General features: G+C 42.6%; 5 protein-coding genes and 2 long non-coding RNA genes across 15 annotated transcripts; 4 read left to right on the top strand and 3 right to left on the bottom strand.

Moving 5' to 3' along the window:
* Nucleotides 1–52265: 52265 nt before the first annotated feature.
* NHLRC1 (NHL repeat containing E3 ubiquitin protein ligase 1) lies at nt 52266–64797 on the bottom strand. The gene has a single exon (XM_090136876.1). The coding sequence runs from the start codon at nt 64756–64758 to the stop codon at nt 63613–63615; it is 1146 nt and encodes a 381-aa protein (XP_089993002.1). The 5' UTR covers nt 64759–64797; the 3' UTR covers nt 52266–63612.
* Nucleotides 64798–66799: 2002 nt separating this feature from the next.
* On the bottom strand, nt 66800–75453 carry TPMT (thiopurine S-methyltransferase). Its single transcript, XM_031610291.2, has 8 exons — nt 75215–75453; nt 74413–74505; nt 73495–73627; nt 73019–73071; nt 69448–69522; nt 68675–68760; nt 67694–67738; nt 66800–66933 (listed from the first exon to the last, which is right to left on the bottom strand). The coding sequence occupies exons 1-8, from the start codon at nt 75331–75333 to the stop codon at nt 66818–66820; spliced, it is 720 nt and encodes a 239-aa protein (XP_031466151.2). The 5' UTR covers nt 75334–75453; the 3' UTR covers nt 66800–66817.
* Nucleotides 75449–104701, top strand: KDM1B (lysine demethylase 1B). 3 transcript variants are annotated; one of them, XM_031610251.2, is made up of 22 exons: nt 75449–75532; nt 75663–75729; nt 78512–78614; nt 79457–79581; nt 81431–81520; nt 82318–82429; nt 83531–83647; nt 84564–84602; nt 85671–85875; nt 86987–87171; nt 88083–88259; nt 89251–89325; nt 90592–90729; nt 92157–92328; nt 93349–93476; nt 94552–94683; nt 94998–95072; nt 95950–96066; nt 96966–97091; nt 98518–98640; nt 100293–100445; nt 101045–104701. In XM_031610251.2, exons 3-22 carry the CDS (start codon nt 78525–78527, stop codon nt 101126–101128), a joined length of 2463 nt encoding a protein of 820 aa, XP_031466111.1. In that variant the 5' UTR covers nt 75449–75532; nt 75663–75729; nt 78512–78524; the 3' UTR covers nt 101129–104701. The 3 variants fall into 3 exon arrangements, with proteins under 3 accessions (XP_031466111.1, XP_089993000.1, XP_031466103.1); XM_090136874.1 differs by lacking the exon at nt 101045–104701 and having other exon boundaries at nt 100293–101031; XM_031610243.2 differs by having other exon boundaries at nt 75509–75729.
* Nucleotides 104702–106867: 2166 nt separating this feature from the next.
* On the bottom strand, nt 106868–123677 carry DEK (DEK proto-oncogene). Of its 4 annotated transcripts, none has more exons than XM_031610280.2 (12): nt 123558–123576; nt 122822–122891; nt 122558–122704; nt 121265–121366; nt 120671–120780; nt 117122–117216; nt 116470–116590; nt 115578–115760; nt 112482–112614; nt 110718–110866; nt 109483–109551; nt 106868–108652 (listed from the first exon to the last, which is right to left on the bottom strand). In XM_031610280.2, the coding sequence occupies exons 3-12, from the start codon at nt 122691–122693 to the stop codon at nt 108641–108643; spliced, it is 1110 nt and encodes a 369-aa protein (XP_031466140.1). In that variant the 5' UTR covers nt 122694–122704; nt 122822–122891; nt 123558–123576; the 3' UTR covers nt 106868–108640. The 4 variants fall into 4 exon arrangements, with proteins under 4 accessions (XP_031466140.1, XP_089993001.1, XP_031466132.1 ...); XM_090136875.1 differs by lacking the exon at nt 123558–123576 and adding an exon at nt 123418–123551; XM_031610272.2 differs by lacking the exons at nt 122822–122891; nt 123558–123576 and adding an exon at nt 123418–123551.
* Nucleotides 123678–124815: 1138 nt separating this feature from the next.
* On the top strand, nt 124816–215255 carry RNF144B (ring finger protein 144B). 2 transcript variants are annotated; one of them, XM_090136873.1, is made up of 8 exons: nt 124816–125010; nt 174151–174335; nt 187707–187811; nt 195263–195323; nt 204695–204896; nt 205309–205453; nt 207144–207233; nt 207420–215255. In XM_090136873.1, exons 2-8 carry the CDS (start codon nt 174171–174173, stop codon nt 207558–207560), a joined length of 909 nt encoding a protein of 302 aa, XP_089992999.1. In that variant the 5' UTR covers nt 124816–125010; nt 174151–174170; the 3' UTR covers nt 207561–215255. The 2 variants fall into 2 exon arrangements, with proteins under 2 accessions (XP_089992999.1, XP_031466091.1); XM_031610231.2 differs by lacking the exon at nt 124816–125010 and adding an exon at nt 159379–159827.
* LOC149918391 (uncharacterized) lies at nt 139401–143018 on the top strand. 2 transcript variants are annotated; one of them, XR_016465417.1, is made up of 3 exons: nt 139401–139616; nt 140571–140673; nt 141965–143018. It is a non-coding gene; the product is annotated as an uncharacterized LOC149918391 (long non-coding RNA). The 2 variants fall into 2 exon arrangements; XR_016465416.1 differs by lacking the exon at nt 139401–139616 and adding an exon at nt 139891–140029.
* A 38161-nt stretch (nt 215256–253416) lies between the features above and the next one.
* LOC149918390 (uncharacterized) lies at nt 253417–260990 on the top strand. 2 transcript variants are annotated; one of them, XR_016464935.1, is made up of 3 exons: nt 253417–253471; nt 253710–253752; nt 253921–260990. It is a non-coding gene; the product is annotated as an uncharacterized LOC149918390 (long non-coding RNA). The 2 variants fall into 2 exon arrangements; XR_016464936.1 differs by having other exon boundaries at nt 253420–253752; nt 253921–258846; nt 258969–260990.
* The last annotated feature ends 27368 nt before the right edge of the window (nt 260991–288358 follow it).

The following is a 288358-nucleotide window of genomic DNA, read 5'->3' as shown; positions in this document are numbered from 1 at the left end:
CAATGCTATTCTCTGCCTCAGAGACGTGCTTGGGCCCCAAACCGTTCACTGGATTCTAGCAATGTCTTGATCTCAAATTGTTCTCTGGACACTGGCCCTGCCTGAGCAACAACATTATCAGGATGCTGAGCATGCCTGGTGGATCCATTTGCATGGGTTCTTGTCATTCTACAGACACTTCAGTGAGTTAATTTCTCTCTTAGCCGGGCAAGGCTATTCTTTCCCTGCCTTCTTCACTGCATACAGGATTGATGGGAAAGCCCCCAGTTCATAGAATCATGGAACAGCCTGAGCTGGAAGGGACTCAGAAGGATCAATGAGTCCAACTCCTGGCTCCACAAAGGACAACCAAAAAGCTCAATCATCTTTCTGAGGGTGTTCTCCAAACACAAGTGGAGAGGAGGGTCAACGCTGAGCTCTGCTCTCTGGAGACAGGGACAGCACCCGAGGGAACAGCACTGTCCCAGGGCCCAACCACCCTGTCCATGAAGAACCTTTCCCTTATTTCCAGGCCAAATGTCCCCTGACACAGCCCCATGCCGTTCCCTCAGGTCCTGTCGCTGCCACCAGAGAGCAGAGCTCAGCGCTGACCCTCCTCTGCCCTCCTGAGGAGCTGCAGGCCGCCATGAGGCCTCCCCTCAGCTCCTCTGCTCTGGGCTGAACCAGCCAAGGGACATCAGCTGCTCCTCATACACACTGCCCTCCAATCCCCTCATTAACTCTGGAGCCCACCTTTTGGGCACTCTGTCTAGTCTGATCTTATATTGTAGTGTCTGTGTTCCTCCTTCTTAAAAAACATTTAAAAAGAGAGGAAAACATATACTTCTTTTAAAAAGCCTTGCAGCTGTTAATGGTGTTAACAATATAAACTCAGAAGAGTTGGAGGGTGTTTTGAAAACCCACAAGTTCATAGCTGACTGCGCTTTATTAGCTCAAGGTAGGGCTGGATCAGCTCCTCAGCTCTCTTGCAACCTAGCCTACCCTGTGGCCCATGTTTGGCACAGCAGTGGATGCTCCAGAGCCACTGCTGGAGGAAACATCTGTGAAACCAAATTCAGCAGAAATTCATGGTCTGCTTTCTCTGGCATAGCTGCATTTTCAAGGACAGACCTGCAGGACCCAGAGTGCCCAAAGAAATAGATGCAGAAACCCTCAGCTAGGACGTATGTAGAATTTTATTTTCTTAAGAACAGGAACGTCTTGGCCTCTTCCTGTTGTCAGGAGTGTGGAAACAATTTGTTTGGACACTGGTGGATCCCACTTTCATCTGTTCTTATTCATATTCCAATGTATCCGACTCCATGGGTATTTGACATCCAGTCTGCTGTTCAATTAACCTTTACAAATAGATGTATTTAATATACCTGTTTGCTCTGCTTTTATAAATGTTAACATGAGATATATTAATACACAGTCTGAATATGAGAGCTTTAATACACTGTTTGATTTAGAGGGCCAAATTTGCTCCAATTTGAAATATTTGGTACGTGTTATTCATACAGCAATATAGTAGTTATTAAATGGCCAGGAGGTCAGAGCAAAAGCCAAATGAGAAGTTAACCAATAGAAAGATTACCCATGGACTTGAAATGGCTTTAGTTAATACGCATGCTTTCAGTCACAAAATATACATCCTTAAAAGTTTTATGTTAGTTTAATCTATTTGTCTCCACCTCACAAGACACATTTGTATCATTACAGGATTAAATACAAACAATGATATTAGCTAATGAGAAACTGATAAGTGTCTTTATGAGACTCTCTAAGATTTTGGCTGTGGGAAGAGTCTTGGGAAGGAATATTTTAACTATTATCTGGCATAGGTTTGTGAATGATATTCAAACATTTGCATGTATAGAAAGCCAGACATGCAAAAATGTTTGAAAAGGAAGCTGCAGTCTAATTTGTTCTATCATAGACTGTAGCTGTTGTCTTCTCCTTATGAAATCCTTTTTTTTTTTTTTTAGGTAGTTGTGAAAAGGACTTTTTGCACTTTTATTCACATTAACTGCCAAGGTTAAAGAGCTGATTCCATCAACTTAAGTTCTCTTTTGAGAAATGCTTTTGGCAACATTTGTAACTCCACCTGACAATATCTATTAGGCAGCAGAATGTATTTCTTCTGGTCTCCACCAAATCTTTGGCAATACAGCACTATAGTAAGAGAGTTATGTTCTATGGGCCACATAAGATCATTAGATGGCCCAGAGAGCAATCTGTACTTGTACAGAAATATCCTATCTTCTTCATGTGCCGGACGGAATAAAATCAAGTATGAAAAAATGATTAGCTTCTGGTGGACCTAGATGTTAGAACTGGTATGTATATATAACACACAGCGTTGGAAAGCAGGTTTTTAAGACCCTGAAAAAGGGAGAAGAAATAATGGACCTAATTTAAGAGCCAGGGGGGTATGTTCTAGGATAGGAAATTCTTGGCTGTGAGAGTAGGGGGGAATTAGATCTGTGGTCAAAAGTCTCAGTGGGAAGGAATACATCACTACCATCTCACAAGAAAAGAACAGCAAAAAGCTTTATGAAACCTCAAAGAACTGACTTTCTACCAAGGTCAGACAGCCTCTGCTACCATCCAAAACTGAGCCAGAAAGAACCAAATAATTTATTACATGTTCTCACATCACTTATATACATTCACAACTTTCCTTTTTTAGCTTTCCCATCCACCTTTACATGTCAACAGAGTATTCCACAAGCACTCCATAACCATGCATGTAGGTGCTTATCTATCAGAGCCATGAGTTGTTCCTAGGCATGCTCTCTTCCTCAAATCACAGACATCATCATGCGGCCACTGCACAGCTTATTTGACTTTGTTTTCCCCTTCTTCTGGAGATGTCCTTAGTTCGCATGCTGTTGATCTTGCTTCACAGCTGCTGCTCAGAATAGCCTTTCCTGTATTCCTACAGATCACATGCTCATTTTCATATACACTGAAGGCTGTCAAATAGAGTGACCACAGGGTGTGCTTTTTTGGTCATTCAACTTCAAATCTCATCCTCTTGGATTCATAGCTTATGGCATGGCAAAGAGGCTTGCTCTTTGCAGGAGAAGGAATTGGTGGCATAGACTGCCTGTGCAGGCTTCCAAGCTACTTTTATTTTGTCTCCACCAGCATTTGACAGGGTAACTCCAACTAACTATATGATTTGTCTACAAAGTCAAGTACTAAGAAGATCTTGGGATCATGGAAGCAGTCTGCTGCTATCACAACCACAAAAAGCCAATGTTACGTCATTTGCTTACTTTCAATTTATTTTTTCCCATAACTATTACTGCAAATGAAGCTGCACAGGGGAATCTGAGGTAGAAGCATTCCTAAGCTGTTAGTCTATATGGTTTAAACTGTATATGGTCCTTCATCCTCCTTTCAAGGAGGATACGCTTCAAAAGCATTTGCATACCACTCCCCAAAACACATTCCTTGAATGACTTAAGACGTTTGCCATCATACACAGTTATCTGAGATTTCATCCCTTCAATCTGACAGAAAGGATGAAAGGTGTTGCATTAAGAGGATAGTTGGGGCTTTGCTTGCCAGAAAACCCCCTCGTGGGCTGTCACTGAAGGGTTCACAAACGCTTGTGTGTCGGTGCTCCCTCAGAGTTTCACTGGACAGAGTCACCAAAGTTTCCAAAGAATAGATGATTTATTGAAGAGACAAACACAGCAGATTCAGGGTTGCCGTTGATAACAGTGCTAGCAAAAATGCTTCTTCACCAAGAGGTGAAGTGCTCCCATCTTAGGGGAAAAAGAGGAACACAGTTTTCTGTCTCTTATCTCTCATCTCTCCTTTAGTGTCTTTTCCTTCCTTTTCTCCATCTTCTCTTCTGCTTTGTACTCTGCTCCTCGAAATAATAATCCTCATAACCTGACCTTATATGTTCCCCTACCTGGGGTGATGTTAATGTGATTTGGGGGAGAGCAGATTGCTATGGTCATGTTTGTTTAGCATGTTCTTCTTGGAACTCATTAGAATACTCAAGGGTAGTAACTGTAATAGTAGCTTCACAGGTAACAAAGCAAAAGGTCTCAGTTGATGTGAAAATCTGACAAAGTTACGCTTTAGAAAGGAAAAATAAACAAACAAAAAAAAGCCCACAACATGGACTGAACTTTCAGGTAGATTAATCTTTCTGAAATCAAATTGGTGTCAAGACTTAAACACCACAATAGCTGACCAAAAAATGGATAAAAAGAAATGCTCTTCTGGAAGACACGGTCAGCCTGTGAATGCAAAGATTTTCCATCGTTTCATCTCCCATAAGTAAGGCAGGGCATGGGAATGGAAAAGAAGAGCTGACGGTACACCTGCCATTCAAACAGTCATTTTCAGACTTCCAGGAGTCCTTCCGTGTGCCAGTGTCACCTTCCTTTCCCACCTATGGATATGTCTGCGAGGAATGCTGGACACAGACAGAATGATGGGAGGCACAACTGCCACGACCGAAACAGCAGCAAAGGGAGCCACAGCTCCCTCGGCCATGCCCAACATGGCCAGGGTTGGCTGCACGCGTCAGACGCTGTCACAATGGGCACTGCAGTGGCCTGCAGACGTCACAATGGCCACCGCTGCCCCGCCCTTTACACCGCCCCATAAATACGGGAGCAGCGGCAGCTGGCCCACACTTGCCGAGCTTAGGCCTTCTGGGTGCCACGCGTGCGTGGACGGGAGAGGAGCCAGAGCAGGAAGGCAGGCGGCTGCCCACCTGGGTGTGGGCGAGATAGAAGCAGTGCTAGGAAGCGCAGAGCAGGACGCCACCTGGCACACAGACTGAGTGCAGCGGGCGCACGAGAGGCATTACTGCGTGAGAGCCACAGCCATCGCTCTTGCGTCCAGTCCCTTGTGCAGCCCACTAGAGACTAGTCTCTAGTCTCCAGGAAGGGACAGGATGAAGAACCCACATGTGCTTCATCAGCCCAAGAATGGTGTGCTGCGCAGGCACGCGCAGCGTTCAGACAACGGCGTGCAAGTGAGTCTTTTCTGCCGTCCTCTGCCAGGGTGGAGATCTCATCACGCTCACCGTGAGAGGAATCTGCTGCAGGCAATGCTCAGGCGTGCAGAGGAGACCGCGAGGCGCAGTGTCGCCCCTTGGGGACAAAATGGCATGGGGCTCCTCATCCCCCGTCCGGCAGTGGATGCCGAGGAGCCCATGGAGGTGGGCCCCCCTCAATATGCCCCACCACCCAGCAGGGTTCCCTGCGGAGTCTGGGGCATGGGGCTTCTCATCCCACACCTGGCAGTGGATCCTGTGGTGCCCATGGAGGGGGTTGTGATGCCCAGGCATGCCAGACATGGGCAAAGTGATGGGAGGCACAGCTGCCACCATCAAACAGGCAGCTTCGGGAGCCACAGCTCCAGCCACTGCTCAGACTACAACTCCAGACACAGACACTACCACCGATCAGACGGCCATGGGAGCCACAGCTCCAGCCACCGATCCAGCAGCTGCGGGAGGCACAGCCATGGCCACCGATCAGACGGCCATTGGAGCCACAGCTCCAGCCACCATTCAGACCGCAGCTTGAGACACAGACATGACCATCGATCAGATAGCCATGGGAGACACAGCTCCAGCCACCGTTCAGGACATGACTCGAGACACAGACACTACCACCAGTCAGACGGCCATGGGAGCCACAGCTCCAGCCATCGATCCAGGAGCTGCGGGAGGCACAGCCACGGCCACCGATAAGACAACAGCGTCTAGGCAAATACTTTCCACTCTCCTGACAACAAGAAGAGGCCAAGACGTTCCTGTTTTTAAGAAAATAAAATTCTATATACATCCCAGCTGAGGGTTTCTGCATCTATTTCTTTGGGCACTCTGGGGAGGCGCGAGGGGCACATAGCTGTGACCTTTCCCTTTCAGTGAGGCAATTTGATTGTAGACCAACCAATGTTTGGCAGGTGATTCAGCTTAGTGATTGACGAAACTGTGTTCTCCTCCAGTGTCTGATCTCAAAAAGAGCCCGGTCCTGCGGGTCTTTCTGTGAAAGTGCAGCTATGCCAGAAAAAGCAGACCATGAATTTCTGCTCAATTTGGTTTCACAGATGTTTCCTCCAGCATTGGCTCTAGAGTACCCACTGTCATGCCAAACACAGGTTCACAGGTCTCAGGCTAAGCTAGGTTGCAAGAGAGCAAGATGGACCTGCACCAAACACCTCCATGCCTCCTGTAACACAAGTGAGCACTGGCCCATGGGAGAGCATGAACTTCAACCACAAACTGGTCAATCACTGTGTCAACCTGCACTGCGACCGGCAATGATGTATAAACATTGATGTGTGTTGGATCCCTGTATTAGGGAAGGCTCACCCTCCAGCTGACTCAATCACTGATTCATGCTGTGAAGGGGTAGAGTGTATGGGAACTGTTTCTGGAGATCCCTCCTCGGTGAAGCTTTCCCCTGTGAACCTAGAATCTTCTGATACAGATAAGCAATCTGCTTCCCTTCCTTTATAGCACCTTTCTATTGTGCTGGTCCTGTTATCACACCTCTTTTGTAATGCCTTTCACATTGTATTGATTTGTCCAATTGCTGCAGTGTGTCTACCCTTTTCTTGAAAGCCCCCAGGGTTGGTGACTACCACACTGCTGGGCAGCCTTTTCGAAGATCTCGCTGCTGTTCTGAAACCATTCTCTCTTGTCCTGTCACCTGGGAAAAGAGGCTGACCCTCACCCTGTTACAGTCGCCTTTCAAGTGATTTTAGAGTGTGGGAAGGTCTCTGCTTCTTCTTTAGACTAAACAATCCCAGTTCCCTCAGCCAGTCCTCAGAAGACTTGTGTTCCAGATCCTTCTCCAGCTTCGTTGCTCTTCTCTGGCCTTGCTCTCCAAGGCCCCAGTGTCTTTCTTGCAGTGAGAGTCCCAACAGTGAACTCAGTACTCAGGGCGCACCTAGCCAGTGCCAAGTAGAGAGGGATTATCACTGCCCTCTACACTATGCTGATACAAGCCAGGATATCATTGGCCTTCTTGGCCACCTGGCATGCTGCTGCCTCATGTTCAGCCTTGCACTGGCCAACACTCCTCCGTCCTTTTCCTCTGCACTGCTTGCCAGCTGCTCTACCTACATGCATGGGGTTGTTGGGACCAAAGTGCAAGGCTTGCCACTTGGTCTTGTCTATCTCATACAGTTGGCCTCAGTCTAGCTATTCAGCCTATCTAGATCCCTCTGGAGATCCTTCCTACCCCCTGGCAGATTGACACATCCTCCCAGCTTGGCGTCATCCACAAACTTACTGAGGGTGCACTCAGTTCCCTCATCCATGTCAGCAACAAAGATATTGAACAGGACAGGCCCCAACACCAACCCTTGTGTCTAGTCACCAGCTGGATTTAACTCCATTCAACACCACTCTCTGGGCCCAGCCCTCCAATCAGTTTTTCACGTGGTTAAGAGTGCACCTGTCCAGGCCATGGACCAGGCTGCCAGCTCCTCCAAGAGAGTTCTGGAGAAGATAGTGTCAAAGGCTTCACTAAAGTCTAGGTAGACTACATCCACAGCCTTTCCTTCATCCACCAGGCTGCTCATCTGGTCATAGAAGGAGATGAGGTTGGTCAGGCAGGACCTGCATTTCACAAACCCATGCTGGCTGGGCCTGAACCCCCTGGTTGTCCCAAGCATGCTGCACAACTGCACTCAAGATGATGATCTCCATGCCCTTCTCTGATACCTAGGTCAGGCTGACAGAGTTGTAGTTCTCCAGATCCTCCTTTTGACCCTTCTTGTACACTGGCATAACATTAGCAATTCTCCAGTCATCTAGGACTTCCCTGTTGACCAGGACCACTGATAAATGATGGAAAGTGGCTTGGCACTCACTTTTGTCAGCTCCTCCATCGTGCGTGGGTGGATCAATTCTGGCCCCACGGACTTGTGATGGTTCAGGTGGAGTAACAGATCACTTATGGTTTCCTCCTGAATTTTGGAGGATTGATCAGTTCTCCGTCCCTGCCTTCCAGCTCAGGAGGCTGAGAACCCTGATGATAACTGGCCTATTACAGACAGAAGAAAAGAAGGCTCTGAGAACCTAAGCCCTTTTCTCATCCTTAGTGACAACATGCCCCACTGCATCCAATAAAGGCGGTTGATTCTCCTTGGCCCTCTCCTTGCTGTTAATGTATTTATAAAAACGTATTTTCACCTTTTTAGTTTTCCCTCTGCTATCATTTCTGAAATGACTCTGACTACCTTACTGCTGAACGCTGTAAACAGACCCTGGTACACTTACATGCAATGACAGCAACATGAGATCAAAGCTTAAACATAAACCAAATAGAAAATTGCAGCACGTATGTATAGCAGACCTATCAACCTATAGTAGGGGCTGATGAGATTATACAAAGGGAATATTGTCTACTGTATTTGTTTTAATCAACATTGTTAAAATACGAGATTGCAATGGTAATTATCACTGAAGCAGTGTGACACAGTCCTAAATTATATTCTCTATGAAAATACCAGCACGCTTACAGAAGGGAAAGTACATCCCTAGCCATCCCCATTTTCAATGCATCCAGAGGAACTCCTTAACCATCACAGAAGTAATTACATTTTTTTGCACGTGAGTCCCTTGTGATTTTATAATCCCTCTCTCATTTTTTGTTCTGTTGACATCTGTGACTAAATTCCAACTGATTTCCAGATGGAAAGGGCAGCATGTGTTGTGCAGGCCTCTGAGATGCAGACAGCATTAAAGCACCACCCTGAAAACCTATTTTAAAGGAGCTATAGGGTTAATGTGCATAAATGCATAAAGGAAGAAGCAAGAGAAAGTGAAAACATCGAAGTCTTTTCAGTTTGTTGTATGTGTACTAGTGGATTTCTGTCTCCCATCATCTCTTCAATCATTGTGTGACAAAAGAAAGGTTGAGTTTTACTGTTGCATTTTCCCACATACACTGAAGATCTCAAAACTTTTAAGGTGTTCTCTAAATCTTCACAATTGAAGTGTCTAAATCAGATGAATTAAAATGAAATTCAATGGTTTCTTGGATGCAGAGTTGTATAATGCTAAGCACCAAGCCTTATAGTGAAAACAGCTGCATCAGTCACAGAAAAAGCTTGTATTTTCTTGTAGTAAAATAAGTAGAGACTGGAGGAGATGGCAGGAGACAAACTAGATAGAACAAAGCTGGATTGCCCAGCAGGTAAAATAAGGTAAAACCCAAATATGAAGTGATTTCCAGTCATATATGAAAGCAGACAGGAGTGGAATGGGCAACAACTGGAGTTCTAGTGGATTTTAAAACAACATGAGCCAAATACTTAAAAATAAGCATTTCAGCTGCTGGAAAGATGCCTCCATAGAGTAGGCTCTAAGAAACTTGCACATCCATGAGATCAGCAGGCAAAACAATCACCTGGTGCAGAGGAAGGTTTGAGAAGATGAAAGTCCATGCCTCATAGTTGAGAGGAATTGTCCAGGTCCCACAACTACTATGGTGACAGACTATTAATTATGTATAAATAAAACATAAACGGTATTACACGAATTCTGAAACACATCGGTTCCCCTGAGGAAATGTTATCTGACTGTAGTAATTTCCCTTGTACATAAGAGCACTCGATGCATAGAAAGGCATATATATTCCACAGGGCTGCTCCTCTGAGTAAGTTCTCTTCATGAGCTGTCAGGAAGGCTCCTACTCAAGACAATATACTTCCTACTGCATTATCCAAGATGTATTTCTAGACCGATCATATGCATTTGCTATGTGTCTTGCCACTAACAAAACCATGTAGGTCAATATATTTCAAAGAATTAACAAGTCACACTGTAATAACTTCAGCAGGATATCTCCAACGTTGAAAAAAAAAAAAAAGTAAAAGAGAAAACATAAACTTTACCGCAACTAAAATAGAGAAATTTGATTGTAACAGATAAAAGTGATAAAACAAATAAATTAGGAACTGTCAGACAACTGTCTGGCATGGAATACAGACAAACACTCTTTATTAGCACCATACCATTTTTTGCCCCAGTTGACAGCACTGAGCCTCATGGTGTTCTCTGGTGGATGTACCACCATTCACTGTTCTCTTGATGACAGGAACACCTGTGTCACATGCTGCTCTCTGGACAATGGGTAAAGCCTCACTCAATGCTATTCTCTGCCTCAGAGACGTGCTTGGGCCCCAAACCGTTCACTGGATTCTAGCAATGTCTTGATCTCAAATTGTTCTCTGGACACTGGCCCTGCCTGAGCAACAACATTATCAGGATGCTGAGCATGCCTGGTGGATCCATTTGCATGGGTTCTTGTCATTCTACAGACACTTCAGTGAGTTAATTTCTCTCTTAGCCGGGCAAGGCTATTCTTTCCCTGCCTTCTTCACTGCATACAGGATTGATGGGAAAGCCCCCAGTTCATAGAATCATGGAACAGCCTGAGCTGGAAGGGACTCAGAAGGATCAATGAGTCCAACTCCTGGCTCCACAAAGGACAACCAAAAAGCTCAATCATCTTTCTGAGGGTGTTCTCCAAACACAAGTGGAGAGGAGGGTCAACGCTGAGCTCTGCTCTCTGGAGACAGGGACAGCACCCGAGGGAACAGCACTGTCCCAGGGCCCAACCACCCTGTCCATGAAGAACCTTTCCCTTATTTCCAGGCCAAATGTCCCCTGACACAGCCCCATGCCGTTCCCTCAGGTCCTGTCGCTGCCACCAGAGAGCAGAGCTCAGCGCTGACCCTCCTCTGCCCTCCTGAGGAGCTGCAGGCCGCCATGAGGCCTCCCCTCAGCTCCTCTGCTCTGGGCTGAACCAGCCAAGGGACCTCAGCTGCTCCTCATACACACTGCCCTCCAATCCCCTCATTAACTCTGGAGCACACCTTTTGGGCACTCTGTCTAGTCTGATCTTATATTGTAGTGTCTGTGTTCCTCCTTCTTAAAAAACATTTAAAAAGAGAGGAAAACATATACTTCTTTTAAAAAGCCTTGCAGCTGTTAATGGTGTTAACAATATAAACTCAGAAGAGTTGGAGGGTGTTTTGAAAACCCACAAGTTCATAGCTGACTGCGCTTTATTAGCTCAAGGTAGGGCTGGATCAGCTCCTCAGCTCTCTTGCAACCTAGCCTACCCTGTGGCCCATGTTTGGCACAACAGTGGATGCTCCAGAGCCACTGCTGGAGGAAACATCTGTGAAACCAAATTCAGCAGAAATTCATGGTCTGCTTTCTCTGGCATAGCTGCATTTTCAAGGACAGACCTGCAGGACCCAGAGTGCCCAAAGAAATAGATGCAGAAACCCTCAGCTAGGACGTATGTAGAATTTTATTTTCTTAAGAACAGGAACGTCTTGGCCTCTTCCTGTTGTCAGGAGTGTGGAAACAATTTGTTTAGACACTGGTGGATCCCACTTTCATCTGTTCTTATTCATATTCCAATGTATCCGACTCCATGGGTATTTGACATCCAGTCTGCTGTTCAATTAACCTTTACAAATAGATGTATTTAATATACCTGTTTGCTCTGCTTTTATAAATGTTAACGTGAGATATATTAATACACAGTCTGAATATGAGAGCTTTAATACACCGTTTGATTTAGAGGGCCAAATTTGCTCCAATTTGAAATATTTGGTACGTGTTATTCATACAGCAATATAGTAGTTATTAAATGGCCAGGAGGTCAGAGCAAAAGCCAAATGAGAAGTTAACCAATAGAAAGATTACCCATGGACTTGAAATGGCTTTAGTTAATACGCATGCTTTCTGTCACAAAATATACATCCTTAAAAGTTTTATGTTAGTTTAATCTATTTGTCTCCACCTCACAAGACACATTTGTATCATTACAGGATTAAATACAAACAATGATATTAGCTAATGAGAAACTGATAAGTGTCTTTATGAGACTCTCTAAGATTTTGGCTGTGGGAAGAGTCTTGGGAAGGAATATTTTAACTATTATCTGGCATAGGTTTGTGAATGATATTCAAACATTTGCATGTATAGAAAGCCAGACATGCAAAAATGTTTGAAAAGGAAGCTGCAGTCTAATTTGTTCTATCATAGACTGTAGCTGTTGTCTTCTCCTTATGAAATCCTTTTTTTTTTTTTTAGGTAGTTGTGAAAAGGACTTTTTGCACTTTTATTCACATTAACTGCCAAGGTTAAAGAGCTGATTCCATCAACTTAAGTTCTCTTTTGAGAAATGCTTTTGGCAACATTTGTAACTCCACCTGACAATATCTATTAGGCAGCAGAATGTATTTCTTCTGGTCTCCACCAAATCTTTGGCAATACAGCACTATAGTAAGAGAGTTATGTTCTATGGGCCACATAAGATCATTAGATGGCCCAGAGAGCAATCTGTACTTGTACAGAAATATCCTATCTTCTTCATGTGCCGGATGGAATAAAAGCAAGTATGAAAAAATGATTCGCTTCTGGTGGACCTAGATGTTAGAACTGGTATGTATATATAACACACAGCGTTGGAAAGCAGGTTTTTAAGACCCTGAAAAAGGGAGAAGAAATAATGGACCTAATTTAAGAGCCAGGGGGGTATGTTCTAGGATAGGAAATTCTTGGCTGTGAGAGTAGGGGGGAATTAGATCTGTGGTCAAAAGTCTCAGTGGGAAGGAATACATCACTACCATCTCACAAGAAAAGAACAGCAAAAAGCTTTATGAAACCTCAAAGAACTGACTTTCTACCAAGGTCAGACAGCCTCTGCTACCATCCAAAACTGAGCCAGAAAGAACCAAATAATTTATTACATGTTCTCACATCACTTATATACATTCACAACTTTCCTTTTTTAGCTTTCCCATCCACCTTTACATGTCAACAGAGTATTCCACAAGCACTCCATAACCATGCATGTAGGTGCTTATCTATCAGAGCCATGAGTTGTTCCTAGGCATGCTCTCTTCCTCAAATCACAGACATCATCATGCGGCCACTGCACAGCTTATTTGACTTTGTTTTCCCCTTCTTCTGGAGATGTCCTTAGTTCGCATGCTGTTGATCGTGCTTCACAGCTGCTGCTCAGAATAGCCTTTCCTGTATTCCTACAGATCACATGCTCATTTTCATATACACTGAAGGCTGTCAAATAGAGTGACCACAGGGTGTGCTTTTTTGGTCATTCAACTTCAAATCTCATCCTCTTGGATTCATAGCTTATGGCATGGCAAAGAGGCTTGCTCTTTGCAGGAGAAGGAATTGGTGGCATAGACTGCCTGTGCAGGCTTCCAAGCTACTTTTATTTTGTCTCCACCAGCATTTGACAGGGTAACTCCAACTAACTATATGATTTGTCTACAAAGTCAAGTACTAAGAAGATCTTGGGATCATGGAACCAGTCTGCTGCTATCACAACCACAAAAAGCCAATGTTACGTCATTTGCTTACTTTCAATTTATTTTTTCCCATAACTATTACTGCAAATGAAGCTGCACAGGGGAATCTGAGGTAGAAGCATTCCTAAGCTGTTAGTCTATATGGTTTAAACTGTATATGGTCCTTCATCCTCCTTTCAAGGAGGATACGCTTCAAAAGCATTTGCATACCACTCCCCAAAACACATTCCTTGAATGACTTAAGACGTTTACCATCATATACAGTTATCTGAGATTTCATCCCTTCAATCTGACAGAAAGGATGAAAGGTGTTGCATTAAGAGGATAGCTGGGGCTTTGCTTGCCAGAAAACCCCCTCGTGGGCTGTCACTGAAGGGTTCACAAACGCTTGTGTGTCGGTGCTCCCTCAGAGTTTCACTGGACAGAGTCACCAAAGTTTCCAAAGAATAGATGATTTATTGAAGAGACAAACACAGCAGATTCAGGGTTGCCGTTGATAACAGTGCTAGCAAAAATGCTTCTTCACCAAGAGGTGAAGTGCTCCCATCTTAGGGGAAAAAGAGGAACACAGTTTTCTGTCTCTTATCTCTCATCTCTCCTTTAGTGTCTTTTCCTTCCTTTTCTCCATCTTCTCTTCTGCTTTGTACTCTGCTCCTCGAAATAATAATCCTCATAACCTGACCTTATATGTTCCCCTACCTGGGGTGATGTTAATGTGATTTGGGGGAGAGCAGATTGCTATGGTCATGTTTGTTTAGCATGTTCTTCTTGGAACTCATTAGAATACTCAAGGGTAGTAACTGTAATAGTAGCTTCACAGGTAACAAAGCAAAAGGTCTCAGTTGATGTGAAAATCTGACAAAGTTACGCTTTAGAAAGGAAAAATAAACAAACAAAAAAAAGCCCACAACATGGACTGAACTTTCAGGTAGATTAATCTTTCTGAAATCAAATTGGTGTCAAGACTTAAACACCACAATAGCTGACCAAAAAATGGATAAAAAGAAATGCTCTTCTGGAAGACACGGTCAGCCTGTGAATGCAAAGATTTTCCATCGTTTCATCTCCCATAAGTAAGGCAGGGCATGGGAATGGAAAAGAAGAGCTGACGGTACACCTGCCATTCAAACAGTCATTTTCAGACTTCCAGGAGTCCTTCCGTGTGCCAGTGTCACCTTCCTTTCCCACCTATGGATATGTCTGCGAGGAATGCTGGACACAGACAGAATGATGGGAGGCACAACTGCCACGACCGAAACAGCAGCAAAGGGAGCCACAGCTCCCTCGGCCATGCCCAACATGGCCAGGGTTGGCTGCACGCGTCAGACGCTGTCACAATGGGCACTGCAGTGGCCTGCAGACGTCACAATGGCCACCGCTGCCCCGCCCTTTACACCGCCCCATAAATACGGGAGCAGCGGCAGCTGGCCCACACTTGCCGAGCTTAGGCCTTCTGGGTGCCACGCGTGCGTGGACGGGAGAGGAGCCAGAGCAGGAAGGCAGGCGGCTGCCCACCTGGGTGTGGGCGAGAGAGAAGCAGTGCTAGGAAGCGCAGAGCAGGACGCCACCTGGCACACAGACTGAGTGCAGCGGGCGCACGAGAGGCATTACTGCGTGAGAGCCACAGCCATCGCTCTTGCGTCCAGTCCCTTGTGCAGCCCACTAGAGACTAGTCTCTAGTCTCCAGGAAGGGACAGGATGAAGAACCCACATGTGCTTCATCAGCCCAAGAATGGTGTGCTGCGCAGGCACGCGCAGCGTTCAGACAACGGCGTGCAAGTGAGTCTTTTCTGCCGTCCTCTGCCAGGGTGGAGATCTCATCACGCTCACCGTGAGAGGAATCTGCTGCAGGCAATGCTCAGGCGTGCAGAGGAGACCGCGAGGCGCAGTGTCGCCCCTTGGGGACAAAATGGCATGGGGCTCCTCATCCCCCGTCCGGCAGTGGATGCCGAGGAGCCCATGGAGGTGGGCCCCCCTCAATATGCCCCACCACCCAGCAGGGTTCCCTGCGGAGTCTGGGGCATGGGGCTTCTCATCCCACACCTGGCAGTGGATCCTGTGGTGCCCATGGAGGGGGTTGTGATGCCCAGGCATGCCAGACATGGGCAAAGTGATGGGAGGCACAGCTGCCACCATCAAACAGGCAGCTTCGGGAGCCACAGCTCCAGCCACTGCTCAGACTACAACTCCAGACACAGACACTACCACCGATCAGACGGCCATGGGAGCCACAGCTCCAGCCACCGATCCAGCAGCTGCGGGAGGCACAGCCATGGCCACCGATCAGACGGCCATTGGAGCCACAGCTCCAGCCACCATTCAGACCGCAGCTTGAGACACAGACATGACCATCGATCAGATAGCCATGGGAGACACAGCTCCAGCCACCGTTCAGGACATGACTCGAGACACAGACACTACCACCAGTCAGACGGCCATGGGAGCCACAGCTCCAGCCATCGATCCAGGAGCTGCGGGAGGCACAGCCACGGCCACCGATAAGACAACAGCGTCTAGGCAAATACTTTCCACTCTCCTGACAACAAGAAGAGGCCAAGACGTTCCTGTTTTTAAGAAAATAAAATTCTATATACATCCCAGCTGAGGGTTTCTGCATCTATTTCTTTGGGCACTCTGGGGAGGCGCGAGGGGCACATAGCTGTGACCTTTCCCTTTCAGTGAGGCAATTTGATTGTAGACCAACCAATGTTTGGCAGGTGATTCAGCTTAGTGATTGACGAAACTGTGTTCTCCTCCAGTGTCTGATCTCAAAAAGAGCACGGTCCTGCGGGTCTTTCTGTGAAAGTGCAGCTATGCCAGAAAAAGCAGACCATGAATTTCTGCTCAATTTGGTTTCACAGATGTTTCCTCCAGCATTGGCTCTAGAGTACCCACTGTCATGCCAAACACAGGTTCACAGGTCTCAGGCTAAGCTAGGTTGCAAGAGAGCAAGATGGACCTGCACCAAACACCTCCATGCCTCCTGTAACACAAGTGAGCACTGGCCCATGGGAGAGCATGAACTTCAACCACAAACTGGTCAATCATCTTACACTGTGTCAACCTGCACTGCGACCGGCAATGATGTATAAACATTGATGTGTGTTGGATCCCTGTATTAGGGAAGGCTCACCCTCCAGCTGACTCAATCACTGATTCATGCTGTGAAGGGGTAGAGTGTATGGGAACTGTTTCTGGAGATCCCTCCTCGGTGAAGCTTTCCCCTGTGAACCTAGAATCTTCTGATACAGATAAGCAATCTGCTTCCCTTCCTTTATAGCACCTTTCTATTGTGCTGGTCCTGTTATCACACCTCTTTTGTAATGCCTTTCACATTGTATTGATTTGTCCAATTGCTGCAGTGTGTCTACCCTTTTCTTGAAAGCCCCCAGGGTTGGTGACTACCACACTGCTGGGCAGCCTTTTCGAAGATCTCGCTGCTCTTCTGAAACCATTCTCTCTTGTCCTGTCACCTGGGAAAAGAGGCTGACCCTCACCCTGTTACAGTCGCCTTTCAAGTGATTTTAGAGTGTGGGAAGGTCTCTGCTTCTTCTTTAGACTAAACAATCCCAGTTTCCTCAGCCAGTCCTCAGAAGACTTGTGTTCCAGATCCTTCTCCAGCTTCGTTGCTCTTCTCTGGCCTTGCTCTCCAAGGCCCCAGTGTCTTTCTTGCAGTGAGAGTCCCAACAGTGAACTCAGTACTCAGGGCGCACCTAGCCAGTGCCAAGTAGAGAGGGATTATCACTGCCCTCTACACTATGCTGATACAAGCCAGGATATCATTGGCCTTCTTGGCCACCTGGGCATGCTGCTGCCTCATGTTCAGCCTTGCACTGGCCAACACTCCTCCGTCCTTTTCCTCTGCACTGCTTGCCAGCTGCTCTACCTACATGCATGGGGTTGTTGGGACCAAAGTGCAAGGCTTGCCACTTGGTCTTGTCTATCTCATACAGTTGGCCTCAGTCTAGCTATTCAGCCTATCTAGATCCCTCTGGAGATCCTTCCTACCCCCTGGCAGATTGACACATCCTCCCAGCTTGGCGTCATCCACAAACTTACTGAGGGTGCACTCAGTTCCCTCATCCATGTCAGCAACAAAGATATTGAACAGGACAGGCCCCAACACCAACCCTTGTGTCTAGTCACCAGCTGGATTTAACTCCATTCAACACCACTCTCTGGGCCCAGCCCTCCAATCAGTTTTTCACGTGGTTAAGAGTGCACCTGTCCAGGCCATGGACCAGGCTGCCAGCTCCTCCAAGAGAGTTCTGGAGAAGATAGTGTCAAAGGCTTCACTAAAGTCTAGGTAGACTACATCCACAGCCTTTCCCTCATCCACCAGGCTGCTCATCTGGTCATAGAAGGAGATGAGGTTGGTCAGGCAGGACCTGCATTTCACAAACCCATGCTGGCTGGGCCTGAACCCCCTGGTTGTCCCAAGCATGCTGCACAACTGCACTCAAGATGATGATCTCCATGCCCTTCTCTGATACCTAGGTCAGGCTGACAGACTTGTAGTTCTCCAGATCCTCCTTTTGACCCTTCTTGTACACTGGCATAACATTAGCAATTCTCCAGTCATCTAGGACTTCCCTGTTGACCAGGACCACTGATAAATGATGGAAAGTGGCTTGGCACTCACTTTTGTCAGCTCCTCCATCGTGCGTGGGTGGATCAATTCTGGCCCCACGGACTTGTGATGGTTCAGGTGGAGTAACAGATCACTTATGGTTTCCTCCTGAATTTTGGAGGATTGATCAGTTCTCCGTCCCTGCCTTCCAGCTCAGGAGGCTGAGAACCCTGATGATAACTGGCCTATTACAGACAGAAGAAAAGAAGGCTCTGAGAACCTAAGCCCTTTTCTCATCCTTAGTGACAACATGCCCCACTGCATCCAATAAAGGCGGTTGATTCTCCTTGGCCCTCTCCTTGCTGTTAATGTATTTATAAAAACGTATTTTCACCTTTTTAGTTTTCCCTCTGCTATCATTTCTGAAATGACTCTGACTACCTTACTGCTGAACGCTGTAAACAGACCCTGGTACACTTACATGCAATGACAGCAACATGAGATCAAAGCTTAAACATAAACCAAATAGAAAATTGCAGCACGTATGTATAGCAGACCTATCAACCTATAGTAGGGGCTGATGAGATTATACAAAGGGAATATTGTCTACTGTATTTGTTTTAATCAACATTGTTAAAATACGAGATTGCAATGGTAATTATCACTGAAGCAGTGTGACACAGTCCTAAATTATATTCTCTATGAAAATACCAGCACGCTTACAGAAGGGAAAGTACATCCCTAGCCATCCCCATTTTCAATGCATCCAGAGGAACTCCTTAACCATCACAGAAGTAATTACATTTTTTTGCACGTGAGTCCCTTGTGATTTTATAATCCCTCTCTCATTTTTTGTTCTGTTGACATCTGTGACTAAATTCCAACTGATTTCCAGATGGAAAGGGCAGCATGTGTTGTGCAGGCCTCTGAGATGCAGACAGCATTAAAGCACCACCCTGAAAACCTATTTTAAAGGAGCTATAGGGTTAATGTGCATAAATGCATAAAGGAAGAAGCAAGAGAAAGTGAAAACATCGAAGTCTTTTCAGTTTGTTGTATGTGTACTAGTGGATTTCTGTCTCCCATCATCTCTTCAATCATTGTGTGACAAAAGAAAGGTTGAGTTTTACTGTTGCATTTTCCCACATACACTGAAGATCTCAAAACTTTTAAGGTGTTCTCTAAATCTTCACAATTGAAGTGTCTAAATCAGATGAATTAAAATGAAATTCAATGGTTTCTTGGATGCAGAGTTGTATAATGCTAAGCACCAAGCCTTATAGTGAAAACAGCTGCATCAGTCACAGAAAAAGCTTGTATTTTCTTGTAGTAAAATAAGTAGAGACTGGAGGAGATGGCAGGAGACAAACTAGATAGAACAAAGCTGGATTGCCCAGCAGGTAAAATAAAGTAAAACCCAAATATCAAGTGATTTCCAGTCATATATGAAAGCAGACAGGAGTGGAATGGGCAACAACTGGAGTTCTAGTGGATTTTAAAACAACATGAGCCAAATACTTAAAAATAAGCATTTCAGCTGCTGGAAAGATGCCTCCATAGAGTAGGCTCTAAGAAACTTGCACATCCACGAGATCAGCAGGCAAAACAATCACCTGGTGCAGAGGAAGGTTTGAGAAGATGAAAGTCCATGCCTCATAGTTGAGAGGAATTGTCCAGGTCCCACAACTACTATGGTGACAGACTATTAATTATGTATAAATAAAACATAAACGGTATTACACGAATTCTGAAACACATCGGTTCCCCTGAGGAAATGTTATCTGACTGTAGTAATTTCCCTTGTACATAAGAGCACTCGATGCATAGAAAGGCATATATATTCCACAGGGCTGCTCCTCTGAGTAAGTTCTCTTCATGAGCTGTCAGGAAGGCTCCTACTCAAGACAATATACTTCCTACTGCATTATCCAAGATGTATTTCTAGACCGATCATATGCATTTGCTATGTGTCTTGCCACTAACAAAACCATGTAGGTCAATATATTTCAAAGAATTAACAAGTCACACTGTAATAACTTCAGCAGGATATCTCCAACGTTGAAAAAAAAAAAAAAAGTAAAAGAGAAAACATAAACTTTACCGCAACTAAAATAGAGAAATTTGATTGTAACAGATAAAAGTGATAAAACAAATAAATTAGGAACTGTCAGACAACTGTCTGGCATGGAATACAGACAAACACTCTTTATTAGCACCATACCATTTTTTGCCCCAGTTGACAGCACTGAGCCTCATGGTGTTCTCTGGTGGATGTACCACCATTCACTGTTCTCTTGATGACAGGAACACCTGTGTCACATGCTGCTCTCTGGACAATGGGTAAAGCCTCACTCAATGCTATTCTCTGCCTCAGAGACGTGCTTGGGCCCCAAACCGTTCACTGGATTCTAGCAATGTCTTGATCTCAAATTGTTCTCTGGACACTGGCCCTGCCTGAGCAACAACATTATCAGGATGCTGAGCATGCCTGGTGGATCCATTTGCATGGGTTCTTGTCATTCTACAGACACTTCAGTGAGTTAATTTCTCTCTTAGCCGGGCAAGGCTATTCTTTCCCTGCCTTCTTCACTGCATACAGGATTGATGGGAAAGCCCCCAGTTCATAGAATCATGGAACAGCCTGAGCTGGAAGGGACTCAGAAGGATCAATGAGTCCAACTCCTGGCTCCACAAAGGACAACCAAAAAGCTCAATCATCTTTCTGAGGGTGTTCTCCAAACACAAGTGGAGAGGAGGGTCAACGCTGAGCTCTGCTCTCTGGAGACAGGGACAGCACCCGAGGGAACAGCACTGTCCCAGGGCCCAACCACCCTGTCCATGAAGAACCTTTCCCTTATTTCCAGGCCAAATGTCCCCTGACACAGCCCCATGCCGTTCCCTCAGGTCCTGTCGCTGCCACCAGAGAGCAGAGCTCAGCGCTGACCCTCCTCTGCCCTCCTGAGGAGCTGCAGGCCGCCATGAGGCCTCCCCTCAGCTCCTCTGCTCTGGGCTGAACCAGCCAAGGGACATCAGCTGCTCCTCATACACACTGCCCTCCAATCCCCTCATTAACTCTGGAGCCCACCTTTTGGGCACTCTGTCTAGTCTGATCTTATATTGTAGTGTCTGTGTTCCTCCTTCTTAAAAAACATTTAAAAAGAGAGGAAAACATATACTTCTTTTAAAAAGCCTTGCAGCTGTTAATGGTGTTAACAATATAAACTCAGAAGAGTTGGAGGGTGTTTTGAAAACCCACAAGTTCATAGCTGACTGCGCTTTATTAGCTCAAGGTAGGGCTGGATCAGCTCCTCAGCTCTCTTGCAACCTAGCCTACCCTGTGGCCCATGTTTGGCACAGCAGTGGATGCTCCAGAGCCACTGCTGGAGGAAACATCTGTGAAACCAAATTCAGCAGAAATTCATGGTCTGCTTTCTCTGGCATAGCTGCATTTTCAAGGACAGACCTGCAGGACCCAGAGTGCCCAAAGAAATAGATGCAGAAACCCTCAGCTAGGACGTATGTAGAATTTTATTTTCTTAAGAACAGGAACGTCTTGGCCTCTTCCTGTTGTCAGGAGTGTGGAAACAATTTGTTTGGACACTGGTGGATCCCACTTTCATCTGTTCTTATTCATATTCCAATGTATCCGACTCCATGGGTATTTGACATCCAGTCTGCTGTTCAATTAACCTTTACAAATAGATGTATTTAATATACCTGTTTGCTCTGCTTTTATAAATGTTAACATGAGATATATTAATACACAGTCTGAATATGAGAGCTTTAATACACTGTTTGATTTAGAGGGCCAAATTTGCTCCAATTTGAAATATTTGGTACGTGTTATTCATACAGCAATATAGTAGTTATTAAATGGCCAGGAGGTCAGAGCAAAAGCCAAATGAGAAGTTAACCAATAGAAAGATTACCCATGGACTTGAAATGGCTTTAGTTAATACGCATGCTTTCAGTCACAAAATATACATCCTTAAAAGTTTTATGTTAGTTTAATCTATTTGTCTCCACCTCACAAGACACATTTGTATCATTACAGGATTAAATACAAACAATGATATTAGCTAATGAGAAACTGATAAGTGTCTTTATGAGACTCTCTAAGATTTTGGCTGTGGGAAGAGTCTTGGGAAGGAATATTTTAACTATTATCTGGCATAGGTTTGTGAATGATATTCAAACATTTGCATGTATAGAAAGCCAGACATGCAAAAATGTTTGAAAAGGAAGCTGCAGTCTAATTTGTTCTATCATAGACTGTAGCTGTTGTCTTCTCCTTATGAAATCCTTTTTTTTTTTTTTTAGGTAGTTGTGAAAAGGACTTTTTGCACTTTTATTCACATTAACTGCCAAGGTTAAAGAGCTGATTCCATCAACTTAAGTTCTCTTTTGAGAAATGCTTTTGGCAACATTTGTAACTCCACCTGACAATATCTATTAGGCAGCAGAATGTATTTCTTCTGGTCTCCACCAAATCTTTGGCAATACAGCACTATAGTAAGAGAGTTATGTTCTATGGGCCACATAAGATCATTAGATGGCCCAGAGAGCAATCTGTACTTGTACAGAAATATCCTATCTTCTTCATGTGCCGGACGGAATAAAATCAAGTATGAAAAAATGATTAGCTTCTGGTGGACCTAGATGTTAGAACTGGTATGTATATATAACACACAGCGTTGGAAAGCAGGTTTTTAAGACCCTGAAAAAGGGAGAAGAAATAATGGACCTAATTTAAGAGCCAGGGGGGTATGTTCTAGGATAGGAAATTCTTGGCTGTGAGAGTAGGGGGGAATTAGATCTGTGGTCAAAAGTCTCAGTGGGAAGGAATACATCACTACCATCTCACAAGAAAAGAACAGCAAAAAGCTTTATGAAACCTCAAAGAACTGACTTTCTACCAAGGTCAGACAGCCTCTGCTACCATCCAAAACTGAGCCAGAAAGAACCAAATAATTTATTACATGTTCTCACATCACTTATATACATTCACAACTTTCCTTTTTTAGCTTTCCCATCCACCTTTACATGTCAACAGAGTATTCCACAAGCACTCCATAACCATGCATGTAGGTGCTTATCTATCAGAGCCATGAGTTGTTCCTAGGCATGCTCTCTTCCTCAAATCACAGACATCATCATGCGGCCACTGCACAGCTTATTTGACTTTGTTTTCCCCTTCTTCTGGAGATGTCCTTAGTTCGCATGCTGTTGATCTTGCTTCACAGCTGCTGCTCAGAATAGCCTTTCCTGTATTCCTACAGATCACATGCTCATTTTCATATACACTGAAGGCTGTCAAATAGAGTGACCACAGGGTGTGCTTTTTTGGTCATTCAACTTCAAATCTCATCCTCTTGGATTCATAGCTTATGGCATGGCAAAGAGGCTTGCTCTTTGCAGGAGAAGGAATTGGTGGCATAGACTGCCTGTGCAGGCTTCCAAGCTACTTTTATTTTGTCTCCACCAGCATTTGACAGGGTAACTCCAACTAACTATATGATTTGTCTACAAAGTCAAGTACTAAGAAGATCTTGGGATCATGGAAGCAGTCTGCTGCTATCACAACCACAAAAAGCCAATGTTACGTCATTTGCTTACTTTCAATTTATTTTTTCCCATAACTATTACTGCAAATGAAGCTGCACAGGGGAATCTGAGGTAGAAGCATTCCTAAGCTGTTAGTCTATATGGTTTAAACTGTATATGGTCCTTCATCCTCCTTTCAAGGAGGATACGCTTCAAAAGCATTTGCATACCACTCCCCAAAACACATTCCTTGAATGACTTAAGACGTTTGCCATCATACACAGTTATCTGAGATTTCATCCCTTCAATCTGACAGAAAGGATGAAAGGTGTTGCATTAAGAGGATAGTTGGGGCTTTGCTTGCCAGAAAACCCCCTCGTGGGCTGTCACTGAAGGGTTCACAAACGCTTGTGTGTCGGTGCTCCCTCAGAGTTTCACTGGACAGAGTCACCAAAGTTTCCAAAGAATAGATGATTTATTGAAGAGACAAACACAGCAGATTCAGGGTTGCCGTTGATAACAGTGCTAGCAAAAATGCTTCTTCACCAAGAGGTGAAGTGCTCCCATCTTAGGGGAAAAAGAGGAACACAGTTTTCTGTCTCTTATCTCTCATCTCTCCTTTAGTGTCTTTTCCTTCCTTTTCTCCATCTTCTCTTCTGCTTTGTACTCTGCTCCTCGAAATAATAATCCTCATAACCTGACCTTATATGTTCCCCTACCTGGGGTGATGTTAATGTGATTTGGGGGAGAGCAGATTGCTATGGTCATGTTTGTTTAGCATGTTCTTCTTGGAACTCATTAGAATACTCAAGGGTAGTAACTGTAATAGTAGCTTCACAGGTAACAAAGCAAAAGGTCTCAGTTGATGTGAAAATCTGACAAAGTTACGCTTTAGAAAGGAAAAATAAACAAACAAAAAAAAGCCCACAACATGGACTGAACTTTCAGGTAGATTAATCTTTCTGAAATCAAATTGGTGTCAAGACTTAAACACCACAATAGCTGACCAAAAAATGGATAAAAAGAAATGCTCTTCTGGAAGACACGGTCAGCCTGTGAATGCAAAGATTTTCCATCGTTTCATCTCCCATAAGTAAGGCAGGGCATGGGAATGGAAAAGAAGAGCTGACGGTACACCTGCCATTCAAACAGTCATTTTCAGACTTCCAGGAGTCCTTCCGTGTGCCAGTGTCACCTTCCTTTCCCACCTATGGATATGTCTGCGAGGAATGCTGGACACAGACAGAATGATGGGAGGCACAACTGCCACGACCGAAACAGCAGCAAAGGGAGCCACAGCTCCCTCGGCCATGCCCAACATGGCCAGGGTTGGCTGCACGCGTCAGACGCTGTCACAATGGGCACTGCAGTGGCCTGCAGACGTCACAATGGCCACCGCTGCCCCGCCCTTTACACCGCCCCATAAATACGGGAGCAGCGGCAGCTGGCCCACACTTGCCGAGCTTAGGCCTTCTGGGTGCCACGCGTGCGTGGACGGGAGAGGAGCCAGAGCAGGAAGGCAGGCGGCTGCCCACCTGGGTGTGGGCGAGATAGAAGCAGTGCTAGGAAGCGCAGAGCAGGACGCCACCTGGCACACAGACTGAGTGCAGCGGGCGCACGAGAGGCATTACTGCGTGAGAGCCACAGCCATCGCTCTTGCGTCCAGTCCCTTGTGCAGCCCACTAGAGACTAGTCTCTAGTCTCCAGGAAGGGACAGGATGAAGAACCCACATGTGCTTCATCAGCCCAAGAATGGTGTGCTGCGCAGGCACGCGCAGCGTTCAGACAACGGCGTGCAAGTGAGTCTTTTCTGCCGTCCTCTGCCAGGGTGGAGATCTCATCACGCTCACCGTGAGAGGAATCTGCTGCAGGCAATGCTCAGGCGTGCAGAGGAGACCGCGAGGCGCAGTGTCGCCCCTTGGGGACAAAATGGCATGGGGCTCCTCATCCCCCGTCCGGCAGTGGATGCCGAGGAGCCCATGGAGGTGGGCCCCCCTCAATATGCCCCACCACCCAGCAGGGTTCCCTGCGGAGTCTGGGGCATGGGGCTTCTCATCCCACACCTGGCAGTGGATCCTGTGGTGCCCATGGAGGGGGTTGTGATGCCCAGGCATGCCAGACATGGGCAAAGTGATGGGAGGCACAGCTGCCACCATCAAACAGGCAGCTTCGGGAGCCACAGCTCCAGCCACTGCTCAGACTACAACTCCAGACACAGACACTACCACCGATCAGACGGCCATGGGAGCCACAGCTCCAGCCACCGATCCAGCAGCTGCGGGAGGCACAGCCATGGCCACCGATCAGACGGCCATTGGAGCCACAGCTCCAGCCACCATTCAGACCGCAGCTTGAGACACAGACATGACCATCGATCAGATAGCCATGGGAGACACAGCTCCAGCCACCGTTCAGGACATGACTCGAGACACAGACACTACCACCAGTCAGACGGCCATGGGAGCCACAGCTCCAGCCATCGATCCAGGAGCTGCGGGAGGCACAGCCACGGCCACCGATAAGACAACAGCGTCTAGGCAAATACTTTCCACTCTCCTGACAACAAGAAGAGGCCAAGACGTTCCTGTTTTTAAGAAAATAAAATTCTATATACATCCCAGCTGAGGGTTTCTGCATCTATTTCTTTGGGCACTCTGGGGAGGCGCGAGGGGCACATAGCTGTGACCTTTCCCTTTCAGTGAGGCAATTTGATTGTAGACCAACCAATGTTTGGCAGGTGATTCAGCTTAGTGATTGACGAAACTGTGTTCTCCTCCAGTGTCTGATCTCAAAAAGAGCCCGGTCCTGCGGGTCTTTCTGTGAAAGTGCAGCTATGCCAGAAAAAGCAGACCATGAATTTCTGCTCAATTTGGTTTCACAGATGTTTCCTCCAGCATTGGCTCTAGAGTACCCACTGTCATGCCAAACACAGGTTCACAGGTCTCAGGCTAAGCTAGGTTGCAAGAGAGCAAGATGGACCTGCACCAAACACCTCCATGCCTCCTGTAACACAAGTGAGCACTGGCCCATGGGAGAGCATGAACTTCAACCACAAACTGGTCAATCATCTTACACTGTGTCAACCTGCACTGCGACCGGCAATGATGTATAAACATTGATGTGTGTTGGATCCCTGTATTAGGGAAGGCTCACCCTCCAGCTGACTCAATCACTGATTCATGCTGTGAAGGGGTAGAGTGTATGGGAACTGTTTCTGGAGATCCCTCCTCGGTGAAGCTTTCCCCTGTGAACCTAGAATCTTCTGATACAGATAAGCAATCTGCTTCCCTTCCTTTATAGCACCTTTCTATTGTGCTGGTCCTGTTATCACACCTCTTTTGTAATGCCTTTCACATTGTATTGATTTGTCCAATTGCTGCAGTGTGTCTACCCTTTTCTTGAAAGCCCCCAGGGTTGGTGACTACCACACTGCTGGGCAGCCTTTTCGAAGATCTCGCTGCTGTTCTGAAACCATTCTCTCTTGTCCTGCCACCTGGGAAAAGAGGCTGACCCTCACCCTGTTACAGTCGCCTTTCAAGTGATTTTAGAGTGTGGGAAGGTTTCTGCTTCTTCTTTAGACTAAACAATCCCAGTTTCCTCAGCCAGTACTCAGAAGACTTGTGTTCCAGATCCTTCTCCAGCTTCGTTGCTCTTCTCTGGCCTTGCTCTCCAAGGCCCCAGTGTCTTTCTTGCAGTGAGAGTCCCAACAGTGAACTCAGTACTCAGGGCGCACCTAGCCAGTGCCAAGTAGAGAGGGATTATCACTGCCCTCTACACTATGCTGATACAAGCCAGGATATCATTGGCCTTCTTGGCCACCTGGGCATGCTGCTGCCTCATGTTCAGCCTTGCACTGGCCAACACTCCTCCGTCCTTTTCCTCTGCACTGCTTGCCAGCTGCTCTACCTACATGCATGGGGTTGTTGGGACCAAAGTGCAAGGCTTGCCACTTGGTCTTGTCTATCTCATACAGTTGGCCTCAGTCTAGCTATTCAGCCTATCTAGATCCCTCTGGAGATCCTTCCTACCCCCTGGCAGATTGACACATCCTCCCAGCTTGGCGTCATCCACAAACTTACTGAGGGTGCACTCAGTTCCCTCATCCATGTCAGCAACAAAGATATTGAACAGGACAGGCCCCAACACCAACCCTTGTGTCTAGTCACCAGCTGGATTTAACTCCATTCAACACCACTCTCTGGGCCCAGCCCTCCAATCAGTTTTTCACGTGGTTAAGAGTGCACCTGTCCAGGCCATGGACCAGGCTGCCAGCTCCTCCAAGAGAGTTCTGGAGAAGATAGTGTCAAAGGCTTCACTAAAGTCTAGGTAGACTACATCCACAGCCTTTCCTTCATCCACCAGGCTGCTCATCTGGTCATAGAAGGAGATGAGGTTGGTCAGGCAGGACCTGCATTTCACAAACCCATGCTGGCTGGGCCTGAACCCCCTGGTTGTCCCAAGCATGCTGCACAACTGCACTCAAGATGATGATCTCCATGCCCTTCTCTGATACCTAGGTCAGGCTGACAGAGTTGTAGTTCTCCAGATCCTCCTTTTGACCCTTCTTGTACACTGGCATAACATTAGCAATTCTCCAGTCATCTAGGACTTCCCTGTTGACCAGGACCACTGATAAATGATGGAAAGTGGCTTGGCACTCACTTTTGTCAGCTCCTCCATCGTGCGTGGGTGGATCAATTCTGGCCCCACGGACTTGTGATGGTTCAGGTGGAGTAACAGATCACTTATGGTTTCCTCCTGAATTTTGGAGGATTGATCAGTTCTCCGTCCCTGCCTTCCAGCTCAGGAGGCTGAGAACCCTGATGATAACTGGCCTATTACAGACAGAAGAAAAGAAGGCTCTGAGAACCTAAGCCCTTTTCTCATCCTTAGTGACAACATGCCCCACTGCATCCAATAAAGGCGGTTGATTCTCCTTGGCCCTCTCCTTGCTGTTAATGTATTTATAAAAACGTATTTTCACCTTTTTAGTTTTCCCTCTGCTATCATTTCTGAAATGACTCTGACTACCTTACTGCTGAACGCTGTAAACAGACCCTGGTACACTTACATGCAATGACAGCAACATGAGATCAAAGCTTAAACATAAACCAAATAGAAAATTGCAGCACGTATGTATAGCAGACCTATCAACCTATAGTAGGGGCTGATGAGATTATACAAAGGGAATATTGTCTACTGTATTTGTTTTAATCAACATTGTTAAAATACGAGATTGCAATGGTAATTATCACTGAAGCAGTGTGACACAGTCCTAAATTATATTCTCTATGAAAATACCAGCACGCTTACAGAAGGGAAAGTACATCCCTAGCCATCCCCATTTTCAATGCATCCAGAGGAACTCCTTAACCATCACAGAAGTAATTACATTTTTTTGCACGTGAGTCCCTTGTGATTTTATAATCCCTCTCTCATTTTTTGTTCTGTTGACATCTGTGACTAAATTCCAACTGATTTCCAGATGGAAAGGGCAGCATGTGTTGTGCAGGCCTCTGAGATGCAGACAGCATTAAAGCACCACCCTGAAAACCTATTTTAAAGGAGCTATAGGGTTAATGTGCATAAATGCATAAAGGAAGAAGCAAGAGAAAGTGAAAACATCGAAGTCTTTTCAGTTTGTTGTATGTGTACTAGTGGATTTCTGTCTCCCATCATCTCTTCAATCATTGTGTGACAAAAGAAAGGTTGAGTTTTACTGTTGCATTTTCCCACATACACTGAAGATCTCAAAACTTTTAAGGTGTTCTCTAAATCTTCACAATTGAAGTGTCTAAATCAGATGAATTAAAATGAAATTCAATGGTTTCTTGGATGCAGTGTTGTATGATGCCACCAAGCCTTACAGTGAAAACATCAGTCACAGAAAAAGCTTGTATTTTCTTGTAGTAAAATAAGTAGAGACTGGAGGAGATGGCAGGAGACAAACTAGATAGAACAAAGCTGGATTGCCCAGCAGGTAAAATAAAGTAAAACCCAAATATCAAGTGATTTCCAGTCATATATGAAAGCAGACAGGAGTGGAATGGGCAACAACTGGAGTTCTAGTGGATTTTAAAACAACATGAGCCAAATACTTAAAAATAAGCATTTCAGCTGCTGGAAAGATGCCTGCATGGAGTAGGCTCTAGGAAACTTGCACATCCACGAGATCAGCAGGCAAAACAATCACCTGGTGCAGAGGAAGGTTTGAGAAGATGAAAGTCCATGCCTCATAGTTGAGAGGAATTGTCCAGGTCCCACAGCTGCTATGGTGACAGACTATTAATTATGTATAAATAAAACATAAACGGTATTACACGAATTCTGAAACACATCGGTTCCCCTGAGGAAATGTTATCTGACTGTAGTAATTTCCCTTGTACATAAGAGCACTCGATGCATAGAAAGGCATATATATTCCACAGGGCTGCTCCTCTGAGTAAGTTCTCTTCATGAGCTGTCAGGAAGGCTCCTACTCAAGACAATATACTTCCTACTGCATTATCCAAGATGTATTTCTAGACCGATCATATGCATTTGCTATGTGTCTTGCCACTAACAAAACCATGTAGGTCAATATATTTCAAAGAATTAACAAGTCACACTGTAATAACTTCAGCAGGATATCTCCAACGTTGAAAAAAAAAAAAAAAAAAAAAAAAGTAAAAGAGAAAACATAAACTTTACCGCAACTAAAATAGAGAAATTTGATTGTAACAGATAAAAGTGATAAAACAAATAAATTAGGAACTGTCAGACAACTGTCTGGCATGGAATACAGACAAACACTCTTTATTAGCACCATACCATTTTTTGCCCCAGTTGACAGCACTGAGCCTCATGGTGTTCTCTGGTGGATGTACCACCATTCACTGTTCTCTTGATGACAGGAACACCTGTGTCACATGCTGCTCTCTGGACAATGGGTAAAGCCTCACTCAATGCTATTCTCTGCCTCAGAGACGTGCTTGGGCCCCAAACTGTTCACTGGATTCTAGCAATGTCTTGATCTCAAATTGTTCTCTGGACACTGGCCCTGCCTGAGCAACAACATTATCAGGATGCTGAGCATGCCTGGTGGATCCATTTGCATGGGTTCTTGTCATTCTACAGACACTTCAGTGAGTTAATTTGTCTCTTAGCCGGGCAAGGCTATTCTTTCCCTGCCTTCTTCACTGCATACAGGATTGATGGGAAAGCCCCCAGTTCATAGAATCATGGAACAGCCTGAGCTGGAAGGGACTCAGAAGGATCAATGAGTCCAACTCCTGGCTCCACAAAGGACAACCAAAAAGCTCAATCATCTTTCTGAGGGTGTTCTCCAAACACAAGTGGAGAGGAGGGTCAACGCTGAGCTCTGCTCTCTGGAGACAGGGACAGCACCCGAGGGAACAGCACTGTCCCAGGGCCCAACCACCCTGTCCATGAAGAACCTTTCCCTTATTTCCAGGCCAAATGTCCCCTGACACAGCCCCATGCCGTTCCCTCAGGTCCTGTCGCTGCCACCAGAGAGCAGAGCTCAGCGCTGACCCTCCTCTGCCCTCCTGAGGAGCTGCAGGCCGCCATGAGGCCTCCCCTCAGCTCCTCTGCTCTGGGCTGAACCAGCCAAGGGACCTCAGCTGCTCCTCATACACACTGCCCTCCAATCCCCTCATTAACTCTGGAGCACACCTTTTGGGCACTCTGTCTAGTCTGATCTTATATTGTAGTGTCTGTGTTCCTCCTTCTTAAAAAACATTTAAAAAGAGAGGAAAACATATACTTCTTTTAAAAAGCCTTGCAGCTGTTAATGGTGTTAACAATATAAACTCAGAAGAGTTGGAGGGTGTTTTGAAAACCCACAAGTTCATAGCTGACTGCGCTTTATTAGCTCAAGGTAGGGCTGGATCAGCTCCTCAGCTCTCTTGCAACCTAGCCTACCCTGTGGCCCATGTTTGGCACAACAGTGGATGCTCCAGAGCCACTGCTGGAGGAAACATCTGTGAAACCAAATTCAGCAGAAATTCATGGTCTGCTTTCTCTGGCATAGCTGCATTTTCAAGGAAAGACCTGCAGGACCCAGAGTGCCCGAAGAAATAGATGCAGAAACCCTCAGCTAGGATGTATGTAGAATTTTATTTTCTTAAGAACAGGAACGTCTTGGCCTCTTCCTGTTGTCAGGAGTGTGGAAACAATTTGTTTGGACACTGGTGGATCCCACTTTCATCTGTTCTTATTCATATTCCAATGTATCCGACTCCATGGGTATTTGACATCCAGTCTGCTGTTCAATTAACCTTTACAAATAGATGTATTTAATATACCTGTTTGCTCTGCTTTTATAAATGTTAACATGAGATATATTAATACACAGTCTGAATATGAGAGCTTTAATACACCGTTTGATTTAGAGGGCCAAATTTGCTCCAATTTGAAATATTTGGTACGTGTTATTCATACAGCAATATAGTAGTTATTAAATGGCCAGGAGGTCAGAGCAAAAGCCAAATGAGAAGTTAACCAATAGAAAGATTACCCATGGACTTGAAATGGCTTTAGTTAATACGCATGCTTTCAGTCACTAAATATACATCCTTAAAAGTTTTATGTTAGTTTAATCTATTTGTCTCCACCTCACAAGACACATTTGTATCATTACAGGATTAAATACAAACAATGATATTAGCTAATGAGAAACTGATAAGTGTCTTTATGAGACTCTCTAAGATTTTGGCTGTGGGAAGAGTCTTGGGAAGGAATATTTTAACTATTATCTGGCATAGGTTTGTGAATGATATTCAAACATTTGCATGTATAGAAAGCCAGACATGCAAAAATGTTTGAAAAGGAAGCTGCAGTCTAATTTGTTCTATCATAGACTGTAGCTGTTGTCTTCTCCTTATGAAATCCTTTTTTTTTTTTTTTAGGTAGTTGTGAAAAGGACTTTTTGCACTTTTATTCACATTAACTGCCAAGGTTAAAGAGCTGATTCCATCAACTTAAGTTCTCTTTTGAGAAATGCTTTTGGCAACATTTGTAACTCCACCTGACAATATCTATTAGGCAGCAGAATGTATTTCTTCTGGTCTCCACCAAATCTTTGGCAATACAGCACTATAGTAAGAGAGTTATGTTCTATGGGCCACATAAGATCATTAGATGGCCCAGAGAGCAATCTGTACTTGTACAGAAATATCCTATCTTCTTCATGTGCCGGATGGAATAAAAGCAAGTATGAAAAAATGATTAGCTTCTGGTGGACCTAGATGTTAGAACTGGTATGTATATATAACACACAGCGTTGGAAAGCAGGTTTTTAAGACCCTGAAAAAGGGAGAAGAAATAATGGACCTAATTTAAGAGCCAGGGGGGTATGTTCTAGGATAGGAAATTCTTGGCTGTGAGAGTAGGGGGGAATTAGATCTGTGGTCAAAAGTCTCAGTGGGAAGGAATACATCACTACCATCTCACAAGAAAAGAACAGCAAAAAGCTTTATGAAACCTCAAAGAACTGACTTTCTACCAAGGTCAGACAGCCTCTGCTACCATCCAAAACTGAGCCAGAAAGAACCAAATAATTTATTACATGTTCTCACATCACTTATATACATTCACAACTTTCCTTTTTTAGCTTTCCCATCCACCTTTACATGTCAACAGAGTATTCCACAAGCACTCCATAACCATGCATGTAGGTGCTTATCTATCAGAGCCATGAGTTGTTCCTAGGCATGCTCTCTTCCTCAAATCACAGACATCATCATGCGGCCACTGCACAGCTTATTTGACTTTGTTTTCCCCTTCTTCTGGAGATGTCCTTAGTTCGCATGCTGTTGATCGTGCTTCACAGCTGCTGCTCAGAATAGCCTTTCCTGTATTCCTACAGATCACATGCTCATTTTCATATACACTGAAGGCTGTCAAATAGAGTGACCACAGGGTGTGCTTTTTTGGTCATTCAACTTCAAATCTCATCCTCTTGGATTCATAGCTTATGGCATGGCAAAGAGGCTTGCTCTTTGCAGGAGAAGGAATTGGTGGCATAGACTGCCTGTGCAGGCTTCCAAGCTACTTTTATTTTGTCTCCACCAGCATTTGACAGGGTAACTCCAACTAACTATATGATTTGTCTACAAAGTCAAGTACTAAGAAGATCTTGGGATCATGGAAGCAGTCTGCTGCTATCACAACCACAAAAAGCCAATGTTACGTCATTTGGTTACTTTCAATTTATTTTTTCCCATAACTATTACTGCAAATGAAGCTGCACAGGGGAATCTGAGGTAGAAGCATTCCTAAGCTGTTAGTCTATATGGTTTAAACTGTATATGGTCCTTCATCCTCCTTTCAAGGAGGATACGCTTCAAAAGCATTTGCATACCACTCCCCAAAACACATTCCTTGAATGACTTAAGACGTTTACCATCATATACAGTTATCTGAGATTTCATCCCTTCAATCTGACAGAAAGGATGAAAGGTGTTGCATTAAGAGGATAGCTGGGGCTTTGCTTGCCAGAAAACCCCCTCGTGGGCTGTCACTGAAGGGTTCACAAACGCTTGTGTGTCGGTGCTCCCTCAGAGTTTCACTGGACAGAGTCACCAAAGTTTCCAAAGAATAGATGATTTATTGAAGAGACAAACACAGCAGATTCAGGGTTGCCATTGATAACAGTGCTAGCAAAAATGCTTCTTCACCAAGAGGTGAAGTGCTCCCATCTTAGGGGAAAAAGAGGAACACAGTTTTCTGTCTCTTATCTCTCATCTCTCCTTTTGTGTCTTTTCCTTCCTTTTCTCCATCTTCTCTTCTGCTTTGTACTCTGCTCCCCGAAATAATAATCCTCATAACCTGACCTTATATGTTCCCCTACCTGGGGTGATGTTAATGTGATTTGGGGGAGAGCAGATTGCTATGGTCATGTTTGTTTAGCATGTTCTTCTTGGAACTCATTAGAATACTCAAGGGTAGTAACTGTAATAGTAGCTTCACAGGTAACAAAGCAAAAGGTCTCACTCGATGTGAAAATCTGACAAAGTTACGCTTTAGAAAGGAAAAATAAACAAACAAAAAAAAGCCCACAACATGGACTGAACTTTCAGGTAGATTAATCTTTCTGAAATCAAATTGGTGTCAAGACTTAAACACCACAATAGCTGACCAAAAAATGGATAAAAAGAAATGCTCTTCTGGAAGACACGGTCAGCCTGTGAATGCAAAGATTTTCCATCGTTTCATCTCCCATAAGTAAGGCAGGGCATGGGAATGGAAAAGAAGAGCTGACGGTACACCTGCCATTCAAACAGTCATTTTCAGACTTCCAGGAGTCCTTCTGTGTGCCAGTGTCACCTTCCTTTCCCACCTATGGATATGTCTGCGAGGAATGCTGGACACAGACAGAATGATGGGAGGCACAACTGCCACGACCGAAACAGCAGCAAAGGGAGCCACAGCTCCCTCGGCCATGCCCAACATGGCCAGGGTTGGCTGCACGCGTCAGACGCTGTCACAATGGGCACTGCAGTGGCCTGCAGACGTCACAATGGCCACCGCTGCCCCGCCCTTTACACCGCCCCATAAATACGGGAGCAGCGGCAGCTGGCCCACACTTGCCGAGCTTAGGCCTTCTGGGTGCCACGCGTGCGTGGACGGGAGAGGAGCCAGAGCAGGAAGGCAGGCGGCTGCCCACCTGGGTGTGGGCGAGAGAGAAGCAGTGCTAGGAAGCGCAGAGCAGGACGCCACCTGGCACACAGACTGAGTGCAGCGGGCGCACGAGAGGCATTACTGCGTGAGAGCCACAGCCATCGCTCTTGCGTCCAGTCCCTTGTGCAGCCCACTAGAGACTAGTCTCTAGTCTCCAGGAAGGGACAGGATGAAGAACCCACATGTGCTTCATCAGCCCAAGAATGGTGTGCTGCGCAGGCACGCGCAGCGTTCAGACAACGGCGTGCAAGTGAGTCTTTTCTGCCGTCCTCTGCCAGGGTGGAGATCTCATCACGCTCACCGTGAGAGGAATCTGCTGCAGGCAATGCTCAGGCGTGCAGAGGAGACCGCGAGGCGCAGTGTCGCCCCTTGGGGACAAAATGGCATGGGGCTCCTCATCCCCCGTCCGGCAGTGGATGCCGAGGAGCCCATGGAGGTGGGCCCCCCTCAATATGCCCCACCACCCAGCAGGGTTCCCTGCGGAGTCTGGGGCATGGGGCTTCTCATCCCACACCTGGCAGTGGATCCTGTGGTGCCCATGGAGGGGGTTGTGATGCCCAGGCATGCCAGACATGGGCAAAGTGATGGGAGGCACAGCTGCCACCATCAAACAGGCAGCTTCGGGAGCCACAGCTCCAGCCACTGCTCAGACTACAACTCCAGACACAGACACTACCACCGATCAGACGGCCATGGGAGCCACAGCTCCAGCCACCGATCCAGCAGCTGCGGGAGGCACAGCCATGGCCACCGATCAGACGGCCATTGGAGCCACAGCTCCAGCCACCATTCAGACCGCAGCTTGAGACACAGACATGACCATCGATCAGATAGCCATGGGAGACACAGCTCCAGCCACCGTTCAGGACATGACTCGAGACACAGACACTACCACCAGTCAGACGGCCATGGGAGCCACAGCTCCAGCCATCGATCCAGGAGCTGCGGGAGGCACAGCCACGGCCACCGATAAGACAACAGCGTCTAGGCAAATACTTTCCACTCTCCTGACAACAAGAAGAGGCCAAGACGTTCCTGTTTTTAAGAAAATAAAATTCTATATACATCCCAGCTGAGGGTTTCTGCATCTATTTCTTTGGGCACTCTGGGGAGGCGCGAGGGGCACATAGCTGTGACCTTTCCCTTTCAGTGAGGCAATTTGATTGTAGACCAACCAATGTTTGGCAGGTGATTCAGCTTAGTGATTGACGAAACTGTGTTCTCCTCCAGTGTCTGATCTCAAAAAGAGCCCGGTCCTGCGGGTCTTTCTGTGAAAGTGCAGCTATGCCAGAAAAAGCAGACCATGAATTTCTGCTCAATTTGGTTTCACAGATGTTTCCTCCAGCATTGGCTCTAGAGTACCCACTGTCATGCCAAACACAGGTTCACAGGTCTCAGGCTAAGCTAGGTTGCAAGAGAGCAAGATGGACCTGCACCAAACACCTCCATGCCTCCTGTAACACAAGTGAGCACTGGCCCATGGGAGAGCATGAACTTCAACCACAAACTGGTCAATCACTGTGTCAACCTGCACTGCGACCGGCAATGATGTATAAACATTGATGTGTGTTGGATCCCTGTATTAGGGAAGGCTCACCCTCCAGCTGACTCAATCACTGATTCATGCTGTGAAGGGGTAGAGTGTATGGGAACTGTTTCTGGAGATCCCTCCTCGGTGAAGCTTTCCCCTGTGAACCTAGAATCTTCTGATACAGATAAGCAATCTGCTTCCCTTCCTTTATAGCACCTTTCTATTGTGCTGGTCCTGTTATCACACCTCTTTTGTAATGCCTTTCACATTGTATTGATTTGTCCAATTGCTGCAGTGTGTCTACCCTTTTCTTGAAAGCCCCCAGGGTTGGTGACTACCACACTGCTGGGCAGCCTTTTCGAAGATCTCGCTGCTGTTCTGAAACCATTCTCTCTTGTCCTGTCACCTGGGAAAAGAGGCTGACCCTCACCCTGTTACAGTCGCCTTTCAAGTGATTTTAGAGTGTGGGAAGGTCTCTGCTTCTTCTTTAGACTAAACAATCCCAGTTCCCTCAGCCAGTCCTCAGAAGACTTGTGTTCCAGATCCTTCTCCAGCTTCGTTGCTCTTCTCTGGCCTTGCTCTCCAAGGCCCCAGTGTCTTTCTTGCAGTGAGAGTCCCAACAGTGAACTCAGTACTCAGGGCGCACCTAGCCAGTGCCAAGTAGAGAGGGATTATCACTGCCCTCTACACTATGCTGATACAAGCCAGGATATCATTGGCCTTCTTGGCCACCTGGCATGCTGCTGCCTCATGTTCAGCCTTGCACTGGCCAACACTCCTCCGTCCTTTTCCTCTGCACTGCTTGCCAGCTGCTCTACCTACATGCATGGGGTTGTTGGGACCAAAGTGCAAGGCTTGCCACTTGGTCTTGTCTATCTCATACAGTTGGCCTCAGTCTAGCTATTCAGCCTATCTAGATCCCTCTGGAGATCCTTCCTACCCCCTGGCAGATTGACACATCCTCCCAGCTTGGCGTCATCCACAAACTTACTGAGGGTGCACTCAGTTCCCTCATCCATGTCAGCAACAAAGATATTGAACAGGACAGGCCCCAACACCAACCCTTGTGTCTAGTCACCAGCTGGATTTAACTCCATTCAACACCACTCTCTGGGCCCAGCCCTCCAATCAGTTTTTCACGTGGTTAAGAGTGCACCTGTCCAGGCCATGGACCAGGCTGCCAGCTCCTCCAAGAGAGTTCTGGAGAAGATAGTGTCAAAGGCTTCACTAAAGTCTAGGTAGACTACATCCACAGCCTTTCCTTCATCCACCAGGCTGCTCATCTGGTCATAGAAGGAGATGAGGTTGGTCAGGCAGGACCTGCATTTCACAAACCCATGCTGGCTGGGCCTGAACCCCCTGGTTGTCCCAAGCATGCTGCACAACTGCACTCAAGATGATGATCTCCATGCCCTTCTCTGATACCTAGGTCAGGCTGACAGAGTTGTAGTTCTCCAGATCCTCCTTTTGACCCTTCTTGTACACTGGCATAACATTAGCAATTCTCCAGTCATCTAGGACTTCCCTGTTGACCAGGACCACTGATAAATGATGGAAAGTGGCTTGGCACTCACTTTTGTCAGCTCCTCCATCGTGCGTGGGTGGATCAATTCTGGCCCCACGGACTTGTGATGGTTCAGGTGGAGTAACAGATCACTTATGGTTTCCTCCTGAATTTTGGAGGATTGATCAGTTCTCCGTCCCTGCCTTCCAGCTCAGGAGGCTGAGAACCCTGATGATAACTGGCCTATTACAGACAGAAGAAAAGAAGGCTCTGAGAACCTAAGCCCTTTTCTCATCCTTAGTGACAACATGCCCCACTGCATCCAATAAAGGCGGTTGATTCTCCTTGGCCCTCTCCTTGCTGTTAATGTATTTATAAAAACGTATTTTCACCTTTTTAGTTTTCCCTCTGCTATCATTTCTGAAATGACTCTGACTACCTTACTGCTGAACGCTGTAAACAGACCCTGGTACACTTACATGCAATGACAGCAACATGAGATCAAAGCTTAAACATAAACCAAATAGAAAATTGCAGCACGTATGTATAGCAGACCTATCAACCTATAGTAGGGGCTGATGAGATTATACAAAGGGAATATTGTCTACTGTATTTGTTTTAATCAACATTGTTAAAATACGAGATTGCAATGGTAATTATCACTGAAGCAGTGTGACACAGTCCTAAATTATATTCTCTATGAAAATACCAGCACGCTTACAGAAGGGAAAGTACATCCCTAGCCATCCCCATTTTCAATGCATCCAGAGGAACTCCTTAACCATCACAGAAGTAATTACATTTTTTTGCACGTGAGTCCCTTGTGATTTTATAATCCCTCTCTCATTTTTTGTTCTGTTGACATCTGTGACTAAATTCCAACTGATTTCCAGATGGAAAGGGCAGCATGTGTTGTGCAGGCCTCTGAGATGCAGACAGCATTAAAGCACCACCCTGAAAACCTATTTTAAAGGAGCTATAGGGTTAATGTGCATAAATGCATAAAGGAAGAAGCAAGAGAAAGTGAAAACATCGAAGTCTTTTCAGTTTGTTGTATGTGTACTAGTGGATTTCTGTCTCCCATCATCTCTTCAATCATTGTGTGACAAAAGAAAGGTTGAGTTTTACTGTTGCATTTTCCCACATACACTGAAGATCTCAAAACTTTTAAGGTGTTCTCTAAATCTTCACAATTGAAGTGTCTAAATCAGATGAATTAAAATGAAATTCAATGGTTTCTTGGATGCAGTGTTGTATGATGCCACCAAGCCTTACAGTGAAAACATCAGTCACAGAAAAAGCTTGTATTTTCTTGTAGTAAAATAAGTAGAGACTGGAGGAGATGGCAGGAGACAAACTAGATAGAACAAAGCTGGATTGCCCAGCAGGTAAAATAAAGTAAAACCCAAATATCAAGTGATTTCCAGTCATATATGAAAGCAGACAGGAGTGGAATGGGCAACAACTGGAGTTCTAGTGGATTTTAAAACAACATGAGCCAAATACTTAAAAATAAGCATTTCAGCTGCTGGAAAGATGCCTGCATGGAGTAGGCTCTAGGAAACTTGCACATCCACGAGATCAGCAGGCAAAACAATCACCTGGTGCAGAGGAAGGTTTGAGAAGATGAAAGTCCATGCCTCATAGTTGAGAGGAATTGTCCAGGTCCCACAGCTGCTATGGTGACAGACTATTAATTATGTATAAATAAAACATAAACGGTATTACACGAATTCTGAAACACATCGGTTCCCCTGAGGAAATGTTATCTGACTGTAGTAATTTCCCTTGTACATAAGAGCACTCGATGCATAGAAAGGCATATATATTCCACAGGGCTGCTCCTCTGAGTAAGTTCTCTTCATGAGCTGTCAGGAAGGCTCCTACTCAAGACAATATACTTCCTACTGCATTATCCAAGATGTATTTCTAGACCGATCATATGCATTTGCTATGTGTCTTGCCACTAACAAAACCATGTAGGTCAATATATTTCAAAGAATTAACAAGTCACACTGTAATAACTTCAGCAGGATATCTCCAACGTTGAAAAAAAAAAAAAAAAAAAAAAGTAAAAGAGAAAACATAAACTTTACCGCAACTAAAATAGAGAAATTTGATTGTAACAGATAAAAGTGATAAAACAAATAAATTAGGAACTGTCAGACAACTGTCTGGCATGGAATACAGACAAACACTCTTTATTAGCACCATACCATTTTTTGCCCCAGTTGACAGCACTGAGCCTCATGGTGTTCTCTGGTGGATGTACCACCATTCACTGTTCTCTTGATGACAGGAACACCTGTGTCACATGCTGCTCTCTGGACAATGGGTAAAGCCTCACTCAATGCTATTCTCTGCCTCAGAGACGTGCTTGGGCCCCAAACTGTTCACTGGATTCTAGCAATGTCTTGATCTCAAATTGTTCTCTGGACACTGGCCCTGCCTGAGCAACAACATTATCAGGATGCTGAGCATGCCTGGTGGATCCATTTGCATGGGTTCTTGTCATTCTACAGACACTTCAGTGAGTTAATTTGTCTCTTAGCCGGGCAAGGCTATTCTTTCCCTGCCTTCTTCACTGCATACAGGATTGATGGGAAAGCCCCCAGTTCATAGAATCATGGAACAGCCTGAGCTGGAAGGGACTCAGAAGGATCAATGAGTCCAACTCCTGGCTCCACAAAGGACAACCAAAAAGCTCAATCATCTTTCTGAGGGTGTTCTCCAAACACAAGTGGAGAGGAGGGTCAACGCTGAGCTCTGCTCTCTGGAGACAGGGACAGCACCCGAGGGAACAGCACTGTCCCAGGGCCCAACCACCCTGTCCATGAAGAACCTTTCCCTTATTTCCAGGCCAAATGTCCCCTGACACAGCCCCATGCCGTTCCCTCAGGTCCTGTCGCTGCCACCAGAGAGCAGAGCTCAGCGCTGACCCTCCTCTGCCCTCCTGAGGAGCTGCAGGCCGCCATGAGGCCTCCCCTCAGCTCCTCTGCTCTGGGCTGAACCAGCCAAGGGACCTCAGCTGCTCCTCATACACACTGCCCTCCAATCCCCTCATTAACTCTGGAGCACACCTTTTGGGCACTCTGTCTAGTCTGATCTTATATTGTAGTGTCTGTGTTCCTCCTTCTTAAAAAACATTTAAAAAGAGAGGAAAACATATACTTCTTTTAAAAAGCCTTGCAGCTGTTAATGGTGTTAACAATATAAACTCAGAAGAGTTGGAGGGTGTTTTGAAAACCCACAAGTTCATAGCTGACTGCGCTTTATTAGCTCAAGGTAGGGCTGGATCAGCTCCTCAGCTCTCTTGCAACCTAGCCTACCCTGTGGCCCATGTTTGGCACAACAGTGGATGCTCCAGAGCCACTGCTGGAGGAAACATCTGTGAAACCAAATTCAGCAGAAATTCATGGTCTGCTTTCTCTGGCATAGCTGCATTTTCAAGGAAAGACCTGCAGGACCCAGAGTGCCCGAAGAAATAGATGCAGAAACCCTCAGCTAGGATGTATGTAGAATTTTATTTTCTTAAGAACAGGAACGTCTTGGCCTCTTCCTGTTGTCAGGAGTGTGGAAACAATTTGTTTGGACACTGGTGGATCCCACTTTCATCTGTTCTTATTCATATTCCAATGTATCCGACTCCATGGGTATTTGACATCCAGTCTGCTGTTCAATTAACCTTTACAAATAGATGTATTTAATATACCTGTTTGCTCTGCTTTTATAAATGTTAACATGAGATATATTAATACACAGTCTGAATATGAGAGCTTTAATACACCGTTTGATTTAGAGGGCCAAATTTGCTCCAATTTGAAATATTTGGTACGTGTTATTCATACAGCAATATAGTAGTTATTAAATGGCCAGGAGGTCAGAGCAAAAGCCAAATGAGAAGTTAACCAATAGAAAGATTACCCATGGACTTGAAATGGCTTTAGTTAATACGCATGCTTTCAGTCACTAAATATACATCCTTAAAAGTTTTATGTTAGTTTAATCTATTTGTCTCCACCTCACAAGACACATTTGTATCATTACAGGATTAAATACAAACAATGATATTAGCTAATGAGAAACTGATAAGTGTCTTTATGAGACTCTCTAAGATTTTGGCTGTGGGAAGAGTCTTGGGAAGGAATATTTTAACTATTATCTGGCATAGGTTTGTGAATGATATTCAAACATTTGCATGTATAGAAAGCCAGACATGCAAAAATGTTTGAAAAGGAAGCTGCAGTCTAATTTGTTCTATCATAGACTGTAGCTGTTGTCTTCTCCTTATGAAATCCTTTTTTTTTTTTTTTAGGTAGTTGTGAAAAGGACTTTTTGCACTTTTATTCACATTAACTGCCAAGGTTAAAGAGCTGATTCCATCAACTTAAGTTCTCTTTTGAGAAATGCTTTTGGCAACATTTGTAACTCCACCTGACAATATCTATTAGGCAGCAGAATGTATTTCTTCTGGTCTCCACCAAATCTTTGGCAATACAGCACTATAGTAAGAGAGTTATGTTCTATGGGCCACATAAGATCATTAGATGGCCCAGAGAGCAATCTGTACTTGTACAGAAATATCCTATCTTCTTCATGTGCCGGATGGAATAAAAGCAAGTATGAAAAAATGATTAGCTTCTGGTGGACCTAGATGTTAGAACTGGTATGTATATATAACACACAGCGTTGGAAAGCAGGTTTTTAAGACCCTGAAAAAGGGAGAAGAAATAATGGACCTAATTTAAGAGCCAGGGGGGTATGTTCTAGGATAGGAAATTCTTGGCTGTGAGAGTAGGGGGGAATTAGATCTGTGGTCAAAAGTCTCAGTGGGAAGGAATACATCACTACCATCTCACAAGAAAAGAACAGCAAAAAGCTTTATGAAACCTCAAAGAACTGACTTTCTACCAAGGTCAGACAGCCTCTGCTACCATCCAAAACTGAGCCAGAAAGAACCAAATAATTTATTACATGTTCTCACATCACTTATATACATTCACAACTTTCCTTTTTTAGCTTTCCCATCCACCTTTACATGTCAACAGAGTATTCCACAAGCACTCCATAACCATGCATGTAGGTGCTTATCTATCAGAGCCATGAGTTGTTCCTAGGCATGCTCTCTTCCTCAAATCACAGACATCATCATGCGGCCACTGCACAGCTTATTTGACTTTGTTTTCCCCTTCTTCTGGAGATGTCCTTAGTTCGCATGCTGTTGATCGTGCTTCACAGCTGCTGCTCAGAATAGCCTTTCCTGTATTCCTACAGATCACATGCTCATTTTCATATACACTGAAGGCTGTCAAATAGAGTGACCACAGGGTGTGCTTTTTTGGTCATTCAACTTCAAATCTCATCCTCTTGGATTCATAGCTTATGGCATGGCAAAGAGGCTTGCTCTTTGCAGGAGAAGGAATTGGTGGCATAGACTGCCTGTGCAGGCTTCCAAGCTACTTTTATTTTGTCTCCACCAGCATTTGACAGGGTAACTCCAACTAACTATATGATTTGTCTACAAAGTCAAGTACTAAGAAGATCTTGGGATCATGGAAGCAGTCTGCTGCTATCACAACCACAAAAAGCCAATGTTACGTCATTTGGTTACTTTCAATTTATTTTTTCCCATAACTATTACTGCAAATGAAGCTGCACAGGGGAATCTGAGGTAGAAGCATTCCTAAGCTGTTAGTCTATATGGTTTAAACTGTATATGGTCCTTCATCCTCCTTTCAAGGAGGATACGCTTCAAAAGCATTTGCATACCACTCCCCAAAACACATTCCTTGAATGACTTAAGACGTTTACCATCATATACAGTTATCTGAGATTTCATCCCTTCAATCTGACAGAAAGGATGAAAGGTGTTGCATTAAGAGGATAGCTGGGGCTTTGCTTGCCAGAAAACCCCCTCGTGGGCTGTCACTGAAGGGTTCACAAACGCTTGTGTGTCGGTGCTCCCTCAGAGTTTCACTGGACAGAGTCACCAAAGTTTCCAAAGAATAGATGATTTATTGAAGAGACAAACACAGCAGATTCAGGGTTGCCATTGATAACAGTGCTAGCAAAAATGCTTCTTCACCAAGAGGTGAAGTGCTCCCATCTTAGGGGAAAAAGAGGAACACAGTTTTCTGTCTCTTATCTCTCATCTCTCCTTTTGTGTCTTTTCCTTCCTTTTCTCCATCTTCTCTTCTGCTTTGTACTCTGCTCCCCGAAATAATAATCCTCATAACCTGACCTTATATGTTCCCCTACCTGGGGTGATGTTAATGTGATTTGGGGGAGAGCAGATTGCTATGGTCATGTTTGTTTAGCATGTTCTTCTTGGAACTCATTAGAATACTCAAGGGTAGTAACTGTAATAGTAGCTTCACAGGTAACAAAGCAAAAGGTCTCACTTGATGTGAAAATCTGACAAAGTTACGCTTTAGAAAGGAAAAATAAACAAACAAAAAAAAGCCCACAACATGGACTGAACTTTCAGGTAGATTAATCTTTCTGAAATCAAATTGGTGTCAAGACTTAAACACCACAATAGCTGACCAAAAAATGGATAAAAAGAAATGCTCTTCTGGAAGACACGGTCAGCCTGTGAATGCAAAGATTTTCCATCGTTTCATCTCCCATAAGTAAGGCAGGGCATGGGAATGGAAAAGAAGAGCTGACGGTACACCTGCCATTCAAACAGTCATTTTCAGACCTCCAGGAGTCCTTCTGTGTGCCAGTGTCACCTTCCTTTCCCACCTATGGATATGTCTGCGAGGAATGCTGGACACGGACAGAATGATGGGAGGCACAACTGCCACGACCGAAACAGCAGCAAAGGGAGCCACAGCTCCCTCGGCCATGCCCAACATGGCCAGGGTTGGCTGCACGCGTCAGACGCTGTCACAATGGGCACTGCAGTGGCCTGCAGACGTCACAATGGCCACCGCTGCCCCGCCCTTTACACCGCCCCATAAATACGGGAGCAGCGGCAGCTGGCCCACACTTGCCGAGCTTAGGCCTTCTGGGTGCCACGCGTGCGTGGACGGGAGAGGAGCCAGAGCAGGAAGGCAGGCGGCTGCCCACCTGGGTGTGGGCGAGAGAGAAGCAGTGCTAGGAAGCGCAGAGCAGGACGCCACCTGGCACACAGACTGAGTGCAGCGGGCGCACGAGAGGCATTACTGCGTGAGAGCCACAGCCATCGCTCTTGCGTCCAGTCCCTTGTGCAGCCCACTAGAGACTAGTCTCTAGTCTCCAGGAAGGGACAGGATGAAGAACCCACATGTGCTTCATCAGCCCAAGAATGGTGTGCTGCGCAGGCACGCGCAGCGTTCAGACAACGGCGTGCAAGTGAGTCTTTTCTGCCGTCCTCTGCCAGGGTGGAGATCTCATCACGCTCACCGTGAGAGGAATCTGCTGCAGGCAATGCTCAGGCGTGCAGAGGAGACCGCGAGGCGCAGTGTCGCCCCTTGGGGACAAAATGGCATGGGGCTCCTCATCCCCCGTCCGGCAGTGGATGCCGAGGAGCCCATGGAGGTGGGCCCCCCTCAATATGCCCCACCACCCAGCAGGGTTCCCTGCGGAGTCTGGGGCATGGGGCTTCTCATCCCACACCTGGCAGTGGATCCTGTGGTGCCCATGGAGGGGGTTGTGATGCCCAGGCATGCCAGACATGGGCAAAGTGATGGGAGGCACAGCTGCCACCATCAAACAGGCAGCTTCGGGAGCCACAGCTCCAGCCACTGCTCAGACTACAACTCCAGACACAGACACTACCACCGATCAGACGGCCATGGGAGCCACAGCTCCAGCCACCGATCCAGCAGCTGCGGGAGGCACAGCCATGGCCACCGATCAGACGGCCATTGGAGCCACAGCTCCAGCCACCATTCAGACCGCAGCTTGAGACACAGACATGACCATCGATCAGATAGCCATGGGAGACACAGCTCCAGCCACCGTTCAGGACATGACTCGAGACACAGACACTACCACCAGTCAGACGGCCATGGGAGCCACAGCTCCAGCCATCGATCCAGGAGCTGCGGGAGGCACAGCCACGGCCACCGATAAGACAACAGCGTCTAGGCAAATACTTTCCACTCTCCTGACAACAAGAAGAGGCCAAGACGTTCCTGTTTTTAAGAAAATAAAATTCTATATACATCCCAGCTGAGGGTTTCTGCATCTATTTCTTTGGGCACTCTGGGGAGGCGCGAGGGGCACATAGCTGTGACCTTTCCCTTTCAGTGAGGCAATTTGATTGTAGACCAACCAATGTTTGGCAGGTGATTCAGCTTAGTGATTGACGAAACTGTGTTCTCCTCCAGTGTCTGATCTCAAAAAGAGCCCGGTCCTGCGGGTCTTTCTGTGAAAGTGCAGCTATGCCAGAAAAAGCAGACCATGAATTTCTGCTCAATTTGGTTTCACAGATGTTTCCTCCAGCATTGGCTCTAGAGTACCCACTGTCATGCCAAACACAGGTTCACAGGTCTCAGGCTAAGCTAGGTTGCAAGAGAGCAAGATGGACCTGCACCAAACACCTCCATGCCTCCTGTAACACAAGTGAGCACTGGCCCATGGGAGAGCATGAACTTCAACCACAAACTGGTCAATCACTGTGTCAACCTGCACTGCGACCGGCAATGATGTATAAACATTGATGTGTGTTGGATCCCTGTATTAGGGAAGGCTCACCCTCCAGCTGACTCAATCACTGATTCATGCTGTGAAGGGGTAGAGTGTATGGGAACTGTTTCTGGAGATCCCTCCTCGGTGAAGCTTTCCCCTGTGAACCTAGAATCTTCTGATACAGATAAGCAATCTGCTTCCCTTCCTTTATAGCACCTTTCTATTGTGCTGGTCCTGTTATCACACCTCTTTTGTAATGCCTTTCACATTGTATTGATTTGTCCAATTGCTGCAGTGTGTCTACCCTTTTCTTGAAAGCCCCCAGGGTTGGTGACTACCACACTGCTGGGCAGCCTTTTCGAAGATCTCGCTGCTGTTCTGAAACCATTCTCTCTTGTCCTGTCACCTGGGAAAAGAGGCTGACCCTCACCCTGTTACAGTCGCCTTTCAAGTGATTTTAGAGTGTGGGAAGGTCTCTGCTTCTTCTTTAGACTAAACAATCCCAGTTCCCTCAGCCAGTCCTCAGAAGACTTGTGTTCCAGATCCTTCTCCAGCTTCGTTGCTCTTCTCTGGCCTTGCTCTCCAAGGCCCCAGTGTCTTTCTTGCAGTGAGAGTCCCAACAGTGAACTCAGTACTCAGGGCGCACCTAGCCAGTGCCAAGTAGAGAGGGATTATCACTGCCCTCTACACTATGCTGATACAAGCCAGGATATCATTGGCCTTCTTGGCCACCTGGCATGCTGCTGCCTCATGTTCAGCCTTGCACTGGCCAACACTCCTCCGTCCTTTTCCTCTGCACTGCTTGCCAGCTGCTCTACCTACATGCATGGGGTTGTTGGGACCAAAGTGCAAGGCTTGCCACTTGGTCTTGTCTATCTCATACAGTTGGCCTCAGTCTAGCTATTCAGCCTATCTAGATCCCTCTGGAGATCCTTCCTACCCCCTGGCAGATTGACACATCCTCCCAGCTTGGCGTCATCCACAAACTTACTGAGGGTGCACTCAGTTCCCTCATCCATGTCAGCAACAAAGATATTGAACAGGACAGGCCCCAACACCAACCCTTGTGTCTAGTCACCAGCTGGATTTAACTCCATTCAACACCACTCTCTGGGCCCAGCCCTCCAATCAGTTTTTCACGTGGTTAAGAGTGCACCTGTCCAGGCCATGGACCAGGCTGCCAGCTCCTCCAAGAGAGTTCTGGAGAAGATAGTGTCAAAGGCTTCACTAAAGTCTAGGTAGACTACATCCACAGCCTTTCCTTCATCCACCAGGCTGCTCATCTGGTCATAGAAGGAGATGAGGTTGGTCAGGCAGGACCTGCATTTCACAAACCCATGCTGGCTGGGCCTGAACCCCCTGGTTGTCCCAAGCATGCTGCACAACTGCACTCAAGATGATGATCTCCATGCCCTTCTCTGATACCTAGGTCAGGCTGACAGAGTTGTAGTTCTCCAGATCCTCCTTTTGACCCTTCTTGTACACTGGCATAACATTAGCAATTCTCCAGTCATCTAGGACTTCCCTGTTGACCAGGACCACTGATAAATGATGGAAAGTGGCTTGGCACTCACTTTTGTCAGCTCCTCCATCGTGCGTGGGTGGATCAATTCTGGCCCCACGGACTTGTGATGGTTCAGGTGGAGTAACAGATCACTTATGGTTTCCTCCTGAATTTTGGAGGATTGATCAGTTCTCCGTCCCTGCCTTCCAGCTCAGGAGGCTGAGAACCCTGATGATAACTGGCCTATTACAGACAGAAGAAAAGAAGGCTCTGAGAACCTAAGCCCTTTTCTCATCCTTAGTGACAACATGCCCCACTGCATCCAATAAAGGCGGTTGATTCTCCTTGGCCCTCTCCTTGCTGTTAATGTATTTATAAAAACGTATTTTCACCTTTTTAGTTTTCCCTCTGCTATCATTTCTGAAATGACTCTGACTACCTTACTGCTGAACGCTGTAAACAGACCCTGGTACACTTACATGCAATGACAGCAACATGAGATCAAAGCTTAAACATAAACCAAATAGAAAATTGCAGCACGTATGTATAGCAGACCTATCAACCTATAGTAGGGGCTGATGAGATTATACAAAGGGAATATTGTCTACTGTATTTGTTTTAATCAACATTGTTAAAATACGAGATTGCAATGGTAATTATCACTGAAGCAGTGTGACACAGTCCTAAATTATATTCTCTATGAAAATACCAGCACGCTTACAGAAGGGAAAGTACATCCCTAGCCATCCCCATTTTCAATGCATCCAGAGGAACTCCTTAACCATCACAGAAGTAATTACATTTTTTTGCACGTGAGTCCCTTGTGATTTTATAATCCCTCTCTCATTTTTTGTTCTGTTGACATCTGTGACTAAATTCCAACTGATTTCCAGATGGAAAGGGCAGCATGTGTTGTGCAGGCCTCTGAGATGCAGACAGCATTAAAGCACCACCCTGAAAACCTATTTTAAAGGAGCTATAGGGTTAATGTGCATAAATGCATAAAGGAAGAAGCAAGAGAAAGTGAAAACATCGAAGTCTTTTCAGTTTGTTGTATGTGTACTAGTGGATTTCTGTCTCCCATCATCTCTTCAATCATTGTGTGACAAAAGAAAGGTTGAGTTTTACTGTTGCATTTTCCCACATACACTGAAGATCTCAAAACTTTTAAGGTGTTCTCTAAATCTTCACAATTGAAGTGTCTAAATCAGATGAATTAAAATGAAATTCAATGGTTTCTTGGATGCAGTGTTGTATGATGCCACCAAGCCTTACAGTGAAAACATCAGTCACAGAAAAAGCTTGTATTTTCTTGTAGTAAAATAAGTAGAGACTGGAGGAGATGGCAGGAGACAAACTAGATAGAACAAAGCTGGATTGCCCAGCAGGTAAAATAAGGTAAAACCCAAATATGAAGTGATTTCCAGTCATATATGAAAGCAGACAGGAGTGGAATGGGCAACAACTGGAGCTCTAGTGGATTTTAAAACAACATGAGCCAAATACTTAAAAATAAGCATTTCAGCTGCTGGAAAGATGCCTGCATGGAGTAGGCTCTAGGAAACTTGCACATCCACGAGATCAGCAGGCAAAACAATCACCTGGTGCAGAGGAAGGTTTGAGAAGATGAAAGTCCATGCCTCATAGTTGAGAGGAATTGTCCAGGTCCCACAAGTACTATGGTGACAGACTATTAATTATGTATAAATAAAACATAAACGGTATTACACGAATTCTGAAACACATTGGTTCCCCTGAGGAAATGTTATCTGACTGTAGTAATTTCCCTTGTACATAAGAGCACTCGATGCATAGAAAGGCATATATATTCCACAGGGCTGCTCCTCTGAGTAAGTTCTCTTCATGAGCTGTCAGGAAGGCTCCTACTCAAGACAATATACTTCCTACTGCATTATCCAAGATGTATTTCTAGACCGATCATATGCATTTGCTATGTGTCTTGCCACTAACAAAACCATGTAGGTCAATATATTTCAAAGAATTAACAAGTCACACTGTAATAACTTCAGCAGGATATCTCCAACGTTGAAAAAAAAAAAAAAAGTAAAAGAGAAAACATAAACTTTACCGCAACTAAAATAGAGAAATTTGATTGTAACAGATAAAAGTGATAAAACAAATAAATTAGGAACTGTCAGACAACTGTCTGGCATGGAATACAGACAAACACTCTTTATTAGCACCATACCATTTTTTGCCCCAGTTGACAGCACTGAGCCTCATGGTGTTCTCTGGTGGATGTACCACCATTCACTGTTCTTTTGATGACAGGAACACCTGTGTCACATGCTGCTCTCTGGACAATGGGTAAAGCCTCACTCAATGCTATTCTCTGCCTCAGAGACGTGCTTGGGCCCCAAACTGTTCACTGGATTCTAGCAATGTCTTGATCTCAAATTGTTCTCTGGACACTGGCCCTGCCTGAGCAACAACATTATCAGGATGCTGAGCATGCCTGGTGGATCCATTTGCATGGGTTCTTGTCATTCTACAGACACTTCAGTGAGTTAATTTGTCTCTTAGCCGGGCAAGGCTATTCTTTCCCTGCCTTCTTCACTGCATACAGGATTGATGGGAAAGCCCCCAGTTCATAGAATCATGGAACAGCCTGAGCTGGAAGGGACTCAGAAGGATCAATGAGTCCAACTCCTGGCTCCACAAAGGACAACCAAAAAGCTCAATCATCTTTCTGAGGGTGTTCTCCAAACACAAGTGGAGAGGAGGGTCAACGCTGAGCTCTGCTCTCTGGAGACAGGGACAGCACCCGAGGGAACAGCACTGTCCCAGGGCCCAACCACCCTGTCCATGAAGAACCTTTCCCTTATTTCCAGGCCAAATGTCCCCTGACACAGCCCCATGCCGTTCCCTCAGGTCCTGTCGCTGCCACCAGAGAGCAGAGCTCAGCGCTGACCCTCCTCTGCCCTCCTGAGGAGCTGCAGGCCGCCATGAGGCCTCCCCTCAGCTCCTCTGCTCTGGGCTGAACCAGCCAAGGGACCTCAGCTGCTCCTCATACACACTGCCCTCCAATCCCCTCATTAACTCTGGAGCACACCTTTTGGGCACTCTGTCTAGTCTGATCTTATATTGTAGTGTCTGTGTTCCTCCTTCTTAAAAAACATTTAAAAAGAGAGGAAAACATATACTTCTTTTAAAAAGCCTTGCAGCTGTTAATGGTGTTAACAATATAAACTCAGAAGAGTTGGAGGGTGTTTTGAAAACCCACAAGTTCATAGCTGACTGCGCTTTATTAGCTCAAGGTAGGGCTGGATCAGCTCCTCAGCTCTCTTGCAACCTAGCCTACCCTGTGGCCCATGTTTGGCACAGCAGTGGATGCTCCAGAGCCACTGCTGGAGGAAACATCTGTGAAACCAAATTCAGCAGAAATTCATGGTCTGCTTTCTCTGGCATAGCTGCATTTTCAAGGACAGACCTGCAGGACCCAGAGTGCCCAAAGAAATAGATGCAGAAACCCTCAGCTAGGACGTATGTAGAATTTTATTTTCTTAAGAACAGGAACGTCTTGGCCTCTTCCTGTTGTCAGGAGTGTGGAAACAATTTGTTTGGACACTGGTGGATCCCACTTTCATCTGTTCTTATTCATATTCCAATGTATCCGACTCCATGGGTATTTGACATCCAGTCTGCTGTTCAATTAACCTTTACAAATAGATGTATTTAATATACCTGTTTGCTCTGCTTTTATAAATGTTAACATGAGATATATTAATACACAGTCTGAATATGAGAGCTTTAATACACTGTTTGATTTAGAGGGCCAAATTTGCTCCAATTTGAAATATTTGGTACGTGTTATTCATACAGCAATATAGTAGTTATTAAATGGCCAGGAGGTCAGAGCAAAAGCCAAATGAGAAGTTAACCAATAGAAAGATTACCCATGGACTTGAAATGGCTTTAGTTAATACGCATGCTTTCTGTCACAAAATATACATCCTTAAAAGTTTTATGTTAGTTTAATCTATTTGTCTCCACCTCACAAGACACATTTGTATCATTACAGGATTAAATACAAACAATGATATTAGCTAATGAGAAACTGATAAGTGTCTTTATGAGACTCTCTAAGATTTTGGCTGTGGGAAGAGTCTTGGGAAGGAATATTTTAACTATTATCTGGCATAGGTTTGTGAATGATATTCAAACATTTGCATGTATAGAAAGCCAGACATGCAAAAATGTTTGAAAAGGAAGCTGCAGTCTAATTTGTTCTATCATAGACTGTAGCTGTTGTCTTCTCCTTATGAAATCCTTTTTTTTTTTTTTTAGGTAGTTGTGAAAAGGACTTTTTGCACTTTTATTCACATTAACTGCCAAGGTTAAAGAGCTGATTCCATCAACTTAAGTTCTCTTTTGAGAAATGCTTTTGGCAACATTTGTAACTCCACCTGACAATATCTATTAGGCAGCAGAATGTATTTCTTCTGGTCTCCACCAAATCTTTGGCAATACAGCACTATAGTAAGAGAGTTATGTTCTATGGGCCACATAAGATCATTAGATGGCCCAGAGAGCAATCTGTACTTGTACAGAAATATCCTATCTTCTTCATGTGCCGGATGGAATAAAAGCAAGTATGAAAAAATGATTCGCTTCTGGTGGACCTAGATGTTAGAACTGGTATGTATATATAACACACAGCGTTGGAAAGCAGGTTTTTAAGACCCTGAAAAAGGGAGAAGAAATAATGGACCTAATTTAAGAGCCAGGGGGGTATGTTCTAGGATAGGAAATTCTTGGCTGTGAGAGTAGGGGGGAATTAGATCTGTGGTCAAAAGTCTCAGTGGGAAGGAATACATCACTACCATCTCACAAGAAAAGAACAGCAAAAAGCTTTATGAAACCTCAAAGAACTGACTTTCTACCAAGGTCAGACAGCCTCTGCTACCATCCAAAACTGAGCCAGAAAGAACCAAATAATTTATTACATGTTCTCACATCACTTATATACATTCACAACTTTCCTTTTTTAGCTTTCCCATCCACCTTTACATGTCAACAGAGTATTCCACAAGCACTCCATAACCATGCATGTAGGTGCTTATCTATCAGAGCCATGAGTTGTTCCTAGGCATGCTCTCTTCCTCAAATCACAGACATCATCATGCGGCCACTGCACAGCTTATTTGACTTTGTTTTCCCCTTCTTCTGGAGATGTCCTTAGTTCGCATGCTGTTGATCGTGCTTCACAGCTGCTGCTCAGAATAGCCTTTCCTGTATTCCTACAGATCACATGCTCATTTTCATATACACTGAAGGCTGTCAAATAGAGTGACCACAGGGTGTGCTTTTTTGGTCATTCAACTTCAAATCTCATCCTCTTGGATTCATAGCTTATGGCATGGCAAAGAGGCTTGCTCTTTGCAGGAGAAGGAATTGGTGGCATAGACTGCCTGTGCAGGCTTCCAAGCTACTTTTATTTTGTCTCCACCAGCATTTGACAGGGTAACTCCAACTAACTATATGATTTGTCTACAAAGTCAAGTACTAAGAAGATCTTGGGATCATGGAAGCAGTCTGCTGCTATCACAACCACAAAAAGCCAATGTTACGTCATTTGGTTACTTTCAATTTATTTTTTCCCATAACTATTACTGCAAATGAAGCTGCACAGGGGAATCTGAGGTAGAAGCATTCCTAAGCTGTTAGTCTATATGGTTTAAACTGTATATGGTCCTTCATCCTCCTTTCAAGGAGGATACGCTTCAAAAGCATTTGCATACCACTCCCCAAAACACATTCCTTGAATGACTTAAGACGTTTACCATCATATACAGTTATCTGAGATTTCATCCCTTCAATCTGACAGAAAGGATGAAAGGTGTTGCATTAAGAGGATAGCTGGGGCTTTGCTTGCCAGAAAACCCCCTCGTGGGCTGTCACTGAAGGGTTCACAAACGCTTGTGTGTCGGTGCTCCCTCAGAGTTTCACTGGACAGAGTCACCAAAGTTTCCAAAGAATAGATGATTTATTGAAGAGACAAACACAGCAGATTCAGGGTTGCCATTGATAACAGTGCTAGCAAAAATGCTTCTTCACCAAGAGGTGAAGTGCTCCCATCTTAGGGGAAAAAGAGGAACACAGTTTTCTGTCTCTTATCTCTCATCTCTCCTTTTGTGTCTTTTCCTTCCTTTTCTCCATCTTCTCTTCTGCTTTGTACTCTGCTCCCCGAAATAATAATCCTCATAACCTGACCTTATATGTTCCCCTACCTGGGGTGATGTTAATGTGATTTGGGGGAGAGCAGATTGCTATGGTCATGTTTGTTTAGCATGTTCTTCTTGGAACTCATTAGAATACTCAAGGGTAGTAACTGTAATAGTAGCTTCACAGGTAACAAAGCAAAAGGTCTCACTCGATGTGAAAATCTGACAAAGTTACGCTTTAGAAAGGAAAAATAAACAAACAAAAAAAAGCCCACAACATGGACTGAACTTTCAGGTAGATTAATCTTTCTGAAATCAAATTGGTGTCAAGACTTAAACACCACAATAGCTGACCAAAAAATGGATAAAAAGAAATGCTCTTCTGGAAGACACGGTCAGCCTGTGAATGCAAAGATTTTCCATCGTTTCATCTCCCATAAGTAAGGCAGGGCATGGGAATGGAAAAGAAGAGCTGACGGTACACCTGCCATTCAAACAGTCATTTTCAGACTTCCAGGAGTCCTTCTGTGTGCCAGTGTCACCTTCCTTTCCCACCTATGGATATGTCTGCGAGGAATGCTGGACACAGACAGAATGATGGGAGGCACAACTGCCACGACCGAAACAGCAGCAAAGGGAGCCACAGCTCCCTCGGCCATGCCCAACATGGCCAGGGTTGGCTGCACGCGTCAGACGCTGTCACAATGGGCACTGCAGTGGCCTGCAGACGTCACAATGGCCACCGCTGCCCCGCCCTTTACACCGCCCCATAAATACGGGAGCAGCGGCAGCTGGCCCACACTTGCCGAGCTTAGGCCTTCTGGGTGCCACGCGTGCGTGGACGGGAGAGGAGCCAGAGCAGGAAGGCAGGCGGCTGCCCACCTGGGTGTGGGCGAGAGAGAAGCAGTGCTAGGAAGCGCAGAGCAGGACGCCACCTGGCACACAGACTGAGTGCAGCGGGCGCACGAGAGGCATTACTGCGTGAGAGCCACAGCCATCGCTCTTGCGTCCAGTCCCTTGTGCAGCCCACTAGAGACTAGTCTCTAGTCTCCAGGAAGGGACAGGATGAAGAACCCACATGTGCTTCATCAGCCCAAGAATGGTGTGCTGCGCAGGCACGCGCAGCGTTCAGACAACGGCGTGCAAGTGAGTCTTTTCTGCCGTCCTCTGCCAGGGTGGAGATCTCATCACGCTCACCGTGAGAGGAATCTGCTGCAGGCAATGCTCAGGCGTGCAGAGGAGACCGCGAGGCGCAGTGTCGCCCCTTGGGGACAAAATGGCATGGGGCTCCTCATCCCCCGTCCGGCAGTGGATGCCGAGGAGCCCATGGAGGTGGGCCCCCCTCAATATGCCCCACCACCCAGCAGGGTTCCCTGCGGAGTCTGGGGCATGGGGCTTCTCATCCCACACCTGGCAGTGGATCCTGTGGTGCCCATGGAGGGGGTTGTGATGCCCAGGCATGCCAGACATGGGCAAAGTGATGGGAGGCACAGCTGCCACCATCAAACAGGCAGCTTCGGGAGCCACAGCTCCAGCCACTGCTCAGACTACAACTCCAGACACAGACACTACCACCGATCAGACGGCCATGGGAGCCACAGCTCCAGCCACCGATCCAGCAGCTGCGGGAGGCACAGCCATGGCCACCGATCAGACGGCCATTGGAGCCACAGCTCCAGCCACCATTCAGACCGCAGCTTGAGACACAGACATGACCATCGATCAGATAGCCATGGGAGACACAGCTCCAGCCACCGTTCAGGACATGACTCGAGACACAGACACTACCACCAGTCAGACGGCCATGGGAGCCACAGCTCCAGCCATCGATCCAGGAGCTGCGGGAGGCACAGCCACGGCCACCGATAAGACAACAGCGTCTAGGCAAATACTTTCCACTCTCCTGACAACAAGAAGAGGCCAAGACGTTCCTGTTTTTAAGAAAATAAAATTCTATATACATCCCAGCTGAGGGTTTCTGCATCTATTTCTTTGGGCACTCTGGGGAGGCGCGAGGGGCACATAGCTGTGACCTTTCCCTTTCAGTGAGGCAATTTGATTGTAGACCAACCAATGTTTGGCAGGTGATTCAGCTTAGTGATTGACGAAACTGTGTTCTCCTCCAGTGTCTGATCTCAAAAAGAGCCCGGTCCTGCGGGTCTTTCTGTGAAAGTGCAGCTATGCCAGAAAAAGCAGACCATGAATTTCTGCTCAATTTGGTTTCACAGATGTTTCCTCCAGCATTGGCTCTAGAGTACCCACTGTCATGCCAAACACAGGTTCACAGGTCTCAGGCTAAGCTAGGTTGCAAGAGAGCAAGATGGACCTGCACCAAACACCTCCATGCCTCCTGTAACACAAGTGAGCACTGGCCCATGGGAGAGCATGAACTTCAACCACAAACTGGTCAATCATCTTACACTGTGTCAACCTGCACTGCGACCGGCAATGATGTATAAACATTGATGTGTGTTGGATCCCTGTACTAGGGAAGGCTCACCCTCCAGCTGACTCAATCACTGATTCATGCTGTGAAGGGGTAGAGTGTATGGGAACTGTTTCTGGAGATCCCTCCTCGGTGAAGCTTTCCCCTGTGAACCTAGAATCTTCTGATACAGATAAGCAATCTGCTTCCCTTCCTTTATAGCACCTTTCTATTGTGCTGGTCCTGTTATCACACCTCTTTTGTAATGCCTTTCACATTGTATTGATTTGTCCAATTGCTGCAGTGTGTCTACCCTTTTCTTGAAAACCTCCAGGGTTGGTGACTACCACACTGCTGGGCAGCCTTTTCGAAGATCTCGCTGCTCTTCTGAAACCATTCTCTCTTGTCCTGTCACCTGGGAAAAGAGGCTGACCCTCACCCTGTTACAGTCGCCTTTCAAGTGATTTTAGAGTGTGGGAAGGTCTCTGCTTCTTCTTTAGACTAAACAATCCCAGTTCCCTCAGCCAGTCCTCAGAAGACTTGTGTTCCAGATCCTTCTCCAGCTTCGTTGCTCTTCTCTGGCCTTGCTCTCCAAGGCCCCAGTGTCTTTCTTGCAGTGAGAGTCCCAACAGTGAACTCAGTACTCAGGGCGCACCTAGCCAGTGCCAAGTAGAGAGGGATTATCACTGCCCTCTACACTATGCTGATACAAGCCAGGATATCATTGGCCTTCTTGGCCACCTGGCATGCTGCTGCCTCATGTTCAGCCTTGCACTGGCCAACACTCCTCCGTCCTTTTCCTCTGCACTGCTTGCCAGCTGCTCTACCTACATGCATGGGGTTGTTGGGACCAAAGTGCAAGGCTTGCCACTTGGTCTTGTCTATCTCATACAGTTGGCCTCAGTCTAGCTATTCAGCCTATCTAGATCCCTCTGGAGATCCTTCCTACCCCCTGGCAGATTGACACATCCTCCCAGCTTGGCGTCATCCACAAACTTACTGAGGGTGCACTCAGTTCCCTCATCCATGTCAGCAACAAAGATATTGAACAGGACAGGCCCCAACACCAACCCTTGTGTCTAGTCACCAGCTGGATTTAACTCCATTCAACACCACTCTCTGGGCCCAGCCCTCCAATCAGTTTTTCACGTGGTTAAGAGTGCACCTGTCCAGGCCATGGACCAGGCTGCCAGCTCCTCCAAGAGAGTTCTGGAGAAGATAGTGTCAAAGGCTTCACTAAAGTCTAGGTAGACTACATCCACAGCCTTTCCTTCATCCACCAGGCTGCTCATCTGGTCATAGAAGGAGATGAGGTTGGTCAGGCAGGACCTGCATTTCACAAACCCATGCTGGCTGGGCCTGAACCCCCTGGTTGTCCCAAGCATGCTGCACAACTGCACTCAAGATGATGATCTCCATGCCCTTCTCTGATACCTAGGTCAGGCTGACAGAGTTGTAGTTCTCCAGATCCTCCTTTTGACCCTTCTTGTACACTGGCATAACATTAGCAATTCTCCAGTCATCTAGGACTTCCCTGTTGACCAGGACCACTGATAAATGATGGAAAGTGGCTTGGCACTCACTTTTGTCAGCTCCTCCATCGTGCGTGGGTGGATCAATTCTGGCCCCACGGACTTGTGATGGTTCAGGTGGAGTAACAGATCACTTATGGTTTCCTCCTGAATTTTGGAGGATTGATCAGTTCTCCGTCCCTGCCTTCCAGCTCAGGAGGCTGAGAACCCTGATGATAACTGGCCTATTACAGACAGAAGAAAAGAAGGCTCTGAGAACCTAAGCCCTTTTCTCATCCTTAGTGACAACATGCCCCACTGCATCCAATAAAGGCGGTTGATTCTCCTTGGCCCTCTCCTTGCTGTTAATGTATTTATAAAAACGTATTTTCACCTTTTTAGTTTTCCCTCTGCTATCATTTCTGAAATGACTCTGACTACCTTACTGCTGAACGCTGTAAACAGACCCTGGTACACTTACATGCAATGACAGCAACATGAGATCAAAGCTTAAACATAAACCAAATAGAAAATTGCAGCACGTATGTATAGCAGACCTATCAACCTATAGTAGGGGCTGATGAGATTATACAAAGGGAATATTGTCTACTGTATTTGTTTTAATCAACATTGTTAAAATACGAGATTGCAATGGTAATTATCACTGAAGCAGTGTGACACAGTCCTAAATTATATTCTCTATGAAAATACCAGCACGCTTACAGAAGGGAAAGTACATCCCTAGCCATCCCCATTTTCAATGCATCCAGAGGAACTCCTTAACCATCACAGAAGTAATTACATTTTTTTGCACGTGAGTCCCTTGTGATTTTATAATCCCTCTCTCATTTTTTGTTCTGTTGACATCTGTGACTAAATTCCAACTGATTTCCAGATGGAAAGGGCAGCATGTGTTGTGCAGGCCTCTGAGATGCAGACAGCATTAAAGCACCACCCTGAAAACCTATTTTAAAGGAGCTATAGGGTTAATGTGCATAAATGCATAAAGGAAGAAGCAAGAGAAAGTGAAAACATCGAAGTCTTTTCAGTTTGTTGTATGTGTACTAGTGGATTTCTGTCTCCCATCATCTCTTCAATCATTGTGTGACAAAAGAAAGGTTGAGTTTTACTGTTGCATTTTCCCACATACACTGAAGATCTCAAAACTTTTAAGGTGTTCTCTAAATCTTCACAATTGAAGTGTCTAAATCAGATGAATTAAAATGAAATTCAATGGTTTCTTGGATGCAGTGTTGTATGATGCCACCAAGCCTTACAGTGAAAACATCAGTCACAGAAAAAGCTTGTATTTTCTTGTAGTAAAATAAGTAGAGACTGGAGGAGATGGCAGGAGACAAACTAGATAGAACAAAGCTGGATTGCCCAGCAGGTAAAATAAGGTAAAACCCAAATATGAAGTGATTTCCAGTCATATATGAAAGCAGACAGGAGTGGAATGGGCAACAACTGGAGCTCTAGTGGATTTTAAAACAACATGAGCCAAATACTTAAAAATAAGCATTTCAGCTGCTGGAAAGATGCCTGCATGGAGTAGGCTCTAGGAAACTTGCACATCAACGAGATCAGCAGGCAAAACAATCACCTGGTGCAGAGGAAGGTTTGAGAAGATGAAAGTCCATGCCTCATAGTTGAGAGGAATTGTCCAGGTCCCACAAGTACTATGGTGACAGACTATTAATTATGTATAAATAAAACATAAACGGTATTACACGAATTCTGAAACACATTGGTTCCCCTGAGGAAATGTTATCTGACTGTAGTAATTTCCCTTGTACATAAGAGCACTCGAAAGGCATATATATTCCACAGGGCTGCTCCTCTGAGTAAGTTCTCTTCATGAGCTGTCAGGAAGGCTCCTACTCAAGACAATATACTTCCTACTGCATTATCCAAGATGTATTTCTAGACCGATCATATGCATTTGCTATGTGTCTTGCCACTAACAAAACCATGTAGGTCAATATATTTCAAAGAATTAACAAGTCACACTGTAATAACTTCAGCAGGATATCTCCAACGTTGAAAAAAAAAAAAAAAAGTAAAAGAGAAAACATAAACTTTACCGCAACTAAAATAGAGAAATTTGATTGTAACAGATAAAAGTGATAAAACAAATAAATTAGGAACTGACAGACAACTGTCTGGCATGGAATACAGACAAACACTCTTTATTAGCACCATACCATTTTTTGCCCCAGTTGACAGCACTGAGCCTCATGGTGTTCTCTGGTGGATGTACCACCATTCACTGTTCTTTTGATGACAGGAACACCTGTGTCACATGCTGCTCTCTGGACAATGGGTAAAGCCTCACTCAATGCTATTCTCTGCCTCAGAGACGTGCTTGGGCCCCAAACTGTTCACTGGATTCTAGCAATGTCTTGATCTCAAATTGTTCTCTGGACACTGGCCCTGCCTGAGCAACAACATTATCAGGATGCTGAGCATGCCTGGTGGATCCATTTGCATGGGTTCTTGTCATTCTACAGACACTTCAGTGAGTTAATTTGTCTCTTAGCCGGGCAAGGCTATTCTTTCCCTGCCTTCTTCACTGCATACAGGATTGATGGGAAAGCCCCCAGTTCATAGAATCATGGAACAGCCTGAGCTGGAAGGGACTCAGAAGGATCAATGAGTCCAACTCCTGGCTCCACAAAGGACAACCAAAAAGCTCAATCATCTTTCTGAGGGTGTTCTCCAAACACAAGTGGAGAGGAGGGTCAACGCTGAGCTCTGCTCTCTGGAGACAGGGACAGCACCCGAGGGAACAGCACTGTCCCAGGGCCCAACCACCCTGTCCATGAAGAACCTTTCCCTTATTTCCAGGCCAAATGTCCCCTGACACAGCCCCATGCCGTTCCCTCAGCTCCTGTCGCTGCCACCAGAGAGCAGAGCTCAGCGCTGACCCTCCTCTGCCCTCCTGAGGAGCTGCAGGCCGCCATGAGGCCTCCCCTCAGCTCCTCTGCTCTGGGCTGAACCAGCCAAGGGACCTCAGCTGCTCCTCATACACACTGCCCTCCAATCCCCTCATTAACTCTGGAGCACACCTTTTGGGCACTCTGTCTAGTCTGATCTTATATTGTAGTGTCTGTGTTCCTCCTTCTTAAAAAACATTTAAAAAGAGAGGAAAACATATACTTCTTTTAAAAAGCCTTGCAGCTGTTAATGGTGTTAACAATATAAACTCAGAAGAGTTGGAGGGTGTTTTGAAAACCCACAAGTTCATAGCTGACTGCGCTTTATTAGCTCAAGGTAGGGCTGGATCAGCTCCTCAGCTCTCTTGCAACCTAGCCTACCCTGTGGCCCATGTTTGGCACAACAGTGGATGCTCCAGAGCCACTGCTGGAGGAAACATCTGTGAAACCAAATTCAGCAGAAATTCATGGTCTGCTTTCTCTGGCATAGCTGCATTTTCAAGGAAAGACCTGCAGGACCCAGAGTGCCCGAAGAAATAGATGCAGAAACCCTCAGCTAGGATGTATGTAGAATTTTATTTTCTTAAGAACAGGAACGTCTTGGCCTCTTCCTGTTGTCAGGAGTGTGGAAACAATTTGTTTGGACACTGGTGGATCCCACTTTCATCTGTTCTTATTCATATTCCAATGTATCCGACTCCATGGGTATTTGACATCCAGTCTGCTGTTCAATTAACCTTTACAAATAGATGTATTTAATATACCTGTTTGCTCTGCTTTTATAAATGTTAACGTGAGATATATTAATACACAGTCTGAATATGAGAGCTTTAATACACCGTTTGATTTAGAGGGCCAAATTTGCTCCAATTTGAAATATTTGGTACGTGTTATTCATACAGCAATATAGTAGTTATTAAATGGCCAGGAGGTCAGAGCAAAAGCCAAATGAGAAGTTAACCAATAGAAAGATTACCCATGGACTTGAAATGGCTTTAGTTAATACGCATGCTTTCAGTCACTAAATATACATCCTTAAAAGTTTTATGTTAGTTTAATCTATTTGTCTCCACCTCACAAGACACATTTATATGTAACTTCCTTTCAGTGCTGAATTACCTGGGTAATTATTTTAGAAACACATGAATTCCTAAAACGCAGCAGTGACTTCCAGTAGGTGTGTTATATTGTTCTAAAAATAATACACATATACTTGGATTTCCGTGATGTAGTAAGGCAACTGAACTCACATCCACAGCAAAACAGTTTTCAAGAAAATATAAAGAGTTCTTAACCTGCTATCTGCTGTCAGCAAAATGCTTTTTGTAGGCTAGAAAAGGCAAGGTTCTCACCCCCTTGTCCTTATTACTCCTCTCCAACATTCAAAATCTCAACTGAATTTTGCAGAGTGGTGCAGAAGCACCATATTAATTTCAAGACAGATGCAGGCAGTACTGGAAATCTCTCAAGAGTACCTGTGTTACTAGCATGGCCAGTTCCATTCAGTAGATGCAGAAGTGCCCACGGTCTAAACATGAGTACTTGGAGATGCGTTTAGGGAAAGCCACCCATGCCAGTAATTACACATCTCAATGAAGATATGGATCCATGCGATATGTGGCAAGTGTTAGTGTTTCAGTAAAACACTAAAAAAGTGGTAAGAAATGCATACAAAGAAGGGCATACCCAGAATTGCGTTTCCCCAATATGGAGAAGAAAACAAAAAGGCTTTGAGCATCTTTTCACTTCATATAACTCACTAAATGCTGATAGCTCATGTACTGCAACTGATCATGGCTGGATCAATTGGCCTTGAGCTGAAGCTGCCATTTCTCCTATCAGTTCATCAAGTCAGACTCTTTTGTCATGCAGAAATCTGTCAGAAACAGAATGTGAGTAACAGTAAGCAAAAGCAGCATCCTTTTCTATCCCAGGTGCGGATCTTGGATTACTCCATTCCAAATGCTGTTGTTAATGCACAGTATGAATTTTTGGTTATCAGCATATGGAATAGTTCTAAAGTTCCTCATTGCTCGGTTGGTTCACTGCGGACTTTGGTCTGCAGCAGCCACGATGTCTCCTGCAGCCACGCGTGGGATCTGGTGTACATTTTGTGGGAAATACAGTACATTGGTCTAAGAGGGCAATTTCACTTCACGTAAAGCTCGGGAAATCCTCCCTCCCTACACGCCTCTGAACACCAGCACTGCACACACTTTGTAGCCAAAAGCAGCTCAAACCAGTAGCAGAACACATCTAAGCCCACTCAGGCAGAGCTATATATTTTCACTGAATGATCACCGCTGTCTAAAACAACGAGGGAGTTGTTTGCTGTGTAAGTCAGTCCTACGGGATAAGAAAGCCCGTGGCTTACTAGAGGGGTAAAGACGGGAAACTCCTCAGGTTTCCCCAGGCATATCACAGCCTGACTGCAGACATCCGTCACGACGATGCAGCCCTCTTTGTCAAAGGCCACAGCCGTGGTGTATATTTTGGAGGGGAAAACGAGGTTCAGCCCGAAGCTATCCATCTGGCCAATGAGAGTCATGTCTGCACTGAATATCTTCATTCGGGTGCTGCAGCCGCCTGGTCCTTTAGTCTTCAGGTGCTCTATCACCACCACGGCACCCGAGCTCGGGCAGACGGCCACCCCTCTGGGGCTGCTCAGCTTGGAGCGGACCAGCTGGCACTTCTTCAGCCGCCCCTTGCCGAAGTCGGCCGTCAGGCGGTACAGAGCTCCGGCCTCGGCGTCCGTCACCATCACGTCGCACTCGGGGGTGGCCCCCAGGCCCCACGGCAGGCAGAATCCTTCTCGCACGGCCAGAGTCCCCCTGCCGTCAAAGTCGAAGGCCTTCACCGAGCGGTCCCCGCCGTCGGCGACCACCACGTGCCCGTCGGCCGTGACCGCCACGCCCAGCGGGTACTTGACGTCGTTGCCCGCGTCCCCCCGCTCCCCGAACCGCTGCAGGCAGGACCCGCTCGGCCCGAAGACGTGGACCCTCTTTTTGCCGTCGTGGACCACCGCCAGGCGCCCCGACGCCCGGCACGCCGCCACCCCCGTGGGGTTCAGCAGCGACCCCCAGCCGCCCAGCGACAGCCGCAGCCGCGGAGGAGCCGCGCCGCCGGCCGCCCCGCCGAGGACCGAGGGGCCGCGGCCGCCGGGGCCCAGCAGCTCCAGCAGCTGCAGCAGCGGCAGGCAGTCGCTGGTCTCGCCGAGGCCGCAGGGCCGCCGGCAGAAGGGGCACTCCAGGCGCCGCCGCTCGGGGCCGCCCAGCGCCTCCACGCAGCCGCGGCACAGGACGTGTCCGCACGGCAGGTTACGCGGCCGCCGCCGCCCGCCGGGGCCGTACCGCTCGAAGCACACCCGGCACTCCAGCAGGCCCAGCTCCGCCTCGTCCGCCGCCTCCGCCATCCCCGCCGCGACCCGCGGGGCCTCGGCGGGCCGGCGGCTGCCCCCTGCGGGCCGGCTGCGGCGGTGCGGCACGGTGCGGCACGGTGCGGCACGGAGCGGCACGGAGCGGCACGGTGCGGCACGGAGCGGCACGGTGCGGCACGGAGCGGCACGGAGCGGCACGGAGCGCGGAGCTTCCCCTCCTTCCGCCGCCGCCGGGCGCCCGCAGACCGCGCTCGGCTGCTCCGCGCGAGTCGCCGCGGCGTTGCTGCTGCTATTCGTGCCCCGTATCGGGGCAAAGAAGCGGGCAATTGCACGCGATTTCTCTTGCTGTTCTGGGAAGCTTTTGAAAATGTAATATTTACACTAATAGCCAGTGGCTGCTTTTCCCACTGATGGCTGCGCTCAGCTTTCACGTGTCCACAAACTCCAGATAAACCTGTCACACCTAATCTGGATAGAATGAGAGGCGGCGCTTGAACTTCACTACCCAGAAGCGACAGCGTCCCAGATGCGTAGATCTCGGCTCACTGTCTCACTGGCCACAAGAAGGTTACGTCTCTTTTCAGTTCTTAAAGCAGCAGTAGCCCTCAGTGGCTACGAGCAATACTAAGAATTGTAATGGAGTCCTGTGGTGGTGCTGCACTCCCAGTACTGTGCTCACTGTTGGGCCCCTCACTACAAGAAAGACACTGAGGCCCTGGAGCATGTCCAGAGGAGGGCAATGAAGCTGTGAGGGGTCTGGAGCACAGATCTTATGGAAAGCAACGGAGGGAGCTGGGATTCTCTAGACTGGAGAAGTGGAAGCTCAGCAGATACTTCATTGCTCTCTACAACTACCAGAAAGGAGGTTATAGTGAGGCAGAGGTAGGCCTCTTCTTCTGGGTAACTATTGATAGGATGAAAGGAAATGACCTCAAGTGGTGCCAGAGGAGGTTCAGGTTGGATGTTAGGAAAAAGTCTTTCTTCTCAGAATAGTGGTGAGGCAGTGGAACAGGCTGTCTGGAGAGGTGTGGAGTCACCATCCCTGGAGATATCCAGGAAAAAGGTCGATGTGGCACTGAGGGGTGCAGTTTAGAGGGCATGAACGTTGGGTTGGTGGTTGGACTAGATGATCTTTGTGCTCTTTTCCAACCTTAATGGTTCTATGAAATCATCAGAACATGCAGTGATCAGTCCTAGAGACTCACAGCTCTTGGACTACAACATCAAAAATGCACAAGGCTTTTCCTCTTGTGCTAGTCTTACTGTCAGTACATCACACTGTAACCATACAAGTGTAATTGTTACCAGGGATGGAGAACAGCAGGCTGTGCATGTTCCCACTTATCTTCCCCAGCTGCTCTCGTTGGCACCACAAAAAGCAGCATTTGAACCTGAGCTGCCATGACTGTGCTCACAAGCTTCCCTTGGACAGACCTCCAGAGAGCTGGCCAGACAGCAGCTGCTGGCAGCCACAAAGAGCCCTTAGTTATTTTTTCTTTAATTTCTGACTACATGAGCTGATAAATGGAAGGAAAAGGTACACTTTAAAACCACTTATTTATACATGGACTTTAAGGAAAGCTATGCACAGCTAAAGGCAGAAGTCAGCTGTGAAGTCAGAGCTGATTCTGAAAGCGAAATCATCCAAAGATGTTCCACAGACATTGAAGCCTGCTTTAAGAGTGCCCCAAAGCATTTAAAACATGAGACAACCATAAAAGAAAGGTAGGAGTGTACATATAACAAATGCATAGTTAGAAGAGTGGTGTGGTTGGGATGGTATTTTACAGGTATATAGTTAGAAAGATTACCGTGGTGGAAAGAGACAAAATGAAATGCTCACCTGCATCCCAGGCTCACAGCAGAAAACTTCAAAAGGAGAAATATCCAGAAAGAGACCCTTCCTAGTGGCAGTCAGCCCTTAAATGGGGTCTAAGAGAGGTGCAGCCAGGCTCCACCCCTTCTGCTCACACAGCTGAATTGCCTTCACCTGTGCTCCCAGGCTGGACCCAGTGCTTACCTCAGGTGATCAATCAGTGGTTCAGGCCGTGACTCAACAGTTCCCATACACAGGAGGTATGTTAACTGATTTTAATCAAGCTACAAACTTTATTAGATACATTACTTCCAGAAAATAATCTAGTCCCCACTGCTTGTGTTTGTCTGAGAAGTCATTGACTTTCTGAAGACACTTAATTTCACACTGGCTGCCTGAAAAGGAAGAAAGAACAACTAATCAAAGAATGGAAAGTCACTGAAGAAAGTAAGACATCAGAAAACAAGATCTTATGCACAGATCTCCTCCTGGTCCCTACTGATGTTACACAAATCTACTGAGGAAAACTTACCTGTCTCTTTTGCACTGGGATGCAACTGTCCATGACAGTGACTCACTCTACACAGACACTTCAGTACATTATCAAAGGATATCAGGAAGAACATTTGAAACTAAATACCTGTCACAATTCTAACATTATCTTTTAAATGGAATGGAGTTGTACATTTAGCATTTCTGTAGCATGACATTTTACTTTTCTTCTTTGACTACAAAAGTACAGCAGAAACCAATATCCAAAGGCCTTATATAAAAAAAAACAACAAACAGGGCAGATGGTGATGAGGTGCAGAGAAAGGTGAAATGGTCAAACAGGACTGAAGCTACAGGGCCACTATGTGCAATCTGAATCCTGAGAGGGTGAATGGATGCCAGGGAAGGAAAGAGACAGTGTCTGCCTCTCGAGTTTTCCTCATGTCTTTTCAAGAGCTGGGAAGCTGCATTAACAGCAAAAGCCTTGTGACAGCATGGCATTTATTTCCCTTATTACTTTTCTGTGACTCAATCTCTTATCTAAGAAGCAAGCAGATGATTCCATCACTTGCTGCAGAGGTAGAAGTACACAGATACACACTTTTTTTTTGCAAAAAATAAAATAAAATAAAAATTCTAAGGGTTAGCTGAAGTACTACTTACCAAACAAGCTTTTAACTTCAGATTCAGGAACATAAAACGGTGGTCCTGGAAAGAAAATGGTGAAGCTAATCAGAGAGGAGACACAGGCAGGAGACAAATCTGTACTACAGCACCCACAGCCTCTGTGTGCAGCCCCATCTGTGGGATCCAGAAAACACCATGGTGGAACCTCAGGTAGCCTCAGGTGCTGCTGCTCTGTTACCTCCAGGCTGCAGCCAGGGCAGCCACGTTGTCAGGAGTTGGGAGGTCACAAACATGCCATGGATACAGTCTCTGTATCCATTCAGTGCAGCGTGTGAATTTAGCCAACAATCCCTGTATGTTGTAATGGTACAGTTCAAGCTAAAAGCTGAATAATGTGAGAGGGAGAACAATGTATGAAAGTATTGTGACTAATGATAACAAGACCTATTCTTTGAAGGATAATTATGCCAAAGAGCTCAAAAGCAAGATCTCTCTTTCTTTTGAGAGGCAGTAGCTAACATAATGAAAACTTAAAAAAACCTAGACATACTAGCACATAATAAAAGTTATAAAAGGAAAAAATATTTCATGGTTTACAGTTTCACCTCTCCAGGCATATTCTGACCATGGTAGCAGTGAGGGGAAAGGCACAAGATGTGCAGCACATTGGGCTGCAAATATTGGGCAAATAAACCAAGGGTCTAAGGTGATCAACATTCTTCGAAATGCTCTGAGGTCCTTAGGCCAGACAGGGTGTATGATGTTATTCTAAGCATTCACTCTTCCAGTTTCATTTTGTTGTTAATATATCTTGTTTTTCCTTCACCTGTCCTTGGCACATCTGAGTGCCAGAGGGAAAGGGTCAAGCTTCCTCAACACCTAAAAGAACCATACTGACACAATCAGCTAACAAAGCACTGTTGATAAAAAAGCAATACTAAGGTATCTGCCACATCTATCCACAATTAGTATTACTTTATGTGTAAAATCAAAACATGAGCAGTGCGAAATTCTCACCTTTGTATTTGGTTGGATCATATAAAACTGTAATGAGGAGATAAGAAGAGTTTTTCTCCATTAGGGAGCTCATCAAGGTGACATAGCTAAAAGGAGACAGTCATACTTCATTATTTTGGAACAGCACAAGAAATTTAAGCATAACATTCAAACTATTCACCAAATAAGGTAACGTGTTCCTGTGCAGAGACGAGTTGAACTGACTTGCACAGCAACCAAGTAGAAATACATGAGCATGAAATTCGTGCAACTCATGAAACATCCCAAGTAAAGGTTTCTGTGCACTCTCCATAAACAATCATTTCTCTCTTTTCCCACGTTCATCTCAAAACTAACAGACAAAGCACAGCGTTCATCTGCCATGGTTTAAGAATGCAGTACCAATATTTTGAAATCTGCCAGGTAGCCTCAAACTAAACTCGGGTTGGCTATGGACAAGAATGAGAAAAATAAAGGGAAGCAAGGAGAAAACGAACAAAGAGAGGCAAGAGAAGCAGGTGGGGTGAAAAGGAAATAATAAAATTCAGATGAGACGTGCAGCTCTGCTTCTGCTGGGTTGCAACAAACCACATATTTTCCTACCAAGAGGCAGGGCGGCTTCCTGAAGGAAGCTCACAGAGAGGGCAGAGCTCTGTAGCTGCAGCTCGCCATAGAGAGAAACGTGTTTAGGTCACTGTGTTGAGTGAGAGAGGACTCATCCCCGGGTGGCAGGAGGAAACAAAAGTGTCACTGGATGCATCAGGGAAAAGCAACAGCCAAGCAGATTCACTGACCGTTGTCTGTCACATGGATTCACAGCCACTAGAGCTCCTCTGTCCCAAACCCCATCAAACTTGCCAACAACTGCACTACAGAAAAAAGAGGAAAAAGTTTAAATATAGCAATAGGGTTACTCTGTCATTATTCAGATACTTCTGTGAAGTCACACACAGTCTCCAGCTATCTGTGCAGACCTGATTTGCTGATATGGTCCAGCATTTTCCAAACAACCCAAACAGGCTCTTGAGAAACCTTCCGATACACTGTCCTGTATGGCAGCATGAGGTGCTGGAATTGCTCAGCATTTCACAGAATCACAGAATTGTAGGGGTTGGAAGGGACCTCCAGAGATCATTGAGTCCAACCCCCCTGCCAAAGCAGGTTCCCTACACCAGGTAAAAAACACCAGGTATTTCCTTTCCTCTACGGGGTGCAGAGACAAGCGAGAGGAGGAAGATAGTTTAAATATTTTGGGAATTTCAGTCTGGGTTTTTGGCAGTCATACTCCAATATGACCCTTGAGGCAAGACTGATGTATATTTGGGATGCTGATAGTTTATGGCCAACTTCTAAAGCCCACATAAAGACTTCCAACACAAGTTAGAGAAGGCACCTCCCTGCATTAAGGCTATTGGATACAGCACACTCAGGCATTTTTAACACTTCAGTTCCCAGCTACATGCCCAGGACAGGTAGCTGCAGTTTGCAACTTGTTTAATCTTCGAAAAGCTCAGGTAAGCTGATGCTTGCCTCAGTCTAATGCTGCCACAGGCATTATTTGCCCCTGAATGTGCTGGCAGATGGCTTCCAGGACTACCCAAAGCCTGCACGTAGCCAAGACTATTGGAAAATGCCTTTGTTAATGGGTGGTAAGAGCAGTAGAAGATGTTTAGGGGTATAAAGAGCCTTGTTTCTGGTAGTTATTAAATCTGGAAATTAAAGAGTAATGTAATAATAAACTGCATTATTTTAGAAGTCTGAAACACATTTACTTAAAGAGAAAAAATAAATAAAATTTGGCAGTACCATTTCGTGCACTGGGAGAATGTCTGAGTCCCATTGCATCATTTTTTCTTCACTTCTTCCTGCCCTGCTGCTCATTTCATTGCAACAGCATTGCTGAGTTTCTGGCACCTAACCTAGAAGCTCCTGTACTTCCTGCTCTACTGCGATGAGACATGATAACACTGTAAATTCTCAACTTCTTTCAAGGCTTGCCAAGACTAAGCTTCTAATTTAAATAATCAGCCTTCTATAAGAAAGGAGAGTTTTAAAGAGACAGTTAAGTATAAAGTGGGGCTGAGGGGGGCAGGTGACAAACTCAATCATCTGAGGCTCGGAGGCTGTTCTCTGCACAGACAAGCCTGCTGTGTGACCTCAGGAAAAACCCTGCTGGTTTTTCACACCTGATTTTTCTTTCCAGCTTGAATCTGGTCTAACTGTAACGGCAGCAGTGATTCCATGCAGGCATTTCAGGTACTTTGCTCCCTGCCATTTCACTGGGGACTACAGCCACGACAGGCTGCTGGCAGCCTCATGCTGTGACCTTTCCTTGCATTTGGTTTCCTGGCTGCCTGGACCTCAGGGCCTGCTGAGCCATCTGGGTGCTCCCTGCCTCTCTGTGCATCCAGCTCTCTTCTAAGGAGAACAAAGCCACGAGGAAAAGGAGGAAAAGGCACACAGCTTTCACATTAGGAACACATCTCAGTGCCTAACTTTCAGCCTTACATTGCCTCCTGCTATGGCTTTGTACAATATGCAGCATGAGAGAAGGCAGTCTATCTACTGCTACAATTTATAAAAATCAATAAAAATCAACATCTAATACGGGAATTCACATACCCACAGAAATCTTGCTTCATCTAGGCAATAAAGTTATGAATTGCTCTCTCTGCAGAAGTGTAGTAGATTCAATTGAAGCAATTTTTGCTTGTTTATTTAAAGCCTGACAGCCATAACTGTATTAGGACACACAGTGATTGTGCAATATAACTGTTCACCACGCTTCCCAGAATTCCCACAAAAAGCAGTAATTGCTGTCACTCTTTAACTATCAGGAGGCTTTGAAATGCTTCATTCTGACAAGGGTCACCAGCACACCTGAGATTTCCTCTGATGACTGTTAGACATGGAGATCAAAAGGATTTGTTAGCAGGCCAGCCTCAGCAAGAGAGAAGTAAGTTTAATTTCCATAATCACTGGGTGATTGTCTGTACATAGAAAGTAGAGCTGTGTGTGCATTTTGCAGTCCCAGCTGCCTGCTGACTGCTGTAGGGAACGAGGTCTGTACTCTCACCATAGCAGCACTCAGCACAGAGCCCCATGTCCAGGATGTGTGTCTGCCAATTCATTTTGTGAGTGACAAACCTGTGTACTGGGCTCACAGACACGAACTGAAAATTTCACTAGTTACCTATTTTTGGTTAATCTCACAGCATTACTCCTCTGCATCGTGACGGAAGGTATGGGTCTCACCACGCTACTAGCTACCAATTTTGGAAACTGGATTTTTCAAAAACTGTAGATGGGAAACTCAAGCAGTCCTTGGGTAACCTGTCAGTTCATGGTTAGAAGGGTATGTAGGAATCAGCACAGCAAGTAGCTCCATCACAGGCGGGGAAGGCAGGGAGGAAACCAGGCAGTATCTATCTGTTCCATGGCATTCATTTTTGCAAGACTGGTTACATACCCAACATTCAAAGCAAATGAAGTCAGCTACAACAGCAGAAGTCTTAGCAACAGTCCATTGTAAAGGCTAAGCACTGACCTCCTTGCACAGCCTGCAGTCTCCAGCTATCCCAAGTACTGGTGCAGGCCTGAGGACATTTCAGGACAGACTTACAACTGTAGTGAGCACCACCAGGAGGCTTCTGGGGATAAATAAACAGGCAAGGCATGCTACTGCCCAAGGCAGAGCCTCCTGTGCTAGAGGTTGAGAGAGTCCCTGCACAGCTCTGTGCTCTGCAAAATCCCCCACCCACTGACACCTGAGCAGGTGCAAAGCCAGCACCAGATCTGAGAAGCGACTCCAGAGGGTGCAGAGAACAAAGGGCCACAATATTTTTCAGGATTCAGCAGTGTGGGTGGTACTGAAGTATTCTGCATTTTCCATTGTGTCTTTTAACTAATAAGGAAGAAATAATAAATAAGGATATTATAGCAGTAAGAGTAATTTAGAGTCAGTTGAGCCATGTTTGTAAAGGCACTTGGAGAGTCACTGTTGGACAGTGTATTATGTAGTGACACAAACAGGGCATGATGCAAAATACTTTTAAGTCCATTTTAAAAAGTGTGTTAGATAGTGGCCATTCACTCTTCTCACACAAGTTTAAGAAAAAGGTTTCTCTAGAGGATCTGGTCCAAATAATATGATTGGACAGTATTAATCATAGAATCACAGAATATCCTGAGTTAGATGGGACTGACAAGGATCATCAAATCCAACTCCCAGCTTCACGAAGCACCACCCAAAATACAAACCTTATGTCTGAGGGCATTGTCCAAAAGTTCAACCTCCCCTGAACTCCAGCAATTTTGGGCCACGTTTGGTTATAGAAAATTGTAGAACACTCTGTGCATTCCTACCTGGACAAATCATAAATACTGCAGCAGTACAGACAAATGTTTCCAGAAGTACTCTAAAATAAAAAGCAAGGGAAAAAAATACTCATCAGAAACTACATCTTTAAATATACACTTAGATGTAATGAAGGAAACCCACGAGAAAGCTTTTATACTTTTGTATTTATTTATTTTAACTGAGGTGCCTCTCCTGATCCTTTCCATAGAGGTTCTGGCCCGTTGAGGCATGCAACTGTTCAATTTTAAAATATGCTACCTTGTCAACTTTATGTTCAGGCCTTTTAAAGTTATTCAAAAAGCCTAAAGTAACACGCTGAAAAGAAGAACTGCTCAGTCCAGTGCTCCCTTCCAAACCTCAAAAGGAGAAGTGAATGACTACCGGTAAGGCAGAGGCACAAAGCAGAAGGACTTGTTTGCTCCGTTGTGCCTGCATTACATGGCTGAACACACCAGACTGTGTGGCAGTGCAGGAGACATACCTGCAACTTTTTGGCTCCTGAGATCCCTGGGACTGGCTCTTCACAATAAGGGAGACACTGATCTGCAAAGAACTCCTTCAGTGCTTGCTCGCTGACATCCACGCCGACCACGCTGTGTCCCATGTCTGCCAGCCTGTGCACAGCAAAGGTCCCGAGGTTGTGTGAGCATCTCAGTGCTCTAACATCTCCTCTACCCCATGTGTTCATAGAGAAATGCTCCCCAGGCTCCGGCTTCGGGATGGAACTGGTGAACTCTCTATGACTTTCTGCAGCTCTCACATTTTATTGAACATTACCCTCATGCAATCTGAGTTTAAATTAGCACCACTCAGCATATGGCTGCTGAGGGTTTGCAGGCTTTTTTGGATCGGGCTGTATTCCTCTATTCCTATGAACCTGGTGAAAGCGAGGATGATTAAACACAGAACCTATCGCTGTTTGCACAGAGATGTTGTGTTGCAGGAGCTGAGGCAGACAGGCTGTCCTGTGGCCCAGCAGTTTGGCTGATGGGGCAGAGGCTGCAGGCTGCTCAGCAAGCAGTCACTGTCACAGACTGTGCTAACCTGGGCTGTTGGGATTCCATGGGGAAGTGGTTCAAGTTGGGGGGGGTTGGTTTGTGTTCCTTCCCACTGGCAACCACATGGACTTCTGCAGCCCATATTATTTGTTATAACCCCTCCCACCCTCCTGCCCCCCCCAAAAAAGTGCAAGTAACATTTTAAAAGTGTTAAATATATATATATATATATATATTTAGCCCAAATCACTTAAATTCCCAACAAATGAACCACACTGTTTCCTCCCCACAGCCTGCCTCCAGCAGCATGTTTCCACCAGCCATTACAGGGCTGGGAATTTCCCTTCTCCCCTCCCCACACCAGTAAGGCTTTTCCTGTCACGATCCCTGCCATTCCGTACCACTTCATGTCGACTGCTTTACCACAAAGAGGGAAAAATATCCTCAGCCCATTCCTGCCATCCACCAGAAGGTCCAGGTGCTTCTGTAGGAGCCTGCAGGGGAACAGAGGCGTTTCACTCAGCATTAGGAGGAGTTGTGGGTGCTGGCACAGAGGAGCCAGGTGCTGCACTGCACACCAGGCAGTGCCCAAACCCTTTGATGCAATACATATTCATAGTCAGAAATACCATTAGAAATACAAATAAATGAATTCACCTTCCATTTTCTTAGAAAATAACCCCCGCTTCTGCTAGCAAGGGACACATTTCTGCTTGTCTCTTCAGGTAACAAAGCAACGACCCCATTTCTTGGTGGGCCACTCAAACAGTGCAGGTTAAACTGCTGTACCACTCCTCTAGAAATGGCTTTCAGGCAATTCCCGTTGGATGATGGCTGGGTTTCCACCCTGGGCCCGGTCCCCCAGCACACTCGCTGCCCCAGGGCCCTGCACAGCTTTCAGGTCCATTCCCACCCCTCACACCCAGCAGCAGCGTGAAGCTATCGCTTCATCAGGCGTGGGGCTTCGGTCCAATCATCTAAAGCTCATCGTTTACAACACGATTTAAGGAATAAAGGCTCTAAACGCAGTGCGAATTGAACGTTCTCCGCCGTTTTTAAACAAACGTAGGTGACAACAACGACTTCAGTTTCAGGCCGCGGTTGTACCGATCGTTTTCCCTGCCGTAAGCTCCGCACTTATCACCGAGAGCCGCTCATCCCGCCCCCAGCACTGCGCCCGGGCCGGAGAGCGAAGCGACCTACGGATGCCTGTGCTCCTTATGGAAGCCGGTGGCACCCGCGCTCCATTTCCGCAGCCATTCCTCCACGGACAGCACCCGCTCCCGCTGCGCCTCGCTCCCGCAGCCCCCCGGCTCCTCCATCTCCCCTCCGACGAACCCCTCGACGCGGCCGTTCCCGACGGCGGCACCTGCACGGCGGCTCGGCCGACCCGGGGCGGCGCCTCCCTCTCTACGCACCGCGGAGAGCGGAAGCGGCGGCGACGGGAGGCGGGCTGAGGGCGCCGGTAGGAGGAGGAGGAGGAGGAGGAGGAGGAGGATGGCGCTGGGGATGGCCGCGGCGGTGAGTGAGCCCCGCTGCACGTCGGCCCCCGGCCCGGCGGCGGGGCAGGTGCAGGTGCAGGCGCAGCCCCCCCCCGAGCTCACCGCCGCGCCCCCCCCTCCATCCTTCCCCCCTTCTCTCCCCGCTGCAGCTCTAGCAGGAGGCGGCTCGGGCACGCGTGGATGCGCTCTCCGACCCCCGGACGAGCCGGACCCGAGGTGAGCGCACCGTGGACGCTGTCAGGGTCGGGGGACTCCGGGGAGGCTGCTGTCAGCGCGCTGGGGCTGCGCCCGGCCGTGGCTCACCGGCTGCTCTCGCTTCCTGGGTGTGGGCTGTGTGTGTGTGGTTTCTATTTTCTTCTCTTTCCTTCTTTTAATTTCTTTTTTCCCCCATTGCAAACTTGCTATCAACTCTCCCCGCACAGGCCGGGCGTTACGGGGATGAAGCGGTACGGAACGTGGCACGGCGTAGCGATGTGTGTCTCTTTCCCCTTTAAAGGGTCTCTTTCCTCCGGCGCTGCGATGATAGGGTGCGCAGAGTCGCATAAAGCGTAGCGAAGTAGGCAGTGTCCGCTGCTCTTGAAAAAGCTGTGGGAGTGGGAGGTGTGGGGCTTTTGGGAGGGGAAGCGAAGGGGAAACGGTGTAGAGCTGGAAACAATGGCCTTAATGCAGTTATATCTGCAAACCCACCTCTTCTCCACCTTCTGCCTCATCCCCTGCCAGCAGCATCCACGACAGAAACACATCCGTGCTTCCCTACATCTGCTCTCTGCCTATCAGGGCGGGAGGCCCTCCGAATGGGTGACATTTTCACCAAACTTCTCAGTGGACGGTGGCTGTTTCTTGATTTCCCTCCCAGCCCCACGTACATGGGGTTGCATCTGACTTTGGGATGGGCTCTGACCGCCTGCAGCCCCCGCCTGGCTGTGAGGGATGATCAGCTGAGGCGACAGAGAGGTGATGCGAAAGGATACTGTTGATAGGACAAGGGGGAATGGTTTCAAACTAAAAGAGGGAAGATTTAGACTGGATGTCAGGGAGAGATTTTTCATTGTGAGCGTGGTGAGGCACTGGCACAGCTGCCCAGAGAAGCTGTGGGTGCCCCAACCCTGGAGGTGTTCAAGGCCAGGTTGGATGGGGCCCTGGGCAGCCTGAGCTGGTGTGAGTGGCAACCTTACCCATGTCAGGGGTTTGGAACTGGATGGGTTTTGAGGGCCTTTCCAACCCAAACCATTCTGTGTTTCTGTGACTGTTGTGCTACTGGACAGCCCTGTCAGCAAAACCTGACTTTCATTTCCTGGGGCTTGAAGTGGTACTTTTGGGAAATGTCATCTAAGTGGCACTAGTTGGCTTTCCTTTCTCTTCTCCAACCACAGCCACCTCCATACAGTGGCAAGCTATGGTGGACTGCAGTTGCTTTTTTGGCATAATAAAAGATATATCTTTTCTCCCTCTAGTTACATATAATGTTTGCATACAAAAAAAAAAGTTAATTTTTGAGTTGGCTTCCTGAGCTCAGTTACTTTCTCACAGATGTGGTTATCCTGTGATTTTGCTTTTTTCCCCCTTTCTGCACTCAAATCAGTTCCTCCTACCTGGAGAGCAGAAAACTTTGTAACAACTCCCATTCTCTCTTGCTGCTACCTTTACTTAGGAGAATCAGTGAATGAAAGCACTGCTAGCACTCCATGCTGTCAGTTGGAATGAGGAGGATGCAGCCTGGAACAACAGAAAGAAATCCCAGATATAATACAAATACATACATAAAAATAGTAATAAAAAATTGCAATCTGATCCCTATTACACCAAGATAACATTCAAGATTCAGTGCTGTAGTCTGTTTCCTTTAGGTATGGTGGAGTGCAGTTAGATTTAATTCTTCCTGCAAGCTATTTTATTTGTATTTTAATCCCTGCAAAAAGAATACCTTTGATTATAATGCTTTACATATGCTTTCCCATTTCTGCAGTGTACTTTCTCATACTCCGTTGCTTTCCAGATTACATGATGAACTGTGGCCTTCTTCCTGTTCCCAGGGATGTGGTTAAATACAAACATGGATCTCCCTTGTGGTGTAGAACTTCTCTCCTGAAGCAGTTTAGTAACTGCATTTGTGATCTCCCAGTTAACTAACATCACAATGTTTAGACCCTAAATTGTGATGCACGTTCACAGGAGGGTGTGTGAGTCACAGAATTACCAAGGTTGGAAATAGACCTCCAAAATCATTCAGTCCAACCATCCACCTACCATCAATACTTCCTCACTAAACCACGTCTCTCAGTACAGCATCTAAATGGGACTCAGCCACCTTCCTGGGCAGCCCATTCCAGTGCCTGACCACTCTTTCTCCCATCCAACCTGTGTCCCCTGGTGCAATTTGAGGCCATTACCTCTCATCCTCTCACCAGCTGTGTAGAAGAGGCTGACCCTCACTTAGCCACAACCTCCTTTCAGGTAGCTGTAGAGCTATGAGGTCTCCCCAGAGTCTCCTCCAACCTAAACAATCCCAGTTTTGGAACTGGTTTTTCACTTGGTGGTGAACATCTGAATAAAAGTGCTGTACTGTGCAGCTCTCTTGCTACCAATAAATCAGTTGTCAATGAGAAGAGCACTGTGAAGGCTTGGATTTCAGAGCTCACATTGTGAACTGAATCTACTCACTTTGCTGACCCTAATTCCAGTCCAGATCATCACGTAACGCAAATCAGATTACTGAAATCCAGGGTATGCTGATCTGGACCAGTCTGTCAAGATGTACTCAAGGATCTAATCTTAACTCTGATTTTAGATTAAAATAAGATCGTTGTTCATTTCCCCATCGTGCCACCTTCATTTCCATCCTGAGTTACTAGGTAGGCTGAACAGATTCTTGTCCAGGTTACTCTGACAGGAGAAGCAGTGTAAGTGTGGCTGTACTGTCCAGGTGATTGGATAGCTCTCTGCAAATTCAACCAATTATTATTTTTTTCTTAACTTCTCCCTACCTTTTTCTTTACAGGTCTAATAATACAATGTCAGCTGGAAGGGTACGAACAAAGAAAAAGGCATGTTCTTCAGAGCAGTCTCCAGACAGCCTTCCTCTGAGGAGTTCTGGAAGACAGGTATTTATAACAGTTTGACACTCTTGTATTTGCATTTTCTGTTAACGTTTATAAAGAAGGTGTTTCACTGTGGATACTTCAGGGATAGAACGTTTTTGCAGGAAGAGGGGGAATCAGTCAGTTCTGTGAAGAAGTAGGCAAAGCTTCTTTTTTATCAACAGTATTCGGAAGACACAAATGCTCAGTATAACTTGAAAATTCTTGATGTGTTAAAATTGCAACCAGAGCTTTCCGTGCAGCCGAACCAGGCTGTCCAAGACCCAAACCAATGTGACACACAGCATCTCCGAAGACCATAAGAGGCATTTGGTATACAGTTTTGTATCTGGACTCCAAAAAAATTCCTCCAAACCAGCCCTAATATTTTGTTTGAGGTGCAGATAGGATCGTGGCTAATTAACATCAGTTAGTACATGAAGAAGAGATTTTTTGAAGGTGGAATAAAAAGAACGCCTGAGGCTTGACTCATTAGCATGTGATGGAGCTTAAAATACTATTTAAACCAGAGGCTTTGCTTATAATTTCTTCAATGGTCTGAGTTAAGCTAAGGCGAGTTAAGCTAAGGCAAGACATTTTTAACTTTAAATGATATTTCCATCCTTACTGTTCTGTTTTTTTTGTTTTTTGTTTTTTTGTTTTTTTTTCTGGGGGGAGATAGAAAAAAAATGACCTAATTGAACAGCTGTTTCATGCTGCAGCTATTTCACAGTGGATTCAGAAAGTTTAGTTTGTGTCCTTTCTACCATTCGATGCCATGCCACAAGATGCAGGACTGTCTGAATGCCTCTGTTAGAAAACACACCTGTGTCGGTTCTGGTCAGATTTCAGCTATTCTTTATTAGGTGAAGAAGAAAGCAGCCGAGGCAACAGATGATGATGATGATGCATCAGAAAAGAAATACAGGAAATGTGAGAAAGCTGGATGCACCGCAACGTGTCCCGTTTGCTTTGCCAGCGCAGCCGAAAGGTTTGTTTATTTTTATTTGCATTTTTTCGTGGACTCTTCTAAGCTTGCTGTTTGAAATTCTAACCACATTTTGAAAAATCCCTTCATTCCCAAGTGTAGAGGGAGAACTGAAGGACACTAATACCAGTCTTAAGGTGCCAGGAAAGTGTCACAGGTTGTTCAGTTTGTGGTTAAGGTTCTACCATGCGAGTTGCTAATTCTGATAGAGTGTATCTTCAGCTTAATATAAGCCCATTGATGTTATTAATGGCGTCCTCTGGAACACGCCTTGTTACTGTGAAACCAAGAGCATCTGAGTGTAACCTGAGGAAGCTAAACTTGCTTTCAAGATGGAAAATGAAACCGTTTACTGCAGAAATTCTTGATCGCTTTGTTGTTGGAATGTTTTGCAGTCCGAGGTGAGACTCTGAGCTTGACGTTTTAGGACTTGGGAGACAAACGTACTTCTTTGAACTCCTTGTTCTCAACTTGTTTGTGACTTTCAGTGTGCTAATGCCAGCCCTTTTGCATTCTGACCCTGGAGATGCATCTCGTCAGTACTGTGTGTTCAGTATCTATAAAAAGAAACGTATCAGACCTCATTATGCAGCAGGCAGACTGTAATTACATGGCATTGTTCCCTCCCTCGTTAATTGGACGAACTTTCCTCATTTTATTTATTCTCCAATGATATAAAATACTCCAATGCCTCATTTACTTACCTATGAGAATTCTTCTTTGTTAGCTGGAGTTAAATGTTGTCACAGGAAAGCCAAGTGTTTCAGCAGTTGTGTAAGAGACTGTTAGGGGAAAGGAGTACCTGAGAAATCAGTTTTAGTGATGTTATTTTTTGAAGCAACAGATGTTGCATAATCTTTTTTTAAATATTATTTTAATGTTGTGATAGATTCTATACTTTACATACAGAGATATATATATATTTCCACTAGAATACATACTTTCAACATTATTTATTTGAGATGAGATCATTTTACCACTGTCTATTTCAATTAGTACCTTAGGTCACTGCTTTTTACCTTGTACATTTATCTTGAGTCATTTCATTGAGTTTAATGAGAGTTCTCTAAGCAAAGAGTGATTGCTTTGCATAATGAATATAACCTTTGCTAATAGGCACTTATTTCCAAGAGCAATAAAGAATAAAAGTCCAGAATGTGTAAGGGTTTCCTTAAGGTTTTCCCTCTTTGGGATAAAATTGCAGCCAACTTGATCATGTAAAAAAAAAAAAAAAGGCAACATCTGTTTTGTGTTCAGACTTGCATATATAGTTGTGTCAGCTGTTCTGGGGAATAGATCTTGTAATGATTTGTGAATCCACTGATTTCTCATATAAGAAAAATACTCATCAAGATGACCCCCCTCCCACTGCTGCACCAGTACCAGAACAGAATGAAAAAAAGGTAAAGAAATGATAAATTCTTACAGAGAGAGACTTTGCCTTACACAGTTGGAAAATGCTTTGTGTGTCACAATAGGCAATATAAAAACAACTCTATTTTGTGTTCAGGAAGCATTTACTTACGGGTTACTAAAGCAGGGCTCAGTGGACCACTGTTGGAGAGAGGTTGCTGGAAGTCAGGCCAATTGTAAAACTGCTTATTGTGCACACTTTGCCTCCTTTGCATCTGGTGTTGCTTCGTTTGGGAACTGGAAGTGTCTGAGACAATTGAAATGATCTTCCTGTTATTGTCATTTGAATAACTGCAGTGCCTCGTGCAAGACAGCCTTCGTGAACATAACATAATGTCCTGGCTTGTCCCGAATATTTGGTTCACGTTCTAGAATGTGCTATTGTTAATAGGGTTTTTGAAATGTACCATAAAGCTATTTCTGTATTTCTGCATTTCAGATGTGCAAAGAATGGCTATACGTCTAGATGGTATCATCTTTCCTGTGGGGAGCACTTCTGCAATGAATGTTTTGACCACTACTACCGAAGGTAGATTTGCCAATTAAGATTGTGCCTTTTCAATACTTATTAAAATTTGACAGATGATACGAGAGAAGAGACCTCATATATTTGTGAATAATACGAGGATTCATCCTCTGTGCTTGCTTTATTTGAAATGATGCTTAGATACTGGTGTTAAAACTGCAGGTGTTGTATGGACTAATCATCAGCATAAACGTGTAGCATCAGCAAAACCAGTGACTTTACCTAGGCTGTTCTACAGGTACAGTTATTCTAAAGCTTTCCTCTCTTTTAAAACAACAGCAGAGAATTTTAAAAGATGTGAGTAGATTTAAGTACATGCATTTTCCCTTGGACAGCAGATTCACTTTATAATGTGAGCTAAGGAGAGAGAACTTGGCTCAGAATAAGACCAAAGCCAGCAAGCAGGTTTTGCTTTCATTTCAGTGACTGTGAAGACTCAGGTCAGGGTCAGGAAGTGCTTTGAACTCCAGGCTCCTTTCTGTTTTTGTGGGAACTGAGTCCATCTCTGCTAAGATTTCTGAGTGCTTACGAACTCAGCAGCACCTGTAACTCAGTCCCCATTTTAACTTCTGGGAAGTGTGCCCATTACCAAGAGGATATAGTGGCCAGGATGCTCTTTATTGCTATCATAAGAACCACAACACTTGCTTTGTTTTTAATAGGAAAAATATAGGACTTTCTTCAGCCTTATTTCTCTGTCCTTACATAAAAGGTTTAATTTTAGAATAACCACTGTTGCTTAAAATGAACTAGATCATTCTGTTTCCTAACAGCCTGCCTTTTTTTCTCTTTCTTTTTAGTCATAAAGATGGTTATGAGAAATACACTGCCTGGAAAAGGATTTGGACAAGTAATGGGAAAAGTGAGCCCAGTCCAAAAGCCTTCATGGCTGATCAGCAGCTCCCTTATTGGGTAAGGTGGACAGTGGATTTGTGGAATATGGTGTATTTCAATGTGATGTTAAATTGTGAAGGTATACAGTTCTGAATGGATGTTTAAATTAACTCCCCTGCCCTGTCTTTTCCATCTTCTCCTTTCTTGAACTGAAAAACTTTCTGATATTGTATGATTAGGCAGCAGGTCAGCTGAGTTTTTACAGGGGCTAGAGAAAAGCTCAAGATTGTAATTCTGATCAGCTTCTCTATTGTTGGACACCTTCTCCAAGTCTCACAGAGAACACCTTTCTATTGCTTTTTGTTGGAGTACCAGCTAAGATGTATAATATTCAGATAGTGGGGAAAATGGGACATACCAGCTATAGCGAACTTTGAGTGTAAAAGACTTGCAAAACATTGATTTTTATATTTCCACATTGAAGGGAGTAGAAGAGAAAAAGAGATGAGAATGGGATAAAGTTTAACAAAACATACCATAGAATCATAGAATGGCCTGGGTTGAAAAGGACCACGATGCTCATCCAGTTCCAACCCCCTGCTATGTGCAGGGTCACCAACCAGCAGACCAGGCTGCCCAGAGCCACATCCAGACTGGCCTTGAATGCCTCCAGGGATGGGGCATCCACAACCTCCTTGGGCAACCTGTTCCGGTGCCTCACCACCCTCTGGGTGAAAAACTTCTTCCTAATATCTAACCTAAACCTCCCCTGTCTCAGTTTAAAACCATTCCCCCTAACCTTTCACTATCCAGCCTTGTAAACAGTTGTTCTTCCTATTTATATGCTCCTTTCAAATACTGGGAGGCCACAATGAAGCCTATTGAAGTAGTGCATGATATACTTTTCGCAGCAATGCTTGCAAAAGCTACTGAAGTAGTAATGGCTGTTGAATCAATTTTGGATTAGGTTCTGTGGTGAAATTCAGTCTTTTAGGAAATCAGTGCAAGACTTAGTATACAAACTGTCTTACACCTGAATGTTATACGAGAATGAATTTAACAACTGCATTTAAGAATTTCCTCACATCTACCTCCTTTCAGTTGGTTATCGAGGCTTCATTAGCCTTATCTATGATCAGCCAGTAACAAGTAAAAACATGTTTGTTTTTTGACTTGTAGGTGCAGTGTACAAAGCCAGAGTGTGGTAAATGGCGTCAGCTGACAAAGGAAATCCAGCTGACACCGCAAATAGCAAAAACCTACAGATGTGGTATGAAACTAAACAATTCCACCAAGGTAACACAGAAGACATTTGCTCATATGGAAACTAGTAACAAGTAGATTTTTCTTTTTGCAGATATTATTTACTCCTTACTTTGCTGTTTAATGTTTCTAATTTAAGAACAGTTGCCTGATGGCCTGCAGAGTTGCACGGTGAAAGGCCTACAAGCTGTTTGGCCTTTTCTATATCCTGAGTGAAAATATCAAGAAAGAAGAATTTGAAATACTTTCTGTCTGTAGAATTATAAAATCACTCATTCTGAAGCTATGAAAAGATTATCAGAATATACAAAATAGACATGCATCACAATGTTGGTTTTAGTTTGTCAAGCCATACTCATTATTGAGAAAAATGTTTGAAAAGTTCAGTGAGCTTTTGGTAACTTCTAGCAAGTTTTATCATGGGAAATTTTCAGCTTTGGCATGAAGATAACTCTTGAAAAAGAGTCCTTATAATGCCGCAGAATCTTCTTTGTAAAAAACATAACATTTCATCTTGGAACTTTGTGATACTGTTGAAATAAGGAATTTTGGTTTTATAGTCTGGACTGGAAGAATCTCTCTGAAAAATGTAGAATCTTCCCAGATTTTTTTTTTTCCCTTCCGATTTGTTTTAGTGTTCCACTCCATTTTGTGGAATAAGACACATATTCTAATGTCTGATCAATAGAGACTATTTAATTCCACAAATGAGAAACATTTGCTGGTATATATATATATATATATTTTTTTTTTGTGTGTGTGTTGTGTTTTTAACTATACATTTCTCTATTATTTACTTTTACTAATACAAACATCCGTAATACAGAAAGCTAACATGAATGCATTATTTGGTTTAAGGAAACATGCCATAGCCAAATTGCTTTGTTTTATATTTAATTTTTGTTGTACAGAGTAAGAATAGCTCTGATTCAATTGACTTTTCTTTCAGACGGAGGGCTCTGACCAATGTTCCATGCCTGAGGACTTGGTGAGTAGCAGCTGTTCCTCCTCATTTGTTCTGAAAACAACCCCAAAGCATGGCATACGTCTTTCCTTTTCATGGTCTTTTGGCCAACTGTAGCAGTATTTATGCATTTTGCAAAGGACACTATTTGCAACAGAGCCTAGGACCTTCTACTTTCTTATCTTTTTTTCCTCTCTTCCCTGACTATACCGGTTAGATTTCAAGTGGTTCTTGATGTCTTTGAGTTGTGGCCAGTGATACAAGGTTCACTCCTCATTCTCATTTTTGATCAGGCAAACCAGCACTCAGCTGCCAGTTTTCAAATAAAAATCCCCATCCCCAGATTTCCCTCTCTTCCAGGTGGTTTCCATCTTCAGTTAAGCTTGTCTCCTCTTTCTGAAAAGTGCACAGGAAAGCCAAAACATGTTTTCTCTCTCCTCTACCTCCTAATATACATGATATACAATACATGATGCATGTTGGTGTTGCAATCATTTTACGATCATGTAACCTCACATTTCAGATTGAGTATGATCTGATAAGCCAGTGTTGGCAAGTGTACCTGAGGGACCTCTGTCCCAGGAAACGTTCATAATAACTGTTGACTGCTGTGGAAACTTGGTCGTTTTGTTTCCTTAATGCATGTTTGCTTTGTAAAACAAGGCTGAATCAGTAGCATTTCTTAGGGTTTTAGAAGGTCTTTGATGGGGATAGCAGAATTTATATTAAATCAGTCAGTTAGTTTAGACTTCTAAGTTCAGATTTCTGGTTGCACGAGCAACTGTAAATGTTTTATCAAGGGCCTGGTAAGGCATAGGTGCACTGCCGTGGCATGTCTCATCTGTTTGTTTTCCACATGGGTGTGGACTTCATGAAATTTCAGCTCAGTTAATACTGCTAGTTTTCTGTGTCAGGCTGAGGACGGGGAAAGAGGGAGAGAAAATGTCTTTATGACTTGCAAATCTGAGATTGGTACTTCTAGCGCTTTTTGGTGTCAGTTCTGGAGGGAGGGGGGAATTGGTTCATTTTACATTTTTGAAGTACTGACGTGTTCTCTTCTCCCCTCTTTCCTTCACTTCTCCGCTTGGCCAGAGAGTGGCTGAAGTTTCAGACCATTGGTGGTACTCCATGCTCATACTCCCTCCTTTGCTGAAAGACAGTGTGGCAGCTCCCTTTCTAGCTGCATATTATCCAGACTGCGTGGGCATGAGTCCATCCTGTACCAGCACTAATCGTTTACCTGGTGAATCCAACCTTGTGAAGTTAGAGCACTTAAAGAGCGTGCCTAATTTGACTGGTAAGGGCCATCTGCAGGGCTCTGTTCCTTAAATAGGTGTGATGACTGTTGTCTTATAACTGAGTTTATAAGGCACACAAAGCTCCTGACTCAGAAACACCAGTTCTGTTCTCAGCACTAATACAAACCCTCTGTGCGACTGCCTCTCTACTTCTTTGTCGTAATTTATTCATTTGTAAGATAAAGTAATGCATTTCTTTAAGGTGTAAGCACAGACCTCATAGGCTTTTTGATTACTACCTGCCATTTGGTAACAGAAATGGGAAGTTAACATTCCAGTATTGAAAGATCATTTGTTTTCTTAAGGAAATTAAAGTTTGTAATAACAACATTTACTTCTGCTAGTTTTGATGTTGAGGATCTTTGAGGCTTTGCAGAAAAGGATTAGATTTCTTACGGCACATGGATTTTGTTTAGGTTACTTTTTGCTAGCAGTAGCTCTGAGACTGACAATCAGGGAGTGAGATCTGCAAAATAGAAAGAAGGTAATTCAGGATTCCCATACTCATCCTTATTGATATACCTCAGCACTGGCTCAGAGTACTTCAAGGGAAGTTCTGCTTTTGTGTTATCCTAGCAGGCTTTGTTCTCCTTAGGTGCTGAAAATAAATCCGCTCATCTATTCAGCAGATATTTACCTGCTTTATAAACAGGAAACCAACTTCATTATACAGAGCTGCTAGTGCTGCATGTGGAAGATGATTACTTTTAGTCACTGCTCACTCTGGGTGGAGCTGGGAGCTGAAAATGAAAGCAGTTCAGAGGACTCCATGAGCCTGTACAGCAGTGCTAGGCTTTAGACTCCAATTCAGATCCTGTTCCGTGTTGGACCAGTCATGGCATCTGAGGGCATGCGCTGCTTCTCTGACAAAATTCAAACTCAAGGCCCATCATTGGGAAGAGCAACAGTAATTAGTGCTACACAGCCTGGAGTGTAGAAAAAGGGAAAGCCATATAAAATGAAATCATTCTAAAAAGTGGCTAGAGGTTGGGATGCTTCCTGGCTTCTTTATCTGTGCCAGGTCAATGAATTGTCTTAAAGGGAAAAGGATAAGTAGATAAAACAGAATATGACTATTTCTTTTGTGTGTGTGTGTGTGTCTTTATTCAGTTGCAGGAATGAACAAATATTTCCAGCCTTTTTACCAGCCCAATGAATGTGGGAAAGCACTTTGTGTAAGGCCAGATGTCATGGAACTGGATGAGCTCTATGAGTTCCCAGAATATTCACGAGATCCTACCATGTACTTGGCCTTGAGAAACTTGATTTTGGCTCTGTGGTACACAAACTGCAAGGTAACTGCTAAAAGTTCATTTGTTTGTTTGCAAATAACTGCTGTTATGGGAGGAGGAGGTTCTAAGTGGGAGGAGGCAAAGGAATTGGACTCTATTTCTATATGGAGCCTTATGAACCAGCAAAAATTGTTTCTGTCCTTTTGAAAATTCTTTCCAAGATTGGATTTCCATTCCACCTTTAGTTGTAATGCCTAGGACCTTCTTTTATGGTAAAATGCTGAAGTTTTAAAAGCATTCATCCTTCACTAAATCTGCTCAGCTATTTGACGTTTGGACATTTCTAAACAGTTGTTTGTGTGTGCTTGACAGTATTCTTTTTTCTCATAAGAATGTTGGACAAGTAAATGATTGTCTTTCTCCTTTCATTTATTCTACAATACTAGCCTTCAATGAAATTGCTTCTATTCATATTTAATAGAAACAAAATCAAGAGTCAACTAGAATTTCACATATAGAAGCTTTTCAGACCCCAAGATCTGCATTATAACTGTGAAGATTTTGGATATTCATCTAGCTTTTATTCTGAATGCCATTTAAAAATGAATTTTAATGGAATGTAACCATGAGCGCTGCCACCTGCAGTCAGGGATGGATTTCAGTACCATTCTTGTGCTCATGCAGCATACCATGGAGTTTGCAAGAATATCTTTTACACTTAAACAAGTGTATACAAGTTAATTTAGCTTTTTATTTAAATGAAACTCAGAAGAGAGAAATGATTACCTTACTCTGTAAGGCTGACTGGCAAGAAACTTCCACAAAAATTGCTTTTAAAAAATTCTCAGGCACCCCTATGATTCACGATTAACCTTTATCATGTGGGTTACAATGCAAATATGTTGCAAACATGTGAAAGTATCAAATACTGAACTACCAATACTGTATTTTTTTCCCTTTTTTCTCTTCTACAGGAGGCTCTTACCCCTCAAAAGTGTATCCATCATATAATTGTTCGAGGGCTTGTGCGTATTCGCTGCGTACAGGAAATGGCGAGGATCCTGTATTTCATGACAAGGAAAGGGCTAATTAATACAGGGATTTTATCAGTCAGTACTGACCAGTATCTTCTTCCTAAAGAATACCACAATGTAAGTAGCTGTAACAATCCCTCTGTTGTCAGTACTATAAAATGACATGGATAAGTTGTGTCGGAATTACTTCTAAAAGCAAACATATTTCACATGGTCCTCATAGAATCATAGAATTGCTCAGGTTGGAAAAGACCTTCAAGATCATTGAGTCCAACCACGACCTAACCATCCTACCCTAACTCTAACAACCCTCTGCTACATCATGTCCTGAGCACCACATCCAAATGGTTGTTAAACACATCCAGGGATGGTGACTCAACCCTCTCCCTGGGGAGCCCATTGCAGTGCTTAACAACCCTTGCTGTAAAGAAGTGTTTCCTCATATCCAACCTAACTATCGTGATATCCAACCTAACTATCCTGATATCCATCCTAACCTCATCTACCTGTGCTCACAGAAACAGCAGAGATGGGAGTTTTGCCAGCCAGGTTTGTGTTCCCACAGTATCTGTGGAATCCAACCCAGTGGATTTGAAGTTTCTTTACACTTTTCAGATGGGTGGGAAATGTGGGGGAAAAACACGCAGTATGCTTAGGTTCTTCTTGTGCCTTAATCCTGGAATACATCTCTGCTTCCATAGGTGAGGAAACTCATGTTATGTTCTGGTTTGCAAGAGCCACGATTAAAGGGTATATATTTATGACTAGCAATTTTCATGACAGAATGCAGAAATTTATATAATGATTGCATTCTGTAATAGAAACCTCCAAGAAAAAGTTGATTTCTGTGTGGAGAGTGTATCTGCATGTGTTCCAGTTTATAAAAAAGCTTTTATTGATTGCCCCAATTTGTGATTGGAATTGTTACAAGCTAAGTGTGTTATTTGTGTGAGAACTGTTCCAGTTAAAAGAATTTGAGACATCTGCAATTAAAATTGCATTTCTGAAATCTAAGGGTACTTCAACTTTAGCAAGAAGAACAAATTTGCAGCTATCATTTATATTTTAGTTCTTAACTACTTCTATGTATTTGAACATTATTTTATAGAAATCTGTCATTATTGTTGGGGCTGGTGCAGCAGGATTAGCAGCAGCACGACAGCTACACAACTTTGGGATTAAGGTAAGAAACTTTAGAGTATGTTACTTGAAAAAACAAGATTTTCTCTGCTTTGGAAATGTTCTTCCTCAAAATGAAGAAATAACCTTGTTCTTAGAAACATCTAAGCATGGAGCATCCCAATTAATTGGCAAAATTGGGGGTTTTATTGAGTAAATTTTCTGTTAAAGACAGAATTTATCTTCATCTAAGTTTTAACAAGGCAAGTAGTGCGTATTGTACGCAGACTTGAGTAGGGAAGATAAAGGGAGACAGGGATATTTGTTTATAAATAATGCAACTGTAGATGGCAATTGCTGTTTAAATGAGATTTTCTCTGTTCTGCACTTTAGTGTACCTATTTGTTTATTAAACAGGCAAATCATACATATTTCCCTTCCCCTCCATTTACTATTACCAGTGTGATCCCAATATATTAACAGAACTTCACACATCAAAGAATAGTAATATTCTTTACGAATTAAATGTTTGCAGGGCTGATGTTTAAGGAAATGAATGGGCACGTTGCTTTCCTTTTTTTTTAATAAGTGAAACCCTGGCTCCTATTGCTCCATAAACTTTCTCTTTTTCTGCTGAATAGCAAATTGTAGTGCAGCCTTATTGTCCATCAAGACTTTTTGGAAGCTCTCCTGCAGTAAAATATGGAATTATTGACTAGCAGGACATTTTTTTTTAATGTATGAAATATCTTGTCAAGTTTTTAAATACACCTTCATGTTTTTTTTCCTATTGCTTTCTGCTGTTTTGGAGAGAGTTTGTCTAAAAAGAATTTAGATAAAAATAAAAGCAAATAAGAATCAATGTATTTAGTCAGACAAAGTATCAATCCAATCCAGCACCCTGAGTCAGGATGCTGAAAGAAGCATGTATGAATGACATAAACATGAAAATGAGCTATTCTTGGAATAGCCTTGAAACAAACTACTCCAAAAGGATGATAGATGTCCTTAGGTGGATGTTGCACATTGTGTGCAGCATGCCTTGAACTCTCATTTTGAGATTTCCAGCATGTCTTTAGTGTTTTTAAAAATATTTTGAAATTTTCCACTGGGATTGTTTCTTGAAATATCAGTTGCTGTACATGCGTACATATCCCAGAGGGTAACCTTCAAATAACAATTTAAATGTATAAATAACCTACCTCAAGAAATGAAAACAAAACAGTAAGATTCTTAGCACTGTTGGTTTGCTTCTGTTTTTCTTTTGTGTTCCCCTTTGCTCTGGAGTTGGCCACGTTCTCACCATTTACTGAACTGCACTGTGTCGCAGGTCATTGTCTTAGAAGCTAAAGACAGAATTGGTGGCCGAGTGTGGGACGATAAGACATTCCCAGGAGTCACTGTTGGGAGAGGTGCACAAATCGTCAACGGATGTGTCAACAACCCAATGGCACTAATGTGTGAGCAAGTGGGTTCTCTGCTGTGGTCATGCATTATCGTTACGGAAGGGCTGTTGTTAGAAGCTGGGTGTGGGTGGGTGGGTAGGGGTGGGAGTCTCTTTTCGTGGCATGATTAAAACAGTGTTCTGCGTTTTGAGTAAACTCTGTGCTGCTGTCCTATCTTTGGTGACAGATGGGGACAGAGAAGGGCTGCAGAATGGTTTCAGGCACATTACGTATGTAAAGAAAAACAAGGCAGCTTCAGCTTCAAAACTGGAAGAAACTCCTTTTTTTTGCCCTTTTCTAGAGATAAAAATATAAGAGGCACCTGGCAGACTGCTGATTCTAGTACAGACAGAACTTTAGAGCTGAGAAGTGCTTTACTGTGGTAGGCTATTGCTATGCTATTGTAATACACAGCTTGCCTTTGCTTGGCCTCTGCATTTCTAGTTTGATTCTGAACAAGTAATGCTTAATATGTTTAACAGATACTTTTGCAAACACAACACAGCTTGATTTTCTTGGGCAGGAAGCAGAATTTCCCCCAGTGGAACTTGAATATGGAGTTTATTCAGAGAGGCATGTAAACCCAGCCCACGCTATTTTAACTGTTTAGTGTTCTATGGTGTCACGAAGAATAAAAATGATGGGGTTTATTATTATTATTTTTAAAAAAACACTTCAGCTACGAGGTGAGGAGCAATGGCTTTTGAATAAATTTTGGGTGCTCACCTTATGCGGTTATTTGATGTCATATTTCATGCAAAGCATAGCTCTGTCTTGAGATCTGCAGTGGGGAGAAACATCCTAGAGATATGCAAGGATATGTGAAAAACACTGGAGTGCACTTAAGTAATAAGGTCCTAGGGAAAATCTCCAGACTGACTGTGTAGAATATAAGGAATTCTTTGCTATGAGTTGGATAAGCAGAGAAAGATGCTAGGTTTAATTCAAAACCACTTCTTTCATTGCTTGCTTGATAATGAAGCTGGCAGCAACTGGCAAGATGCATCCTGTCTATGCCTGAACTGCAGGGAACTGTTAGGCCATCAGGCACCAGAAAGTTGTTGAAAAGAACTAATTTCAGTGATGATTAGAAAATAAAGAGAAGGAAAAATGAAAAGAAACTTGTTCATTATGTTTGATACCAGACACATCTCCGTGCTACCCCATGCCTTGACAGGAAAGTTGGAGACGAGGTTTCAAGGAATCTCCGATACAGAAAATAATGGAAGAGTGGAGAAAAACAGTTTGTGGACAACTTAGAGATAGCAGAGCTATTGGTATTCCAGAGCACAAGAGTCTGACTTAATATGACTTATTATTTAAGACCATGGATGTTTTTTCATTCACATCATTTAAATCTGAGGGATTCATCTTTCTTTAAATAACCTTAAGCTGCTAGGCACTGTAGTTTTTCCATACTTATAAAGCAATAAAATGTCTTTTTCTTAAGCTTGGCATTAAAATGCACAAACTGGGGGAGAAATGTGACTTGATCCAGGAAGGTGGAAGGATAACAGATCCCACTATTGATAAACGTATGGACTTCCATTTCAATGCCATCCTAGATGTTGTCTCTGAGTGGAGAAAAGATAAAACCCAACATCAAGATGTTCCTCTTGGTGGTAAGTGGGAGATGTATTTAAAAGTGAGTATGTTGGCTGTGCTCATAACCGTCAGAATTTAGAATTTTATATTAAAATGCCTTTTACATCAGACATTTTTAGAAATATCTAACCTTTAATATAGCAGTGATAACCTAGTTCTATTGAGGACAGTTGACTACTTGTATACTCACAGACCAAAAAGTCCTTTGTAACTTCTAAGGAGGATGAATTTGAAGGCTTTTATAAATACTGTATTACTTTTAGTGTGGTATCCTGTTTTAATGGTGTAGCTTTTTGCAGTATAACTAGTGGCAGCTGCAGTTCAAAAGACTTGCTCCTTGCTGAAGCAGGTGGCAGCGAGCTGTAACTCCTTTATGACTAAGCTGTTTAAAAAACAGCCTGATCAAAGTCTTTCAACGGCAAGAATGGTCCCATCCCTGCTGGTAATTTCCCACTTACAGCATGCAAGCACATTCAACAACAAATAAACATGCTCAGAAACAGGTGTGTCCCAAATCTTTACAGTGTGGGATGAATAAGACAAAAGTAGTAGCTTTGTGCTCTTCAGTGAACTCTGGATCAAATTCCTCATCTCTTCTTGTTTTGTTTAAAAAAATTAAATTAAATTAAACAGGATTTATTTGCAAGGATTCTGTTATCCTAAAGTGTTGGTTTTTTCCCCCCTGAAATATCTTCAACTGTATATTAATGACAGTGAAGAAATTAATGTCTCTCCTGTCTCAACTGATTATCCCAGCTATGCTGTTGCACATAGTATTTTTTAATAATTTTTTAAATATCTTCCAGAAGCTACGTTCATTTTCTTTTTGAAGAAAAAAATATTTTACTGTGGAAACCTATGTTTAAGCAACAAAGTTATATTTTATCATCAGAAAGATCTTGTGGTTTTTCTATGACAAGAAAAACATCTTAGTACAAACAAGCCTGAAAATCTTGTGATCTAGAGAAGATACTGAAATGCAGTAGGACTTCCAATGAATTGTGATGTATCCTTATTTGAAACGTGTTCTTTCACAGAGAAAATACAAGAGATCTATAAAGCCTTTATACGGGAGTCTGGTATCCAGTTCAGTGAACTGGAAGAAAAAGTACTGCAGTTCCATCTCAGTAATTTGGAGTATGCCTGTGGCAGCAATCTCTCTCAGGTGAGTTTTGACAGCTGTTTTTTGTCATGGTTGAGCTCTGTGGAAAATAGTGTTGCAAGTGACATCAAGAAGCCTTCTGATCCCCCATGTGGCCCCAGTCAGCTGTTCCTAAGTTACTCCTACGTCCCTAACCTGTTCTTCAAAAGCATTGGGACATAAATTCCAGCAGCTCTTTAGGTAATCTAATGGGAGTTCACGAAACACTTGCAGTGAAATCCTCTTTACTTTCAGAATATGCAGTGGAATAGTGCGTTTTGCTGAGATTCTGGGTGGTAGGATTCACAGAGAGTTACTCTTTCTCAGATGTTGTTGTGTGACTTCTGCTTCTCAGATGTGTTTAAAAAAACTGGGGCACTTCTCTACCTTGCTAGGTATCTCGACAAGAAAAGCCTTTAACTTCTAAAATGTTCCAACACCGTGATGGTGGGCCCCAGTTCACCACTCCTAGGTATTCTGTTGACTATATGATATGGTTTGAATGCAATTGCAGTGATAGGAATTGTCATTTCAATAGCAGTTTGAGAATTGCTTCACTGCCAGGTGGTGACTGCCAAGTGCAAATATTATTATTGTACTATGAGTCTGCTGGGGAGAGAATGTCAGTGAAAGCAATCATGGAAGAACCTGTGGAGATAGAGACAAATTCTACTGAGATTTTCTTTTTAATATCTCCTTTTCCCCTCCACATTGGGAAACAGTTCATTTTTATTCCAAGTCTTAGGGCTACAAAAACTGACTTTTTTGCTAGAGAGAAAACTGAAGTACACTGCAATCACTGCAATTCACCTCATTTTTTGGCACATCTTTTTTTTTTTTTTTTTAGCAGAGCTAAAAACTACTCGCTGGACACAAAGCCATATTATGCCTTAATCCAGCAATTATAAACCAGTTAGGGGCCTTGGGAAAATAAGCTGTTTATTTTTGTTGACAATACCATATGTTCTCATGTACTTTTTTTTCTTTTTCTTTTGCCAAGGTTGTGGAAGGAATTAGGGTGGTTTTTAACTTGCAGGACTTTTATTAGAATCCATGTCACCTTACCAGTAGAGACAGCTAGGTTATGTTCTGTCCACAGGTATCTGCACGCTCATGGGACCATAATGAGTTTTTTGCTCAGTTTGCTGGAGATCACACTCTTCTAACTGTGGGATATTCCACTATCATTGATAAGTTGGCTGAAGGGCTGGACATCCGGTTAAATTTCCCAGTAAGTCTGGAAAATATTGATGCAATGCCTGTCTTGCTTTATTTTGACATACCCAATCATATATTTGAGGGTTTTTTTTTTTTTGACCAGGCAAATGTGGAGCTGCAATTATTCCAACTTATCTCTAAGAAAAGAGAGAACAAGTTCAGAATTTCTTTTGTTAACCTTCTGACTGATCAGAAATTAAATTGTTGATGTTGCCATTAGCACTGAGTAATTCTATTTATATTAAATCTGTGATACTGAAAACACAGCTGTATTTCTGCATCCTAGGTGTGCAGTGTAAACTATTACACAAATTTGTATTTCAATAGGTACAGAGCATTGACTATTCTGGTGAAGAAGTACAGGTCACTACTGCAGATGGAACTGTGTGGAGAACACAAAAGGTACCCAATACACTTTAAGTTTATGGATTTTGGAGTACACAACAACAGTATTTTCCACAGTATACGTACCATTTGTTTGTTTGTTTGTTTTTTGCCCTTCCACAGAAAACTATTTAGTCCAATTTCTCACACTCGTAAGAAAACTCATACATTCCAATGATCTATATTGGGCTGTCCTGGAATCTATTTTTCATTGAACGTGCTTGAGTTTTGAGTACTACTTGATTTAAAGAACCAAGGACTATAAAGATAGAACGAAAAATATGAAGCACATAGATTTTTATCTGGTCTTTGAAGTGATGGTTTCCTTGGTTCCCTTCCCTACTCAGCTTTTTACATGCAAATCTGCCCTTTAAAATGTTTTCCTTTGGGATGCAGGACTCAACAACCTCTTATCTCTCAGTCACCCTTGCTTCCTACATCTTCATTGCTTTGTAGCAAATTATGTTTTAGGTATCACTTTAAAAATAATACCTGTTCTTAACAAAAGAGGATTGACATCACTAATGTTACTGAACCATTTTTTAAGGGAGAGAATCTGTGAAGGAAAAAAAAGACTCTTTCCCCTATCAAAAAGAATTTTTGTTAATCTGATGGTCTGACTGACTATAGTTTGTGAGAGGTATTAAAATTACCAGCGTGGCTTGCCACTCACACAAGCAATTCAACAATTTGCAACTTAAAAGCCAGCCAACTGAGAGACCTGTTCTTACCTGAACGTAATGAATGTGTTCCCCATTAATGTGCAGTAAAATCAGACACTAATGTTAAGGTATCTGGTGAGTATTATACATGAATAATCCAAGATACTTTAGAGGATTCTATTAATCTTAAGTTCAGCTTTTGCTGCCATTGTGACTGTAATTATTTCTCTTAGGTATTAGTGACGATACCACTGGCCCTTCTTCAGAAAAATGCCATTCAGTTCAATCCTCCGCTGTCAGAAAAAAAAATTAAAGCTATTAATAGTTTGGGAGCAGGAGTCATTGAGAAGGTAAGCAAATACAGATGATATTTCAGTTCCTTTTCATAGAAATATTCACTGCTTTGGCCCTGTTGCTTTTATGGAGTATTTCCCCGGGTTTGCTTACACATTTGCTTTTACTTGGATCCTTGTGATTTTGGAGAAGGGGCTGGGGAAGGAAGCGCAGAAAAAAACACTTTGTTGAGCTGCTTCCTTTTTTCTATTTCTATACTATTGGTGAAATTCAATGGAAATAATTGTATTCATTTCTTTTTCAACCATCACAATGTAAATAATTACAAAGCCAGCAGAGCTCACGTGTATTTCTTAGAATTCCCATCTCAAATGTGGTTTTTAAAGAAACTGTTATAGAATCACTTCACAGCTTCAACTTTTTTGTGCCTGATTTTGAGCAAACCTTCATACTGATCTTAGATATTCCAAAGTTCTCATAATACACTTAATCCTGGTCTATTTTGACCTAGGAAATACATGAACTATTTTGGAAGAATACCAAAAGCTGTGTATTTGACCAGCTTGTAAGATCCTTTAACTCTTCCTGGTGGAAAAAGAGAGCTGCTCCTGAAAAGATCCCTCATCAGTAATGACATAGAATAAAACAGTAATGAAAGTAATGCCAAAAACAATACTACATCAATGTGGAAATTTAAAGGCAAGATTCACTGATCCTCATCTGTTACAGAGAATTTCTGAGTTCTGCATTAGGCTTGTAAAAACTCTGCCAAATTTGTGCATTTTCCATAGTGAATTTCATGGTGAATTTAATTCAGTGCATTTTCAATTTCTGAGACCTCCCTCAGAAAATTGTGTTGAAAATTGAGTAGAAAAGGGAAAAACGATTAGATGAACAGTTATGAGCTTTGTGGTGTGCTATGAAATTCTTTGACTCCATCTCTCTCTCTTTCTAGATTGCATTGCAGTTTCCTTATAGATTTTGGGATAGTAAAATTCAAGGTGCTGATTTTTTTGGTCATGTTCCACCCAATTCCAGCCAACGTGGACTCTTCAGTGTTTTCTATGACATGGATCCAGAGGTAACATACTCCATCTGTATTTTCTGCTGCTCCTTCAGAAATTTCGGTTTGGAATCTAAATGCAATAATTACTGAAAAATGAAAGCTTCCTTTCCCCCCATTTTTTTTTTTTTTTTTCCTTCCTTTTAAATTAAGTGGAATCACTTTTATTTCTCAAGAAAAAGCTGATTTATACTTTTTTGTAGTTAATGGCAATATTTTCCCAGGTCTGGGTGCAAAATAATACATAAGTATGTTAATACTTTTAGTATCAAAGCTATTCTGAAAACAAGTGTGTAAAATCTGACTACAGGTGAACAAAGTTGGAAAAGCCTGTCTGTTACTTCAAGTTTAGGACTTATAATTCCTTACTTAAACCAGCTAAGAAGGACAATGTTGGCTTATTAATACTTAGTGGCTTGCACTGGCCAAAGTGACTTTATGAAGTTGCAGAAGACAAGTACTAGGTTTTGCATGAATGTGAGATCTGCAGGGTCAGTCTCAAAACCAGTTCAAACCAATGTATTGGCATTTTGTTTCCCTTCCCTGGCCAAACAGACACACTACACATTTAACCTACTTCTTCATGCTTTAACAAGTGCTGCTTACTACTTGACTAGAAGTTCTTTTGGAACTTCATGGCTTATTGTGAAAAGAAACTATCCTGTCAATATTGTGCTATGTCATTAAAATACCTGTATATGACTTTCCATGTAGTCTTCTTGTCATCTCCTTAATTCTTATGAGCTCATTCTATATGAGATTCAGCATGCTGATGCTTTCCAGAAACGCTCACACAATTAATAACTTGCTTGACAGGTATTTTCTGATATTGTCTTTATGGTATAGATAAAAGGAGAATTCATGAAAGGTTTTGAGAATCTGTTTAGTATTCTGTGGTTACTGCTTAATCTTTGAAACTACTGAATCACAGCGGATTTCCTGAAGTGAAAGGAAGCATCATGAGAACTGAGCTTTCATTTCTTGGGCCAAAATCAGCTGCTAAGAACTCAGCATTGGCTCCAATCCAAAACATATCTAGCTAGTATTTAAATAGCTCATCTCTTTTACCATCTTTTGAAATCGGAGTAGAGTTGATGTGAAGTTTTGGCATGGGAGTTTGAGAGGTCTGTCTCAAAGGTCAAATTTTTGGGTGTAGTCTTCCAATAGGTATACAGGGAGTTTTCAGTTAATTCTGTGAGCTGTGAGAGGGGCCGACTGTTCTCATACAGGTTTCTGTTAACAAGACATCAGAGGATGTTAGTAACTGGAGCATAAACATTGAAAAATAGGAAGCCTTTATTCTACAGAATCAGAGCTGATTTTGTCTAGAACAAAAATTATTCTGTAGCTGAAAAATATCTTTGTCAATAGTAATTAAAATTTAAATTAGTAATTAAAATGAAAATTTTGAAGTGATATTCTATGTTATTATTTTGTTTTCTAGGGCAAACAAAGCATTTTAATGTCAGTGGTCACTGGAGATGCTGTGACAACCATTAAGAATTTAGATGACAAACAAGTACTACAACAATGTATGACTGTACTTCGAGAGCTGTTTAAGGAGCAGGTAAGAAAAACCTCTTCTCTTAACAGATGTGAATGAACGTGCCAACAGACATAAAGCTTCTGATTGTATTACTTCATGATGTACAGGAAAACATTTGATATTTTTGACTATTTTTCTTTTCCTGTGTGTTTGAGGAAATGCTTCTTTTGAGCTATGGTAAAAACCAAATTCGGATGCTGTGTAGGGGGGAAATTATTCTTCTAGTAAGAAACAGCCTTCAGAGATGCCTTATGGTAAGGGTACAAGCAACATGATCAGTCAAGGGTCCTAAATCCTGACTGTAAAGAAACAAGAGGTAAAAATTCCTTTGCTTACCCCATCCAGATACCAGCTTATCAGGACAAACGCTAACAAGAGAATCAGACAAATGTGGGGCAAGCAGATGACTCTCAATGAACATTATTTTCACTCTGCTTAACAAACTGTAATATTTTACAGCTAAATTATTTGTAACAGTTACATCTCGAGGAATGCTCAGTGTTAATGTTCATGGATGTTGGGACTAATGATCTTGGAAAAATTTTGGCATCTGAAAGCCTTTTTTTTCTTAGAAAACATACTTTTGGTAACGGCTTTACAGTTACCAGAATTGCAGGCAATGAAAGTCCACATACCTGCTATTTTCACCTCATCAGAACGTACAGGCAGCAAAGAGGTCTTCAGTTTGGTGCTGGTTTAGTCTACAAGGATGATTCCCATGTCTTTGTCCCCATGGCTTAACACAGTTGTGAATTTTAGCCATCTCTTGACAGCACTGCAGGATTTTCAAGGACAAGGTAGCTTTGCGTGCCATACCAAAACCTCTCTCTAGGATGTCTGTGCAACCTGCCACATGTATCTCTTTGGCTAGCAATTGTTTTGTTTGCTTGAACATTAGTTTTTTGAGGGTGACCTGAATGGAACTGTCTATTTGTTGATACCAGAAGCTGTGAAGGAGGCAATCAGTGGTGTTTCTTGTCTACTTGTCACAAGCCTCTTAGGAGTAAGACACAGCTGTAGCTAAGTGAGCCTTCATAGAGTTATTCAGGCTCTTTCTAGTAGAATGGAGTGGAACTCACACTGCAACGTGACAAAAAATACACAGTACTACAATCACAGCTTAATTACAGACTTGCTTTTTGTTTCTCCCTAAATCTGGCTTTCAAACCAGCTCGTTTTCTGATTTTAGACAAGTCAATTTATTTCTTCACTGCAATAAAATAATCTGCAAAATGAAAATTATATTTTGAGATTTAAACTACAATTCACAAACTATTACATCTTACTAAGATGTAATAGGAACTCAGACTGCACACACAAACATGCTGAATTTCATTGATGCTGGTGTTTTATCTGTTTGCAAGATTATGTATTATTGTGACAGGGGAATTCTTTTTTTACCTTTGTATTTCTAGGTTTGATACAGTATCCACATTTGTTGCATTCAAAACAGAGGAACTGTAATGTTTCAAACATCAGGCAATTCTAGCAAACAAATTATCTTCAGTGCTTAGTGCCATAATAAATAAAACTGGGATTTGATTCAGGAATTTAATCCCATCTATAGATCCAATCTGTAGTATAATTATACTGCATGCTCCCTAAGAATTATGGAAAGCTACATAAATGTGAGCACTTCTTTGTAGCACATAAGTTTCACTCTAATTATACAGGAGGTTCCTGACCCAGTGAAGTTTTTTGTTACTCGATGGAGCAAAGACCCTTGGCTCCAGATGGCATATAGTTTTGTAAAAACAGGAGGCAGTGGTGAAGCTTATGACATTATAGCTGAAGACATCCAAGGAACAATTTTTTTTGCTGGTGAGGTAAGCATCTTTGTTACTGTTGATTTAAGTTTACTGGGGAACTATTTATGAAAGATTGTTTTGTGCTAGCCACCAGTTATTAACTTAGAGGTAGCATGTAAGTATATTGTTACACAAATATACTAATGTTTCTTCATTTTGACACAGACCTCTCTTGATTCCTATTGTTGGGCATAGATAGTTTACCATGTATCCCAGGCTGGGAGTGAGCTGCATAACCAGTAAGAGCAGAATATGAAAAGAACACACTCTCCACTTGTATTTTTAGTCAAATTATCTTTCTGTTACTGGGTAACATAACAGATGTATGCTGCTGATGGTACGGGTGCATTCTACCTTGAAATAGTACTTAAATGTCTCCCTAAAGTGCTTACAACAAAACAGACAACTAATGTTGCTAGTTGACTTGCTTTGCAGATTCTGATGCTGTCAAAAATTGTCAATCTTTCCTTTAAAATTCTTTCAACTAAGTTTTCCATAGCCTTTTAAAATGTTGGCATGTGCCTATGTAAAAAAGAACTGATCTGAACTTTTCATTTTATATCTGTTTTAATAGCTCTAGAAACAATTAATTGTTTTGTTTTTTTTTTTTAATACAGGCCACAAACAGGCACTTTCCTCAAACTGTTACAGGAGCTTACCTGAGTGGGGTTCGAGAAGCCAGCAAAATAGCAGCATTTTAATTATGAATTTTTTTTTGTGCTTATAAATATGTTTTAAATTGTTTTCTGTGGGTAAAACTATCTTCAAGTTTCCTATCTGCTGCCTTTTTTCCAAGTGGTACTTCAATAGTATATGGTACCTGAAGATAAAATCTTCATCTTCCTTTTCCTGCTTTTTTTTGTTTCCCCTCTTAAGCCCTAATGATACATATTGCTGTTTGTTTGTTTGTTTGTTTTTCTTTTCATCTAAAATATCACTAGCAAGAGTGACATTGGAGTCTCTGGCCACAGCTTAACTAATAGAACTTTTGTTGCGAGTCCTTTCCTGTGTGGCTTAAGTCATGATATTGTAGATCTTCATTTCAGAAGGTCATATTAAAGCAAGATGAAGTTAACATACAGCATTAAAAATGCTGGCAGTTAGTAAAGGGAGAATGGGAGTTTTCCACTAACTGTGCTTCTCAGGTTGATTATGCTCAGAGGAGTTCAAACTTGCTCCCAAAAGCCTGAATAATCCAGACAAACTCTAGAATTACTGTAGGAAGGCACTCAGCTATCGTTGTTTCTACTTGCAATCAACAATCTCTTCTACAGTATTTCTCATATTCTTAGCCTCCACCACCCAGGCTTTGGAATATCAAGTTTGTTCCTTTAAATCAGACTGCTGGAACAGTTTACAGTGCAATCATAGGTTATTGTAGCTAATAAAAACTTGAAAGTAAAGATTAACTTTTACGTTACTTTAAAAACAACTTTGAAATGTTTTCCCTGTTACTTAATTCAGAGAAATCCTTGTTACAGTAGGGTAAGTTTAGATTTGCTTAGTGCTTCTGATCATGTAGAAAAAGGATAGCTTGAGAATACTCTATTTCTAAGATTATTTTGAGAAAAACTCCAAATTCATTTGGGCTGAGTAGAGGAACTAATTACTGCAATGAGTGCACAGTGCAGGGGGAGAAAAGAACTGTAAGTTCCCAACAGCTCATTCAGCTTTCATATTTAAAAAATAAGTGAAGATGAATGAGGAAAAATATTAACACTTTATGAAGGGCTGAAACAAGGTAGCATGCACTTTGACTTGAAGTTGTTTTTTTTTTTCTTTTGTTATTAAAGTATTATTAAAAACAACTTGTGGGAGTTATTCAGTAAGGGCTAAGCATCTATCTAATAGTTTTTCCATGAGACGGGGAAGACAAAGTATTTTTCAGTAGAAATCAGACAGGCACGATCACGATACCTGTTGTAATACTGTTCCACTAAAATGGTATTCGTGGGAAACAAAAATTAAAACCAACTTTTAGTACTTTTCTGCCATACCTTCCGTGTAACTTTACTGCCTCGTGTTTTCTGGAAGGATAGTAAGCACTTATTCTTCTTCCCCCTTCTTGTTATGTTTTGATCTCTTCATGTAAGAGTGACACAGCAAGCTTTTTAAGCTTTTAACAGTGCTTATTTCCTTATTTCCATAAAGCTGTATCACTAGAAAAAACAAAAGCAACGTTAAGACAAATGCTACTGAATAAATGCAATTCTTTTTAAATACCTAATAATTTGTTCTTAGAGTAGCAATGATATTGTTAAATATCTTTATTTAATCTCTAATTTACAAGGTGAAGATGTTTATATAACTAATGTTTTTCAGATATATATTGTTCTGCTTCTTAAAGCTGAATTATGTGGATTAATAGGAAAAGTGTAACTGTTCATAATTTTTCTCTACATAAAGGCTAGTATGTACAGTTTTAAAGTATTTCCAAATATTAAATTGTAATTTAAAGGCTATAAGAAGCAAGACAAAATCCTTTGATAAAAGATAATCAAACATCAGATTTTGCTTTTGGTAATTATTTGCACTTTGTTAACTCCACACATTACAGGCTCACTTATAGCTTAACCAGGAAAGATTGAGAGCTGTATGTATTTGAGTTCCAAGTTTTTTTCCTAGCTTATCACATATGAGGTGGTGGAATCACCATCCGTGGAAGTGTTCTAGGAAAGGGCAGATGTGGCACAGAGGGATTCTGTTAAGTGGGCACGGGTGATGGGATCTTGGTGATCTTTTCCAACCTTACTGATCCTATGATTCTAAACAAGCTTAATGCAACGAGCTCAAAACATTAATTCAATTCAATGGCTGCTTCTGCTGACCTTGGTCAAAACTTGTCAGCTTCATAACTAATCACTTATTCAAGAAAAAAACTGCCTAGAAAGATGAACACAGCTTCATTTCTACAGTTGAAAAATTTGCATGAACGTGCTTAATTCAGGCATGTGCTTCCATCCTGATAATTTGTTCTTGGGGTTTTAAATCTATCCATAACTTGGCAGGTATATAAATGACACTCTAGAGAACAGAGGAGGCCATGAACAAATACTATCACATTTGGCTTTAGCTGCTGCACACTTCTTATAGCATTAACATAAGAAATGATAAATTTAAATCAATAACTGTCTATTAATTATTTGTATATTATTTTTGTGCTAAGACACTTAAATGGTGTTGCGCTGCACTTAAGTTTGAGGAGTAAATAAAAATAAGTATGTTCCACTTTACCTTATGTTCATTTAAAATATATGAGAACATCAGGCTGGTTCTGAGGCTTCATTCTTAATGTTCCCCCAGTTTTCTTTTTTAAATGCTCATGTCAAATTTTATTCCAAGCATGTATGTGTTTTTATTTTTGTGTTTAATTTATTCCCTGCAAATAAAGAACTAGGGAATGTTTTATTGAGCAGATTTGTTTAAATGTTATCAAACATATTTGAATGCAGAGCATGATCTGTTACACTTCAATTCTTCTGTGTGACTATGTATGGCAGCAGAATAAAACTGGAAAGTATCCTCAGGGCAGTTGTGGTGTTATTTCTTCCTTGAATTTTCATTACCATTCTTCAAGACCCCAGCACCTGTAATTTCATTCTAACACTGAGAATCTTTAAAGCAGAAAAAAAATACCAATGCTACTTCTAAAATTGGGTACTACAAATCAGTAGATTGCATCACTGCCCCCAATTCCCACTCAATAAAGTAGCTGGTGTTACAGATTTCTGTTTTCTCTCATTTTAGTTCTAAAACGTTAGCCCAAAATTTAGTTCATAAATGAGAGTGAAGTAAGTAGTAAGTTTAAGCTGCAATCCAGTGAACAAGCTCAGGAAGAAAGGCATGGCAAATGTGCTAGCAGTGCTATCCCCTTATCCACAGAACAAGTGAGAGGCCAGGCTTTTACTAAATTTATGGCCTGAGATTCTTCTAAGAGAGCAAATTTTATTGCAGACTTGAGTATTAGACATGGACAAAATTATGAATGTTTTATTAGTAAGAGACTCTAAGTTTCTCTCCCCCCTCCCAACCAGTTGCTTTGTATAAAATAACCAAAGACCATCACACTTGCAGTATAAAGACCCTCTGAATTTCACCAAACTACACCTGTTGGAGCTTAGCATTATTTCCATCACTGCAAACTTATTAGATGTTTCAGAGCAACACAACTGCTCAAATAATGAATTTCTCAAGAAATGCAAAGTATTTCATCCATTCTCATAGAATCACGGTTCAAGTCAGTAGGAACTTTTGGAGATGATCTGGTTGCAGTTCCTTCTTAGAGAAGGTCCACTGTAAGGCAGGTTGCTCAGGGCCCCACCTGACCACTTCTGGTAATGGGGATCCTCCCATCCCCTGCCTGCTCTCTACTCTCATATTGCAGGCTGCAATATGGACCCCATTTACCTGTCTCTAAGGATGAGCAAGCTCAGCTTGCTCAGCATCCCTTCGTACATCATGTGCTCCACACCCATTATCTTGGTGGCCTTCCACTGGACTCACTCCAGGATGTCCCCACCTTCCATATCTCACAGAGCCCAAGGCTGAGCACAACAGTCCCAAGGGAGGTTCCCAAGTACTGAACTTAAGGAAATACTTGCTTTTCTTGATCTACTGGCTACACAAGTGTTATAAACCCATGTTCCATCACAGGGGCATACAGGTGAACTCCGTTCAAATTACTGGATGCATCACCATTTGCTCCTTCCCAGGTCTTTTTCTGCAAATTTTCTTCAAAGTTGCTTAGAAAGAAAGGAGTTTGTCCCCTTCTGACGTGTTACATGGGCTTATTATTCCCAGATGCTGGGTTCTGCATTTGCTAAACTTTGTAGTGTTCCCATCAGCCCATTTCTCCTGTAAATCAATCTGAACATACTTTTTGATATACAACTTCTGGCTACTTGCTCTTATAAATATTTCTGAATTCAAAGACATTTATTTGAAAAGCAAAAATAACATAACTTTCTTAAAAATTTTCAGCAAGAGAAGCATAGACTTTTAAGTTGCTTATTGCAAGGTTCCAGACAAAATATTCTGGTACCTTATAGATTTCCCAGTGTTCTAATTGACAAGAGCTAAAATAAAAGTAATAGAAAGAAAAAAAATGAAAACATTCCTGAGATGACTGATTTTTTCATCTGGCTCACTGAAAGCTACTTGATTACAGTCGACATGAACAGGGGATTGGAACCAGATAACTTCTGGAAGTCTCTTCCAACCTAAAGTATTCATTTGCCATACAACTTTCTGATTTGAAAACTTCCCAAGCAGTCACGAAGCACCTTCTTTCTGAAACAGCATAAGACCTGATAAGCCTTCCCAGAATTGCCATGCTGACTGCTAAAGGCAGTATTCCAAATTAAGCACTGAGCTCTAAAAGGTTTATTTTTAAGCCCTGTTTAGTGGTGCCTCCTCTAAATTCATGCAGATGTACCTGAGTATACCATGGATAACCCCAGAACTTCAACTCAGCTCTGTCTAAAGAGTTGTAGCATCCTCCCTCCAAATTTCTGCTCTACCTTTTCCCCACCTAACCCCCTCTGTCTTCTTTCTCCTACAGGACCCATGCACTCACTCCAACCACCAAGATCACTCATGAAAACAGCTGCTTGTGTAATCAAGCCATTCAGGTTAATGTATATGTTTGTGCAGGTCACCAACAAAAACACTGAATACCAAAGACTTAAATAAACAAAAGAACCAAACACACTGTAGGCATGCAGGAATTACACTGTAAGCAAATTAAATCAAGAAGTTAGACTGGTTTTTTTTAGAATACTACGGTCAGGATATGATCTTGAACTTTTTTCAGGGTATATGCCCTAAACACACTATTCTGTTAAGTTCTGTGCCTATTTTGTATAGAATTTAGAGCTCTGATCAGCTGTGTTTTACATCCAGTAACATTAAAAAATCTGTTTTTTCTGATGCATCTTCTAGTACTGGTCTCACAGCCTTCCACACAGTGGAATCATGTATCAGCTACAGCTAGACTGGAATGGATTACCTGAGAAATAGTTCAGACATTTCTTCTCAGCTGAGAACTGCACTTAGATGCAATTAAGATGTTGTAACACAATCTTTGACAGTTGCCAAGTCCATTTCCATTCCATCATCACAATTCCAAAATAGCAAGGAATGCACGTACACAATAAATAGCTGTACACTATTCCTTCCTAAGAATTTACACAGTAAGAAACATTTATACTTGGAAGTCATTTGCCATAAAAACATTTCCTGACTCCCCAAAATAAAAACTGACTGGTATATTAAAATATCTATCACAAGAAAGTTACATGGTTTAAATTACTATTATTAAAAATCCACTTGAAATCACAATAAGACTTGACACAAGTAACTTAACAGCTTTAGCTGGGACTGCTAGTGGAAGTAGAAGCCCCCAGTTTTTAATTCTATAATTAAAATTTACAAAGTATTCTTAATACTCAAATATTTCAGAGGAAAAAAAAGTCACAGAGTATATAATTTTAGGTCTTATTGCAAAGACATGCCCTTCAGCAACAATCTCCTAAGCCTGCTGATGTAGGCTTAGGTAGTTTCTACCAAACGAGATGAAGACAACAGCCTTGTTTCTGTATAATTATTTTTACTATACATTTAAGCAAACGTACCATCAACATTGATTTACATTTTTGTGAAAGACATTTATTGAATAAAAAACCCCGTTACATTCAGCCTTATTATGAATGATTACACGCAAAGAAAGTCAAAATATGTGATGACTGAATAGGCCTAACTGGCTGAACATTTTCAGAACTTAGATTACTTATGAACACTTATTTCCCAACTGTACAATAATAAAATGCAAAAATATGCTTCGTCTTCCCATTAATACTGTAGTCAGAGGGATTCTTTACTTTTGGCATTAATGGCAGCCCACACTTCAGCATCTGTTATTAGTTCACATGTTAAGTGTAGGACTTTCCATATTAGCTACAATGTATTTGGAAAACAGAAACCAAAAGAGCAGAAACAGATATGCAAAGAGTTCACTTTGATCCAAAAAGCTGTGGGTCAAAGTTCAAGACTGCAGACTTACAAGTACCAGCACACACGTTGAGGCACCGTGGCTGAGGTTCAGAAGATGCTCCCATACGATCACGTAGTAAAGCCCAAGTCAGAAACCCCATTGGGGACTTCCAAAGCTATCACACCTCCTAACTGTACATCATGGATATCCACTTCTGAGACATCAGGCCATCAAGTCCAAACACTAAAAGATTTTTTTTTGCAAAGTGAGATTTGAAAAAAAGTATCCTATACTCTTTACAGGGGCTTTATTTATAAGGTCAAGCCATTGAAACAAGTGTATCTGTAGTCTTTGTACAAAATTAAACACTGAAAAGCTTAAGTATAAAACTACAGTTTCATTTCTGTACAAGATGGGAAAAACATTGTAAAACCTCAACTCATTCCTAGTTTAATCAGACTTCTGCATCTCTCCTTCCATCACAGCCTCACTGCTGAACACTGACATTTCATGTCATAAATTCTCTAAGATAAGATTAAAAACTGATTTGAAAAGAAATCAGAAATAACTTTATATACACAACAGAAAGCCTTTTAAGAGTACAAAAATAACATCTATATGCCAATTAGTTACCATGCTTTGACAATTCCAAGTGCCTAAACATGCAAGACAGTAATGACAATCTAGAATAATTCTGCATCTGTAGAATGTTTCAGACTATGAAAAACATTAACATGCCATTAACTCCTGTTTGTTTTTTTTTTTTTAGAATGGATATATATTCAATCTTTTTTTTTAAAACCAGTAATGCAGTATTCAAGTCTCTGCATGTATATCCATAGATAAACAGCTTTCATCTTGATTTTTAAATCTTCTGCAAGCTAGTAATGCAGACTAAAAAGCTGTGATGGTTCTAATCAAATTATTCAAAGCAATCCAAGATGTACAAAAGCTATAAAAAAGGGAACACTTATTACCATGCACAAAACTTAAGAATGTTCAACTAAAACGTGCATCAAATGCATGTTTTGTTGTTTTTTTTTTCTTTAAAAAAAAAGAGATACACGACACGATTTACATTAACACTCTTAGCATCAGATCAGCAGAATCAGTTCTGACTAAATACCACAAGGCTAAGACACATTCCTTTTGCTGGTGCCTATCATATCTTCAAATCCACGGAAACAAAATCAGGAATCTTCAACTTGCCAGTCAAATCAGATCATGAAATCAACTGAAATGAGAAGTGTATTAGTTTTTCTCCTTTCTCTACATCTACCTACAACGTACACATAGTCTGCTGCTAAAGGAGAGGCAATCAAGAAAATGCACTCAACTTTTGCAGGCACGAAAGGCCAAGAATCCCTCCAGCAAACAGATTACTCTTACGTCTTTGCTGATACAACACAGCACAGCACACAGATGTAACTATTTTCTAGACAGTCACATATCATTTCAACACCTGCAAGTGAACCTGCAAGAAAAAAACCTCATAGGCAGCTTCCTAACTGTGTTATCAGTGAAAAGGGGCAAATATAGAGAAAAGCTCTCTGTATCCAATTTCCTTCTCTCGTTTGTAGAGCTTTCCCAGTCTACGAAGCTTACATCACCTGTGTTTTGTTAGCAGTGGTCAGTGCATGATTTACAAAGCAACTCGCAGCCAAAGCTGCAATTGGAAGAAAATACAGCCTTCAGAGTCAAGTCATCAAAAATTCGGAGAGCTCTAATTTTAGTTCTGCTTACTAAAGAAACTCAAAGTAGTAATGACATGCTAAGAAAAAAAAAGTCTGGACCAGTTATTTTAGGAAGAGGAATACAGAAAAAAACCCAGCAACCACAAAACAAACAGCAGCAACAAAAACCAATAACCAACAAAACCACTCAACACACCCCACATAAGGGGAGCCAAAAAAGAAGGGCAAAAAAAGCCAGTATTCACATTTATCAAAACAATGAGGTTTGGGATGCTTCCAACACTACACAGGAAGTTATTACAACTGGTGTAAAGTTATGTCATGCCAATTTCTGTTGGACTTGGAAAAATGTTTCTAAACAATTCTTTACCTCTTTGACTGTTTCTTTAATGAAGTCTTTCCTGTCAGATAAGTCATAACTGGGATAATTCTCATACACCTAGAAAAAAAAAAAAGTACAACTTTGAGTTACTTCCACTCAGTGTACTTTATGAATAGAAGCTTAAATTAAATTAGAGCAAAACCAGTGCTGTACTTCTAGTATAAAATTGTCAGAACTCCCTCTGTTAATTATGGAAAATTACTTTTATTTCCCTGTCCTTATTTCGACCATGAAATCTAAATAAATTTATTTTCTATGTTTGGTCACTGACTAAGATGCTACTGACAACATATCAACAAATTGGAATGTCTAACCTGCCATGTCAAGCAAATCAAGAGCTCTCCAATGTTTGTCCTACACATTTTCTAAGCAGACAAATACCCTCTTAAAAAAAAAAAAGTGAAACCTATATAAGGTTTCAAAATAAATGCTTACTTATTTTTTTGTAATAAGTGGAATTGTCATCTTCCAAGTTACCAACATAAGCATCAATATATTTCAGTGCTATTCTACAATAACTCTCTGGTTAATCATCATGAAGGAGAAGTGAAGGGATATCAAACTAATTAAACAACCACCACCATCACCACCGCCAATGCAGACAATGAATGCAGAAAATTTTATTCCAGCTCACCACGTTTCAGACTTATCCTACTGTAAGAAATGACAAGGTAACAGTGTTGTCTGTGTGATGGTCACTTTTCCCTTTTCCACCCACACTCCTCCTTGGCTCCTGTCCTGAAGCTCAATGGCTTCTTTGCACAGTTTATACAACTCATTAACTCAGCTGAAAACTATTCACTTACTCTGCGATGGTAGCACTGAACAGACTCAAAGGATACAAGAAGAGCAAGAGCAAGGCAAGCAGGAATGTGCACAGAGCAGCACAGTCCTTCCCTTTTGACAGCAAAAATCTGCTACACTGTCTTAACAGCTGTAATATTTGCACCTTAACATGCAGCAGTTGCTTTGAAGGAAAGTAGTGCTGTTACCATGTAGCTATTTTTGATTTAGAGATTTTCATTCCCCTGTGGAACATTCAGCATTGCATACTTTAAGATTAAGCCCTCCTAGTAGTAGCTGTCAGTAAATAAATCAAGGCAAACCATTTTGTTCCAGAAATGTTGTGTAAGCTGTAAGCCATAGTTTACAAAACAAGATGACAAAAGTCAACTTACAGACAACTCACTGTCCCCCAAAGAACTCCTAAAACACCTGCTTACCTCCTTGCAGATTTGTTTCATTGTGACTTCCTCCAAATTTGCATTGGCCAACAATTTCTTGACAGTTTCTTTGATTTCTTCATCCGTGGGTGGTTTCTTCAGCTTTTTAATTAAAGGTTCATTATCTGAACTATCCTCAGATTCGCTTTCTAAATATGAAGAGTAATTCAGATTGTAATAAAAGATTCTCAACTTGCTTTCATTCTTTTTCCAAAACAAATGCTATCAGAACTTTTGATGCAATGTTCACCCTTAAAATGGCTATCTTGCCAGTCCATCATTTTATAAACAAAGCTAATGCTGTCAGTATTACACTTAATTAACTTATAACCTGCATTACTCTTTGTAAACTACCAGTTTAAAAATCAATACGTAGTCTAGAAAGCATGGATCTGTTTACATTTATCTATCAAACAAAAACAAGAAGCAAACCAACAACATTTACGACAACAATTCAAAACTGAGACATTTCTGTCCTAAAACAATACTTATTTGCTTTAAGAAGGAATTTAGATTCCCTCCCCCAATGGTGCTGCTCATTGGAGTCTCATAATTTTGCAGTGCTGTAATACCAAACGCCATCAGAAACACCATTCCAAAAAAAAAAATAAGCACCCTGAAAAGCAAGGAAAATCATAAAGGAAGTTAAGTGAAAAGACACAGGACAGTCCTATAATCTTTTCCAGCAGTAAAACGCTGAGACTGAGTGACTCCAGCACACTGTTATTGGCATCTTGTCTGAGAATAGAGGCACTAAGTCTACATAAAGAGCTTGCAGAATGACCCACTTAACATTTTAAGTTTTGTACTGTGGACATACACTCAAAATAGAAATGCAGTAGGAAGAAATAAGAAACTAAGCACAGACTATATAACACACATATACACAAAGCACACATGTAACATCATACATATACTGTGATGGTGAAATGAAATGTACATACACACAGTCAGTCACACTGGTACCATCAGCAAACTGAAAAATACTAAGTTCAGCACAGGCTGCCTAACAGCTGAGAAACAAGGCTGTGAAAGAAGCTGAGCATAATTTTTTTCTTTTAATCTGAGAGTAGTTGTTTTCTTAACTCACTGACAAACAGAGTAGTTAGTTTGAATTGATTTCTTTATGAAAGCACACATATTCTGGTACTGGCATTAAATGAACTATGCTTGTAGTGCACGGATATATGCTGCATTAGTAACGCATGCTGCAACTGGGATGGCTTTTTAACTCCAAGAGGGTCAGAGAATTGAAGGCTATAAATAACCTGTGGAGATCATTTGGCTGAAGCTCCTCCTCAGAACAGGGCCACTGCTGAGTGGGCTGCCCTACACTGTTTACACATGCATTTGTCAGATATAAGGAAAACAAGAGCAACAGGATGCACGTGGAACATGTATCTGTGTAGTGAATATTGAGCTGCTGAATAAGAGACAAAAAGTTGGATATATATACTATATAAATCCATCAGTTATAAGATTGAAGTTTAATAGAACTTCATGATGTTCTTACAACGAAAGACAGAACCAGGCTGATACTTTAGGAGTGCAGACAAAAATGTATATGCACACAACAAATTATATAAAATATACCCAAATCAATTTTTTTTTTTTTTTAAATTGCCATTGCAAGGAAAGAAACTTCAAATCCATACCTCAGCAAACTCCATTTTCCTTCACAATTAGATAAAGAAGCCTGTCTTCTAATAAGTACCTCTGTTAAACAACAAGACAATGTATGATAAAAGATTTAAAGCCATTTACCTTTTCTAGAACTGTTCTGATTCTTTTTAGTAGTACTGCTATCCGCCTTCTTCACATTAGCACCCTTCACAGTTTTCTTGGGTTTGGAAGTCACCTTTTTAGATCTGTCTCTCTTAGATGCTCTTCTAGGGGGCTATAAAGAAGAAATGGAGGATTAGAATAGTGGTTCCATACTCCTCTTAAGCAATGGAAATCATCCCTTCTGTCAGCACAAACTACATCAACAACATTAATACATTTTACTAGCAATATCTACTAAACCATGGGGTGAAAATGTTCACATTCTCATGAATTTCACGTTGCTCCTCTATGTACTCAAACTGGAACCTTCTGATTGTGTTTGTAATTTAGCTGTACTGCACCCTTCCATTTGCAGTTAGTTATCATAGAACAGTTTGGGTTTGAAGGAACCTTAAAAATCATCTGGTTTTGGACCCCCTGCCACGGGCAGATGCCTTCCACTAGATCCGTTTGCTCAAAACTATAGTTGCTTATAATTAGCTGAAAATTTTCTTAAAGGCATGGCATGTTGTGTTCAAACATTTCTAGATGCTGTACTTCACTAGGACTACACACAGCAAGTTCTTTTAGTACCAGCTGAGAAGAGATATATCAGCTGGTCCATAGTTTGGCTGATTATCGCAGCTAGCAAACTCAAAGAAAACTACACTAAGTTACCACCAATAGAGAAAAGTGGGAACATAATTCATACTGTATGTGTATACATGCACTGCATTGTTATCACAAACTAAATGTGTGCTTAATACAGGCTTTTATATAGAACTTCTAACAAGGCTGAAAACTGCCCTCATAGAAATATAAAGTTTTGACCAGGATCAAACCATATTTCAGAGAAAGAATACCATGAAACAAAACAACTAACAGTAGTTACTGAATTCGTAATTCCAATTTAAATTTTAAATGGCAGCATAGTCACCTGAGCTATCACTATTACACAGTAACATCTAAATAAGTTCATACAACTTTTAACTACTTGTTCAACTGGTATCTGGTACAACCCCTGAAACTAGTATTCCATAGAACAGAATGTATTTCTTTATACTGGATTGCTCACTTACAGTTGCCATTGCAGCTATACAACTAAAAAATAGTGTTGTTAAGTGAGACCTTCGCTGCTTAACATCAGAAAATATACTCAAGAATCACCCCAAGCCTAACTGAACTTGCATTTAGTTTTTAAGTTCCTGTTAAAGCTCCATCACTAGCTACAAAATCAGAGCTTAAAACCAGCATTCATATTTAAGCTTCAAAAAAATTATGTTCCTTCAGCATCCAGAAGTATTCCAGATATCTTTTCCTTCGAGATACATAAGAATAAAAAACAAAACAATAAAATACCATTGCAGTCAAGAGAAGCTCATAACTACTTCAGCCTGAGATTCCAAAAGAGCAGGGAAAACACAACCTGTAGTTTGTTAAACATCATCATAAACCTAGTTGTATTTTTTTTTTCCTTTTTGATGGTATAACCTTAAAGCTCTGCAAAGGTAGACATTTTCCACTTCACCATTTCCTATATTCAAACTAATTTGGCATACAAGCATTTGCATGATAATTACACTTTTATTCCATGCAAGCCAGTTTCAACTTCCAAAGTCTTTTGTGTACACCAGACTATTGCCTGGTGGTCATCTAACTCCTTCTGCCTTTTGAAATAAGGCAAAGAAGACTCAGATCAACAGGGTTTACTATTACTTCTTAAATAGCTGAATTCTTGAAAAAGTTTTTAAAAGCAGATCCCTGACCCTGAAAGCCATGTTTCCTTCCCTCACAGCAGGAAGACTGTACTGAAGAGATGAACAAATATAAAATTAACTTCTAGTATTTTGCCCTCTTTTGACTCGCTATTTGGGGGAAAAGGAAAATGCAAACTCAGAATTATGTTTGTTTTATGGAGATGCAAAGAATTTCCTCAAAGCTTCTTTTTAGATTAACATGAGCACTTCTGAAATGTAAAAGTGTTTACATAAATGGCTCAAGTTACACACATCAGCTTTTCTATAGCTTAGACTATTTACTTAGTCTGCCACTCTTGCACTTCAATAGAGGGAATGCAACCCAAGTAAATAACTGTCTCAGTTTGGAGTCAAAGGCTACTTAGCCCACATAAATAATTTCCTTTGACACCAATTAACTAATTGCTGTTTGTTCTATGGCTTTCATTATGACTAAAAAGGAAGTTCCACTGAAAACAAACTATAGGATAAGATGGAGGCTGTGGCTCCTTCTCATTTCTTTCTTTCACTCTTCAGATATATGGACAAAACCAGTGGCATCTGCACCAGACCGTTTTGTATCTGTTCAGTTAACTATGTTCAGGACTGATATTGAATGCACAGTGAAAGGCTTTTCTGTTTTGTTTTTTTTTTTTTTTTTTTTTTTTTTTTAACATCATCTCTCTGATGTTATAGAAGACTGAAATAAGTCTCGAAGAAAATACAGCAGAATAGCCAATAGGGAGAACACTTTGTAAAACATAGGGATCTCCATAAGGCTGCTTCTTCTGTTGCCTCCTTTAGCTCTGTGATCTACAGAACCCCAAAAGAGAGATCAGAACATAAGATCCAGAAGAAATGTGGAACCAAGATCTGAAAACAATGCAGCTAGTTAAGTCAGGGACCTGTATTCACTTCAGAGTTAACTTCTACGTATCCAATCAAACCCTACATATACAGATACAAATACAGAGGTACTCTCACTGGAAAAGATACTGAGAATTTACTATTGAAATGAAGATTACATTAATAAAACCTTTACAAGGTGATGTAAGAATCCCATCAATTACACTTCAGATTCTGACTGCCCTAATCTGACAACCAGCAAATGGTTTTGTAAGGTGTATGAACAAAAATGAGAACCTTAGTTTTATCTTATCAATCTCTAACCTTAAGAAATAAAGATCTCTCTTATAAATTTTATAAATTTTTTTTTTAAACCATTAATTTAGTAAAACATCAATTATCTCTCCAACCTTGCACGTTCCATGAATCAACAATTGGTAGCAATCACACTGACAAATTGCAGAGAAAAATTTTTGGCACTATGTTGAAAAAATGACACAAGAGCCCTCGTTACCTCCTCTTCACTTTCTTTCTCTTCTGAAGAATCATCCTTTTCCTTCTTTTCATCTTCCTCACTGCTAGATTCATCTGACAAAATTTCTGGACACTTGGTGCGTTTTGTTTTTCTTGTTGTTCCAGTACTGCTGCGTTCTTTTTTGCCACCTTTGCTTGGTGTCTTCTTGGACTTAGGCAACGGCTGAAAGCCAGGGATGCATGTTATTCACAAAGGAATACAAAAGAGTATTTTAAAGAAAAATATAAATTCCTTCAAATAATAGTAAAAAAAAATAGTAAATACAGAGGCCCGCATCATCAAAACAAAAAACCAGGCCAATTGTATGCGTTACTCTTATAACATGCTAAGAAGAAATTCAAAGCACGGGGATAAAATGAAACTGAATTTCACTTTTTAGCTAAGCATCCCCTTCACTCCCCTAATCAAAGAAATCCAGTTAGGGATTAGGGAAGCACAAACAAGGAAACTTGACATTACCCATAAAAGTTTACTTTTTCTTCTAGCAGCAGATTAGCTGACAACTCTTGAGGTTATACAAAACTGCATTTTGTTGTTACTGAGTACTACCAGCATCCCTAAGGTAGCGTGCTGACTTTGCACATACTATTTCTCAGTCTTTGCTGCAAACAAACTGAAGTTTCCTGAGCAACAGTCTAACTAGTTCAGTATTGCTTATAGATTAAAAAACTGACTGCTATTATGCGATTCTACTATGTTTATTCTCTTCCACTCACTTACAAAGCAGATGCTGCCTACTGGAATTTGGGAATGGCTGTCCCTAATTAGCTCACATATTAACCACGAATTCTGTTTAGTGCTTTAAAGCCTAAAGGCAGCTGCATTTTTGGCCTGGACAGAGTTCTTAAAACAAGCATAACCTGAATCTCACCTTGCCTGAAGACTTTGGATGCATTAAGAAGTTTAAGATTCTGGTTACCAGCTCACTGTTGACTCCTGATCTTTCCAAATCAAGAACTTCGCAGATACTTTTTAACATCGCATTTCTAAATCTGGAGAGAGAAAAAAAAGAAGAGAAAAAACAAAGTATTTAGTATCACATCATAAACAACATATCAACATTTAAATCACTGTTCAGTCAAAAATCAACTGATTTATGCCTACATCCTGACATTGATTTGTTACGACTAGATTTACTGCTTTATATTATTTCTGAACCCTTTTGTTCCAGTTACAATCACTCTGCAGCACCTTCTTCTGTTAATAGGGAAGTAGTTTATGTGGAGAAACAGTACAAACAAAACAAAAAAACACCACCAACAAGAAAATATCACTTTGTTACGCTAAATTCTACAGATCATTACATTTATTTCACAGCAATTTTAGGAATAACACTGTATTTTTAATACACATTAAACAGAAATGAATTTTGATTCTGAAGGAGAAAGGCTTTAAGGCACAGGAAGATGAAAAGTTTGCACCATGAATGGAGTGTAATGTAAATTTGGTAAAGACAAATTTTGAAAATAAAAAGATGGTACAGCATGAGTCAGACTATATGAAGTAGCAATGGAGATCATTACTTTTTTAACATCTCCTCCTTCTTTTTATATTGGTCACTTCCTTTTTCAAACGGAAACCCGCTGAACTGACCCACATTCTTCTTTAGGGAAGCAACCTAGAATAGAACACAGATTAACTTCTATTACATGCAGCTTAAAGGACTTCATCCAATTATGTTTAACTTCTCATAGAAGAAAAATCTGTTCTATCTTGTAGCTTACTGTCAATGAAAACTTGCACCTATATAAAAAAAACCCAATGAACATTTACTTATACATCTTATGCCTATATTTATCTCGTGACAGCTAAATTACAACTAAGTTCCTGGGATCTTGGTAATTTAATTCCTTTTAATAACTTGCATGGAAAAATCACCTGCCATTTTGAGCTTATAAATAATACAGTACATGCAAAACGTGTTTGTGCAACAATGATCACAGGAAGCCTAATGTTCACTTTATACCGTATAGTTTGCTATAGAATAGTAAATTTTCAGTGTATGATCTGTTAGAGCTGATTAGGTTTATTTTCTTTTTACATTCTTACATAAGATTGTGACTGCACTTTCGAAGCTCTTCTTCTGCATGATCAATTTATGTATTTACACATCACCCAGCTTACAAGGCTGGCCATTAAGCTGTTAGAGTGAATAGGACCAAGTTTCATCATAATAGACAGTCCTCATAATGAAAAAAATCACTCCTACCTACAACCAAGAATAAAGTTCCTTAGCTTTTTCTCCATCTCTTCTTCACAAAAAAGTTTTAAAAAAATCCCAAAATGTTATGAGACATTTATAACATTACCAAGTACAACCTGGAACCACTTTCAACAATTTTACAGATCTTCTTTCTGGTGTTTCTCCACCAGTTTAAAATTTTACCAATGCTAAGCTCCTTGTATTCTGCCCAGTATCTATAGAAAATTTGTAGATGGTGTAAGCATGTTTTATTAAACATTAACTACTTTCTGAAGCACATGTAGAACATGCATACAAAACAACATCTGATTTCCTTGACCTTAAATAGCATTCTGAGATCCCTACAATTCTGATTAAATATAGTTTACGATGAACTCATATTGATATTTCCAAATGGTACCTACTTATATGCAAACATATTCACTTATATTTTAGCTCAGAGGCACAGCTTTCACAAAAATTAATGGAAATACAGTCAATCTTTAAAGTATCCAATTATTAGAATTTTCTAGGACTAGAAGTATTTTTATATACATTTCTATAATCAGAAACCACAAACTCAGTGTTAAAAGTTCTGTCAAATACTGACTCTGGTCAATGGTGGAGATACTTTGTTCTACAGGATAAGGCTCTAACCTAATAAGTGATCATCACTTTAGGTTAGGACACAAGTGCTACAATAAAAGGTTTAGAAACAGAACAGATACAGTTTTTAAGAGAGAAACTTTCCACGATGAATAGAATCTTGTCACATCACAGTATGCTTTCCAGCTATCTCAGTCACTTTAGCAGATGATGCTACCTGATTTTCCCAAGCAACAGGTCTCACAGGAGTATCAGAACTTTGCAGGAAATCAGAGGACTGCCCAAATAATACATCAAGTGCAATTATTTGTTATTAAGGAGCTAAGACAGCAGGAATCTACGTAAGCTCAAAAACAGCATGAAAAATATTGTTTTATTACATGGATTGTCTGTATATAAGATAGAAAATTATTTGTATTGGTATTTATTTGTAGAACAACTAAGGCTAAAGTAAACTATTTTGTCTTAAGTTATGCAAGCCACATGTAGTCAGAACAAAACCAATTAAGTGGAAGCATGTTTGGGGAACCTGCTGGTGAGCAGAACTTTGTAAAGCCATCAGAACCTATGCAACCATATTAATTCTGCATGAGGCAGCCTGTTAAGGTGACTTTCTGTGAAATACCATGTTTTGGGCAGTAGAAACGTGGACAACTACAGAAGGTAGTGAGGGTGACCTAAGGACTCAGACCACTGGGACACCAGGGCAATAATCTTTAACAGCTAGGTGGATTCTCCAACAAATCTACATCCAAAATGGGAGCACAGAGCAAAGTGGGGTGGAATTTGGGTGCACCCAAGTAAATGGCGTGGGATGGAATAGCCAGAGTTGCATTTCAACTGTACTTCTGGCTAACTAATAATATTTAAGAGTGTTAAATATCAGTTTACAATCATATAATTTTGCACATAATTCTGAAACTGCTAATAGTCACGTGTCCATTAGCTGATTGTGTTAACAAACAATTTACTTAGCAGTTGGTGATAATTGTTACTGAGTTGTTAGTGTCTTAGTAACACAGCACACAGCCAATAAATGTTATGGTCTCCTCAATCAGTTACACCTCAGATCCGTGAGCTACGGTGGGAGAGAGGGATTCACAGTACATCTACCAGAAGATGATATAAAAGCATCACTAGTTTCATAAATGGATGCAGTTTCACAACTTGCACTAAAAATCTAGTTAGATCAGAAAGCTACATGGTTGTCATTCCACTTTCCCCATCAAATGATGAAATTCTACTGCAAAATCATCATTGTCTGTATACAGAGCCATTGATTTGTTAACTGATGCACCAAATAAACACCACAATTCAAAGAGATTTTAATGAATATACACTGTTTTTTCTCCTGAATAGCTGAGACCACAGATCTTCGCTGGGTCATTTAAACAACCCAGCATTTGCAGCAGTGGTTTCAGATATTTTAACTAGCATTTGTACTCGTATTACTCAGTTCCTCATTTCTGTGCTAGCTGTTTAAGTTTCTAAAACAGAATAAGAGCTTAAAAATAAAGTGCACTGAAGTGATAATGTTTAATCTGCTTTAATTATTCCATCTCCATTTCATTCCTAGTAGCAAAGAAAATGGGCCAGATGTATTCCGAAATTTAAGGCACAATCAATAGTATATAACAGGCACTGATAACTATTTGCTATTGTGGATTGAGTTTGATCTTTGGATATAAGAGAGAGCATATCTTTTTTTTATTAATATTTCAGTTCAGTTTTATTTTAGATAAATATGACAAAATCACTAATTAAGATTTCACATATTAATGTACTTTTGCTTTCTATTGCTTTGCACATACTAAAGGAGAAAATGACCAGATAGGTAGCAATGTAGTGAAACCCACTAACACACGTACAAAACTGAATAAACTGAAGTAGTAAGACACAACTATATTCAAAGTAACTATAGAGACTATAGTCAAAATATTCCATGTACATCAGCAGTTTTAGCATATGAGCCATAAATTATTTCCAATTCATTTGCATAAAGCGATCACTAACCTGAAGTGGAGAGGAAGAGGGAAATCTACATTCCATAGGCTTACAATTCAGCATACCTCTCCACAAGATTTTCAGAGTAGTTTACAGAAATTAGAAGAATTATGGGCTTGAGTAACTACTCCTTTAACAGTAATTTTCAAGAGTAGTTTGTCATAAATGACACTTAAGTAGATCTACATGTGTAAATGCAAAAGAATACAACACTTATAGGATAAACTTTTTCACCATGCATGAGAATTACTAGATATACAAACAGATCTTAAGTTCTCACAGTGCCTGGCCTGTTGTAGAGGAGTTTGTGCAGGTTCCGAAGTTCATCTGTCTTCTTTTTACTCAGAAAGAATTGTATCCTTTCAATTTCACAAAGTTTTTGTCCTTTTCCTGAAACAAATAAATCACATTCTTATTTACCCATCTGTTTACTACTTCAAATATCCATCTACCTATATATTCTATCTATATATACTTTTTTAATGTAGAAGAAGTTATTTCTGCAGAGCATCAAGTCAAGTGTTAGGTAGGTCATTCCCTATCAACTTGGCACTGATAGTGGCTTTTTTCCTTACCTGTAACATGGCTAACAGACTTGGCATTTCTTTTTATTCCAGACGTTCTAACAACAGTGGTAGCTAGATACTGAAAAGCCAATTCAGAGCTAAGTTTAAACATTATATAATTCCTATGGTTTAATGTGACCTTTTAGGATAAAAGACAGTTTTCATATAATTGCAACAACCTTACCGTTTGGAAATGCACAGTGACTCAGTTAAGTTAGGTCTCACATACAAGTTAACAATTTGATTTTTTGAGAGGTTTCATCTTCATTTCCAACACCCATAATTCTTACCTGAAAGGACAAGCTTACCTGGAGTAATTGTAAAAGGTTCCTTTTGTAACGAGGACACTTGCATGGTCAATCGGTCCACCTTCTTTTTCTCCCTTTTTCCTTCAACAATGAGACTCTTTTCTGCAAAACAGGTTTTTTTTTTTTTAAAGTTTTTTTTCCTCACTATATCAGCAACTCTACTGTAGTGATAGGCAATACGACTCTGAATCATTGCAACAGCAAAACAAAAAAGAATAACAATGCAACCAAGCATCATGAGACTTCCAAACCTTTAGCTAAAAGGTCAATAGGATTTTACAGAGCTATAGATCTGAGTCTCCAGTCCTTAACTACAATCCTACATCCAACCTATCCTTGAAGATGGACACTGGACATTTCCTAAAGGGATCTTCATCTCACGATGAAGATGGCATTTCCATGCATTACCAGAAATCCAGCCTTCAAAATTCAAATTACTCTATTGTTCTTAAAACAGCATAACCTTTCTACTACTTTTTCTAAAGACAAAGCTCTGTTCCTTTAAGAACACAAGACCATCAGTGACATGGTTTTCACTAGCCATACCACAGCTCTATTTGCACAGATGTTTTCATTTGCAAAATAGTTGCCTAGAGATTTAACACCAGCAGTTCTGCATAGTAGTTCCTTCATCACATCTCCTATTCCTTCACTACCCTCTTCAGACACATGATGCAATCTGTCTTGCTTGTCTCTTTAACAACACCATGACTTTCACTGGTAAAAGAAGTCATGTGGAATTCCTTCACCACTGCAATTAAGCTGTGGTACCCAAAAAAGTAATTACCAGTCGTTAGGCAAATGATAGCTATATTATTCTAAAGCAATCCCACAGTTATTTCCACTTGTCTATCTTTTGCAAGTGTGTATTGCTTCAAAGTATTACTGGCAAAAAATATATATATATTAAAATGCTCAATTTTCAGATAATGATTTGATACAGGATGATATGTCATAAAGTCTCCTAAAAGCTTCTCCAACAACAACAAATCCCTAGTGTACAAACTGAAAATGCTGGTTATTCCTCCACTGAATAGAGTATTGTTATTTCTAGTCTTGCCTGTTTTAGTCTAGTGGAAGATGATTTAGGATCCATGAGATGTACTGCAATTGCACAATTGCCCAGCAAGGTTGTGGATGCCCCCTCCCTTGAATGGCTCAAGGCTAGGCTGGATGAGGCTTTAAAGCAACCTGTTGTAGAGGGAGGCGTCCCTGCCTACAGCAGGGGGTTGGAGCTGGATGATCTTAAAGGTCCCTCCAACCCAAACAGTTCTATGGTTCCATGACACGTACCCTTTTCTTCTTCTTCCTCTTCTTCCTCCTCCTCATCCTCCTCACTCTCCTCAGCTTTGCTTTCAGCCTCAGGTTGTTTCTCATCTGCTTTTTCAGACGACATCGTATCTTCTTTAGAGGAAGCAACAGCAGACATGGTGCGTGGTTCTGCAGAAAGCAGCAGGCAAAGCCATGAGAACACAGCACCCTTACAGAAGTGCTCCAGCTGCGAGCTGTCCGCATGTTTGGAGACACGGACTCAAACACTGTGCTTACACACAGTACCTAACGTCGCTCAGAAGCTGTCGCTCGTTCTGCAGCTGCTGAAGAGGTTTATCAGCACTTTGCACACACTCTGCGAAACATTCAGAAACACACAGAGGAAACAAACAGGCGACGGGAACCGCCGGCTGCACTATGAAGGAGAAAAAGTTCACGCCTCCTTGCAAAACGCCCGGAAAACGCCTCTCGCAGGCTACAAACAACAAAACCCTCCGCTTTTTCTTGAGAAAGAGCGATCGCTCTGCCCAACCTGCCTTTCCCCTCCTCTTAGCGGAGAGGAAGAACAGAAAGTTGGGAACTTTCCGCCTCGGCAACGCCCAGGCCGGCGAGGAGGGCTCGAGAGGGACGAAAGCACGGAGCTCCGCTTCTCAGAGTTACACCGCGGATATTTTCGGCCGGGAAGGGGAGAAAGGAGGGGCCCCTCCCGCCTCCGACACACCCCGCCAGCCGCCCGTCCCGGCGCGCAGCCCGATGGCGCCGGACAGCGCAGCAGGAACGCGGCGGCCGCCCTCCCAACCGCCCCCCCCCTTCCCCTCCGCCCCGAGGAGAGAACGCGGCCGCTCCGCAGGGCCCGCTGCGGCCATGGCGGGCGGACACACCTCGTCTCGAGCCCCGGCTCCCGCGGCGGGCCGGGCTGTGGCGGCAGGGTCGGCGGGTGGCGGCGGGGAGGGCGCGCGGAGGGGGAGGGGCGGGGCGCTGCCAGACTGAGACGCGCGCCCCGCGTCCCGCTCTCTCTCACCTCTCTCTCTCTCTCCCGGAATCAACAAGGTTTTCAAAATGGCGGGTTCTCAGCCGGGGAGAAGGAAGCGGGAAGACGGCAGCCAATCAGCGCCGGCGCGGGGAGGGCGGGCGCGGAGGTGGGCGGGGCGAGAGGGCTGCGCGCGCAGGGCGAGGGTGGGGTGAGTGAGGCGCTTTGCGGCCGCGTGCCGCGGGGGGCGCCCTAACCTCTGTGGTGACGTCACGGCCGCTGGCCGCGCTGAAGGCGGTGTTGGGGAGGGTCGTGCGCTTGGCGCTCGGATCACGGGATCACAGAATGGCCTGGGTTGAAAAGGTCACACAGTGATCATCCAGTTCCAACCCCTGCTATGTGCAGGGTCGCCAACCAGCAGACCAGGCTGCCCAGAGCCACATCCAGCCTGGCCCTGAATGCCTCCAAGGATGGGGCATTCACAGCCTCCTTGGGCAACCTGTTCCATGCGTCACCACCCTCTGAGTGAAAAATCTCCTAATATCTAAGCTAAATGAGATGCTGCAGCTCACACTGTACGAGGGCAGGTCCGGGGAGAGCATCTCCCCCCTCAGTTCCAACAGCAGCTGCAGTTTCCATTCCTAGTGTTTTTTTAAACCTGTTGTGAATCCAGACGGTGGCAGTCAGAAAAACGAGCATCATTTGCCAGCAGTGCATAACTTGGCAAGCCTGAAGCTCGCACCCGCTCAGGACACTTAAGTACCTGGCCATTAAGCCGCGGGCCACGCAAACGGCACGAGAAAGATAGAATCATAGAATCACAGAATAGCACAAATTGGAGAAGACCTTCAAGATCATCGAGTCCAACCACGACCTAACCGTACTACCCTAACTCTAACAACCCTCTGCTAAATCACGTCCCTGAGCACCACATCCAGATGGTTGTTAAACACATCCAGGGATGGTGACTCAAGCCCCTCCCTGGGCAGCCCATTGCAGTGCTTAACAACCCCTTGCTGTAAAGAAGTTTTTCCTGAAAGATGTCGAAAGACAAACACACGGGCTGTGGGTTGAGGGTGATGACGGCGGAGACCCGCTTCACGTCTCCTCACCGAACCCCGTGGGGAATGCCCCGAGCAGAAGCGAAGCTGGCTGCCTCGCGGTGCGGCGCTGGGCAGCGTGCCGGCCCCGAGCCGCCGCGGTGCGCCCTCGGCGCGCGTTGCCGCACGTCTCCGCTGGCAGCACTCGCGGCTATGACAAGGAGCCGCTGTCCCGGCCTCGGGGCTCCCCCCGCCCCCGGCGCTCGCAGGGGGCAGGCGGGCGCGCGGGGCACCGGTCCCAGCGTCCCGCTCGCTGGCAGCCGGGCGGGGAGAGGCACGGCGAAGGAAGGCGGGCGCGGGCAGAGCGGCGTTACCCGCCGGGAGGTGCCGACCCCAGCCTGTCGCGGCCGGGAGGAAAACGCCGCCGCGCTCCGAGCTTCGCCGCCCCGCCGCGAGGAGCCGAGGTGAGGGGCGGCACGCGTGCGGCGGGCACCTGCGGGGCGGGGAGCCGCGCTCCTGCCGCCGCTCCTCCAGCCGCGGCGCTCGGCTGGGCGGGCGGCGGTGCGTGCTGGGGAGCGCGGGCTGTTGGCGTTCCGTCGTGCGGGAGAGGAGAACTTCTCCCGGCTTTGGGGCTCTTGAGCGGTTCCTCTCGGCTCTGGGAAGTTTTGTGGTGGGAACCGGCGGTGAACGCGGGCTTGCTGTAGTTCTGGCAGACTTTTCCCTCCGTAAGGCGTGCTTTGCCACACGTGAGGTGCTGAGTGCGGCTGCCTGAAGTGGGTGCTGCTGTGAAAAGCCTTTTCCCCCCTCAGATCTGAGCACTTTGTGTATTTATTTCTAAGCACGTAAGCTGGATGCAGAAAGAAATGCTAAATCTGCAAGTATTTTCTGCCCTTAGTTGAAACAGTTATATTTACTCTCTAGAAAATGAAATCCTAACTGAAGTCGTTTGAAGGTCTGCGTGTCTGCACGTTACATACAAGCTGCTTTAAAATTCCAGGGCCTGCCATGTGAATTTGGTATGAATCATGTCTTATTTTTAAAGAAATGGAATTCCGTGCTGAAACTATTCATGGCATATTACAGGAATATCCATGGCCTGGCTTAGACTAACAAAATGCAGAAGATTCAGCGTGGAGGCAAAGCATTTATCCTCGTTTCACCTCTGTGTGCTGGGTTTCTAGACATTTCTCCTCACAAAGTATGTAGTTATTGGTTGTCTGGCCCTCCCAGGACTTTAAGTTTAGTAAATGCCAGATGGCCAAATTCTGCTCCCAGTTACTCCAGACTCTTTGCCATGGTAACTCCGTTTGTTTCGGTGCTGTTATTCTCCATTTACAGGACTGTACCTGGATACTGAATTTATTCAATACATTTATCATATTTTGTGAATTTTATCTGCTTCGGTCAAGCTTTAGGACAGGATTCACTTGTAATATGAACAATGTGCAATTTAACTGATTCTTCTCTGTAATAGAACTTGTAGAATTGGAAGTATAGGTGTAACACATGTTCTTAGTAGGGGCAAGAAACCACAGTGGTGTTTTGTGTGGCTAAAAGCCATTAGCATTCAGTTCTGGTGATCTTTTTAGTGGAAATTCTGATATGTCAGAGTTAGAAGCTTTAGGAAACTATTTTATGTGTACGCACAGAAATAGCTTTGCAGAGTCACAAAGAGAAGGACTTTTAAAGTTATAAAGAAAGTCTTAAAGAATTTCAGTGATGACATTCTGAAGTAGTGACAACTTAAATATAGGAAGGAATATTTTCCTCTTTGGTGGCTGAACCTCAAAGGCTTTGCAGATTTCTAGTTTCCCCTTTGTGTGAGGTGGGTTCCACTGTAATACCACACCCCAAGGAAAGTTGTAAGAGGCCCACAGAGAGCTGCAGAGGTTTAGCATGGACCAGAAGGTTTGCAGTTTCACCATTCAGGTTCTGGGTTTGGTCCTGTTCTATATGAATGCATTTTTAGTGAGTATGTGGATAAAGCATGTCAGCAGCATAAGAAACTAGAAACACATGGTAACTTACTGAAGTCTGCAGAGGGAAAATGTCCTATCTCTTTTATGTACATACATTTGACATCATTGTATGGGATGTTAGAGATAAATTGGCAAAAGCTTAGTTAAATATTATCACATTTCTTTAAGTGGAAACCAGTTTGATGATGTTTATTTGAAGTATCACTTTTGATAGCAGTATTTATGTTTTGGAGGAGAGGTATGCTTTAAGGCCTAACTAGAAGGGAGAGAGCCAAAGAACTCTTTGCCATGTGAAGGGGAAAGTAAAAGTAAATACTCAGCAACTCTGCTGAGCTGCAGCCCTAAACTAGATGTTAATCAAAGGTATAAAGTCTTTAATTGTGACTTCTGTCACTACATTTCTTTACATGTTTCTTTTTGTTTTATCATGTTTCCAGCATAATTTCAGTTGATTTAGTATTTGGAGCATGGTAGAATCACTTTGACATGCGTTCATGACATAGTTCCAAGAAGCATCCATGTACAATAATGATTAAGAAGTAAAGGAAGAGCACATTTAGGCTTGGAGGACTGAATTGCTCCTGCTTCCTGCAGTGGATTTAGCTGGCTGAAGCTCAGTGTTTTGAAAAGTGCTGTGGAATAGTACATTCAAATGATGTGGACAGGTTTGAAAGCTGTGAAACTTATCATTCCTGCCTAGCAGCTGTGGATATGCTGATAAAGATGTCTTCTTTGACTGAGGTTAAAATAAAGACTGCAGCTTGGTAATTACCAGATAAAGCAATCTGACTTACAGGCTTTATGGTACCTGTACGTGCTGTACCTGTATGTATGGTGCTGTTCTAACATGAGGAAGGTTTTGCTCACAACAAGCCCATAGGAAATTCAAGGTCATTCAGTACTTTTTTATGGTAAAAAAGAACAAGGATGGTGGAGATTACAGATACTGTGATGCTAAAGGGAGGGTGGCTGGGTATTTGCTGGGAAGGCTGTAGTCAGTAATGCAGAGTTAGGTTTCTCCTTATTTATTTCTAGCACTTCATCCATTCTCTGTGGAGGAAGACACTGATTTAAACTCACTGATCTTTAACAGCTGCTCTACCTTTTTTAACTTTCCACGCAGAAGAGAAACTTGTAGCCTTTGCAAATGTTTATTGCTTCTTTAAACAAAAAGTCTTTTTCATGTTTCAGTCCTTTTCTCCTGACCATAACAGTAATAGATTCTGAAATCTTACATGAAACATTATGTTTACTTATGCTGATGGATTTTTGAAAATACTTGCTGAAGGTTTAAATGTGCTATGCCAAAGTGTTGTTTATTGCTTAAATTTTCATCTTTGAAAAGGAAAAGTACAAAGTCTTTTTGAACGTGGAGATAGAATACAGGTTTTCTGCCTTGTGCACATGAATCTAACAGTCACTTTCTGTGGCGCTGGATAAAAGTCAGTGAAGGTTTCTGTACTTGGGCTTTTCAGGTACAATATGGAGAAAATACCTACAGGAATATTCTGAAGCTCACTCAAAAAAATGAAACACCGTGTAGCACTTAGTGAATGGCAGCTGTAAGTACTCAAAATGTTTAGTGAAATGGTAGTTTTTAAAAAGCAATTCCTATAAAGTTGGACTAATACCCAAACACAAAAGTAACCTTTTCTTAAATGCAAATCAGTGCATTAGTCATTCTGCTTATTTCTTCAGGCAGTATCACGACGCTGTTTTATACAATCTAATTCCAAAAATAAGACTGCTCTGTAAAATGTTTTGCTTCAAGCAGTCCCAATACAACTTAAAATTATTGCAAGGATGCCACAGAAGGCAAAATTTATTTGCCTGAGGATGAGTGACGCTGCTTCTGAAATGTGGACCTTACAAATAGACTTTCCAGGAATAAATCACATCACTGCCTACGTGCATCTGTGGGTAATTGGTCAAAGGTTTTCAGAAAATTCACAGGCTAACTAATTAATATGCATCTCTTGACTACAAATATAAACTGCGTTGTTGGATTCACAGAGGAGGTCATAAATCTCTTGGAAGAAAAGTTGGATTTTCTTTCTGTCTCATCTTTTTTACCCCCCTCTACTCTGTCCTCTTCTGCCCCATGTACGTTTGTTGTAAGTAAACAAATTGCTACTAATGGAATACTGGGCTTCACCAATTTGTTTCTCTTAAGTGAAACAACCTCGAAGCCCCCAAATTTGGGATATCTGCTCAGGTAAAGTCAGTCGTTATTTTCTGAGTTATTCAAACTATGTTATTTGCTTGTTTAACTGCCATTTAATAGCAGAGCTGGGGATATGTTGCAGGTTTGCTGATTCCTGTTCACACTGGATGGTGGAAAAAATATGGAAATGTACAACATCTTTCCAATGGGTCAGTAGAAAAGAGCAAAGTAAACTGGTCAAACTGTACAGTTCCAGACAGCTTTAATCACTAACAGGGATGGCTTATCTGGAAAAATGCATGTGATGCCCATTCTAGTTCCCTTTGCTGTAAATGGAGCAACACCTTTGCTGTGCTTGGCATGTGAAGGTGAAACAGCACCAGTTCTATTTTCCGTGATATAAGAGACAATGATCTGTGAGAGACAGCTGTTGGACAGGTAAATAAACATACATTCTATGTATGTATATCCAACATAAGGTAGCCTATGTTGTACCTGTGTCTACGTCTCTTGTAAACCTTATGCATGATCCAGTATTCCACAGTATGGAAATGTATGCCACTCCCAAGGCTTTTTAAAAGACTTAAGAAAATTCTGTAATTCTGATGAAATGATCTTTTTGGAGCAAATTGTGCAAATTTTGTGGACAAGTGGGTTTGTGGATGTTTGCTCCTCTTAAGTATCGTTCCTTACATTGAAGATGAATACATGAAAATCAGACAGAAGTTGAGAGTGCATTGTATGTTTTGCATAATGCCTGGGCTCTGAATTCAGTTGGGTTCTTGTTATGTAATAGGTGGTTATTATTTGCAGTGATCTGCTAAACTGAAAGTTACAGAAGAATTTTCACCACTGTCTTATCCAAATCTTGCCTTTGCATACTTACAACTTAATGAATTGTTCTCATTTCCTGATGACGTTTTCCTATTTGGTTTTGGTCCAGAAATTAGCTTTCCTGGAAAGCTCATGAGAAAATCCTTTGCCTAGTTCTGATTTAAATAAATAAATAAAAATTAAAACTTGTCCTTTTTCCATTTAAAATGTAGCAGGGAAAAGAGGTTGCTGTTACACAGACAGTAACTGTGAAACTTGACGTTTTTATCCTGACTGCTTTTCTTTGAGGATTTAATCACTTCAGAGATAAAACATTGAACAAATATTAAACATAAATAAGCCCACTGTCCATCCGTGACTTATTCTTAGTTACTTTATGCTAATATTTTTCCTGTACCCTGGTTGATACTTTGTGGTGAGGCTTGTCCTGCTCTGTTTTCAAACTGATGTAAGTTCTCATGATGAAACACATACTGCATTGCTGCTACCTTTGGTGACAGAAGACTCCTTGGATGCTTAGTTAGGCTTCAAGGGATATAATTATACCCACTATGTAAAGCAGCTTTTATTATTGATGAGAATTAGGCTTTTTGGTGGTGGTTTGCAGCATTGGTTACAAGATCCTTGATCACACATGAGCTCTGTAACCTGAACGTTCTGTTACACTGGAAGAAGTAGTTGCCTGTCACCTCTCAGAAATAGGTCCTAAAATCCCAGCACTATAAATATCTATGAGAGTAGACGCTTGATTTGCCTGCCCAAGTAAAGATAGAATATTCACATAGCTGAAGGTTTGTACAGATGTGTGAAGGAGTGTAGACTTGACTGATAATGTAACGTAGCTGATATCTCTGAGAGAGGTTTCACAGCTTTAGAGAAAATTACTATTTCGTGTTATTAGGTCTGTTTGTTAAATTTCCTTTTTTGGTCTTGAAAAGTAAAAATGTACTTATTAAAAATTTGCTTAATTGTAATTGATAAAATTGTAAGATCTGTTGTGTCCCAAAGCCTACTAAAGTCTTAACTGTGGTTAGACAACACTCAGAGAAAGGTGCTTTTGCCCACAGTAAACTGGAAGCTGCTGTATGCTGCTATTCAAGACAAGTAGGGAAATAGGCAGGTCGAGTGATTTAGTTGTTTAGCATTTGTGTGTGTCACTTCTGACATGTAAATGTGAGTTCAGTTTGAGCCTATAAGAGCTGTCTGATCCGCTCTGAGCTTTGTTAGGTGGGAATATAGATAGGGAAAGTACAGCAGAACCCAACATTAACTATAGAAGTTGAGACTGAAAACAAATGCTGTGGTTCTCATCAGAGTAGGAGTTTAACTATGGCATTTATTTATTCCTTTAAATTCTGTAGGTATGTGATTTTCTCCTTTTCTGGTGTACTGAAGAGATGATTTTACTGAAGAAGAATTTGGCCTGCAATGTGCATTTCCAGCATCAGAATGATCAATATTGTGAGGATGCTATAATATACGTTTCTTCTCAGAAATCTGAGAGCAGTTAGTATAAATCTGTTCTGTGTGTCTAATAGCCTTTGCAATCACCCTTTAGAAAACGTGTTCACCTTGAGTTTTCATCAAAAGTTTTGCTTGTCTTTTCAGACTTGTTTCTACTTTTAAACTCTATTAAGAAAAAAAGCTATGTGACTTTACTTGGCAGAGAAGGTCACATAGCTTGGCTTTCCATCTGGTTAAGTAATTCAATGAAAAATGAGTTAAGCAACAGAGCCATTTTTGTCATTTTTCTGAATACCTCACCAAAATGCTTGCTTGGAATGCTTTCACTTCACACTTTGTCACTGCTACCTTCCAGCCCAGCACTGAACACAGCCCTCTGTCTTTGCTGCGTTTTGGTGTTTCAGGATAAACGAGTAGCAGTTTCTGGGCTTGCATACATAGGAACATTCAGAAAAAAAAAAAAAAAAAATCCAAATTAACAGCATGGATGTTCTGAGATGTTAACATGAACAAACTTCTGAAGTGTCCTCACAGTAAAATCTGTTATGGATACTTCTATTTGGCAGTGGCTTTTGTTTGTTTAGCTAACTTCGAAAGTAAATTAAACAGAAGTGTTCTACAGTCATTTTAAAATTCTATTTATGGTTTAATTAATAACTTTTAAAAGCTTGTTCTAATTAATCTTCCTGAAGGTTCTGGCTAACAAACCCTGCTAAGTTTTGGTAAGGCAATTAATGGGGTTTCAATGTCTAGTTTTCTGTTCTGCTCCTCTCTTTAGGCTGCTGGACAAAGATTGTCAGAACAGCATGTATGGTTGCCATGCAGCTGGGGTAGTTTACAAATGGGATATAGCACAAACTTACATTCCAAGAAAGCAAATACAGTTGAGTGTGAGGCAGGAACAGATTGCTTGCTGTGCTGCAGCAATGGCCCTCTTTGGCAGAACATTTAAGCAGGCAGCAAAAAGTGGTAACATCTTCAGTGTCTTCATTTACAGGATTTGGCAAGACTTGTGTCAGTAAGGCTGTGTATGCGTTTAAACAAGCTTTCTTTTACAAACTGTGATGTGGGACTGTGCTTTTTCCTGGAAAACTGCAAAAAGCAGAGACGTTAAGTTAAATTGGTTAGATGCATAATTTTTTTCAAGTTAATTTCCTGATATTGAAGATGTGTCTTCCTAAAGATGTTACTACCATGGAATAAGGTAGGGTGTACACAATTTCTGTTGTTTCACACCAGCTTCTGGTTTGGGCATTCACTTCTTTGTGAAGTAGTTCCCTATTGTGCCATATGCAATTCCTTGCACGTGGCAGGAGCTATAGAGCAGTTGAATTTGCGTTATGAATTCATACCATTGGTTAATACAGATTAGCTTTTCTACATAGAACAAGGATGTCCAACATTTTGGCTTGCCTGGGTCACATTGAGTGAAGAGGAATTATTTTGAGTGAAGAAGAGTTGTCTTGGGCCCCATATAAAATATATAACGTAATTAATGTGTGTAAGTAACAGAATTTATTTTTAAAAAAGTCATTAAATGTTTGAAAAACAAGAAGGCAACAAAACCATTAAACTAGTGGGATATTTGACCTTATTTTTGTGAAATTAATCAAAGAATCATAGAATGGCCTGGGTTAAAAAGGACCACAACGATCATCGAGTTCCAACCCCCTGCTATGTGCAGGGTCACCAACCAGCAGACCAGGCTGCCCAGAGCCACATCCAGCCTGGCCTTGAATGCCTGCAGGGATGGGGCATCCACAACCTCCTTGGGCAACCTGTTCCAGCGTGAAGAACCTCCTCCTCATATCTAACCTAAACCTCCCCTGTTTAAAACCATTCCCCCTCATCTTGTCACTATCCACCTATGTGAACAGCCATTCCGCCTCCTGTTTATACGATCCCTTCAAGTACTGGAAGGCCACAATGAGATCTTCCTGGAGCTACTCTTCTCCAATCTAAGCAAGCCCAGTTCCCTCATGCATCAGTCTGGTTCAGTGGAAGTGGTTGCAATTCTTAGCAAGTTCTCAAGGTGCTCCTCAGAGATTTTTAATGAAATTTTAATCTTCCTGTGCTTCATTTTTGAAAATAGTTGCTCACAAATGGCAGAAACTGATGACATGAATAAGGTACGATTATAAAAAACCAATTAAGAGACATGACCAAGTTTTTCTTTGCTGATTGCAGTTGTATACATTCCATTTGAAAATTCACAGGTCATTTTTGTATGTTGATTGAAAATGGGGAATATTTCTGCCCAAATCTTGAAACCTATTTTCAGCTTCCTTTATCAAAACGAAAACCATTGCTGCACAGGACTGTGTTTAGCCAATGTATCAAAATTATTTGCCGTAACTTGAGCTTGTCATAATTTAAGTTTCATTTGAATGCTGTTATGGTTTGAAACATAGCACAGATAAGTTGTTTTTCACCTTGAAGACATGTTTAACTCATTTAAATGAAAGATCAAATCCCCCACAGAAACATACTGCAAGATAGTTTGTAATTTTTGGGAGCTTTTTGACATGTTGGAAATCACAACATTTGTCAGCGCTACAAAAGTATTCTGGATATTTCTTCCACAGTTAACTTGTTAAGTTGTTAAATTGTTTTACAAAATAACACAAGCCCAAGTGTAAGAAAGAAGAAAACTTCCGTGTCTGCTTAATAACAAGAAAACTCGTCTTCACAAGCATACAGGCACGTAGATAGGTTGGAATATTATTGTTAACAATCACAGCATTGTACTCACCAAGTGACACGAGTGCATGTAGCATGTAATGCACAAGGGTTCCGTGCAATCATGGAAAGTATTGATGAAAATCACATCATGATGGTAAAAAATCACTAGGTATGGTAAAAAATCTTCTAGGGCCACAGTGTCCAATGCCACATCTGGACCGTGGGTGGGATATGCCTGCTGTGGACGTTCTGTGAGAGTCCTTTTTCATTCGCTGACATGCATGCTTCCTTGGTCATCTTTCCATGTTCTCTAAGCAGCACAGAAGTCTGTTTCTCATGTTGTGGAAATCCCTGGCAGGCCATCCTGCAGAAACCGTGTGCAGGAGGGAATTCTGAATGCAGTTAGGGCTTGGATGAGGCAGCCTTTCTTCTCTGGAATTACAATTAATTCCTGCATAGGTTGATTTGGATGAACATACAGAAACTTTTGAGTTTGTGTAGTGCTGGCTTGGAACACTGACTACTTTCCAAAGCTAGTGTGCAATAATAGATACTAAATGCCTTCATATAGTTACTCATCACTTTATTCTCCTCCATCTTAGTCTAAATAATCTGGAATTTGTCCTGGTAATAACTTGGAAAGAACCAGAAAAAATGCTCCCTTAAACATTCCTGATGCTTCCCAAACTAAATGCTCCTTTTTGAGTAACCAAACAGATCACATTCTTTGGCATGGGTTCTGCTCCCGTCCTCAGAAAAACAGTCTTGAAAATGATTTCAAACATTTCAGAGCAGAGTTAGAAACAGCTTTTATTTTTCTTGTTGGAAGTACTGCTAGTTATTGGTTTCTACTTTCTTCTGAGGTTACCTCATTTTCTGCCTGGTGTTCTTTTCTCAAGGCTAATGTAAGTATTGCTTATAGATTTGTAGTCGTTCTGTGCTGTCTTTTGCTTATGAAATGTTTAATCCTCACAATATAAACCTTCTTTTTAATTTTTTTTCCTCCTTGTACACTGTTATTTGTCTCTGCCCTTCAAAAGCTGATGACTTTCCTCTTTTGACTTTTTATGCTGCATTTTATTCTGGCAAATATTGTAGAATATTAGAACACCTAAGCTTGTATCTCTTTGTTTATATCAATTAACATTTTCATCTATGTTTGAAGAAGTCTGACAAAACTGTTGGGATATTTTGAAATGCAAATGTATAGATTATTTTAAAAATTAATGAGCTGGTAATGCTTATTTATAGCTTTTGAGGAGAAGGGTGAAATGTTGCATGTGCAGTACGTTCAAATGGGAACACATTTCCAGACGTGTTCAGTGCACAACATGGTGAGACTGGGGAGAGGAAAACAGAGATAAAGCAGTTGCTTATAATAATAATGCCGGACCTGGGAAGAGAAGTCATCTTTCTTTGCTGCAGAAGTGGTGCTTTGAGCCATTGTGCTACATTGTTATTCCAGTGCTTTGGGGAATAAGAGTAAGGTGCAGTGATCTCCTCGGAGTGGAAGAATATGAAATTGTCAACTCTAATAAAACACGGGGAAGTTTCACATCGGCCTGGCTGTTCGTCCCTTGCAACATGACGTTGGTGGAGGTTCCGAATGCAAGCATCCGTGCCTGGTACTCTCACTAGATGGAGCTCCTCGCCTTGCTTACCTCATTTCGGGATGCCAGACGCATTGCTCTGCTCCTCCACTGTGTCCCGTGATGTTGAAGTCAGCTTAGGCCTGTCCTTCTGCCAAAAGGGGCGACCCTGTGGTCGTCTTACCTTCCACCCCGACATCACGTTGTTGCTCGAATTTGGCACGATGATTGGGTGGATAATAGACATGGTCCAGTTGGAAAGGAAGAGTTGTTTTGGGATTTTTTTGTATCATAGGATTAAGGCTCTGAGCAGCTCCTAAGCCTGGCTGGTCGTCTGCTGACACTGTGCTATTCTGTGCTGTTCTAAGCACAAGTGTCAAGTGTGCTTCTGTACCCATTCGAGCACTTTCTGTGTTTCCTGGGACGAGAGAAGTCCAGTAAACTGGTCAGATGGAAAACTTGCCTTTCTTGTTTAGAGTTTGCTGAAATGTCTTACTCTGCAGTTGCTCAGCTACTAAGGAATGAGGGTGGGAGGCAATATGGAGCTCTTCTTGCAGGGGAAGCCCACAGTTGCACCATACTGGAAAAAGCTGGAGGCACACTGCCTCACATCTGAATGGTTAAAATACAAAGCAACAGTGTGAGTAAAGTTTCAGTGCTTTCTTTCCTCACAGTTCAAGTACTTGCTTTTACATCAGCAGGTTTTCTTTCATGTCAAAAGAAAGTGCAGTAAAAATCAGAAATATTTTTTCATTAGCAAAGCAAAACAAAAATCTACGTTTGAATCTTTTATTCTTCTGAATTCTTATTTCGTAGCTGTTACTAAATATTGCTTTTTTATTGTATATATATTCAATTAATTAGAAGATTCTGAATATCCACAGAGATGAGCTCAATGAAGATTTAAAACCAAATTTAAAGCAGCACGAATAATAACTCTACATGTTATTTATTGAATAAAACATTAGATTTTAACAGGGTCAAAATGGGACGTGTTAGAATTGGAATTTCTTTTATTTTGCCATTGAAAATATGGCTCTTAAAAACTGGAACTCTTACTTAGTTATTTTGACATTTGAATGCATTTATTTTAGTCCTCAGATGACTCAGATTCCCACCAGCCTGCTGCATGTTAATTTGCAAACACTATAAAGTGCAGGCATTAAAAAAGTCATAGACTGTGCAGCGTGCCCTTCAGCACTGATTACATGCTCATTAGCTCCTGGTCCCTCGTTTGGTTTGCATCCTAGTTCCTTGTCCTCAAAAGACATGTGCGTGTACTACTTCGCTTTGAGTTGCAGCCTAGGGATTAATGGAGCTCTGATTGTCTTCCTGGCTTCCCTCCGCTCCTGAGATCCCACTAGTATATGAGGGTACACAGAGTGAATTAAAACATATGTTGAAGGGAGGAGCTGGGTTGGTACGATGTATAAACTGACTGAGAGTGCATATGTGATGATAGGCTTGGCACAGCAGAAGGAACTGGAGGCCCTAAGGGGTCCCCTCATCCAGAATAATGGAATAATGATGTCTGTGGATCTGCTACTGCCTCTCTGTGTCCACCCCATTGCTAAGTGCCACTAAGCAGTGACTTATTGCAATTCATTGGCCATTTTCCTTTGCCTTGGCCCTCTGACAGCTGTTACTTCAAGCTCAACTCAGATAACCTGATGGCATAATAAGCAGAGAATGCGTTCTGAGAAAGTAGTGAATTGTTTGTTTGCTAGTATTATTTTGGGTTTAAGATTAATGCTTGTACAATATACCATTATCAGTATAGAAAGGGCCAGGCCTTTTATTACCTTCATGCTTTTTTGTAACTTGCCTATGATTTCTATTCAATGTAGTTTTAAAAGATGAAAGCAGGAGTACTTGTAACCTTTTCAACTAAGAATTACAGTTCTCTTTAGCACGTCTGCAGAGCATGCATTTTCATGTTACTTTTTTCACTTTTCACATGAAGAGGCTTTGCTTGCTTACTTGAGTTCCATCTGCACAGTCACCTCTGTAAAGAGATTTGTTCTGCATGTATTTTTCCTTTGCTTGACTTTTTTGGGGGTGAGGGGCATATTGGAATAAATTGGATACTGTGTTTTTCTAAGGGATAGACTATGGGCTACTTTTGGGCTATCTTAAAATGAAACCTCGTTTTTGTGCCAGTTGGTTTGATAGAAGCTGTCAAACATGATGTCAGGCCATGGGAATTATTTGAAGATACTTCTAATAAAGGCATACAGAGTTCTTTCTGGAAATTATTGCTTGTTTTAACAAAATATGCTTTTCACCTCTATGGTCTCAGTGAAGTAGGACCAGTAGGGTTCTTTAAAAAAAAATCTGTATTATTACTAATATAAGAAAAAAATAATCCAATACCCTATTTCAGAGCATCATAATTAATTTGTTCTAGTGTCAGTCTGCTTTCTTTCATGCTGCTTTTTCATTTTCTAACGGAGGCTGAGGAAGAAGGAAATCATAACAGGACACAGTGAATGTAACTCATTTTGATGGAAAAATGTAATAATTGTAAAGTAGCACTGAATTTCCTCTGGGAAAACAAGGTTTTCTTCTTTGGTATTGCTGTTCTTCATAAAATTGTATGTGCTGTGACCTTGTGGTTAATGGCCTCAATAGAGTCATATCATACACACACTTAAATCACTATTGGATTTTACATATTTTCCTTTTGCTTGTTATCCCTTGATAATTTTGTTATTACTGATGGGAAACATAAATTTCATTTACATTTAGATAAGGAAATTGTGTTATTGCCAGTAAGCTGGATACAGTTCTAAACCTTTTGTGCAAGTGCTGTAAAACTGAGATCAGTGAATTGAAATGTTCTGTTCATATTAAAAGAACAACAACAACAAAAAGCACAAACCAAACAAACAAGTCCCACACCCTTTGAACTTAAAGTAACTGCAATACAAAAATATCCTCTAAAATTCCTGTAGTAAGAATCCCTTAAATAAATGTGTGAGAGTTTAGGCTGAACTGAATATTCCATACTGTCTCTAATGGAAGAATAGACAAGTAGTTTCTAAGTAAGTTTTTGTGTATCTAACATGCTTAATAGAGTTAAGATGAAGGTTGATGTAATGCTTCTGAATCAAATTGTTTCAGCAGAATTTCTCTTTGTACATAATGTATCATTAAACCGTAGCTGTGCATCTCAGGGACTGGAACTGGAAGAGGGTAGATTTAGACTAGATATTAGGAAGAAATTCTTTACTGTGAGGTGGTGAGACACTGAACAGGTTGCCCAGTGAGGCTGTGGATGCCTCCTCCCTGGAAGCACTGAAGGCCAGGCTGGATGGGGCTTTGAGCAACCTGGTCTAGAGGGAGGTGTCCCTGCACATAGCAGGGGTTGGAACTGGATGATCTTACAGTTCCTTTTCAATCTGGGCCATTCTATGATTTTGGGCATGAATATCTTCTTAGAGGGGACATCTTGTTGCCAAAATGCTTCGTTCTTGAAAGTTCTGCACATGCTTTCTAAAAACCAGAAGGTTGTTAACAGAAGTCAAATGTTATTCTTCATACAATTTTGGAATGTATTTTTGTTGGTTTTTTTTTTTTTCCGCTGAAGGGTTTCAGGTCCTTTTCTTTTTCAATTCTAACTGTGAAATGGATTTAAGAAACTTCTATGAATTACGAAAGTGGCAGGAATAAAATTTTAAATTGTATATATATTTGGTCTTAATTGTATTATTTCCCTAAAGAGAAAAACCTTTGCTGTAGATAAAGAATTGCCTCTCTTGCTGAGGACAGATGTCATACAGAAGCTGTAATCACGTGTTGGAGCAGGAGTTGTGAAGCCTATGGGACAGTTTGCCACCAAGTGAGGTGATTTTGGCCCTTTTCCATAAATACTGGCTTCTGCTTTGTGCAGGCATTTGGCCTTGCATGGCCACGTGATAGAGAAACTATGGGCCTGTATCTTGATTTCAGCTGGGACAAATGGTTTTCCTTAGGGTGTCTGGTATACTATGTTTAGTTCTAGGAGAAAAACAATGTTGATATTCTACTTTTTTTCTTTCTATTTCCCCCCCCCCCCTCCCCCCCCACATCCCATTGGGGAGGAGGGGAGTGGGTGAAGGATTGCGTGGTGCTGAGCCACCTGTTAAACCACAACAGCCTGATATGACTGGTGATTTGTTGGCAGCTGGAGAATTCCCTGATCTCACTGCCCCATTGACAGTGGCTCTGGCAGCAGGTGAGAACAAGGGGATCCAGTCATTTGGTCACTGAGATAGAAGACCCACCAGAGGGAGACCTACCAAGGGCCACATAGCTCATGTGAGAGGCTTGGTATATTTTAGGGTATCTGAGTGACCAGTAACACCATACTGCAGGAGGTATGGAGTGAAGATGCGCTGTATGTATACAGAAGACTAAATTATGCCTATCATTACCAGACTTGAAGTTAAGATACTGAGATTGCCTTGTCTTTGTGTCCTGAATGTATGGCAAACCACAGGTACACAAGGCATGTGTCTGTCAGTTGTGGGCAAAATGTATGAATATTATGCCCTCCTTTACAGATTGCACACAACTCTGTATGGCAGCCTTTTTTGGTGGGGGAATGGATTAAGATCTTTTTTTTTTTTTTTTTTCTGGCAGATAGGGAACTGAAAGGCACAGTCTCCCTAGATGCAAAAGTATCTAAAAATCAGAAGAATCTGCAGTCTGTGGTAGCTCTGGGGGCTTCATAGCTTATTTCATCAGGCAAATTTGTTGATCCAGCTGAGGAAGTGGGAAAACTTAACAAGTAAGAAGTTTTAAGCTGATTTTACCTTTTTAAATTGGAACAGGATATCTCTTCAAGAAGTAAACAGAATCCCAGTGGAAAAATAACTTCTTGGAGATGCAAGCAGCATTGCCTGTTAGCTGCAGATTTTTAATACTGAATGAGATAACTAGTTTACTTTCAAGACTGAAGGCTCTCCTGATATAAATAATTATATATCAATGAGTATTATTAATGATGGTTGGCTGAAAGCCCCATTAAGTCTCGTGATCAACCGATGAGCAATTTTAACTGTGAAATTCCAATTATTGATTTCACACAGGTGTATCACGCAGTACCTAAAATTTGCTTTCCTTGTGCTATCTAGGCCTGCTAGGTGGAGCTGATAGGTAGAAATTTGCAAGGAAGCTCCATAGCTATTTGCAAGCTTGTTTGGCCTGCAGAAGATGAACGCTAGAGGGCTCTTTTAGACCGATGCAAAATAGTACAGTGTAACGTTTGTGATTTAAGACAAGTCTGAACTTAACCTGAATTAAAAAATGAAAAATATTATTTTCATTAGGACATAATACAGCTTTCCTTTCCAAGAAAAAGTGAAGTCACCACCTTTGAAAGAAGAGAAATACAGCCTGTTGTTATATGGCAAGTATTTGAGCTTCTGAGAGGTGAGAGATTTCTATGATGTAGCCTAAATGGTTTAAATTTTTATACATTTTTTTTTCTGATCAACATTCAGTTTTTTTTTTTTTTTAATGCTCCCTTTAATTTTAGGATAACTAACTGCTGTGTATTTCTTACTGTTTGCCTGTCCTCTTCATAATTTCTTTCCTTACCTGGTAGTTAATTTAGAGTAGCCTGTGTCCTGTGAAGCCCAAGTCTGCATTGCATTATACTAAACATGGTGAAGAAGTGAATGTATGATGTCACTGCACTTGTTTGGAAGTGCTTTTCAATTGCTTTTCAAAAAAGAGTCAAATTTCATACAATTCTTGGAAGTGAAGAATGATTTTTAGCTGGTGTGAATTTCCAGTGCAGCCTGGAGAGCTTTTGTCATCTTACAGTGACTGAAACACAGACCCAGTGTGTTTATTCCAATGTTAACTGATACCGTTTTGGGAGGCAGAAAAAAAAAGCTGAAAAACCTGCTCCATGTTGATGGGAAAAAACATAAAATAGCACTGCTCTATAAAGCTGTATGGGAACAGTACTCTTTTTGTCTCAATTTATACAGCCTTTGTCATCAGATATAATTTTTTTCATACATCCTCTTGATTTTCCCTTGTGAAGCAGTTCTTGTGCCTAATGTATTCTAGTATTTTTCAATGACACTGTGGTGGTGTAGAAAATAATTGATATTAGAGAGAGGGAGAAACAATACAAATTGAATTTATTATTACGGAGTGCAATTTACATCACTCTAGGCAGCAAATTGTCAGAAGGAAGCTTGAAATTATACATCAAAATTAATACAACTGTGCTTTGAAATTGAAAGCTTTTACATACGGACAAATGTTCACACTTGTTTCAAGAAGTGTTTATGGAGAACAACGCGTAGGTTGCGTGTTCAGAAAAATGAAGGGCATTTTTTCCCTATGGCAAGTCAATCATCCAGGAAGCAAACGAGACTTGAAAGACAGGTTGTGAGATAATTGTTTTGTGGGACTGATGTCCTAGAAGCCAATGGAGATTTCTGTGTGTTAAATAGTATCGAGAGCTGCAGAGTAATTTTACAAGAAACGTTCTTTGGCTGTCAAATACCCCATTCCCAATCCTGCTGTACAATTTGTAGCCACAGGTAAAAATGACCTATTTTTAGCTCTTGGCATGGTTGTTCTTAGCAAATGTTCCACCTCCAAGTGGATGTCTTGGAAGTAAATAAAGGTAATGGTGTAGTGAGCATGCAATTAGAAGATGGATTTGAACTGTTTCAAAATCTCAGTTTGTCTTTTCTTTCAGATTCCTTGAACTTGATGACTCAAAACATCCATTATCTGAGAGGGGGCTGTGAATTTACAAGCAGGAGGGATAACAAAGGAGAAGGAAATCTGCTGCAGACCCAAATTATCTGCTAAACCTTCTTCCCCACATATTACTCCTTGCTGTTACTCCTTGCTGGCACCCATTCCTTAGGGAGATTTGGGAATCCTTCCAGACTTCTTCTAAGTATTGATGCTTCCTCCTCACCACCCACTGTAACCCACCTCCTAGCATTTCCTTCTTGGCTTTCTCCCTGCTCTGCTCCCATTACCAAGTTGCATGTTTCTGGTCCAGATATGAGGATAAAATTAGTTAATTTCTTCTCATCCTCAGGGCAGTAGCATTCAGTTTTGCTGGTCTTGCTGAGAAGCATTGACGTGATTCCACAGAGGATAGCACAGCTGTTTTTCCTTAAACATTGTTGATGTCATATCAGTCAATTATCAGAATCAAAGTGCTTTCATTTTCTTTCAGAATGAGTGCATGGTCTGCCTTGAGTGTATTCTCAAGTGCAGTTTGCTGCACACAAAATGAATTAGATCTATGGATGCAGCACTTCATTAAAATGATGTCTTCTGGACACTACGTGGCCAAAACCACTAAGATATGGACAACTGTGATATTTCTGCTTTTCGTTGCTGATAAAGCATGATGTATGTATATGGTGATAATTTCTTACAGTAGAAAATGGCAGGCTGGAATCTGTTTCAACTGCTGCTTGTGGCTATCACAGAACCAAAGTAGCATAGGCTGCAGCACAGTTCATAAAGCTTGCAAAACAGATTCAGCTAATGAAAATGCCAGCCAGGTATCAAATACTTTGGCAAGTAGAAGGTTGCTGTGATATAATTGGCAGTTCACCCCATGAATGCAGTCTAGGATTTAGGGAGAGCCTGTGTTGGCACTAAGCTTGGATGCACAGTGAAAAGTACACAATAGATATAAAAATGATTGTAGTTTTCTGTTTCATGGCTAGTTATATTTGGCTGGGCTTTGTTTGAATACAAAATGGAATATAAAATAAAGTGATTTTGTAAGGCTCGAGCTCACTTGTTACTTGTTACTGTGAATTAATATCTGTGCTTCTTACTTGAAATAGTGTGTTTTAATATTTTTAGCTTTTGCAATTCTGGGTCTCATAGCAAGATTCAAATAATGCTGAGAACTTCAGGAGGAAGCTAAACTGTACGAAGTAGTCAGGAAAGAATAAGGCTTTTTGAGTTGTTAGAAGATGAAGGCTTCTGTTTAGAAGAGTCAAGCATTTCTAAAACGTGAACTTGTCTGAGGATACGATACAAAGTACTGTAATTTGTTATCATTGAAATTGATCCAGCACTCTCTGAAGGAGGGTATTTTTATTCCGTGTTTCATAAATTTTAAAACAAAAACTGTTTCTAGACATGGAACATCAGACAGCATTTCTGCTAAAAACATTTTCAGAAAATAAATGCATCACTTTGGCGTTCTGTAAGTAATAAAAATATTGTGCCACACTTAATCAGCAACTATTAACCAAGAACTGAAAGCACCTTCAGAGCTTGTTCATTCTGATTAAAGAAATCCAACCAATGGTCTCACAAACTTAGGGAATCCTCTTTCACGTGTAGTAAATTCTATTTGCCTTAACAAGTCCTTTCATTTAGAACACGTCCTATTGTGCTGCCCTTCAAAGACTTTTTATCCAGAGGAAAAGGGAAAAAGTTCCTGGATTATAGAGAGGGGAATAAAGAAAAGGGAGGACAGTGCTGTGCAGGCAGGGTGTTAGCATTAGACCCTGACTTTTGTCAGTAAGAACTGGTGGTAATGATCCAAAATCAATTACTGTTACTTGTTTTATGCCAGTACGGGTGGAAATGCTGGAGATGGCTGTGGTTTTGGTTAAATTTATCAAACATATATATCTAGAAGCCATATCAACAGCAGTAATTAGTCCTAATCCCCTTTCATAGAAATGCAGTGTATTGATAATCTAGGAAAGTGGGTGTTGGATGCTTGATTTGCAGCTAGATACTTTTATGTGGTATATGTATACGTAAATAGGATTATCTCTTATCTAATCACTATTACCTAAAGGTGATGGCTCCAGATTTTCTGCTCTGTGGTTCATTTTGAAGTGGGAAATTTTATGTGGGCTGGGGTGAAAAAGAAATTTTACTCTGGAGTAAAGCATACAAACATGCTTTCAAAATGCAGTACATCCATGGTTGTGTCCCTATTTTTTCCTCTTCTGCATTTTATTTCTTTTCCAAGGCACAGCCTGTCCATAGATCCCTAATCTAGATCAACTAATGCTGGATCCTGTAGACTTACTCTCAAGTATCCAAAAACATCCATACTTTTTTGGATTGTGGGTTTCTTCCACAGAGCAAATCTTGTTTTTGTCTCTGTTTAAAACATACAAATGCAAAAAACGATTTGACTGCTGTTGACATCTCTGTCATAACATAGAAGCTAAAGCCATGTTACATCTCTCACTGACATCACTCTGATCTCTTGCAGTTACAGGGAACAAAAAACACCACAAGCCCCCCTTTTTTTTTTTTTGAGGAATTGTGTAGTGCATCCTGAAACTACAGCTGTTCTGCTACTCTGAGGCTTTACTGGAAGTGGAAGATAGACTAGAGGACCAAAGTCTGAGGCAGCAGCACTAATATTTTTAGGTCACTTTCTAACAGCTGTAATAAAACGCAATGCGTTTCTGGGCTATGTTTTCTCTCAAGTTAACTGTGTGAGTAAGCTTCCAAAAGCAGATGTGGCGCAATGAAAAATAATTATACCAGGACATGTTTGAAAGATGGATCTTCTGACAACTCTGTCATTCTGATGTGTTTCCTGAAAAGAAACACCAAACAGCATCCCAACGTCTTATAGAAGCGGCTAGATTTTCAGCTTTTGAGGGAAAAACAGTGCAGTCACCCTATCTTCATCCTATCCCTTTGGTTGCCTGTCTTCCCTGTGGTGATTCTGCGACTCACTGCTCAAACTCCAGCAGTTCTTGCAAGGCTGAGAGAAGCGCAGCTAATGGCTAATCCATTCTGTGTGGCTGCTGCTGGTCACCTGTTGGTACACATTGCACTGGGCTGCCAAGAGCTGGATGGAAGAGGGAGGACAAGGGCTGAGCAGCTGTGTTATGCCATGGGGACTAAATGTAGGCCATAATTCCATAGGCAACCAGGCTTCATTCAATCTGCTGTTCCCAGGGTGACTTGGAGAGTGGTAGGTATGCTTCTTAGATGTGTTTGTATTCTTAAGATACTATCAAAACTTTCAGTGAGTAACTGGGTAGTAGAGGGCTTTGTTTTGTTCCAAAGATACGTTTTAATCTCCATGGAAAATGGAATTATTGAAGGCCTGCTGTGGATAGAAAGCCTGTAATTTGTTGGGTAGCTGCACTGGTAGGCATATCTAATCTGCCTAATCAACTGACATTGCCATTGAATAGACAGAATGCTGAAAACATGCCTCAGCCCACTGGTGATGTAAAATGCTTACAGCTAAATAGATTTTTTGTTTCTTGAGATTTATAGCTCACATATGTTTGCTACAAAACAAACTTAGTTCAACTGAATAATATTACTGTAACTTAGTTTAAGGTTTATATGGCAGTATAAATCATGCAGGCAAAGCTAGATTCCCTTTTATGTGCATCTGTACTATTGAAATAGAAGTTTTGCTTTCTGTGTTCATATTTCTTCACAGTACTTAAAGAGAGGAAGCACAGGCAGTAGTTTTACTGAAAGGGAACTTCAAAATCGAGGCTGGTATGGAGTTGCATCAAAAGGGAGTTTCAAATCAAGCCTGGAATGTGCCTGTGAAGAGCCACAGTTTCAGAGCAAATGGCAAGCATCATCATTGGTCTGTGTGTACAACTCTTCTCCTTTTCTTTTAGAATGAATTTTAAAAAGATACTTTTTCTTACTTTCACTAATGTGGTTAAGAATATTTGGCTGCACATTGTAATAAAGAGGGAGAGAGGTAAACAAAAGGAAGGCAGAAAAGAGATCAAGCTACAGTCAATATGGCAAAAATGAGGAGTGACTGAAAGAACTGTTTAGTCTGGGGAAGAGGAGGTTGAGAGAAGACCTTATTGCTCTATTCAAACACCTGAAAGGTACTTACAGCAGAGCAGGGTTGGTCTCTTCTCACTTGTGAGAGGTGACAGGATGAGGGGAAATGGCCTCGAGTTGTGCCAGGGAAAGTTTATGTTGGATATCAGGAAAAACTTCTTTACAGAAAAGGTTGTTCAGCACTGGAATATGCTCCCCAGGGAAGTGGTTGAGTCACCATCCCTGGATGTGTTTAAAAACCATTTGGATGTGGTGCTCAGGGACGTGATTTAGCAGAGGGTTGTTAGAGTTAGGGTAGTATGGTTAGGTTGTGGTTGGACTTGATGATCTTGAAGGTCTTTTCCAACCTGAGCAATTCTATGATTCTGTGTGCTAAAGCCCTGTGACAGCTGGTCCTAATTGTGCTTTTTCAGGCATGATGCCTTCTTTACACAGAAGTGCTTTTCTTCAGTCTCCTGATGCCAGACACTATTCAGTTATCACAAAGACTTTTATTTTTCCCTCCTTCTGTAATATTTGCTGGTTCTTATTGTGGTAACTTTGACTAGACAATCTCATATTTTCTCAACGAAACCCCTTTTGTGTTAAGGTAAATATTAAATATAAACACTGTTTAAAATATTCAGTGTCTGTCTTATTCTCGAGAAGCCACTGAATAAATATTAAGAGGTGGTTTTCAGGTGGTCTTAGCTTGATAGTTGAACACTTTGTTCAGCAGCTTTATGAATGAGATAGAGTACAGGAGCAGAGGAAAGCCTGGTTCTGAGTTTCCTTGCAGCTTCCCAGACAGTGCTAGGTGCATGAGTGATTTTGCCTTAACGGAAGTTGAAAAGCTCATTAGCAGCCATCAGTTTTGTTTTGAGCGTATATGAAAACAAATAATGCACTTGTATGATCACATTACATGGCATATGTAATTAACTAAATCTGCAGGTTGACAACATGCTGTGTGATCCTTTAAACATTCAGGCTAGACACTGCTGTCAGCTGTTGCTAGCTTCAGTGTAGTTTTATCCGGTGTGGGGCAGTTTTCCTGTAAGGATGTCTACAACTGTAGACAGAAAAGGCTGAAGAGCTGTGAGGAGAACAGGTGGACTGATCCTGCATTTTCTTGCAGGTGTCAGTATGGTGGGATGAGGCTGAAAAAAAAAGAACTGATCCAATTGGGGCTGGCTGGGAAAAAGATTGTTATCATGTGGAAGGAAGGTGCTTTGGAGCCAGTAACACTTCTCAAATGTGAAAGGTTTTCCGAGAAAAATTGAAAACTACAGTAAGTCAGTGCTTAAGATGTGAGGATACAGGGAGCAGAGTTCCCTCTGTGCTTGTTGGGCATTAGTTGCCAGTTAGGATTGGGAATCTGCTACTTGAATGAAGGTAGGCTTGATAACGGCAGTGTTCGTGTCAATGAAACGGTTCAAACAGACTTTTAAATGTAGAAATGTGGGGTAGTTTGATCCATTGCTGATTGTGTTAGCAGAATTTGGGTCTTTGAATCTCAGGAAAGGTTGTGCTTTGTGTGCCTGCAAGGGGGCTGAGTCACACTGCTGGTAACTCCTGTGCACAGCTGTGCCAACCCTCCAGCATGGAGATAGACAGAGTTTTCTAGGGCCTGGTCTCTGCGTACTTCTGCATCTATGTTTTGTGTAGCTGGCCTCCATAGAGACAGTTTTCCAGAATGGTCTTTGGAACGTAGCTTGATTTGTGATGTTGCAACACTCTGCTTTGTTTCTAGCTTCTAAACAGCCCCAAAAGAAAGCTAATCCCTACAAGAACAATTTCTTCATATCATTTTCCAGAACAATTAGTTACCAAAGCTCTAATTACAGATGCCAGGGAAAGTTCCTCTCGGTAGTGTGTGTGTCAATAAAATGGCTTCTTTGTTAAGAGAAGGCTCGTGTTGTGGAGGAAGGCTACAAAGCAAAATGCAAACCTTGCCAGAAACACCTCCGCAGTGAGGTGTTGACAGTATCTGTGTCACCATGAAGCAATCAGAGCACCCAGCTGATGACTAAAACAGGTTCTTCACATACCCGTCTGAAACAGTGAGGTTTTTTGAGGGAGAGAGGGCAGGTGGGGAAGGGATTTGTGGCTAAACTGAGAAAAGGTGTGAAAAGGAAAAAAAAATTCTCAGTAATTGTGCTTCAGTTGGTCTCACTCTGAAGTTTTCAGCTTCATAATGAAGTCGGGTGAATGATGTTTGAGATCAACTAATGCTGCAGTGTTTCTTGTGGTGCTTAGGTCTAGAAAAGCATTCTGCCTCGGTTTCTAAAATCTGTTTGAAAATCTGTTTTTACACTGACAAAACAAGAATTTTCCAAAATTCTGGAAATAGCAAAGGGAAAGGTCTGGTCTGAGATGTTAGTGTTTCATGGGCATTAGGTGTTACCATCAGCAACCTCGTGAGGGTAGGCCTTCAGGACAGAGTGCCCACTCCTGCAGTCCTCCAGGTGGGAGGATTGCTGCTGCTTTCTGCTTCTCTGTAACTCATTTTTGTTCCTTTGTTTTCTGCTAATGTCAGGCTTGCTCATGCTTTCCTGCTTTTTTATGTGGCCCCTTTTGTTTAGATAAAGAACCTTGCCTTGTTATTCATAAGGTAAATATCTTCTCTTCCTTCTGCTTCTTCACTTCCTCCATGACTTCTGTCTGTGGTCTGCCAACAGTGGTGACTAGTGAGCTGTCACTCAAGGATTTCAGTTATTTATTTTCTTGATGAGTAGGAAAGAAAGCTAAAGAAGACATGTCAAGTACCCTGAATCATTTCACCGTATACAGAAGTAGCTTATGTCTTCTTCCAGTCATACCTTTCCTCCCTTACTTTTCTCTTCTTGTTTTACAACTCTTCCTTGTTGCTTCTGATTGCATCTCAGACTGTGACCTCTTTGGGACAATGCAGCTTCCTGTGTGTTGCTTCACAGGGAACCAGTTTGGAGTGGGATACAGAAATCTATGTGAAAAAATGTAATTATTTCAGGTTACTTTAACTATTAACTCTTTTTTTTTTTTTTCATTTTACTAGTAGGTAGTCAAATAGGTATTACCTAAAGAAGTTACCTTCTGATGAAGCCATGCACACGTTAATGACAAGCGTAAAACTTTGAGGACATGCATATTACATTTCCAGTAAAACAGGAACTCAGATGTACATGCTAACAAAAAAACTGTTGGTTCATCACATTTCACACAGAAAGCCTTCAAGACAGACAGAATATCAAAGGCATTGATGTGTGCTATATATCTCTATAGATACAAATAATCGTAAACTACTGCCATATTCACAGGGGGTTATTTGGACTTTTGCTGAGTGAGTAAAATAATTATTCTAAAGAAAAGGTGAAGAGATTTAGATTTCTAGAGTGGACTTAAGCAGGTTTCAGGCAGGTAACACAGGGCTGATCAGCCAGGATGCTTTAGAAATCACCTGCCAAAATCTTTGTGTGTCTGAGATCATAAGACAGACACCACATATACTGAACAGTCGAAGGGAAGAAAGTGAGAAGTCAGAAGGAAGAAATAGGAAAATTATTCAGAAATCAGAAGTACAGTGGCCTTCCGTAGCCTCATGGCTCCTCTGCAGGCATTCAGTATTCATTTTATATTAGCATTTAGCATTCAAGCATTTAGAGTGTGTATGGCATTTATCTGTTCTACTGATCTTTCTTAGTGAGGCCCGATTGATTGAAATAGGCCATGCATGCACTTTGTACTGTTTGAATGATCATTTGTATTATCTTCCAAACAAATAGAAGCTATTTCATCAGATCACTGATGCTCACAAAAAAGCTTTTTTTTTTTTTGTCATGGCTGACTTTTCATTCTGTTTGTTCACTTCTGATTTCCCTGTTGAACGTTTATGTTACTTTGCTTTCTACTTGAAGCTGCTAGCCTGTGAATGCAACAAATTTTACAGCCTGTAACATAACATACAAGAAACTGAGGGATGAGTAAGGAAGTTTTATGGGGAATTAAAAATGATTATCATTAAAAATGATCATTAGGTGCATGTTGAGATTTGGTTACTTTCCCAAGGTTGGGGTATGTTTCTAGCAACGCGTAAAATAAGTCGTGTTTTCTGCTGCAATATTTGTTTGTTAAGTATGTAGAGAGCCTGTAACATAGGTTCTGAAATTGGTTTTCCTTAGTCAGAACTGGGTAGTCAAATGAAAACTTTTCCTCTTTGCTTCTCACTGTCTGTAACAAAACACTGAGGTAACCAAAAAACAAAAGGTTTATACCTAGGGGACTCGAGACTTGTGACTGTAGAGTGCAGTGACTTTTGCCATGTTTCTGTAAAATCCTCAGAGGTCTGAAACTGAGTTAAGTGTTGTGCTTATCCTTATGTCCTAGGGAAGCAGATCATGTGAATTATGCTATTCCTCTGCCAGTATACTTGACAACTTTTCAAATCATTGATGTGAAAGGGCAGGCAGTGCTCTGCTGGTGTTCATTTTGGGGTAGCATTCAGTCAGAAAAGCGGTGTGATATGCAGGACTCACTAATCAGCATGTGTCATAACTTACATTGCCTTGGATCCAGAGGCATATCCTAAGAAATACCTGGAAGCTGGTGTTTATTGTTTTATTGTCAAAGTTGAGTAGTGTTTAAGCCATACAAATCCAGAGAAACTATTTTTCTCCAATTTTTCCACATACAAGTTTGGAGCCTAAAATCCACCTTGCTAATAGATCCTCATAGCTAAGAAAAAAGCTGGTTTGTGATATCCTCTGAATGAGAAAAGTCATTTTCTCATTGATTTTTTTTTTATCAGCATGCCTGGAAACAACTAATTTAACAATCAAATCCTTCATTATTTTAACTTAAAATAGAATTTTCAATTGCAAAGATAAATTTGTTGGGCAATTGATGGTACAGAGACAGCAAAGAATTCATTGGTAATCAGTCTGGGAATACCGTAATAGGAGGGAATCTTAAGCCTTGGCACAACACCAGTAACAAACTTTGGGTGGTCTGGATCAGTACAGAGAGATGGATGGGCCTCTTGGCCCAGCTGGTATCCAACTCAAGACTTGATGGTGCCTGTGTGTTGAATGTTCTGATTTTCACTAAATGACAAAAGATTTATTGAGCGCTTCTGGACAGTTGAAGCTGGCTAAAATGATTTAATTGTTTCCTGGGAAGACAGTCAATGAGCTAAAGCTGATTCTTGGAGTATTTCCTTCACCATCACTATCTCCATTCATTCTGTACTCTGTTCTGTATACTGAAATTTAACTTCAGCAAAGCATCCATCCAATTTCCTGTAAAACATTAACTTCATTTATTCTTCCTACATGTTTTTCAGTTCCCTCCTCTCTCTCCTAATCCTATTGACAACAGAAGAAATGACACAAAAGATCAACTGTTGGCTTTATGTAAAATATTTCATCAAAATGGTGAGTCACTGGAAAAAGATTTCTCACAGTGAACATACACACAAATATCCATTCAGGTCACCAAAACAAAAATGTTATCAATGAGGACAAAGGAAGTTATGTTACTTTTTAAACAGCCTTGAATCATGTTTCCTGTCATGTGGCTTAAGGGGAGAGAAATAAATCCTCCTAAAAAAAACAACAGCAAAACTGCTAAAAATTCCAAACACTTAATAAGATCAAGAGTAAAACTATAGTGAAAATTAAATTATTCCCTGCTCTCCAAATTCTTTTCTCATGTACACAATTTGAATTCTGTATATCGCGCCCCATATTGATACTTTTTTAATCTAAAGACGAGACTCTGTTATTACTAATATTTTCTATGTCATATTCTGATAACGAGCATATTACAAAAGGATGTCAGATGGAGTCTTGGTTCTTCCTGAATTGTGCTGGGTAATTTCTCTGAGGTTTACTCAGCAGGAAGCAGCAGTCAGCCCAGTGAGATACGCTGGCCGTTTTTGTAGCCAAAGCCCACAGCAGCATGTCCCCTGGGATACCCAGAACTGGTGAGACATTTGTGATCACCAGCAAGGATGTTGGAGATTCAGTGTGTCTGCTGCTCACCACTGCCTTTGCTTTGTGCGAGTCTATTGGGAATTGCTGTTTGTCGGAATTTAGGTTATGTTGCTCAAAAAGCTGAGATGTTAGACAATAACCTGTAAGGTTATTTTAAGAGCTGGTCTTAGGAAAAAAAAAAACAAAACTAAATTAGCAAAATATATTACACTGAAATGGCTTTTAGCTCTTTTTTTCATGCAACGTTAGGAATATTTCTAGAAGTCTTTTCCTTCTTTTTACTTGTTTTGTTTCTTTTTTTCCTCCAATATAGCAAATGTATCCTATGTATAAACCAAAAGCAAGGAGGGAGGAGAGTGTTATGATCTTTCTTTTTTCATGCTGTTAATTTCATTGCAAGGGAATCAAGTGGTTTCTCTTTGGCCTCTGTTTCTCCTTAAATTTTGTGTTCCTTGTACCTCCTTGGCAGACCTCAAGATCCTGGAAGTTTCTTACTATCTGCTTCCTGCAGAGGGAGTGGGACCTATCCTAGCTGCCTTGGGTCATATTGGAAGTGAAAGAAATGTCAGAGAATGACTTGACAGATTACCTAGTTAGCGATTACCTAATTCCAACACCCCTGACATGAGGGGGTGTCAGGACTTCTTCCACACAAGTAGGCCAATTTTTTCTACTGCTGTACAAAGCCTCTTTTCTTTCTTCTGTAAGGCAGCATCCGTGCACCTATGACTGCTTCAAAACTTGAGAAATTGCCTTTTCTCCAGATCTGCAGATCGCAGGTGTGTAGAAAGTTGTCCTAAGGATAATTAAAGGAGAAAAGTTAGTTACTAGTTGACAGAGTTCACCGAGCATATTTTCATCACCTTAAATTCGTATAACCTGGTCGAAGAAAGATAAAACTCATGGAATCTATACAGACTCAAAATTTATACTTGAAAGCTTTGTTTATAGCTTACATTGCAAAGTGATTCTCTGTGGGAACAAATGTATTGACAGTTTTGCTCCTGACAAGTTTCTTTTGTCATATCACAGGAAACGTGTACTTATGTGTAAAAGAATAAGTTGGAAGTTATAGCTAAATTCTATATACATTTCTTCCTAAGGAGTATAGGGGAAGTAGCAGAGCCAATGGATTTTTCACAGGGAAGTCACGCTTAATAAAAAGGTGAATTCCCTTGGGATTTCTTCTATGACCATAGGTAGGAGAGAAAACACTGTTTGCTTGGATTTCAGCAGTGTTTAGAAAAGCAGAGCTTTTGGTATGCTTCCTGCCCTTCAGCCCCTGCTGTCTCATAAAACTTGCCTTTTTTTACTAGAGATTCTTTCTTCCCAAAAGGATAGGCACAGTTTTATGAGAGATTAAAAAAAAAAAAAATAGCAGGTTAAAAGCATGTATATTTAATAATCTGATTTAGCTCTTAGAAGTGGCAAAAGCATAGACTTAAATACTCCCAAATAATTACAGAGCACCTGAAAAAAAATCCTTATGTCAACAATGTGGTTGTTTTTGGGTTCCCACTATATCCTAACTAAATACTAAAGAAAGGTATGAATCAGTGGTATGCTCTAGCTCTGCATGTTAGTCCTGCCTGCTAGGTGTCTAGGGAAGTCCTGTCATTGGCTGTAATAGCCATAAAAGTAGGCGCCTCAATCTTATCTCATCTCTGACTTTCCTGTCCACGACTCCAGAAACTATAGTTAAAGCAGTAAAGTCTGAACTGAAATGTATTATTAAGCTTCCACATTCCCCCCCTCTCATCTTTTGCCTCCCACCAGAGATAGAGCCACACCAGGCTAAGGCAAAGCCTTCACCTAGGAGACTGGTTGGGGTTGGAAGGAATAAAGCTGTCTTTTAATATTTCCAAAATAGGACAGCTAAGAGCTTGAGGCAGGACAGAAAAAAAACCACTAGAAATGGAGAAGCTAAAACAGCAGGCACATTTTTTTCTTATGACAAGGACAGGTTGGTGACCTGTTCTGTTACAGAGAAAGTTTCCTGTGTTAGCTGCCAGTATGGTTTTTCCCTTTCAGCTTTTAAACTGAATCCAGTATCTGGAATCATTGCAATTCTAGGTACATTACCAAAACACTTGGTTAAAAGTCAACAAATGTGTCACTTTGGGCACACAGTCAAATGGAAAAAAATGTCTGTGCATGTCCCTGCCATTCTCTGAAGCTGCTTGTGAGCATATATGATAGAAAATAAAGTCATTTAATCAGGCCTTGAGTTTTTCCCATGCAATCTTTGTATATTCTTGAAAATGTCTGCTTACTTTATGAAAGAGCAAGACAACTTTGCTATCTCCTCTTTGTGTGGAAGCAGTATGGTCCCCTCTACACTACCTTATGAATGATTCTTTTTGCAGCTATAAATTCTCACCTACTACCTGATCCTCAGAAGACTCATGCAACTCCATACCTGTATGTGTTATCCGTGAGCTCGAGCAAGGCAGGATACCTGGTTTCATATCTTTTTTCCAGCAGCTCCTGAGGTAGCATAACAGCTCTTCTTTTCGTATGGAGGGTTGGGTTCTATGTGCACTGCTTTATGAGCCAATGACTGGCTCATCCTCTTCTCTTGCCAGAGGAGAAGGTCAAGGGGAAGGATGATGATGTCCTATAGGGAAAATACTCTTAATGCTTGCCGGTCCCAAGAAGACTAGTTGCACTAGCACTCCAGAAGCGTGCTGTCAAAGCCATCAGCCTTGACATATAAACCAGGATTTCTGAGCACTCCAACCACAGCTGTCCCAGATCACAGAATCACAGAATGGCCAGGATTGGAAGGGACCTCAAGGATCATGAATCTCCAACCCCCCTGCCACATGCAGGGCCACCAACCTTCCCACCTAATGCTAGACCAGGCTGCCCAGGGCCCATCCAACCTGGCCTTGAACACCTCCAGGGATGGGGCATCCACAACCTCTCTGGGCAGCTGTTCCAGATGGGTAAAGCAGGCTGTCTTTGTGCTGTTTTCTGCTGAGGCTGCGTTTCTTTCATCTAGCACTCAACTTTGTGAAAGAGATGTTGTTGTATTTTGTTAGGAGATGGTGTGCTGTGCCAACGTATTCTAATGATTTGCATTTTGCTTTATTCATAGAGCAAGATGACTGTAAGTTACCTTACCACTTTTTTTTCTGACTGAGACAAATCCATCTGCTTTCAGATCATAATGATTGTAATTGTTCAATAGAGAGTGCAGCATCACACTTTTTTTATTTTTTTACTTGAAAATAAAAAGCTCTTTAGATTTATACTTACTATTCTTCTAAAATAATTTAAGTCTGCTTATTTCACTCCACTACAAAACACCGAATTCTAAAGTTTTAGTATCTTTTAGCTGAGGGGAGTAACAAAGATTTCAAGCCTGGTTTGTTGGAGTGTGACTTGCATATCAAGTCAGATCTGTAGAATGATAGGGTTATTTAAACAAGAAAAGGTGTGATCCTGGTTTTCTTGCACCTATTCTGAGAAAATCTTGTCTGCACTCAAAATATTACACAGCTCTGGGGTTCTGCACTAACATTTAATTTCTAGCATTGTTTCTGTGATTTTATAAATATATATATATGTAGAATAGAGATTCTTTTTGTCAAGTATGAACTTCATGAAGCTAGCACAAATGACTTTGGAGGGTGGAATGCCCCTATAGGTCCCATTGAAGAAAACTGTCCTTAGCCCATGACATCAGGGTGTTACGCTTGTAAATTCCAGATAATATGTATACCTACTGTGCAAAGTCCTGTTTTGTTTTCAGCAATGGTTATGCTACGCATCAGTATCTGTTCTGCTTGTGAAACTGTATCTCTTGCATAGACATATACAAATACTTTTGTGTGTGTGTAGGAAAACAGATAATTGGCATTCACACAAATAAGAATAAGAAAGTTTTTTACACAACCTGTTTTTACTTTGCATCTATGGAAAGCAATTATTTTTCAGAATATTTCTTATTAGTTGAAAAACTCTGAATGAGAGTAGTGACAATTTGTTTTTTTTTTCCTCACAGGCTAATTCTGATTCCTTATCTCTAATTATATAGGTCATTCCAAAAGTAATGCCTCCTGCTTATTTCCATGGAAACTCCAACAGCTACAAAGAGCACAATAGCACTGTTTGATAAAGCAAATTCTCAGCTACAGATCACTTTTTTTCAACATAATCACCACCATTAGCTAAGTGTTTTCACCAGTGATGAACAAGAGCCTGCATGCTGTGCCAGTAACAATCTGCACCCACAGAGCTGACCTGCTGTCACTGTCTTCACGCTGATATGTACCACCCACCACCTCACTGTGCTCACATCCACTCTTTGGTCTCCATAAGCATTCAGTAAGCACAGATGAATGTCAGTAGGTGCCATTTTTTTCCACATGGAGAAATTCAATTCCACACCTTTGCTTCATCTGCATTTCCATTTCAGATGCCCGCTCCTCTGTTGCCATCTGTCACGTGGTAACGAAATGTAATGGGATATTGGCAGGGAAGTTCAACCTTTACTGCCACACCACCAACGTGAACCTGTGACCTTGTGGGCCAACATAATAAAACAAGAGGCATTACTTTTGGAGCAGCCTTCATATAGCAAAACTGTGTTAGTTTTACACTAACTCAGTGTTTTCATTTGCTGTTAATAGTATTCTTTTTGTGGCATGTGGGAGACCATTGCAGAGGTCAAACTATTACTTTTTTACCCAACTATGTCGTAAATTAATTAGTAATTTTGTTAACGCCATTGTGCCTCAGTCATTTTGTAAGCATTTCAAGTAGCTGCAAGGATGACACAGCAATGTTAGTAATTAACTTTTCTCTCCGTCTGGCTGTTAAATGAAAATTTGCTGTGATGTTGTGATTTGGCATGTATCATCACAGAGACTCGCAGATTCTCCCACCTCTCTGCCACAAAAGTGTCTGTTAAAAGCATCCAGAAAATTAATCGGACTCTCTCTGTTTTGTGCCTTGTGCTGCTGTTCAATGAAGAAGAAATCAAATGATGTGAGGGCTCAATATCTGCCACGACTGGCATCGTGAGACATTTCCTACCTGTGCTTTTTTAATTGGTTGGCTCAAAAAGGAAATCAGTCAATCTGAGTTAAGAGATGTAGGCAGTTCAGCTGGATAGAAATTTTAGCATGACTCATAACGCTTTACACAATTAACTTGCCAAGAAAATGTGCTTCTATAAAACTGTGAAGCACTTGAAGTGCAGCTGGAGGAAAAATCATTTTGATAGAAGAGTTCATAGCAGTCCAGCTGAGGACTTTCGGCAGCGGTGGTGGAAAGAATCATCAGCATCGATCATCTCAAATCCTTCTAGCTTTAGCTCTGGCACGGTGCCATGGCACCTTCAGCTCTCCTTTGCCATAAAGATCCAGGGTAGGCAGCACAGAAGCAAACACAGAGCTGAAGAGAGAAGGTTGGGAATACCAGCTGCCCACAGAGCTTCAGGAAGCAATTGTCCTCCATATAGACACAGGGACCACTGTTTAGGATTTGCTATTCTCAAAGTGCAGTGATTGGTATGATGGCATCTTAACATTTTCCAGAAAATTGTCTTGAGGAACTCTCCTGATGTTTCTCACCAATTTTGTGATGTTTAAGGGAAATCTGTAGGAAGCAGTTTTGCATGTTTGTGTAGTCACATAACTTTCATGCAAAGATATACCGAGTCAGAAACCGAATAAAAAAATATGATGTGACTTTTGCAACTGAAGCTTTCAGAATTTATCTGTATTTTAATGGACTAATCTAGTTTTGTTAATTTAGAAGAACAGCTCCCCATATACAGCAGGACTAATATCTGAAAAGATGATTTGTCTTTACTTGCAGTTATTTTCCTTGGCTGGTGGAGGCTACCGCAGTGAAGCTTGGTTAGTTTTACTATGCCAGCAGAGGGTACCAACAGGTGCCACTGTGGTCTGCTCCCCCACTCTACTTCTGGACCCACCACCCTACCGTTTTCCCTACACCTGCAAGAATGACTTGACTTCTTCATCTTCCCTCTCTCACCACTTTCCTCCTTGAGTTAACTGTCCTTTTACTGCTGATGCTGGGCATGGGAGCTGAGCAAGTAGATTTTTCTTGCTGCGCTTTATCTGTTGCCTAATGAGTGCCTGTGTGATGAGACACTAGCAAAGGTAGCAGCTGCAGGAAGAAAATACAGGAGCTGGAATGGAGAGAGAGAGAAGAGAGGGAATGTAGTGAAAAAGTGGTAGGGGCTCAAGCAATTTCATATTGGAACAGAAGATGGAGGATAAAAAACTAATCACTGTAGAGCACTCCTTCTCAATTATGAACTTAGACAAGGAATCCCCCATTTTCATGACTGCTCTGCAGCCCAAGAAGTAGGTCTGAATCCCAAGTTTTCTTGAGTACTGTCTGGGATTGGTGACTGCTGAGGATAAATTATTACTGCTATAAAGTGCTCTACTTGCTTAAGTGGTGAGGTTTGTGGTGTGGCTCTATGCCTGATCCAACTGATGAATACTGTAGGATCAGCGTGGTCCCACATGCTGGAGTGGCTGGTTACTATTCCCTTCCTGTACAGAGAAAAGAATTACACTGATGTCAAATTGAGAAAGTTTGTGCTCATTCCAAAGGGGAAAGAGTGGATGTTAATTCAAACAAAGCTGTAACGTGGAGGTGTGAGGAAGCTGAATTAGAGCTATGCAATCTTTCTGCCTTCTCCTTAAATTCACCTGACGCAGTATAATTGTCTGAAAACAGGTAAAAGCTCAGCTATGAGCTTCTGCAAACCCCTGAAGAAATTCCTGTACCTCAGTCTTCACAGCAAAGTACTGAAGGCAAAATGCCAGCAAGGATTGCATGAAGTACAAAGTAAACTTGTTTCGTAATTTAAAGAAAATTACAGATTAGCATCTCTACTTGCTTCTCCCCCTTTTTTTCTGCACCCGCTGCACTCTGGTGTGTCCGTACCTCATATCTGTAGGTGTGGTACATTTCCTACAGCAGGAAAATTTGGGGGGAATCTGGTGCCATGGTTTAATACCTCCTCCTGCTTCTTTGCACCCACAGGATTAGAATACAGAACTGCAGTATTTCCCACCCCTCTTGCACACAAGTGCATCTTAAAGTAGTCTTGTGAGCACAAGCATCATTGCTTAGCACTCAGATTTGAAACCACACTGCTACAAACTGAGTTTAGGTTTTTTGCTTGTGAAGAAATCACTTTTAGCCCACATTTCTCACATGTGGAGATAAGCAGAAGTTGCAGTACTGAAGGCATCATCTTCAGGTAGTGGGTACAAATCGTACAGACTGCTATCCTGAAACAGGTTAAATGGCAATTGGGCTGTTGCATCTATTGCATTACCTCTTTCAGTTTTATCTCGCTGGGGCACAGATGGGAGTTAAAAGCAGCACGGGTATCCAGATAAGAACGTAAGATATGCATTGGCTGGAATCTGACAGGGTTGAGGTAATCACCTGCCGCTGAATTGAGACTCAGATGGGAAGTAGGAAGTGCTGTGCTCAAGCTTCCTGTATAAATAAATGCAGCTTTCCCACAGCTACTGCATACAAGCTGTGACGTGCTTTTAAGATATAATGGCAGCATGCTCTTAATAGCAGGGAGGGGATTATTTATCAGAGTGGCAAAGGAACCGAGAGGCAAGTCCTTCTGCAGTCCTACGAAGTGCACAGCTGTCAGATACACGGAGAAGAGAAAGGGTGTGTGAGAGGAATCTGCCTCTGCTTCTGATTGCAAGCTGCAGTGGTTGTGACATGATTCTTGGGAGCGCTGGAGTGTGAGTGAAGCTATTGAAAAGTCAAACAGCTGGGACTGAATACTACTCTCCTTTCAAGGTATGTTGGAATACAGCTTTCTGCCTGTTTTTCCATTATAAGCAAAAGATAATTAAAAAAGCAGAAAACCAAAGATTGCTTATAATGGAAGAAAACAAAAAAGGCTTTGTTAATAGACAAAGTAAGAAACAGAATGATTAAAGGGCTAGAATAAATGTTACTTGTGGTTTGGTTAAAATCTAACCGTGTGGTGCTTAGAACTGAGGCAAAAAGGAAATTTTGGAGTCTGGATGATTAAAGATACAGAAAATTAGACATCGAGTACTTTGCCAGAAGGCTGAAATTACTTCTGTCAGTGTAACTTTTAAAGGAATATGTGTATGAGGGGGTTGAAAATGCTGCAGTATTAGAACATACAGCTGTGTGGAAAGCAATTGCTAAAATGGCATACTATGTCATGTATCTGTTCTAGCTTAAACACAAGAACTCACTTTGTACTGAAGACATAACAGCTTGGGCTAGAAGGAGCCTGAATTTAAAATTTAGATTTCCTTCTGATTCAAAGCCATTTCTTATGTCCCAGTATCGTGCAGCTGGTGTCATGAAGAAAAATGTTCTGATCTATGTTCTAAGTGTTAACATACACTTGTAATCTGCTTGGGGTCTAGGATTATGTAGTTTTTTAGGTAAGCACTTAGCAAGCATGCAATACCTTGGTTTCCTAGTAGGCATTATTTCTTCCCCCCCACACACTAAGAACAGAGAATAGCATTTACTGGTACGGCACTGCTTTCTCTTTCTCTTTGTAGAGCTTTCCCAGTACAAAGCTTCTTCAGTAATGATGTTTCACTGTGACTTACAGTAAGTCTGTATTTTCTGGAGTGAGAAGGCACTCTGCTTCCTAAATGTCCGTGGCAATATCAAGTATCCTCCTTCAGAGAGCAGTAGAAGTAGTAAAATATTTAGGATGATGATAGCTAAGAAAACATTGCAGGCTGACTCCCATCCCCTCGGTAAATAGCGAATGCTTTTAAGAAATACATTTTAGCAGATAGAGAGGCTGTGACTGAAATGCCCCTGTGCAGCCTTACAGCCGGCTGTGAGCAGGCACAGTAACGTGATATGTTTGGCTGCCCTCAGCCACAAGGGCAAGTGGTCTTGGTTAAGGACAAGCACTGTGTTTGGAATACCAATATTTTTGGAAACAGAAGTTTCAAAATGCTGTCCTTAAATATTTTCCCAAACAAATAAAGCCGGCCTGATTCTCCTGCCATTCAGGACTTGTCTGTGCCTGAAAATGAGTGGGTGTGCGGGTTGTTGTCATAGCATGAAAGTGGCGGAAGCCCTTCTCGTGGTGAACGTGAGCTATTCTGGAAAAAATACAGCATGTTGATAAGGGAATGGCTGTAGTTATGATACTGAAAGTAGTGCTTTACATTATGGATTAGGAAGAACGTGTTTGCAGAGCATCTAAAGCTATGCTAAACTGGGAGGTATTCCTTCAGAATAAACTGGAGCAATTCCACAGCCAAGTCAGTATGACAAGAATCAGACTTGTTTTCTCCCATGCATCTTACCTGTGCAATGAGGATATTTAAAACAGTGCTGTCTGCTCATAGAAGAACATGGAAACCTCCCTACGCTTCGTGTAGGAACAGCATTTGGCAACTTGATGGAATTTCATTTCCCCGTGTTGTACTATATCCTGTGTGCTCCTTCCTGGCAGTCATTCTTCTTTCCTGCAAGTAGTGATATTTTGGTGACTGTGTCTGAGCAGAGCATAAGTCAATAATATAAATAGCCAACGATATGGAAATGTTCCTATCTAGCTGGATTTTTAGGTTACACTGTATTGTCTAAAAGCTTCAGAAGCTTCCTAAAAACAAATAAGCAATGTGGAAGGGATTATTTGACCTTTCTTTTTTGCTGGAGGAAGAAAGCATGCACTTGACCTTAATAACATCTTCAGTTTAAAATGCAACTATGGAAAGCAGCAAGTGAATTGACAGAAAAACAAGCAGCACTAATACTTAACCAGGTTTCCAGTTCATTGGTGTACCACTGAAAGTATTTGTCATACGAGCCTGAGTCTTGTGCCTGTAACCTGCTCTGTCCAGACCTTTCAGGGATTTTTAGTAGTGAGACCCAGTGACGCACATTGCTTTGATGTATGATTTAAAAAAAAAAAAAGGCAACAGCATTGCTGTGCCTCTTTGTGAGTAAGGGAGTTTTCTTGAATATACCTGAAACTATGCAATGCAGATAGATTGTACATATCAGACCCATAAATATCTCCCAGACTGGTAGTATTGTGAAATCTGAGACTGTAATTACATCTCTAGGTCCGTGGATCACAAGCACACATGAACAAAATACCATGGCAAGCTGCCAGTGTCACTGTTAACCGAGTCCACTGGACCTCCTTGCATGTACCCAAGCATACATTGCCTTCAGATTTGTGAGGCTGTCTTTTTCCTCTGCCTGCTTGCTGAAAGGTGACCACAGTTCCCTCCTCTCCCCTTGGCTTCCCTGTGCCAAAGCCCAGTCCTGTGTAATGCACTTGACAAATTCCCTTCGTGACCCAACAGCCAGGAATAGCCTTACATTCATTCCATCTCAAAATTAATCATCTTTTTGTTTGTGAAGGGTAACATGGAACAAAACCAAAAAGATCATAAGGGAAAGATAGCAATGTTAGTCAGCTCAGTCTCTATCATTTTGTAGCTGAGCCTCAGTGCTCAACTATGAGCCTTGACAGAGACAAGTACAGGTCTGAGGGCCATCGTACACAGCAAATTTACCCAGTCCTCAACAAATATTTACAGAGGTGCTTGTGCCAAATAACATTGTGCTGATCAGTAGAAAAATAGTGTTCAGTAATCTTTCTGTGTCTCTTGTAAATGGTTTCAACTCAGTGGGAATGGAGTGGGCATTGCATTCACAAAGTAGATCATTGCTAGCAGTTCTTAAAACATTAATAATAAAAAAAGTAAAGTATCTCAAATTACACTTCCCACTTAAGTTGGACTTCCCCAACTTCTCTTCTTCCAGGGAGGAGCAGAGATGCTGAGTGGAAATTTCAGTACCTGAGATCATGACTTGGTTAACTGCATTGTAAACACTTTCAAATAAAGGTGGCTATACAAAAAAATATTTTGTTGATGCTGTTTCCTAGATATCTTGGTATGTGTAGATACTTGCACACAATGACATTTGTTCTCCATATCTGGTTCCTTTTATTCTATTTTAATAAAGAAATAAGATTATGGATTGCCCCAGATCTTTGTGGGTTTTTTTAATGTGCTTCTAGGGGAATCTGCTCAGCCTCCAAGGGAAAATCCACTGTTTAAGCACAAGAATAAAATGGCATTTTAGTTAGAAATGCTATCAAGTGGCCTGATTCTTTGAATGTCCTTGGTGCCTATTAGAATGTCCTTGGTGCCTGCAAGTACAGTTTTGACTTTGCTGGAGTTTGGGCCATTCTGTGAGCATCCTTGTGCCTCTTCTTTCTGAGTGGGTCAACATCTCTATTGTCCAAACTAGCGCTAGGCACAGCAACCGGGGCCATGGCAGTCAGACTTGAGAGAATGCTTAGCTCCTCTCAAGTGAGGTAATCTCAGACACGCTTTAGTCAAAAGGCAATTTGTTTAAATTATGTTTGTATGAAACCTAATGAGAAATTTTGTATTCTTCTGACAGACTTCAAAGGCCATAAATAAGGGCAGCTGAATGAGTTGGAGTGAGACTGAACTCCAGAACTGTGACTTGATATGTTTAGGTTTTGGTCTGGATATGCTGATCATGGAAATCACAGTCAGCATTCTACTGTGAAAGATTCCAGCTTGTGCATGTGGTTTTATACATGATAGAACACATCTCTTGTATGGATTTTCTTCTGCATTAGAGGCTGCTGTAGACACAGCAGTTACGGGGAGTTGTTCTACGTGCTTTTTGTCTGATGGAGAGACAAGGGCTGCTGATCAGGAGACAAACAGTACAAAATTACTTTTAACTAGAAGGGAAAAAATACCATTTTACTGTCGTGCTCATGTTCCTCCTCTTTAATTGAGAATGTTGCTATTTGTCTGTGTTTGTTGCAAGCCTTTCTACCTTTCACTTTGCTATAATAATGAGGAGAGAAGGAAGAGCATAAGACATGAGTCATTCAAAGCGTGGACACTGTCTGGGTCTGCAACAGAAGCTTTGATATTCATGCTTGCCTACACAAAATACTGTATCCTCAGACTGTCAATGAGTAAACGTGCAGATCTGAAAACCTTTATGTGCTCTGTTTGCAAAAAGGAAGAATATATTGTAATAGAAGAGCTGTCTCCCTATCTTCAGGGGCTTAAAGAGGTCCCTGATGGCTACCTACACTTGCACCTTTATTTACTATATATTAGCATGGCTTAGGGGTGAACTCCTTGCTGATGAATATACAGCTAGTGATCACTCAAAATTGAGTGCTGTAAAACCCCAGTATGTAGAAGGAAAAACACATTTTATGACAGCTAGCATAGAGGCTAATCATTTGCATGCAAAGAAAATTCTGAGATTAACTAGAAGCTGTGATGTACAGGCTGACAGTGGTTATGTCTGAACTGTATATAGGAATGCTCATGTGTTCTGGCTCTTCTTAATTTTGGAAGCATTCAGGTGGGTGGATGTGGGGAGAAGATGAAGGAAAACAAGGTGGTATCCCCTGCCCCTTCACCCCCCCCTCCAAAAAAAAAAAAAAAAGGTTACAGACAGAGATGTAGTCAGTGGGGGAAAAAAGAAAAAGCTGACCCTGTGGGCTGCCTAGCAGTGCACTCACTTGAAATTTCTCAAGCAGCAAAATCTCAGCTAATCCCTGATCCTGGAACCTGTCCCAGTGGAGTTTCCCCAGTTTAGGACTAAGATAACATATAGAGGGCCAGCAATAACTTGCTCCATGAAGTTTTGCACAATGGAGAAAATGCAATCTTGAACCCTTCATACCTCTTCACATTTGTGCTGATGGGTTCAGCGGTGAAGTCTCTATCACACTCTCCAGGGAGGGTGTGTGGGAAAGAAAATCATGCCCTTTGCCTACAGTGGAGTAAACGTATATAACATTTAGCTAATGCTGCTTTAAGGATGTGTGTTTTTTATACTGGCCACTGTTTTTATTGCAAACACTCAAGTAGGCAACATGGTTTGCCCAATTTCTAACCCCTTGTTGACATAGCCTCCCTCTATTTTGGCATATTGGGCCAACAAATGAAAGAAACAGGCACCTGTGGGGAGAGGAGTAAAGAAGGAGTTGAGATATCTTCCCATATTTCCTTTTCTTAATTATTTAACAGAGATGACAAAAGACCTTTTTGAAGGGCATGATCATAATTAAGTGGCCATTGACCAGAAAGGTATCCTTAGAAAGATTTTTAGAAGATTGTCATAGCAAGGCTATGAGGTCCTTCAGTGCTGTGTTATTATTACATGTGCATTGTTTGGTGTGTTTGGGAGGTTTTGGAAGGGCAGCTTTTACTAGTTGCTTATCTGTGCATTCATGAACAGACCTACCGGAGCCATTGGCAGCATTTTCATTGTCAGGGCTTTGACTTTCTGGATAGGGTAATGTAGGGGCCAGCCAGTCAGACACTAAGGTTCTTAAGGCTGAGATCTGTGTTTACAGCTTTCTGTTCTCCTTTGAAATTATTTCAGTCATGAAAGTTGAAATTTGGAATTTAAGTGAGGGAATGCAACAAGTAGACTGAAAAAGAGGAAGAGCAAATGTGGACACTGAGAGAACTAGGAGAGAGAAGCTCAGACAGGGATTGCTACAGGAGCTTCTTTCCCTTTTCTGCCTCTGCAGATCTGCCTGGAGCTGTACTGCTCTCTGTCCTTCCCTCACCTCCTGTTGCAGCTGACTTTGGTAGGGTTGGATCATTGAGGACCTGGCAGAGATTTCAGGATACACTCCAATGAAATTAATAACCAGTTATGAGAAGAAGTGTCAGTTACTTCAATAAATGCAAGTCTTCGTTGCAAAACAAGCTGCTCTCATATTAGGTTCCCAAACCTCCTCCATTACTTCTTAATGACTCTGAATTATTTCTTATCAAACTACAGCACAGTGAGTACTTTCCCATGTTGTTTTCTTATGTTGTATTAGCTATTGTGACTCCCCCAAGGTGTAATCTTCAGACTAGATCTCAGTCTTTGATGCCTGTTACCCTTCCCAATGTTCTATGTCATAGAGACATTCTTTGGTTGAAGGTAGTTTTCAATCCTTTATTGTTTTTATCTTAGTTATCTTGAACAGCATTTATTTAGAATAGAATTTATTTAGAATAATACGCAGCATATTTGACTGAAAGATTAGATAGAGGGCAAACTAAACCTTCATTGTTTTTAGTTTTACTTGCTGAGCAGGCACACAAAAATTGTAAAAGGAAAACAGACTTGTACTTTGATTGTCCTTTTGATGTAAATCCAAAACTGTGTGAAAGTACTTTTTGATGCTCACAGTAAACAAGATGGCAGGACCATAGTCTTTCAAGTTTGCAGATTTCTTAGCCTCACAGGATGAAATGACTGAGATGTTAAAGGTATCATCTTGTTGCAAGCTCTGAAAAGAAACCATTACTCAGATCATCTCTTCTAAAAATAAATAAGCAGATGCTTTTTCTCAATATATGACGCTCAGTTGATTTCTTCAGTATGCAGCGTTCCTACAGAGCTCAGTGGAAGACCTCTTTCATTGTTTTGCTCAGCTCAGGTGTTTTTTGCCTACTGGAAAATTCTGCATGCTTGCCTTGGCACTAAGAAGCGTTTTGCTGTCACCTTCAAGGCCTGGCTGTGAGTCGTGTCCCTACTTGCCTTGGATTGCCTGCTTTGCAGTCGGGACGCTTCTCCCTGCACGCAGCCTTGGCTGCTCTGAAGGAGCAGTCTGCAGCCAGAGGAGCCCAACAGCTCACTGATTTTCTTCTTAGAAGAGAATTTGCTATGACCAAACAGTCGGCCCCTCTGTCAAATGCATCCTGCTTTAACATCATGAATTTATAAATACCTTCTGAAAATCCTTGACCTTAGAATAGGCCAATGTCATAAATATCTTCTGAAAACATCCTATCTGGACTGTAAACATTCCATTTCAAGGATTTAATGCATCCCAAGGTTTTGTTATCAAGTTAACAAAAATAAACCTTTTTTTTTTTTTTTTTTTTTTTTTCTGTGTCAAAGGCAAATTGTTGCATTTGATTTCCTATTCCTGTTTTGGCTGAGCCAAACAGCTAGTCAAGTTATCAACCCACTTGACAGCCCAAGAGTTCTTTTCCTTTTTACTTACTATGTTGTGGTTACCAAAAACCCTCACGTGGTCAAAAAGGAAGATCTATCATTTGCTTTTGACATTAATGTCATGAAGAGTGGGGTTTTTTTTTAGTAGTGGTATATTACCTCTTGTCAACAGGAAATTCAAAATAAAGTACGCCAAACTAGGTAGAAATTCCTTGTAGCTTAGCATTGGCAGACATTGCATAGTATCATTAAGAATAGGGAGTGTCATTTAGATAAGCTTTGGAGTCTAATCTTGCGTTGGTTGCTAATACTTGAAATTCCAGTTGGCACGATTTTGTTGTTCTGATGTGTTTTGGAAATACTTGGAAATGTTTGATGCCACATTTGCAAGTGCTTTTGTCTAGCTGCAGTTTGTGCTGTTTGAATTCAGCTTCACAATGTGTAGGGTGAGCGTGAAACTTAAGGTGAGTCTTGCTACTAACAAGCTGCAGGACCAGATATATTGCCATGGCTTGCTGTGGGCATCCTCAACCATCATGCTGCTTAGGCAGAGCAAGCTCAGTTCATCTGGGTCACCCTAAATTGCTTGCCTGCAGGCCTCCAGCATCTGAGTCACAGAATCATATAATATAATGAGTTGGGAGGGACCCACAAAGACTACCAAGTCCAAGTCCTGACTCCACGTAAGACCATCCAAAATTCAAACCATATGTTTTACAGTATTGTCCAACGTGGAGTGCTTTGACCACTGTCCTGGGGAGTCTGACCACCCTCTGATGAAGAGCTTTTTTCTAGTAGCCAGGCTGAGCCTCCCCTGCTGGCTTAGTCCACTAGATGTGATGTGAGGAGCTTGCTTCCTAGCCCGGCAGTGTTGATGGAGCTGTCTCCTCAGCATCTGTACCATCCTTGTTCCAGCAGAACAGGATGAAGGTGGTGGCTTCTGCAATGCAGTGATCTGACATCACCCCCCCAGAAAGGCTTACTTTTGTCCTCATGGGGTCAGTGAGTTTTGCTATTGCATGGCTGCTGGCTGTAACGAGGAGAGATGAAGATCAGAATTCTGCATTATTTCTTTTTCAGTCTTCAGAAGTGATTGGGAAGTATTACAGTATTACAACACGGTATTACAGTAGAGATAGTGTTACTGAACAACTGTGCCTTCAAAGGGATGTGGAGTGTAATGATTTACATATGCTCTAATGATGTTTTGATTTACTAGAATAATTTGAAACTTTTGGGTTTGTGTGGGATTTGGGAAACTGTTCAGTATGTGCTTTAGGCATCTTAAAATGCTAGTATAAAAATACCTTACAGGAAGCAGGATGATATTCTGAGTTAGTGCATTCTGTCCCTTACTTTGGTGCGTGTGTGTGAGAGGCTTCTCACTCAGTATATCCTTTACAAAATATTTTATATATTTATGTTCTGGTTGCTAGCTTGGTATGATAATACTCTATACAGCCAATACTTCTTGAACAGCAGCTCAAGGGCTTGTTTTTTCCCTGACATTCCAACAAATACAAGTGAGAGAAACTGCCTTCAGTGTGTTCTCATGCAACATACAGCACATTTACTTAGGCTGCTTGACCTTTAAACAAGCTTATTTTGAAATAGAAATTTTACATTGTCTGAAATATTAAACATCTGACGTCTCTTGGTCTCTGCTTAAAGAGTTCAGATATTGAAATGTTTTTATTCTCTCTAATACTTCAACTTGGTAGCATATCATGGTATCCAAAATGGGTTTTCCTTGTACATGCATGTAATCAAGTCATTGGCTTGCTTGCTTGTATTAAGGAACAGATGTAATGCGGGACATCTGAATACACAAAAAATATATTTTAAATTAGACCCTATATACGTAGATCTGATTGCTGACTGCACAATTTCAGAAAAAAATTGAAACACTTGTTTGACTTGTTAATAATTACATTTTAATAAGGCAAATACTCAGACTTTTTTTTACATAAAAACACTTAAGCATATGATGAAGTATCCGCCTCGAAGATGATGGCTTTCTGGAAGTAGAGCTTTAATCACATGTTTTATAGCCTTCCTGAGCTAGGATTTGACAAGTAGTGCTGTGTGAACTAGATTGGTAGCTCTGTGTAAGCAGTGCATATCAAAAGAGGAGATGATGGCACTGTGGTTTAGCAGCCAGTCTATTAGACCACAGAAGCAACAGCATGCTTGATTCAGACCAATCTTTGTGCAGAATCACTGAGTTCAAAAAAACTATCCTAAATGCAAATTTTGAATAACACCGCCCTGAGAGAGTTGGGACAGCTAAGGGCACGCAACCAGAACTGGTCAAGATGATTGAACAACTTTGTTGAAGTTGATCCTATAAACCATAGAATCACAGAATGGCCTGGGTTGAAAAGGACCACAACAATCATCCAGTTCCAACCCCTTGCTATGTGCAGGGTCACCAACCAGCAGACCAGGCTGCCCAGAGCCACATCCAGCCTGGCCTTGAATGCCTGCAAGGATGGGGCATCCACAGCCTCCTTGGGCAACCTGTTCCAGTGCCTCACCACCCTCTGGGTGAAAAACTTCCTCCTAATATCTAACCTAAACCTCCCCTGTCTCAGTTTAAAACCATTCCCCCTTGTCCTATCACTATCCACCCTCGTAAACACGTAACACAAACGCGTAGTTTCTGACACCTGTCTTCACATGTCCTAATTTCACAGCTTAGTTTATGTCTTCTGTGATCTGACTCCATTATCTCAATACTACAGTTATATTTTAGAAATAAATATTATATTTATGACAGTTCTTTTTCCCCAAGGACCTGTTTCTTTCTGATGGTTTTGCACACTTACATTCTTTAGGTAGTTGCTTTCTTTTTAAGGCAGAAATCCCAGCTGTGGGCAACAACTGAATGCTGTGTTGACAATGTCAAAAGAGATTTTTATATGGTATTGAAGACATTTTGTTATGGGTGGAGTACTTCAAAAATCTCTACGGCATGAGAAATGCAGCGCTTGCAAATATTTCTCTAATAAAGTTTGATAAATACCTGGAACACTAAGTAGGAATTTTACACAGGTGCTGTCAGTTCTGTCATTCTGTTACTGATTTTTTGTGAAGTGGGGAGGCATTGCTATGTGCTAGGCCCACACCTGACCCAAACCTCTTTGCAATCCCACCACGTACATGCACGTCCACCCTAGGGAGCTGGCTTATGGCAAGCTTAGGGGCGAAGCTTGGCGTAGACAGGATGTCAGGGCTCTTACCCTGTCTCATCAACTGGGCTTGGGCACACAGCAGCCTGAAAAACATACAAAGGACCCTTTTTGTCCTGTGAATATTTCCTGCAGCAGCTTATTCATTTTGGTACTTTCCTTGGCTTCCTTTAAACTCAGCACTGAGCTAAAAGCATACAGCTCTGCTAACTTCAGCAGAATTGTTTGTAAACACAAGGCTTGAAGGAGCTTCTCTAAGAACTCTTGTTGTTATTGGATACAGCGCGTGAAAAATGAAAGGGTGATTTATGGCACTGAATATAATCCATTCATTCTCCTCCAGCACCAGTGCGGAAACCTTTCATGATTTTGCATGATGTTTCTAAGTGGCAAAAGTCACACCCAGACACATTTTTTCAGCTAAATGGTGATTTGGTTGCAGGCACACAGATAATGTCCTAACGTTGCAGTTTAGGAAACTGCCTGGCCTGCTTGTGCTGTCACTTACACAGAGTAACTTTTGTTCTTCCAGACTGGTAATCTTACTTTAAGGCATTTGGGCAGACTTACACGAGCCTTTGTACGACTGTCACAGGAATGTTACCTTACAGGGCATGCTCACAGGGAAATTTTCAACCTAGGGGTTGCAGGCTGTACTCAGGGAAAATCAGTTTATTGCCAGCTAAAATAGATTTGGGTGGTGAGAAACAAACCCAAAACTTAACACACCACTTTCTCTCTACCCTCCTTTTTTCTTAGGCTTGCTTTCACTTCTTCATCCCCAAATTCTCTGCCTCTCCCCAGAAAGTGGCAGAGGGGCTGAGGGGATTTTCATCACAAGCTGTAGCAGCTCTTCTCTGCACCTCCAGTTTGACCAGTTTGAGTCAGTTTGACTGATTTGTACTGGTGCAGAATTTCGTCTAATACGTTCCTCTGTTTTAGTGCATCCCTGAGTTTTTCTTTGCTCCACAAGATTTCATGCAGCCTCTGTTGTTGTTGTTCAGTGGAGTTTTTTTTCTGTTGGTATTTTTTTTTAATTATTATTATTTTTTTATTTCCATGTTATATTTCTTGCTTCATTTTGGATTCTATCCTAAGCAGGTTACTTGTGTGTGTGAACATGAAAAGGAAGACCTAGAAGGTCTATGGTCTAGAATGGACTATGAAGGTCCATTTTATTTTTTTCAGAGACTTTACTTTTATTTCTGGTCATTTTTATTAATATAACAGAATATATTCATATATATTTTTTATTAATATAGTCAAATATAGAATGCTCTTTTTCAACTTTGTCCTCAGCTGATTCCTTCTTCCCCTGCAGGACATTCAAGATGTTTTGTTTTCAACCTAAATTCTTTGCAACTTGTAATTACAGTAGGAATTTTAATCCACTATAAGGAGTGGTAATGGATGTATAATAAACTAATGACAGCCTATGGAACTGGGCCTAGCAAAGTAAAAACTGTAAAAATTTGGAGGAACTGAGCTGGAACTTCAGAGCTTCTCCACAGTGGATGGAAAAGTCAGTTCTGACAGTGGTGCTAAAGCTGAGGAGGGGGTTTGAGAGCTTGGGAGAGGACGATGCATCCTGAAGTGTTGGAAAAGGAGGAGTAGAGGTTGAGAACAAGAGGAAGACAAGTGATTTTTTCTCCCCCCATCATTTCCACCGACTATTCTGATTGTGGGAATGAACTACCTCACCAGGCCTGGTTTCTCTTCAGAGTCCAGTTGCCGTTGTATGGGCTGTCCTTCTTTGTGACCTTTCTTTCTGCATTCTTTTTGTGGCAGCAGAAGCAAAAGTAGCAGTTCTGGTGGGCAGAAGCAAACCGATTAATTAGGTTGCTTGGGGAAGAGGAGCAGGTTGTGTACACGCTCTCACTTTGCTGGCCATCTTTTCAGATACTAACAGGGTAGCTTTGCCTGTGCCAGCCTGACCTGGAGAAGAACTTATGGATGGGCTGGCGTGGAGGGAGAGCAGCTGCTGGTGGCTGTGGTGCCTTCCCCAGATGCTCTGTAGGTAGGCTGCGTGGTTGTGCTCATGGCTGCAGTTCTGGCTGCTTCATTTGCTGAACTGTGCTGGGGTTAATGAGGTTGTGGTGAGGTGAGCCAGGGCTGTGCTGGGGGCTGGATGCTCTGATCCTCCAGGTTTGCTTTCTGTCATTTATTGGAGATTTCCACAGGGTGCTCTGCATGTGGAGATGAGTAGCTTACCTTTATGGATGCAGTTGAGTAAACGTGTTATAATTCTCCCAAACACTGAGATAACGTCTGACACGTCGTTCGAAATAGCAGGTAGTTCTTGATCTGCCATAGCGTTTCCAGTGACTCACTGCTTCTTTTTTTTCCCTCCTGTTGCAGTAATTACAGAAGAGTGTTGCAGTTTCTGACTCAGAGGGAAGCTTCATTCCAAGGCTTCTGGCCATGCTGGAGTTCCAGCTCTGCAGCTGTATGGAGTGTGTTGTGGGGACTGCATGGTAGAGACTGCAGGTGGAGACTGAGCCGAAAATAATGCAGGCACAGCACAGTGATAGCAAGGCATTAAAAGGAGGATTTTCTTTGGATTAGCAGACAGAAACTTGGTTGCCAGGATCTTGGCTATGATTCTTGTGTCTCTCAGACTGGCTGCTTACAGGAAAGACATACCAAGGGATGCATCTGATGGCTTCTATTCCAGGTTGGACTAGGAAACTAAAGAGTGAAAAAGTGTGCTCCACCCAGATCTATTGTGGTTGCATAGCTTTTGAAGGGAAATGGTCTTCCTGCAGACTCATAGGAACTCTGGATGTGAGCCTCATGGGGCAGGCATGGGAATGGGTCTCAAACGTGTGCCATATTGTGGGATAGGAGCTGTAGGGCAAGGTTTCACGTGTGTTGCCTCTTCTAGCTCCATGAGCATCTTCATTTCTCCTTCTGGGGAGAAATTCAGCAGTATTGCAAACTAGTGCACTGTGTACACATGGACAAGCTGCAGCTGGCATGACCGCTTGGGGTGCAGCAGCACAGCAGCAGTGACATGCTGCCAAATGTGACCTGACAGCCCTGCCATGGGGACACATGAGGCTGCAGGGGAGGGAATCACAAGTGGACCACAGGGCTCAAGTCTCCTCTTTGCCTTATGAGATGTCAGAGCTGACAGGCACACAGACAAGTCTTGGTCCCCTGTTTTCATGTTCACATAGCCTCCATTTGTAAAGTGACCTCCTAGATTGGTGGTGCTGCATTTTCACTTTGTGCTGGTGCAGGTGGTTGTGTGCAGCTGGCCACCAGGCCTCTGCTTGTCAGAAATCTGTGTGAAGGTCTTCTTGCCATCAGATAAGTGTATTCAGAAGCAAGTCTGTGGAATTCAGGCCGTGTTTCTTGGAGGTGGCAATAAGTGCTCCTCACAGAAATACCATGCTTATGAAACAAGTTTCATTATATTTAAGCATGATATTTCTGTGAGGAGCACCATTCCATTGGTGCTTCTCTAAGGTTAGGAATTTCTTCTCCAAGCTCTGGGGACATGGTTATTCAGAGCAGCTCCGTGGAAGCGTGCACTTAGTTTAAGGCTCACAAAACTCATTTAGATGCCTAGGAGCCCTGCGAGTTAAGTGGAAGAGCTCCATGGTCGTGGGTTAGATACAAAAATACTGTTGCGTGCAATATAAGCAATGTCTAATCTATGTGATTTGTGTTTGAATTGGATGATAAGTGCCCTGACTGATATGCTTAATGCCAACAAGGTAAATCTTCTCTGAGAATGCAGTCCAGTTCAGGTCTTTTGGGGTCCTTGGCTCTCAGGCACCTTTTGGTGAAATATCTTGAAGCACAAGACTGGCACCAAGATGACAGTACATATAGGTGTGTAGGGGCTGTAGGTTCTCTCTTCAATGAGAAATAACTACATGGCCTGTGGGATGCTTCAGCTCTTGTTTTCTCTTTTCTGGCAGAGAGGACAACTGATGAGAGAATGGGCTCTGCGGGGAAGCCTAGCCCTGACACCATGACAGCTGACAAGTCAGAAGCTGGAGACTTAGCACTGGAGCCCCTGCTCACTTGCAAGCTATGTCTCTGTGAATATTCCCTGGATAAGATGACCACTCTGCAGGAATGCCACTGCATCTTTTGTACATCGGTAAGATTTAGCAGCATCTTTAAGTTACAAAAGCAGAGTAATGGAAGATAGACAGAACTTCAAGGTGGGACTGCTTATATCCTGCTAGAAGTGTTACTTCTGCTGTTAGGGGATGCTTTCCTAAAGAGCTTTTGGTATTAGTCTCTCTTGCTTTATCTAGAAGATTTTTCTGTTATTCTGCTTTTAATAACATGCAGCTCTAACAAATGTTCCTGTAGCATACAATAATAATAAATACCAGTAGTATATAGGAAAAAAAGATGCATTTTAAGACTGTCAGAGAACATACACCATCCATATGCAGTGTCAGTATTCATTTCTTCTGAAGCAAAAGTCATCCTATGACTGTGGTTTTGTTTCCCTGTTATTTTCTGGGTAGTCATAGGCCTTTTTTTCCTTTGTCTTGAATGTATTTTTTTAAGGGCAATTAGAAAACCTAAACAAAAATTTACCTTGGCCTATCGAACCTTTGCCTCTGCAGTCTGTGCTGCAGAGAAATTGCCCAGGTCATGCATTGCCTATAGTTGTCAGTGAGGATTTTGCACCCTGCAAATTCAGATCAAATAAAGTTGGTGGAAGTGATAAAGGCTGAGGTTGAGTAAGCTCATAAAAGCCTTGGAGATATTAGTGCTCTTCTGGTTTCTTTGTCAGCATGGGGAAATGAACCCAGTTTCTCTGGCAACCGTGACTTTCATGTACCTGACTAATGAATACTGGAAGCAGGTCAGAAGTCACAGTACAAAAGGTTTGGGTTTTTTTTTAATAACTCCAGAATAAAAGTATTTATTTTTTGACAACAGATTGCAGGTAAGACTCAAATAAATACTTCTAAATTTTGCACTTGATAGTTTGAACTCAGGGAAGAAAAGTGATATTATGAAGCAGGACAAAAATAATAGAATGGCTTATTTTGAAGGGGACCTTAAAAATCATCTAGCTCCAACCCCCCTGCCATAGGCAGAGTTGCCACCCACCAGATCAGGCTGCCTGGGGCCCCATCCAACCTGGCCTTGAACATCTCCAGGGATGGGGCATCCACAGCTTCTCTGGGCAACATGTGCCAGTGCCTCACCATTCTCAGACCAGCCTCCACCTGGACATAGAGCTGTTGAGAACAACCCCTTGCCTACCAATTCTTTGGCCATCTGATAGTCCAGCCTTCAAATCTGTATGTTTCAAGAAACCAGGATAAGACTGGTTAATTGCATTTTCAACCTGAAATTCATGTAATGTCTTTTCCATGTTGACTTCCACAAAACATTTCTATTCTTTAGTTTGTAACATAAGTTTTAAGAGGACATGCCTAACAGGTAGATACGAAGGAAGATAGAACTTAAAATTTAAAACTTGGAAGTGTTGATATTTATAAAGCAGTCTCGCTCTTCTCTGAGAATTCACTGACTGATTTACTAACATTGATAGCAGATGACTCTAACCTGAGTATTAGCTGAGCAGAGTAATCCTCTGGCCCTAGGAAAGGGAGGACTGCTGAGTACTGTACCAGGCAGAGCTGAGTTCTCCACTCTTCTTAAATGAGAAATCAGTGACAGCTGGGTAGGGCTGCTGTTCTTACTTGTCCTTTGTTGATGCTGAATCTGCCACCTTGCACAGGTACCTTATACCTGGATGGTAGCATGAAGCATGTCCGCCCTGAACTTGGCTTTAGTACTACCATTACAGAGTGCAATCATGGTTGTTTTGCATCTGTGCTGACTTTGTATAAGGCTAGAGTCAACCTTGGGTGAGTTTTGAATGCAGCTGGGTGAAGCCTTTAGACAAGTTATTTGTAAGTGTTGGCTTAATATGCCTTTGTTGTGCTTATGCTCTGTCTATCCTTTGGCTGTTGTTGCCTGTTCACCTCTGTCTTTCACAGTCACTTCTCACTTGTCCTGTGATCACCTTGTCTGGCTGTGATACCAGGGACAGGTTGAAAAGGACCATCTTTTTTGTGCTCAAGTGTTCTGTGATGAGTTGCTGCTCTCTCCTTTCTGCAACTGACAATGCAAAAGATTGGACAGGGGCTGTGTCACTGCCTGCAGACTGCTCTGTGCTTTCCTGCTCCCTTTCCTGTTGCTCACCTCGTGTGCTGAGATGGAAACAAATACAAGCAAATACCAGCATATCTTTGCTCCTAAAGATTCCTGTGTGCCAACAAAGAAATGCCATGCTATGTAATGCAAGGAGGTACACTGAACTTCGGTTCAGAAATGTTCCTCTAGAGATCAAGGGTCTCAAAAAGCACTCAAAGATTTTGTAGTGGTTATAAGGAGAAAGGAAGTTATAAGGCACTTATATAGAAGCAAGATGTGTAACAGAGGAAGGCTGTTTGATACCTATAGCACAGATCTAGTTAATAATCTGTGTCTGTATTGATGCAACAGAGACACATAGATCTTACATCCTTCAACAGAGGTCTCTGTAGGCTTTTAACCTGCCTTTTCCATCTTGAACTTAGCACTTTCTGGCTGTATGAGTTGCAATGATACCTTTAGACAGCCTCCAAAGAGCAGTGGCAGAAGCAGCACCTCACTACAGAGTGCCTCAGTGCAATGCCAGGACTTATGTGAAGCATTGCACTGGGCACACAGCCTGCAGTGGCTGCTCTGCTATGCAGCGCTGTAACTTCCCTCCCATCCATGACAAAGCTTTTAGATACCTTCTTAATGCAACGTCTCTCTTAAAGGCTGTGTGAATGTTAACCTTGAGCTAGAGAATCTAGCCCATATTATTTTTTGAGCTAGCAGTGCTACCTGTTTGCATAGCTTATTTGTATTTTTTTTTATTGCTAAGTTTAATTCTGTTAAATTCTGTTAATTCTGTTAATTCTGTTAAATTCCAAATGTTCAATTCCATTAAAATGAAGTTTGGTTAACTTTTTGTTCTATTACATATGTGTGGCTTTTTTTCTTTTTTTTGCCAAGTGCACTGATAGTTGTCTGTCTGTGATTGTTTTCTACTACAACACTTTTGATCTTGGGAGTAATTGGAAATTATATATAATATATATAATATAATATATAAGCATCTGCAAGGGAGAGATTATATCTCCTTTTCATTAGACTTTGTATACAACTATTTTTTTCAGCTTAGATACCCTTGTAGTAAACATTATATCTCAGAGAAGCTGTGTTCTTGCCAAAGTAAGCTTTATTTAAGGAGGTGTATATTTGCATTTTGGAGGAAGGTTGCAATTAAGACAGGAGCTTTTCACCTAGCCATAGCCATTTTTACTCTGCCTGTTCAGAGAAGAGAAATCAGATGGCTTTGTATGATACAGTTGTTGTCTCATTTGGTAGCCCAATCTGAGAAGACATCAACTTTGGATTTCTTATCATTTCATTGAATGTCTTGGGTTGGAAGGAAGCTTAATAAAGATCATTCAGTTCCAACCTCTCTGTTGTGTGCAGGGTTGTCACCCACTGAATCAGGCACCAGCTCAGGCTGCCCAGGGCCCAATCCAGGCTGGCATTGAATGCCTTCTGGATGGGGACCCACAGCTTCTCTGGGCAGCCTATGCCAGTGCATCACCACTCTCTGAGTAAAGAATTTCCTACAAACATATAATCACGATCTTCCCTCTTCAAGGTTGAAAACCATTCCCCTTTGTTCTATCATGATCGGGCTTTGTAAAAAGTCAGTCTGCCTCTTGTTTATACTTATTTCTTCTTAACATCTAACCTAAATTTCAACCCTTTCAGTTTAAAACCATTCCCTTTTGTCTTATCACTATCTGCTCATGTGAAAAGTCAGTCTCTCTGTTCATAAGCTGCCTTCGTTACTGGAAGGTTGCAGTGAGTTCTCTGCAGAGCCTTTTCTTCTCCACACGGAACAAACCCAGCTCCATCAGCCTTTCTTTGTGGTAGAGATGCTCCAGCCCTTCAGTCATCTTCCTGGCACTTTCTGGAGGGCCTCCAACAGCTCCATGTCTTATTGTTGCAATTGGTGTGAGATTCCACTGAAATGTAAGATGAAGGACACCTTTACACACTGTGTGTTTTGGAAACAGCTATAATGTACATCGTGGCTTAGTTTCATTGTGTTTGGGCTGTGTTAATTTTGAATGAAGGTCTGATCTCTGTGGAGGGCTTAGCAGGGAAGCGACAAGTTATATTTTCTCTGCAAAACTTTTGACGTCCTTTACGTGGTTCAGATAACTTCCTATGCCCATTAAAGCTTTGTGGAGTGCCATGCTGCAAACACACGTTATTGTAAATGAATATACATATATAATATTTTGCAATATACATATTGCTTATGCCACATAGCTTTATACTATATGTCCCATTCAGAAAAGAGTGTGTCTCATCCATTCTCAGTACTGCTTGTCTTTTTATCTGTTTTATCTTATCAGTCATCCTTCTTGTGTGTTTGCAGGATGTCCTTCTTGTCTGCAGCATCTTGTGCTTGCCTTGTCTTGAAGCCTTTTATTCCTTGGAAGCAACCAGCTACACAGGTCTTTGCTCCTTTGGTCCCACTGCTCACATATCTACATAAAATGATTATTCACTGTGCCAGGCTTTGCCATCAGACTGTTATGAAATACAGTATTTTACTGCACTTCTGCCTGAATCCAAAACAAAATAATATTTTTTTATATCCTGATTAACTTACAAAACTATACATTGCTGTACTTGGACAAGTGTCAGAAGTGCTCTCACAGTTTGGTTGCTCTTAACAGCAATGCTGTTAGGGAGAATGTGGTTTTGAAGGGGTCTGTTAATGTGTTAGCTTCCTCCGTCCTTGGTTCTGTTTGATTTTGTCTTACCTCTTTTTCCTCTGTCTTTCTGAAAACTACAGGTTTCTTATATGAGCCAGGTGAGCAATTCCACGCTATAGCTTCACTGCTGTTTACATCAAGCAGTGGCTTATATCCATCCTGTGTGTTATTTACTGGATCAGGTTTTGAGATACATAAAACAACACATAACAATCTCTGAAAGCAAAAGATAGTTTTAGGTGTTGACAGTACATGTTCTGCAGGTCTAGCATGATTCACCATTCTCTCTCATCCAAGTAAATTCTTTGTTAGGTCTTGTATTTCTGAGAAGTGTGTGAAGTAACTGAATTACAAAATATGCAAAACAAATGCCATGGTGATCACCTGTTTGATGTTTTGATGCACACAATCCAGTCTAATCCAGGATTAAACTTCCTCCAACCTTAAAAGGAAAAGCCAACATGCAGTGTTGAATTGAATCACAGGTAACTTCTATCTTGAATATTCCACAAAATAGGTGATCCAGCAGTGTTTGGGAGAACCCAATTTTCTGCTGTGTGAAAGCAAGGCCAGGGCTCAGGAGAGGTAAAAAAAATAAATAAATAGGCTCCTTTACTGCTATTGATAGCCTGGTGCCCTGAGCAGCTGCCTGCCTGCCTGGTGAGTCAGGGCCATGGGATTCTGCAATCTCTGAGAGAGGAGCTGGCATGCTGCTGCCAGCTACATTTTCAAGGGGGGGAAGGGAAATAAAACCCTTCCAGAAAGAGAATTTTCACCATTGTACTTCAACAGCAGGACACACTTTTCTTGTGCCTTGTAGGGCAGCTGTGTGCTGCCCTGCCTTCTTCTTCAGGTGGCCTGATACTGACCTTTTGTCCTTACTGCTGCAAGCCTTAGACTGCTTTTCCAGGGGGAAACTGGTGAGCTGTAGACAAACTGATGTGAAAGATCAGCATGAACAGCCAAAAGCACAGGAAGAAAAGCTTTGGAGCAGAGGAGATTGATTCAACCAAAGTCAAGGGAGAAGCAGATGACAAAGAGCATGGGATGTCTGCTAAATTATGCATTATACACAAATACTCCAGTGAAGGATTACTTAGTAAAATTTATGAGTAATGGAAACTGTGAATCACCTTAATCTAGCAAACACTGGGTTTTAATGTTTCTTATCTTTCTCTGTGCTAACTTTCAAGAGGGGACAACTTGATCCCCTCTTCTTTCACTTCTTTTCCTCATCCTAGGAGACATCTGCATGTGCTCATGGCTGCACTAGAACACTGTGTTCTCCTGTTCCTAAATAGCCCTTGTGATGCAATGCCCCACTTACTTTATATAAAACTCACCTCAGATTGTTTTCTGTTTCCACCCACAGGTAAGAGCTGCCAAATTTTGACATTTCAGATTTTTTTTTTCCCAGCTTGACATTTGAAATGTTTCAGAATAGCTTTAAGTTATAAAAGAGAAAATTCCCACGCCTGCTAATATTGGCACTGAACACTTAGCATTTGGATCATAATTTAGATGGTTTAAGAACTTCTTGCATGTATTTCTGGATAGAGTATCAAAAGGGCACAGGTGTACCCACTGCCTTTTGGTGGATGCTACCATTCAGAAAAGTGGGCATCGTGTTTCTGAAGTCAGCAGGAACAGTGGCCAAGAGGAGACTGGAGAGGACAGATGAGGAAGAGAGAACCACAATATTTAATCACAGCACTGTGTCAGTGAAGTTTGTTATCTCTGTTTAACAAATGGAGAAACAGATGTGAAGTAAGCTGTCAGTGCCTTAGAATAGTGGAGTATCTGAGCCAGTCTGTGACATAAGCCTCATGGTCACATCTGTTTTGTAGCTGTTGGTAAGAGAGTGTTTGGTTTGACACAGATTTGTTTGCAAATGGTGTTCACAGCTGGTTGAGGCTTACAGTGGTGAGTTTTTCTAGTCCTGTTCTTTGGTCATTTTTTGTTTTGTGGTGCTGGTTTGTGTCGAAGATTACCAGGTAGCTATCCTGATTTCCACTTTGTGGAAGGCTGTCTGTAAATTTGTTTTGGACTGTGTATCTGAGCAGAATCCAGCACCATTGGCAGTGGACTACAGCAGATCCCTCAGACAGACTTGGAAGAGCCCCTGGAAAACCAGGTTTGAGGAGCAGCAGGAGACAATTATCTGCTGGTCCACTGTCATCTTTCCTTACTGATGTTTTCACTTAGTTATGACAAAATAAGATGCTTGTCAAATCATATTTTTCCACTGCTTCCACTAAGCTACAAGATAATATGCCATTAGGGGCTGAAAGGGATTTTTTTTTTCACTTTCCTTCAAGCATCTTTCTCAATAAAGCTTTTTTGTGACCTGATTTATCCATTTAATTATATCAATTTAAAGATAACTTCATTTATTGCTGCATCTGGTCCTTAGCTAAAATACAGATTGAGCAATAAAATTACTTGTTTTCTTGGTTTACTGTTATTGTACTTTTAACAATCTCTTTTTGATAGGAAAAGCCCTGCTTCTTTGGTTTTGTTTTTTGTTTTTTTCCAAGCAAAGTGCAGATGAATCCAAGCTAAATGACAACAGGATAAATTCACCTGGCTTTAAGACCTGTTTAGAAGTGCTTGACAGATTCCAGGAGTTTGATCTCTACATACTGGAAGTGGGTGGTTCAGTCTTGCAGATTGAATGTGCAGAGGTACACGTCATGACAATTATGAATGTACTGTTAATTTGTTAGAGTTCTGACAAGTCAATAATACATATAAGCTACGTGACTACAACACCATCATGTGTATGCACTGAAAAACAGGTAACATATATAAATAAGAAAGAAATGAGAGCTATGTCTAGTTCAATTCCTTATGCACTTGGAAAGTGCATGAAGACTACATAGAACTGATGTGGCTGTTATCATAAGACAAAGATACTCACGGCCTCTGGAACTCCAATCAAAAAGTTATGTCCTCTTTCCATATGTAGTCTTTTTATTTCACCCTTCCAATTTTGAGTGTGAAGAAAGACCAAAACTCATTATTGTTTTGGGGACTTAAATCTAGGAAAGAGATTTAACATTTTAGATCAGTCTTGTGGGTTGGAACCTGAAGTTTTCTTAAATTTTCTGAAATTGAAATTGTCTTTCAGTTATACATTAGTAGGAAAGACTTTCTCCTTTTTACAGAGTATTTTAAATAATTTTTTTTCATGTTAAAGTTTAACATAACTCTAGGAGTGGTTATGAAACACTGTAGACCTGCTTCCACTCTCCCCTCATTTCCACTGTTATTGTGATGTTTAATTAATGAAAAATACCCTTACTTATTCAATATCAACTGCTGCATGGTGATCAGCAGCATTATCTGTAGCACTTGACAGGGAAATAGGCCAGTGGACTGTTCAATGGAGGAGGAGCTGGTTGCAAGATCATACCCAGACAGCAGCGGTCAATGGCTAAATGTCCAGATGGAGATTAGTGATGACTGGTGTCCCTCAGGGGTCTGTCCTGGGACCAGTGCTCTTTAATATCTTCATCAGTGACATCAGCAGGGGGATTGAGTGCACTCTCAGCAAGTTTTGCTGATGACAGCAAGCAGTGGGATGTAGTCTGCACGCTCGAGGGATGGGATGCCATCCAGAGACACCTAGACAAGCTCAAGCAGTAGGCTGAAGAGAACCTCGTGAGGTTTAACAATACCAAGTGCAAGGTCTTGCACCTGGGTCACCGCAGCCCACACTATCAGTACAAGCCAGGGGATGAAGTGATTGAACACAGCTCTGCTGAAAAGGACTTGGAGGTTCTGGTGGATGGCAGGCTGGACATGAGCCAGCAATGTGCTCTCGCAGCCCAGAAAGCCAACTGTATCCTGGGCTGCATCCAAAGATGCGTGAGCAGCAGGTCGAGGGAGGTGATCCTGCCCCTCTGCTGTGCGCTGCTGAGGCCTCACCCTGGAATACTGTGTCTGGATGTGGAATACTCACTACAGGAGATACACAGACCTGTTGGAACGCATCCAGAGGAGGGTCGTGAAAATGATCCAAGGGATGGAACACTTCCCTGTGAGAACAGGCTGTGAGAGCTGGGGGTGTTCAGCCTGGAGAAGAGAAGGCTCTGGGAAGACCTGAGAGCAGCCTTTCAGTATCTAAAGGGCGAGTATAAGAAAGAAGGGGATAGATTCTTAAGCAGGGTCTGTGGTGATAAGACAAGGGGAAATAATTTGAAACTAGAGGAGGAAGATTTAGATTTGATATAGGGAAGAAGTTTTTTACAGTTCCAGTGCCTCGCCACCCTTACAGGTTGCCCAGAGATATGGTGGATTGGACACATTCAAGGTCAGGCTGGACCAAGCTCTGGGCAACCTAATCTGGCTGTGGATGTCCCTGTTCATTGCAGGGGAGTTGGACTAGATGACTTTTAAAGATCCCTTTCAACTTAATGTGATTCTCTTATTCAGTTTTTCTTCTTCTTGGCCATCCCTCCAACTTTCATAATGCTACCTGTTCAATTTTGCCATATCACATACACAGTTTCCTTTTATCCTTTAACATCCAAACCAATGATGCTGCATTTAGGCAGCTGGATTGCTGTGTGCAGATGGGAGAAGAGCAAGGTAATAGAACATGTCAGGGTACTTGAAAAAGTAGTATGTAGGAATGACTGAAATCTGTCTTTTGTCTCTGATAGAGATAATATCAGAAAATGACTTTGAATAGAAACATAACATTTTGCATTGAGAAGGATATAATGCCTTTGGCACATCATTACCTAGAAATATAGTACTGAAATTATACTTTCAACTCGTTCTTGAGTTAAAATGTAGAACTGTTATAAAAATAAATGCATCCATGTTGCACGTACTATAATTTGGTCTAAGTACTTTACAGGCCTTAACCTTCTAGATATATATCTCATGAGAATCACTTTTTTGAAGTAAATAGACACTGACCTTATTTTATTAAATGACAGAAGGTGATAGCCTGAAAAGCAGTAACATCTTAATGTGAAAAACAATTTTTTCCTCAAAATGCTTAAAGAGCAAATTATTTGAAAGAGATAACATTACGTATTATGAGTATTAGGCAGGAAAAAAAAAAAAAAAAGATTTCTAGAACAATTTCCACTAAAGTTGACAGTAATCCAGCAGGAGCAAAACTTGATTGGTGAAGTTAGGTCAGCACAAAACCTTCTGTTTGGGTGTACCAATTTTTACTAGTGGAGTGGTGTAACGTTTGAATCAGTCGTTCTTCCTTGTTTGCATCCAGACTTTATAACGTGTCCCAGAACACAAAGGTGCTTGGTGAGCAAAATCTTAGTGAAGATGAGCTTAAACCGATCAGAGTACAGTTGCAAGTACAGGAGTTAAAATTCCTTTGATTGCTGTCTACCATTTATTTGATGGAGAAAATGCAATGGAGCCAGATCTCAGATTTCATCTGTAGGCAGCAGGCTGTAAGCCTGTTCTGCAAGAGACCTCAGTGGGTTTTTAATCCTGTTGCCTTGAGCATTCTGCCTTGACTATGTGAGGCGTTTGTGGAAACCTCACTTGCTAGTGGGAAGGCTGCTGGAAGTGACTTGGTTGGGCCACAAAGAGCATAGCTCTCCATGTCAAAAATTCTCACCAAAAGCCACAGATTCTCAACCACTGGCTGCTCTCTATGCTTGTACATCACTACGCAGTGGTAAGTTGGTGAGGGTGTAAGCCCAAGGGTGTTAAGGCCTCTTGGAAAGGGTAGATAACAGCAGGACAGGGGGAAATGGTTTTAAGTTGAGGGAAGGGAGGTTTAGGTTGGACGCCAGGGGGAAGTTCTTTACAGAGAGAGTAGTGAGGTGGTGGAACAGCTGCCCAGAGAGGTTGTGGATGCCCCGTCCCTGGAGGTGTTCAAGGCCAGGTTGGATAGGGCCCTGGGCAGCCTGGTCTAGCATTAAATGTGGAGGTTGGTGGCCCTGCATGTGGCAGGGGGGTTGGAGATTCATGATTCTTGAGGTCCTTTCTAACCCTGGCCATTCTGTGATTTTGTGATTCTGAGTCCTTGATGTGATTTCTTGGATGTCAAGATGAAGATCCTTTCAAGGAACTCTTGTATCACAAAGTACCTTCATCCTACCTGCATTTGTAGAGCGATTAAATAGCATATGTAATATGTACAGTTTTTTAGACAAAAAGCATGAAAAAATAATCTTATCGTCTTGCATCTATGTAATGAATTCTTCATAGTGTAGGAGAACACACTGCTGAGAAAATGAATCCCGGTTCATTGTACAAACTGTGAATCCTCTTCTCATCACATATACAGTTGGTATGGCAATTCAGATGCTTTGTTTGCCATTTTTCATCTAAGTAGCTAAATTAGTAGATGGACTGTAAATAAAGTAAAATCTCTCTAAAAAACAGTCTTGCTGTTAATGTGGAGAGGTATTTTAAAATTGCAGTTATTTTCCACTGCTGATCTTTGTTTTTGTTTTTGTTTTTTTCTGCTAAGTTATGAAAGAGGGGGCAGGAAGTTCAAATCTTCACATATAGATTTAGGTAAAAGCATAATCCTTCAATGCTAAATGTTAAAACCTTCCTATAAGTCCTTCCATCACTTTTTTGAATTGCTTCCAGAATACGTTCTCCAGGCTCAGAAAATGGAGGCAAAAGATAGAATAGCTAAAACTATTTAAGATGGAAGTTTTGGGTGAAGCATTTGAAGTTCCGTGGCACTGCACAGGTCTGTTATGAAATCTATCCAAATCACCCTCTTTTAGCACAGCACCCTCTAAAAGTATTGCAAGAAGGCTTCACTTATTATCCTCACCTACAGGTGAGGTAGGTGGTAAGTGAGGGAAGGAGAATCCCCATGCATTAACAGTCCCCAGAAACCTCTGTTTTCCTGCCTTGGTGTCCCTAGTGGCTCAGATAGAGGACACAGAAGCTGAATTCAAACCCCATGCTGTTGTTGGAAGTTCCTAAAGCACTTCCTGCCCATTTTGGCAGGAGAGGTTAAATGTCAGTGCGCTGAGCTTTTGTCCTGGAAGTCTAAATTAAGAACAGGGCTCTGGGCTGCTGTTAGGCCTGCAGGAACTTCTCAGCCTTTGTCCCCGCTCTGTACCCGGCTGACCTGAGCTGCCCCCAAAATACAAATCCACTGCACCATGCTGTCAAAACAAATTACTCAATATCAGGCAGCACCACAGAGGAGACAAAAGGCAGGATCTCAGTGAAAGTAAAAGGCTGTTCTCTCGTGCTTGCTAAGGAACTAAGGCAGACTAAATGCTTTGACAGGAGGGGAACTTTTCCCCTTCCCCAAATGTTGCCATAGGTCTTGATGCAGAAGTTAATCAAGTCTCCTATGAGGAGAGAGAGTGAGACATGAACAGCGCAGGTATCTAAAGAGCCCTGTTCCTAAGGTTGGCAGATCTTAAGAACCTTACATTTCCATGTATTTCTTAAAAATGGTCAGGTATTTAATCAGGAAAGCCCAGATTAGAAGCCCGAATGACCCATTAGGTCAGAGGCATCCAGTGCTGCAGCTGGCCTCAGTGGACAGGAGAAGGGAGGGAGAAAAGGAGCAAAGCAACGGAGGGAAGAAGCCAGCAGGACTGATGAGGAGGACAGGATTACCATGTGAGCATGTAATAGATCTGTAGAGAACAAAGCTTCCTTAGACCTGCACTCATAAAAGAAGTTGGTTTTCATTTACAATAAACCATGCCAAAATATGCCAGAAATCCACATTTTGTAATTTTGTTAGCAGTGATTTGCAATTTACTGCATGCTCCTTGATGGTGGTTGTTCTGTTTTATTTAGAAGCGAGTTCACTTACTTGCCTGTGTACTTTGGAGATAAAATTAGAGCACTGTGTGTCAGTCCATTGCCCCCATTTTGTTTCATGACTTCACTGAAGGTGGTCTAATATGCATTGAATAGACAAAAGAGTGGTGGAGCCCTAAGGTCCAAATTACATGTATTTGAAACTGGCATGCCAAATAAAAGGTGGAGAAGCAGATGTTGGAGTGGAGAAGTCTGCCATTTTTGTGTCATCGAACAGTTTGAAACATTCCTAAGAAGGTGTCTGTGCTGAAAACAAACTTGGAACTCCTTCTGAACAGACCAGAGGCTGATGATAAATGATAGTAAATCATGGAAGTTACCTGATCTCAGTGGAGCATTGAGAGGGAGAAGAGAACTGATAACTGCACATCTTGTCGGGCAGATTATAACCTCCTGTAACCTTCTAAGCCTGCCCCTTTTATGGAGCTGAAAACAGTAGCCTCTTTCTTATAAATGAGGTCTCTACAATGGAGACTGCTGACTGAGAGTCTGAATTAGGAATGCGGGAGGAAAGACAAAAGAGTGAAGCCTGTTTAATTAGTATGAAGGATCCCCCCGCATAATCTACCAAACTCGGTTGAGCAGAGTGTAGGAGTTAGTGCTGAAGGGTCTGACTTGCTGATGTGGATAAACGCAATGCTCAGCAGATGAAGTCACACGTAATTAATTGTTCTGTGTTGCATTCTTTCCAACGTAATGACTTGTAGCATTCACACTTACAATAATTGATGTTTTCTGTGTGCTGGAGCTTCAGGACAGCCAATTAAGGCAGTGAAAGTGGTAGTTGTGTGGAAGTTCTAGCATTGCTATGCTACCAACATATGGGCTCTAAGTTCTTTTTTTTTCATTATTTCTAGTGCCTGAAACAGTACATGCAGCTGGCCATTCAAGAAGGTTGTGGTTCTCCTATCACTTGTCCAGACATGCTCTGTGTGAACCATGGGACCCTACAAGAAGCCGAGGTACTTCTTTCTCCATTTTTAAGCATAAAAACCCCAAAGTTCTTTTCTTCATCTACATAATAAATATGGTCATGTACTTTTTCCTCCCTTTAATTACCTTTAATGAGCTTTTGGCAAGAAGCCTGACTGACAAGAACTGCTAGAAACAAACAGATGTTTTTCAAGGGTTTTGCTCCTTTTTCCGTCTGTGCCTTGAGGAAAGGCTTAATTGGCATCCAGACAACCTCTGAATTACCTGCGCAGGTGACTTAACCAGAATACCCTGTATCCTAGAATTGCTGAGCCTCCATTAGTGCTGTCAGTTAAATTAGATTTGATACCACTACAGACACTACAATTCCAGCACCTCTTTAAACCCAAGAGCAAGAACACAAACTGATTATACACAAAGCCAGAACATTTTCTTCTGTGTTTATATTGAGCTGCAGCAACCAATTTGTGGCCCAATATAAATACGTGAGATGGTAAAACTGCAGTGAAAGAAAGGTATCTGCACAGCACTGGGTGGAGACTTTTCTCTTAGTTCTTAAGAGAAAAGTCTCTTGTTTCCCAGGGCAGAGATGGTAGGAATTGAGAGCTCAGAAGCTAAATGAGGTTTGGGCACAGCTGTTTGCACATCTGGCATGTGCACAATCCCCTGAGTGACATGAATGTTCAGTTTGGAAGTTGGAGGCAGAAAAGTGGAGGGAAAATGTAGCTTTAGACCTTGCACTCCTTGGGGCAAAGGGATTCAAGGGGCTGTAAATGGCCCCTAGAAGGCTTCCTAATGGCCTCCCAGTAGCATTCAAACAGCCTTCTGGCTGACTTAGAGCTTGTGTGAAGTTTCTGAGTTGGGCTTAGTGCCAAACCTGTAACATGGGGAGGAGTTGCTGACTGTGTGTCTGGAACCACACATGCCAGCTATTCTGCTCATCTAGAAAGAAGTATAAAACTGTGGGTAAATCTGATGCTGCCCTGCAGCTATTCTTGCTTACTCTGTGAGCCAGGTAAACCCCTGCTGGGCAGAGGAATACAAGCAGAAAAGAAAGACTAAAGGCTTTTGGCTTGTTTGGTGCATTCTCTCTGCAGTTGTGCACAGGAACAAAATCAAGGAGAATCAGGCCTCCATCTCGGAATTAAAGAAAGGCAATTTATTATCTTCTGCATTCCTTCAAGCTCTGTTTGTACAGGTGGCATAACTGTGCTGGAAATGTATAATTCTGCTCAGATGCAATCAGTGACATCACAGTTCATTGATAAATTTGACCTGTGGTCTTTTCTTTCAAAAATCTTTGTGCCATGCAGTAAAAACTGCAAGATCAGATTGTAGTAGCTAAGCTGTTTCTCACAAATATTTGAGACATGGTTATTTTCTGATGGGAATGTGATATTAAGTAGCAAACTCAATTCCATTAACTATGGGATGAGATTTTCCTTTGGCCAAACCCAGCTATTGTGGAAAGGAATCAGCTGTTTCCAGTCCTTTTTTTTTTTTTTTTTATTCTCCTTTTTTCTATAAATGCAGAAAGGGCATAGCAATGTTTTTCCCACTGGTAGCAGCAGAGTGAAGGCAACCAACGTTTATTGAAAATGCTGCTTTTAAAGATAATGAACAAATGCTAAGAAGAATTCTGCGCTGATTAACTAGGGCTATGATGCTATAGGAATGATAAGAGTTTATTTCCCATTAATAAGCAGAAGAGCACTCCAGGGTATGTATTAATGGACCATTAGCTTAACCCTTGAGTGCTTTTTGGGACTAAGGTAGAATGACCAAACTACCTAAGACATGTGTTAGTGTTTGGTGGATGAATTAATATTCTAACGCTCCCTCTTGCCAATGGTCTTGAAACACAAACCCTCTGCTTGAAAAGCAAACAAGTTCCCAGTCTGGTTAAAGCAAACTGCTTATGTATGAGGACTGCTGCAAAAATAATGCTTCCTGTTTTATTATGTTGGCCCATGACATCAGAGGTGAATGTTGGTGGTATGGCAATAGACGTTGAACCTTCCCACAAATACTCTGATGCATTTTGTTGTCTTATGTCAGATAACTGCAGAGGGGCAGTCTGGCAAAATGGTATCTGACATAGAAGTGCATCCGAAGCAAAGATGTGTCTTTTCCCTCATGTGGAAAGAGCAGCACCTACTGACGTTTATTGATGCTTGCTGTATGGTTCTGGAGACTGAACTGTGGATGCAAGCACAGTGAGGCGGTAGTGATCTTGTTCATCACTGGTGAAAATGCATAGCTAACAGTGGTGACTGTGTTGAAGAAGAGTGTTTTGTAGCTGAGAATTTGCTCTATCAAATACTGTTATTGCGCTCTTTGTAGCTGTTGGAGTTTCCATGGCAATAAATAAAAGGCATTACTTTTGGAGTGACCTACATATTTTACAAAATACTTTAATAAATGAGGCCTTAGAAACCAATAAAGCGAGAACAATTGAAATAATAGATTATGAATAATCTGTATGATCAGACTGCAAATTATGTATGAGCGTTCTGTGTTCTTTTCTGTAAAGGCTGTTCCATGTGAAAATGTGGTCTTTAAAAGCTGTTACTTTAAAAAATCCTCATTCAGATGGTGCAGAATATCTTTAATCACAGAATGGCCAGGGTTGGAAGGGACCTCAAGGATCATGAATCTCCAACCCCCCTGCCACATGCAGGGCCACCAACCTCCTCATTTAATGCTAGACCAGGCTGCCCAGGGTCCATCCAACCTGACCTTGAACACTTCCAGGGATGGGGCATCCACAACCTCTCTGGGCAGCTGTTCCAGCACCTCACCACTCTCTGTAAAGAATATTTCCCCCTGACGTCCAACCTAAATCTCCCCTCCCTCAACTTAAAACCATTTCCCCTCATCCTGCAGTTATCTACCCTTTCAAAGAGTTGATTCCCCTCCTGTTTGTAGGCTCCCTTTAGGTACTGAAAGGCTGCCATGAGGTCACCCCGCAGCCTTCTTTTCTCCAGGCTGAACAAGCCCAGCTCCCTCAGCCTGTCTTTGTACGGGAGGTGCTCCAGTCCCCTGATCATCTTTGTGGCCCTCCTCTGGACCCTCTCCAACAGTTCCTTGTCTTTTTTGTACTGGGGGTTCCACACTTGGATTCAGTGTTCCATATGGGGCCTCACAAGAGTAGAGGGGAACAATCACCTCCCTGTCCCTGCTGGCCACCCCTCTTCCGAGCCGCAAGGGCACATTGCTGGCTCATATTAAGTTTTTCATTTATCAAGACCCCCAGGTTCTTCTCCACAGGGCTGCTCTCAAGGACTTCTCCTTCCTGGATGCCTGGGATTCCTCCGGCCCAAGTGCAAAACTCTGCACTTTGCCATGATGAACCTCATCAGGTTCACCCGGGCCCACCTTTCTAGCCTCTCGGGGTCCCTCTGAATGGCATCCCGTCCTTCTACCGTGTTGACAGCACCACTCAGCTTGGTGTCGTCAGCACACTTGCTGAGGGTGCACTCAATTTCGTCATCAATATCATTGATAAAGACGTTAAAGATGTTAAGTGTGGCTATTGTTTGGCACAGAAGTGCAGAATAAAATCACACTCTGAAACTTCAGGCATGAAGGTATCAGCCTCCTTGTCTCCAGACGGTCTGGATGTTTGGTCTCTGGCAGGTAAAGTTCCTCAGCAGGACAATGCCATGAGAAAAGACACTACCCTGGCAACCACTTTCTCACCTGTCCAGTAGCATATGCTTTCAAGCCACTTACATTTGTGCATTTCAGAGTTTCTCTTTTGGTAAATGTTATTGTATGGAAGTAGGCGTTACAGCTTCCTCTGAGATTGTTGTAGCTGTTGCCTGTACTAGCAGGTGCTGCTACAGTGTTAGGACAAAATAGATTATCCTTTTAACAGACATGTTGTTAAATTGGTTCCATACTTTGGGCTAAACTGTGTCTAATTATGTCAGTCAACACAGTTGTCTTGTTTGTTTTTCAAATGCCTTTTGCCCTATCCTCCATAAGGGAGATAAGGTGAACTTAGGCATAATTTTAAGTGAAGAAAAGCCTTTCCATTGATATTGATGGGCTGAGTCCTCTTCACTAAAGAAGCTGAACAATTTGTAATAAAGCTTATATGCAACTTATAATATGTAGTAGTTATGGAAGATTATTTACTACTTTCTGTCAAGGTCTTTATTCAAGGTGTGTAATGTTTCTTTAGTGTTTTCTGTCTACCTACTTAAATACCTTCACTGTGAATTAAGTATGTTTTGTCTTCTGAGCAAAATTCTTCCATTTCTGTTGTTCAGTACTAAATTATTTGAGCCTTTTGACTGCTCTGGACTTGATTCTGACACACGTGCTTCTTGTGATGCTTTTGGCAGGTGAGGACAAAAACTCTGGGTAACATTTTTAAATGTACAATACAATTTCTCCCCATACTTGTCATGAAGAAATGAGCAAGTCTGAAGAACCGGAATGTGACTTTGTAAAACCCATAAATACTTCATCTGTGGTTAGGGAGTAAACTACTCATTTGCAGAATATGAGATGCTGGGAGTTAAGGCTCAGCTTTTGGTGAACGAGAGCATTGTGTCTCTGGATCTCAGAAGAAAACAGTTCAGGTTTTTTTATTCTTAAAATCTTAAGTCATTTGAACTAGAAAATTGTACCTTTAAGTACTTAAAAAATATGTTTTCTGAACCTCCTGATTTGTTTTGTGTTTATAATAACAAAATCTAGCTGAAACTGGTATGTTCCCTGCCAGTTTTTTGTTCTGACAAATAGTGCATTCAAATAGAAGGAACTGTTCCATGGGAGTGCTTGAAATCAAGTCTAATCTTAGATCGTATCTTGGCCTGTTACATTAAGGTAGCAACTGCTTGTAGTATAGCTTGTTTTAAAGTAGAAATAAATGGGTGTTGATGGTGGGAAGGCAATGGTTTTGGCACCAGACTCTTTCAAATAGCTGGTTACATGAAAAAAAGAAAGTTTAAAAGCAACCTTGTTGGACAAGATATTTGTCCTTTTGCACTCTAAAAAGTACAATAAATGAAACTGCTTTGGATTTGTTCCCAGAAGTAGGAGGTAGAAGGATGCTGATGCAGTCCTCTTCAACTGTGCACACTTCTTCCATCTAGAACACTCCTGTCTCTCTTGGGAATTCACTCAGTTGATTTAATTGGAACAGTTAATATCCCTAATCTAAAGAAAGGGTAATTTATCACAATTTGAAATGGTTTTACTTGGTACAAATGCAATCACCAGTGTAAGCTGTGAATCAGTACTATGAATCAGGTCTTGGGTGCATTGAAGCTTCAATGTAGTACTCACTGGGATAATATCTAGTGGATTGTGCTTTGCTGTTTCTGATGCCTGTACTGTTTTGCAGCTCATAGGGCTGATGCCAGTGACCCATCTATATGTAATCTAATTGGATTAATATTGTTAATTAATCGTTGATAAAAACCTGCAGCAGGCAGGTGGGTTTTCCTCTTGCCTCATGAGTTCAGTGAGGAGAATAGTACCTTTGAAGTTAGTACAATTTCTGTTTCTTGTCCCTCCATCTGTATGAATACCTGGTCTACACCAGTGCTAGTCTTGCAGAGAGTTGTCAGCACTCTGCAAACAGATACAGAAAGGGGATGGTGACCCAAATCTTAGAATGATTTACTATCTTTACAGTTGTATTCCATACACAGCTGAGCAAAAATGCCATCGAGTGTCAGTTTAAAATATTGGTTTTATTTTTAATTTGAAAATTGGTTTGCATTTTGCAAGAAGTGATTGAAATGGTAAAATGAGAAGGAAGGTGAGAAAATGTTGACCTGTCTTTTTCAGGGTCAAAATTAAAATTGTTGTAAGTAAGTTATTTACTTATATCAATCCAAGAGGGGTAAATGAGTCATTTTGTATGTATCATTAAATGAGCTCCTTGATGGAGAAAATAATATTTCACGATTAAACTATTGAGTATGGTAGCTGATAAAGAAAGGAGTGAGCATAATTTCTAGCAATGAGATTGAACCTCCGGATGATCTCCCTGCAATCCACAGCCCACCTTAGATCTGTTTTGCACTCTTAGCAGAATTAAATGCTGTCTCTGTGAGTGGAACTTCACCAGAGATGGGCAGGGCAGCCCTTTGCAAGTGGCTCTTGGTGCTGCTGGTTCAGGATCTTTCCTTGCTGTGAGTTTGCTAGCGTGGAAAAAGGAGAAGCACTTGTCCTGATGAACTCTCCTCTTGTGGCATTATCAAGGCTTGATTCATACGGGTGTGAAAGGAAGTAAGATCTTTAAAGTTCTCTTTATTGCCTCCTTGCATATCCTTTGAAAGCCTGAGAATACACGCAGGGAATTCTGTTTACCACTGTGATAACCAGTGTTCAAAGGCAGGGAACTTGTTCTGCCTTGGCTCTTGCTTATAGCACTGCCCAAGGTACAAGGAACAGCCTGCCCCCGTGTAAACGGAACTCAATTCCAGTGCTTTCATTCTCCTTTGCTCTTTTGTCTTTGTAGTAATAGCACCTCTTGTTATTGTACCACACTGAGCAGTCTTTTGGGACACTCGGCAAGGGTCCAACTGGAGCCTTTAGTGGTAGTGAGCCTTCCAAGTTTTCCTTTTTACCATGGTTGTTCTTATTTCAGGTGAGAGCTGCCGTTCCTATTGAGAACTGTCAGTATTCTGATGCAAGAGAATTTTATCTGTCGCTTACAAAGTATAGAAAAACAAGAAAACTTATTTCAACTCCTGCCATTCTGATAAGTCTCACATCAAGTTCTTTTCAGGAGAAGAGAGTCCTAGCCTCTCATTTTCTACATAGGTTTCTATTGTAACTTTAACTTAGCTTTAAAAAAAAGATTATTGTAAAACCTGTCATGTAGCAATGAATAATTGGTTAATTTCTTCATCTGGAGGAGGAGATGTCTTGATGTGCTCACATTCTTTCAGCACTTTGTCACCTGCTGTGTGAGCAGTTTGCTTCTTCTCAAGCTTCTTATCTGTTCAATGCAGTGTTGGAGGCAGGGCAGGGGAGGGGGTGTTTGAATGGACTCCTGGGTAGGGCTCAGACTGTTTCTGAGTCTGGTCTGACCCCTGCCACAACGACTGGGAGACATGCATGAGCAGCCATTCATTTGGCCCGTGTTCTTGTCCATGAATAACAGTTTTTGATTTCCAAGGCTGGCTAATTGTCACCTTCAGATACATTAAACAAACACGAAATAAAACTTAATAGTAAATACAGAATCCATCCACAAAGAAGGCTTTCCTGTGCATGGTTAAAAGGACATGAGTGAAGTACTGGGCTATGTGGGTGAAGTAGGAGAGATCAAGAACTCCTTTATGCTTTGGAGAAGGAAATCCAGGTACGGATGAGTGTGGTGGTAAAAAGCAAGAACGAAAAGAAGTTGAATTTGAGAGCTGGCTCAGGAGTGCAAAGAAGTAGAACAGGGTGTTTATTTTTCTCAAGTCTCTAATTGTTTCTAATGCTTTTTCTTTGTTTGTCATTTCAGATTGCCTATTTGGTACCAGTTGACCAGTTTCAGCTATTCAAGAGGCTGAAATTTGAACGTGGTATGAAACTTTTCGGTTTCTGTTACCTTGGTTTTTAAAATGTCAGTGGAAGCAGCAATATAACAAACTGTAAAGCACTCTGCCTTAAGACAAAGCCCACTGGATAAATTAAGGAAGAGGTGGAGAAAATATCAATATTTTGAAATTGTTTAACTGCAATCATAAAGTCCAATTTGAAATGATTTTGATAAAACAAAATCAACAGTGGCACCTTACTGAAATATAATCCTTTTACTCAAACTTGTGGGCAGCACTCACAGATTGTGTACCTGAAACACTGTCACCCTTCCTGCAATATGTTCAGCCTGGGTCCTTGAGGCAGTGGTTGTACAGGGAGAAAAGTGCTAGTAGAGTTAGACAGGGTGCCAGAGACTGATGCTCTGGTGCAGAGCACACATGATCCTTTAGTAGGGATCTTCCAGTTTGGGGATCTTCAAAACTATGAGAGATGGACCCTGTTGTCTGTTAGGAACATCTGCAAACACCCCTAGAAGAGAGTTTTTTCTCATGGAGAAGCCTTGTGCGTGTTCCTCTAGTATTTTTAAATTTTTCCTGATGGATCATTGGTCCCCTCAATACTGAGAAACGGCATATTAATAACACAGTTTGAAATTGAAGGTCAGAGGTATGCTAGCAGTCAGCATTCTGATTCAGGAGGCAAGTCCTAGCCAAGGCTGAAAAAGATGCTTGCCAGTCAGAAAGGTGAAGTCCCACACTGATTTTAAAGACTGACTCCAATTGGAAAGCCCCAGTTGGAAGTTGCAGTATTTTTCTAAGTACTCACACCAGTGTAGCTTGCAGAATAGTGTGTGGGTCTGGTCTGCCCTGACTCTGCTTGCCTTTCCTCTAAAGACTGTATTTTTATCGTCCTATATATGCATGCTTAGATGCTGATGAATTGGGAATATCTATGAAATTGCAGAGTTTTACATTAACGTACCTTAATGCACTTTAAAAGATGGTCAAATAGAAGAATGTATGTTTTTTACTGAATCTCATCTTGCCTGAAGTTCAGTGAGATGAACACGAAGCACAAAACCAGCAAAACGAGTACACCCAAATGTGTCCCAGAGTTCATGGGCAGGTGCAGATTGTAGCTGTGGTTTGCATATACTTAGGATGAATATTTTTAAAAAAATCCCAAGAGCAGCTTTCATTTTTGAATTCTATCTCAAATTCTACCTTCTTTTTTACTCTTAATTCCTTAGGAAGTTCCACCTGTTCATAAGCAAAGCACTGACTTGCCTACAGACCTGAACAGTAGAATTCAGAGCTTGCTACATTATCATATTAAAGAAAGAGAGGCATTCTTGAAATTCATTTGTCTGTTTTATATAAAATCTTTTGTGTTAAGAGACTGAAGACTGAAACTAAGGATTTCCTGGTATCTCTTCCTCTACAACCAGACAAAGCTGAACTCATGATCTTTTGTCCAATTCCCTGTGACATCTTGTTTTTGTTTCTTTTTTTTTTTTCATTGCCTCCCACTCATAGAAACCTGAAACTTGCCTATTTTTTAAATCCTCCTTCCCTTTTCTTTCTTGCCCAAGTCTTACAAATCTCCTCTACACCTCTACTTCCTCTCTTCATGATATTTCTAAGATCTGTCCTTTCTCCTCTATGATGAGTAAAACTCATCAGCAGGTTTAAACTGAGCCTTTTGGCCTTGTGTGTTCTTAGCAATGAAGCCAGCTTACTGATAACTTAAACTGTAACCTGGCCACGAGCATTAATGCCACCCCAGCAAGGTCCTTTTATACTTCCCAGGTTTAGCACTGCCCCTAGGACTGGCCTTTCTAGAGTCATCAGTTGAGCCTAGCTGATTTGCTTCTGCTTGCCTGAAGCTGTCTTCTCAGACTTGACCCCAGCTCAACAATGCTAGCCTGATTATCTTTTTCTGAATCTAGCAGTAAGCATTGCTGATGGCACTACTGGCACTGATTTCTGACTCTGGGACTCCTGACAAATGAGATCTGATCTGTGGCTTGTGTTTTCATCAACGCTTGTACAACCTAGCCATTTTCAAATCTCATGATATGCAAAAGCTGGGTCGCTGCTGTCTAGCCCTAATCTCTCTCACGGTCTCCTAACAGCCACAACCACTACGTACCTTTGTGACCCATTCTGACACCAGGCCTAAGGCAAACTCGGTGGCTCCTTGAACTGACAGCAAAAGTAGTCCCTTGGTATTTGTGTTCAGCCATAGGCTATCATGAACTTCAGTCAGGATGCAGCCAGATGGCCAGAGCTGATGTCAGCCAGAAACCAAGCCAAGTGTATCTTCAGAGGTCCATTAAATCATTGGAATTGCTTAATGGCGTAGAACATTTCGAAGATCTGCAAGATGGTGTAGTAGTAGCATTGCTCTAATCAGCCTTTTAGGGTTTCTTAAATAAAGAGAAAATTTACATGTGAAATATTTTGAGCTCCCTTTTCTTCTTAGTTTTCAGTTTTTCTTCAGACCAGGCACTGGAAACAGCTAGTTTGAGTTAGCTAGCATTTTTTTTTTTTTCTCTCTCTTTTTTTTTTCTTTCGTTCTGAGAAGTCACTGTGGTAAGGGAAAGAAATCTAAAGCAATATGTTCTCCAGATGTTGCTCTTGAAAGTACAATAGGCCAATTTCTGATTCTTAGAATAGACAGGTACTACACCGTCCTTCATTAATTTTATTCTGATTAACAAAACCCTCTGTTCAAACCCTTCAAGTTCCTGTATGTAGTCTCTTCTACTCTCAACTTCTGCTCTCAGCTTCTCTTGTGATAAGGGCTTTCTGTGCTCCATCTTGCTTCAGCACCCTGTTTGCTTTACTAGAAGTGTTAGAAATAACCAAATTCTTGGTGAAGTCAGGAGAGGGGTCAGTAAAACTGCTACCTTGGACTTCTGGAGGGCATACTTCAAAATACTCAGTAGGGGGGTTCCTTGGGATTCAGTCATGAAGAGAAAAGGGCTTCAGGAAGGTTGTTCTCTCCTCACGAAGGAAAGTCTTAGAGGCGCAGGAGAAGGCTGTGCCCCTGTGCCATAAGATGAGCTGGTGGGGAAGAAGATCAGCGTGGATGAACAGAGAAATTTTTCTGAGGCTCCAGGAGAAAAAAAAAGAGTCTACCTCCTGTGGAAAAAGGGATGGGCAGAGAGTACAAAGAAGTTGTTAGGATATGCAGGGAGAAAATTAGAAGGGAAAAACACAGCTTGAATTCAACCTGCCCACTGTAATAAAAGAGAACAGAAACCTTTTTTCCAAATACATTAAGTAAGAGGTGGGCTAAGGAGAATCTCCATCCTTTCCAGGATGCAGTGGGGAACATGACCACAGAGGATAAAGAAAAGGCTGGGGTTCTCAATACCTTCTTTACATCTGTCTTTAAAAGTCAGCCCAGTTATCCTTGGGTAACTCTACCCCCTGACCTGGAAGTTGGGATAGGGAGCAGAATGAAGCCCCTGTGATGTGGGAGTACAAGAAAGACTTTCACCTCTGAGTCTGTGCATCAGACGTTGCACCATGATTCAGATGGAATCTATCAGAAAACTACTATTCCACATGGACTGCCACAAGTCCTTGGGCCAGAAGGGATCCACCTGGGGATGCTGAGAAAACTGGCGTAGGTGATTGCAAGGGGACTTTCCATCATCTGGAGAGGTCCCAGAGGATTGGAGGCTTGCCAATGTGACTCCCATGTACAAGAAGGGATGTAAGGAGGATCCAGGGAACTGCAGGCCTGTCAGCCTGACCTCAGTGCCAGGGAAGGTTATGGAACAGGTCATCATGAGTAAGATTACACAGCACGTGCAGAACAAGCAGGAGATCAGGCCCAGCCAGCATGAAAGGCAGGTCCTTCCTGGTCAACCTGATCTCCTTCTATGATTGAGCAACCTGTATGGTGGATGAAGGACATAGCCTGCCTAGACCTCAGCAAAGCCTTTGACACTGTCTCCAACTGTATAATGGGAAGCTGGTAGCCCATGGCTTGAACAAGTAACCTCTTTGCTGGGTAAAAAACAACTGGAGGGCCAGGCCCAGAGAGTGATGGTGAATGGAGTCAAATTCAGCTGGTGACCAGTCATGAATGGTGCTCCCCAGGGGTTGGTATTGGTGCCTTTCAGTTTGATGTCTTTAGCAATGAGCTGGACAAGGAAATTGAGTGCACCCTCAGTAAGTGGTGCAGATGACACCAAGTTGGAAGGAAGTGTCGATCTGCCTGGGGGTAAGAATGCCCTTCACAGGGATCTGAACAGGCTGGATTGCTGGGCTGAAGCCAATGGAATGAAGTTCAACAAGACCAAATGATGGGTCCTGCACTTTGGCCACAACAACCCCAGGCTGCCCTTCAGGGCAGAGTGGCTGAAAGACTGAGTGGCTGGAAGAAATGAACCTGGCGGTGTTGGTCAGTGCGTGGCTGAATATGAGCCAGTAGTGTGCCAACAAGAAGGCCAACAGCATCCTGGCTTGTGTAATGAACAGCGTTGCCAGCAGGAGCAAGGAGGTAAGCATCCCCCTGTACTCAGCCCTGATGAGGCCACACCTTGAGTACTGTGTTCAGTTTTGGATCCCTCATAACAAGAAAGACGTCGAGGTCCTGGAACGTGTCCAGAGAAGGGCAACGAAGCTGGTGAGGGATCTGAAGTGGCTGAGGGAATTGGGATTGTTTAGTCCGGACAAGAGGAGGCTCAGGGGAGACTTTATTGCTCTCTTCAACTACCTGAAGGGAGATTGTGGCGAGGTGATAGTCAGCTTTTTCTCTAGCATAACTAGCAATAGAACTAGAAGGAATGACCTCAAGTTACATCAGGAAAGATTCAGGTTGGATATTATGAAAATTTCTTCTCCAAAAGCATTGGATCAGGCATTGGAATGACGTGGTTTGAGTCACCATCTCTGGAGGTGTTCAAGAAACATTTAGACATTGTACTAAGAAGCATGGTTTAGTGGGGAAGTATTAGTGGTAGGTGGATGGTTGGACTAGATGGTCTTGGAGATGTTTTCTGAACTTGATGGTTCTATGATTCTATTAAATTAGTGGGCAAGTGTTTCTCCTCTTGATCTGTATTTTTTTCTCATCAGTCTTCTGGTGATTAATAAGCTTTTCATCCATATAGACATTGCCCACCTACAGTCAAGCTCTTTGGCCAACAAAAGAACGTTAGCAGTGCTTAACCATGTAGAAAAGATGGGAATGCCACTATGAAACATCACCAAACTCTCCTGTTTGTTTCTTCATACCCCTCCTGCCTATTGCCTCTGGAAACCCCAAGATTGTTAGACAAAGAAAGGCCTTTCCTTCATAAACAGTCTGCTTTCTGAATATGATTCTCAGTTCCAAACATTTGACACATTCACAGAATGGACATAAAAATAACCCAGGGCTGAAAATGAGCCTTAAGGTGGAAAGTTTAGAAATTTCTATCCTTTCAGTTTGTCATGGAGAGTGGGTTCTGTGGTTCAGTGTAGGCTCTTAAGTGTGAAAAAAGAGTAAAGTTCTGGGGAACGAAGATTGTTTTAAAGGGAAGTTGCAGTGGCTGGGATGCTGATGTGAGCTATATCTTGATGGAGCTTCCAATGACCAACACGCATTTAAGCACTGTTATCAACTATCAGCAAGGGAGCTGAATCTTCTGAGAGACTGATTTTCTTAGAGGAGATGAGCTAACTTCTTAGAAAAGCTTCAGTCCAGTTCCTGGGTGAGAGCCTGCAGACTCTGCTTTAGCAGGAGGTTGGACGTGATGATCCCTAGAGGTCCCTTCCAACCCCTATGATTCTGTGATTCTGAGATGAATTTTGAGGAAAATTTTGATGACCCGAAGAACTTAACGCATCCCAAAGCTGTTTTACTCACCTCCCATATTTGCTACCTATTTTAATGTATCTTTCCTCTCTGTTACGTTATCTATAATAGACAGATAATATTGGGTTAAAAGTTTGTGGGAAATAATTGGTATACAATTTTATACCCATATGCTTTTTCTTCATCTGATAATGAATGTACTGAAAGCATCCAGTCTTCTTGTGCTGTGTTCTTAGAACACAGATGTTTTCAGGTTTAAATCAAGCTTTCTTACATATCATTAACTTACATGCTGGCAGTCATGACCTAGCCACAGGGCTTCTATGTAATTTATCTTAATAGAAAAAAAAACAGGAATTACTGCATCTGTGTTTATGATGGAGTTGATGTGGCCATCAGAAATAACAAAATAGAAGAATAGGATGTGGTTAGAACATATGCATCATATTTCTATGACAGTTGCCCAATAGTGAAAGTTGATGTGAAACTCCACTTTATGTCTAATGGAAAAACAGTCCATCAAAAGGGAAATATTCCTCATATTCTGTGGAAGGCATGCGCTCATCTTTTCAGTAGGCACCTCTTGGAAGCCAGATATTCTCTCTTCTTCAGGATGTTACATTTCCCACCTTTGCATCCTGCATCTTACTTGCTTGTATGTTTTGTGAAAACTATCCAGATCTCTGCCTGTCACAGGCACTGTTTGGGAAAGTGGACTGAGTATGGCTGAAATGGCTGTGGGGACACAAGGAAAAGGCTTAAGGGAGAAACAGCCCTAACCAAAAGATCGAACATCTCATCAGAGTAAAATAATAGCTTCTTTCCTTGTTTTGACTGCTGCTTTTTATTTATTTGTTTTTTTTTTCTGGTTTCACTTGTACTACATGGTAAAGCAAACAGCATGAGACAGCATGGATTGCAAAATACCATCTGTAGGTTCTTTGTGAAAATGGAGGAAGTGGGAGAGAAGGGAATTTCATTTCATGCATCACATCTTGCTGCAACTAATTTGTAAAAATCAGTAAGATTTACAGCCCTTCTTCCAATGAATGTCAAAACCAGACATCCTGTCTTTCATCCAAAAACAGGATAGGTGAATTTGTGTTTCCAAAATTGAGCATACCGCAGGCACTGGAGTTTTTCTTCCTTTAACTGCTGTTTATCCGCAGAAATAGTGTGGAACATACTGTGTGAAGACTGAAATGCAACAGTCAGTAGTAGGGCATGGTCTTACCCAGTTCAGAGCATCATCTCTGAAAGAAGCTTGGATGGCTTGCCCATCACTGTCTCTCTTTTCTCCCCGCAAATGAAAGTACAAGCTGTTTTTGGCAAAATATTTGTTTGCTTTTGAGAGTAGAGGAAGCATGTGTAAGAGAATGAGAAAGAAGAGAACTCAATTCATGAAGTGGCTTACAAATAAGGTAGTATGGGTGTTTTTGCTGACACATTCTAAATTATAGGTTAAAGCCTTTGCCGTGGATATGTGAAGTCTCCACATCTGTCAGAGGACAGACTAAAATATTACCTTTAGTTGGAGTAAGTACTTGTGTGCCCTTCAGCCAGCAGATCAGCTGGTTATCCTTACTAGGTTCCTCATTATAAGTGTCATACAGAACTGGGCAGGAGAGATGGAAGATAAGTGAGCACAGCAAAGCTGTGTTATCCCACACCACACGGACTCATCATGCCAACTTTAAATATGGGAGATTTGAGTGCTAGTCTTTGTTGGAACAGGTTCAAAGCTTTGTCTCCCACTTTTCATATTAAAGTTCTACTTTTGGAATAACCTGAATTAGGCCTTCCTGCAAAGCCCTTTTGGAAATATTCCATGTTCTGCACATAAGAGTGAGGTAGGTTTTAAGACAGAAACGGTCAATGACTGCTTTGCTGGTATTCACCTAATCTCCCAGGTGTTCTCCTTGCCACTGCTATGCATGTAGGTTGGAGTAGCATCCATGGAAATGAAAATCCAAACATAGGATTGTCTGAAATCCTCACCTTCAAAAAAGAATGAGGCTCAGCTTGCCTTGAGCAGAGGAGCTTTCTCCTACGTGTTTGCTCTCAACTATTAGAACTATGTTGGGACAGTGTTCCATCTGCTTTGTGGCTTTGCTAGTATGATTGTTGAAAACTTACTCTCCATTTGCCAAAAATCACCCCAAATATGTGAATAGTTTTACAGACGATAGTTTTGTCTGTTTCTATTGTTTCTGAACTACTAATGGATTAATTTGAAGTTGATTTGTTTCAGTTAGGGGAAGATATTGCCTGTTAGAGGGTTTTTTTTTCTTCCTAGCTTTAAGGAAGCAGAACACAGATGTTTGACATACTAGAAGATAACTCAGTTTCAGTGGATTATGAAGGCTGTGGGATGTCCTTCTCCCAGGTGTTTATGCATGTGTATCTACTTTTATCTATCTACTGATAATGTTCTATCTATGTACTGTTCGTGTATCTACTGTTTTCCTTATCTGAACACATTTCTAGTTGTACAATTCCTACTTTGTGGATATCTGGATCTGAATTGATATCATTGTTTATCATGCCAGCTGGAGCTTCTGCTAGATACCCATCCACCAGCCCCTTTCAATGTGAGTTGCCAGCAATGTCCTGCAGAGGAGCAGTGCAGAAAGGGGTGTGCATAGAAGGAAATGCCTTCAACTGTTTCAGCAAAATTTGCCAAAGAACATATTTCAGAGGTCCTTGTGTAGCCTATTGTTACAAGTGGGACAATATTTTATCAGCTGAGAGTACAGAATAATTCTGTAATGGCTGTTGACATCTCACAGTCAGGTATTTCTATGAATTGCTGTTTTGAAGGCTGGTATCAGAGAGCTTCCAGGGCGAGAGGAGATGCAGGTAGCTCCTTACAGCATGACAGCCCTAGGGAGGTTCTGTGGGGTGGGAGCATTTGGCTTCACTGCAGGGACTTGAGCAGTGTAAACCAGTACGTAGTAGGCAACCCTAGCAGTGAACGTGATTTGTCTGGGTTTCTCTTGCAAGCCCAAATTGCTTTAGTAAAGGTTAGAAAGTGAGAGAAATAATTGACATTTATTATTCACTGCCACGTGCCACTGTATGTAACTCATGGTTTCCACCCACTGTTTTACCTTGACTATTGTTGTAATCTGAGACCTGACCAATAATGCTAATATTAATCAGTTTGTAGATGGTGGGGAGATGTAAGTCACAGAAAGAGACCTGGCATTAATTTAATGACAGTCCTTCTGCTATGAACATGAGAGATATGGCATGGCTTGCACATGTGAAAGACGTAATGTCCTACCATTACAAAAGACACGTGCTTTTCAGACAGCAGCAGTTACCTTCATTGTTTTTGTCTCCCTATAAAAGCAACAAAAAGTCCTGTATAGTCTATTGCCATTATTATGATGCATCCAGTGCAGCAGCTGTTGAAGAACTCAGTTCTACACCTGCATGAGGAAGAGAAGTAGCCTCAAACACCACAGACACAGATTCAGAAGGCTTCAGTTTCCCCATGCACATTCAGAACCAGGTCTTGCATACCTCAGCATGCCACCAGAACGAGAACAGGGCCGTATAAATAGTTTTATGTCTGTTTCTTTTGTTTCAGAAGTCCATTTGGACCCTCAGAGAACATGGTGTCCTGCAGCAGACTGCCAAACAGTGTGCTGCATTGGACCAAATGAGTCGGGAGCACCAGTGCCAGTGGAGTGCCCAGCCTGCCACATGATGTTCTGCTCCTCTTGTAAAGAGGCATGGCACCCACAGCGCCCGTGCCCAGAAAACCAAGCTCTGGTAACAACAGAGCAGGGGTAAGAGTAAAACCCACAATGGCTGTGCTAGTTCTTCTTGGCATAGGGTGTTTGTTCTGTGTCTAACTTCAGTTTCATGGAACTGTTTTCTTAATGGCATCACTGATACTGTCCATCTCTGCTGGCATTTCCTAAATAGAATTCCAGTCTAATTTCTATTTTAAATTGTGCATGTTGGTTTTATATAGCATTAAAGACCACGAGAATGGAGTTTCACTTTCATATGATGTCAAATCCTACATCTAATAGTGGATATACTTCAGTGTATTCTATTGAATATAATAAGCTTCACACATTAAGTGTGTTAAGCCAATAACATTAGATGCTCCAGAAAATAAGAATCCACATTAGAAGCTGAATATCAGCAGTAATTATATTTACATTTCACTTTAATGTTTCCTTACTCTTCTAGATCGCTTATCGGAACAGAGACAGAAGCACCAATTAAGCAGTGCCCAGTTTGTCGGATCTATATTGAGAGAAATGAAGGCTGTGCTCAGATGATGTGCAAGAACTGCAAGCACACGTTTTGCTGGTACTGCCTACAGAACTTGGATGTAAGTGCCACAGAGAAAAAAATATCTAGATGGAGGCTTACTGGGGGCTGAAGTTAGTCTGAAGCTCCACACAAAGTTCTCTGCCAACCTAGGAATTCTAGTTCTAGGAATAACTTGGCTTATTTCAGATGCTAATTTCATTCCTTTTTTTCATCCAGTGCTTTTATTTATTTCAACATTCTTTTTTTCATAAAGGATTATAGCCATATCCAGAGGTCCCATGGTAGCTCTTTGAGGGAAATGAGATGTACTGGTTACTTTCTGGAAGCTGATTACAGCATTACCTTTCTCCAATGTCTCCTTTCAGTGCAGTAGCTACAAATGGTTTGGTTGAGAGTATGAATTCTTCTACCTTCTCCAGCCACGTGGATCACAGACTGTCCAAAAAGGGCATGGTACTGGGAAAAATTTTCATGGGAAGATCTGTTAAGAGCTCATATAAATTAGGTCTCTTTACAAGTCCATCTCTAGTGCTGAGTTCATTGAAGATAAAGATCAGTTGATATGATGATAAAGCTGTTGGATTATGAATGTGGGTTATGAAATGCAAGTAGCTAGTTGTTTCTCAAATGATACCAGCTAGTCTCAGCTTTTGTGGACCTCAGTCTTTCTAACAGGATTAAGACTACAAGAAGTAATAAACTCTGGTACATGAGTTTCTCTTGCTTGCACAGTCACTGGTAACAAATGTGGGAGTGTGAAAATAACATTTCCAGCACTTGAAATAAAATATTGAAAGATGCACAGCTTTTCTTCTTCTTTCTTGTACTCCACAGCCAGCAAACAATGAGACTTCCTCATTCTTCAATCTTTGTTGCATGTTTAACTTAACATCATGCCCTATTTTTGGATGTGGGAGTGCACTTTTTCAGCATCTGTCTTCTGGCTTGCCTCAGAGTACATACAGTACACAGTGTTTGCTTAACACCATGCTGAGCTGGAAGACCATCAGATTCACAGTTTTGGTAGATATGTCCTCACTAAGTTTCAGCCTGTTCTGGAGGAAAAAGGAAAAAATAAATTGTAGCTATGTGGTTCAAATACAGTCTTTCTAAATGAGCAAAGTTACAGGAACACCAGGTTTAGATGTAGCTAACAGCTGCAGAGCTGAAGAATGAGGCTGAAGAATGAAAGAGGAGGCAGCATCATGTTACAATGCAGCTGGCAAAGGGGAGAGTAATGTGGAGCATTTGTCACATTCTGAATTAAAATGGACAATCCAGTATTGCTGGGAAAAGAAAAAAGAAACGGTCATTTCCTTTTTTTTTTTTTCTTTTTATAATTATTTTATTGTTAAATCTATTAAGAAATTGGAGGGATAGCAGAACAGAAGGTAGAAGTATCTCAGAAGGTAATACCTGAGATTGCAAACTTCCTGAAATATCTTCTTCAGAAGCCCCTTTAGCATCACCAAATAACAGACTAGGTAACTGTGCAGTAAGTGCAATGCATATTACTTAACATTTTTTAAAAGCACGTGAGGGAAGGAGCTATACAATAACTTGGGTCCTAAATATACTGCACTGTTTGGGACTGCAAGAAGTTTCTCTGGATGAATATTTGGAAGACAGATGAGTTTGCCTGTCAGCAGCTGGTGGTTTTATGGCAGTGTCGGGAAAGTTGTATTTCCAGTCCAGTTCCCACACTGTAACCTCCTCTTTCAGCTTCTTCTTCTTTTTTTTTTTTTTAGAATGACATCTTCTTAAGGCATTATGACAAAGGCCCTTGCAGAAACAAGCTCGGCCATTCGCGTGCTTCGGTGATGTGGAACAGGACGCAGGTGTGTTCCTAGTCAGCTAAGCAGAACAATCATGCATGTGTGAAGCAAAGAGATTTTACCCTTCAGCAGAGAACCAAGATTGTTTTTCATGCTTTCATTTTTTAGCTTATTCCGTGCTTATGCATGCACATGCATTTTGTTTTTCACGTTAGCTAAATATGTATTTTTCCCCATTATGTCTTGCAGGTTGTAGGGATCCTCGTTGGACTAGGTATCATAGCACTGGTGACCTCTCCCTTGCTGCTTGTGGCATCTCCATGCATCATCTGCTGCATTTGCAAATCTTGCAGAAGCAAAAAGAAAAAGCATAGCCTACCTACAACCTAAAAGTCTGTGTCTGTTTGAGCCTGTATCTGTACAGTATACATTTGTGAGAAAGCACAACAGTTGGATTTTGGTGCCATACCTATCAAATAATGCTTCCCTTTTTTCTTTTTTTCTTTTTTCTTTTTGGCCAATTTTTGGGATAAGTGCCTATTCTCTACAGGCTACTCTATTGATAACAAGTGACAAGGTGGGAGAAGTCTAGATAATTGTACAGTAGTATGGTATATGTTTTTGCTTTCTGACAGAAAAACATAACACCATTCAGTAGTTCATACCCTCAAGTACGAGCCACCTCTTGAGACTGCTAGAACTCTACCATCTTCTGTCAGCCACACATGAATCAATTCTGCAGTATTAATCTGCTTTTGCAGGCCCAGTTGTTACTGTCATGCTTTCTGTTAGTTCTTGGTGAAAGTCTCTGAAAGTTTTGAGTGCATTTTAAAAGGGGAAGAGAGGAGGCTTGATGTTTTTCTGTCTGCCAGCTCATCCCATTAGAGGTAACAAACTGTTAAAAAATGTATTTGACAGCTTTCTGTGAATTGGCAACCATGGCATTTCTATCAGCGTTGAAATCAGTGAGTTTTATATTACTGATTCCAATGACAATTAAAAGCCAACAAAACTATTTCTAAGGGAGAGCTGCCTTTTAAGAGACTGGACTAGCTTGAGAAAGCTGTGTTTTTTTCTGATCAGACATGCTGTATCTACTTTGAAATGTAAGGAGTTTGTATATTTCCTTGCCATTGGGCATACCTTTTGTCAGTAGCATGGGTATAAATTCACCATCAATCTAATAATTTAGGAAAGGTGGTGATACAGCTCCTATTCTGTTCAGTACTGGGATCTTGGTTGTGTGTGTATACAGTGACCTCATGTCCGTGGATGTACTGAGTGCATAATGCACAATTTGTTTTCTAGGAAGTCAGTATATATTTTTTGAACAGTTTACATGGGATAGCAGCAGGAACCCTGTAATGTTACTCACAACAGGATAAGGAAAACCCTCTCTTGGACCTTCTGAACCTGCTGATGTAAATACTTGAGAAATGCTGTGTAACCATCAGTCCACAGGTGGATATTTCTTCTGTCCTGCTCAAGGTTAACAAACTGTTACATATCATTTTTTAGTTATTCTGGATCTGTCATTTAATACAGCCTTCATTTTCATTTGGTGCCTCACCGTCAAACTGATTCAGACCCTACTATCAGTTACACCAATATAAATTCACTGAAACCTCCCTGAAGAGCTGAAGTTACTTCGGGCTCACTCAGGAGTACCTGAGATCAGACTCTGCTCCCCTGAGTTTATTTCCTTAATGGCTGGTGCTCCTCATAACCCTGGCCTGCAGTGGCTTTTGTTCTGGGCTCCCAGTGCATTTTATATCTGTGGGAACTGATACAAGTTTGCACTATGTGATCAGTTGTAATTCCAAACCCCTTGTGATAAGGGCTGCAATATTTAAATGAGATGCTTGGTCTGAGAATTGTCTCAGGCTCTTCCTCCTCTTGTCTACCCTCCTGCATGCACACGGTGCAAGGCACCAGAAGAATGTTGTGAAGAGCATCTCTTCTGTTGCATTTGGCTGAACCTCAGGAACTTCGCCTTCTTGGCAGTCATAAATGTGACCTTCCTTTGTTTAACGTCGCCCTCTGGTTCCTGTAACAGAAGTGGTAGATGTTCTTATTTTAAGAAAGTGCAGTCTGTTGAGCAGACTAGCATGGACAGAGGCCTTAAATGATACTGTCTGTTTTACTTCTACATTGATTTATTTTATAAATGCTGTCTGATTTTGTTACCAGTGGCGGTGCTTGCCAGTTGGAAAGGCTGTATTTATTCTTCATCCATAGCCTCTAAGGGAATCAGAAAAATAGTACATTTTAAATGTAAAGTGCAATGCAGGCAACTACAATTTATAATAAGTGGAGAATGTTTTCTGTATGTGGTTGTTTTTTGTTTTTTTTTTTTTTTAAGAATAGTAATGGTTGTGCTTGGGGGCAGTTATGGCATATTAAAGTATCCAGCCCTTGGCTTTGCACTATTTTTCTACCGATGTTTTTATGGCACTACTGTCATCTTCAGCTTATTTATGAACTTGCAGTTAAGAGTCTTACTATAAGAAAGCCTGAAGAACAAAGGTATAAGAGCTGTACAGTCTCACTGACCATAACCAGCATTGTGAAGTACTGAGAGTCTTTGCGTGTTGAACTTAGTTGTTTTTTTGTGTTTTGTGATCATATTTCTGCTAACCAGTTTCTTTCTTTGCCTGCTTCCTCTTTCCCTTGCAGATGCTCAATGAAATGAATGTTTCTCCTGACTTTTCATTAATACTGCCATGTTAATGAAGTTACCAAGTTCTTCCCTCTGTTAAAGGAATGCAACTGAAGGCAGTATCTTGCTCGGAATACACTATTAGACATTAGTAGGCTGTTTACAGTTTCCACCTCTTTTAGCTCTTTAAAAGGTCTCTAAAGATAATACAGCTGTGTCCATAGAGGGGCAATTTGTTTTAATGATTTATAGGGCAATATTTTATAAAAGCAGCACATACGTGTATAGCTATAAAGTCTAGGAAGGCAAGACTATTCTGTTTATTTTTATTAACTTCTCAATCTGAGTGCAGGGTAACATCTTTCAGAGACTCATACTAAATAGCAGAGATAAAATGTGCCTTTTCCATGTTCAATTTTTACTGCTTGTACCAGTTTAGATGTCTAGCGGGGTTACCAAAGGAAATTCAGTATCCAGGTTTTAGGGCAACCTAAGAGCCAGAGTGCAAATCTGGTCACCAAAGTAGCAGATTGATAGCAATGGCCAGAGTTTAGCAAATATCCACAAAAACTGGATAAAGAAACGCGAACTCCAGGTACACCTTCCTTTCACTGTGTAGATGGAACAAATTGACAAAGAACAAAGCTCTAGAAATACTTCAGAGCTTAAGCTAGAAATCTTAGGATTATTTTATTTAAAAGGCTTTGCACAGCGTACTGTATATCCTGACTTTTCATTGCATAGGAATTCCTGAATATGTGCTTTAAGTGGACTGTGAGCTACTCATATGGCTGAACTAACTCATCTGTGCAGAAGTTCAGGGAGCAGTAGGGCCCTATCTCTTGTTTTCCAGTAGACAAATATTTTGTACCAACTCATCACACATCTAAGGTTTCCAAAGAACTATATGAACAATAGACATTTTGCAGCGTTTCTTTCTTTCAAAAAACAAAAATTATAAGAGAAATAATTGAATAGTAGAATGGTTTTTGTTAGAGGGGACCTTGAAGATCTTCTAGTTCCAACACCTTGACCACGGACAGGGTTATCAGCCACCAACTCAGGATGCCAAGGACCCATCCAACCTGGTCTTGAATGCTTTGAGGGATGAGTTACCCACAGCTTCTCTGGGCAGCCTGTGCCAGAGCCTCACCACCCTCTGAGTAAAAAATTTCTTCCTAACATCTAACCTAAATCTCCCCTCTTTTAGTTAAGTGCCATTCCCCCCTGTTTTATCACTGTCAAGCCATCTAAAAAGTTGGTCCCCCTTCTGCTTGTAATTTCCCTCCAAGTACTGGAAAGCTGCAGTGATGTCTCCCTAGAGCCTTCTCTTCTCCAAGCTAAACAAGCCCAACTCTTTCAACCTTTCTTCACAGGAGAGGTTCTCCAGCCTCTCTGATCATCTTCATGGTCCTCCTCTGGGCCTGCTCCAACAGCTCTATATCTTTCTTGTGCTGGGAGCCTCAGGCTTGAACACAATACTCCAGATGGGGCCTCAAAAGGGCCAAGTAGAGGCAAAACAATCACCTCCCTCTCCCTTCTTCCACTGCTCTTCTGATGCAGCCCAGGATGCAGCTGGCCTTCTGAGCTGCAAGAGCACACTGCTGGCTCATGTCCACCTTTGTGATGTTTCCCCTTTTCCAATCACCAGGGACTTGCCAGATAGCCACAATTTTTTAAATATATATGAAGATTGACTTGGTAACCACACCAGCCAGTTCCTTCAGAACCCTGGGATGCATGTCATCAGGCCCCATTGATTTGTACACATTCTGCCTCATGAGATGGTCTCAGGCTTGCCCTGCTCTTACACTGGGATTGATTTTACTCCCTTAATCCCCACTGAGAATTTCCAGGACACAAGTGGTGTGAGGAGCCTGACTGGCTGTAAAGACTGAGGCAAAGAACCTCATTAAGTACCTCAGCCTCCTCCATGTCTGAGGAGGCCAAAAATAAAATAAAATAAAGAATCATCATTTTATAAAAAACTTATTGCAATAGCATGGCAAATAGTAACTAAAAAATTTGAGTAGAGGAGGAAAGGTTCTAGCTGCTTTTAGCTCTGCTGAGTCAACGTAAGTCCACTCTCTTGAGTTCTATCTATGAGATGTGATACGTTACTGCCAGCCTTCCCACTCTCTATCCTTACCATCTATCCTTCTTCCTTCTGGCTTGGGACATGTGTAGGTAACACACAGGGGAGAGAACTCAGAGCTGGGTGCATTGTAGGAGCTGGGATCTATGGCATATGACCTGGCCTGGCTCCATCACCTGAAGCAAATGCTTCTCATGCTATAGCATATCTCTGCAGTGTTTGTTATGTTATTGTAGACCTATGGGAGATGGTAAGGGTGGACATTCAAGAGTTGGTTATTTTTCAGTGGTGCATGAAGTTAGTTAACTCTAAGAAGAACATGAGGGCTTACAGTAACTGGTATTTATACAGTGTTTTTATGGGGCTAGGTACTGTTACCTGTCCAGTAACATAGCATAAAGTATAGGTCCAAAGAAAAGTTTAAAATATACATAATTTTTACTTGAATAAACTAAGAGAAACTGGATACTATCTTCATATTTGCTTGGAGATATGCAAGTGGACAGCAATCAACTCCATTTCCACAAACTAACAGCAAAATAAACTTTTAGCTGCTCTGTTTGTGGTACTGCAGCAGGCAGCTGTGTTGCAGTGCCTGCTGCTTTAAAGGTCTGAAATCTGTTTTGCACTGTGTTTTCCTTTTCACAGTCACTCTTTTCTTCCTCAGACCAGATTCCCTTTAAGATCCTATTTTTCATCCCCAGTCTCAGGCCAAAGATTTTTAGAGTGAAATTAGTAGATTTCCTTATGTGAAAATAAAAGCCTTCTGACAATTTTCTCACAGATTTTTTTAAGAAATATGATGCTGAGGTAATGACCAAAGGTAGAAAATTCCAGCTTGGGCTTGTTTAGAAAAACTACATTTAAACTCGAGAGGTGGTCTTGGCATACGTAACTAAGGACTGCTTTGTTAGAGTCCTACAACTTTTAAGCCTCACATTTCTAGGAAATATGCTGTGAAAAAAAAAAAATCACAGCCTATATACATGTTTCAATTATATACATCAAGAAAGATTCTTTTGTAGGCACTCAACAACCTTCCCCATTCCCCTGGAATCTTTCTAGAGTGAACTTGTACAGTAAGATAATTTGAAATATACAGTAGATCAGATTAACTGTTCTAGCCATACAGCAGTGGTAAGATATCTCTCTCACATGTAAGACCAGGCCCTAAATTTTGTGGATTGCAATAAAAACACAAAGATGTACCTTTCCTAGAATGAAAAGAATTGATTCTTCTGCATTCTGTCGAAAGGTGAACTTACTGCTAAGATTATGAAAAACCTTCCATCTCTTTTTTTCTTTGTCCTCTTGTTAGTTAAGTAATGTAGCAAGAACATAATGCTTTTGCAGAACAGGAATCCCAAAGGTCTGTTTTGTCACTACGTTCAGTTATGCAGATCCAAAGCATTTTTGAAAACTCATTATTTATATAATTCATACATAATTTATGTTTTGTAATTATAAAATACAGATTTTGAGGGCTGTGATACATTTTACTGTATGATACATTTATTTTAGTTGCATTCAGATTGGAAATCTTTCCTCTTCTTCCTGGGGAGAAAGTCATTGTGTTCCTGGCAAGGTAAATTCCTATGGTTTGCTGCAGTAAATGTTTTGTGCTATGTTTTACTTGTGCTTTGTTATGTCTTGTTATGACCTCTCAAGTTAGTTCTCTGTATCAAGCAAATACTGTGATTAGGGAAAGTATTTTCCTAGCAGTGCATTTTGGTGACTGCCACAATTTGGACTATACAAGATGATGATGGTTGACAAGATCCACCGGCTTTTTAGAGGACATGACCTCATTCTTTCCCTTTCTCTTACCCCTTCTGCCCAAGGAGGTTTCTTTTTTCCTAACTGAGAACTAGGGACTTCTCTCATTAGTCTGTGCCTTCTGGATGTCCAGGCTGGTGCAGCTACTTCTGGTGGCTACGTGCTGGGAGATCCCAGACAGGTTGAATGTGCGGTGCTGCAGCGTATGTGCAGTGAATTTCTTACGTTTCAGGAAGGCACCTGGTGGCTTCCAGCTGCTGGGACATGTGCAGCAGATGTGGTTGGTGGAAGAGGGACTTTGTCCAAGTGGCTTTATGAGTGCCACCAGCTGTAGGGCGACCAGCTGCAGGACACATGTGTGGTGCTGAGCCACTGCAGCACTGCAGCTGTGATGCTGGGCCATGTCACCATGCATGCGCATCTCCTGGAGTGTTGTCAGGGCCACCGTCATCTCTACCTTACACAGATTCCACAGCAAACCTCTGTTCCTTCAGTTTTCCAGTATCTGCTACTTGCCTGTTTCTATTTCAGAGAAACCTCAGATCAGATGAGTTATTTGGGGCTGGGCTGGTCTTGGCATTCATTTAGCCTAAGGTCTAGAAAGAAAAGCGAACTGCTATATCCCCTGCTGATACCAGCATCAGGGGCACCAAGTGTCCACTTGTGAGAACTCTTCATCTGCCACAGTGTTGCATATTTTTGAGGGGGAAAAAAAAAAAAGTGCTTTTTTTGTTTGTTTCTAAGGCGTACTTTGAGCTCTGAGCCCAGCACCAAGACGTGGTCCTGAGTGCAACCTGGACTGGCAGCAGTCACAGACCCTGCTGGGTGGCAGCATTGGGCTCAGCCCAGCCGTGGTCCCCCAGCTCTTGCTGGCAGGAGCAGGACACAGGGCTTCTATTGCTGTGCTGGGCAGATGGTGTGGAAGGGAATGATTAAATTGCAACGGGAGGAAGCAAGTCCCTCTGCAGAGGGTCAGCCCCTGCTGTTCAGAGGGACCTGTCTCCTGCACTGTGCTGCACGAGGGTGAAATCCTCTTCAGTGTTCAGAGGTCGTTTACCTGGTACTTGGTTGAACTTACGTTTTATTTATCTGGGTTTCTTCCTTTCTTCCAGGTAATACACTTTCTTCACCACTCTTATCCTGGTGAAGGGCAAAAGGGTTTGATCTTTGTAAGATTTGTTAAAATATTTTTGTGTTTATAAGAAAACTGACGTCTAAAGAAATAAGCGCTTTTGTAAGATTTTGTTGTATGAGTCAGCATTTAAACATTTTACAGATGCAATTTTTTGCACTCTCTCTGCGTACATTCATAAAAGTATATATTTATTTTCTGTCTTTGAGGTTTACTTTGGTTTTTTTTTCTTCTAATGTTACAAAATGCAATATGTGCGACATTAAATAATAGTGAAAACATCACATTTTGTTGTAATTCTCTATTAAACTGTCTTTGAAAAGATGAACATTTGGTTAAAAAAAACTATGGCGATAATTCAGATGTATTTGAGGTGCTTACTGGAAATGTACAGGATAAAAGGGGCTGGAATAGTTGGAAGTAAAATCTTGATTCTTATCTACTTTCTGAAAAATGAATGAAATCAAACTGCATGCAATACCTCCCCTGGGTTCCTTAACAACCTTTGAGATTTGTGCTCATCCATTTACAGAGAGTGGGACGAGCTCTGGCATAGCTCCCACATGCTGTTGCAGTTTTCCCTCTGCAGATGGGGCATGGGACCCCTGTAAACCCGGCCCTGTGTACACCAGTGGGGACCACATATGGAAGGCTGCAGGAGGCCAAGTCTGCTGCTTTCAAGCCCTTTCTCATCCTTGTCCTCCCTCATTCTGGCCTGTCCTTGTGGCAAATCTAGGTTTTGTGGTTTGTGTTGCCAAAGGATATAATGAAGCATTACACAGCCATGTAATTCCAGATAAACATGCTCCTTGGTTTTCTCACACACACATATCCTGCTGTGTTTGTAAGGGACAATCACAGCTATGTTCTTGAGCATCAAATACTCAAGTTGTGTTTACTATTAAGTGTTCCTAGCTTAGCTACAATTACTCAGCACCCAGAAACAGGATTTTCCAGCTGAGTGACCACAGCCCAACCTGCCACATGGGGAGCTATTCACCTCAGCAAATTATCTGATAGATCAGGAGAGTTTGGGCTTTGAGGACACATTTTTTGAGAATGAGGGGTGAGGGGAAAGATGGAGAAAGCTGTTTTCCCCTGTCATTGCCTTCGTAACCATGTCACCATTGTCACCTACTGCTTAAAGTCTCAGTCACACCCAGGCATTTTTTCCCACCAGTTTGCTCGGAGTAAATTCAGCACCAATATTATTCTCTTTAAATGCACTCATTTTTATTGACTTATTTTTGCAGGCTCTAGTTTTGTTCCATTAATGTGCAACAATGCAATGGCAGCACATCAGTCCATACAGTAACATGCCTGACACGTTGCAGCAGAGCAAATACTTCCAACACAGCAGTTTTCCATCAGAGGAGCCTGCAGATGATAGAAGAACCAATATTGTGGTGGGAATGTATAAATTCCATCAAATTCAGGGTAGAAACCAGCCGTTGGCAGCCTGTGTGCCTGGTGCTTTGCCAGCTACCAGCTGCCATTGGTGGGCAATCTGCCTGGCTCCCCACCTGGTGGACAAGTGAGCTGCTGGCTCCTCACCTGCCAGCTTGGGGCAAAAAACATTATCCATGAAAACTTCAACATTTCTAAATTTTTCTCCTATTGTTAAAATTCCAGATTGTATCAGCATGAGCAATTTTCAGCTGAGAAGAAATTGCAGACGCCTCGATGTGGTCACACCTTCCATGCACACGTGTTCTTCAGTAGAAACAAGAACTAATTACCACATTCAATTCACTTACAGTTCATTCACTTACCATGTGCACAGAGCACTGACACTCACCATTACTTCTTCCAACCCAAATATCTGGCCAGCTTTGGAAAGAAAAGAAAAAAAGAAAGTTTATGTCCTGAAATTTGGTTTTCTTCCTATTTCAACATGTCATTCTCCCCAGTTCCTTTACTTGTCATGAAGACTAATATTCTTCAACAAACAGAGGTTTATCTCAGGGTTATTTATGAATAAACCCCTGGATTTTAAACTCCTTGTATTTGTTAAGGTTCCAAAAGATGTCATCTTCTTAACTTGTCTGTATGTATATAGCAGCTATCTGCTTTCCATGCCCACACTCCCTTCTTCACAGGGATGAGGGCTGACTTCAGCACTACCTTCAGCTTTATTTTTCCCTCTGCTGTGACAGACGTTACTCACATCATCCTTGTAAAACACCTCCTCTGATCTCCCAATGAGCAATTTGATGTTTTGCTCTGATGTGAGCCTATGGACAACATCTGCACACCCTACAGTAGTTCTGTCATGCTACTTTGCATGGCCCACGACCTTCGTGCGGATGTTTCCCCCTCAGCAGCTGTCAATGGCATCCAAGAAGGCCTCCAGGAAGGCCTCCAAGAAGACCTCCAGGGCTATGTCCAAGAGATACCTTCAATGGTTGCACTGTGAGGTGACCAAGCTCAGCTCCACGTTGAGTTGTCCACCCCTGAGAGGTGACCCAAAGGTGACAGGTCCTTTGGAGGTGCTTCCTCCTCTCTTACACATAGGACACTCCAAGTGTCTGCTCCCATTCCCCATGTCTCAGTAGTGGTGCTGCAGTCAATTGTGGCCAGTGTGTGGAGGCACACTGAGTCTCGCAGGTGTCCTGCAAGCAAACTCAAGGCAGCAAGTCTGTACTGTGATTTTCAACAATAAAATTCTTCCTTGTTATTCTTTTCCCTAAATTGAGCTTTCACAGCCTTGCAATTAGGGCAGCTGTGCTTTAAAGTTAAGTGGGAATGCTGGAATAGTTGCTGTGTATCGGAGCTTCTGAGGAATAGCCTGGTGTTTACACCTGCCCAAAAATGTGCCTGGGTTTTATCAAAAAGGGAAAACTGCCAGAACCATGGCTTCTCAAACTGAGGCTGTGAAAAGAAGGGTAGTAGTGAGGCCTCCAAGCAGGAGAATCCCTAGTTGTCTTAAGGTTGAAATTGGCTTGTTTCTTTTTCCTGAGTACTATCATGAATTATAGAAACAGAAATGTGTTCCTGATACTGAGCTCCCATTAGCATGAGTAGGCACAATCTCGCCTTACCAAGAGCTTTGTCAATGTCAAAATATCAAACTTTGAGAAAGCCTTGGAGGATTGGTCAGTTAGCAAACAATTAGGTTTTCTGTCTTGGCTAATGAACTGAATTTAAGCCCAGGTGAGTGGCTGTGCCAACAGTAGCCTGTGCTGCTGCCTGTTGCTGGAAATCCTGCTGCAGGCTGTCCTGGAAGTGGCAGCAGCTGGTGGGAGGCTGTTCTGGGAGCACTGGCTTTCACTGTGGCAGCGTGCCTGAGCATCCCGCTGCTTGGCTGAGCCTGCAGGTGGGCTCCTGGAACAAGGCTGTGGGGAGCAACCTGTGATGGTGCCCAGGGGAAGTGCTAAATATGGGGGGTGGTACATCAGGACCTTGGGGCTTGCTCAGCTGAATGTGTTTTGGGAGCAATCTATTTTTAATGATACCTTTTCCCATTTTGAGAGTGTTTGCCTTAATAGTAAAGGTAGAGATGCTTCAAGGCACAGCAGGACCCGTGTAGGAAAGGACAGCAGATGTGATGTTGTTATGGTGGCCCACCATCATCCCGTGTCTCCCTGGTGTGTGCTCTGAGGTGCTTGGCTGCCAGGAACTTCTAGTAAGGGCCTGGGATAGCTGTGGAAAAATGTTGTCCTTCTCTCCTCCATCAGCTCTTTGTTTCCTATGGTGAATGGATTCCTATGGCAGTAGTTTACTGGTGACGATGTCCTGGTGTCTGAGGGGTAGGTTGCACTGGTGGCTCTCTCAGAGTTCTGCTGTTTCCCCAGAAGCTTCCAGTGGGTCAATGTCCCCTGGCCTCTCCAGAGCACCCAGCAGCCCTGGAAGGATGGATGTTGCAGGGAAAGTGGAAACTTGGCTGCAAGGAGAGGAAGAAAGTCGTTCAAAGAAGGGAAAGGTAAATGTGTCTGTGCGTATGGGGGAGGGGGAGGAAGTGATGAAAGTAATATTTAAGAACATGTTTTTAATGTTAATTTTGATAAGATGACTCAATTCTGCTGCCAGCCAGAGTGGAAGCATATGGGATCAACAAAAAAATAAGTAAAAGGGAAAGTGCTGTGTGTGCCACTGCAGGAATTCTGGCTTTTTTTGACTGTGGGGTGATTTACTTGGCACCTGTCCTGATGGCTGCTGATGAAATCCCCCTGGGTCATAGGGAGAAAAGAAAGAATTCTGGCCCTGGAGCTGTCTGGGCTCATTGAAGGTGCTTTAAGCTAGGTTTGAAGGGGGAAAAGGGTGATAGCGAGCCTGCTGACTACAAGGTGTGGGGTAGCATAGCCAAGTCAGAGGGACAGGGTGCTACTGGGGCCCTCAGCCTGCTGCATCTTAGAGGAATATACTAGGCAGCAAGCTGTCAGGGCTCATCTCCAGGGCTTTAAATTAGATTTGATGGGCAAAGGGAATGTTCTGCTGAGGAATAGAGAAGAGCCAGGGAACTCTGTCGCTTTAGGAAGCAGTGAGGAAAAACCTCAAATTTGTCCCAGACGTTTTTGGGAGGTAATGCGGCCCAGCTGATGTGCCTCTATACCGATACACACAGCAAGGGAAATAAGTAGGAGGGGATGGAAACTGGTGGTGCAATTGGAAAAGTATGATCTTATTGCTATCACAGAAATGCACTGGGATGATTCACATAACTGGAATACCATTATTGAGGGCTGTGAGCTCTTTAGAATTGATAGGCAAGGTAGGAGGGGTTGAGGTGTTGCCCTCTTATGTTATGAAGTGGATAGACTGTGAAGAGCTCTCTCTGAGAAACAGTCATGAACAGGTTGAGAGCTTGCAGTTTAAAATTAGGGGCCAGACCAATAAAGCACACCTGGTTTACCAGGTAGACACCAGCATCTACCACAGGTCATTTGATAAAGGGAAGCCTGTTAAAGCTTTCTTACTATAGCTGCAAGAAGCATCATGTCTGCAGGCTGTCATCCTGGTGGGGGGCCGTTTCAACCACATGGACATCTGCTGGGAAAACAACATGGTGACCTGCAAGCAATCCAGGAGACTCCTGGAGTCCATTGACAATAACTTTCTAGTTCAGTTACAGGATAGACCCACAAGAAATGAAGTCTTGCTGGACCTGGTGCTCACCAACATGTAAGAGATCATAAAAGAGGTTAAGATCAGAAGCAGCCTGGGCTGAAGCAGCCATGCTCTGGTCATGTTCATGATCTCAAGGAATGTGGGCCTAGCAAAGACTGGAGTCAGGACCCTAAAATTCAGGCGAGCAAACTTCAGGCTTTCTGAAGTATTGTTGGATGAGATCCCCTGGGAAACTGTCTCTAGGGACAGAGAGCAGAGGAGATTTCCATCCCTCAGAATAAGAAACAAGGCAGACAAGGCAGGAAACCAGCATGGCTGAGCAAGAACCTGCTGTTCAGTCTGAGGGGAAAAAAAGGAAAGGCATAAGCAGTGCAAGTGGGGGTGGGTGGCCTGGGAAGAATATAGGGATGCTGACCAGATGTACAGGAATGGGATCAGGAAAGCCAAGGTGCAGATGGAATTGAACTTGGCAAGGGATGTGAAAAACAACAAGAAGGATTTTTTTAGATGCACTTGGCACAAGAGACTGGCAAATGAGGGTGTACCTCTGAAAAGAGGGAGCAGGCCTCTTTAGACGAGGAGATGGCTGAGGTACTTAATGAGTTACTTGCCTCAGTGTTCATGGATAGTTAGGCTTCCCACACTTCTTGTGTCCTGGAAATTCTAAGCAGGGGTCAGGGGAGCAAAATCACTCCCAGTGTGAGAGCAGAGCAGGTCCAAAACCACCTCATGAGGCCGAGTGTACAAGTCTATGGGGCCTGATGACATGCATCCCAGGGTTCTGAAGGAATTGGCTGATGTGACTGCCAAGTCAATCTCCAAATGTATTTAAAAAATCATGACTTCCATATTCAAGAAGAGAAGGGAAGGCCTGGGGAACTACAGGCCGGTGAGCCTCAAGTCTGTGCCTGGGAAGACCATGGAGTGGATCCTCCTGGAAGAGATGTTAAGGCACATGTGGAAGGAGGTGGTGATCTAAGACAGCCATCATAGCTTCAGCAAGGACAGACTGTACCTGACCAATCTGGTAGCCTTCTATGATAGAGTGACAGCATCAGTGGACAAAGGAAGGGCAATTGATGTAATCTACCTGGACTTGTGCAAGGCCTTTGACAGAATACCACACCACATTCTTATCTCTAAATTGGAGAGAGATGGATTTGAAGTCTTGGCTATTAGGTGGATGAAGAATTGGTTGGATTGGTTGGAAGGGGGTAGGCACAGTGTTGTTGTCAATGGTTTTATGTCCAGGTGCAGGCCAGTCATGAGTGTTGTCCCACAGGGGTCCATCTTGGGACCAGTGTTCTTCAACATCTTTATCAGTGACATAGACAGTGGGATCAAGTGTACCCTCAGCAAGTTGGCTGATGACACTAGGCTGAGTGGTGCAGTTGACAACAGAAGGGAGAGATACCATCCAGAGGGGCCTGGACACGTTCAAAAAGTGGGCACAGAAGAACCTAATGAGGTTTCACAAGGCTGAGTGCATAATGCTGCACTTGGGTCAAGGCAAACCCAGATACGAGTACAGACTGGGAGGAGAATTCATTGACAGCAGCGCTGAGGAGGACTTGGGGTTCCTGATGGACGATAAGCTGGACATGAGCCAGCAGTGTGCTCTTGCATCCTGGAAAGCCAACTGTGTCCTGGGCTGCATCAAAAAAGGGGGAGCAAGAGGGAAAGGGTGATTGTACCCCTCTACTCTGCCCTTTTGAGGCCCCATCAGGAGCACTGTGTTCAAGCCTGGCACCCTCACTACAGAGAGTTGTTGAAGTGGCTCCAAAGTCATCCACAGATGATCAAAGGGCTAAAGCACCTCTCCTCTGAAAAAAGGTTGAGGGAACAGGGCTTGTTTATCTTGGAGATATACTTGTTTATCTGGGGAGACCTCATTGTGGCCTTCCAGTACTTGAAGGGAACTCACAAAAAGGAGGAGGACTGAGTGACTTTTTACATGGTCTGACAGTGATAGGACAAGGGGGAGTGATTTTAAACCATTAAGAGGGGAGAATTAGATTAGATGTGAGGAAGAAATTCTTTTCTCGGAGGTGATGAGGCACTGGAACAGATTACCCAAAGAAGCTGTGGATGCCCCATCCCTGGAGGTGCTCAAGGTCAGGTTAGATGGGGTCCTGAGCAGCCTGAACTGGTGGCTGGCAGTCCTGCCCACAGCAGGAGGGTTGGAGATAAAATTTAAGGTCTCCTTCAACATAAGCTATTCTATGACTCTGTGTATGTAAACAATGGGGTAATTCAACAAGAAATAAGCTTGTGTCAGCTAATTAAAAGCAAGATCCTAATTCAAAATTTCTGGTGGCCCACGATTCTCACAGTCATTTTCGTCACTCTTCCGAAATGAGGCCTAGGTTTGGGCAGCCTCAGGCCTGGATCTACTTCATGCTTCATGTTCACGTGCTTCCCAGGGTGACCAGTATTCACTGGGACAGACCTGTGCCCACGTGTGGGCTGGTAACTGTGCAGCAGATGAGCTCTGCATGGTGGTGGGCACTGAGACTGGGCAGTCTCCTCCTTCTAGCAGCTGATGCCACCCAAGGCAGTGGGCTGGTGGTGCCTCTCCCTTCCCATGCACTGTATGTCTTCTCTTGGTCCCATGCTGGTGTCTTTTGGACATCCCTGATGTATGGCCAGGCCCAACCTTATGGTCTAAAGAGAATGCTGATGGTGGCTTTGCCATCTCTGTGTCCTGAGATCCCACTTCACCTCCTCTGGGAAGGCAACTGTCTGAGGCTCAGGGATTTGTATGGGTGTGTATCTGTGTTTTTCATTAAGCTGATATCACATGGGAAGTGTTGGCGCCAGGGGCGGTCAGAACTACTTAGCTTTGGCACTGAGGTATTATTATAAAACCCATTATTCACAAACTATCATTATGCAATCACCGATAATGACTGTTATACAAATGATATACTGTATTATCTCTCTATTTATTTATGTGCTCATTATGACCTAAAAGCACCTGAGATCATAGAATCTTAGGGATTGGAAAGAACCTCTGGAGACCATCAAGTCCAGCCCCTCTGCTTAAGCAGGTTCCCTGCAGAAGGTCGTACAGGAAAGTGTCCAGACAGAATGACCAGTTTCTTCCCAGAAATGATTACTTTTCAGCATGTGTCAAACTAAAATACAGAGCAACCATCCACGGTGTAGAGAAGTGAAGTGATGGTGAAGCCCTGCTGGGCTGCAGGGGGCATTGCTTTGCTTGGGGAAGATGAAGGCTGTCATTTTGTTAAGAAGCTCTGGGGCCAGGACTCAGTGGTGCTCAGTCTGGGGTCTCACTGCTGGTGCAAAGATACCCTTATAAAATGTGAAGTGCATAAAAAAATGTCAGAGATTTGACATGTACCTCTAATGCATCTTCTAGTCTGTCTCAAGCCCCATTAGTGTTGGTACAAGTGGTGTTCCATCACTTCTGTTTCCAAGAAGCGATGAAATCATCTTACTTGCTGTGCAATAAGAGATATTTGGCTGCTGGCTTGGCTTACTGCTCTGCTTCTACAGGAAGGATTCCATGGGTGGACAGACAGAGCAGGGACCAGGAATTAAAGAGCAGATTATGGTAATTGTCTGATTCATAAAAGAAAAAAAATAAATAAAAATAAAGTGTGGAATAGCGTCCAGCTGATTTCACAAAGTGCTGTGGCTGTTTTTCCTTGAATGTTGCCCAGTCTTTGCTGGAACAGAGTTGTGTGGGCTCACTGATGGACTCTGCCTCTGCTCGTGGACCTGGAGGAATTTCTGGATATTGGAGAAGGATGTTTGTGCCTCACATTAGGGTCTGGCAGACTGTGTTCACCACAGCATTACCCCCTGGTTGTCACCAAATGGGACAGGCATGAGACAGGCACAACATCCCTGCAGGTGTGCCTGTTGTTCCCCACTGCCACAGGCAGCCTCCAAGGACTGTGCCAGGTGAGCCTCTCCCTCCTCCCCTGTGGATCCAGCACAAGAGTTGGATGAAGAGCTCTGCTCTGATACCTTAGATGTCAGTGTCCAACCTTTTCTCCCTTCTCCAGCATCTTCAAGGGAATTTTAGAGCCTATGTCAAGGTGTCAGGTGAGTGCATCTTCCCTAAGCTGACCTTCTAGAGAGGGGTCCTGGTTGCTGAACACCTTCTGATAAGTCAGGTTTGTAAACTCCTGGCTTGGGCATCACTTGTGATTTCTTGAGGGATTGTGGGAAGCCATCCTCACCCCTTCCTGTTTGCATCCTTCTCTCCCCAAAACCTCTCATACATGGTCTTAGAGGAGGGTGATGCTGAGCCACCAGCTGGAGCTAATTCCCTCCCCAGAAAGTAAGACTCTTGTCCTCAATGATGGGGTGCCCTGTATCACGCAGTCAATCACCTTTGGAAACCATCAGCAGTGAGTGTGTAGGGCCTGCCAGAGGACTGTGGCACGCAGGTGCAGGGCAGGGCAGTGCAGCCATGGCAGCAAAGCAGCTGGTTACAGGTGGGTTACATTTTCCAGATGCCTTGCCTTCTGACGTGTTCAAAAATGGCTCAGGTTGCTGGGGTGATGCAATGTCGCATTAGCTGAAATAAAAAGGCTTTCGCCATAGATTGCTGGTGTGTGAAGTTCTGTGGGAGCAAAGCAGGGGTCATTCTTTTTCACTGAAGTTTAAGGAAGTCTCTGAAATATTTCAGGCATCGCTGCATGGGTGCTTTCACTATTACTTGCAGAAACAGAACCTTTGCAAGTTTGGAAATAACCTTGCTGTTCTTTGTGCACTCGGGGGCTTTGTGGGGACTTTCCTCAGCTCCTTTTCCTTTTTCTGCAGGCACAGCCCAGGGTGAGGGGCAGGCTGGGAGACCTGCCTGCTAGGCATATGCCTTCCATTCAGGGCAGAGGATTTCAGCCAAGGACCTTGCTAAACCAAAGCCTCACCTGTGTCCTGTAGCTGGGGGAGCAGTCATTGTGGTGAGGACTCAGCTCATTGTGATGAGCAGAACTGATGGAGGCAACCAGCACTTTCAGAAAAGTGTTACCAATTTGTCTCTGACAAGACATCAAAAAACTGAAGTTATACGTTTCTTTCTGATAGTGTGGTTAACTTTCCTGTTGATACGGGCTATGAAGGATCTGGAAATGCTGATGATTTTCTCCTGCAGCCCCATGGCTGCCATTGGATGGAACTGGACAGCTTGGTGTGGGGGAAAGCTCCTTGTTACCAGAGCATCAGTATGGCTGTGCTGGGGCAGGTGGGATTAAATGTTAGGAAGAGGTCAGATGAGTGAAATCATGGTCCTGAAAGAAACGAAGTGCCCTAAACAAAATCATCTGATAATATCAGATAAGGAGTATGAACAACAGGCCAGCTGGGGCTGGAGGAACCAGAAACATCACCAGGGCATGTTTTGAAGGAGAGTCTTTACCAGAGAGAAAGCAACCATAACGAGGAAGAAGAAACACATGTAGACTGCATGATGAAAGGACTGCCCATTTCCACTTAACTATGTAATTTTTTTCCCCCTCATCTGCTCCTATAAATGCAATGATTAAAAGGAGCTGGGAAGTCTGAACAAAGGAAGGAGAAGGGAGCTGGGGCAGCCAGTCTTGGCTGTGCAGCTTTACAGCACAAAGTATGGGTCTGGCTAGATGATGTCTGAATGTTTAAGCCTCTTCTGCTGTTGGTCAGGGATTTGGGAAGTGGGCTTTACAGTTACGAGACAGAGAAAATAGCATTTGTGTATTTCTGTTCACTTTCTGTGGCTGAGTGCAGTAAGGATATGAGATCAGTGCTAGCAGCTAGCAGGCCCTTTGCAGTTATCTGAGCCAAGGCTGGTGGGGAAAAGGATAATCAGCTTTCCTGGAGCTGAGACCAGCTCTCTGCCTCATGGGAGGTGACAGCAATCTGGTAGGGTGGGCCTGGTAGAGCACCTGCAGCTCATGTTGTGGAGAACACGGCTTTTCAGGTGTTGTTGAGCAGTGCTGGTAGAGCTTTGGAGATGTGGGAGAGCTCTCATAGAGATGGCTTGGTGATAAAAGGGATCAAGGACACAAAGCATCCTGAGATTTGGAGAAGGATTTGGAAATGGATAGGATGGTGTGTAGCAGTAACCTTGGATAGCAATGGTTTACACTGGAACAAATATCCTACTGTCATGTAGGACCAAAACAGACTGATGTTAGTAAGCCAGAATCTGGGTCTGCTGATGGCACAGGTAAATGCAGTAAAACTGGGGCAAGCAATTTCAGCATCTCAACTCCACACAAACAAGGTTGTTCTGCAGTGGTTTAAAGCAGAAGCATTCAGGGCTCCCTCAAGCTGGCAATGAAACTATATTAGATACCTTCACAGACTGCAAGAGGGTTCAGGGCTTGTAGTGGAGCTGTGCTTGGCCATAGGTTGGGTGCAGGCTGCCAGAAGAGGGGTTTATGTTTTGGTATGGCTAAGTCTATCAGTTTTAAGTGTTAGAGTACATGATGATTACTTTTTCTAGTGTCTTGGCTCAGGAGGTATGCAGTCACATATGATATCTTCATTTAGGGGTTGAAAAAAAGTGTATCTTTAGCCCTTGACATGCAGTAGCGTAATTTGACTCAAGAAGATCAAAAACCATAAAGGTGAGGAAACACCTCTAAAAATCCCAGGAGTACAAAGCCAGTCTCCTTGCCCAGGGCGGCCTGACTCTGAGCCATCTGTGTGTATGGAGTAAGCACCATTGCTCTGTGCACGGCACCTCACATCATCTTCCTTCTGCATGCACATATTTTGTCCTCCCTCTTCTAAGCACTGACAGCATTATTTGCCTCTCCTTCCCTATCACTTTCATTATTTTCATTACCAGGCCATGTGCCATCCAAATCCCTACTCGTTTACACAGCCTCCTGCCTTTCTCCTTCCCCACAGCTGCTCTGTACATGCAAGGTGTAACCCTGTGCTGCACCTGTGCATGTTCCTGTTCTCTTCTTGCTTGGCCTCTCCGCCCTAGCTCTTGTAGGCACAAAGAAATGATAGGGAGGAGGTAGGCAGCTTGAAGAGGTGAATGGAGGGAATTGATGTTTTATATTTTATGGCATGAATGAAAGAACCGTGCTGCTGTAGGGCAAGGGTTCACCTCAATCTTGTCCTGCCATGATTACTTAAAGGCAGAGCATAAGAAGTGGAGAGTGACAGGAGAAAAGGAATTAGTGCCATTCAAACGGACCTGGACAAGCTTGGAAAGTGGGACCATGGGAATCTAACAAAGTTTAATGAGGACAAGTGTTGCACTTGGGTCAAGGCAAACCCAGATACGAGTATAGCCTGGGAGAAGTACTCACTGACAGCAGCTCTGCAGAGAAGGACTTGAGGTGGATGAGATGAATGAGAAGCTGGACATGAACCAGCAGTGTGCTCTTGCATCCTGAAAGGCCAACTGTGTCCTGGGCTGCATCAAAAAAGTTGGGGGCAGCAAGGAGAGAGAGGTAATTGTCCCCCTCTACTCAGCTCTTGTGAGGTCCCATCTGGAGTACTGTGTCCAGGCCCGGGGCCCCCAGCACAAGAAATGCATAAAGCTGTTGGAGTGAGTCCAGAGAAGGGCCATAGAGATGATCAAAGGGCTGGAACACCTCTCTTATAAAGAAAGGCTGAGCGAGCTGGGCTTGTTCAGCCTGTAGAATGAAAGGCTCTGAGGAGACCTTTAAGACATTTTTACGAACAAGAGAGTGATCACCTTTGTAAAAAAAAATCTGATAGTGTTAGGACAAGGGGGAGTGGTTTTAAACAGTTATGAGAAGAGATTTAGATCAGATGTTAGAAGGAATTTTTATTTTTCAGGATGGTTTGGCAGAATAAATAAAATGTCCAGAGAAGCTCTAAAATGTCCCATCCTTGGAGGTATTCAAGGCCAGGTTGGATGGGGCCCTGAGCAGCATGTGGGTGCAGGGGGTTGGAACTGGGTGATCTTTAAGGTCTGTTCTAACCCAAGCCATTCTGTGATACTAAGACAGATGATGCTGTATCCCAGTATAACTGCCTTGGCTTCACTCAGGGAGAGCTTGAGAGCCCCAGATTATCTCTCCAGGTAGCCAATATGTCATCATTAGTTTGAGTGACAAGGGTGCAAGATTTGGTGTGGGCAGCACAGCTTGTACAGAGAACAGGGCTGGGGAAAGCAAAGCTTTGAGCAGCCTAATTGCACCTCAGACTTGTTCTACAAGGTATTGTTCAGCCTGTTGTCATACATTTTAAACACCCTAGTCCTTGTTGCTATTTCTGCACCAAATACATCAGCAACAGTGGGATTTGTGGGAGGGCTTGCTGTGCTGTGGTCATCTTCCTGGGAAGCCATCTGTCATGGGATATTGCGTGGGGAAATGCTGCATAATGCGTGGCTTGTTGGGTGACAAAAGGCATCCATGGCCTGTAAGCAAATACTGAAAACAGAATGAAACGAAAGGAACTGTCTGTGTGTTCTACTTTGGCCTTTCACCATCCAGCAGTCGTTCAGGTGGGCACCCCTCTCCATATGCAGGTGAAGATGGAGCTTGACAGGAGCCAGTGGAGAGCAGGAGGCAGCTCAGTGCAAATCAATATATGTATATATGGGGAAAGAGCTGGTTATAAAAATAAAAAAAAGTAAAGTAAATAAACAAAGGCTGGTAGAAGAAATAGAAGCCTCTGAACTGATGGAGATATGAGGGAAGCCCCCCCCTAAAAGGCTGCCTGTCATTAGTGCTGGGAGAGAGCAGTCTAGGTGGAGTGGAAGAGATTGAGACAGTGGTTTGTGGCTGGGGATGAGGGGAGGCTGAAGGCCTTGGGAAGGTCTGGGCTGAGTAGGCAGCAAAGCTCTGGTTGGTAACTGGCAAATTTGCAGAGAGCACAGGCCAGAGCGCTCTGCCATCTTACGCCGAATGTGCACGACCCTGCTGTTCTACTTGCAGCTGAGAAAACCAACTGCTAAAGAAACCACAGGCTGATGGTGCAGAGACGATCCGAGAAGGTATTTCCTGCAGGAGAAACTGATTTGAGATGGGCTGGAAGCTCTTCCAGCAGAATCCTTCTCAGCACTTGGGTTTGTCTCTTCCCCCCTCTGGGAATGCAAGAAGGGACAGTAGACTTCAAGGCTCTCTGGTGGGAAGTGGCCGTCAGGCTTTGAAGTGTGGATTCTTGCTGCCATCTAGTGAGTCAAGGAGGTAAGTAAAAATGTCAAAATGACGGACTGTCAGCAGAGCTGCTAAATTTGCAGCAGTGGGAAAATAATCCTGAAATATCGTCGCCTTTGTGTTCTTTGTCTCCTGCAAAACAGCCGTGGGAAGCTTTGGCACTCTAAGGAAAATTTCAATGGGTAATTAGTCGTGAAGCATATTCGTTACAGAATAAGGTTATTCCCAAATTAGAGACAAAATTAGAGCTGTTTTCCCTTCTGTAGCAATGCTGCTCCAGGTCAGAGCGGGCTTGCTTCACCTCTGTTTGTTGCTTTCCTCTATAGGTGTCCTTGCAGTGTCCATACAAACACAGTGAGAAGTGTATGACAAAAACTCTGTAAGCCAGTTATTCCTTTAGAAAGAAAAAAAGGTCTCTTTATTCTGAAATTTTCAGGTCCTTGAAGCTGACCTAATAACTATGGAATATGACCCATAGGATTATTTTTCTTCTGTGTGTGTGTATGTAGAGAAGACCTAACAGTGAAAACAAATGGGGCATGATCAATTGTGTATGTGTCTGTCACTGTGATCAGAGACTTCATGGCCCTTCTGACTCTAGGAATCTTACAGTGTGGTATTTACTCTTAGGTTCTGAACTTGTACTCTTTTGACACCTTCAGGTAGAAGTCGGTGATATGGATATATGGATTGTGAGTAGGCCAAGACTTCGCCGTAACACTGGGGAGTCTGTTTACTACCTCTGAAATAATAACACAGAGAATGTTTTTACCTTAAAAACAAGTTTAGGAAAGTTTCCTGGAGCTTCTTCACTTGTGCTGCAGCCGTCACCCGTTCTTCCCAGAACATGTTGTAGGTATGCAAATGTTCCTTCCATCTCTGTAAATACCCTTGGCAGGAACAAACACCTTTGCATCCTGCTAGCACCAGCAAGCTTCTTCCCTCTGCTCTGAACAGCAGCCTGTGAGAGCAGTGATGGAAGTGGGGTATCACAAAATAACGACTCCTGCTCCCCCTCTCTCTCAGCCTTCCTCCAGCCTGAAGCTTCCCAGGGAACGCTGCAAAAAGAGCAATTGCTGCTGAGAGCAGGAGGCCTAGAAATACTGCAGGTATCCCATTAGCATTACTTCAGCCTTCCTTGCTCCCTGGCACCTCAGGGAGCTGTGATGCCAATGGTGATAAATCATGTTAGCTGCTTGTGTCCTTGGGGGCGGCTGCTGTAATTACTTGGAGTGACCCCTGCTTTTAGCCGTCATAAAAACCTTGCCATAATCCCAGCGGAGCTTAAATCCTTGATAGGACTTAAACTGCTGGCATCAAGGGCAGTGTGTGTAGCCAAACAGGGATGCAGTGCTCAAACAACTGCCCTCCAACCTGTGCTTTTTTTTTTTTTTAAAACAAGGTTAATGATCTCTTGTTAAAAAGAGAACAAAGGTGCAGTGGTCTGAAAAATGTGGTGGCTGTCTGTACATCCATCTGTAGTCTTTTAAAGACTGGGAAACAGCAATGATGGTCCTCTTCATTGGATACTGCAGGCCTGCTCCACACTGGTAACTGTGTGGGATTAAGGGGAGCTGATGCTCTGTGTGGGTGGGATGGAGTGATGACTTTGTGACAGACAACCTATTGAGAATGTGGTGGTGTAATTCTTCTCTCTGAAGGTCAGTCTGTCTTTGCCATAAGATTGCAGCCTTTTTAAACACTGGGGAGATGCGAAATCAGTGGGAGGCAAAGTCAAGAAGCTACTGGAGCTTTGCAGACCACTCTCAGATGGTAAGAAGACACACAGCAAGGAGAGCCATCAGTATATGCTCAGGGACATGGTTTAGTGGAGGGTTGTTAGGTAGTATGGTTAGGTCATGGTTGGACTCAATGGTCTTTAAGGCCTTTTCCAACCTGAGCAATTCTATGATTAGTGGGCCCTCTCCAACAAACAGTGCGCATCCACAGAGTTGAATGGCTTTCCACCCTGCAGCAGCTGTCCAGCTGGGGAACATGATAAATTCTCCACCCCTGGAGTGGAGATAGATGCCTAAAATCATGGTGTAACTAAGCTATGAGTAGTTGGAGTTAGGGCATAGCAAGAGCACTAGTATCTGCTTCAGGCTTACTAGCCAATGGTTCACAACTCTCAGATGTTGATGATGTTAAATCTCAATTTTTGCAATACCTTCCTCAATACTAGCAAAGCATTCAGATGTTTTACATTTCCAAAGAAGATTTATGTTACTTCTTACCTTTCCTTCAAATAGGGGCTAGGGAGCAGATCCTAGCAGAGGTCCTTGCCTTTAATCTCCATTGATATGTCCCAGAATATCAAATTGATCAACTGGTTTCAAAGATTTTCCAGAAAGAATCAAAAGCTGACTCTAGCGAAGTCTGAGGCAGAGAAAGGCTGGAAGGAAGGGAAAAAAAAGAATAATTATTTACGTATGAACTTTCACTCACAGCTTTTCCTTCTGTTAAGAACCAAACATGACAAACATACAGATTAGTTTCCTAGCCAGCTGTGTCAGGGCCAAAACAGGGACTTTGAAACTCCATGTAAAACCAATCCAAAACATCTCAGAAAACTCTTTGCTTTACTTGTATGACAAGCAGAAGACTTTGTGTATCCTTCGGTGTTTGGGCATGTTCATTTAGGAACACAGGTAAATTACAGTCCACTGAAATTGCTTGAATTAAATGGATAGTAAAAAGAAAAAAATAAAATAAAAATAAAAAGCCTGGCTTTGTCTTGAAAAGATGCCAGGAGATAAGCTGGATGAGAAAACTAAGCTAGATTGCTGAAGGGAACATCTTTGTGTATAAATCCTAAAGCCCCAGGCTATATGTTGGATGCTAAGAAAAGAAAAATCACAAGCTTAAAGTTTCTGTCAGTCGCCTCTTATCAGTCATTCAGGTTGGAACTCCTCAAGCAGAGAGTTTGATTTAAAAGGATATAATATTTTTTTTGTTGTGCTCAGCAACAAGGGTTTAACTGAGGGCAACCTTCTCCAGAGTTGGAAATAGGCTCTGACCTCTAGTGGTGGGTACATATGGAAATAGACACAATTGTGCTGTGTGTTGGCATTGTAATAGATATTTATTCCTTGCTGGAGTATTTGTGTGGCACAAAAGATAGCCACCAGCATCTGCAAATGCTTGTGTGCAGTGGCTGGGTTGTGGTGGAGGTGGTGGGTACCTGTGGGTGCAGCCCTGGGCAAACAGTGCTACATGGTGCACGTGTGTGCTGGGGCTGGATGTAGAACCAGGTTGGTATTTCTTCTTTTGGCCGTGGTGCCATTCAGGTGTCCTCTGAGAGCATAGAGGTTGGAAAAGGCAGAGCAAACCCACATTGTTGTGGGTTTGGGCTGCTACAGGGATTTGGTTCAAATTCAGTGGGAGTATCAGCTTGTTGTGGGTTATCTTTGTCCTACTTGAAATGGCTTTTTCAGAGTTTATTATCTGATACCTGTGGGATCTACCCAAGCAGGCAGATCAGGATCAGTTGATCAAAAAATGTCTGTAGAAAATGTTCATATTCCAAGGCTCCTCATTTTGCAGTTTAAACTTTGAAGCCTATTCTCACTGAAATCTTATTTTATTTATTTATATTGTAGTTAACGTTGCATGTATTCAGATTAAATATATAAATATTCATTGTCAATTAAGTTTACCTTTTTAATTTATTACTAAGATGCTTGAGAAATACTGCTTTCATCTGCACCTTGATTCCCAACAAAACTTTCTGGTGTGAAAGTATTCTGAGTCCCATTACACTTTTGATTGATGAGGGTCTCATGCATCTCGTGTCATCTCACTGTCACACCAGAGATCGCTGCTGTGCTGGCCTCTACTGGTTGGAACAAAACCTCCTCTGTGAAACCAGACTTCCCTTGTTCTCCCTTCTGGACAAATTCACCTCCTTCCATTTCCTTGCCAGCACTTGGTGTGCTGAAGGTGACAAACATAGGTCATTACACCCTGGGCTCATTCTACTGACCTACTGGTCTTGGCTGCCCTGACAGTCAGTAGGTATCTAATCTCTGTGTTCAGCAGTGTTCAATTCATCCACAGCCATGTCCTCAGGACAACACGAGTCTCCCCCTAACCTTCCCTGTCTGTGCTGATGTTGCCTTCTTCAGCTGACGATGCCTACAGTGTAGACACCTGTGCTTCATCATGCTAATCCCATCCCTGTTGTTTTACCTGTTCTTCCCCTCAGTAAAGTAGTGTTGAAGGACATCTGTTCCTTTTCTTCAGCATGAACACCAGGTTTTCTTAGACAAAAAAATTTTCATTCTCAGAAGCTCTTTTTCTTTCTTCTGTTTTCTCCCCTCTGAATAAACTGGCATTATTTAACATCATGTTTCTCAAAGCAATCCCTTCTCGACCTCTGATTGTTCATGTGGTGTCTTGCTAAATACTTTCCTGTTAGTCCTCATCTTCCTTGAAGTTGGTGCCCAAAACTGGAGGCAGCACTCCAGCTGAGGCTTTACCCGTGCTGAGCAGAAGCAACAGTTCTTTTCACAGATCTTCTTCTCAAAAACTGCATGGAAACTTCAGTAAATCCATTGATGTGTGTTGTTTTTTTTTTTGTTTTTTTTTTTTTTGCATTAAATCATGACTGCTCCCCCTATTCTGCCTATCTGTGGGGATGCAGAATGGCATATCCTGCATTTATGTGTGTAATTACTGCATATGCTGGAGCATTCTGCTGGAACAGTGCACAGGAACCTGCCCAGCCTTCCCACTGCCATTCCCCTCTGCCAGAGCACCCCTTCCCACCTGTGCCTCTGCTTAAAGCCTGACTCTGCCTGGGTCCAGCTCCCCTGAGGAAGTATTTGTCCTTTGTGATCATTCATAGAGAGAGATTCTTGAACTAACAGGAGTGATCTCATTACTAACAGAGTATTTTCTGGGATTTGAGCTTCTGAGCTGTTTTTCTGTTCTATACAACCTTTGCTGACGACTCCTTGGGAATCATTTCTTGACTTCTCAAGGGCTTGAGAGCAAGGCTCGTGTTTGATGTGGGCTAGAACAAATTTTGGAGGACATTCGTAGGAATATTGATTAACTTGCTGTTATGCAGAGATGAATTGTTATATAACGTACACGTTTCCTGATATTTTAACTCACTACTGACAGAACTGAAAATTTCTAAAGGAACCCGGGGTCTGGTTTTACCTCAACTTGGCACATGTGTCCTCTATTGAGTGGAGGGTAACAGAGCCCTCAGGGAGAGGCATCTTGGTGTGTAAACACCTGAGCATCACTTCCATGCATGTCTGTTTATATTCCGTGCTACCCAAGCACAGGGCTCATAGTACTGAAAATCTCTGAGCAGTGTCTACTTGCAGATTTGATTCTGCACAGGAGGAATAGATGGAGATAAACCAGAAGTAGAAGGTAATTTGAGTGAAAGCAACCATGAAACAACAGAATCACTGTTCTGAGAAAATTAAGGAATGAAAGAAGCAGAAAAAGGGGTAATGAACTTCAAAAAGCAGACATCAACAAGCCTGGGAAACAAGTAAATGTGTGTCTTCTGGGAAGATAATCCGAAAGATAAATGAACTGTCAGTTACTGAAACTGCCATGAACAAAAGAGGAATGGTAAGCTATCCTGATGTGAAAGAATGAGGAACCCGAGCAGGAGATCAGCATCCAACTGCACCAGGAGCCAAAACCCTGAAATCAAAGGGAATTATGTGATAGGTAGAAGCAGGGACTCAGAATTGACAGTGACTGTAAGAAAGCAGCACAGGCATGCTGAGGTGCAAGCAGGAAAAAAATTAACATACAAAACCAATTAGGAAGAAATTGAAAATGTCACTTTTCTATAAATACATTGAGGAAAACAAACATCTTTAAGTTAATGAAAAGAAATGCATGCAGCAGATGAGGCACAAGGGCTGAGAAATTCAGCGTTTGACTCAGAGATCCTAGAGATCTGAAGATAAACCAGGATGATTCCTGTCTTTAATAAATAAATACTGGAGAAAGCATAGCTTGGAAATGGTTCACCACAGTGCCTAACTTCAAGAGCTGCAGAGGTACCCAACAAGTTAACTGTCCTTGTAATGCAAAACAGGATTTTACATGCTATTAAAAACTCAACCAGCATGACTTTGTCACAAGCAAATCATGCTGAACAGGTTTAATTCTCTTTCTTTATGGGACAGTCATACAAATGGATAAAGAGAAAGCTGTGAGTGTGGCACATCTTGGCCTGAACAATGCTCTGGAGACTCTCATGTAAGCAGCTGGCCAAGTGTCTTCTCAGGTCTGTACCTATCCCTATTCAGAGTGGAGTGGCTTGTGTTTCTGTGCCACACTACTGGAGCCTTACTGCATTTCTTCAGATGTTTCTTCTCAATCTATATGTCTAGTAATGTCCTTAATTCACTGATCCATCAACAAATTGTATTCCTACAAAGAAAGATATGACCTTTAGTGTATAATGTGGGACTAGCTCTGCTCTGGCCTCAGGCTGTCATTAAAAAAAAAGAGCATTTTTCACTCCACTTTTCACACTGGTAGCACATGAGAGAAGTATTTCTCTTTATTTGACAGTGCCAAGTCCTCTTTGCTGTAAATAGGGCAGTACTGGAGACCACTGTTTAAGATACACAGAGGCAAAGGAGAGCAATACAGTAGGGCTCAGAAGCTGAAGTATTGTTCAGAAAACATGATTCGAGAGATGGAGGTCCGGTCCCTTCAGCATGGAACCACTGGAGGAAAGGTAGCACTGATGGATTTTCTGTGCATGGAATTTTCACAAAATGCAAGGAATGCTGGTGTCCACGTGCCCTGAGGCAGAACAGGAAGAAACTCATTGCAGCAGTGGTAGGGAAGACTCAGAATTGAGCCTGTGTCCCCTGTCCACCTCAGAGCAGCTGTAGTTTCTGTCCCTGGTGAGGCTTTGCACTCCTGATGTTCACCAGCTCAGGGAGTGACGTAGCATTGCCACAGAGCCAAGTCAGGAAAGCATGTGATGTGGATCAGATGTAAAAACTTGGAAGGTATCGTGTATAATGGCTCCTGCCACAACTGTGGTCAGCTTTATGTCTCTTATCACTGGGCTTTTTTGAGGAGTGAAAGCATGCTTCTTCAACCTCATGCAGGAAGGATCTCATTATTCCTTATTAATTAGGTCTTCAGTCACTAATCTGTTATGTACCTTTCCAGCAACTGTTTACAGAGAAGTGTTGTAGGATCTAATTGATGGAGGATAATTAGCTCCTCCCTAATTAGAGTGAAGTGTGCTTCTTTTCACTCTGTGGATGATCGCTTATGAATGAAAGGCCACAAATGGAAAGCTCAAGATGTGCAATGTGTCAGGAACTAATTTGCTTAAACTATATCTGAAAGCTTAGTTAATTAATACCCAAATAGTAGGCTTATGTGTGAGCATGTGCAACTGACTTCTGTCGTAGGCAGGCAAGTGGTTGTTGCAGACTTCAGCGTTAGCATCGTAATCTGTCTCTGGAGGCTGCACAGGCACCGTGAGCAGCAGGTTTGTGAGCATCAGCCAAAATGATACATGCAACGTTTGGAAAGAAAACTAATCTGGAAGTTCTGTCTGCAGCTTCACGATTCCACAGAATTTTCTCAAGAATGATAGAGAATGTGTTTGTGACCTGCTGCAGACAAGTGTTTAGCACATTTTGGGATATCTGTGCCTAGCCTCTGAAATTTGGAGGGAGGTGTCTTGTTGCCAGAGAACAGGTATTCACTGGGAACCAGACACTTACATCCAATTGCAAACCAAAATTACAGAATCATAGAATCACAGAATGGCCAGGGTTGGAAGGGACCTCAAGGATCATGAATCTCCAACCCCCCTGCCACATGCAGGGCTGCCAACCTTCACATTTAATACCAGACCAGGCTGCCCAGAGCCCCATTCAACCTGGCCTTGAACACTTCAAGGAAGGGGCATCCACAACCTCTCTGGGCAGCTGTTCCAGCACCTCACCACTCTCATAGTAAAGAACTTCCCCCTGGCAACCTAAATCTTCCCTCCTTCAACTTAAAACCATGTCCCCTCGTCCTGCTATTATCTACCCTTTCAAAGAGTTGAAAGCTATTTTCAAAGAAGGGTCTCTACAGTACCTTCAGATTGTTCTTTCAGTAACATAATAATAATTGGTTATTGTCATAATTGGTCTCAGTTACAACACTACTAATACTCTGCAAAATAAGATTGCTTCTGCATCTGGCTGGCTGTGTTCTCCTGGCTGCAAAAGGAATCTCTGTGTGTCACCACAGGGTCTATGAGCCATTCTGTGGGTGAATATCTGCTGTGAAATACAAGCATTGGGTCTTGGAATTCTTAGACAAACCCACAGCCAAGCCTTCTACAGGTTGCTCACTGCTAACTTCGATGTGTTAAGGCATCAAAAAACTTGTAAGAGTGGATGTAGACTTCATATAATTAAAAATGATGTGGATTCATTACACAGCCTGTATGTAGCAGCTTCTGCCTTGTAAGCAGATAGGCTTTTATCTGGATAAAACTAATGCTGGCTGTTTGACCACAAGTCTACCAGGCTGATCAGAGCACCAGGAAGCAAATAAATTTCATTGTATTTCTTTGGATGAGATATGTCTCTCTTGGTAGTGCAAGGGTACAGATAGGAAATATCAAAGGAGAATAAGTAAGCCTCCTCTCCTGGACATGAAGAAAATCTTGAAATTGTGAGCCTTCAGGATTTGAAACCCCAGAAAATAAAACCACAATTCTCAAACTCTTGGTTTCCCCCCAAGATCTTGTGAGGTTTAAATCAGTTTAATGATTTAGGAAGTTGTTCTCCTCCAGTGCTTACTAAAATACTAAGGCAGAGGGAGATAATACTGAGGAAGGGAGAGGACACCAGCAAGGTTAGCTTTACCTGTGAATTTCTAATGTTCACTGAGAGTAGAGAATTGCTTCAGTGGCGGTGGCAGCATTCCCTGGAAGCCTAATGCTGTTAATCAGTGAAGAAAGATTTCACTGTTTTCATTACTTGCTATAGCTGAAACTCAAGGAAATTACTTGAGTCTCATTATCAGATAAAGTTAAGATGCCAGTATGAAAGAAAACTTTTTCACACTCAGGTCGAGAGTAATTTATTTTCCCTAGCTTAGATTTTAAAAATAGAGAGGCAGCACAGGAGAATACAATAGAACTGCACAAAATCTGGATACCACAGATCTGCTTTGATACAACAACAGTTTCCAGCCTGTCTTTTATCTTTATAACTGCTCCTGCGTATGGTGGGAAGAGATTAGAGTGGCAAGCTGAGCAGCGCATCCATCCACTGCAAGGCACTCGCCAGCTCCATGAAATAATGGCATGGGACAGCCTTGGAAGGAGCCACTGCCATCACTGCCTGCACTACAGTGTGCCTATGGGGTGAGGTGGTATCTGAGGAAACAGAGTGAAACTGCAGACTCATGCAGGAGCAGACTTATACAGGAGTGGGCTGCAACTCAATCCGCTCCCTCCTTTTCCCATGCAGGGAGCCACCCTGTGTAAGTCCTGTCCATCCTCTATGTTGCCTGCTTCTGCATGGGAAGGGATGCTCAGGGTAGATGGATTGCCAGCTCCAGGACCCAAGCTCTTGGCTTGTGGGCAGGCTGGGAGCAGCAATACTCTCTCTGCTAGGATGGTGTCAAGCTGCAGATATCTTTCAAGAAGGATGACTGGCGTGTGTGTTTCAGAACTGCAGAAACTCAGCCTCCGAGATAATAGGAAACTCCTTGCTCTCAGTCCTCGAAGCGCTTTCTCTTGGGAAACCTTGCTGTAATGAAACTTGAGCAGCAGAGCTCGGTTACGTTCTAGGCAATGGCCAGTTTCCAGTGGGTTTTGATGCCAAAGTTCAAATGTTTTTCCTTTCCCTGAAAAAAAACCAGCGCTGACTAGCTTAGGTTAGTTACAGCACATGAGAGTGCAGAAACAGGATATGCCAGTGAGGATGGCAGCGTGACTGTCCCTTCTCCCCTGTGCCATTACAGAGAGAGGGGTAGCTGCCAGCTCAGGTGCCACAGCCCAGAGCAGGGCTGACAGAAAAGAGAAGCCCAGCTGGGTTCTTGTTTTCCTTCTGAATAACTTACTAAGTACTTGGCAAAACCTCTGGGAGCCTCAGTGGTGAAATGTAAAACTTTCCTGCCCCTTTGTGTACCCAGCCACCTCTGAGCAAGGGTATGTGACTTTCCAAAGTGAGCTGAAACATGCTAATTGGGAAGTGCCACCAGCTTCACTCTGTCACTCTCTGCAAATGTCCACATTTTATTTTTTTTTTCCCCAAGGTGGGAGTGTGGAGGGACTTGGTCAGGGAAGAAAGGAGATTCACTGTTAATTAAAGGAAGGACATGATAGCTTCCTTGGTGGAGGTCTTGAAGCTGGATATTCAGCTCAGGGTTTTTATTCAGCTCTTCTTGAGGTTGTTTAATGTTGGGGTGCTCTAGATGCTGTTTGGCAGAAGCCTGCTGGTGCTAGAGAAATGCTACAGGAAGGGGGTGTGGGGAGATGGTCCCTGTACCTTCTTATATCAATATACCCAGGTCTTGGCTCAGAGGGCTCAACTGCAGGACCCTCAAGGGGAGGATGCTTGAGGAGAAAGGTGCAATGGATGTGTGATGGGTGCCTATGCACACAGCCCATGGTGTACATGGCATGGGCACAGAAGGGAGAAAAACCATCAAACTAATGTTTCTACAACTTCATAATCCTGGTTTTAAAACCAGCCAGAAGTTAGTTTTACTGTAAATATAGTTTTAGTTTTAAGGAATATGGAAGTTTACACATGAAAATACCTAGACCAGACCTACTAGACCAGTCATCTCCTCAAAGTAAGGCTCATGTTGCTCCCAGAACAATTTGTCCTTGGTGAAACTGCTATGGGTCATCTTGTGTTTTGTGTGCTTCACCAAGATCTTCTGGGAGGTGTATTAGGAGTACAAGAATTTCTCCCAATGAGCTGAGAAAGTCTGTCATCAACACAAGAGAAAAGGGCAAGGGTGAACTTCAAATGGAACCACTCTCACCTTCAAGACCCGAGGACCCCAGAGGCCCTCTGAGAGACACCTTGTGTTGTGCTGGCATGGTAGACAAGGAATAGCAAGGCTCTCTCCTTTATTCTGTTGAGCACAGAGGGCTGCACTGCTTGTGGGGTGCTTGTTTACTGAGGGGAGGTAATAGAGGAGCCCCGACCCTCCAGGAACACTCTTGCCACCATCTCATGCAAGGAAATCCAGGCATGGGATAAGGATGGAGCCCTGGCTGTATGAGGGCAGGTATCCAAGGGATGACTTTTCTCTCTGTCTAGAAAAATGGTACAGGGAAGCCCTGTCCAGGAAAGTTCAGTTGATTCCCCATCTGATAGTGGATATTGAGGATCCCATGGAGTTGGATCCACCAGTATATGCCTTGACACCCAATGGTATCCAGTGGATATAGAATGGCATGGAACTATTGATCCCCTGTCCAGCAAGGCACGTTGAAGAGCCCATGAAAGTGCATCTCCTAACAGAATGCTAAGAGGACCAGACATGGCAGACATCTCCTGAATGATGGGTGACACAGGCATGGCCACTTATCAGAGAACTACAGGAGGCACAGACACAGCCAACAGACGACAGCATGGAACCAAGCAATTCCAACTGTGCAGAGAACAACAAAAGGCCAAGATGTTATTGCTCTTAAGAAAATAAAATTGTACAGTGAAAGTTGCTATGGTTTGTGCAGTTTTAACTTTAGAGGGCAGGGAGCAGGTAGAGATGAGCTTTTTTTGTGTGTGTAAAAGCAACAATTTGACTGTGCCAATGTTTGGCAGGTGGTTCAGCTTAGCAAATGACAACACAGTGGTCTTCTATAGTGTCTGATCTCAAAAAAGAGCACAATTCTGTGGGTCTTTCCATGAAAGTGCAGCTATGCAAGAAAAGCAGATCATGAATTTCTGCTGATTTTGGTTTCAGAGACGTTTCCTCCAGCAATGGCTCTAGAGCACCCACTGTCGTGCCAAATACAGGTTCACAGGCCACAGGGTAGGCTAAGTTGGAAGGGACCTGAGGAGCTCATCCAGCTGAAACTTTGGGCTAAAACACAGTCAACTATGAACCTGTGGGTTTTTAAAAAACCCTCCAACTCTCCTAGTTTTTACCTAACACCATTTACAACTTGAAAGCTTTAAAAAACAATTAGATGTTTTTCCCTTTTTTTTACAGCAACAGAACCTGAGGAGACAGCATGGGGCTGCGTCAGGGGAGATTTGGCCTGGGCATCAGGGAAAGGTTCTTCATGTTCAGGCTCCCCAGGGCAGTGGTCACAGTCCCAAGCTGCCAGAGTTCCAGAAGCATTTGGACAATGGTCTCTGAAAGATTGCTGAGCTTTCTAGTAGTGCTGTGTGGAGCCAGGAGCTGGACTCGGTGATCCTTGAGAGTCCCTTCCAACTCAAGCTGTTCTGATTCTGTCACTGTCACCAGCCTCTCCTAAACTGAAGGTTCTCTTTTTAATTGTGATTAGCTTTAACCTAAACTAAAACACCTAATTTGCAGGAAAATTGAACATCTGTGGTTCTCCTCCAGCAGTGTCCTGAGTAAGGGCTGTGTCCTTTGTTCTGCTCCCCATGTTCCCCTGCTGCTCATTGTTGCCCCTTAAGTGCAAGCCTGCAAATAAACGTCCAGGTCCAGAAACTGAGGAAACAAACCACAAAAGCAGGCTTTTGATCAGGCTGCTTACTCCTTTCTCTGGCAGTAGTATATAACTAAGGTGTCTCTGAAGCTTTGTCTCATGTATTTATTTTCAGCACATGAGGTGCAAATGAAAGGCAAACAATATGAGTCAGGTGTGATAGTCCTGGATAATTAACAGCTGGAAATAATAACCTGCTACCAGGAAGAAGGATGATGGATGGAGGCAGGGAGCAGCTGTGTGGCATCTTCAGCTGGCTGTTATACAGGTAAGTATGAGAAATGCCCAGAGAAATTGCCTGAAGGGGCTGTGGGAAAGTGTGCAGCAGCCAGAGCTAATAGCAGGTTCTACAGTGTTCTGTGGGGGAAACTCTTCCAGGGACCTTGTTTTAAGATCCCTGTGCTTCCTTCTGGAAAAATCTAATATTAGCCTTGGATTCCCACAAGACAGATATTTCTCCTGTGGGAAACTGCCACCCCACTGTTTTCATCCCAGGAGCATGAGCAGAGGTGCTGTACTGCCTTGTGACATGACACAACACAGGAGCAAAGCCTTGTGAAGAGAAATGTGTGCTCCCAGCAGAAGGATGTGGCCAACCCCAGTCCTCACCTGGGATCAGAGTGAGCAGTTGTGTGATTCTGTGTCTGGAGGACAGAATGCCATGGAGAGCCCATGATGTCACTGTGCTCCAGCAGCATCTCTCATGGGCTGGTATACATCTGGGATGCACCCATAGGGCCAACTTGTTCCCATCTTGTATCCTACATCTGGGTTTGGGGGTAATTGTCATCATCAAGATGCATAGGAGCCTCCTCCATAGCCAGGAGACCAAAGAGGAGCCCAGGAAACCATTCCCCTTAAATAGTTAAACGGCTGCCTCTCAACTAGCACAATGTCACATTGAATTTGAAACAGGGAACTTTTTATATTTTCCTCCTGATTGTGCTGGCACCTGGCAGATGCCTATTTACCACAGGCATCAATACACATAGTAATCAAAGGAAATCAGAGGCACAGATTAGCAACAGCTGCAAGTCATTAGTGGCAGCCATGGGAAAGCACAGCTCTGCACCCAACTTCGAAATAACCAATATGAGTATTTCAGAGCACGAGGGTTACCGCAGGGCACAAGAGAGAAAGCAAACAATTGCCTCACTTGTCTCTCGAGATGGCTTCTTCCCTTCCCAAAGGCAGTCCTGTGTACTCTGTTATCAATGAATCCATCACACTTTTCTGGTCAATTGAACGTAACTCTTTGGAAGGCTGATTCTGTCAATTGGAAATGGCCAGAGCTGGAAAACAGAGTCTATACCTGTACAGATTTCTAGTGATTCTTCATTTTCCATGGACTGCTTGCTGCCCTGATTGCTGGTATCTCTGATGTGATCTTGAAAAAAATGGGTTGGAATCTCTGAGAATTATTGCTCATCTTAAAATAATGGTAAGTTCTACTTGGGGGTGCTCTAGAGCAGTTGACCAAATGACTCATTTATGTTTCTGATTTCTATAATCGATTCATTTTGAGCCAGAATAGAGTCCAAATTTTATTTTAAAACTTGATGTTGATTGAGATTTCCATTGCAGATTTAGGCTGCTTGGATTTCTATTTTGATCAGCCTCCGGAAAAGCCGATTTTACTTCAAAGCATCTCTGAGTCTTACAGGCACAGGAAGCTGATGCCCTATTAATAGCAAAAGCAGAATCCAGCATCAGTGTTGTATGGCCACTCCCCAGCAGCACTTCTGCACCAATTGCTACCTGTCCTCCTCCCTTGCCCAGCAAAACCATTGCTGCTGCATGCAGCAATGATCCCTGGATCTTAGCCCAGCCCCCAAACCTTCAGCTACACTCAGCTCTCCTCCTGAATCTCAGAATAACAAAAGGGATGGCAGGTCCATTTGCTCAAGTAGGAACACCCAGAGCAGGGTGCCCAGAACCTTGTCTCCAACCACAGATACTAATGTAGTTTCCTATCTGGAAACCCAAACCTCACTTATTAGTCCCAGCTTTCTCAAGACTCCTTCCCCTCATGTTCTTTCTGTTGTTATTGGAAAAGTTGAATTTGCTTTCCCCGGGGATAAAAGAAAATGTTTATGGAAAGACAAAAGTGAAATTTAGCCTTCTTTCCCAAGGCTTCTAGAGCTGGATCTGTAAACAATATGGAATGTGCAAACAGAGTATTGAAGGTAACAAAGAAAAATACGGTTTTAAAGTAAAATAAAAGCAAACAGCATCAAAAGTTAAATAAAGCACATTAAGTGCTCACATCTCTTAATGCTAAGATGAGAACAAAGAGAAAGGAGCAGTGGATGGATGTTAATTCCACCGCACCCTTGCTGCTGCTCTTATTTCCACTTGCAAACAAATGATTTTAGGATCACAGATATCTGTAGTGAACAAGGCAGGTGTTTGTGATGGGACTCTCAGTCTTGTCAGCTGCATGTAGTAGGATGGCTTTGGGCTCAATGGCTAGGGAAAGCAGAAAGTCTTTTGGGAAAATTCCTGGTTAAGTGCTTGATGTCAAAGTATTTTTCGATTTGCTGTAGGGCTAATGAGAGGGAATAGTACCTTGCTTTCTTTGCTCTTCTGCAGAAAATTATGTGTAAGGGAAACAACAGTGTCAGGAAGAACTTTTTTTGTGCGTAGCGTCAAGTGGCGAAGAGCCACTTTGTAGAGTTGGGTGCTGTCTCAAAACAAGGAGCTACAAGTACCCACTCAGGGTGGTTAGCCTGTACTTAGGGAAGAATGGGCAGCTCCTGTAGGGCTTGTAAATACCACACACGAGGAGCCCACAGAGGGTTTTTTTAGCTTTTAATTTCGAAGCACTTTCCCTCTAACTGCATCTATGAGTGGATGCAAAGGAATGGTAGGTACAGCTTGCATAAGCCTTATAAGGAAACTGAGGACCGGGTTAGTGCCAAGCGATTTTGATCAGCTCTGCCTTAAAAATTAAAAGCTAACGTTTATCACTGCAATTCTTTCTTCACAGATGTATGCAGGAAAAGAGCTACGTGATGCTTTGGCCATTTTATCCTGTATTGTGCTTTCAAAGTGATCTAAAGCACTTGCTTGTAATCCTGTTAGCTGGGAACGAAACCCACCTTGAAACCTTTGAATGCTTTACTGGTGTGTGGTCGGTTGCGTGGAGGTCACTCATTTATTCCTCCAGAAAAGCTTGATGAGGAGCACTGGTCTCACCCAGCCCCACTGGCAGAGGCAGGGAAAGCAGTGCTTGGTCACTCTTTTGAGCTCCAGGGACTATGGAGGAAACTTGGGTTTCTGAGCTCAGCAGCTGTGAAAAATGTCCAAGTTGGATGGCTGAAATTGCTCTGAGAGGATTCTATGAATACCCGTCTTTATGTAGCTCTGTTCGGGGGGGCATTGAATGCAGCATCTATACTGACTTAACTGCTGTTCCCGTTTGCCAGAGGGTGTATGTGTATACCCTTTCAGGTCAAGAAAAATGATTTTGTAGAAACCTCACTTTTAAAACGACTACCTGTTCAGGATTAAAAAACAGAGCGATTCCATTTTCCACTCCTGACAAGGGTCTCTAAGTCTCCACGAGCAGAAATACTCAGAAAAGACTATCTTGTTCCTTCCAGGGGATCTGTAGTGTCTTTGACAAATCACAGTTTTCCCTTTAAATAAAACCCTGGGGTGCTTTGCAAGATGCTCACGGTTCTGATTCACTGTGTGAGTGTGTTTGTACGTGCAGGGGGAATGCGGCTGTGTTGCACGTCGCCCTAGAGGCCTCATTAAATTGTGATGTGTGGTGTCACATTTCAAACCCGCAGTGCTTGCTGTTCCTAGTTTAAAACTTGATGCAAATGATGAGTAACTGTGGTCCAGACGCTGTCTTGACAAATAACTCGTGCAGACAATGGCTGAAGTGATCTGAAATGCCCACCTGCTTTACATCCTTGGGTTTGCCTGTTGCGCAGCTCCGACACCATCGTACTTGAATGTTCAGAGGTGTGACGCAGCTCTTATCCCTTCCAAAATGTGGAGTGTCAGAACCCAGCGTGCACTTTGGAAAATGCTCTCGATGACTAACGTGTGACTGGCTGTGATGCGTTTGGTCATGCCTTTGCATTTGTGTTTCCTCAGGAAATATATCGATGCTGTTCGGATGAAGGTCAGCATCTGTCTGTACTCATTTAACTAAAAGAAATGTATCGAGAAGGTCAGCAGCATTCTTAGACCTGAGAGAATAATTAGCAATGAATTATTCTACTATGCAATTGTATTTTTCCCTATTTGTTAATTATCTGCAGGCAACTTATCAAATGTGTCAGCACTAAAAGAATTATTTGCAAATAAATACTCAGCAAATAGTTTGCAAGTGTGCTGACAGGTGGTATGGAGGTGGTGCCTGGAGGGAGGCCAGCAGGGCCAGGCCGTGGCAGAGGACGAGCAGGACGTGCAATGTTGGGCTGACTGTGGTGTAAGGCTGAGGTTCCTCCAGGCTGCCCCCTGCCATGTGGGGTTGCTTTACCTTTCTGCTGTTGGTGTCACCAAAAATCTCTAGCTTGGCAGCAGCGGGCTGGTCCTGAGGTTTAGAGAAAACAAGCTGCCATTCATTTGTTCACCAGAAATAATTTCATGAGGTGTGTTAAGTTATCGAGCCAAAATGACCAGCAAAGGGATACAAACCATCCCTGTGACAGGAAGAAGCTGTCTTTATTTCACAAGTCTCGTGGTGCTATGAAATGGCTCAACCTTACTGCATATGGAAAAAGCTGTAATAGTTCATGGCCATGATAAGTTATGTTTTGAAACTCGGAGTGAAAAACCACACCTGAAGTTATTAGTCTACTGACTTGGCCAGGATGCACTTCATTTTTGGACACTAGTGGTTCTTGTGACTTTCAAGGTTCTAAGCATCCAAAAGATGACTCAACTTGAAGATTTTTATTCTTATTATTTATCAGAAGAGTTCTGTATGTTCTTTTACTTCAACCTTTTTAGTTCTGAGATGAAAACTATTCAAGAAGGAGATGAAAGAATGATATATTGCTGGTGTTTGGGCAAAGGCCTGTCTTCTGGAGCCACAGTGTAGGATGTGAACCACAAAATATTGAATTATCTCCCTCACTTTGAGCATGTAGGCAGCTCCTCTTATGAAAGCAAAATACCAAAAGTATCTGTCTAATCAGGTTCAGGTCCAAGTCAGTCCTCATACAGAACCTTATGATAAAACAAAGATGTTATACTTGCTGATCTACGTACTTGGTAATATGCTATTCCTAAATAATGACAAGCAAGCTGTTTTTACAGTGACTCAATAGATTCAACTGATGTAATTTCTCATTTAGCAATATTTCATAGGAAAAAATAAGTCTGTACCAAAACAGAAAGTTTTCTTTAGAAGGAATAAATCACTTCTTTATGCCAGAGTCATAATTGTTAACATGAAACATATTATTTTCTGCTTAACGAGACTTGCAAGCAATGTCCTTGTGAGCTGTATCTACCTCATCGTTTTTATTCTCTCAAATTTCTGTGTGATTGCTTATAGTAACTTGTTAACTTTTGCTGTTCTTGCCTCTGTCCTTCTTTTTCGAGTATGTAGAAACAATGACATGAAGGACACTTTCAGTAGAGGCAGGAGATAAGCCTGGCCCTATCTAGATTAGACTTCAGACTTTCACAGCATAATTCAAGGAGGACGAGGGTGAAACATTAATGAAATGAGCTCAAGTACTAGCAATCAAGTTAATTTCTCAGGATACGTGCGATCAAGTATTACACTGTCTAGTAAATAACCCTCCACCTGCACTGATTTATTTTAAATGTTGTTTGCATAGTCCACGCTTAAGTGGATTTAAGATATCTTCAGAATAATCTTGATGTGAAGAGGCTGCCAGAGGATAAGAACAGTCTTTCCTCATTGGTTTACTCTTTCCACAGCTCAGAGAATCACAGTTAATTGATACTGTTTCCATTTTAATTACATATAATTTTTCTGTTTTGATACCCAGGGAGCCAGGAGAAGAAAACAATACTCCAACTACATGCAAATCTTCCAATCAACAATTTAAAACCTTTATGCTCCCAAATTTGTTCTTATTTCAGAATGAAAATGTACGTGCTTGGGCAGGTCCTTACAAGTTTCCAATGTGTGAGTATACTGACAATGACGTTCAGACCTGAAGCCTTTCCCCCTCCTTTTCCCTGTGCACTGAATGTGGTTCAGGGTTGATGTCAGCGCTCCCAGCTCCTGTGATTTTTGAAATAAGCTTCTCCAATGGAAAATCTTGCGATCCCCATATTTCTTTTGTTTTAGCATAGAGCTTCCCAGCTCCACCTTCAGCCCTGTGCAGGTAGTTATGCTTCGGTGATGCAGATATGAGATGATATGTTGCTTGCACCATCTGGGCGAAAGATGCTGAAGGAAAGAGTGAAATTTAGACACAGAAGGACACAAAAAGTGGCTTCAGAGAAGGAATGTGGGAACTGATTCTCGGAGGTGGAGGGCAGTGGGAATATTCCTGTGGGCTTGGATGGAGCTCCTGAATGGACAAGACACTTTTGGGTGGTGTTGCTGGAGCTAGATGTGTGCATAGCAGAGATGTCTTCTCCCTGTAGGTAGAGACCTCTGCAAAAAGGCAGCTTTTGGGGAGAAACTGGGACGTACTGTAGAGAGAAGGAAAGTGGAGAAGGTAAAAAATATTTTTAGTAGAGAACTGCCTGTGTTTCCATGAGTGATGGCAAAACTTGCAGGCTCTGGTTTGGAAAAATAAATATTGACTGTGAGAACGGTGCTCCGGATGTGATGAGTCTCCTTTCCTAACGTTGGTGGGCTCAACCCTGTGGACATCAAGCTGACATTTGGCCAATCTGGAGGACAGGAAAGCAAAGGCGCTTCGATGCCTTGCCATGACTTTTCTGATCAGCAAGGCACCAGACATGCTCCCTGAATGAAAATGGGTAACTTGAGTCCCAAACAAGCCTTGCTAACTTGACCAGCAGCTTCATAATGAAGACCTGAAAGGTACAATCCTTCAGTGAGTAAGAAATGCTCGATTTTTAAAGAAAACTGCACATCACCTGTGCTTTTCCTTTTCATGATAGGCTTTTCCACCACGAGTTGCAGAGTCTGATTGTTTGGAAGAAGGATGAGGTCTTCTGGCACCATTAGTGCATGGAGGCAGAAAGCCACCATTCCACAAAAACCAGGATGCTGTAGGCCTGACGTGTGTGCTGGGATGCTGTGTGTGGTGGGAACCCAGCCCCACTGTCCCTTGGCAGCAGAGATGCCCTTTTGCCCTGGGGTCTGTAGCATCTCTATTCTCTCTTCTTTCCTCCTTCAGTATTTAAAATTCTTGCAAATCCATCTGTTCGTGCCAAGGCTGGTGACTAATGCAGCAACTCTTATTAGGTCAAAATAGCTGAAATCATATGGCAATTACACATGCACACAGAAGGGTTGTTTCCCCCCCGCACCCCCCTTTTCCCATCCCTGGAACAAAACATTCCCTTACTGCTCAGAGGGCCAGAGCAGCTGCCCAGCTGGCAGGAGCAGGGATGTTAGCACTGTCAGTGAAAGGATGAGTCACTTTGTAAAAGTTATTTAGGAGGATCACCCTTCTCTTCCCCTTTCCCCTCCAGCCACTGATCCTCTCGGGTTCATCTGACATTAGAGTTCTGTGGCTTCAGAAAGTACAATGAAGGCTTTTCAGGGCACGAAGGCTCCTGGGAGTCAGAGGAATGACAAGTCCTGTGGGTGACTGATCTGTTGGTCTCCTGAAAAAAGCTTCTGCCTGTCTCAAAAACATGTGATGAGACAGCCTTTTTTTCTTCTTCTTCTTCTTCTTTTTTTTAATTATTAATAATCAGAAAAGTATTATCAATGTATGAAGGTAAAGGAGAAGTGAGGTGGAGTCACCATGCTTGGAGGTGTTTAAGGAAAAGGTAGATGTAGTACGTGGCTTAGTGGGCAATATTGGTAGTAGGTTGATGGTTGGACTAGAAGATCTTAAAGATTTTTTCCAACCTTAAAAATTCTATGATTCTATGATAAGGATAACAGAAAATGACACTGTTACTTCTATTTTTTTATGTTTTGGTAAAAAGTCACAAAAGAAATGCCTTCCTCCCTAGATCTCTCCCTAGATCCTTCTCTAGCTGAACCCTCTCCTCCCAAAGCTGAGATTAAATATCTCCTGATCAAGACAGAACAGAGGTTTGTCTATGCTGACCACTTGTTACTCTTTAAATCATCTCTCAGAACCTGCAGCTGCTGAATGTTTGCTGTGTACAAGTGCATGATGACGTGCATGCTTCCTATCTGCAGATAGGAAGCCTAAAGGAGGCTTCCCTGTTTTATGATCAGAACCATCTCAGCATGTTCTCCCCAGGGCTCAGCCTGTTAAAGCTCAGCTATGTAAGGACCACAGTGAAGTTGTTCTGGTCTGTTCTGTGGGCTGCAATGTGTAAAGTGACTGTAGATACATACATACATGCATGTAGCATCTTGTAATCCTTCTCACAAGTCTTTAACAACAGTGAGAAGCTACTGAAGACCTACTATTGCTTTGTAATGCAAGACTGACCACCTCTCCCAGCGTGTGTCATCAAGCCCACTGGAAGTCTCTTTGGCTGTTACAATGGGCTGCGTTTCCAGCATTCATAGAATTCTTTTTCTTTTTTTTTTTTTTTAATTTAGTAGAGGAAAAAAAGACGGAAAATATTCTCTTACGTGAAGTTCCAGGCATCATTGATGAGAATAGCTCTGGCTGGGCAGGGAAGGAAAATTCAAAATGAATCTTTTGTTACTTTTACTGCTTAAAATGTTTTGACATTCTTCATCATTGCTTTAGAAATGTTTCTTATCGCTTTTTAAGTGACTTGCTCATGACAGACAGGAATGCAGTCCCTTCCAGAGAAGCACTGGCTCACAGCACAGTGATGGCAGAGGCTTCCACTGATACCCAGTTGCCTGTTCCTTTCTGAGCACCCTGCACTGAAGTGCTAAATGTAGCTTATCCCAAAATAAACTGTTTTATTTTCCTAAACGATTTGATGTTCACTCAAATAAAAATAAAAATCCTTATTTCTCAAAGCCAGAAAAGCATGTGAAGGTTCCTCTCTCCTCTTATCCCTTCCAATTTACCTAGAATACAAAGGTAATTGTTTAATATTGGTATATAACTTGAAATTCTGAAGTTTGAAAGGGGTAAGTGATCTAGGTAAGCATTTTTGAGTATGTAGGTGGAAAGAGGGTCTCTTGATAGTATTTCAACCATCTTGTCTTTAAGATGTCCCCTCTCTCCTTGCTCCCTAGTAAGATATACATACACTGATGGTGAAATAACAAGTGACTAAGTGCGCTGACAGAAGAATTACAAACCCCAAACGCTTTACTGATGGCAAAGCAGTCTTGTGTCATTTTGTGGGTGTCTAATTGGCCCGGTGCAAAATACCAAATTAAGCCTTGAATATTCAGATTAGAAGACTAAAATAGCCTCTCCCTGAAGTTTATTCTGTTCTCTGATATTTTTGTCCTATTTTCAACCTTTATAGAGGTGACACATCCCCGCTCAGCGTTACTGGCTGCGTATTGTCAGTCTGGAGTACTGGCGCTCCATCTGTGAGCTCCAGCTAGCAGCAGGTACTGTAAATCATAGAGATTCATGACAAGGCTGTGAAGTTTTCTGAAGGACAAATCTGCGTAGAACATTACTGAATCTAGTAACCATAAGCAACTCCTTGGTTTGTGAGATGCTGCTGTGATAACACTGGGTTGGGTGTTGTGAAGTAAATACACAGAAAGCCCAACACACAGTTTTATATACTTTGCAGCTCATCTTCCCCACGCATTTACTCTCGCAGTAATATGTATTCTTGTTGCCTCCAGAAGAACTGAAATGGAGCACATAGCTTTTCATGCACTCTTCCAATGTTTTCTCCCTCTTTCTTAAGAGAAAACGAGCAGACCCATGCTGCTGCAGGCTGCCACTGGTTCAGAGTAGAGGGATGAGACCCATTTTGGGTCTGGCACCTAACCAACCATGGCCCACAGGGTTTCCAGGCAGATTTTCTTCGTGTTGATACCCTCAGGACATCCTTTGAGATTCATTTTGCATAGTTCAGAGGTGGGTGCATATGTGCATTTGGATATGTCACCTGTCCATGGGCTATTGATTTGTCATGGCTAATTCAAATATACTGGGTGTCCTTTGGGCTCCCAGTGGCTTTTGGAGTTTGAGCTCAAGGCTGAGGTTAAGGCTGACAGTCTGGATGAAAAAAGTTTAGCTCCATCCTGCCCATCAGGATGGGTGGCCACTAGCCCAAAGCATTGTCGTAATAGGGTGTAGTGGCACAGGGCTTATGGCAGATCATTGCTTGGGAATTAAGTTTAATGAGATCCAGTTCAGTTGACAAGAGCACTACAGTGACGATGGTCAGGGCTTCCTCCAAGTACTGCCTATGAGCCTTTGGCCTCCCTGTTCAGCCAATGCTGATGCAAGCCTGAATACGTCCTTAACACACCTATACATGCTTAGCTTCATCCTCTGTGCTTGTAGTCCTTTAAATGGAGTCTTGAGGGAGAGGAGCACTGAAGTTATTCCTAGAAATCCTGCTGCAGTCACGCTCTTTTCCCCTTAGCTGGCAGACTCATCCTCACATCTTCATGCCAATGTTAACATATCTTTTGGCTGCTAAAGGGAGTTTTTAGGCTTGTTTGAAGAATCCCCACTTCACTGCATGCTGCTCTCTGTGCTCTGAACAAACCTACTGCTACTGAGGGCCTCCCTGTAGGGGATTTCCAATCGACACACCTCAGTCCCAACAGGAGCCTGGCCTTAGCCCAGGGCAGGGGAGAACAAATATACAGCAAAGGGTTTCTGGGCAGATCCTGAAGCCTGTGCAACATGGGGTACCCTGTGAAATAAAGCAACTTTTTGTTTTCAGGGCCTGCTAAAATGGTAATGGCTTGTAGCCTGGGACAAGAGACATGACAGGAGGCACATGTGTGTCCTCATGCATCAGATTTTTCTTGCTTGGGCTGCAGTGCCTTATTGTGGAAGACTTCAGTGTGAAGTATGTTTGTGTCCTTGGCATGCCTGCTGTGGCACTTCTGGAAAGAGGAGATGAGAATCCTTTGGGGATGGCCCCACTGCAGATGTCCTGGAGCATCAGATGTGCCCCACAGATCAGCCTCATCACCACAGTGTGGCTGCTCACACTTCTGGCACCAAAATGCAGGTGGTGACTATTGCTGATTCCTCCCTCCTGCCCCCATGCACTGGAGAACCTTTCTCCCACCAGCTCTGGGTGCAGCCAACCAGTTCACCCCCACACTCCATCAGAGGGGCTGTTTTCACTGGTGTCACCTTTGGTGCCATGCCTGAGGGCAGCTGCTCCCTTTGGTTTGTTGCTCTTACAAGATACTTCAGGAAAACCATGTTTCTGAGCCCGGTTCAGAAGAGTGTTTCCACTTAGGACAGCAGTTAATTGCATGGTGGAGTCAAACTGTGATTGAGTGGGACTTGAGTGATGCTTTAAGAGGGGGAACACACAGCCTGAGACCTGGATCTCGTTTACAGGCTGTATCTTCTCTGTTACACCAAGAAGGGCCAGAAGCTGAAGGCCTTATCTGTCTCTAACTTTGAGGGATGGGTGCAAGGAGTGAAAATGAGCACCTGCCCAGAGCAGCAGTTTGGATTTTGTTTGTTCTGTGCGTTGCTGCCTTTGTGAGGTAGTGAGAAGGGAGGGCTGACCATCATTGTTAGCTGCATAGGGCCAATGCCTGCCCCAGAACCTCATCCCAGCTGAGATGGGAAGGGCAATACAGAGTAACCCTTTTCCTTGTTCCTTGTTTCCACAGAGCTTTCACAGGGGATTTATGTTGTTGACTTTCTTTTCCTATTAGTGGGGACTTCACACTCCTTGGGGTTTGGTGTGTGTGACAGGGACCAAAGACATGGCATGGGAAATAGGGTCTTCCCTACAGATCCTTGCTGGGAGACAGCCAAAATCTGTCTGGCTCCCCTGTCAGCCCAGTCCATAAGTAATAAATGTGTTTTCCTCCAGTTTGAGTTGCTTCAGGTTGTTTAGGATCAACCTCTGGCAACAGGTGAGGCTCTATTTTAGTCCATGTTATCTTGAAATTGTGGTTTTCAGTTTTGGCATCCAGCATCAGAAATGTGATATGGTCTAAACTGAAATATTTTCCTCTACAGAGCAGAAAGCACAAAACAGCTTTCCAGTTAGCTTGTTCACTTCTAAGGGTTTTTGTTCTTAGTTTCAGCAGGCAAGCTGAACAAAAGTGACTAAGGATCAGAGACTCCACACGTCTTCAGTTGGAGAAAGTGTGCAGTTCCACCTCTGAAGCAACGTTTCCTAAAATAACAGCCTCTGGAACCTCTGCAATCTGTTTCCCTGTCTCCCAGAACTGAGAAGTCTTTCAGCATTGTGAAGCAAGCTGCAAAATAACAGCCAGAACAAGAGAGCCTCAGTCTCCAGCACGCTATCTGGGGACATATTGGGCTATTATTAGCAGGGGATACCAAATTCATTTTGTAAATATTTGAAAAGCCTTGCCAAGCAGCGTTGCAAAGACACATGGTTTTCTACGAGCCCTGCAGTCATTCAGCCTGGACAAAACACAAGGAAAAAGAGCAGTTTGCACCACACCATCCTGTTTTGTTCTCCTCTACCTGAGGAGATGCGCTTATGCACCCCTTGGGCCAAAGCTGAAAATCCTGCCCCAAACTTTTGACAGAGGGGATTCTTTCTCGGGTGGAAAGGGGATGGAGCGGCTCCCGAGCCCCCAGTCCGGGACGTGCTGGTCCCAGCACACGTCCTGCCCGAGCTACGGACCTGCCAGCAGGGGGATTCCCCCGCAGCCTCCTCTCGTCCCCTCCAAGCACAAGGGACCCGCAATCTCCGTTTGCACCGCTAGAGGGAGGGAAACTACACGGAATTAGAACCTCCCCCGTCCGTCTGTCCGACCCTCCGCCGTAGGCGTGACAGTAAATATTCTTCCAGTATAGTTTTTAACGAGGAATTGCTTCAAAAAATGGGTAAGGTGGGTTGTTTATCGCAGTTTGTGCGCGTCCGTGCAAGAGCTGAAAGCTGCGCTGCCCTGCGGGATGGGGCACCCAGGGTGGGCGGCGGGGATCTGCGGGCCACCAGCGGCTTCTGGCAGCTCCTCTTGGGTCACGTCTGCGGGAAGTGCAGTGCGGTAGTAACAGGCTTAGGAGCCCCGTCCCATCCCCGCGGTAACCGAATCGGTGCGCGGAGGGGGATGTCTGAGGGGCGATGCAGGCACACCCGCCTTCAACGCGCCCGTCGGCCCTTCTTTAGCTTCTCTGCCGTGGCCGGTTCAGCGTGGCTTAGTAATCAAACCACCCTAAATAAGTCTTTATGTTTGGTTTCCTTTCCCTGCCCTCCTCTCCCCTCCCCTGCCTTACCCTTTCTTAACACTTAGGAAAGAAGCAGCACGTTTAACAAAAAGGAAAAATATATTTGAATGAAAGCAGACGGTAACGGAAACTTTAACTTATGGAGAACTTCTTTTCCTTTCAGTTTCTGCACAGAAATTTTGAAATTTGATTAAGAAAAACTCAATGACATTTCCAACCTAGGAATAGGAATGCAGTTGTCAATGAAACCCGCTCCCATTGGCAGTACCAGAGAACAACCTTCACGCTTTCAGAACCTATTTCATCAAACCTGGTAGCTGTTCGTTCACCATCTACCCTGGACTTGGTATAACACACCTGGATACACTCAGCTTTCCTCCCTAGAACAGCACTGAGTAACCACAGCAGCTCGTGCTTAGTCTGCTGAGGGGATGCCTCTCCTCTACCCAGTGTGGAGGGGAGAAAGCAGGCATGATGGAATGAGCTGCTGGTTCCGTCAGAAAACCAAGGATGGGTCTCTGTTCTGTATGTTGGCCATGGTGTAGAACACTGCAGGAAGGGAGCGTTGCTGTCTCTTGGGAGTCCTTTGCTCCTGAGATGTTTTTGAGGGACAACAAGTAGACTTTTTTCTTAAACACAAAAGAGGATGAATACTGATAAAAAATGAACACGATCATGGCTTGTTTGTTGCTAAAGTCTGAACGGAATCAATACAAAGAGACAGCAGTGAATCCAAAGTGAAAAGGAATGTGCATTTTTATTTGTTTTGCTATTTTAAGTATTAGCTGTTATATATTGTTGGTAGGAGGAGAAACAAAAATCTATGTATTTTATTCTTCTTTAATGAAAGAAAGCAAGAATGGTACAGAACTCTGGACAACCTAAAAAGATTAAACCACAGTGACAGTTCCCTAACATGAGGCTTGTAGGAAACTGCCCTTGCAACTGTCTGGGTTTTCATAAGGAAGGGAAAAGGACAGAGCAGAGCAGCACTGAAGGTTCCTTTCCTCTTTTGACACTAAAAGAAGTGTGCACGTCCCCTGTGTGCAAAACCTGGCTTCTCCCGGCTGTGGAAGCCCAGAGGGAAGCTTGGCAGACTGGGACTCCTGGGATGGGACATGGAGGTGCTGGGCAATGCTTTGGGCTCAGCCTTCCTCAGGGACAGCCTGCTCCTGCTGCGGCATGTGTGAGGAGAAGGCAATCTTCTTCATGGGAAGCCGGCCCCAGCCTTATCACTGATGGCTGGGCAGAGAGGATGGGCTCAAAGGAGAGAATGAGTGCCTGTGAGGATGGTGCACCAAAAAGCTCTTGCTGGCAGCAGAGCAGCTGGCCTCTGCTGCTTGTTCAGATTGGCTGGCCCAGGAGGATCCTAATTACAGCACAACTGCTGTCTCCATAATCACTGCGGCAGGAGCCATGTGGGCCAGAAGGCACTGAAAGGGACCTGGATGCAGCAGCAGAAGATATTAGGGCTGCTGTTCTCTGTCCTAGCCACTGAGTAGCACAAAGCCTACCAGATGTCAGGGAGGAAGAAGTGGGTCATCCTCCAAGTCGGCTTGTGCAAATAATGTAATTGACTGCCTGTGTGAGCAATGGAATTGTTCAGAGAGGCTCAGTGATATTTTTTTGAGGGCGTTTGTAGGGAAAGTGCTGGAAATGTGGTGGAGGGCTGTTGCTGTGTCAGATGTTCCCTGAGTGCCAGTAAGGACAGTCACTCACCTGCCCGCACCCGCTGCTGACAGATGGAATCATCCTCAGTGAAAGAATGGAAATGAGGAGAATTTAGGCCCAGTGGTTATCAAGAAGAGCTGTGATGAGCCATGAGAAAATAATGTTTTAGGATGTGAATGTTACTTTTTTTGAATTCCTGGTACGGTCCCAAAGTCAGCTTCTGCAGATACGGTTTGAAATCCAAACAGTAAGCTCAGGCAATGAGCATGCAGGGGGGATACATCAAAACAGATGTAATCTTTGTAGCATGGGCTGTTCGTTGGCAACCAAAAGTTACTGCTGATGCCTGTTGTGTTTAGGACCTGGGGTCAGAGGTGCTCCTGCTCTTCACTTTGCCACACAAAAGCAACAGTAGTGTCACAGTGCTCTTTACAGAAATGCTCCCCCAGAGAAGGATGGAAATGTTGAGCTGTGTCTTTGTTCTGGAGCCTGAGTCTTTACCAAAAGCCTTGTGCTTGGCCACAGACATGAATAAAGGGAGCAAGGCACAGGTAGAATGCTATGTCCTCGTCCTCCTGCTCACCCCCCTCCCTCTGTCCCCCCCCCCCCATCCCTTTCTGTCACATGCGAGAATTCAGTCGCATGCAGCCTCGCTGGGAGCCGGGGCAATAATTGGGATCTGAAACATTGCTGAATGACTCACACACGCTTTATCTATGTCTGTCCACACTGTTGTGGCTTTTCTTGCTGGTGACAACGTGGCGGAGAAGGACAGGGTGAGAGAGCAAGATAGCGTGGATGCGGGGGGCCATGCCAAGGTGACGAGCTGTTTTGCATTGGCATCTGATGGTGCTAATCAGTAACGATGTATTTCAGAAGGTGTCTTTGATAACCACACTTTAATAATTTAACCCTCCTCATATTTTTGGATATATAATTTGTGTGGGGATTACAACCCGAATCTGCTTAGGTGCCTCTGGTTTCTGACACAGCAGCAGCCTTTGAATCAGCGAGTGTCTGCTCTTGCTGCTTAATCTCTGAGGCAGCCAATTTGGGGACAGAAGGAGTTTTTACTTTATCTGCTCCAAACACACTTGTACTTTATTCCTTTGTATTGGGAAAACAGGAAGAAAAAAAAAAAAAGGCCAAAAAAAAAAAAAAAAAAAAAAAGCTGTGTGTGTGAGCACGTGTGTGTGTTTATATAGCATGGGAGACAGAGACAAAACTGAACAAGTGTGGGAGGGTGAGAACCTTTATTGTGCAACAAACTGATGGCACCAAATATGCTGCATTTGTTGTGAGTTAAAAGGTTTATACAAAGATTTTCTTAGTAGTGTCTAAGATCTTAATAGGGTAATTAATCTTTCTAAGTGTTAGTGCCAGATTATGGGATCAGCTATTACCCCTGGCTACAGAGTACTCCTTTGTGTGTTGCTATGAACAGGATGAAGTGATGAGACTACTCCATTTGCCAAACAAAGATATGGTTGCTGCTAGCTTGTTTATGTTTGAAATGCATTTTCTGGTGTAGCAAGAGTAGAAGAAACCACTTCCTTGGGAATTTTGGTGCCCTTTAAAATGAGCCTTATAAAGAGAAGAAGGAAATGAAGCTTTGCAGAGCTTTATAGAACAGTGCATATATACTTTAAGAGACGTAATAGTGAGTTGCTTGGTTTGATTTTATTTTTAATTCCAAAGCAGGCAAATAAATACATAGCTAATGTAATTGCAAGAAGCAGCTGTAGGAATAGATAAAAAGAGGTCTATACTTAAAAACTTTTGTGTGGAATGCAGAAGCCAAACACTTTATTTGAGGAATTAAAATCCAGCTTGTATTGCAATAGGATAGGGTGGGACGTAGGGGATGTGGGAGAGTTTTCCTAAGAAATAGCCTTTGCTTGAGCCTGTTTATTCAAAGGGTGAGTCAAATCTATTGGTTGTTTTATTTAATAGATAAAGGATATTTTTGTTAACTCGGCGATGTTGGGTTGGAGAGTGGGAGTGAGAGAGATGAAAAAGAATGATATCACCCAGTGGCTTTCAGGATTGAAACAACTGGATCATCCTGAAGAAATGGCTGCTTGGCCGGTCTGACATTTCCCACACTACTGAATAAGTAACCTCTCCTCAAGGTCAGCATAAACTACTCCATCCACATCATTTGGTCTCTGGTATAGTGAAGGCTGTCATGTTTCATGTTCTTAAGTGATAATAAAAAGAAAACTACAAGTCTAAGCTGTAATATATATTATAGGTGACTTGAACCTTGGATTGCTCTTGAGCTGACCCAAAAGCAGTCACCTACAAGCAACAGGTTGCATATGGGTGAGTACGCCCTGCATCTAACAGCGCTAGAGAAGCTGTCTGTCATGGAGATCAAATGGCCCAGGCTGCCACGTCAAGTTAGCTTTTCCTCGAGGCACTGAGAGAGAGCACACAGCAGGGCACAGGAAAGCTTTGCTGCGTGGCTGGAGAGCTTGGGAACTTTGCAGAAAAGCAATGAAAAGAACTGTCACAGAGGCTGGGGAGAAGGGGCCTCTCACCTTGCACAGATACCTGCTGATGGTGGCTGTGGCCTAATGCAAGTCCTCCAGTAGGGCCGTTCTTTGTACAAGGGGAAGCTCCTGCCTCAAGGACAGTGGAGGGACATGGCACTTCCACCCATTTCTAGCCACCACGAGTCCTGGTCTGTCTGGGTGGTGGCTTATGGCTGAACAAAGACGGGAGTGAAAAGTTGCAGGCCCTGGTTCATCCTCTCTTTAGTCTCAGCAGGCAGCTTGCACTTATGTAAGGCCTGAGGAAACAAGGGAGAGCCCTGAAATTGTGTGAAACCATCAGAATAAACTCCTAATGCTCTGATTTGGCATAAAGTATGCGTGTATTGAATAGATGTTGGATCAAAATGGCAGTCAGCTAGGTCCAGCAGGTTTATTCTGTTTGTTTATATGGGGGAGGTCATTGATTCCTTTCACTGGACTGCATCACTGAGCCTGCCCATGATGGCAGCGTTCATCCTGCATGGCTGTGGTTGGTGGTAGTTGTTGAAAGCCCATCTGCTGCACTGCCATCGCTCTTTCTGTAAGTCACCTGGGTATTCCTCCTAGAAACTGAACATTTGCCTAAAAACCACAGCAAGCTCTTGGCCCTGTCCTGCTGTCCCAACACTTTGGCAGACTTCTCTTCCATTTCTGCTAATGGGACTTCTCACAATGTGATGCCATAGAGGTATGTTTGAGTTTTAGTATTAGACATCTTCATTGCTTGTATCACATCTAGAGCTTTCTGTGTGAGCTTAAGCTCTTGTCAGTTTTGGGGATTTGTAATTTGATTTACAAATCTGTTTGATTCTGGAAATGATATTGCAACGCAAAATGCTAAAAAATCTTTGAATATAATTGTAGATACCTTATCACAAAGAAACTTTGAATGCTAAGAGAAAAACACACCCTATTAATGCAGGGATGGGATGACCCAGTTGTAGCAGAGACCTTTCCAAGTCGAAAATTCAAATTTAGGAAATACAGAATCAAGCTACATGCCAAAACATTCACTCTTCTCCCCTGGAGCTGATAACACTCACTGGGAATTACCCACCTCCATTCCAGCTGTAGTTGCTGTATTAGCTGGAGCAATATAGAATGGTGGGAGGATTAGATTGAGTTTGGCAGAGTTTGGAGTCCAGTGTGGAATAATTTGGGGATGGGAGAGAGGAGAAGTGCGAGCAAAAAGAGAAATCCTACCTTAATCCAAGGGAGAACTTGGGAATTTCACTTTAACACTGAGATGCAGCAAGTCTCATGTCAAAGACTGGAGGACAAAAGTTTAGCAATGGGGATTTAATGGCGGGTAGGCATGAGATACAACTGACTTAACAGGGTTATCGCTGGGTTGAGGTGATGTGCTGCTGTAGGCTATGTAGCTGAGTAGGTGTGTATGGCTTCCATTTGGTACAGCACACCAACAGCACAGCTGCTGTTAGCAAAAGGAAGGCTCTGGATGCTACTGTACAATGTACCTAAGCCTCTCCCTTCCCGTGCATCTACAATGTGTGTTATAGGGTAACTGAGGTCAGAGGACAGTTATAAAGCTGAATTTTCTTATTTCCAGTAGTTTGCTTATCCAGAATGGTACATATTACTAGATAGCCCAGGCTTTCTGATAGCAAATGCATTTGTCAGTGAATTTCCTAGATTTGTTCAATAGGAATAGAAATAGTGTCAGAATTTTGTTGTTGAAAACAGTGATGACTTAAACAGTGGAAGTGTAGTTTGTTACTTGAGATATCTGTTTCACTAAATAAGGAAATAGGATGTTTTGTGAAAAAGTGGCTGTGCTCTTTCTTATTTAAAAATGATAATATTTTTCTTTTTCCTTTTTTTTTTTTTTTCTTTCCAATGGAATATAAGTTACTGACATGTTTTGAAACATTTGTAGCCCAACAGAAGAGGAAAGGAGCACATGATAAAGAGCTGGGTAGCTGGCGTCCTCTGAGTCCTGCTGGAGCTCAGTCTTCTCAAGGTGAGAAGAGTCTGGACTGTCCTGCATGCACTGGAAACTCCTGGACAGCCCCCAGCCATGTAAGGGCTGCAGAATGCTCTGGAGAGCAGGAAAGGCTTCATAGGAGCTAAGCTGGCCCTCCGCTGCAACAAATGCATCCAAATACCACTTCATAACCTCAGTTTTCGGCATCTCTATAACTTTAGGGAAATGTTGCAATGAAACGTTGCTGCTATTTCAAGAAGCAGCTAAAAAAAAAAAAAATAAAAATCACCCTGGGAGACAAGTGACTTGTTAATAAGTCATGGGACTTTGGTACGCCTCAGGCAACATTTCCAAACTATTGCTCTCCGGATCAGTCGCTATAATTATACCACTTCCCAAGCAGAGAAGAACAATGTTGGAAATTCATCTAATGTGTTATCACAGGTTTGATTCTTGGAGCAGAACAAATGGGTTATTGAAACGTAGTAGTGAAATAGGTGTGACTACAGAATAGTGGGTCAAAGCAAATTCTCATAGAGTAATTAATTCCCACTATCCTACTTGTTCTATTTCATTCTTAGGTATTTAATTACACAGTTTTCCTTTCTTCCTGTCTCAACATATACCACATGGCATTTTTTTTTTCTTTCAGCCTTGCAAAAAGTAAAACTTGAGTGCTTTATTGGAATTATTCTCCTAAAAATAAAACTTTGAAAGGTCTGAGCAGTAGTAGGGCCAGGCTTTGTAATTACAGCTCTGTCTGGAGGGCATGAGATGGACAGGATGTCCTTATGCTGGGTGCTGTGCCATATGTTTTAAGGCAAGAGTTTACAAACAGCAGAGCACTGAAGAAAATCACTGTTTTCTGAACAACTTACAGCCCTTTGTATGAAGCTAAACCCAGCATTTGAAATAGATTCAGTTCAGTTGCAGCAGTGCGTTGCCTGGATATGGTCTGTATCTTTATTTTGTCCTAAAGATATGTGCTGGTATATATATGTATATATATATATATATGAACATATATACCATTTTTGTTTTGTTTTGTTTTGCTTTGCTTTTGCAACACTACTCCTGTGTTACTAGCCTGGAAAAATAAGACTGAGTGTTTTCTTCTAAAAACATTCTCTGCATGTTTAGGTGCTTGTAATGTTCCTGTCATTTTAGTCTTCAAACGCCTACTATTCCAGCAACTCAGCTGATAGCACTACAGAAAGTAAATCTCTCTTAAGCATTTTCCTTCCTCTGGCTAATAGCTAATCTAATAATAGTTTGACTCCTACCACCACAGTAGCTCTCTGTATAAGATGGGTAGTAGGAGGAGGCTACAGATTTCATCTCGTCAGTGGTGATCCAGAGCTACACGAAAGCAGTGTGATGGTGCAGGGTCAGGGCTCTGCCTGGCTTGCTTATTACTGTACAGACACTTATGTTTTCCAGTATTTCTCAGAATTGACATTAAAAAGTCCAGGACAAATGAACAACCTTCCTCCAACAATGTGTTAACCTTACCATCCTCTGTTAGTTTTTAGTGTTTATTTTTCTTCTTTTCTTCTGTTAGTTTTCCTCATTAGTGTTTCTGCATGAGGTTTATATATTTATTTATTTCAAACTCTTACATTAGCCCTAAATGATCTTCCTATTAGTACAGGAAGCTGGCAGCAGCCAGTCTGCAGCCTTTGGATAGCCAACTAATTAAGGGAAAAGCAGGTGTGGATGGATCTACTGAGTCTACAACTAAGTGCCAAAAATTTAAGTTATTGGTCTGTGAGTGGTAGCAGGTGGAACACTGTTTTATGCCTTCAATAGAGAGAAAAAGAAGGGTTGGAGGAAATGATTTTTCCCCTTCATGATTTAAAAGCTCTTCAGAAATACAATATGTTCATTCATTAATAGAAAAAAACAAAACAAAACAACTCATTGTCTTGTATGGGGTTAGTCTTGAAGACAAATAATGGCAGTGCAGGGGCTCTTACTTTCACTGACCTGAACTGGGAGATGTGTGGTCTGCACAGAAATTATTCATATTCTTAGGCTGACGCTTGGAAACATAACTCACAAGTGACTACAGATGCTGGCGCCTATTGTTCCTTTGCGGTTCTGTTTATTTATAAACTTTCCCTGCCTTCCATCAAACGCTCAAAATGTTCTAATCTGCAAAAAGCCTCTTCGCTCAGTGCTAAACAAAAACACAGTCTATTGAACAAAGTATTATGCAAGGGAGATTGTGTCTAAGAATATATTCTCTCCTTGCACTGATTTCTCCTCCTCCCCAATTTCTGTACTTGCTTTCTTCCTTTGTACTGGATTTAGCAATTTATTCAAACACTTCTAACCAGGGGGCGTTTTTCACCAGGGTGCAGTGGCAAGAGACCACAAAGCATTTCACAACACATACAAAATACATTAAAGCACTTTCAGAATGGTATAGTATGGGATAGGATAGTGTTAGAATACAAACGTGTAGAACAGCCACCTAATTACTCAACTGGTTTCATTAATTTTGATCTAGAAGTTGTCTTCATGGATACGTATTAATCTTTTATGTGCAGCGTGTAAATTTAAATGCAAGCAATAAATGAATGCTTATACTAAAGCTTGCATATATCACCCTGGGAAAGGGATGATGAGAACGAAAACCTGGCACTCAAAAACCTCTCATTGTTACAACTCTTGGAGCATCTGACCAAACCAATGGAATAGTGAGAAAGAAGGCTTTCCAGGTTAGATTGATCGTTGTGAATCACGTCGTCTTTTACCCCTGAGTCTAATTCTTAGGGCACTCAAACACAGTGTGACAATGCACATGAAACCTCTGCCCACTGAGCTATAGGATTCTCTGTTTGATAACTTGTCTTTTGCCCCTGGCTCCCCTTTGTAAAAGTAATGAGATATTTACCAGAGCAGGGACTGGGACCGGATACCCAGCCATCCTAGCAAAGTGTACTAATTAGCCTATCTCTCTCTCTTAATGAATTTATACATATTGATTGAGAAGTAGAACAGCTCCAATAGGAGAAACATAAGATTTTTTTTTTTTCTCTCAAAGAACCCTGCAGCCTACATGATAGTTATAACTTCCTCCTGACGGTTAGAGACCATCACTTCTTGCTCTTAATCAGGTGGAAAGAAGAAAAAAACTCTGCTATTTTTTCCTGCAGGGGTGAACAGTCTGGTCATGGGACCATTGCAGCAGGGAGAACAGTCTCCTTTTGTGGGGTGTATCTGTAGATCCTTATTTATCATGTTCTTTCTTTGTAAGCGCCTTAAATAGAAACTCTTTTTTTTTTTTTTTTTTTTTTTAATTGGCATCAAAGAAAAGATTGGCTTGCATTTGCCATGCCAACTACATTCAAATTTTAAAAGCTGTTTTAAATCAAGCTGGAATATTTCCCTTCCTTACACCCTGCTGATATTTTTTTGATTTGATAGAGGAACAAGAGATCAGTTATTGACATAATTTTATTGAGGTTCTTTTTAGAGTGCTCAGACCCTACTTCTTCTTTCCCATTTCATCCTGAGGAACACTTACATCTGATCACATTAAAAAAACCCATCCTGCTGGAGACAGATGGCTGAAAAGCAGACAGTAAAGGTAATATTCAACTTTAAAACTTTGGTTCTGACAGGACTGGGTTCTGCTTCTCCATGTAGCATCATTTGGCACAATTTGTCTGTTGATGTTGCAGTAATTTAGGCTCTTGATACTTACTGTTAATGAGTCTCTGAATAACTACATCTGTATAAATTAGTCCACAAATTGCCTGCTGCAAAAATAAACAGTTTTGATTTCCTGTGTGAGCAGTATGGCAAGCACTGTACACGTGTCGTTTTACTTAGCACTGGAAGTGTTTACCTGAGAGAAAAGCGATCATGAGTAGGTACATGTGTGGTGGAACAGAGAGGTTCTGCCCTTGCACTGCATCTTGCTTCATGGAAATGGCATTGGGCAAGGCAACATGGTGGAGTTAGTCTGCAATTCTGGAGAATCAAAAGCTGTGTGTCTTTAGTGCTGTTATCTTGTTTTAGTCTGGGTGTTTCCCTCTTCAGCCTGAGAGAGAACAGAATCAAGAAAGCATGCATCCAAATTAACGTTCAAGGCTTTACTTGTGTTTTGGTAGCATGGGGCTTGGGTCCCATGGTACTTGAAGCACTGAAAGACCAAAGTAGGAAATGTTCTTCTCTCAGAATGTTTCTCAGCTCAAGACTGAGAAGATTTAATAACATTTGGAAAGAAGACAGTGGAGCCAGCAATGAGGACTTTGTTTTATATAGGCCAGATATTTTGTACAGTCATAGGATGACTCTTAGGCTTCTTGTCTGTATCTGTAATCTCCAAGTTTGGTAATTTCAGTGCTTTGTGAGTTACCCATGCATCTTCCCACCCATGTGTTAGCTCTGAGAAGGACTTGACTGTTTTTTGATGGAAACACCTACACTCCTATGCCATGACTTCAGCTGAAGACATGTGGGCATACAAAGCAGTTCAGTTCTCAGTCCTCGTGATCCGGATGGTGCATTTAGCTGGGGAACTGTGCTTTAATACAGGGCATAACCGTATCATGTCAGTCTCCCTGAAATGTCTCTGTATTATGCACTGGGTCATTTCCAAGGGTTGCAAGGAGTTGCCTGCCTGCTGGCGTTAGACATGTGACCTTATTGAAATGTCTCTCTCAGTATCTAGAGGCTGTGATGTGTCACACTGATGCACATTTTCACCGTAACACTCACTCAACAGCAAGCAGCTCTCTGATCTGACAGTGCACATAAGTCCAAGGAGATGGATGCCTGTGTAATGTTACTTCAGTTTGCCTAGCTGGTCTGATAAAATGAAAATCCTGCCACAAAGTCATTGTGCGAATGGCTTATAACAGCATGCAGGATTATGAACTTCAGCACTTATTCCACACAAGATACACAGACCCTACAGGTGCTTTGCTGCATTTATTCTGGAGATGACTGACAGCACAGAATGTATGTGTAGAGGATGAGTTGCGTGTCACGTTTGGTCACAAGCAATGGAGTCGGCAGGAGGGTGGGAATCAGGGAAGAACTCAGGGTCTGTCTGAGGCTGAAGCATGGCCAGGGCATATTGTCAAAGCAATAAATCTAAAGAACTCTTAATGATTTGCAGAATCATTTTGGTGGCTTCTTTGGGTTGGAGATGCCTTCAAAAGCACCTGGCAGATCTTTCTGTAATCGATGTTATGCCATATGGGTGGCATTTGCTGGGCAAACAGATGTGAGATGTTTATGCAGCCAACTTTTCTGTCTCCTGCTGTGAGGCATGAACCTTGCTCACTGGCACCCAATGCCATGGCTCCTCATACACTTCATGTCTCAGTACACTACATGCAGCCAATCAGCCTGATTCAGGATTTACTCGATGGCTGCCAGCCTGGGGAGCACACGAGCCCTGCTGGAGGGTGCAGTTGTCAGGATCCAAAGACAGAGGACCAACTGTCTTTCTTGTGCTGTGGGAGAAGAAAGGGAAAAGATATGGGGAAAGCATGAAACGACTTAATGAGTCAACTAATTAGAGACAAAACATAATCTGACCAGGAGAAAACAAGGAGGATTGATTTTTTTAAAAATTATTTTTTTCCCCAAAGGATATATTTCTCTGAAAGATTATTTCACAATAAAACAATTATAAAGTTTACTCTGTGCTTGTGGGTGTACATATACACACATGCAGGCATATAGCCCCACATGTTGTGTTTATGTGTCTGAACCAAGGCAGTCTGATTGCACAGAATGACATGCAAGCTTGCATGGGCTGGTAGCTTTCATACTGCACACAGAAGTGGTTGCATAAGTTAACTTTTACCAGTAAGGCTAATGCCTCTATGCTATCACTCTGGTCAGAGGCTCTGGTGAGAGACAGGAACTCATTCTAGGTGCAGACTAGAACAGCACAAGCAAATTTTTTTAATGATAATTTTCTTCATGGGAGAGCTGCTATCTCCCTTCTGAGGCCGTAAACAAGGGCAAGGCTGCTGTGAGCATCAGTGAATATCCTTAATAGAAAGAAGTGAACTAGGAGGGGCCAACATTTTTAAAAAAGAGAAGTGTTTTTAAAATTAGAATTCTGAATTTCTCTTTGTGTTGAAAGCAAACACCTGGCTGCTAGCAAGAGCAGAGGGCTCTCAGCTGAGGGCTCTCAGCTGCCCAGCCAGCAGCATGGCCTGTGGGCACAGCAGTGAGAACAGGGGTCCTGGGGATGCTCTTTGCTTGCTTCCCAGTTGATCTGCTCTAAGCTTTGGCTCTGGTTCATGCCTCTTCATGGAAATGACTACCCGTTCTGGGAGGAGCTCTGTCTCTTTCTCAAACCATAATGCAATCCAGACATGAATTGGCAGAAATACCATGAGATTTCTTTTTCTTGTGTATTTCCAGTGCGAATGAACTCAAAATATCCTGAGAAAGGCAGCCATGGCATTTTTTTTCTGATGAACTGACAGTGACCTGACAGTTTATTGTGGTTTCTTCCCCAAAAGATGGCTATATAGGAGAGAAACTGCAAGATCACTTTCCCATCCTTCGCTTGCTTTCAAGCAGTACTGATATTAAAAACTTATTTTTCACAATGTATCTTAATAATTGGTACCCCATCAAAATAGTTGCAATCAAGCACTCTCTTTGAGCATGTGCACATGTTAATTTAAAACCTATCTACCTCTGAACAACATGTAATACACATTTTTGGAGACTTGCTGCTCCAGCTAGGAGAGGACAAACAGAACTTTGACATATGTCCTGTGCAGACAAATTCAAAGTCTTATCTTCCTCCCTCAGTATGGCCAGCCTAGGATGACTTCAGAGACATCACCTGCATTTACTGCCTAGTTCTAGGCAGTGTGAAGAGATACCATGATTATGTTTGTACCTTGAGACCTCTTTCTCTCTGCCTTCCTGTTTACTTGAGCCATAATTAGGGAATCCTGGTGTGACCTGATTGAGAGAGGGAAGGAAGGTCTTTCATGGCCTTTGTCTAGTTTTGTTTCCTTATGTGAAGCAAACTACTGAAGATCTGTTGGAAAAAAGATTTTGAGGATGGGCTGGAGTTACATGCTGTGTTTTCTAAATCTGCTATTAGCTGAGCAATGTGAATGCCTGACTTAGTGAGCACTGTTATGGTACCCTTATGGTGATACAGAGAGACCTGGACAAAGATCGTGGTCTAGTCCAGTTTGGGGAAAAATGCTCATCTAATTTGCCTAGATAAACTTCAGCAATAAAGAGACCCAGCTAGGAGATTCAGGTAAAGAAAACAAGACAACATTATTTCTTCACATCTTCCCAACATAGTGATGAATGGATACAGCAAGGCAGGTGCAAGCGATTTAGATGAAGTCTCGCAGGAGAACTGCAGAGGAGCTAAGAACAAACCTTGCTCTTCAGCCCTACAGTGCAGCCTTACCAGAGAGCTCCTTGTTTTTGATTCTCAAACTGGATTGGGAACATTTCACATATATTCCAAAGGAGAAGAAGTCATGGGTGTCCAACCTTTTGGCTTGCCTGGGTTGCACTGAATGAAGAGGTCACATATAAAATAAATATGTCACTCTGAAAGTAATGCCCTCATGTTTCTTTCCATAGAAACTACAACAGATACAAACACTATTTGACAGCAAATTCTCATGTACAAAACACTATTTTTCAACATAGTCACCACCATTAGCTATGCATTTTCTCTGGTGATCAACAAGATTATGCATGCCACACTTCTAAAAATCTATTCCAGCAGATGCTGGAATAGCTATTCTACTATAGCTATCACCACTGTTGAAATGCACCATCCATTGCCTCACTGCATTCACATTTTTGGTCTTCATTCATATTCAGCAAGCATGCAGAGAAGGACCTGGGGTCCTGGTGGATGAAAAACTGAATGTGAGCCAGCAGTGTGCTCTTGCAGCTTGGAAGGCCTATGGTATCCTGGGCTTCATCAGAAAAGGGGTGACCAGCAGGGACAGGGAGGTGATTGTCCCTCACTACTCTGCTCTTGTGAGGCCCCATCTGTTGTACCTGCATCTCAGTCTGGGACCCCCATTATAGGAAAGATGTGGAGCTGTTGGAGAGGGTCCACAGGAGGGCCATGACAATGATCAGAGTTCTGGAGCACCTCCCCTACAAAGACAGGCTGAGGGAGCTGGGCTTGTTCAGCCTGGAGAAGAGAGGGCTGTGAGGAGGGGTTATAAACAGGAGGGGAATCAACTTTTTACTTGGGTAGATAGTGATAGGACAAGAGCTAATGGTTTTATGCTCAAGGAGAGAAGATTTAGAAAATCAAGCATGTTGTTTAGAATTTCTTTTTTCTTTCTACTTTCGTAGATCTGATTTAGTTTTCCTTGAGCTAAAGGAGATATAAGGAGGACAATGCTTGTGATATTGTGCCATATATCTTCTATTTGTAGCTGATGCATGGAATTTTTCTACATTATTACTAGGGCCTGAGTTTGTGTGGCATGTGAAAAATATTGGAAAGACTTTATTTAACTCTTGGGAAGGAGAAGGCACTTCATTCCTGTATTAAGAGCAGAGTGGAGCCAGAAGCAGAGTGGCCATGGCTACTTTGATGTTAAAATTCTTCAAACTGTACAATAACATGGTCACATGCAGCCTGTAGAGTTCAGGATGCATTATGTCAGGTCCTGCAGACATGCAAGAATGTAACAAAATTGGTTTTGTGCCTCTTTCATTCATCTGAATTTTCTGGAGAAGGGAGAAAATGGCCCTAATACCGGTGCTGAGTTAAGCAGGTATGGTTTTTAGCCAGCACATATCAGAAAGTGATGTTCACTATGAAGATTAACTTGAGCTTAATGAAGGCTTCATGGCATCTTCAGCTTCCATGGCAGAGCAATGAAGCTGTGACATTAAGTTGGAAAGAAAATCGGATATCCATTTCTCTAGGTGCTGCAGACAACGTGCTAGGGGATGACAACACTGTGGACCCATGCTTTGTGACATGGGGAGAGAGGTCTCTGGCAACTTCCAGCAGAGACAGTGGCAGTGCTTTCCACGGTGGCAGGATGCTTAAAGTAACTTCTCCCAGCTGAGCTTGATGCCTGTTCCATCTGACAGCCCTGCAGAGGCTTTGGGGAGGGCACTCATCATCTAGTGCTTTAATGCTGCCCAAACAATATGGTACTGGTAGCCTAATCCAAATGGTTCTTCAACAGAGCATTTTGAAGGGAGGCCTGCTATTGAAGGTGGTGAAGCCAAAGCTGTAAGATAGAGGCCCTTAGAAGAGAAGGGATGAGGTGGGCATATGTTGCACCTGATCTCTTTAGATGCTGGTTGAATAAAAGGAAGTTACAGCAGAACGCGTAGGTTTGGTAGCAGCCAAGGAGGAAGAGCCAAAAAATCTGGAGGCAGCAGAAGCTGGGCTTCTGCTAGCACCAGAGACCAGTCGACCCAGCCCAACCATATTGTTACTATTTTATTAAAAGGGTTGATTTGGAGAATGTTGTGTTAGCAATTCAGCATCATGCCTTGGAGCCTTGATTTCAAGCCTTTATTTATATGCTTAATTGTTGCTATGGAAATTCAATATTTAAAGAGGTAATTATTGCTGATCTTGTTGCATGTGTCCATTTCTGATGTCCAGCTGTTAGCTCTTTAGCTCCAGTCTAGCAGATTAATTACCACTATTGATTACTTTGAGCTTCTCTCTTCACACCTGCAGTCTGTGTAATTAGCCAGTGGCCTCTTCTGAAAATTAGGAGCAGTTTCATTTTGGCATCTTGCCATTTCTTAGCCATGTGCTTTATACTGATGAACAAAAGCAAATCTATTTTAAATAGAGATATCTGTGCAAGGAACTCTTTGCATTTTTGAACTGTGGATAACTCAAATTACCGTGTTAACAAATATTGTGCCCCACTGGAAGTCCACTGCTAGTAAAATAAATAAATAAGTAAACATTTCCAAAACACTGTTTTTCATTCTCATGCCCCACCGCTAAATGCTGTCCTGGCTTTTTAAAACTTTAAAAAAGTGTCTGTACAGGTTTTTTCACTAACAGGGAATCAACTATCTGAGGACAATCTATTCTTTCCTCCGCCTGGAGTTGCCCTTTCCCTGTGGCTTGCATGTGAAGTTCCCTGGTGATCTTACTGGATGTTGCCATGGCACCTCAGCGGAGTGTTAAGTAGAACAACATGAAGGTATGCCTGTATCCAGGAGGTCTTCATCCATCCCTTCCATTTCCAAACACTGTGCTTGTCTCTTGCTGAACACTGTTTTCTAGTGGCCATCCAAGGACATGACTCTTCTTGAAAAGACAAGTCCGTGCCAAGTTCCCTCTCTTAGCACATCATTGAGGTAAAGACCCTCATGGTTTCAAGGCTTTGTTTTAAAAAAGAAAACATGCTTTTTATGCCATACTGGGGTCATGGCTTCCTTCTCTTAAAAAGAAAAAGTATTTATGTAAGAAGAAGTGTTGCTAGGCATAGGTCATGCTACCATTGCAACTCATCATAAGCATTGTGCTGAGAGGATGAGAGAGTAAGGAGAAAACTTTGTTCTCCATCCGGTCAAGGTTTATAGCAGATCAAGGACAGTCCAAAAGCACAATATGGGTGGCCTGTGAACTGAAGTGTGCTGAAATTCAGCATTCGGGAACTAACTTTTGTATTAGTTCTGTGTGACTGGCCACTCTTCATGTATCAGCAGTTTAATGTGCTGTGGCTCAAGGTGGTGAGTCTCTGGAGTCATGGCAGCAATGAAGGCTCTTGCTGCTTCAGGGGTCAAACGCTGCTCTGAAAGTTGTTGTGAAGTTCAGGGGAAGTGAAGGGATTCATCTCCTTCCTGGTCGGCTAGATAGTTGCTTTAGACTATTTGGTACAGCACCGGCCTTGAGACCAGAAGGTCCTCAGCTGGAATCTCATCACCACCACTGTTTCTAGATTAAACTCTAAATTGTGTACTGTCATTTGGAAGCCTTCTGTGCAGGGTCTTACTGAGTCACCAGTTATTAGGAATGCCTCCTATTATCACAGCCCTAAAAGCTATTTGAACAGAAGCCTAATGTGACTGTGATTTCCAAGGACCATTTGCTGTTATTGCAGCTCTGCTTTGCTGTGAGTTAGAGAAACAAACCAAAGTTGCTTTCAGATCACATGAAGGGGAGGGACGGGGAAGCAGTGGAGCTGGAGTGACATTCAGCTGCCAGTGAATGTAAATTTACAAAAAATAAACAATCTTTGTATTAACCAGAGCACAGTTATCTCTACTGCAAGAAAACAAACAGGTTTATACTCTTCAAGCAGATACATTTCTGAGATTTTAAAATTCTTCTCACTGTTCTAAGTGGCAACAGAAAGTAGCTGCTGAAGAAGTAAGCAGAACCTATGCACTGTCATACATCATGGGCCAGAGGGACCTTCTTCTCTGTAGAAGGACGTAGAAAAAAGGCAAATGTCTATTATCTGGGACAGGAATGTAGTCACTTGTGTCCACAGAGTGAGAAACTACACATAAATATTGGTGTGAAGACACACAGATGCATGTGAGGAGAATTCAGTATAAGACAGGAGATTCTGGAATCTGGTAATGGAGTTTAGGAGCTGGATTTCAGAGAGACTCTATGTTATTGTTGACTTTTCAAGACTTCTTAATCTTAAGTTGCCCTCCATGGAGTGGAAGGACAGTTTTGACTGGAAACGGTCTGATTAAGATAACAGGAAAATAGATGTTTCCTAAAATAATTGTAAAGTTCTCTTGTATCTGCAATTAGACAAACTGTGAACAGCTTGCTCCTGTTTAGGAGGACTGATGTGAAATGGCACTGGTTCATTACAGATAGCGATGCTAGGCTCTACATTTGTTGAATATATGGCCAAATATTTATATCAGTTATAGGTAATGCAGTCGTATACACAATTCAACCCTGGCTTTCCCTTATCTAGCCTAGTGCTGGTGTGTTTGGCAGGGATAAGAGGCTACATCAGAGAGTCTATTTAGAGCATGAAGTGCCAGACATCTTTTCCATATCAGATGGTCAGTAGCCAGCCCGACTCACTGAAGGACAGATGGCTGGCAAGGGAGAAGACAACTGAAAGCTGGGACCATTAGAGGAAGGCAGTGGTGCTGCCAGCTATTTGCCTTCTTCATTCCCATCTGGGTTATATATCCCTTTTAAGATGATGATGCACTGTCTCTAGCAAACAGGTAAGTGTGTTGGGAAAGGAGTATAGCTGGCTGCAGGGTAGCGTAGATGGCCAAGCAGAAGTGAGAGAAAACATATTTGCATCCATGTGAAGGTGTCCAGGTGATCATAGTACTTCAGCATGGCACAGACTAAAGCATAGAGTGCTTTCATGCCTGGGTTACTGTATTTGGAAATCTCTGAAATTCAGGGCAGAAATCTGGGAGATTTTGAAGTGACCAAAGTCCCACCTATTGCAGGAGAAGTCACAACCTCTGGCCAGTCCACGGTGCAAAAAAAGACATCTAGCCATGCAAACAATGCAATTCAGCTGACAATCAGCAAGGTAATGTAGAAAAAGTCAGGCTGGCATGTCCAATGGAGCCACCTGGGTACCAGCTACCAGTGTTATGTGTTTTAACACACCAACAGACATTGCTTTCACCTAAGTGCAACTAAGCCTGGGACAATTTTGTCCTATCTATGCAAGGAGCTGGATCCTATCACTTGAGAGTGCAGGTGGGTTGTTTGACCCCACATTGATGATGTGGTAGACCCACCAGACTTCATTAACAGTCTTTGTCAGTGGTCAAGGCCAGAACACTGAACAACACTGATGACAAGCTAGAAGAATTCTGGTGCAACTTTACTTCTGGAAAAGGTAAAGTCAGCAGTAATGCCCCCTAGAGTGTTGCTGGTAAATGAAGAAGTACCTTATCTACAGGCTGTGACTAAAGCTTTAATGAATGATGAATGTCTCTCTCATCCTGAAGTTCCTGACATAAGTTTGCTCAGCAAACCATTCAAAGGTGCATTATCAAAAATGGCTGAATGCCCAGTTTGAGAGGATCTGAATATGGGAGCTTTTGGAAATGGCTGTTTGTATCATTCTGCTGTCTGCATCTTTGGGCATGTAAACAGTCTGACAAGTTGCTCCATTAGGGTTGTTGTAAAGACGTGACTTGAACAGTCTATCACTCTTTCTGAGAGGCTTCATCATTCCATTTCTCATCATAGCTGCAGCTTCTTTCCTCCTTTTTAGGAGGTTGAGGTACTGCCTCCTGTCAATGCATGCTGTGTGTCTCCCAGTACAACTGGTTCTGATTGAAGTCTCCCTGCAATGCAAGCAGTAAACAAGAATAAGAGCATAGGGTGCATCTGCAGCAACAAAAATGAGTTGCTCACAAGTAGTGTACCACAGGTTTGTTTGAAGATTTGAAATGCTATCTATTTCTTGTTTGTATCAATGTGCTGGCTATACATATCCCAGGTGTGTTTGCCCTTCAGTGAAACCATCACTGATTTCTTATGGTGTTGTGCTGTACTGTGTCTTCCTCCTAAGGAAGTTGTTTAAATTGCAACACATGTGGTCCTTCTTCCAGCAGATAACACATGGTGGTTGTACTTCATCTTTTATCACTGTGGAGGTTTTCTTTTGGCATCCAAACTGGCCATGAACACTTCCAGGACAGGGGCATCCACAACTTCCAGTCTCACCACCTTCGCAGTAAGTATTTTCTTCCTAATATCTACCCTCTTTCAGTTTAAAGCCATTTCCCCTTGTCCTGTCACTACATGCCCTTATAAAAAGTCCCTTCCCTGGATTGTGACCAGTTTCTCAGCTATGTATTTATCTGCTGTGGTTTCCTGGTCCTTTCAGTATCCCTCTCTGCTGCTGAAGGGATAGAGGAGAACACCACCTGTACTCCCTCTCCATCCACTCATTGTTCTAATCCCCTAAAATCCCTTTTGATAGCCCTAAGGCTACACTCAGCAATTTCATTGCTGCTAGCCTGTACTACCAGTAAAGAATAATAATCAGAGGGGTGATCCAGGCCAGGAAATTTTCTGGTAATGTCCTGATCCAGACTCCACTGAAACAGCAGACTTCCCTACAGGGAGGCTCTTGCCAACCTTGCCCTCCCCTCAGAAGGGAGTAACCTATGACACTTATCCTTCTTTCCTTTTTGGTGGAGGTGGTCTTGAGGGGTTGAGTAGACTGCTTTGCCCTAGGCAATGTCCTGGGTGCACCTTCCACTGCTTCCTCACTTACCTTTCTCTCGAGTTCCAAAGCCTCAGGTCTAGTATTTAAGGACCTGGGAAGGTGAGGTATGTAGGGAGTGGGTTTGCCTGTGATGCCTAGCAAGGACCTGCTTCCATTCCTACCCATTTCTTAGGTGTCCTCCCTTTGCCTGACAATGACAGGGTAGGGGATCCATCAGTACTTGGGGTGTATCACTCTGATGACTTTCTTGTAGATATGGCGGGGAGTCTACCAGTCTATCTCCTGCTCACTCTTCGTGATGCTCCTTACTCCTTAATCTCTCCACCTCCTTGCTGAGCTCTGCCACCAGGTTGAGCAGATCATCAATGACCTTGATGAGGGGGTAGTGGCCACCCTCAGCAAGTTTGCTGATGATACGAAGTTGGGAGGATTGGCTGACACGCCCGAAGGCTGTGCTGCCATTCAGCGAGACCTGGACAGGCTGGAGAGCTGGGCAGTAAGGAACCAGATGAAGTTTAACAAAAGCAAGTGTAGAGTCTTGCACCTAGGGAGGAATAATTCCATGCACCGGTACAGGTTGGGGGATGACCTGCTGGAGAGGAGCTCTGTGGAGAGGGACCTGGGTGTCCTGGTGGACGACAGGTTGGCCATGAGCCAGCAGTGTGCCCTTGTGGCCAAAAAGGCCAATGGCATTCTGGGGTGCATTAAAAGGAGCGTGGCCAGCAGGTCGAGGGAGGTGATCCTCCCCCTCTACTCTGCCCTGGTAAGGCCTCATCTGGAGTACTGTGTCCAGTTCTGGGCTCCCCAGTACAAAAAAGACAGGGATCTCTTGGAAAGAGTCCAGCGGAGAGCCACAAAGATGGTGAAGGGCCTGGAGCATCTCCCCTATGAGGAAAGGCTAAGTGAGCTGGGTCTGTTTAGCCTTGAGAAGAGAAGACTGAGAGGGGACCTGATCCAGGTCTATAAATATCTAAGGTGTGGGGGGCAAAGCGGCGAGGCCAGACTCTTTTCAGCAGTGTGCGGAGACAGGACAAGGGGAAATGGCCAGAAGCTGGAGCATAGGAAGTTCCGCACCAATGTGCGCAAGATCTTCTTTACGGTGAGGTGACGGAGCACTGGAACAGGCTGCCCAGGGAGGTTGTGGAGTCTCCTTCTCTGGAGATATTCAAGACCCGCCTGGACACCTACCTGTGCGACCTGGTGTAGGGATCCTGCTTTGGCAGGGGGGTTGGACTCGATGATCTCTGGAGGTCCCTTCCAACCCCTACGATTCTGTGATTCTGTGATTCTGTGATCTACCTGCTCATACCTCATGCAGGTGGTATCTCTACCACCCTTCAATGGCAGCAATAGGCTCAGGCATTCCCTTCAGCCAGAGACCTGAACTGCCACATTTCTGGGCAGGCACTTGGTCTGGGTAGCTGCATTCTTTTTGGCAAGAGCTTTCTACCTAGTGGAGACTACTATAGTGGCTGCTGGTAGTTTATTGCTGGGAGGTCTTTGAAATAATGATAGAGGTCAGTGTTTTGGGTAGGGAGGTGGCCTGGCTCTCCTTCAACTCCATACCATGGTCTGATGGCATAGATAGTGCTGAGATACTGGGTAGTGCAAAGTCATATCTGTGGCAAATGGATCTCTTCCTCATATTCCAGTGGACCCATGCCCAGGGATTCCTTGGCAGACATTGCTGGAGAGAGATGCAGTACCCCCATACCATTTTCTCTGCAATGGATGGTGCTGGGCCTGATGGGGTTTTCTAGTTGCTACACCTTCATTGACACCTCACTATTCTCTTTACAGTAGACATGCCTGAGTGCACGCTGCTGCATGGACAGTGAGGACGTCTTTGTCCCAGACCATTCTTTGGACAGCAGGCCTGTCTGAGCCCCATGACATTCTCTGGACGGTGGGCATGCCAGGGCCCTGTGCCATTCTCAGAATGTCAGGCATGTCTGGGATCCACATCCATGGGCTCCTTGCCATTTTGTACAGACTTGAATGTGATAATGTATGTATTTGCTGGGCAAGGATTTTCTTTGCCTGCCTTCATTGGCTGTGCAATGATGGAGCGCAGTGCAGAGGACAGGGATGTGGTGGTCATTGTGATGTCCAGAGGCTGCTGCAATGTCCAACCCTGACTGTGTAGGGCATGGGATGGTTGTGATCTGTGTTCTGATTCCTTCATGTGGAAGAAGGAGAAAGGTTGGGAAGACCTGGGGATAGCTCTCCTGTGCTATTTTGCTAGCTGGAGGGAAAGGCTGTCCCTTGGGCACAGTGTTTTAACCCATCAAGAGTTGTGCACCAGGCAGCCTTTCACTCTCTAGAATCAGTGAAAGAACTGGAAAAAGGAAAAACTTGGGTGTTGAAACGAATACATGTAATAAGACAGAAACTATAGGTAAAATAGCACTAATAGCATATATACGTTACATATATGGTATATAATCTTACATATACACATACAAAAAAAGTGATGCACAATGCAACTGCTCACCACCTGCCAAGCAATCCCCTGCCAGTTCCCCAAACAGCACTGCCTTCTCCTCCTGCCTTGTCAAATCCCCTATGTTTTTTGTCTGCATCTTCTCATATGGCATGAAATATCTCCTTGAACAGTTTAGGTCAGCTGTTGTGGTTCTGTTCCTTCCAGCTTCTCACCCTCAACCTCCTCACTGGCAGGTCAGCATAAAAGGGTGAAAAATACTTGTCTTAATGTTAAGACTGCTCAACAAATAAAATAGTGGTGTGCTATCAACACTGTTTTCTCCTAAATCCAAAACACGGCATCAGATCAACCACCATGAAGAAAATTAACTCTATTCCTGTTAAAACCAAGACAATACAAAATCCTAATCTTGAAAGGAGTTGTTCTGTGGCTCACCCTTTTTCTCTCTGAATATAAATATGTCTGCATCTACGCATGTGTTTGTGTTCATGCAGAACATATCAGAGAGGTTTTTGTCCCTAAATAGTGAAAACTTGAGCTGATCTGTGTCCCATCCACAGCTCTTGCCCTAATGAGCTGAAACTACATTAGCAATATCCCAGGCAGATAAATTGACTTTAAACCTTGGTTTGATGATCCTACTAAGACATTCAATTAATTCTGTTTTGCTACAAGCTAATTTATGACTTCGTGTTTGTTAAAAAAAAAATGTTGAATGTACAACAGTGGGAGACAAGGTAATGAATTATTCTACCTTCCTTCATGCTCCTGTCTTCACATTTCACTACTACAAGCATGGAAGAGGAAATATGAAAGAAATGTCTTTTGATGTATGAAATGTGGGTATTTTCTCATACTGAGCTGTATCTAACTGGTGTAAACACATAATCAAGCCCTCTAGGAGATGCTAATTAGTGCAGTAAATGTAAGTTTATTAATTCCCATTACGTTTCTCTTTGTTTCACCAGTGAATGTGTCTTTTCAGGAGAACAGATTTGATATGGTGTGTCTGTAGAATTTGTTTGCGTTCATGGCAAATGAAGACAAGTATCCTAGCAAAGCTGTGATGAATTAACAGTGGTCCGTGTGATCAACGTCTCTGTAACGGGGTCCACAAAGTGCATGGGCTCCTCTGTGATCTGAGAGAAAAACAACAACAACAACAAAAACAAAACAGAAAGCCCCAGAGGATTTGCTAACAATTTTCTGCTCCATCTTTTACTTGGTGTGTTTTTAATGAGCCCTCCAAAAGCACAGGTACTAAAACTTTCCCTTTTTGATGTAGCAGAATAGACTGTCAAGACATACTGCAGGAGAGTACTTCAAAGGCAAACAGACAGCAAATATGATTACATTAGGTGAGGCTGTTGGGTATAATTGAGCTCCTCCCATCTTTGGAAAGTACTGGAAGATAGGCCCTTAACAATTCCCTCTTCCTGCTCCTCTGACTTTTTATTAAAAATCAGCACTCTTCCTGTGATGTTCACATTTCTATACTATGCCATCAACACATGCTATGTTGCTTGGTACTATAAACCAAGGTTATACCCAATGGTAAATAATAAGGGTTCAAGTGAGCAGTCCACCTGTATGGTCCGGTATGAAGGAGCAGTATGGGCTGTGGAGAGGGTGGAAGAAGCATCTGATGGTCTTCCAGCCTGGAAGCCATCCTGTCTTCTCTGTGAAGGATGCCAGTAACAACTGGAAATGCTCATGGTGGTGCTGGTCCTTCTGGGAAGCCTCCAACTGTTGGAGGAGCTCTGCGTACCAAGTGGTCTTAGGTGGGGAATGATTTTGTTGGGATTGCATTATGGCTTGACAATGCTCTCAGGACCTACTTTCAAGCTTTGTATGTGAAGAAGGGCTCTGTATGTTTAAAATTAGTTTGCTAATGAACACAAATCATAGGAGGAGGTATTTTCCCTTTGTATGGAATGCTTCCTGAAAGTCAGGAAGTTGTGAATGACCTGGAAGTATCTGTGAATGGCCGCTGCCCACCTCACTCCCCTTCATTTGATCACTAGGATTCAAATTAAGCAGTACTTCAGTCAAGGAAGTAGAAAATACATGTGAATTGTCTTTCTCCCATGAATGTGATTAATTCCTTGCTTTATGTATGAGTTTCCAACTCCATGTCATAAACTTGACATCTCTGGATTTCTGTTCAAGAGAAAGAATTCTTGTAGCTTCTTTCCACTAAAGCATGCATGTTGCTTCATTTACTGTAGATGTCAAAGGAGGCATGGCTGACTTTCTTCTGGGACTCTGCGCAGCAACAGTGGGTGTTGCTGTTATAGGTCTTCATTAGCATTAAGTCATTGATTTATTTTCTGGTGATAAATAATCGTAATTAGTATATAAATATGTAGTTCAGCTCTGATCAGAACGCTGAATTAGAAGATTCTCTCCAAATGTTTGCCTGAGGTGTGAAAAGAGTGGAAATATATATATATATATATATATTTAATTACAAATGTATTCAATGTAATGCCTCAGCACAGCTTGAGCAAAACTTCACGTTCTTAGTAAGGTGGCTTTCTGCTGGAATCTGGTAGCAGAAGCATGGCGGAAGATGGACACTAGCTTAGAAATTCGCTAGCAATCTGGAGATAGAAACTGGCATGTCCTCTGAGACACGCTCCATATATGCAGAATCTATCTGAATAAATGAGCCCCTTACTTAACTGGGAATGTACTGTATATTCCATCTGTAGACTGAATGATTGCTCCATTTCAAGCCTCCTGACTCCCATGGAGCCATCTGGTACATGCTAGTTTGTACAAATAGGTGAGGATTCCTGCTAACACAACAGCCTTCGACTAGGCAGAATTCTGATATTTAGCACTCTGCTTCATATCTGCTTGCAAAGCCATAATAAAAACCTGAACACTTTCAGTGTTTAATATTTAAATGAACCTTACTTTTTCTCCTGGAAATCCAGTTGGGACAGGAGCGATTAATGCAATTACATCAGAAAATGGATTGAGCTATTAATACATCCGCTAAGTAGACATTCCACCTTATGTGGCTTCATGATATTTTTTCACCCGTTGCTTGCTTAGGGCTGAGCAGGGAGGAGGATGGGTGAGAGGAAGAAGGTATGTGTCATATAGATATTTTTATACCACTCTGAGATATTGTCAGAAAATTAAGCTAACAGAAATAACTTTCATAAGCAGCAGTGGGCTACTCATGGACATATCAAGAGGTATGTAACTGCTGCATTATTTTGTCTTGTCATGTGCTAAATGTTCCTGTGGATGTTTGCTTTATCAGTGAAGAGACTTTCACCTGTAGCCCACACATGACTGTGTTTTAGTTTGGTTTTATTTCTTATTTTCTATGTTAGTCATCAAGGCTAGCTCTTTCTAGAAATGCTGCTGTTTCCTTTTAATAGTGAGTACATGGTTTGCCAGTGCGGAGTTGGGTCTGTGCAGATTCTCATTATTCATTTGGGTGCAATTTTATTTAGTTTTAGTAAAAGTTGCCCCACAGGCATGGGGTGAGTTACAAAGTGGGATTTTGTCTCACACTTCTATTGCAAAATACAGCCTTCTAAAAACAGCAGTGAGGAGCTCCTTTTGTCTGGTTTGGGTTCTTCACTTAAGTGCTTGTGGTGCCTGATTAAATTAGTAATCAGAGATATAGTCATGCTTTTTTTGTGACTCTGAGAGCCTTCATTGTGGATTATATTTACACAGTGCAATTTCTTCCTAAATTGAGCTTTTTGTATTCAAGGACTTTGATACTCTTTCAGACTGAGATAAAACCCAGTTTACTACATAGACCAGCTCTTGCAGCAGTGCCAAGCTCCTGGGCAGAAACACTGGGCAAAACAGTTCATTTGCACGATAAATATGACTACATAAAGGTTTATGTGTGGTACAGTGGTTTTGCTGACCCTTTATGCTTAAATACTACAGTATGACAGACTGGCAGTGCACTGAATGCCTTCATGTGATGTTGCCTCCAAATGACAGTTTCCTTTCTTGTCAAAACACGGAATGGCTTGAACCAAAGCCACATAAATGCTAGCAGCATACTCTCTGGTATAAAAGATATTTGCACAGATCCAAACCCTGTGGCCTGTCCCTGGTCAAAACAATAGGACTAGAAAGCCATTAGGCCTTTGCAGCTTGTTTGCTATGCTTAAAACTCAATATGTGTGCTAAGCCAGTGGCTCTGTTGTGTGCATGTAGGTGGTCTTTTCAGAACAAGGACAGGAACTGAATCCCTCCCACATCAACTCAACTGCATTTACTCATTTCTGAAGAAGGCAGCAGAGACAATGAGTACCATGATGAGGTGCTCCAAGGTGGGAGAAACTTGGGGCCAGGCTGTGCTCTGAATCAGCTCAGAGAGGGCTTTAGCCCACTAAGGATTTCTGGAGGCTTAGCCAGAAGTTTCACTCAGGGCTGGAGGTAAGTACCCCAGGAAGAGTGTTCCTGTTTGGTTGGTTGCTTTTATTCCTCTAGAATAGGCCTGTCCAACTCATGGCTCACACACAGCCCAGTCTGTCCTGTGGCTGCCCCCTGCCCCATGCCATCATGGTGGCAGCTCTGCCCCACCAAGCGGCCAGGCCCGGCCCAGGCGTGCACCCATTGCTCACAACAACCAAACACTGGTGTACCATCAGCAGTCTGGGCTGAAACCAGGACACGGGGAGGGAACAGTGCAGTGCTGAACTCAAGTGATGGCAAATAATTGTATGCATTGTGATACATGGGATAGATACAGTCCCGTGAACAGCAAAAAGTACACTGCCACGCTTTCCATTCTGAGAAAAAAATTTGAGAGCAGGTTTCAAGATAACTGAAAAAATAGCCGATTTTGAGGTATACTTGTGATTCCATTTTTAGTTGACATAATTACCTGCAAATTTTCAAATGGGGTGTATAGAGTTGCAATCAGATATTCAACTCCAATATCTGATCACATCTTTTTACCTGACTTCTATAAGCCCTCTCTTACCAGAGAAATATCCTCCACTTCACACCACACCTTTTTCATGTCATCGCTCTGTGGTACTACTTATATTTGTGAGGGGCTGTTTTCAGGGATGAAGTGCAAGAAGAGTAAAATTTCATCAGGAATTTTTGACAAACACCTTGAGAGCTCACTAAGAATGACTACCACTGCCACTTAACCAGCCTGATGAGTCAGTTTCACAAAAACAAAGTCACAGATCCCACTAGTTTTATGGTTCTGTAGCCCTCTTTTTTTGTTTGTTTTAATTTCAAAAATAAGTGTTGTTACTTAAGTAAATTAACTATATTTAGTGAGGTCTGCTCTGAAAGTAATGCCCCCCGTTTTATTATGCTGGCCCACAACATCAGAGGTGGATGTTCGTGGTGTAGCAGTAGGAGTTGAACCTTTCTGACAATATCCCATTACATTTTATTTCTGTACATTGAATTCTTCCATTTGGAAAAAATGGCACCCATAGACATTCACTGACACTTGCTGAGTGTTGATGGAGACCAAAGACTGGATGTGGGCACAGTGAGGCAGTGCTGGTGTGTTTCAGCAGTGGTGACAATGACAGCAGGTCACCTCTGCTGATGGAGATCGTTATGGCATGCATACTCTTGTTCATTTCTAGAGAAAATGCATAGCTAATGGTGGTGACTATGTTGAAAAACGCTGTTGTGTAGCTGAGAATTTGCTCTATCAAGTCGTGTTATTGTGCTTGTTGTGTCTATTGTAGTTTCGATGGAAAGAAATATGAGGCATTATTTTTGGTGCAACCCACGTATATGTGGCCCAAGACAATTCCTCTTCATTCAGTGCAGCCCAGGGAAGACAAAAGGCTGTACACCCACACTCTAGAAGCTGATGTGTTCTCCTGAAAAATCTAACTTCCTTCTGCAGTGACATTAGATTGAAACCCTCTGACAAATTCCTAACCAGCTGTAGTGGGTACTGATCTATTTATTTATTTATTTTAAATCACTTTTACGGCTCTACAACTTGTTTGAATACCTCAACTTGATACTAACATGAAGTCCCTGTTTATAAAAGCATTAGTGGGACTTGAGAGATGTAATTCTATTTCTTGCTTTGCTATTTTCCTGCAGCATCACTTCAAATCTCTGTGCCCCGTTTTTGCTTCGGCCCATTGCTTCTCTACTCTGTAAAAATTCTTTGGATTTGGATTTTTATTATTTCATTTTATTAGAAAATCAAAATTTATCTCACATGGGTCTTTATTTGAGTTGCTGTAATGTGAGTAATATTCAATTAGTGAAGAAGTTCTGGTCGTTATTTTGAGGTAACCCAGCAGCAGCCATTTAGCCACTTACAATATCAAAGTCTTTGGATGAATTAACAGACCAGATGAACAGATACAGCTCCTGCACTTGTAACAAAAATCATTCATTCTTTCCAGAAAATTACTGTACCATGTTACAGATTGTTGGAAGGATGCTGTCAACTGGCATTTTCTTACTGCTACAGAAGAGTTGCACGTCACCCCTAGGTGAACTGAAGAATCCTGCAGGATAGCAAATTGATCAGGAATGCTCTCAGACTGAATGAATCTTCTTTGCGTTCAGAGGGTTTCTGTTCAAGAAGCTGGAAATACAGTTGCCTTTTTTCTCTTCTAATGTAGATGCTGCTGCAAGCTTGTTGAAGCAAATTTCTGGGAAAAAATTCTGAGCTGGTGGAAATGAAGATTTGCACAATAGCATCTATACTTGCCATGCCTCTAATGAGGCTCCTGTCTCCACTCCCAGTCAGAAGCAAGTGGCTGGAGAACAGAATAGGAAGGGTAACATGAGCATGGTAAGGCACCTTCAAATGATCTCCAATGGCTCCATGGCTTCTGACCTTGGCCACAGGATGTGTCTGGGCTGTGGGCACAGGGCATGGCTCCACTGGTGCAGGGACACATTTGCATGAAGATGGCAATTGGTGAGATGTGAGCTTCCAGTGCTGAACTTCATCTAACTGCAACATCCTATCTTTGTATAGTCTTGTCTGATTACTCAAACCAGCCTACATTCCTCCATAGCTACTTCAATTTATAATTCAATATAGCACTGGTTATCAGATCTGGTTTTGCTAGTTGTTCTTTTTTGTAAGCAGTGTTTAATGATTTCCCCCTTCATAGCAGAAGCTTGACTGTTATAGGATTTGGTCTCTATTAGATATTGATTTGGACTTTCTCCGAACTTGGTTCAGTGTCCCTTGAATTGCAGGAGATACAGACTTCCTCTAACTTGAGGCACAGAAAAGTACAGTGTGTAGGTGCAGTCCCACACAGCTCTTTCCTTGGTACGTACAGCCTAGCTGTGATGCTGAAGAAACCTGTTCCAAGGGCTCCCTGTGTTGTTCAATATTAATGTCAAAAGTCGTAACACCTCAACCCAGGCTTCCTCCTGAGCCCGAGTGCCTCTACTGACAGCCTGCTGCTCTTGCTCCAGGCCCCTTGATTTCACACATTCAGAGGCTTTTATTTTCTGTGGCTGAACATAATGGAGCTCCCTTGATTCAAATGCCAAGATAGGTTAGAAAAATAATATTGCAATGCTATGAAGATTTCTTGTATTCCACTGTGATGACGAGATTATTGCCCCCACTCCCTGAAATGTAAACTTTTTCTCCTCCATCACCAAAGAAACCCTGACATCCTCCAAACTATCAGTGCAGAAATTGAAACCGTCAAAGGCAATGCTCCTTCCCTAGGTAGCATCTTTTGTGTTGATTAATGAGCTTTTTGAGGACCTTATTGCTACAGCAGTAGAACTGCTTGGTGGCTTGTGTGGCACAAATAAAGTGGGACTAAAATTGTGACGGCAGAAGTTGAAAGAAATACAGTTACTGGGTGTTTGTTAATTCCATCTTTGCAGGAGGCTAGCAGCTGCTTTTCTTTTCTTCTTTAACAGATGGAGTGATTTCTCATGTAGTGTTACAGTAATGACCAACGTGACACAGAAGGAAAATTCTGTGACAATATGGTGAGCAAGATCTTATTGACAGCTCCACTTGGTTGTAATTTGTAAGCTCTATGTTGTACCTCTACTCTTTTTGCTCCCCCTTCCCTCCCAAATGCTGCCTGTGTTTTCTGCCATATAGAGTTAGATTTCAAGCTGTTAACTGAAACAGTTAAAAGATTTCTAGCTAAAAGTTCTTCAAAATCTTTATCAGAATTTATAGCCAGTTGTAAGTTAAAAAAAATTTAAAAGCACTGCGTTATGGAGTGATGGTGCAAAACTTATCCTCTATTCCATTTTGCTATTGAGATGGCTGCCTTGATTTCTCCTATAGGTGCTTATGTCATGGATAGGAGTCAACCTCTTTCCTGTAGGCAGTCTAACTCTCTCATGGAGGCGGTGCAGCCATGATCCAGTAGAACACCAGCCATGTGTTGTGAGCTGTGTGGGCCATGAGCAACCAGAAAAGAGTGCTTGCACCCAACATCATAACTAAGTAGTGTGCAGAGGCTGGAAAGAAGTGCAGAGAGGCAGTTATTAACCAAAATCTGCTGCTTCCCTTTCACGGAGGGAATCAGCAAATTTCATTGTCAATTCATAGAGATGAAAATCCGATGGGAGAATACCACACAGAGCTCATCTTTTGCAAGATGGTAAATTCTGCATCACTATGTGTATTTAACTGTATGTATAAGGTAAAGATCTTTCAACACCCTCATAAACTTCTCTATAATTTGTATGTAGAATATATTCCACGGTTATATATATATGGAAGAGCTGGGATGCTGTTCTGTTCTTGCTTTGAGTTAATCAAGTTTGAGAACAAAAAGAAAGAGAAAGTGAATGTTGGTCAGCTTGAATGTTGCAAATTGTATTCCAGAAATGCTTTTTAATGGAGAACGTTACAAAATAATGAGGGTGCCATCTGTCTGTGGATGATGAGGAAGGCCAACAGAATGATCCAGTGGATTCAGAACATATTGGGCTGGTGAAGAGGACAGGTGAAGCTTATGTGATGTAGTCCTGACATTTGCAGATTCAGTCTGAGTATCTTCACTGCTCCTGAGAAGTGTGGATGAACAAATTCTGCTCTTGGAATTCGTTCCCTAAGAAACAGACCCAATGGCTGGTTTCCTTGCTTGCTACCAAATGCCAGTTGCTCTTCCAGTCCTTTATACACTGCATACATTGCAAAGCACAGCCATTTCTTTATTAGAGGGAAAAACACCCCTAAGAGAGAGATTTTCATTTACAGCTCATAAATGAAACTTAGTCTTTGCTGTATCCTGTGGAATGATATTAACAGGACTGTTTTAATCTCTGCAGTGGTTTTACCTTTAATTTTTGGAATTGGTCTAAACTTGTGATATTATTTTTAAATTGTTAGAATAGGGAGGATTAGCCTGATTCTATATTTCACATTAAGTACCTTTTAAAATTTCTCCAAGTGAAGGGCTACCAGCCTGCTGCTCAGTGACTAATAAATTTGATTCATCCTCGCTCCCCACAGGGTTATCCTCCTTCTTACTAATGTTTGACATTTTACGTTTTAATTAAAATCACCCTACAAGCAGCAAACCGCTAAGAGAATGACAGATATTCTTACTGCAACAAGATATAAGTAAAAGGGCAATTCACTAACTATATCTTCAACAGTGAGTGCCTGTTACTTGTGCTCAACGTGACTACTATGTGATATGACGTATAGGAGAAAAAGCAAAAGATCTTATTGTCCAGGGGGTTTCCAATCTAAAAAGACACTATCATTTAACGTCTGCATGTCAGGAGGAGTGACTGGGACTCAGGAATGATGGTGCTTGGTTGGTGCTGTACAGACACAAGATAGGTAGTAACCTAAGAGAAGGGAAGGATGGCAGCAAGGAACAGTGAAATTCTGTGTAATTGCCATGAGAAATGCTGTAAGATTGTGTAGCAGCTGACTCCTGGCTGTGCCAGCCATCATTTAGGGGCTGGTTTTCATGTGGGCCTCCCTTTCGAGGGAAACAGATATGGGAAGGATCTGTGGACAGGTTTACAGAGGGTTTTTGTGTACGGGCCTGCACTAGTGAACATGGGAAAATAGCAGCACAAGAAGGTGAAGAATAGACAGAAAAACTGGTGTCAGCAACTGGAAAGAGATGGTTGGCAGGACTTCGGTCAGGAAGGTGTAGCAGATATGTGAAGGTGTGAGGCTTATAAAGTGGGAGGCCAGCATTACAGTGTGCTTAGAAAGAAAAGGAGATGAAGCTAGCAAAACAGATGGATACCCTTTGCAGGGGTGACTTCGTAGGCCCTGAGACAGGCAGTAAGAGAGGCCTGGGAAAAAGTCAATTGTTTGAACAGAACAAAGGAGAAATGAAAATACAGCAATGGAAATGTTTTTACTGATCTGCACTTAAGGGGGAAGAATGATAATCCACTGCACATGCCCTCTGAGAACAGAGCCTGATGACAACAAGATGGTGGTGAGAAAGGGACAAGGACAGGTGTGGGCAGAGGGGACACAGCAGTGCTGTAAATATACTGAGAAACTGGTGCCTGATCTTCTAGGTAAGAGAAGAAAAGACATTGATCTGATAGTTTGGGAATGGCATCAAACCCAGAACAAGACCCTCTGCT

The sequence above is a fragment of the Phasianus colchicus genome, chromosome 3 (genome assembly GCF_987193195.1).
Source record: "Phasianus colchicus chromosome 3, bPhaCol1.hap1.1, whole genome shotgun sequence".
Taxonomy (NCBI): Eukaryota; Metazoa; Chordata; class Aves; order Galliformes; family Phasianidae; genus Phasianus; species Phasianus colchicus.
The sequence above is the reverse complement of the archived record's forward strand: the minus strand, read 5'-3'. Positions and strand labels throughout refer to the sequence as shown.

Bases quoted from the DNA above. Each gene is read 5' to 3' on its own strand.
- TPMT (XM_031610291.2), bottom strand. From the start codon at position 75,333: ATGGAGGAGCCGGGGGGCTGCGGGAGCGAGGCGCAGCGGGAGCGGGTG. The intron at 67,739-68,674 runs GTGAGAATTTCG...TTTTCTTTCCAG, and splicing joins TGATCCAACCAAATACAAAG to GACCACCGTTTTATGTTCCT. The intron at 66,934-67,693 runs GTAAGTAGTACT...CTTCCTTTTCAG, and splicing joins TGAAGTTAAAAGCTTGTTTG to GCAGCCAGTGTGAAATTAAG.
- RNF144B (XM_090136873.1), top strand. From the start codon at position 174,171: ATGGGCTCTGCGGGGAAGCCTAGCCCTGACACCATGACAGCTGACAAG. The intron at 174,336-187,706 runs GTAAGATTTAGC...CATTATTTCTAG, and splicing joins ACTGCATCTTTTGTACATCG to TGCCTGAAACAGTACATGCA. The intron at 187,812-195,262 runs GTACTTCTTTCT...TTGTCATTTCAG, and splicing joins GGACCCTACAAGAAGCCGAG to ATTGCCTATTTGGTACCAGT.
- KDM1B (XM_031610243.2), top strand. From the start codon at position 75,509: ATGGCGCTGGGGATGGCCGCGGCGGTGAGTGAGCCCCGCTGCACGTCG. The intron at 78,615-79,456 runs GTATTTATAACA...ATTCTTTATTAG, and splicing joins TGAGGAGTTCTGGAAGACAG to GTGAAGAAGAAAGCAGCCGA. The intron at 84,603-85,670 runs GTGAGTAGCAGC...CCGCTTGGCCAG, and splicing joins GTTCCATGCCTGAGGACTTG to AGAGTGGCTGAAGTTTCAGA.
- NHLRC1 (XM_090136876.1), bottom strand. From the start codon at position 64,758: ATGGCGGAGGCGGCGGACGAGGCGGAGCTGGGCCTGCTGGAGTGCCGG.
- DEK (XM_031610263.2), bottom strand. From the start codon at position 122,693: ATGTCTGCTGTTGCTTCCTCTAAAGAAGATACGATGTCGTCTGAAAAA. The intron at 115,761-116,469 runs GTGAGATTCAGG...CCTGGCTTTCAG, and splicing joins ATCCAAAGTCTTCAGGCAAG to CCGTTGCCTAAGTCCAAGAA. The intron at 110,867-112,481 runs GTAAATGGCTTT...CTTCATATTTAG, and splicing joins TCAGAACAGTTCTAGAAAAG to AAAGCGAATCTGAGGATAGT.